Raw genomic sequence first — 251,895 nt, forward strand, 5'->3', positions numbered from 1 at the left:
AAACATAAGAACATTATATGTGCATCTACATAGAGAGGAGTGTCCGTAAAATAAAACATATAAATAAATAAAATAAAATAGCAAATTCACAATTAAATTAGTACAGCCCCTTATAACACTGGTAATCTAAAATATATTATTATTAAAAGTAATTACAGGAGCCCTGTATACTTTTTACTTTTACTTATATTCTTATTATCCTTGTGTGGTTTGTACTCTTACCTGTCCTCTCCTGTGTTTCATTCTCATTGCTGTTGATGCTATGATACCTGAATTTCTTTCAATTAATAAAGGCTTATCTTATCTTATCTTTCATTATCCTGTCTTGCCCTTGGTGTAGGGTGAGTGGCAGTGGTTTGAGCCAAGAAAAAGTAAAAAAATGTTTTTCAACCAATAAAGGAATATGCAGCAAGTAAGCCTTTCTCTTCTCCTATAATATAATACAATTTGTCAACCTGTATTTTTTAAATAAACAAGCTTTATCAGTAAGGGTTGCTTGTAGTAAACAGGTGGACTCACCTTCTTACAACAGACTCCAACAATGAGTGAAAAGGACGTAAAAGACAGACATGTTGAACACAAACAAATACAAGCCCAGAGGACAGCGAGGGTACAAAAAGGCCCCTGACCTTTCTATTGTGGGGAGCTGTGCCCTCAGAGATGAGCCAGCTCTACAGCTGGAAGGGTCAGCAAACGCACAAGGTCAAGCCGACACGGTCCCGCTATACTCAACATCAAAGACAAGTCCAGCGCCTGTCATGCTCACTCTGAGCCGGGTTGAAAACAGCAGCACTAATCCCACCGACCGCTCTTTCTGAGAGGACAGAGGTCAGCTGGATGTACAAATCCTAACAAGTTCATTCGATTGTTGCAACTCTCTAAACCAAAAATACTATCTTTGATGTGCGTGCCCTTTAGACCGGTCTTGTGTTTTGATGAATAGGGAAAATAATGCTGCTGAATATGCCCTTTTAGTAAACACTTTTAAGGACGCTTTTTCTTGTTTCATGGCAAACTGAACATGTATAGTTAAAGGAGAACTAATGTATAAATGAAGTGTCCATGAGTCTTAAAAATGACGGTCTCCGCAGTGATTTAATCGGCAAGGAACAAAACTTCAAAGTAAAATTTTATGAAATGCTGAAAATGTTTGCCAGCCCTATAAGCTTCTTAGTTAGGGAACTTTAAGGTCACAGCTTTCTAATGGGAGAAAACATTATTATGTATGACTACGGGAGAGCGTACTGATGTGTGGACGGCCAGTCACTGGATTACTTACCTACACAAGTGTCCTTTTGCTCACCCCGTCTTTGAAAGAATTTTAATGGAAAGATACCAAGGCAGATTTTGGAAATTAGATTATCGGGCAGCTGCCCACTTTTTAATCTCCTCATGACAGCTCAGAAATGAGGAGCCTCTTATCATCTGTCATTCCTTCTAAATCCCATGTGCCCCTCGACATATACACCAACTGCTTTAAAACCTCAGGTCTCTCCTACCGTCATCTTAATTTTGTCTGTTCTTGTAATTGTAGGAATGTGACAGTGTGCTTTAGTACTTTGGTGTGTTTACCTACATTTAAATGACTGAGGCTGATAAGTTTCACCCTCTAATTAAACAAGACTGTCTGGGTTGCTTGTTGAAGACGCAACTTATTAAACCAACAGCTGGGCAGGAAACCAGATAAGGAGCCGTTAGCGCTATCTGTGCTAAATTGGTCCGCCTCAGTGGGACGTTTGAGGATTAGGGGAACATGTCTGATAAATAGTCACCAGAAGAAGAGAGAAGTCAGCAGATGAGGTTTTGAAAACATTGCATACTCACTGATGTATGCTATTAATATAAAAGCTACTTAGCTCATTTAGCTCATGGTAAAAGGACGTCGTTAGCTTATATAATAAAAAAGTGAAGAATACAGAAACACTCAAACTATCCCAATATATATTAAATACGTTTATTCTAATAAGACACATATGGATACTTATAACCACTGAGAAGAAATTAAGAAATTAACAGAAAATAAACAATTATTTCAAATAAGAAATGTAAAAAGATTGGTTTTATTTCTCAGGTACATACAATTATATGACATGAATGTCCATGGAATTGTCAAATGCAGCCACATGCTATAGGAAACTTTAATTACAAGATACATATTTACAAATTAAGTGTAATAATTGTGTTATACATATACCATGCACCGTTTTGTACAGTTTAAGTTTCATCCATTGAATTTTGTTTTTGTTTTAACACAACAATCAGTGCACGGATGCATTTCAGTTTTATTGCTGCTTCTTGATGATGATTAAGGGTGTTGAGCTCAAAGACCAGTTTCCAAACAGTTTAGAAAGCATTTTCCACATTCTCTCTGCGCTTTCCCAACAGTTCTCACCCTGCCTAGGGGATCTTAGCTACACCAGGGTCATGACCTTCATGGAGGCTGGCTGGAACCGACGAATCTTCTTCTTCAGGGCTCGGGAAGCTTTGATGCGGCAGGCTGATGGCTCGGGGCGTGGGAGCTGCTGGAGGGGCTGTCCAGCTGCGGTGGGCCCCAGAGCAGCCTCAGCCCACACCAGACCTCTCTCCTCCTGGCTTTCCACCTGGTCCTCCTCGTCCAGGGACAGACTGCTGTCAGAGTCCGAGAAGGACTTGAAGCTATGGCTCGACTCGCTATCGCCAAAGCGGTTAGTGGTGTTATCGCTCAACTCCCCCTCGCTGCTTTCAGCAATGGTGGAGTGAAACAGTGAGGCGCATTCGGCCGAATACTCAGACTCACATCTGGGTGGGTAGTGGCAGGACATGACCAAGGCTGCTGGAGGGTATCTAGCATTAAGATTGTGGAGGAAAGAGTTAGAGGAAATGGAGGATTTGAAGGTGAGAGGGGGTCCTATCCACTGGCCTGACCTGGCACTCATACTGTGGACCATCTGCATGCTCCCTGGTGCCTGAGCATGGGGCTCTTTTGATCTCAGACGCTGAGCATACGAGGCCTGGAGCATCTCCACATCAGATGGCCATTTGGCAGCCCCCTGCCTCCTCTTCCTTTGCTCTGTAGGCTGCTCATACTCCAGGCACTGTAGTCTGCGACTTTTGCTGGACTTTGTAACAGCAGCGATGGGATGTGGCTTTGGGTGGACCTTGTGGGTGTACATGAGTCCCGGGCTACAGTGGCTGGAGTCTGAGCCTGAGCCCTGTCTGCGCTCCTCTGAGTGAGTGACCGTACATTTCTGGGTCACTTTTCCTTTTCCTGATCTTCTTGTTTCTCCCTTGGTTACACCATTGGCCTCTCGGGTCCTTTCGCCAGAGGAGTAACCATGTTGCTGCCTCATTGCTCGAGGCTTCTCGCTGCTTTTTCTTCTCAGTTTCACAGCTTTGGTTTTACGGTCTCCCTGTGTCACCTTGACCCTCTGAGATCCGGCAGGAACAAATTTGGCATGGACAAACTCAGGGGAAGCTCTGTGACCATGCGTGAACCTCAAAGCCTTGACTCTCCTCTGTGCTGGAGCTGTGGGCCATCGCTGATCTTTGCCTGTAGCCCTTCCTCTCTTGTGTCATTGACTCCGGATAATCCCCACATCTATTCCCTGAATTACTTCTTGCTACACTAGTATATTCTCCTTGGGGTTTACCATTCTTCCTCAGGGATAAAGTGGTGATCTCATCAGAGCTGTACTCCCTACTGGCAGCAGGATGGGAGTATCGGTATGAAACCTCCGGGGCTCTCACTGACTGATTGTGGCGTGCGTTATCAGCTGGCTCTTGGATGGAGAATGTGATGCAGTGTCTCTTCTGGTGGATATCTCGTGGGGAGATTTTTGTGGTCTGGGCTGGCGGAGGCTGCAGCACAGACACCTCTTTCTGAGACACTTCAGGAAATGCAGTTAAAACTTCAGTGGGCCTCCTGTGATAGTCACTGTGTGTCTGCAGAGTCTCTGACTCACTCTGGATTTTGCTCAAGCTACGCAGGAGAAGCTTGTCAATATAACCCAGGGTTTTGGTCTCATAAGTCATTTGTGCCCTCTGGTGGGTGTCAGAACTGTTCACAGGGGCTGCTTGGCCCTCTAGAGGTCCAGCTGTGGCTGGCTCGGCCCCATGGGAAAAGATTGGGCTCTGGAGAGCCACAGCATGCAGGGGGCTAGGGTAGTGGTACACTTCCATCCCACTGCGGGACACCAAGTTGCTATGGAACTTGGGGTCCACTGTAGAGGTCTTCAGGTTTGAGCACACTGAGGGTTTCTTTGCATCCACAGATTTGTAGTAGCTCAGTCCTTGAGCCATCATCCTCTCAAGATCACCTGATAAACAGAAAGAGAACACAAAATACTGATTAACCTTTCAAATCACTTATTGAAAAATGGTTGTGTCTAGACGGTAACCCTAAAATTACTCAACGAGAAGCCTAACCTCAAGCTTCTCGCAAGGCTAGGCTTGATTTGTGAAACTCTAGCTAGTTGGTTGGGTTTTGGGATTGACCTCGAATATTTAAGGATAGAATAGGTTGTCGGGCAGCGAGTCTTGCGAAAATGTTATTATGCAGCAAAATACATGTTGTGTTGCTAAGTAACAACAGTTGCATGGTTTTCATTACATACATAAGAGTCTACCTTAAATGAGAGATTAAGAGATTTGGTTACCTGTTGACACAGGCCTTGGTCGAGCCTTTTCGGTGCTTGCTCGGATCCTGCTGCTGCCCAGATGGAGGCCTGTGGCCCGCGGAGGGTTGGGCTGGGTAGTGCTCTCATCAGCAGAACGCCGGCGGCATACGTCTACTTGCGATGGCGGGCTGATGTATGAATTAGCAGGGCTCATGGGAAGGAGGAGAAGGCTTGTCTGAGAGGATGACAGACACTCGCTGTACACAGAGGTGCAGGAGTTGGACAACGAGCAAGAGCCACCATCGCTGAGCTCATAGAAACCTGGAGAGAGAGCAGTTACACATATTCCTACATGAGTATTTTTCTCAACATCATGTGATAGCATCTTGGGTGGATGCCTAATTACTTGTAATAAAGTAAACAACCTTAGAGCTTATTGTGCTAGTGTTTGCCTACACACCTGAACTTGGCCTGCTGTCACTCTCCAGCTGCTCTGTGGAGGCCTTGCTCACATCCAGCTTCAGCTCACTGATCTGTTGATCCAGCTGGTGCAAGTGAGACTTAAGGCCTACATCCTGTTTCCGAAGACGAGACTGTAAAACAGACAACAAACAACATTTTAGCCAACCCCCCAAAAGTATGTGTGGTACAACCTAAAACAAATGGAAAGTCTTATTTGATTTTCTTAAGAAAAAGAGGGAGTTCAAAAATGAAAGGTTATGCAATAAAGCTCCTCATGCACACACATACATGCAATTACACTGGAATTCTCTGTACAGGTAAAAAATTAAGCAGACAATTCACGTTAGCAATGCTGTAATTTCCTTAAGAAAAGGCCTGTTGTTCGGATAAAAGATGCTCTAATGTACAGCCATCAGAAAAACAAAGGCGACTCAGCTGTGGCTGATGATTAACCCCAGCAGGACATGGGGGAGCATGGAAGAAGCAGTGGTGGGTAACTCATTTCTCCCCCACAGCGAGGGCCTGGCCATTGTGTAAACTAATAGAGGAGGAAAGCTTGGGGGTTGGGATGAAGGACTGTTTGCTTTGCAGCTCGAGCTGGGCCTTTACTGTTACAGTGGCTCTTAAAATAAGGTCTGGGGGTCATTGCCTGCAAAGTGCACCATTTCACAATGTTCCATTCTCTCTAAGATCAAGTTAATTTGGCTGACTTCTATTTAAAAGTTCTTGGAAAGTGTTTGTGGGCCATTAAGGCTATTTCTAACTGGTAATGTTTTTTTTTAAATATGGGGTGTTGTGAGTCTGCACCAGTTTGCACGCAATGTAAAACACAATTTAAACCATATGTTGTCCTAGCACTTTACAGCGTATCTTTTGCCCAGTTCTACTTAAAGTCAATCACAGCACCTTAACCCCTGCACTTCATGTAAACGGTTCTAACAGCAGCCTTCAGGGGAAAAGATTGTCATGGAAAACTCCACACAGCCAGTTGTCTTGAACAATCAGGGGCCGTCTCATGACTGACTGTCATTCACAGCAAATGAACCACCTTAAAAAACACAGCACCATTATTTTGTTATATTCCATGGCATTAGTGGTTAATGATTGAGATTTGCCCCCCTGCAGTGTGCACATGCACTGTGTGCGCGCACATACACAACTCAAAGTCCTCTTGGTCCTGCAGTGAACCTTGATTTATGACACCTATCCTACTTCCTACCCCCAGCTGAGAGCATGCAAGTGTGACTGCTAATAATTGAAGACGGAATGCACATGAACATCAGCTGACGGACTTTATTCCAAGGACAATTAAGAAAAAGAAGTAAATGAGAATGTGTGTCCCATCGCTATAAATAAGAATTATAATAAAGGATACACATATTATGGTGACACAAAACTACTGCCTGCACATACATGTCCACAGAGAGGTATTTTAATGATTCTGTTTTATGTTTTTTTTATATAAATTGCTTCCTACCAGCTGTTGCTTCAGGGTTGTTAGGGTCGCCTCAAGCCGCTGTTCCTCAGCCCCCATCATCATGGGACTCTCCGGGCCTGCATGCACAGCAGTGACCGGCTCCTCTCGGTCCATCCTCAGCGCCCAGCTCACCATGTCGCTCTGCCTGTCCTTCAGGAGATGCAGCTCCTGCAGCCCGGCCAGAGCAGCCTGCAGCCTCTCCCCGACCCTGCTGCGATCTACTCCGGCTGCAGCGCTCATCATCCCCACACAAGACCCCTTCCTGCTCATGCTGGAGAACAGCGTCCGGGCATATCCAGAAATAAGAGGCTGTTAAAGAAAACGTCCTTCGTTCAGACTAGTTACTGTTTCGCTGCTGCTGCTGCTGCTGCTGTTGACCAGTTTGGTTTATAAACTACCTGTTAGAATAAATGTTGAGCTCAGAGGAGAGACTGAGCTCCTCCCACAGACCAAACGGCCCTCCTCCTTATTGGCTGGCCTGGCCTCTGAGTCCCAATGAACATCTGGTACTAATCCTCCCCATTCAAGTCCTCACTGAAGCTGCCCAGGCATGTACTAAGTTCATCTGCATAATACCACATTGCATGATGAGCATATTATTATGTTATTTACACTATTCTTTTGTTGTTGTTATTCTCTCCAGTAGTAGCCTAGGTTACCCTGAGATATGTGATCAACTTTGAGACTATACGTGATTTCAGGGAAAAAATATGGGAAGTCCTCTCATTATAATCATGAAATAACCACTCAAATAATAAAAAAAACAAGACAATTGAAATACTTGAAAAGCATATATTTAGCAGGGAATCCATATGTGTTGTATAAGGATTGAGCTTATGATGAATATATTTGTATTGTTGTCAATATAACACAACTCCTCGTTTCAATACTATTCCTAAACAAACTCATTAAGAAGTAGTTTTCTATTTTTCCTTGGTTATAAAGACTGTGGTGGCAGTAGAGAACAGTGGATAGATGAATGACCCCCCCTTGTGGTTGTAAAGAATACCACCATTTGTTGACCCGCACATGGGTTAATGAAGTCAGCTACCTCTAAATTATATTAAAATTCGAGCTCTTTAGAAGCTCTGTGGTGGAGGAAGTGGAATGATTGAGAATCATTTACACTTTTCTAAGATTTCATAATATTTTGGAGATTGTGGCAGAGCTTAAAAGAAGAAGTTAAAAAAAAGAATTAATTTTGATATTGCACCTAATTTAATGTATTCATAGCCTACTCAGGGCTGGGTGTGGGGGCGATGTCTGAAAATGTAAACACTTACTTTAAATGGTTGCTAAAAGACCATTTATTTAATGAAAGTTCTCTCCAGAACCTAAATCCAGTACTGAAGAAGTACTCAGATATTTTACTTAAATAAAAATACCACAATGTAGAAACTGTTACAAGTAAAAGTCCTGCATTTAAAATGTTACTTAAGTAAAAGTAATAATAAATCATCATTATTTATTGATCAATACCTCTGAATTGTAGTGGAATAGAAGTATAAAGTATCAAAGGACAGAAATACTCAAGTAAAAGTAGAAGTACCTCAAGATTGTACAGAAGTTGAGTAAAGTACACAGTTACTTTCCATCATTGCCTAAGTCATTGTACTATGGAACGTATGACGGTACAACTGTAAATGAAAATAAAGACTTTTCTGCAAAGATAAACTTTAGTGATATTGTGTTTGAGGATATGTGTGCCTAAATAAAAGGACACTGCAAGTAATTAAAAACTGTGTTTGATGTAAAGAATGTCAAGGTCAGCTGCTGCATCCTTACTTTAAAGTAAATTAAGTTATTTAAAAAGGATGACATATTTATTTGGATGCAGGGCTGAAATATTTTAGTAATAAAGAATCAATGAAACTAGTTTCTTGTAGGTCTATGCTTAGTCATTTTGTCACTGATTACATGACTCATGAAATCATATCACTGGTCTCATTTGTTCATCTTTTTATCTCTGTTGTCCTCCTCGCAACAACATGACTCACTCTTCTTTTCTTTCCACCTGAGCTGTGCTTCATCCAAATGAGACGAAGGAAGCACTTGTTCTCCTTGTCATTAATCTGATAACAAATAAGTAAGGGAGTGATTGAGCCCTCATCACAGGCGAAGAAGGCAACATGAGGTAGGCTGCAGACTATTCACCGACACTGCTGCTGTTCGCACTACATCACAGGTGGGGAGATTCTTTCATGCTGATATCTGCAGCTATCTTGAAGCCGGAGTTCAAAGGAAATACCAAAATGCCAGGAGGGGTGTACACCTGCGTGAGTATCTCGAACACACACACACACACACACACACACACACACACACACACACACACACACACACACACACACACACACACACACACGGTCTGATCAAATATATTGGATCTAAATCAACTAATTTTCTGTTCACCCATATATGGATTTCATGCTGTTTGGGCACTTAATTCTTAATTCACAGACAACATGCAATTGTACCATGAATTTAAAACCATTAACCGTAAGACACTAGAGGGCAGTGTCACACTACTGCTCAATCATGTGACATTAGTTTTATATTTTGATATATTGTGTGTTGATAGTCTGTACAAGTTATGAAAATGTGAAATTGAATAACTTTGGGTGCAAGCTGAAGCTGTTTCATCCCTTCACCATGCAGCTAATCATGACATTTGCAGATTTTTTGGGGAGATATGGAGCTAAATCCCTTGTTTACATATTCCTGATTGCAATAACACATCCCCATCACTTTGATGGTAGGCCCCCTCATCAAGATGCTCACATTATAGCAAATATACAGCGCATTGTGAAGCCCACTCCTCACAGGGATGGCGTCATGTCCTTGTGATGCTGCTGGCATACAACGCTGCATTGTGATGTCCCTCTACCCCCATCCCCTTCAAAGCACTTCCTTCAGGGTGACATCAGCTGGGGTGCTGCTCCAAAAGGTGCCCTCTATTTAGCAATCAAGTGTGGGCTTTGTATTGGAGTCAGCGTGGTTCTCTTAACCTCATCAACCCTTCTTCTCAAAGAGAACAAACCAACGTTTTACCTTGCAAGTCTAACCCCAAACAGCTTTGTCTCACTGGAGGTTTCTCTTTGTGTGGCTTCTTCTTTGTGTTCTGCATTTATCAGCAGACTTTCCATCCTTCCTCCTTTTTTTCCCCATCCACTTAAGAAATGATAAAGCAGCCAAATGTTGATAACGGAACAAAAGCAACCACGTAGGGATCCCTTCCATGCTACTTCTTCAAAACATCAGCAGTGAAAAGAATGTGTTAAAGGGTTTGTACCTGCTCAGGTAGACACATTTTCACAACAATGGAAAATGCAGCCACAAACAGGATGCGTGTCATGGAAGTCAAAAAGGTAAACACGTGGTGTTGTCATATGTGGGACTGAGCGAGTGTCTGTTTGATGTGTGAGAGGAAGAGCTGGGGAGTGAATCTGTTGCCAGCTCTGTGTTGCATGGAAAAAACCCACCTTTTCACATGTAGCCATTATGAGCTTACAGCTTCAAAGGAGGACAATCTGATATCATACAGAAGACACTGTGCTGCTTGCTTGAAAAGAAGCAGGATTCCTATTATGGGTTTTGTTGATTTTGAGCTATTTCCGGGGGGGTTGTGTATTGTCACATTTTTCTGTGTGTTGCTCTTGTTGCGTGTCAGGGGATTCCCATGCAGGTTCTCTGATTGAGAATCCCGTGCCCAGGTATTCTGTCATCAACAGAGGCAACGTTAGGGAATTTTAGAGATCAAAGTGGCCTCTTGTGTCTGACAACAGAGCCTCCGTCGCTCTGCCACCTCTGATCACTGCAGTACTACAAACACCAGCACAATTATCCAGAGCTGTGGACTCGAGTCACAAATTTGATGAATTTAGACTCGACTTCACAAAATCCAAAAAGTCTTGAAACTCGACTTGGACTTGAAAATACTCGATAGCTTCCCTCAAGATTAAAACAAATGTTGACTTAGGACTTGTCAGTGTTTACTTGGGACTTGTCAGTCATAACTTGAGACTCGACCTTGGACTTGATTGTCTTGACTTGGAACTTACTTGGGACTTGCAAAACAATGACTTGTCCCACTTCTGCAATTACCACACGCTAGAATTAGTGAATGAATGAAACCTCGCACACTACTTTCTGATGTTCACATGTAGCCACTCACCAGTTGATCGCTTAGATCTCTGCTCCTGAGCTACTGAGGGATGTTATGGAAGATTTTATTTCCATGAGACTTTTACTGGCAATAAAAGGCATCTGTTCTTTATCTGCTACTTCTTAAATAGAAATGCACTTTTAAAAGAAAGGTTTCCAGTGGTTTCGGGAGTTTTGAAACAGTGGACTTATTTTTAATGTCCTAAGTGATCTCTAAACTAAAACACTCCAACTCTGTCTCACCCACGATATATGTCAGGGGTAGGCCTGATGGGAAACAGAAAGCAGAATTCACAGTTGTTGTTCTAAGTTTATTAGACACTTCCAGCGAAACCCAGAGTCAAAGCTGCATCCAAGAAACGTAACGCGTCGCTGCTTTTGACACTGATTAATGTCGACTTTTTGTATAACAGGTCCCAGGGTTTCAAAAGGTATTTCAGATATGTTCTGCTTCATAACTGGTAGCGTCTACAGATACTGTCAAACCTACTGGAGAGCAAAAGCTCAGACGGGCACTGCACAACCCACCATGTCAGTCTCCAATTCATTGTCAGTGAAGCAGCTCCAGGATTTATCTCCTGATGAAATCCCAGATTAGGGGCTTGTTTCTGTGGGTTTTCGCTTTGATTGTGAATTGTTCATGCCAACAAAATGTTGAAAGAACTGTCTAATGTTGTTGGAATTTTCTTTACGGTTACTTTACTTCATCCAATAGCGACGTTTGATTGAATAATACAGTGGGCATTCATGTTAAAGCAGTCATAAAATGTGGTTTCTTCAGGTATAGCAGTCACATTGTGAGAAGCTTCAAATGTACTTATCAAGGTCATAATAGTTTTGAATGTTCAATTAGTTTTTACTTTATTCCAATTTTTACTTTTCAATTGAATTTTTGTTTAGTTTTAGTTAGTTGTCATGGTGTTAGTTTTAGTTTGGTTTCCTTTAAAAAAAAGTTTATTTAAAATGTTTGAATATTTAGTTTTAGTTCAATAGTGGTTTTACTTTGTTTTTGTTAGGGTTAGGTAAACTGTCTCAGAAATAGTTATATGTAGTTACACGTACATACAAAATACATATTTGGAGAACTGTGTAGGAACGGCCATAATGTTGAAATCTATTTTTTAGAGAATGAACTTGAATCCTCTTTTACTAACACACTTAGAAGAAAACGCCCCCTGTTGGTTAACATTAGACCTGAGCTAAATACAAAGGTTCAATTGCATTTGATCTAATACAATATTTAAATCATGTTTTAATTCTACAAGACTGAAAGTTATAGGGATTCATTGTGAAGCAATTGCGGCATAGGGCTATCTCGTGGAATGTCAAGTCCGTTCAATTTCACAATGTCACAACAGTTGATGCAATTTCATGCTGTCTCCGTATTTCATGATAGATTTTATTTTATTTAGTTTCAACTAGAAAAAATCGTTTCAGCTTAGTTTTAGTTTTTCTTAAATCATATAATTTTTTATTTAGTTTTAGTTTTACGACAATATTCTTCACTGCTCATTTTTGTTTTGTGGGCACGTGGAGGCCTGTCCCCAATGGTGGACCGGATCAGCCCTATCTTTCTCTATCATCTTGTCCACCATGTGCTGAACTACCTCTCCAGACTTTCAGTTGATTTGCCCTCAGAGTGCAGCACCCCGTGCACATGAGAGAGACCTTTATGCTGCACGCTCGCAAAATTATCTCCTCATCAAATTTTATTTGAGCTGAACAAATTTCTGTTTATTCAGCAAGTGAGGGGGACTGGCTTCCATGCTGTACTCCTGCAAATCATAAAGACATCAGTCTAAATTAACTGATTTAGCATTGCCTTACCTATGAATGCAGTGGGCTGCTTTCAGCCAAGTTCCCATGGAGAATTTAAAGCAATAGATGGTCTATACCTCTTGTGTGACAAGCTGGGGGAGCTGTTTGGAAAAAGTTTTTTCCCCCCTGTGTAACCCCAAGGGGATCTGTCAAGGGGCACAGTGTGCCACGTACAATTGCCATGAATGTGATGTGATGTTTTTTATCATATTTATATGTTTACACCTGCTTCACCCACAAGTATTTTATAGCCGTTTGAGATAACTTATGTGTGTCTGTTTGGGAGAAAAACAGAATTAACTGGACAGAAGTCTGAAAGACATCATTTACCTAAAGAAGGCTGCATTTCATGCATGGATGTAAAAGTGTCAAAGTCCATACAAGAGAGACTTATCATGGGGAGTCTCAAATGGCCCGTATCTTTTTATAGGAGAGGCACGTCTGAGCTATGTAAGACTTGGACATCGTACTTAACTGACCCTGGCTGCAGAGCCCTGGACACCCACGCTACAGCCTCTGCTGAGTGGGGACTTAATAAAAGGAAGACTGTTACTCAATCAGATTTAAATGATGATACAGTATCACAGCCTCTTGTGGTTTTCTAGTCTCTGCTCTGTTTCTGTCCAAACAGCCCATTCATCTTAAACAGTATATTATTGCAGCCCTAAAGGTGGCACTTTACTTTTGGACAACAGAGTTGAGCAACAGCATGTGCACAAAGAACATACTGAAGGGCACTGACATTTCTTCTTTTGGTCAAAGCGGTTCATTGTGCAACGGTGGTTGAGTCAGCAAAAACCTTTGGGTAACAAGACTGATTCTCTGTGAAGCTGCCCAAAGAGATTTTTTGTGAAATAGTGCACAAAGAACTGTAGATGTGAAGACAATATTGTTTCTGGTTTTAGCCACTCGATCTGCATGGCTCTGGGGATGGCAATGTTGGTCAGTCGGTCAGTCCACCGCTTTCATCCAGACTGAAATGCCTCAACAACTATTGGGCGAATTGCCAATACATTTGGTACAGATCCTCATGGTGCCCAGAGGATGAATCCTTAAAACACATGGACACTGCTGAAGAACGAGTCCACGAGAGAGCTTTAGGGAGATGAGCATGCGCATCGTTGTCACCACTTTCCTTAACCAACTTCACCATGTCTCATTGACATGTAAGAAAACACCTAACATTATCATCTCCAGGCACGGGCAGAGTGCAAGCAGTTACTCGGGCAGGTAGACAGGCAGGTAGACAGCAGGTAGACAGGCAGGTAGACAGGCAGGCAGGCAGGTAGACAGGCAGGTAGACAGGCAGGTAGACAGGCAGGTAGACAGGCAGGTCGGCCTCCCAATCTTTTTATTCAGCCTATTGTCAGAACATTTGATTTATTGATTGATTGAATGTGAAGAGACTTATAATAATAAATGCTTCAACAATAAATTGCCTAACCTAGCTTTGAAACAGAATAAAATCCCAGAGAAAACCCAAATCACATCTTAATCGTGTAAAGGGAGCCTGTTTTAAAATAAACAGTCCCTTATCCACCCTCTCACGCACAAACTGATGCACGCGTAGAGAGGAAGTCTGTTGTCCGACCCAGCATCTGAGAACACCATCCACGGAAGGAAAGCTACAACACAATGTCAGTTGTTGTGTCCTTTGTCACTGTTTATATGTGTTTATCAAGATGGTGGCAGAGACATAAAGGCCTAGTTTGGCTGCAACAACTAAATCTCCTCTCCTCCTTTAGAAGGGCAGTTATTTTGACAGAGCAAGTTTCTTCTTGCACACAGGAACACCAGCAGACGTGGTTTTAGACATCCAATAAAGCTATCACAATGCAATTGCAACACAGACTCAGGAGAAACAAACTATCTTGTCTAAACTTCCCTCATGTCTGATCAGCATCTGATCCTGGCATCAAATCTTCATGAGATGAGTTTGTGCTGAGATATTTAGCCTCGAGCTTTGGGTTCATAATAATATAACCACAGGCTATGCAGGTTGAGCTCTGAACTGCTGCAGTCTCCACGCAGCTGTGCAATTTTAAGAGGCCTCTTTATTTGCAGAATTACCTGAAGTTTTTCCACCTGCGGGAGTATGACAGACTTGTCCGTGCCCTCAGGGTGGCATCACAATCCGTCCGTCCGCACAGAATTGTTATTCATCAAATGTGCACACAACTGCCCCATTCTCCTTTCCCTTGTTCAGAAATATGAGACACGGTCTTGCTTTAGCTAGCTTTGTTGCTAAACACCAGGGCTGGGTAGTAACGGATTACATGCAATCATTATAGTTACAAGGATTAAGGATCAAGGATTACTTGATCATATTTTTGATTTTGTTTTTAAAATAATTGAATAACTAATGGTATTAACTCATGAAAAGCACTCCCCACACATGCACCTATTTGTAAAGGGTACTTTGATTTAACCAACTGTAAATGCTGAATATGCAACATGCATTTTATTTAAATTGAAAATGTTTTGAGATATTTAAAGAGATTACATTTTTTTGTGGCTACGTCTATTTATTTTTAGTATAAGGTGCAATCAAATATGGTGATGTTGTGCCCCTCAGACAAACAGAATCCCCGCTGGGCGCCTGCGTGTGAGTAAATTACACTTGATAGGTTGAAGAACTGAGGCTCATATCAATCTAAGCCGGTTCAATCAAAATAATACATCAGAGCACATTAATTTGTACTCGAGAGGAGATCAAATGTAAAACCCTGGACTGACCCCTGAACACTTGCTCCTGAACCCTTCATCCCCTCCTCTGGTGTGCTAATCCTCCTGAAGCCCTCCGTGGGAGCTCATGTGGCCCAGAGGAGATGGACCGGAGGAGGATGAGGCTGACAGCACCAACACAGCTGGCCTGTGTAGCCGCGAGATGGGACTGGAAGCCTCCTATAGCACCCACGTCCACAGATGTGATGGTCCCCGATGAGGAGGAAAACCAACTTGTTATGCCCGATGCCCGGCATGTGCTCGCCCCTTCAGAAACCGCACTGCACGGTGAGCACTGCGTGCTGGCCAGTCATCTGATGGCTACGGGAGGCGTACATGATTCATTAGACAGAGGACCACACAAGACTGTTGTTGGGTATTTCCATAAACATTTGAAATAAAAGGCTACATCTATCAAAAGCACCAGATTAAAGTTTGATTTTGCACAAACAAAGACTCAGGGCTGCTTTCCCAGAGCCATCATAGAGCGAAAGTCCACCGAAAAATGTACCTTTTGTTTCTGAGGCGTTTCCCCCACAACCTTTGCAACTTTGCGTGTCATTAAAATTACAAGCAGACAGGATCACTGTAGAGCATTTACTTTCCCAAGACTGCTATTTTTATTGTATTTTCATCTCAGGAGCCAACCCACAAACATCAAATCAACAAGTTTATCTAAGGTACAATGAATCTGGCACACAGGGCTCGGCACAATAAGAGAAACAATTGCTATGAATCCCTCCCTGAGGAGGAGTAATTATCTTTCCCCTCTATCAGGGAGAGAGTGAGGATTAGGAGTGTTTGTAACAAGATAATGTGCAGCAAATGTTTGCAAATTCCTCTGAGTGAAGCACTCCTCACATAGCGCTCTGAACTGTACTTGCAGACTGTTAAAGTCTTGCTTTATACGGAATGATATCCTCCTTTGACTAAGACATGACACGTTAAATAGAGGGAGCCAAAGGTCAAGCTGCGGAGCACATGGAGCCATTCAAGAAATGTTAGAGTGGCTGTGGGAAAGTTCTATCTGTTGGATGTCTTAAATCCTCTCTCCCTGCTTGTGCGTTCTGCTTTGAAGGTACATCTTGCATTATGTTTTTAGGGAAGTTAATAAAATAAATAAATAAATAAAGGCACTTCCAGTGCAGCAGGAGGACTTGAAACATGTCATGTACAGTGGTGGTAAAAGAACTCTGATGCTTTATTGGTCATATATTTCTCCTGACAAGGCCTACAAAGCACTTATGTAAATCCTCCCAGTATCACATATCAGCGCAGGTATTTGAAAAGGTACAGCCAGACGACTATTTAAATCAGTGCCCCGGCTCTGAATTAATTTATCGCTGTGTTTGGATGGCAAATAGATTTTGATGGAGTGGCTGATAGCACAGACGTGTTTCTGGACACGACTGGGTGCTGAGTTTCCCTGGCTGCTCGAGCCAAGTGCAGAGATGCATGATTAGAAAGTGACATTTTTGGGGTGAAATGAAAAACTCCATCCCTGACATTTTCTTGTAGTGAAAAAGTTGTGAACTACAGGGGAGAGGCAGGGGCCAAGGCCCCATAATATAGCCCTTCTCTCCAAGGCCAGGTCTGACGCAGAGAGCCGGACGCTCCGCGGGTTGGGACAGAGCAGGTCTGTGTGGTGAGCCAACCATAGAAACTCTGTCACCTCTCTGCGCTGCGTGGAAACCCTTGTCGCTAACAGCGTCCCACAACAGCCACATGTGGACTCTGTTAATTTGTGAAGCTTTACCTGCATTTTGTTTCACAGATAAAGATGTTTGCAGACTATAATTCCTCCTGATTAAAGAAACTGTTAGTCGGCCAAAAGTCACATGGTTATGACAAAAAATCTGTAAATTCAAGTCTTAATATTTCTCCTGCAAATGAACACAGTCACGTAAAATGAAAACTGTTGTTACTCTAAATATGAATATTGTCATGATGAACGACATCTTGGTAAGTACGCTTATTTGCGAGAATATGAAGCTGGAGGCAGCGGTGAGCAACGGTGAGCTTAAGTGGTGAGTTTAACTTAGTTTAAAGACTAGTGGGGGAAAAAAGGCATGTTGACTTTGTCCTAAATGAACAAAATCCACCTAACAACACCTCTAAAATTAACTAGTTAAAACGTAATATCTAGCCTTATTTTTTAACCGCACAAAAGAATGTGTGTAAAACAATATGTTGAGGTTTATTGGCGTAGTCACTGTCATGGATGTATTATAGGGTTGGATACTGGTCCCAAAGATGACGCCTGTTCAATCCAATGAGAATTGCTTGGGGGGCAACTACCTGGTTATGCGGCCCACTGAACATGTGCAGTAGTGTTTCTTTCGTCCGCGAGTTCCCGCTCGGCTTAGAGACTTTACATAGTTATGTATTCACAGATTTTTAAATTACTTTTCTCACCTCAAGCAAAGTTTTAGAAATATAAAACCTCCATAGATCAAAAATCCATCATATATAGAGTCATAATTGACCTTTTTTGCAGTTTCAGGTATCCTGTCAACAGTTTTAGGTGGTCTATGGGGAAAAAGCTTTTTTGGCTGCAGGGGAATTCTTTACTGCAAAAGTGCGAGTGGCCACTGGGCAAAATTGGAAGTAAGCCTGAGCGGCGTCCTCTGTATCTATGTCCATCCATTTTCACTGCGCACCTAACCAATTTTTGTACGATTAAACAAACAACGTCAAATGTGTTAATTGGTGACCTAATGAGAGATGCTGGTAAGCAGATTTTGTTTGGACGAAGATAGGCTTGCGTTTCCTCCTTTGTTCAGTCTTTATGCTAAGCTATGCTAACTGGAGGCTGGCTGTAGATTCATATTTATTGTACAGTCATGACAGTGGTATAGATCTTCGTGATTAACACTTAGCAAGAAGCATATGTTCCTAAATGTTGAACCATTCTTTTAATGTCAATCAATTGCTGAACAATTCAGAAACAAATCACATTATCAACAAAAGTTGTGAAGTTCTAGACATGAGTTCCCAGAAGCTTCTTGCACCATAAAGTGAAAATGTCTCAGAGGAATTGTTTGGAAAACTTTTCAAATACTCAACAGTTCAAATACTGTACAAGGCCTGGTAACCAGCTGTTTGAGCAACACACGTTTTGTATTAGAATTTAATATTTGTTATGTGGCTGTCCTCAACTACTAACGCTCGGTAAAGTTGACATCTATCTTAAGCTATCAAAATCCATGTGTCAAGATCTGTGATGGAATTTGTGCATTTCTGCTTATTTGTCACTTTCATGTCCTGATCATCTAACACTGCTGCTGTTTGTGTTTAGTTCTAATTAGTTCATGTTAGCATGCTAAAAATTAAAGCCTGCTAACATTGCTAACACGCTGATGCTTAAGGTTTGAACATCAGCCTGTTAGCTCTGTCATCGCCAGCATACAGACATTTTGCTCAAAGCAACACTGTGCATAAGTTAATCCTCTGAGAGGTGCTAATGTTGCTGTATTTGTGCTCAAGAGTGGACAAAACATAAAAGCAATGAAGCAATATGTAACAAGAGCAACATTTTAACTTACATAAATGTTAAGTGATGTAAAACTGCACCATAAAAGGTTATTGTTAAACACAGCCTACACAGTGGAAGAAAGCAGGCTTTGCTGTGATATAATCTGTCCCATGTTCAGACAACATGGTGGAGTTCCTGTGAGGTCCAGCTCACGTCAGATCCCCCTGCCAGTTAAAACCGCCATTTACTGATTACTTCCTATCAGTTCTCTGTGTGACGGGGATGTGCACAGAGAGAGGTCTGGGTATCTCTTTGGGTATCTGAGCTATGTAAACTCACCGCTGTGGGTCATGGCACAATAACGTCTTCCCCCTGCTCTGCACGAGGAGACGATGGCAAAGGTAAAGAATAACAGATTCCTCTCACGGCTATGGTCTGCAGGATGAGTCACAGAGAGTGTGATCACTGAGAAGGGAAAAAGTGGAAAATGCCCGGGCGCCATGTCTTTATCATGACCGTTCATCTCTCACTAAACTTCAAGACGATGCAAGAAAGGTTGTCTAACATTCAGTGTGATCAAAAATATAGATTATTGATTACATTTCAGAAACCTGCCATTAAAAGCAACATTGGTGATTGCCAGTGCCAGAAACGTCACGATCTTGTTACAACTCGTCAAAAATGATTTCCTCCTCCTTTTGTGTTAAAGTGAACACAAACTACAGCTAGGGGAGAGATTTCGTACTTTTCATTTCAGGTTGTATTGTTTAAGCCCGAAATAACTACCACATGTCCAGCCCAGAGAGATTTCACAAAACTCAAACGGTTTGCACCACAGTTTAAACTCTAGCTAAGTGTTTGTCTGTAAGGTTTGCTAAGAGAGGGCTTGTTGATTGTGTATCATTGGTCCTGCTCCAAATCAGACCCTGTGGTACTGAATGGTTACACCACTCACTGACTTGGCTCTATAACAGACAGACGTTAGAGCATTTTTCTTTTTAAGTGAGTTTATGTGCATGGAAGAGATATCCACATCAACAATCGAGAGGCTGGAATTGGGGTTTGGCATGGAGGAATAGGGGCTTGTGTTGCCTGGAGAATGAATAGAATATTTTAAGGAAGGTCTCAGTTGGTTAAATTTGGATGCTTTCGACAAATTTAAAAGTATTAATGATATGCAAAGACAAATATCAGGATTGGAAGCGGGGTGGGGAGACACACATAACTAAATCACATATAAAAAGCCAATACAAACTTAGCAAAAGGAGGCATGAATGCTTTCTTGTGCCACCAAATATTAGATTATGCAAGTAATCCTTTCAGTCAGCGATGGTTTGGAATTCGAGGAGGCACCGAAGGCCAAGTCGTGTCAAGCCGTCAACTCCTTTCGCCAGCTCGTCGCTGCACAGTCCCCGCTGTTTGTGATTGATGACCATGGCTTGTACATGACCTAGCCCAGTGAGGAGCCTTCCCAGCACTGACCAACACTGAACACTACAGGGTTTTACTCAGCTTACATCATTGGTAAACAGAGCCATAATATAGCCCCATAATTCTTGATCGTTGATATTTTCTTGAAAGCAAAACAAGTACGCACCTTGAGATGGTGGGCCTCGACCCAGCATACTGTCTGTAAGGACTCGTAAAACTTACATCTTGAACCGGATGGATTAAGTGGGGAGTTTGAACTTGAGCATGGAAAAACATACCTTGGTCGATGCTTCTTTCATGGTTTTGATTTCAGCTGGTGTTTGCCAGACATTCATCAGAGTTGAAACATAAATTATGATGTTTTCATAAAGATAAGCGTTGATTCTGCTGGGTTCAATCCCAGCGTGGCAACACTGCAACTCCATCTTCAGGCGCCAACTGTGAGGGTCACACCTGATTTCATTGACAACTGTAATGATTACATTTCATATACTGCAATTACTACAGTCAAAATATTGTCTCAAAGCCTGAGAAAGTGTAAGGTGCAGGGTCTAAACAAAATACACACACAAGGAAGGGTTTGTGGGTGAAAATTCTGTTTGCTTACACTGCAAATGTTGGCTTTAATAATTTTGATGGTTTGTCATATAGTGTTTTTTCTGCCTGGAGTTCTTTAGGTGGAATCATTTAAAGATGACAAACCATTGGTGGACAGTGAGATTACAGAGAGGTACTGGGAGTGTTGGAAGGGAAGGCAAAGTTAGAGAGAGTCGATTGTGCTTTTCTGTCTATCTGAGTGCATGTGGACCTTTTGTGCAGTGGGGTGGGGGGGAGGGAAGTTTGAGCTCTGAATATTCTACATTGTTTGAAATCCCCATCCCTCTTGTATTTTGGCAGATGAGGCACAGGCCGGGGTGTCCATGTGGGTGACTGTAAATGAAACATTCCACCATGAGTTCAGGACGGGGTTCTTCTTGACTCATCGTCCGTCACTGCCTAAAGCTCGCTCTCGGAAAGATGAAGCAGCCCATTCTTCTGTCCATGGTGAGCCGGGCAGTAAATTCTCAGGGCCCTCATCGTTGAAAGCTCCATCACCTCCCGAGATGCCTCTATCTCCCTAATCCACCTCGTGTGAACATCTGCTGCAGTGATGGCCCACGGTGCGCACAACTTCGGCCGGAGCGTCTGCGTTCACCTCAGTGGCTCTGTGGACAAACTTGTGGATTATTATAAAAAGATTAATAAAATAACAAGAACAAGTCTCTTTGTGCTCCACTGAAACTGAAGACAAACTGGGACAAAATCAACCCAAAGCCATTCAGTACTCAGACAAGCTCCTTTATTAAAAACATTTATTTATCCAAGGAGATGTACTGATGAGCATGCACGCTGTTTTTCACCAACATTTGGTGTAATTTACATACAAACATTCACACCTGGGAGCTTCCCAGTAAAACATGGTTGTTGAGCACCTGCACGGGAGCAATTTTGTTTTCATGTGACTTGCTCAAGGGCACCTGGAAGTGGAAAGAGTGAAAATCACGAAGAGATATTCAGCTCTACGGTGAATCCAGATGTGCCCTGGGCGTTTGGGTGAAAGATAAACTTCTTCTGAAGGTAACTTGCTTCTGGTGAGTGTCTGAGTCTGGCTCTTAATGTGCAGGTGTTTATGTGGCTAATTCTTCATAATGCATTTTGGAGAGGAGTGAAAAGCTCTCCTCTGGGAGTGAACGGGCCCTGGTAGCCCTCACTTCTGAAGAGCGGACTAATGGGAAAGCAAACACAGTGATTACCAAGGCCCCTTTACAAGGAGCAGCCTGCAGTGAGAGTGGACTGCTGCACTTGAACAAGCATGTGTGTGTGTGTGTGTGTGTGTGTGTGTGTGTGTGTGTGTGTGTGTGTGTGTGTGTGTGTGTGTGTGTGTGTGTGTGTGAGTGTGAGTGTGAATGGTTGCACCTCTGACTCTGTATGAATGTGAGTGAATGGGTGAATGACATGTGTTGTAAAGCGCTTTGAGTGATTGTAAAAGATTGGGGAAAGTGGTATATAAAAGCAATCCATTTAAAGTAGTCCATTCTTCTCTCAAATTAAAAAATGTAATATTGGAAAAAAATATTAGATTATTTATAAACTTCTAATTTACTCAAAGGTTTAGCGAAGGCTTTTGACAGGAGAAGGGATTACTCTTCAGTACATGGACACTTTCCGTACATTTTTTATTTGTTGTAGAATTTATTTTTATCATTTTCATACTATGAATTATATCTACTACAACTTTTATAATAAACAATTGGAAGATGTAACGTTATACAGTTTCTGGTAGCTGAAATCATTAACCGGCCAGACAGGTTTCTTACCAGCCAAGAATAATACATTTTCTATTATTACTATTTAGCATGTCATCTTGGTCTCAATCAACATTATAGTGAGTGCAGTAATAACAGTAACCAACTATGTAAAGATATTATTTATCCGTTTCAACACTAAAGTGTAACACATTTGAATTGATGCCTTAAATGCAAGTTTTTTTATTTTTATTAAGATGTACAAGAAGACAAGTAACTTGTACAATACAATTCAAAAAACATGGTATCAGGAGTCAATAGAGGGTAGAGCGCCTCTCCTCCGCTGTGACATGGTGATGTTGTGGTGATGTTGTGGCAGTTGGGTGTAGTAACGGAGCAGTCTGTTTGGGAGTCGGGATTAGCTCAGCTGGATATCAGCGACAGAACATTAGTATGCTGGTCTCCTGGTATGGGACCGTTTGTAGTAGGTTGGTCCGGGTGACACAGAACAACATTGTGCTAATCCAATGCGAGTTGAGTGAAGAGTGAAAAGGCGTTAAACTGTTTGTGGCACGAGAACTCTCCCGTCTGTCGGTCCTTGTTCAGTTGCCGATTATGGAAGTCCCCTGTCCATAGTCCGGCTGCGGACAGGAGAGTGGCTCCTGAACATGGACTGACGGAAGAGAGAATCACTCGGTCTCTTCAGGCGAACTGAACCAGTTAACTTGCTTCACCTGTCGCTCTGTGACTCGACTGCTCTGAATCATCCCAACGTCTTATCCACAGCTAAGCCGCTCCAACACTCTCCAGCAGACGGCTACTACCACAGACATCATATTTGTTTGTCAAGCGGGGTGAGGGTCTACACACACTACACTCTAGTCGACACAGCTGCAGCTGCAGCAGCAGAGTGTCCTTTTGGTCCATGAGAGGAAGCGCTTGAAGACGTTTTTCTTTTTGTTGCTCTTCTCCCTCTCTGGCACACCTTCTACCTCACTGGCGGTATCCTCTGACCTGAAAACACACAAACAGTTATTATACGATTCCCTTATCTGCTCTAATGATGGACTCACTTCTCCATTCTCTCCTCAATCTGACATTATTAAAGGAAATCATCTCACCAAGCTTCACGTGGCTGCTCCTTCTCCTCAGTGTACGGCGTACAGCACTCAGGCTGTGCTGGCTGCACCATGATTTCACCGGGAGGTAAGGTTGGTTAGGTGGTTTCACAAGTTATACTTGTGTCATCCATGCTGTGGAATTAAGATGCATGCAGTTAATCAAAGGTTGTTTCATCCCAGCTGAGTAGGAACTCATCCGTCTCTTACTTTTCTTTGAAAAGAGATAAATGTAGCCAACTAAATGAAATAACATGCTGATGATCATTAGGGTTAGGGTCGAAACTCGGCTCCAAGTAAGAACCAAATCTAAAATTTGAGGTGGAGGGGGCTCACTTTAACCTCAATGGGCTGAAAACATACAATTTTTAAATGATTCCCTTATCTGCTCTAATCATGGACTCACTTCTCCATTATCTCCTCTATCTGACATTGTTAAAAGAAATCATCTCACCAAGCTTCACGTGGCTGCTCCTTCTCCTCAGTGTACGGCGTACAGCACTCAGGCGGTGCTGGCTGCTCCATGATTACACCGGGAGGTAAGGTTGGTGAGGTTGTTTCACCAATTCCACTGGTGTCACTCATGCTGTGGAATTAAGATACATGCAGTTAATCAAAGGTTGTTTCATCCCAGCTGAAGAGGAACTCATCCGTCTCTTACTCTTCTTTGAAAAGAGATAAATGTAGCCAAGTAAACTAATGTATTTCGATTTAATTATGCTAACATTAGATACTTACAAAGCCAACAGACATATTTAGCATTACGAAAACAAGTTAGCTAGGGCGTTCGCAAACATTAGTAGATGTTAGCTGTTCATGTAAACACATCTCCATATTGTACATTGTAAATCTGACTCATCAAGTTCTCACACACTTTCTACATGAAGGAGAAATAAACAGGGACTTACCTGAATCACAGATTTGTTGAATCAGTTGATGTGATTTCTTTTTTGACAAGAGTTTCTTTGAGTTGAGAAATAAAGTTGTTGTCTGTCCACTTGTCCAAGGTAAAGTGACTAACTGGCACACGCAGCCTGTACTTGGGATATGAGTTCTAGAATTGAGTTTACACGTAGTTTCTTAATTTTGAAAGTGCAACTGCATGACTGAAGTTGTTAAATTATTTCAAATTGTTTTACTATCTTTTATATAGGAGAAAAAAAAAGACATTTAGAGCAGTACTTTCCACATGTCAAGTGTTCAACATAAAAAAAACTTACATATGAGAATTTAATTGTGATATAGTTTCCTTTTTCTTGGTGAAAATGATTAAAACATTATTGAGACAAGGGTCCCTCTGTTTTGTATTTGTATTTCAAGGAGTCCAATCCACAATCTTGTTGTATTGGATCCCAAAGCTAAACCTGGCTTACTTGCAATATTTTACCATCTTCGTACGATGTACAGGACTGTCTCAGAAAATTAGAATATTGTGATAAAGTTCTTTATTTTCTGTAATGCAATTAAAAAAACAAAAATGTCATGCATTCTGGATTCATTACAAATCAACTGAAATATTGCAAGCCTTTTATTATTTTAATATTGCTGATTATGGCTTACAGCTTAAGAAAACTCAAATATCCTATCTCTAAATATTAGAATATCATGAAAAAGTATGGGGAAGACTGCTGATCTGACTGCTGTCCAGAGGACCATCATTGACACCCTCCATCAGGAGGGTAAGACACAAAAAGACATTTCTCAAAGAGGGTTAGGGTTATGCACAGAGTGCAGTTTCAAAGCACATCCACAAAAAGTCTGTTGGAAGGGGGAAATGTGGCAGGAAACGCTGCACAACCAAGAGAGATGACCGCAGCCTTAACAGCATTGTGAAGAAGAGTCGCTTCCAGAATTTGGGGGAGCTTCAAAGACAGTGGACTGAAGCTGGAGTCCAGGTATCAAAAGCCACTGTTCACAGACGTGTCCGGGAAATGGGCTACAATAGCCGTATTCCCATGGTCAAGCCACTTCTGAACTCAAGACAACGGAAGAAGCGTCTGACTTGGGCTATGGAAAAGAAGCACTGGACAGTTGCAGAGTGGTCCAAAGTCCTCTTTTCAGACGAAAGCAAGTTTTGTATTTCATTTGGAAGTCAAGGCGCCAGAGTCTGGAGAAAGGCTGGAGAGGAGCAAAATCCAAGTTGCTTGAAATCCAGTGTGAAGTTCCCACAGTCAGCGATGGTTTGGGGAGCCATATCAGCTGCTGGTGTTGGTCCACTGTGTTTCATCAAGCCCAGAGTAAATGCAGCTGTGTACCAAGAGATTTTAGAGCACTACATGCTTCCGTCTGCTGAAAAGCTCTATGGAGATGAGGAATTCATTTTCCAGCATGATCTGGCACCTGCCCACAGTGCCAAAACCACCAGTAACTGGTGTACTGACCATGGCATTACTGTCCTCGATTGGCCTGCCAATTCCCCTGACCTGAACCCCATAGAGAATATGTGGGGTATTGTGAAGAAGAAGCTGAAAGACACCAGACCCAACAATGCTAATGAGCTAAAGGCCGCTATTGAAGCATCCTGGGCATCCATAACACCTCAGCAATGCCACAGGCTGATTGCCTCCATGCCACGCCGCATTGATGCAGTAATCCGTGCAAAAGGATTCCCAACCAAGTACTGAGTGCATTAATGGACATTTTCAAATGTTTGATTTTGTTTTGCTGTTATAAATCTTTTTTTTTACTTGGTCTGAGGAACTATTCTAATTTTTTGAGATAGGATTTTTGAGTTTTCTTAAGCTGTAAGCCATAATCAGCAATATTAAAATAATAAAAGGCTTGCAATATTTCAGTTGATTTGTAATGAATCCAGAATGCATGACATTTTTGTTTTTTTAATTGCATTACAGAAAATAAAGAACTTTATCACAATATTCTAATTTTCTGAGACAGTCCTGTATATAATATAACAACTCAACTCCTGAATGGGTCTGTAACATGAAGGCAACAATGGCAGAAGGATACTGATCAAGACTATCAGCTTCAAAGTTACACACTGTACGTGCTCAATAAAACATCCTCAAAGTTCCAAAAGAGCAGAAATAAGTTATTGCATTGAATGTTTGATTAACTGTTAATTTGTGTGGATTAGTAAATATTTTCAACATATAAATTACTATATATTTATTATCTATTTACTTTGCATTTACATACATATTTTATATTAGTACTTTCAGTCTTTTTTAAATGATTCCCAGCATGGCAGCCTTGTGCTGTGGTGTGCCATGTCTCCTCAGGGACCGTGGCTGTTGCATAGAGGAGCTTTCTCTGCAGCACACGGGCCCTCTTCACTCTGTGTTGACTTAGTAAATTACTTGGGATGTCAGGGCCCAACCACAGCTTATCCTCGGAGGGGGAGGTGGGGGGGACGACGCAGTGTGGTGGTGAGAAAAAGAGGGAGCGTGAGTGAGAGGGAGAGAAATCATTGTAGAGGGCTGGAGCGCACACATTCAGACACTGAACGCTTCAGGTCGGAGTCAAAATGTTGGTTTAGGAACGGGAGACCTGAGTCAAGGATGAAATACTGACACCACAGGAAAAGAATATGTGTATTATTTTTACAATGACACATACAGCAGTTCAGTCTCATGTATGTTCCCTGTGGATGACCAATCACTGTAAGAACATTCATTTAAAAAGAATCATAATTTTACAATAACTGTTCAATTGTTACAATATTTAACATTTGTATAATTATTAAAAAATCTATGTAAAAGTTACAGCAATGATTTCCAATTGAATACATTGTCTGTAATCTTATTATATATTTCTGTCATGGAATAAAACACAATTGTTCAGTAAATGAATAATAATAATAATTTTATTTATAATTACACTTTGAAATACAGTGACATCTCAAGGTGCTTCACACAAACAAGTTAATTCTACATATGCATGTGTACTTTCACATTTACATTCTGTTTAAAAACATATTGAAAGAAAAGAAAAGAAGTATTACATTGTGAGAACATTAAATAAATCAGAAGAAACATTTAAAGTTACGTTACTCCTACAAATAGAAAAAACTGTTCTTTCTGACAACAGAACTTTGAAAAAAGAGTTTCTGAGTTAGGGATAAAATAATGCAAAACATTTGTAATCTTTAATCCCTTCATTATATATACGAGATTCAAACATCTCAATGTTAATGGAAAAAGGCCCCTCCGTGTTGTAATGTGTAATTTTTAGAGTGTTGAACCTCACAACAAAGGTTAGTTGTTTCCCCCCTCTTCTGCAGCCGATCCAGGTGGATGGAGGAGGCCAGTCAGAGAGAGTCCTGCAGGGCACACGGCTGTATGGTATGCACGCTGGGCGCTTAGGGCTGTCTGTGCCGCAGCCTGCAGACTGCACACCTGTGGCCCCTCTGCTTAGTCCTGTTTGCTTTGACATCTCGGATGCTGTCTCCTTCAACAACACATCTTTCATCCACGACATCAACCTCACCCCCCCCCCCCCCTCGCCCACTGCCTCTCCCCCAAACCTCACTTTTTTTGTTTCTCCTTCTTAACTCAAGCTACTTTATAAAAATCCCCAAAAATGTTATCATTGCTTTTTATTGATGTCAGTTTTGGCACAAAAATATATAAAGACGGGTCAAAAGCAACCTCAAGTCGTGCAGCACTTTCCTTCTTTCTATTTTCTCAGTGTGTGTGGGGTAAAACAAGTTTTTAGTTTGATTCATAATGGCCTTGTTCCATCAACGCTTGCACTCACTGCTATTCTCAGTCCCCTTACTACATTGGCTTCTTACATTTCTTTCTTCATAATCACATTTTCCCCTTCATCTGTCCTCAGATCAGGCTAAGCCTTTGATAGGGATGGTGCTGGCAGGGCATGGGAGCGGTGGGGGTGGAGGGTGACGTGTGATTGTGGGTCGGGGTGTCAGTGGCTCCCCAGGACCTGCTCTGAAAGGATATGACTGAATCCGTGGCATAGTGAAGAAGGATAAAAATGCTCTCAAAGAAGCGCTTTGTGTGCAATCATCAAGCCATGATAGCGCCAAATCGCCTTGTCTAATTTGTCATAACATGCTTTGCCATTTGTTGACGTCCCCTGTCCACCTTTAAAGGAAGGTTTCACCACTTGGCCACGCCTCCGCAGGTCTTGAGTCTGACTGATGGTGGGTAGGAACCAGATTTGGGGAGAAATGGATGACATGGAAATGATGAACAATTCTTCAAATTTAAATCTAGACCACAATTAAATTAAATGTAATAGTTTGTTCCATAGCATACATATCGCTATATACGGCAAAATCTTTCCTCCAATTTCCTTGACTTTTTCTCTTACTTTTATTTATATATATTTATTATTTTATTTATTTATGGAACTGTATGGTTCTGTCCAAAAAACTCTGCTTACAGGCACCACTCAAGCTCACTAAATAACGTTCATTTCCCAAAATGTCGAACTATTCGTTTTATTCATAAAAGTCTGGCATTGAAGGAAAAGCATTGGTTTTAGTAAAATATTTAGTTTTTATAAAATGGACAGAATAAACAGGAAAGTGAAAATTATAGTGTAGTTACAATACAGTGCGAGATATGAATGAAAAGTCCCACATTTAATTCAATAAAATGCTGTGGCAAACAGAAGATTTAAATGAATCTGAATGGTGCTTCTCCATGTTTAGTTTTGACTTTAGGGACAGGCTGTTTACAGGCTACTTTCCCAGATGATCTGTATGGGCTAGTAAGTACTAAGTTGGCCCTAAACCATTTATTGCTTTATAAAGCAGTAGAAATATTTTTAAATCAATTATTTGACGCAAACGAGGCCAAAGATCTGAGAACTGGAGCGATGTGCAGCATACTGGCCTGATGGACCTTTTAGAGAGACCTGTAAAGACAGCATTACAATGGTTGAGCCGACTAAACATAAATCTATGGACAGGTTTTCCTAAGACTTGCTGAGACATAAGTCCTTCCTTTCCTTTCCTTTGTTTCTTCATATAACCCCGGTCCCTCTCTCAGGGCTACAGCTCCCAGATCTGAGGCAGCTTCAGTAGAATGGCGGGTCTTTGCTCTGATACAGACATTCAAAACTAATGCCATTTAAGCAGCCCTCTGACACTGGACATTCACATAACCTGACTTCTAACGTTTTCTAGCCGGTAGAGGGGAGGAGAGGGGGGGGAGGGGGGCAGCAACAAGAGCCTCTTTCAGCGGCATTTCAGCGCGGATTACAGCGACTGACTACTCCCCATGTCTGAACAATGTGACCACAAGGCCTTCATGATTTGTAGCTTTGGATTCGGCAGAACTAATAAATCATTAAATCACCTTATTCAACATTGGGGGAAAAAAACGAGGGAGAAAGATTAGAGCAGCATGAGAACCGTATGCAGAGACAGGAAGGAAGAGGGAGGGGGCGGAGGAGGCGATATGTTCACTGTCTTACTCATAAATATTACATTCAGGATTCATGTGACTTGCTAGAATTTAGGTAGATTCACATTTCACTGTAGTAGAAAAGGTTGACTTCCGGCAACATTTATGAAGCAGTAGTCTTTCAATAGAGGGCACCATACTTCAGAGTATGCAGGATTAATGAGGGAAAGAATCGTGAGATGTGTTTATTGTTGGCCTGTCGACTTGCTTTCCTTTTGCATCTGGTGTGATTTAGAGATCTATTAATCTACCTCTGTGTTATTCTGGTGGTGTGCAGTGAGGGGCTGGAAGAGAGTTATGCGATGAGTAGCTTTTGTCCCGGACTTGTTTAAAGCCGGAGCTCAGCAGTCAGACTCTTCCAGGGAAAGTACAAAGCCTTGCCTGGTGGTCTACACACATGCCTGGATGATCTGCCCAAAACAGCCTGGATGGTGGGGTGGCAGAGACACACCTGCTTTGTCAACATCATCTTCCTCACTACTGTGGCCAACTGGAAATCCATCCTCTATTATTTCAAAGACTGTAAGGCACCATAGATTTGAAGTAGCTGCGGTCTCAGAATACTGAATACTTCATTTACACTGAATTTGATCCAGGTGTGGAGATCATTTCCTGTTGTTTGCAACTCGAAGTTTAGGTATAAAAATATTTGATATAGCAATATGAAATGTATTATTGGTTATAGGGAAATGTGGGTACTGAATCAGCAAAGGCAATATAATTTATCATTGGAAGACCAAAGAAAATACTCAATATGCATAAATATTAACAGTCAGTCAGTGTGATATACTACACTATACAGGACTGTCTCAGAAAATTAGAATATTGTGATAAAGTTCTTTATTTTCTGTAATGCAATTAAAAAAACAAAAATGTCATGCATTCTGGATTCATTACAAATCAACTGAAATATTGCAAGCCTTTTATTATTTTAATATTGCTGATTATGGCTTACAGCTTAAGAAAACTCAAAAATCCTATCTCAAAAAATTAGAATAGTTCCTCAGACCAAGTAAAAAAAAAAGATTTATAACAGCAAAACAAAATCAAACATTTGAAAATGTCCATTAATGCACTCAGTACTTGGTTGGGAATCCTTTTGCACGGATTACTGCATCAATGCGGCGTGGCATGGAGGCAATCAGCCTGTGTCATTGCTGAGGTGTTATGGATGCCCAGGATGCTTCAATAGCGGCCTTTAGCTCATTAGCATTGTTGGGTCTGGTGTCTTTCAGCTTCTTCTTCACAATACCCCACATATTCTCTATGGGGTTCAGGTCAGGGGAATTGGCAGGCCAATCGAGGACAGTAATGCCATGGTCAGTACACCAGTTACTGGTGGTTTTGGCACTGTGGGCAGGTGCCAGATCATGCTGGAAAATGAATTCCTCATCTCCATAGAGCTTTTCAGCAGACGGAAGCATGTAGTGCTCTAAAATCTCTTGGTACACAGCTGCATTTACTCTGGGCTTGATGAAACACAGTGGACCAACACCAGCAGCTGACATGGCTCCCCAAACCATCGCTGACTGTGGGAACTTCACACTGGATTTCAAGCAACTTGGATTTTGCTCCTCTCCAGCCTTTCTCCAGACTCTGGCGCCTTGACTTCCAAATGAAATACAAAACTTGCTTTCGTCTGAAAAGAGGACTTTGGACCACTCTGCAACTGTCCAGTGCTTCTTTTCCATAGCCCAAGTCAGACGCTTCTTCCGTTGTCTTGAGTTCAGAAGTGGCTTGACCATGGGAATACGGCTATTGTAGCCCATTTCCCGGACACGTCTGTGAACAGTGGCTTTTGATACCTGGACTCCAGCTTCAGTCCACTGTCTTTGAAGCTCCCCCAAATTCTGGAAGCGACTCTTCTTCACAATGCTGTTAAGGCTGCGGTCATTTCTCTTGGTTGTGCAGCGTTTCCTGCCACATTTCCCCCTTCCAACAGACTTTTTGTGGATGTGCTTTGAAACTGCACTCTGTGAACAGCTTGCTCTTTGAGACATTTCTTTTTGTGTCTTACCCTCCTGATGGAGGGTGTCAATGATGGTCCTCTGGACAGCAGTCAGATCAGCAGTCTTCCCCATACTTGTGATTTAGTTTACTGAACCAAGCTGGGTGTTTTTCAAGGCTCAGGAAACCCTTGCAGGTGTTTCGAGTTAATTAGACGATTCAAGTGATTCGTTGAACACCCTACTAGTATACTTTTTCATGATATTCTAATATTTAGAGATAGGATATTTGAGTTTTCTTAAGCTGTATGCCATAATCAGCAATATTAAAATAATAAAAGGCTTGCAATATTTCAGTTGATTTGTAATGAATCCAGAATGCATGACATTTTTGTTTTTTTAATTGCATTACAGAAAATAAAGAACTTTATCACAATATTCTAATTTTCTGAGACAGTCCTGTATACCATCACTTGCAACAGATATCTGCCCCGTGTTACGGTCTGACTCACAAAAGATATTGCAGTAATGATATTAGAGCACAAACACGACCAAAGCGTTGTGCAGCGGAGCGCTGAGTCCTTTTTGTGTCTTATTCGATTAGCCATGAGGAAAAGTATAAATGTTGCCTTTGTGCCAAAATCACAGTAGGCAGAACAATGGAAGAGATACAAAATAAAAATGAAAACGTCAGACAGCGAGCTACAGGTACTGACCGACAAGGTGCAGAGGCGTTCCTCAAAACTTCAATTTGCCCCTAAGAGTATACAGCTATACTGGGGGCTCTGTTAGGCTAAATACTAACACATCTTAGTTTAGTGCAGTGTTACTCATTGTGCGGCTCGCGAGCCTCCTGCGGCTCGCCAAGCTTTAATTGGTGGCTCGCGTGGCAGTGGGCTAAATAAAGGGGTGATAGATATGATTATGCGGTCAATACAGATTTCATAAAAACACTAAAAACAAGCAGGGCTATTACATATAACCCATTAAAACACTGAAAGTGTCTGCTCTATTAGCCTACAAATAATAAAAAATTATTGATCATAATAATTGATAAAATATGTAAATAAAGACCAGAAACAAGATATTTAAATTTGCTCGGCCAACACCGACTCACTGCAGAGTTGCCAGTTTTGGCGGTCTATCAGCGCTACATGGTGAATGTGCTCTTAGACGGGTAGCTACGTTGTATCTACATTTAGGTAGTACATTTGCTAACAAAATAATTTATATCGCTAAATTGGAGCATTTAAATGGGAGGATACTACAACCAAACTGGCACTTCATACTCGTGTTAGCTTGGCTACACCCGTTAAAAAAGATAAGGTACGAGCCATAAAAGACGAGCAAAGGACAATTCAAGAAGTGGACAGAGGAGTTTTTATTTGTCCTCCACGAGTCGAACCCTTCGTGCTTAATGTGCAAACAAACCCGCTCTGGTTTCAAGCGAAGTCATTTGGAGCGGCATTTCTAAACGACGCATCCAAAATTCAACGAAATTTACGCACCTGGAAGGGAAATTGTGAAACACTGCTTTTTGGCTTCAGCAGAAATATTGTTTTAAGGTAATTTAGTAATTATTATTATTATTATTATTATTATTATTATTATTATTATTATTATTATTATTATTATTATTATTATTATTATTAAGGTAATCCTGCTTTTAATGAATGTATTGGTTGACTACATTGCATATTGTATGTTCTGGGTGGGATGACAGATTAATAAACAGTGGCTCTCCTATTCACTTTGTCCTATCAATGTGGCTCTCATGTAAAAAAAATAGTGAAGATCACTGGTTTAGTGTGTTAACTTGCTAACAATTGAAAAACAAATTACAGCCGAGACAGAAATCTACCTCATGGTGGTGCTAGAGGAAAAGGCAGAGGATCTCCAAAGTCAATAGGATTCATCATCTGGGGAACATGAATGTCTATACAAATTGTTGTTGAGGCAATCCATCAAGTAGAGATATTGATTCCATCAAGTGGAGATATTTCACCTAAGAAAAGATTTTGACCTACTGGTGACGCTAGACAAAAGGTTAGAGGCTAATCAAGTCAGTAAGATTCATCCTCTGGGAACTGGAGCAAATTGAAATTTGGATGGTTGTTAAGATATTTCAGTCTGGATCAAAGTGCAGCAATTTATACATTTACAGTCATTTAGAGCAATTGAAGTTCACAGCCCACATCATATTATAATTACATATTCTATTTTAAATGTTTCAATTATATGCAAGTAAATATCCTTTTCACCTCACCTGTGGTTTCTTTTCTTTTTTTGCTGCTGCTATCTTAGAAACCAGAACATCCACCTGGATGCCAGAATGACCCCAGTTTATCACCTTTGACCCCTCACAGGCTGGAGTTCCACCACCTGAGCGCTGTATTATGCCCTGGTGTTCACCTTATGTTTGGATAGACTACCTGCTTCTCAAAACAGGAGAGACATGGCAGGGCAGGTCACCAAAGAGAGAGCAAAACAAAGACTCAGATTTCACAGACCCTCTATCAATCAAACATCTTAGAAGCACAATCGCGCTTGCACTACCTACAGGAATCCCGGCGGCTTCAAAGGGAAACGTGTGAGGGATTTTTCCTCGCTTTTGAACATGGGATTGTAGATCAGCAGCAGTGTATATTGTCCTTTGTTGCTACTTGACACAACCTGAGGTCTTAGTGTTGCATTTACCTACGCAGAATTAATTCAACGTAGAAATAATAGTGCAGAAAATTAATCCTTTGTCTTCCATTTCTGCAAAGTAATACTTAAGACTGTAGCGCAGCAAGCATGGGCAAGCTCTCGTACATTCCCAAACATGAATTATGGTAGGACAAATGAATTCACGTACTGTTGTGCGTGTTACTGAACGCTGCCATGTCTGCTTTGTATACAGCACACTGATTAAATGACTGGACTGGGATACACAGGCATTGTTCTAGTGTGAAGATCAACAGAGAGGTTTGTGGGTGTGATGTTGATCTGTAACTTATTCAGCTTGTTAAGGGAGGCTTAGTGTGGAGTTTCCACATTAACCAGATCACAGATTCAGCAGACTCTTAAAGCTGCTTAGGAGGGTGGCTTGTTTGTTTGTTCAGTTGTTTTAAATTGTTTAATAATCTTTCTTCAATTAAAGGGACAGATTCCTGTTTTAAGGCGATATTATCTCTCCACGCCACAGCTGAGGTTGATGGAGCAGTTTGTTTTGAAACCCTTCAGAGAGGATCTTTGGCCAAATTGTTTATTGATATACTCGTCAGTCCGTGGCTACGTATGGAAGTGTGTTTTCCTCTCCACCACCTCAGCCATCCCGTCTTTCTCACCCATCCACCCACCACCCGCCTCGTCTTGTCTCGTCCGTGCACCTGTCTGCAGCAGGCAGCTGTGGGTGGGCGGGTCTTGGCTGTCAGTGGAACATTCCAGAGGAGAAGTCACCCCGTTAATCCCTTGAGTTTAGGCCCGACAGACCCCCTCCCCCCCACCACCACCACCTTCCCTCCCTCCTTATACCTCCAGTACCCCTCATTGCTTCTCTGTCTTTCTCCTATCGTTGCCCCTTCCTCACGGCGCTCCCTCTCAGCCCTGGTCAGACTCAAATGGGATACTGCTATGTCAAAGGTAGACACTGTGAGAATGAGATTAAAGGACGCGTACCCCCCACATGCACACCCACCCTCCAACTCCCAGGCCCAGAAGTTTTAATCCCCCCAAATATTCAAGAATGAAAGCAAATATTGTTATGTCCAGATCTGCCCACTTGTTTTGGAGGGAAAGTGGATACGTAATATATAAATGAGTCGTCTATTTTTACACTATATTACTGCAACATTATTCATTTGAAATAATAGAGACATCTTCACATTTTCAGATATTTGCTTTTTATTCTGTAAATGTGGTCTGTGTGTAATTCGTGGGCGTTGGGAGGTGTGAAGGCCGTGCACACGTACACAACTCTGTCTCTTGTCAACTGGAAATTTCACTCCTCTAATTGTCCATATCACTCTCTCAGTATCACGGTTTCTTCTCTCCCACTATCTATTAACTGTGATTCAAACAAGAGTCTCTTTATCACCCCGGGAAATTCTGATGTCAGGCCAGATCCTGAACTTGGCAGACACCCCATTCAGCTGGAACACATAAATGAGAAAAGCTGCACAATACACCCTACGAGCGCAGAAAACAATGTTCCCTTCCCTTTTCCCTCGACACTGCAGACACTCTATCTCCAGTGCAACATTTTATCTTGCTCTGTGACTGTTTGGCAAGAACAACTAAATGCTGTTTGTGTCCATCTCAAGCAAGGAAGGCTGATATAACTGCAGCAATCTGGACAACAACAGTAGTTTCTATGCATATGATGCACTTAAGAGGAAATGTATATAGCAAAATATACAGTACTTCTTCAAGATGTTTTGGTTATTCAACATAAAGCCATTGATGACACATGTATGTGGTTTGAATAAAGGTCTCATGTTTGCATTAAAAGAACAGTTCAAACTAAATCTACCTACCAGGCGTCTAAAGCTAACTTAATAAATCTTAATAACTTGTTCGTTTAATCTGTACAAAAAACAGTGTAAAAATGTAAAATAAATATATATTGCTGAGCTGAGCGAAAGGATCTGGCTCACTGAAAAGTGTTTTTACACATTGTTTACGTACGAATGAACAGAGAGAAGATATATCATGTTAATTGCTGAAATTTGGAGGTGCTGCTAGCAGGATGTTGTTACCTCTGGTCAGAGCCAAGCTAGCTGTTTCAATGTTTTTCTTTATGCTAAGCTAATGGACAGATGGCTGTAGCCTTTATGTATTATACAGACATGTCAGTGGTATTAATCTTCTCATCTAACTGCAAAGCAAATATGTGTAAAACATCAAACTGTTGCTTACCCATAACAAATAAAGTAATTTTGAGGGGAGATAAAGTTTGTGAAAAGGCTCCTTGTGTGAGTGCGTCTAGTCCCATACAAACACTTAACACCACTTGTTTTTCTTTTTCACCCCATCCATTAAAAAGTCATACCTCGTCTAGCAATTAATTTTCTTGAGTGTTATGGCCGGTGTGTCCTGTAGCGCTGGCTGGACTGCTGGGGTGTTTGGGCCACACCAGGGGAAGCAGTAAGAGCGTGAGAGAGGGTCCCAGGGTGCAGGCCGTCCTCACGCTGTTTACCCACAAACCAGAGTTCCTCTGAGGGCCAGAGGCTATTAAAGCCCTGATGGCTTTTGACAGTAATTTCTTCATGAGTCCACAGTCCGCGGGGCCTGCCAGTGGTGAGATCGGGTGCCTCCTCTTGCCCATTAAAGCACACAAACTGTGCCCACAAATCCTGCTCAATGGTATCTCTGTGCTCAGGGAGTGTGTTTGTGCATGTGTGAGTGAGTGAGAGAAGTAAGGACGCAGGACTGAGGAGCAGTAGAGGGGGAGGCCGAGCCAGTCGGGAGACGGTCCTGGTAACCGGGCCAAAAGGTTTGGATGCTTTTCTTCAGCTAATCCATCAGTTCAGGCAGGAGTCCAAGCCATCAGGGGAACATATTCGGAAAACCATGCCTTGACATCCAGCCAAATCGTAAAAGGTGTTTACATGCATCTCAGCCCAGGGGAGTAGAAATCACACATGACAAGGGTTGAGCATTGTTTTGGGTGGATGTTGGAGCTCAAGCAGCAGTCGAGGGGTTGGCTAGAGGTTTAGGTGAAGGTTGATGAGTTTGTTGGATGAGGAGAGCAGCAGTAAGGTGCAGCTTCTACACTGCTACACCTGTAACCAGCATGGCCACATTAACAGATTGCATGGCTGTTTGGGAAAAGCAAATGTTGTTCTGGGAATGGTACTAACATCACATGCAGGGGGATTGAGTCCAGGAACATGGGTGGAAATTAGGCATGTTGCAAAAAAAAGATGGAGCTGAATTGCGCGTTTATAAGATTTTGTTTTAGCAAGCAAATTAGGAATACTAAATGATTTTAGATGTATAGAAAGGCTTGGTTAGTACTTATATGAGCTGTTCTTTTCTAGGGGAGCACTTGTTGCTTCAGATTTAACTTTCCCTTCGTTGTGGAGGGAGAAAGTGCTTAAGAAGGCCATAGGTTATCTATCTCTAATCCACCATTTTAGAGCAGACAGTCATAATCTCTCCTCTGTGTTCCCCTGGGGTGTTAAAACCAGACCATTTGGCTGGATTATATCACAGAAAGGAGGCTGATGTGTTAATCATAAATTAGAGGCTATGCCTCAGTGAGCAGGTCAGTCTGAGGTCAGTCGCTCGGAGCTATAGGAGACTTTCTGTGTGAAAAGCCACGGCTTACCACTTAGTCGCCCCAACATAATCAGGTACGAACAATGTACAGTGGTGTAAAGTGTTGGAATGCCCTGAGCCCAACGTTGTTCTTTAAGAAAGAATCCATTCACACCTCACCAACTGCTCAAGTGTACATTTACTGTATACATATAAGTATACCTTATGCAAATACACATGTTCACACTGACGCACTGGCTCATATAACGCCCTTTTAATTGGCACTCGTACTACACACAGCCAAGATTGGTCCATTTATCTGTCTTCAGTCTACGTGGGAAATCTGTGACGAGAACAGACATAAGTACCATCCGTTTTTCCAATTCTAAAATGTTGCTTCAGGGGAATTGGCAAGCTGTCTGAAAATGAGATGATACATGACCTTTGCTATGTATGACTAATACTTGGCTCATAAAGACCGTGTCAACAAGGTGTTTTATTAAAGACACAGCAAGGAAACACTAAACGGTAAAGACATTACAAGATTTATATAACGAGAAGGAAAACTAGTAAGACTAATTAGATTAGAGAGAAACAAGGGAATTTTCTGACCGATATTATCGTTTGACACATTAAGACGCATAGAGAACAAAATGTATAAAAGATTTCTTTATTTCTAATAAACATGAATACATGTGGACATGTAGGACGTTTTTTTGATGTATGTTTAAAACATTCTTGCAAACTGCTGTACAAAGCACAAGAAGAGATGCTATAAGTCAGTACATGAGAGATGGCATGGTCTAAGTTATTGTAGCAAACTATCCATATATCCGCTTTACCATCATCAACGTAAGGAAAAAAGTACAGTGGGGGAAGGGGCACGGAATGTAACATCAAACATGAAAACTTGTACAACTCTTAAAAGTATAATTTTTAGACACACAAAAGACACATACATTGTATGTGTTAAATAATGTTTGTTTGTCAGGACATAAAAAGCTAACTACATCATTCACAGATTCAGCAGTCTGTTTAAATACCTTATTTCTACAAAGTGAATTTACATTTTTTTTTTTTAAAGTACAAAGTGCAAATACTATGGTTTCCATTATTGCCGATTGGTGAGGGCAGCTTCTCCGTGCGGGAGGGGAAATCTCAGATGCTGGCTTAGCCTTGCTTCTTCGAGGGATTCTGAGGAGAGGAAATTAAAGTGACACCAGTTTAAAACATGCCCTTGTTTCTTTGCACTTAGGCTGACAACTGTTTGTATTGACTCAGTCACCACTAACAGAGATAAAACAATATTACAGTCAGACTGTAGATGTGCCAACAATGTATCTAACATTCATTTGATCTACTAGTGTTGGAAGAGTAGTTTACTTACCAGTTTACTGGAAGATAAACCCTCTCCTGGTTTGGCTCCTGTGAGACAAAAAGTGTTATGAGGAATACTGCAGGTCAGTTGAAGCATCAAATCCTCCAGACAGTAAAATTGACCCTTCAATAGGCGCTGTCACCTGTCATGCTGTCCAAACATAGCACTGTACGCAAGTCACAATGATATCAGTCAAAGGTCTTTGCAATTTTTCAAACAATCGGTCCTTGATTTTAAACCAATTTTGCAACTGTGCCATCATTCAATGTCTGGTAAATAAAAGAAATGACAGAGTAAAATATTTTTAAAAGCTGAAAAGAAATCATGCAAACGAGCAGGTCCTTTTTGCCGATTACCTGCTCATCTCTCCTCACCACCTTATCTGTGAAGCGCCACTTCTCTCTACATTCCAATTACCAGTAACAGTGTGCAACGTAGTGATGGTGGACAACCAAGGTGCATCAAACAATTGCGATACAATTATTGACGTTCGTGCGTTACATGCCACCACCAGTGTGTACAGTAGATGCAGAACAAAATGTGATCAAACGACTTTACAACTTTTCGACAGCCCACCAATTGCGGTTGACCTCATTGTTTATTTCGTCAACATAGATGTTTACTCTGAGTGGCGGGTGCACATTTTGGACCCTGGTTGTATCGTATAATAGTTACTGATGCTAAGCTTTGATTAGACAATTGGTGTTTGAAGGTGGTCAATTGTTACAAATCATATAGCACTGATTCCTATGTGCCATCTTTCAGCCTTGATAAATATATTGTATCCATCAATATGCAAGTTAGAAGACTGATTTGGTGTAGGAGAACACATTTAGACATTAGGTTGTGTTGTTCAGCTCACCCTCTTCTTTGATCACCCCGAGGCAACCCATCAGCTCCTGCAGAGACAGCGCCTTGTCGTTGCTGATGTCGCAGTACTCCACAAACTTCTTCACACACTTCTTTGGCTTTGATTTCTTTCGCAGGAAGCGTTTGAAAGGCTTGATCTCCTTCTTTCCAATGTCCCCGCTGGAGTTTTTGTCCAGCTGACCGAAATACCAGTGAACGACCCTCTCCTCTAGAGTGTGGCTGGGGTCGGGCTCGGACATTCTAAAAGACAGATATCATTTCATAAGCTAATAATCGCCCCTATAGCTATCACTTCATCCAACTATCTAAAATAAGTAATGTCACTATAGTTCAAGCAATTGCTATGGATCCAACCAAAATGAGCTGCAGCACAGAACAAATGACTGAACCCACTGATGTTCACCAATAATCGTAAGATGAACAAATCCACTACAGAACGTCATACCTTCCGGCGGATGCTGGATCTGTGACAGCGTGCACCATGTCTGTCGACAACGCGTCAAGAACACTTGTCAGGAATTCTGTTTTCTTTGCTCCAGGACAGCCTGTAAAATAAACCACAGATAACAGAATGAGTGTGTGTGAGCATTCTATATGCAGTTTATATGGAAATAAGAGTACGCATATGTCAGCGGACACAGAAAAATCATCCCCCAGTCAACAGCTTTACTACAATTTGGAATGCTGGCTTCCTAGGTGGCCTAATAAATGTTTGGGGAGGAACGTCATGTAACAGGCAGCGTATTCTTTTACGCAAACAAGACGGCAGAGGGGGAAAATAAAGCCAAACATAAAGTCAAACCTCCCCTCATCTGGAGGAGGAAGAGGGTACCTGCCAATCATGCTGGAGGCCCCTGAATGGCTTTGACAGCTGGAGCACAGAAGATGTTACTGAATATTGTATGTATGGACAAGAGGCTTCATACAGCACCTGCGACTTACCGGAGACATCAAGGGGACCAAATACAATCCTGACAGACACACTGTTACTGGATTTCATCTGAGGGATGTCTGATTTAAAGGTATGCATCCAGAGACACAACTCAACACCTGATCTTCAGTGTGTGGATGGGATTACTATTTCAAATGTCAACCAGGGAAGAGACTGATATAATTAGCCCATACACCTAAAATCTATCATTAACTACCCAGCTAAAACCAACAGAGAAGCATTATTACATGCAGAATGACGGGAAATTTTTATTTATTTTTTTAAACGAGGGACAACTGGGGTGGAATGACCCTAATGATAGTAATTTTCTGTTTGTCCATATAGTTTTAAGAGTTAGGAGGCCGAGGTTGTTCTGTAAGAGCTGAAGGCTACGCAGGCCTGAGAGATTCCTGGATTCCTCTCCCCGACTCCCCTCCGCTTTCTCACAGTCCGGCTTCCCTCGGCTATTCTGCCTGTGGAGAAGAAGAAATTCTCCACAGTTTGCTACTCTTTGTTTTTATGGCCCAGGCCTGCGGGGCCAGATTCTCTTGTGTTGGAGATAATAGCATGCTTTGCTGCTCTCTAACAGGTGGCGACCAGCATCGGCGTAAACACCCAGCACTCAGCCTCCACTCCACCTTTCCCAAGTAGCGTAAGGCTTTAGCAGCCTGCACTAGACCAAGGGGTTGAAACATTCACATTCCCAAACTGTTCCACAGCCTCATTTGCATGCTGAACAGACTTGCACTTAAGTTTTAGTAGGCCCTCCCTAGCCCTAGCCCAGTAAAATATCTGACCCACCTGTTGATGGCCAAACTGGTGCCTTGTGGAGCCTCTTGTGGTGAATTAGTCTAGACAGTCATTCAATTGCAACCTCAGAAGGTAAAGTGTTTTTATCTGGCTTCTGGCAGAAGAGAGATTTGTGGGATGCAGTTGGACTTGTTTTAGGATTAGTGTTTTTCATGGAGAGCACGTCCTCTCCGTAATGCTGCAGGAATCTGAGCATGTCTACAGTTCATTCAAAATGGGAAGCCATCAGGTAAGGCTCCAGTCCCTTCCTCTTGGCAGCAGAGGTTTTTCTTGTGGGGGCGGGAGAGATCAGCTGTCTGGTCACCATTTAACTTAGGGGCAGGACACAAATGTTCCTGCTGTCATTCAAAGGAAATTGAGTCTGGCCATTTTCCATTCACTTCATGTGTGCAGCAGCAAAGGACTGCTTTCTTATTCCATAATAATTATAATTAGGTAATGCCCAAGTTTGACAGATGCAGAATGGACACTAGTTTAAAAGCTAAGATCGGCATCACTTTTCATACGCCTCCATATATCTGCTGCCTATAAAAAGTTGGTCAGTAAGTGCATGTTTGCATGTGTGTGCCCGTGTGCTACTGTCAATAAGAAGCAGTGTTTTTCTATGGAGCCACATGGGGCAGAGCCCTGTCAGCACTCACAGCCGCAGCTCCCAATGGCTGCCCCAATGCTATCCCATGACCCTGCTCTGGGGAGAAAGCTTGCCAAATACTCCGCTTTCCTTCTCCTGCCCCTTTCAGGGCAAAGTTCTCCTTTCTCGCATCTCGCATCTCGCCCCATAAACCTCTCAACACCAGCGCTTCAACAGCAAAGGGGGCTGCAGCAATGTGAAGGCAACATTCATAATTATCCCGGTTTCATACAGTAACACGGTTTACAGCCGTTGACGCAATTGCTCATAAAGAAAACAAGATGCTGTGTTTTTGACTGTGTGTATTTTATAATGGGAGACCTGGTTGATACGGTGCAGGTTTCTTTGACACGTATAGAATGAAGTCTGTGTACTCGCGTGTGTGTAAGGTGATTGCATGGCTGAATAACTTTTGTGTTTTTTGTCCTACGGCTATGTGTTTAGAGGGTGTTTGGTTTAGTTTGAGGTTTTTCTCATGGGATAGTTGTGGCTGTTCTCCACCCAATCGCCACTTCACACTTTCCACAGCTACACACTGTAATTATTCCTGCTCAATATGCTAGCAATAATATACAGCACCAGTGCCACTGGCAAAGATGAGTAACATGTGTTGGTCTCATAAGCAATCATCTGTTACTGGCTATCCCACTGTTTAATACACATGTACAAGAGTCCTCGATAGCGCAGCACAGACAGAGTGCTGCTCTCCTGCTAAATGCAGCACCTGCGAGCAGAGGGCACAGCTCTGGCCCGGCGCACTCTTACATAAACAGTTGCGGATGGGACAGGAACAGTGGCAGCTCTGTTCATTTGCTGGAGGATTATTAACATGTTTACCAAACCACCAGAAAATAGCAAATTTGCCAAGCACCATTCAGCTTTAAACTGTGATTTGGTTGTATGCCGCACCTGAGAGCTACAACTCTACTTGGTTTTATGAGAAGGACAACTCATCTCGTATTTATAATTGTAATAAATGTTAAAGGCACTCCATCCAATTCAATGTGAAACTTTCAGTGCAAAACTATGGTAATTAGAATTGGTGAAAGCTGGAAGCAGCTCGTCAAAATCAAACGGACATTTATAACATTTTGGGATTTTTTTTTTTTTATGTTAAAACAAGTGCTTTAGATGAAGACAATAAGCTAAACTTGTTCACAGTTGGTTTAATCATTCATGTTTGAGATGCCATGTGGGCTCCATTGTAAAGCTGAGCAGAGTGCTTGTATGATCCTGTATCACCATCAGTTGGTGGAATGTTGCCATAAAACAAGACCAAGGTTGTAAGAAAATGTATTTCCCTTTAAGAGCACTTACTAAAACTTAAAACACCTAGATTCACATTACTGAATTAATAACATACCAACATATCTCCTAGTTACAAAATCAAGACAGCCTTCCCAACTGTAAAAGCCATAGCATCTCAAATTAAAACACAAAGTTTGTAATGGCCCTCCCTAATGACACATAAGAGGATCTAACACCCCACATTGGCAGGATAACATATCTTGCCAGTGCCAAAATCGTTCTTTTAAATATGTTACCACTATAGTTAAGGTTTGGTTAGGTTTATGGTTAGGGTTCGGTTAAGATCTTGGTTTTGGTTCAAATAAATACTTGGTTCCGGTTAGGGATTAAAAGTGATCATGGTTAGGAGAAACCAACATGGTAGGACATGGGAAACGAACAGTGGTCATGTCAAAGTCTGAGGTTGTGTTGGCCCATACAACCACACCAACCTCCTTTTGTCACTTGAATGTAAACATATGTTGTTTTGGGGGCATTTGCTGTAAAGACTGACTCTTCTTGGAGGAAGTGTTCCTGTGGAAAGCTGCCTGTTATACCTGATCACACTCCCTTGCTTTATTATTTCTCGAAGTCTTCCTCAAATTAATGTGACATGTGATTATTTCATCTTTAGTGCTATCCATTTGTAAATACCACTTAAATATACTGAAATGTTAATTCTGCAGTTTTGAAGAGTTCAATTATGTCTAGCAAATATCCACCCAACACAGCAAACACTCTCTCACCTGCTGTACCTAGGCCCACCCCATGACCACCACCCCCAAACTCAATTTCATTATCTACAATGTTGTCAGTCTTTCTATCACTATGTCTCTGGCATCCTATTATCCATTATCTCTACCTCTCCTGCCTGCTGCTTCTCCTCCGTGCTATCATCCCACTATCTTCCATCTCTCATGTCAGTTGAAGATTAATCCTCCCCCCAATCCGTCTCTGTCTCCTTGCTTATTGACCAGTGAGGGGCGGTATCTGGCAATCCTCAACTCTTTATCAAGCATTTCCTTGACCAACAGTGCTAATGATGTCAACAAACACACACACAGACACACATACACAGACACACACACACACACACACACACACACACACACACACACACACACACACACACACACACACACACTCGCACTGTTATCACAACCTTGGAAGCGCGGCAGCAGTTGGAGGCCGAAAAACTTGCCCATGTGGCCTGAACATAGAGGAAAAACAGAGACTGAGTCCAGTCTTACCTTGAAGATGTCTGCTCCTGTAATGGTCCTTAGGTTTAGTTGGGTGGGCCCTGGCATTGCCATCACACTTTGGCTGTTCATACCTGTGACAGAGAATACGCCACATGAGAAAATGCCAATTCATTCAAAGCGAATAAAGATTAAAAGGATTGTTGATTGCAGTAAAACTATCCTTTTTGTAAAATCAGAGTGGAATCCCATGTTTTTCAATTACCCGCGTACAGTTAAATCTCAGGGATTCAAATAATTGTTTTGTGGCAAACCAGAGGCTGTGAATCCTATCCAAAAAGAAGGGAAGGATTTGGGACTGGAATGAGGACAGAAAAGGGGGAGGGAGGGTGAGAAAGAGAGATAGAAGCAGACAGGGAGCGTGGGACACAAGGAAGCTTTCACGGCCTCCCTTGGCGAGCCGGCGGAGCCTCGATTGCTGCTGTGCAACTGGGCCAAAAGCAGGGCAGGGACAAGGAGAGAGAAGGGGGGAAATCCACGCTTCCATATGTGTGCTAATGTGCTGTCTGGCACTCTGCCTGAAGCCTTGTTAATCTGATACCCAGCCTCGCTGCTCAATAACAGTTTACCAGTGCCCCACTCTGCCAGCCTGACTGACCTCTGACCTGCCACTCAGCAGACCACTGAGTCTCATGGGCAATGGAGATGTCTATCTGTCCGTGTATGGCAGACTTATGTGAATTGTCTCAAATAGAGAAGCCTCTTTTTGTTGCTTTATTTCTCACAATTTCTTCTTAGTAGAATCTTTTTGCATGGTTGTTATACCTGCAGGTAAGATAATGCTCTGTATTGCTATAGAACATTTCAGACATTTGCCAACAAAGGTCATGAAGCAGGGTCGTCCAGTTGGACAGCCTCTCTATCAGTCGGCCACTCTGCTGTGTTTGGGTGGCTAATGATCTCTTACCTGCTTTGTGTAACAACTGTCTGCTTTGTTTGCCACAAAGAACCAAGAAAAAATTCCAAGAATTTGTGTAAATTAGGGTGAAAGTACCATAGGTGAGGTCTCTCCCACCTGGTGGAGGTCCCAGGTATGGGCCGTCCAGTGTCCACCAGCACACACCAGCAGTAGCCGGTGGAAGGGTGGCATTGGACCGGTTTGTACAGTCCTCCTTGGGCACAGTCTGGTACGAATACAGCATCGTTCTTGTGCTGCCTTGCCTCTTCCTGGGCGGACAGCTGCTCCTGGTCACATGACGAGGCTGGGAAGAGGTGTCCAAGGTTAGGGCTGCTACTCACGATTATTTCCTATATACATTAATCTACTGATTATTTTCTATACTAATGAATTGATTGTTTGGTCTATAACATTTCAGAAAATAGAGAATAATGACCATCCCAGTTACTCAAAGTCCAAAGTGATGTCTTTAAATGTCTTGTTTTGTCAGTCCAGAACCCAAAGATATTCAGGTTAATATGATATACAACAGAGAAAAGCAGGAAATCACAATAAACAGCATTTTTGACGGAAAAATTAGTTTAACAATTAATTACCAAAATAGTTGGTGATTGTTTTTCTGCTGATCAACTAAACGATTAGTCGTCTAAACGATGCAGCTCTATACAGGAATCAGTGGGAGGCATAGATTGGTCACATACACACCACCCATAAAGACAGCCTTCACCTAGGTGGTCTAGGCTGTGTGTCTTGGCAAATACACGCCCCAGACACACACACTTGACGTGAAGAAGAGAGTATGTTTAAAGTTAAGACTTACTCCTAATCAGCTCTGGCTAACACATTTTGGATTCATACAACATACAGTTTGTTTGAATACATTTCTTTTTAAAAGCCAAATACATGCACTACTCTCTCATTACACTCAAAGACGTCCCTGAAGCAGAGGAGGAGGTTGGAGTGCTGGAGAAGACAGAGGGGTAGAGGATGAGTGCTCGGAGACAGTGTGTGTAGACTGTTATATCAGCCCCCTGTGGCACTGTTTACGCACATTAACGGGCTAATGACTAAGTACGGCTCCCTATACCCCAAGTTAAGTAAATATTTGGACACTCAGCTGCCCTCTGTGGATGTATGTGAGAGAGAAAGAGACAAGACAAAAGCAGAACGATGGTCAGTCGGGCCTTCACACACACTCACTGACACACTACTGCAGGGTACTGTAAAGTACCAGGGATCTATATGTTTACATGTTTAAAACTTTAGGGAAAAAGGCAATGCTTCATGATCCTTACTTTCATCCGTACGTACGGAGAATGCAACGGCTTTGAATGGGTTTTGCAGAGCCTCAGCAGGATCTAATCAGACTTGTTTCTGTAGCAGCAGCCTCCTTCTCTGCTGTGAAGCTCTCCAACAGAGATTTGAGCATTAAACTCAGGGATGAAAGTAGAGCTCTTCTGGCCATGTGGGCTTTCATCACCAATCTCTCCCTCTCCTCGCTGCTCGCCCTCAAGGCTCGGAAGCTACTGCGGGATTATGGATATCCCTTTTCTTTGTTTATTTTCATTAGAGATCTTTACCCACACAAAAGAGACCAAATGAAATGCCTCCCCGCTTTCTCAACCGACTCTCTTCGCTCCAGTTCCTCCGTATGGGCTCTCTTTGTTGGGGCGGGTGTTTTTTTTCTTCCACCCCAATACCCCAAAGAGCACATGGTAATCAAAACCATCAATGCTGCATTTCTCAGGCTTTTTTTATTGGCTGTAAATTATGATAATGGGATTCACACACAAATGCACGCAGGGTTCTCATCTCTAAGCAGGCCTCAAAATTGCATTGTTTTATGCAAAAAGCAACATATTTCCCCTAAGAGCAAAGAGGCAACTGATATATAATAAGATAAACGTGCATTTGTGTAAAAGGAGACCAGAAGCGACCAGCCAGAAGAATAGGAGATCCTGTGTTTGTGCCATGTGCTGATAATTACAGATAGGCTGTAACGCGAAGAACCACAGAGTAGCAGATCCTCAAAGCCCTGACGCACTCCAACACCAAGATGTATTGGTTTCACAACCCACCATCTGTCCTTAAAAGACAGGAACAGCCTCAAACCATGATTGCTCACACAAGTAGGAAAAAACACAGACCGTGCTTTCAGTTGAGGTTTGCAAACACCCGATCGCCGTCATTAAAGAAAATGGGGTCTTTGAAACTCACATGGTGCTCTGGTTCTATTGTTCTGTCGGCTGCGAACCTGCTCCGTCCACAGAGTGGGATACTGGGAAATGATGTCTGAAAGAAATCACCGAGACAGCTTGATTAGCTTCAATAGAAAAAACACTCGTGTATCATCTGAGCCAAACCTGGCGGTTCCAAAACTCACAGACTGTAAAATGCACATCAAGGTTATCGTTTCTCAAACTGCTGCAGTGGAAGTGGAAACTAAAGTGTATTTGACAGCTGTGACCAGAAATATAGCTGCATAAAGAGAGTACACGAGTCAACCACTGTCTTATCAAATGATCACATTAACATGAAATGGTGATACATTACTTCCTTCACAATATAAAAGGTTGATAAAAGAGCTCAAATGCAACTTTGTAAAATGTGTATATTAGCAGAAAACATAATTAAAGTATCAAAAGTAAAAAGCATTCATCAGGCAGATTGACCCTTTTTGAACATTTATATTACTATATATTATTTTATTGGATCATTAGTTGCATTTTAATGTTGCAGCTGGTCGAACATGAGCTGATGTTAACTATTTTACATGGGGATGGACATTTATATCTATGTATAGTAACCAGTAACCAGGTCAGATAACTTAGTAGAGTAAAAAGTACAATATTTGTCTCCAATGTAGTGGAGTAGAAGTGTACATTAGCTAAAGTAAAGTACAAGTACCTAAGTACATTCTAAGAGTAAAAAAGTAAATGTGCTTCTGAAAGAAGAAATAACACATTCATCTTCTTCTTCAAATGAAAAGTGAAATTCTTAAGTAATGACACACAACCTTGTTCGAATTAACATGCAGGTGCTTTGTTGCTGGCTTACTTGGTGGTATTACCAGCAGCTTACGGAGGCTTAAGAGCAAAAACACAAGCCATGCTGAAATTGCCTTTTTAGTTTTCCTTTATATTTACATCTTGTACATCCTAACAATTAAAACATGTTTCACTATCACACATGTGCAGGCTTCCTGTTCCTTTTCAGGGGTGTTTTGAGGCGATGCTTTTGAATCACTCAGTGGTGTCTCAGTAAACACACAAACACGGACAACAGCTCACCTTCTTCATCTCCAGCAGGCTGTGGATCCACCACTAGGCCGGTCTCATCTGCATTTAGAATGGAGAATATTTGCAAGGAGACTACAATTACGATAAGCTAGAGAACACTCAACTATATAAGATTTGCACGTTGCCCGGCTAAGAAGGATAGAAGAAGAAGTAGAGGTGAGGAGAATGAGAAAGAGAGAGGGGTGTGTGTGTGTGTGTGTGTGCGTGTGCGTGTGTGTGTGTGTGTGCGTGTGTGTGTGTACGTGTGTGTGTGTGTGTGTGTGTGTGTGTGTGTGTGTGTGTACGTGTGTGTGTGTGTGTGTGTGTGTGTGTGTGTGTGTGTGTGTGTGTTGAAAGCTGAAAGAAGTGTCTTACAGTAGGAGAAGAAGAGAGGGGGAAAATCTGAAGTATAGTGGTCATATATTCCCATGGCTTCACTTCATGCAACAAGGGAGATGATGATGCTATGGAGGAAGAGATTGAGGTCAGTTAAAATGAATCAGGGGAAGATGAGGACCAGTTGTCCCCGATGTTCTCCTCCATCCTTCCATTACCTGCATTTGAGTTATGAACGCTGTGTGAAGGTGGGAGAGACACAAGAGGTGAAGAATGCAGTAGCCAAGTCTGAGACAAAGCAATTAACAGTGGGAGAATCGAGCTCAGTGTTTGTTTGGAGTCTGTTTGTTTGATTTGTGGTGGGAGGGAGACGGGGATGGAGGTCTTGAGCCGCTTAGGCTAAAACCACGGCTGAAGGTGTGGTTAACCTCAGTGTAGGTCACTCATTCTGCTCAAAGCAAAGCTCTGTTATTGCATGAGTCAGGGCATCTAGAATGGGTGGCTCTACAAACAGGGATTTAGCTTAAACTTCTTTGCTTCAATAATGAATTCTCCATTGCAAAATCAGGATTTAACATCCTTAAGGCAAGTTTTTTAAGCCAGCCATTCATCTTCTCAAGCATGCTTGGTGGATAAAAATACATACAGTCTGTGTGACTGACTGGGGCAGACGTGTTATTACTCTGCTCACTTAACGGATGGAAATGCCATTTCAAAAAGTGTATTTATGATGCGGATTTATGATAAACCACTAATGACCGATCTTTACTTTGCGGCCTTTTACATGACTGTAACACCTCTTTTAGCATCTGCCAGGAAACCCCCGCGCTATTTGTGGTTATACGGCATTAGTTTAACTGCTGTTTGTCAGTTGTCGGCTGCATATGATTCCAGCATGTGAATGAATTTGTCAAGCACCAGAAATGGGTTTCCGGGCAAAGCATTTGGTGTTTAACGTTACCAATATTCTGATAATAAAAGTTCAGCGATGGCTGCTGTGGACTGCTTAGGTACTGATGGGTTTCTGCTGAATCCAAATATTGATGCAATCACTGCTATTTTCAGTACTGGCACACCACAAATCTACAGTTTATTCTGCTTTTCACCACCCTGTTTATCCAACCAGTTCAGATTGAACCACAACCCCCCCTCCTCCACCTCCTTTCCTCCCTCTTTCCCTCTCCCACCATCCCTCCTCCTCTCTCAAATGTTGCATTCCCACTTGATCTATGTGTAATGAGTTGGCCGGGCTCAGACAGACACTATACCCAAGAGTGTTTACAGAGAGAGAGGCGCAGACGTTAATGTCACAGTGACAGGAATAACCCATGTGACAAACACAAGTGGATGCATACGCACTTTCTCTCTCACACACACACACACACACACACACATTCATGCAAAAACATACACACACGATCACATAGGGAGTAGATTGGAATCAACCCAAATTACACTTTTTCTTTGTGAGCCTTCAAATCACATCAGTTAAACAAATCATTTTGTACAAGATGAGAGCAAGATATACAGTATCTGGAGTAGAGCCGGAGGGGAACTTAGTGGTTCTATATTTGGAAGAGGGGTAGATGTTGATGAGAGACAGAGTGAAAGTAGGGTGGAGGATAAAGTGTTAACATTTCCTTGTATCTCATGACACCGTTGCTGAAAAGAAACCAAGACCAAGCAAGATCACATTAGAGAAGAAGAATGAAAAGTCAGTTTTCCTCCATTCTGGCTGCTCCCTGGTAGTTTGGCTGCCTGGTTAAGGACGGGTTATAGGCACTGCAGCTGCTGGCGGTGTGCATTAAAGCTCACCACAGCCTCTCTCCTTTGACTTGTTACTCGGTAACAGTCTGCTTTTATATCAGCCTTCGGGCTGCTCACACTATTAAATTGGCAAAATATTAGAAAGGCAAGCCTTAACAGGAGACCCACCCTGCACATTCAACACAGATGCAAGCAAACAGACAGAGATACAAATGAATACACACTCACATGTACATGCATGCTTAGATAATACACACATGGACAAACCCGAAAGCAGGCATGCACACCTAAAAGAGTAATGTGCCTCTGAGAATTATTTTCTCGTGAATTAAAGGCTCACCTGCTTTACCTGGCTCTCTTGTAGTAGCTCTCTCTTGTTTTGAACCTGCAAGGCAACATGTTCAAATAATGAAAAAACACCTTTTTCATGTTCCTCAATATTAAAACATGTATACAACTTCACTTCATGATTTTGGCGTGCATCTTTGAACTCAACCACAGCATGAAACTCTTTTCTGTCTTTTTATTTTCAAATGTTATTTATTTCCAATCTCCAATTAATTACACGCTGCAAGTCGATGGAGAAGTATTTTATGACATTTTTAAACTTTACAAACACAGCTATGATTAAGTAGCTGCCACTTAAAATTCAACTACTGCTGCTACATCTGGAGCTTTCTCACTATCGAGACACGGCAACTTCCGAGGCAGCCCGACGGAGACGCACAGGGACGACATGTGGCATTGGTTATTTGATTGTTTGGCAGACGCCATCCTCCAAGAACACTTACATTCCTTACAGTTTAACTTTGTTGCTCAACTCTGCAGCAGGGATTTTCTACTGGGCTTATTTACACACACACGCAGCTCCAAGCCTTGAGCAACGCTCAGTCCTCGGGTGGCCCTCAAACCGTGTGGCCGTCAGTCCAGGCACTGACCACTTTCCCACAGGACTGACGATTACACCCCCCACAAACACAGAATGTCATGCTTTGCTGAATTCCATTTATCATCCTTTTTCAACAGAATTATAGAAACCGCATTCTTGTACAAATCAGCCATTCTTTTATTTATTTTTTAAAATCATAAATCTTATTATACAGTATTATGAATACAGTACGCATAACTGTATACACTGTACATTACCCACCTTGACAGCGAGGTTTTTTATTGGCCACTGCTGAGCCACTGATGGGTCGGCCATTGGGGGTGACACACCAACAGTATCCAGTGTAGCTGTGGCACTGAACCTGTAACCCAAACAGCATGCAAACATAAAGTCAGCACAAGCTAAGGTATGAATCTGTAAGAGTTAAAGGTGGGACGGTGTTAAAAAAAAATGCATTCATTATTTTTCATTTCTGGGTGTGTGAAGGAGTGGTGGGGGCAGGAGGAATCGGATTAGGAAGAATAAAATGTCTTCCTGTAATATGTTGAACCAGCCCTTCACAATAGAATGTCAAACACAGGGGAATGTGAATAGGTCTTGAAAATGTTTGTTCAACCTGCATTCACAATTAAAGAAAAGAATACAAAACAATTAAACTCACGCAGGTGAAAAGAGCAATCCTTGCAATGAGTGGATGCGAAAGAGTTATTATTTTCCACTGTGGCCTCCTTAGTCTAAAGCCTTGCCTCATATTCAGAACAAGTATCATTTCTGTTTTTTGTTACCTCGCTATACGTGCCATCGGGGTTGCATACAGGCACAAAGACCTGCGGGAAGAGCTTCTTGGCCTGCTGCTCTGTGTACTTCTTCTCTGCAACACATCTGGATGTATCTGTGGAGCACCACAAATCACCAGAATCACTACACATCACAGAGACCCATGATCCAACCCACAGCTCAACTATTTTCTTAATATGCTGCACATCTATGAAACCCAACATACTTTAAAAAGTCAGCAGAAGATATGTTGAATCTCACAGATGATGAAGAATGAAAGAAAAATGCAGGGAGAGAGGAGAGACGGAGGGGAAACAATTCAAGACATTTCGGAAGCGGCAGATACTTGTGTGGCTGGGAATGGAACCAACACCCCCGGTCTTATTAGGAGCAAGTCAGACAAGCCTGCACAGTGCCTGGTGGTAAAGCCATTACTGAGCGAGGCAGCTCGTGCTGCTCCTGTAGAACATTCCAGTCACCAAAGAAAAGGGCTGATGCACAAGGAAAACCTGACCCTTCCTTAATGTCTGCGAGTCTGTCTCACTCTCCTCTTAAACCTCGACCGTCTCCTCAGTTCAGCCCGAGCTGTCCTCTAACTATTTGTCGATATAAATGTGGCTCAGCAACTTTTCACCTATGTGCACATCAAGTCTTTTCACATCTCTCTGTCAGAGCCATGGCTCATCCTGTCATTCCACAGCTGCTTCATCTAACCTGGCCAAAAGCACCAGCTGTGCAAACTCTCAGAAAATGTTGGGCAGCGATGGGTTTGATGGTAACTTGGTGTGACACATATGCTGCCATGCCAGTCAGTGCCTGGCAGTTTCAAATCACATTAAAACAAAGACTCATGCCAAGTTTAAAAACAGTTTGGTCAGGAGGCTGCATGTCGCTGGCATGGCATACAGTAGATTGTCCATTAGACACATGCAGGGGAATGTGCGCTGGTTTCTCTCAGTCTAGTGTGTGTCTGTGTGTATCACTGTCACTGGCGAGGAGAGGGGGCAAGACGCTGGATGTTCCGGATGGAGGAAAACAGCAAGTTGAGGAGCTCTAAAGTTAGCTCCAGTGGAAAAAACCTTTCTCCAGGGGGTTCCGACCAAAAAGCTGACTGGAAAAAATGACAGGACACTTGAATCATCCGAGCGCAGTGATAGAAAACAAATGTGGTGCCAGTCTCACCATCTTTAAACACAATCCCATCTCTGTGCTTCAAGGCCAGACCGGCCCTCTAGTTTATTTCGTCTGATGACTCGGCTGCTGCTGCTGCTGCTGTGTCTTTCACCCCAGCCGTCCAGAAGCAGAGGGGGGTCCGAGCTCTTATAGACCCGATGTTATTGACGTATACAATACGACTCTCGTCCCATTCAGCTTCCTAGCTGGAATCCCCTATTCTGTGTCACGGCGCTGTCCGCCACATCCAGATGTCCGCTTAGAGACGTTGCCATAGAGACCCAGAACGGGCATAAAATCGAGGAATGCTTTTCCATCATATGAGACTTCTTTTTAAGCAAACCCTTTCGATCTCGCTCCCTGCATTAGTGATCTAATATTGTAATATGTAAGAATGGGGCATTGTCCCCAGTCTGTAGAGCGATGAAGTCGCAGTATAGAGTTAGTGAGTGGGGCGGGGGTGAGAGGGTTCGGGCCTGCAGCATTGGGGTGTATAGGGCCAACAACGACTAACAATGAGGGAGTCTGTGAGCCGCCTGACCTCATTGGCTCTCCTTCCCCTTTTGCTTTTCATCTGCAGTCTTCCATCGGTCACATACATACAGCTTTACATCTAGTATGATGAAAATGAGGCCATTAATTATTGTCAAGAGATTTCATTCAGAAGCCTTAGACTCTGCATAATAATTTGATCACTGAGGAAGTCGTTGGTCCAATGATTTCTGTTGTAACGAAGCATGAATAGATAAACAAAAATGATTTCCATTAACTAACTCATTTATTTTTTTGACAAATGAACTCACAATTCCTTTATCAGTATAAATGTTGTGAAGTTATGACACCAGCGAGGGTGCAGAAACCCCCCACCCCCACCCACTCTCACTGTGTCAACCCCACTCGTCCTCCCAGCACTCAAAGAATCAATTATGCTGAAATGAATTTAACCAACAAGTTTCTCCTGTCACCCCCCTCTGTGCATTCGAGAGCACCAGGCAGCGCTGAAGCGTGACTCATGACCTGACCTTTGCATGGTCCTCGGATGACCTCCAGCTGGGGGTCGCGGCACTTGGCTCGGAGGAACTCGCAGCGAGATGTGAAGGTCCTGCCGTCGGAGGCGCACAGGGGCTTGCGTGGAGCTCCGCTGCATTCCATGTTGCACTCCTTATCCTGATCCACCCGCAGGAACTGCAGAAGTGAGAAAGCAGGAGATTAGCAGAGAAAAACATTTCCGTAACGAGCCATTTTTTTGGGAATTAATGAGCTTCACATAAATGCATTTTAGTCTCCACAACAACAGGTGTGACTCTGGAGGGATTTGTAAAGACTAGAGATTTGAGCTTGTGTATGGGCAAATGCATTCTTTAAAAACAGGTGTCCATTGCCTGAGCCATACAAATTGTAAATTCTGTTTCAAAACTTTTATCAGGAGGTTCATAAGCAACATTATTTCATGAATACACTGGAAACCACTGATAAATATTGCAACACACTGACTCAAAGATCAGGCAGTGTCACTACAAGCCTGTCAGGGTGCAGCCATGCTTTGTCTTTGTCTCAAGGGCTGGAGAAGACTTGACTGACGCTTCCTCTTTTCTTCATCTGTGCCAACACCTGCACGGGTATTCACCTGGAATCGCTCCTGAGGATATTTTACTCAGCCATGAAAAGAGAAACAAGGACGGAGACTCCTGGCTGAACGCATCGGATCACCTGTGTCAATGCCACCATTGTATCTGCCACCGTGGTATGAAACCCCCTCGCCAGGCCACACAATGGAGCGGCGGTGGTGGTGAGAGGGGTGGCAACAAGCTGTAACTGCTACAATGAATGAAAAGACGCTGAATGATAGAGTGGCTGAATAAACTAGATGTCAGGGAGCTTTGTGCTGCTACAGTGTGAGTGTTGGGTGTTCATAAAGTTCACGTGATTCATTCAGTTGGGTGGAATAATGACCTGGCATGAGTGGAAAAAAACAAACTCTATATCCATGCCTACGCAGGTGCTGTCTTCAGTCAGTCATATCCAAGGATTAATATCTCTCTGAGCTCTTTTTGTCATTGCTTATAATGAAAATATTTGCACATATGAAACACTGAGATTTTTCATTCAGTTTCACGCTTTTGTTTTGTGACGTTTTTGTTCACTGCATGCACAAATATCCAAAATCTGTCTGAATGCCCTCTCTGTCTGTGTGTCTGCTGTGAATAATTGACATACAGAAACTTTCCCTCTTTCCCTCTTTCACTCTCTCTCTCTCCACACACACACACACACACACACACACACACACACACACACACACACACACACACACTTATCAATCTGTGGCACAAAGCAGAGAATCAAAGCCCTCAATTAAAGGTAAGCCATAAAAAATCTGTTATGAGTTATCAAAAGAAAGGGAACGGCAAGATAAAAAGCAAGAAGAAAAAACACACATCCATGAAAAGGGTGGGATGATCACCAATAAAAAAAATGTGTTGTGTCTGACATCTTACAAATGAAGTGAGAGATGACATTTGATGGCAGCCCCCTGCATTCAGACGAGCAGGGCTGCAGGGCTGCATGCACCTGGAAGAGGGTTGGCAGGGAAGGCAGCATCGCCCTGGGCCGGGGGGGGGGGGGGGGGGGGATACAACCCACTCTGTCAACCCTGCTCATAAATCTTCCCAGGGGGGATCAGAGAGGAGAGGCCCGTTCAAACACATCGGAAGAGGAGCCGCGAGGGAGGGAAGATGAGTCTTTTGAATTGAATGAAATCTTTCAAAAAACTAATTTTTTTACAAGCCCTTTCTTCCCAGGCTTTTAAAAATGATGTGTTGCCATGAGAAGAACACAAAAAGTATCCTTAGACTGCAGAGCTGGAGAGCAGTTTGCCTTACAAGAACAACCTATGTCCATGTCTCAACACTCATTCATCTTTCTAGACAGAAATATGGAGAGTAATCCCTCAGAATATGAATGCTGAATGCTGTCTATTTCCAGTGGCGAAGGGGAACTTATGAAGTATTGCATTTATTTTGGGCAAGGCAAGACTTAAAATGTAGTCTACAGCAGTGGACTACATACTTGTCTTCGGACCCTTTGGCCAATTGGGACCCTCCAAAAGGTCCCAAGATACATCTGAGAGTTCACAAGATGAAAAATAATAGAAAAGGGGGGAAATTATGTTGGTATTCATTAGCATTGTATACCTTTATATGCCTTTATATACAGGAAATGGGAGAGGGAGAGAGAGGTTGTCCCAGGCTGGTTGGGAACTGGGAACAATATAATTAATGGTTGGTTGTTTAAAGCTAGGGTAGGCAGTTTTCTGAAAAATAAATAAATAAACGGAATAATTTGAGAACACAGCCCTCCTCCTGCAGCTCTCCCCTCTCTGTCCTAAACCCACCAGACGAGCACGGGCATATGCACACGCTTTATACAAAAACCTGTACGAATACTAGTCGTTCATTTTAAGCATCATCCCGATCATAACCCCGATGCTGTTATATAGCGGGATTTGAGGCTCTACAAACATTTAATTGAGCCACAACATTGAGCCTTAGGCTACGGTTAGCAGAAGGCTAAACTATTTGCAACATTTTCTCTTCATCTGTTTAATTTCAGAATCTCTTTTTGATAAGTTCATCTTCCTTTTTTGGGGTTGACTTGCAGTGTAGGCAGTTCTTGCCAAAGTAGGAATAGCATCTTTTTCCGCAGGATTTTCAGACATTGTATCAGGCTTTCGCTATCTGAAGGACATCTCTGAAATGAACTGTGATTGGCCAAAGTCTCCTGTCACGGGCTAGATTTATTTTAAAGCCTGAAAACGAAGTATAGTTTTCTCTCAGACCACTTGAATTACAAACGGGTGAAAGGTTATTGAGAAATGTTTAACCCCTAGGCCACGAGAGCGCACCAGATACTTGTTTTAAGCCGCTAAAAAAAAGAGGTAAAAATCCCATCAACATTGCTTCTATTTAAGGGCTCACAAACCAAAAACATTGGGTACCATTTGTCAACACTTGTGCTGTTTTGACACAATTAAAAGGAGTTTTACATTTTAAATGAGCTCTTCTCACTTGTAACTTAATCCCTGAAGAACCTGCCACTCTGTATCTTTGAATTGGAGAGGGGTTGGTTGACTTTGTAATTATTTTAATATTTACAAAACAATAGTGCTACATACTAGTAGGATACTCTAGTTCTTTTCTACAGTTACTCATTGCTTTGCCCATTTCTCCGTATAAACTGGGGGTCTAACGTCTCGCTGCCCCTCCTTGTTAGTGTCTCTGAGTTTCTTGGATTGTTTGCATCATTGCATCTAACTGACAGTCTCCCGTCGATACCCTCCCTCCCTCTCCCCCTGTCCCCCCACACCAGTTAGGACATCCCTCTGCAGCGGTGACCTCTTCTCACCCTCCACTTTGTCGCTCACAGCTCAGCCCTTCACATAAAGTCCAGCAGGCGTGACAGGCCAGTCTGAGGGTGTTTTTTTTTGCAAAGACCGCAACTTTCTTAAGCCAGTTACTGCTCTGATAGTGTCTGAGTGCGTCCAGCCATGCTTGGTGGTGGACCGCCAGCCTCGCCACGGATCCTGCTGGCCACCCTAGTGCTCACACTACAACAGCGTCAGCCCCCGCAAGCCAGCAGACTGACATCCCAAACTGAGTCATTCAGCAGCCCAGCATCCTGCTAGATGTCAACTGCACAGCACACAGCAGAGCGCCAAGTGCCTGCAAGTTGACGATAAAGCTCTAAAAACACAGCGTGGAAAAAACACAGTTAGCCATGAAATCAGCCACCCAGATTCACTATCAGACATCCAAATGTTTATTTCAAAGACACAGTTGGCCACACTGAAGCAGGGGAACAAATAAGATGTGAACGCCAGTGAGAGGAAGAAGCGTGAGACTGATGGTGTGTTGAGTACCTCTTCTTCCTGTGTACTCCTAATGGCAGTTAGCTGTCTGCAGCAGATCTCAGTGTGTTTGGCCTGTGGTGATGGATGGGCGAGGCCGAGGCAGAGCTCTGACATTCCCCTGATGTTTCATTCCAGCCTCTCCAAGCCGGCACCATCATCATGCACAGCAACCCGGTGGAGAGTGATGAATGGCCTCCGTCTCAGCTACATGCAGCATAAGCTTACACCCCGATTTATCATAAAAGGAGACTTATACAAGACAGAACACATATTGTGACTCAAATACATTTATTGCTCAAGTCCTTTTCTTGTCTACTTCCAGACAGCTGCTTCTCACCCTCTCTGCTTTCCTTTCTCTTTATTTTGCTCTCTTTCCTTTCAGGATTTCTTTTTTTTCTTTGCGTGATCTCTCTTGGAAGATGCTTTCTGCATCTGCTCAAATAATACAAGAGGTTGGCAAAAGAACAAGAGACAGGCGAGAGAGGGCTAGACTGGCGGAGTGTAAGGGAAACTTCTTTTTATTTTTAAGACCAACCAGCATACAAATCAAATCCAATTACCTCCCCCTGGCTCTGCAGTGTTGTGGGATTGAATGGAGTACGGAAAAGCCGAGCCTCCAGCAGAGAGCACATTGTAGGCTGATAAGGGCCCTCTGGGCTGGGAGGCCCCCATTTCCAGCACCCTGAGAGGCCCCTCACACCAAGACCCCGCAGGGTCAATAGGGGCCCAAGCTGAGAACCGTGGCAAACGAGTTAAATGGCCTTGGCGGGAGTTTCCTGCGTGGACGCTAGGATGCAAAGGGGATCATTAGTTTCCAGCATGGTGGAAGGGGAAGAAAGTGACAGCCTTTAACCAGGCTACTAACTCAATCAAAGGAAAAGGCATTTAATTGCTGTGAAAGATGTTAAAAAGAAAGAGAGGGGGTGTGAAAGGTCACTGATAGTCATGTGACAAAAAGAATTATTCGCTGAGCAGGTGCACAATTCTAATGAAAACATAGGGGGCAAAGGAGCCCATATGTTATACTAAAATTGCTTTCTCCAGGTTTGACAAAGAGGCAGCCAATGTTCTATGCTCCCTCATCATTTCACACACTATTTCATACTTCCATAAACCATGGAAAAAGTCTGCCTCATGAATAACCAGGGGAAATATCCCATATATTTAACTGCCTGTTGACCTCAAATATGAACAAAATATCACATGTAGACATTTTCTTGAAAGCAACAGTAACCTCTCTTGTGTCATTCATACAATGAGCAATGAATCTCACACAAAGTCCTGTAAAAGTCCAGTGCTTCATGTGCTATTCCAATAAATGAGCCACAGTGGGGAGGTAGACACAGACACAGTTACCACTGAAACATGGCATGGAATGGTTCCTCATTCTTTCAGTCATATCCAGACCACAGTGGATGCTGTGTCATACTTGTATCTGTGTTAACTGTACATTAAACTGGTTAATATGACTACCTGTGACATCTCTATAAAGAAACATATACATTTGCGTAAATGTGGGTATCATGGTGAACATTCAGGTGGAGCATCTGCTCAGTGCAACACTTCCTCCCACATTCCACAACTCCATAGTGCCGTCAGGGAGAATGGATCTCCGACCCCTCACCTGCAGGTTAACGACTCATGGCCATTTGTTTCCAGTTGGATGTTAAGGCATCCTCACTCGGAACATAAATAACGATGCGGGGGGAGGCGGCTGTCACATCAACCTCTAAATCAAGGGGTGAAGCCTCTGACAGTGCACATTCCGCTCTCTATTATTTCTCTTTCAGCACCGTACCTGCACTTGATCGTGGCTATGAAATTTCCCTCATCTATCTTTAAAGACGTACTTTCTCATGCAGTGAATGGACTGCATGCACTGCTCTGAAGCTGTAAACAATGCCATGTGCTTTTGGTGCAGGAGACCTGCTGGCAGAGTAGCCTTTACAGAGCCACTGGCACAACAGGAGTGAGCGGGACAGACAGGTAGGCAAGATGCTGACAGTCAGGTAAAGACACTAAAAGCAAACCACAGCCTCTGCCATCTCAGACCCCCTGTGCAGAGACCCTGAAACACAGTGGACATATAGTTTACACAGAGACCTATTTTTCTAATGCTAACTGGGGATCTATTAAGTTTTAAAATCAATGTCAAATTCAGCCTGAATTTTTGCCAAATATGAAACATATTCAAAAATGAAAAGTCTTTTTTGGAGAGAAATTACCGAAAAATCATAATGTCAGCATGGGCTATGTTGCTGCTAAGGTAGATTTAAAATGACTATGTTTATAAATTATTTTCAATGTAAGTATTTACGATTATTAGAGGACACGCTCACAAGAAAGACAAAAAGGATGGTTAACGCCAGTCGTATAAATATACTGATTGTTTGCACTTATTGTAAGTTGCTTTGGACAAAAGCGTCAGCTAAATGAACTGTAATGTAATGTAATTTAGAAGAATTAAGTGGCTCTTCCTACCGTGAGAGCAGAGAACTTTTGAGCATGTCCAGCGCACAGCAGACAGAGGACGACCAGCAGCGGACAGACGCGCATCCTGACGCTGTGTGGCAATAAACTCTCCAAATTACGCACGGTCCAAAATTCACTCTGCGTTGCCTCGACTTCACCAAAGCACAGACACTGTCTTTGGAAGTTGTCGAAAAGGTTTAAAACTCCACAGTAGTCCTTGCAGAAAAAAGTCAGTATTGGGGAGAGAGGGTTTCTGCTTTATTTCACTTCGTCTCCTAGGTTTCGTCTGCCAAACCGTTGGTGTAGACACTCTCCTTATTTCTGGCAGTGCGATACACCCCCCCGTGTCCCTGACCTTTTCCCCTCCCTCGATGTTTCTTCTCCCTTTTTCCCTCTCTCCAATTCGACTTATTTTCTCCACACCCCCTCCCTCCACACTTGATTTTGTCGACTAGATCCCTTATCGGATGCAGGCAGTTCCCCAGCCGGTAGGTAGGTAGGTGTAGGCTTTTTAGAGGGACTCCGTCTGCTGCTGGTAGCTGAGGCAAACACGTCAGGTATTCTTTTCTTTCACCCTTTTTTCTTTTCCTTCTTCTTCAAAATCACAGCAAGAAATACTTTTTTTCTCAGAGGACCGTGTGATGATGTTCTAGAGAGGAGGGGATCAGACAGTCTGCTCAGAGGGTTAGCACGAACAAGAAACACAGTCTGCGCTCACACTCTCATGCTGCTGGACACACACACACACGCACACACGCACGCACGCGCACGCACGCACACGCACGCGCGCACACGCACACACACACACACACGCTTCAATATACAATAAAAAAGTCGACTCTCTCGGCTTATAATAACATTCTCAAAAGAAAGTTACACTAAGTCATTCAAGTTAACACAATACACAAACAATGATATAATGATACAATCTGTGATATGTGATATATGTTCTAAAAACAAAATAATTGAGCAGTATTACATTTTGATTGATTTAAAACACGAAGTGCACGCAAAGCAGTGGAAGTCAAACTCATGTGAGTAGTAATAGTAAAAGAGCATGATCAATGTTGAAGCCTGATTTGGAGGGACATGATCAATTTTGCGTTTATTCTTGATGCTCTTCTTGACTTGACAAGACTGAGCCTTCATTATTACAGTAACGGAGAGAGTGGTACCTTGCGACTATAACGCCACCTAATGGTATTCAAAAGTAGTTACAAGCTCTCACAGCCCACTGACCATAGTAACCTAATAGTTTCACATCACCCATAGCTTTAAAATTCCGCATCTTAATTCCTGCCCAATTGTGAGACTGTAAGACTTGTTATCACTCTTTTTATTATTATTATATAAAAGGCTTTCAAAGGCTAAAAAGAATATATGATTATTTATGGAGGTAAAACCAAACAACGACGTTGTTTCCTAAATAACATTTCATAACCAATGTGCTTGTGACGCTGGTGGTCTTACAGCAGTGGTTCCCGGTTAATTTGGACTTATATTTATCTTGCTCTATGTTCTAGCAGTACCATCCTGTCTTTTGTAGCAGTTTGGATTAAATGTAACTTTAATTTCTCATTTGCATAACAAACATGAACAAGAAACATTCATGAAAAATACATTTCATGTTCTCAATAATGTTCTTCCAACAAAAGTCCCCTTGTGTTGTTACCGGTTGAATAATAATAATATTATGAATAACCGGACAGGACGATCTTAAATTTACATTACAGACACTCAATTTCCCACAATGCTTCAATGCATTGTGTTTCGAGCGGCGTCACGGCTTTCTCCTTCCGCTTCCTGTCTTCTCCGGCGAAAGCTGCGTGGTTTAGCGGCGTTAGCTAACCGAGCACACATTCTCGTTTATCACTCCACTCTCTTATGAGCTTGGACTATTAACTAACATCATGTCATACCAAGAGGAGGAGGAGGCCACTACAAATGTATGTATTTCTTATAGTTAAATATTTTCATGATAACAACAACGACACGCTAGGTAGCGGTAGCCGGCTTGCTAACTAGCTGGCTAACTGCATAGCTATCTTAACTCCACCGGCATAACAGTAACGTCAGTTTTCGATGAGCCAGCATGATATTAATGACTGTTGTAGCCTTGTTTCTTAAGAGAATGCAACAATAACATCACCGTCTCTGTAAAGTTACGCGTGATGTAGAGAATAGTGTTTTTGGTAAAGTAAGCTTATGTTAATGATGACTTTCTGCTTGACAGATATTAACTGTGCATCTGTAACATTATTTTCTAGACCCCTGTTGCCGCAGCGTACGACCCGTACGCCTACCCAAACGACAGCGAACTGCACACTGGTTAGTATACACACAAATATTTATCTAAATGTAAGAGATGACCTTTCTATGTTGGTGTCTCCTCCTCACTCTCCCATCTTCTTGCAGGTGACCCTAAAGCAGACCTGGCCTATGAGAGGCAGTATGAGCAGCAGACCTCCTTCAACGTCATCCCAGAAGTGATCAAGAACTTCCTGCAGTATTTCCACAAAACCACCTCTGACTTAATCGACCAGAAAGTTTATGAGCTGCAGTCCAACGGTGTGTCCAGCGAGAGCATTGAGCAGAAGATCTATGAGATCCAGGATGTCTATGAGAACAGGTAAACTGTGAATGAACCTCTCTCTATAGTGGTGATGTTGTCATCTCTTTTAACAGAGACATTAAAGCTGTGTGGTTGATGAGCATCTCACCTTTCCTATTTTGTTTCTGTTCAGCTGGAATAAGTTGACCGACCGTTTCTTCAAGAATACTCCCTGGCCCGAGGCAGAGGCCATCGCAGCACTCGTTGGCAACGGTGAGTTTATCATGTCCTGTTTTTGCCATTGCACAGACACTATTTTTTTGGTAGCACATCTTCTTTGGCTCTTGAATTGGTTCTTAAAATGTGACGGATTGTTTCAGTTTTTCACAATGAAGATGTTTTAACCTGCTCTGTGCGTCAACAGCTTGCCTCTTGTTTGAAAATAATGCTCGTCTTGGCTTTCTTTTTGCTAAGTTTCACTCACTTGCTCCACCTCCTCCAACTTATTTTCAATGGCAACGTTCGTGACATTTCCATTTTCCCTCCTGTCAGCCGTCAACATGGATTAAGAGAAACTAATTTACAAAGTTGAGAAGTGGCTAATCATATTTGATCCATTGCACATTATCATTTGAGCTGAAGAAATTAGAACATTTGTTAGTTATGAATGAATAACTTAAACACACAGCTCGTACTATATCTGGACAATTTTTTGCGCTCCATCAGCCAGAGTTCGCTCGCTGTATGTTAGGAGGATGTGTTGTTCTTTTAAACAGGTTTTGCAGTCTACTGATAAATGAGTTCATCCCGGTGTGGTTCTGCAGTGGGAATGTTTTGTGTCATTGATCGCCTGTTATCTCCTACAGATGCTGTGTTCCTCATCCTCTATAAGGAACTGTACTACAGACACATTTACGCCAAAGTCAGCGTGAGTAACTGCTCAATTTAAACACCTGTCAATCTCCCTCTCTATATTACCGAGCAACCAGAAAAATGTGTAAAACCTCTCCAGTATTTTGTTGTAAGTATTGTTTTCTTGATCATTAGGGTGGACCAACTTTGGACCAGCGTTTTGAGTCTTACTACAATTACTGCAACCTCTTCAATTACATTCTCAGTAAGTTACCAGAATAGTCCTTTTATTTTCCTCTCACCTGTATCAGTGTAAAATAACACCTAATGGATGATGAGTCATATGAGAATGTTTGTGACTGTAAACAGATGCTGATGGCCCCGCCCCCCTGGAGCTGCCGAACCAGTGGCTCTGGGACATCATTGATGAGTTCATCTACCAGGTACAGTGCATTTTATATATATATATATTGTTTAATGTATCCTGACTTTACAAGAAACCCCCCCCCCCAGTAATTTCTAGGCTTGTATTAATCTACAAGCAGTACGACATGGATGGTATCTCTACATGAGTTTTCCATACCTTTTCTGTTCTTTTTAGTGCTTATTAATATGGCCAATGTGGTTAACATTGCACATCTCACTCCTAACTAATAGCACAGAGAAAGTAGGATTAATTTCTGATATGGGATTTCCGCTCTCTCCGCTCCAGTTCCAGTCCTTCAGTCAGTACCGCTGTAAAACGGCCAAAAAGTCAGAGGAGGAGATTGAATTCTTGAGGAACAACCCAAAGATCTGGAACGTCCACAGCGTCCTCAACGTTCTGCACTCCCTGGTGGATAAGAGCAACATTAACCGCCAGCTGGAGATCTACACCAGCGGAGGTAAAGAAGAATATTATGGAGATATTTTTAGGTGGGAGGGGCAGGGATAAAATATAGGGAACCTGAAAACTGTTTAAATTAAAGGCCATGGGCCTTGTTAAAGTTACCAAAATAAGGCGCAGTTACGGTTCTCTGTAGATTTGTAGTCCTGTAAAACTGTAGTTTGTTGTTTTCCTGGTGAGAAAGTAACCTTTACATGTAGACCTGTGACAGCGTATTCAGTCTAGGTGTTCTACGAGGCAGCTAACAAGTTTGTTGTTTTGTTGCAGGAGACCCAGAGAGTGTCGCCGGAGAATACGGGCGTCACTCCCTGTACAAGATGTTGGGTTACTTCAGCTTGGTGGGGCTCCTGAGACTTCACTCTCTGCTTGGTGATTATTACCAGGCCATCAAAGTCCTGGAGAACATTGAGCTCAACAAGAAGGTAAGGCCCCTAATGTAGAGAGAGACGGGCTTGAGTACTACTAATAATGACACTACTCAGTACGCAGAGCCCTCTGTTTTGTCAGTATTTTAAACTTTTTTGACCTACATTCACTCAGCTTTAGGCTGCGTCTTCTTGTTTTTAGTCCACACCCTTTTATCTATTTCCCCCTGTCTTTCAGAGTATGTATTCCCGTGTGCCCGAGTGCCAGATTACTACATATTACTATGTGGGTTTTGCCTACCTGATGATGAGGCGCTACCAGGATGCCATTCGAGTCTTTGCTAACATCCTCCTCTACATCCAGAGGACGAGAAACATGTTCCAGAGGTCAACGTATAAATATGAGATGGTCAGTCCGAGCAGTGCTTCTTTTTTAGCTGTAGCTATAGATTCTCCCACTTATCTCACATACAGAATGTTCTTAAAAGTATGTTTTGTTGTTAAAGGTTCTCTGAAACATTCAGACTGATACCAGAATTTGGGTTGTGTTAATTCTTCTTAAATGCTGTGAAGCATTAATAATAAACAGTGGTGCATTCTCTGACAGGATCATATTGTAATATTGTTGAAGCAGATGTCATAATACTTGTTCAATGTGTTTTTAGGTAAACAAACAAAATGAGCAGATGCATGGTCTGCTGGCCATCGCTCTCACCATGTACCCGATGCGCATCGATGAGAGCATCCACACCCAGCTGAGGGAGAAGTACGGAGACAAGATGCTGCGAATGCAGAAAGGGTAAGAAAGAAACTCATCACATTGTGTTGGAAGAACTGTTTGCAGTATTTTTCTCATTGTGTCATTCCATATGACCTTTTATTTTATTTGTGTGTATACCATTACCCCTTAAAATACCCTTTTTTATCTTGGCCAGACACCCTAATGTATCTTTTTGCTTGTGGGTCTGAGCACTCGGGCAGCTACAGCTCCATAAAGTTGTTGCAAATTTAGTACTGGTATTTCTAACTGGCTCCCAGCAGCACCAGCAACGTGATACTAACTGATACACATGTTCCATTTTCCACCTCAGAGACCTGCAGGTGTTTGAGGAGCAGTTCAGCTTCGCCTGTCCCAAGTTCCTGTCCCCTGTGGTGCCAAACTATGACAACGTCCACCCCAACTACCACAAAGAACCTTTCCAGCAGCAGCTGAAGGTCTTTGCTGAGGAGGTGCAGCAGCAGGCCCAGCTCTCCACCATCCGCAGGTAGAGCATACCAACTTTATTTTGTTTTGTGTGGTACAGTTAAAGGTTTACATTCAGTGTTAATCACCAAAACATCCTTGAAGTCTAACCAAGTTGTCTAGTGCGTTTCCTTCCTCTATAAAACATTTGCAAAGCCGATTTTTAGAAAGCAAAGTATTTTCTGCCCTTTACCAACACCACTGGTAGGACTACGTCACCCATGTGTGTACTTGTGCACAAGACAAACAAAAGAGCTCTATAGACTCCACAGGGAACCTTTGATGTACCGGTATGGAGAGGAACACAGACACAGTTTTTCTGCTTTGGAATTTATTTTCTTCTCCCACCTGGCCCTTCAGAAATGCCTCAACTCGGATGTGGTTGCAGGGTGTTTATACGTGTCATCTAAGTCCCAATGTGTCCTTGCAGCTTCCTGAAGCTGTACACCACCATGCCAGTAGCCAAGCTTGCAGGATTCCTGGACATGACCGAGCAGGAGTTCCGTATTCAACTGCTTCGTCTTCAAACACAAGATGAAGAACCTGGTGTGGACCAGCGGCGTCTCAGCTCTGGACGGAGAGTTCCAGTCTGCTTCTGAGGTCGACTTTTACATTGACAAGGTGTGTTGAAGTCTATTAGAGTGATTTCTTTGACTTTTCTACATCCATTTAAATAGTCTGTCACAGGGGTGGATGGACCCCGTGGAAGGCTTGGTTTGTTGGTTTGGTTAAAATGATGATCAGATGGTTATTTTTCACAGTAGGTCTAAATTGAGCACATGTAGTATGTAAAATAGAGAGAAAGTAATGTTATGATTGTGATATTGTTTTGAGTAGATCTGTTTGTTTGTTAAGCTTTTTCTCTGCAACACTCCACAGGACATGATCCACATCGCCGATACTAAAGTTGCTCGTCGGTACGGAGACTTTTTCATCAGACAGATCCACAAGTTTGAGGAGGTGAGTAGTGATCCATCATGCCTCTGGCAAGCAATAGAGAAGTACAGAATTATCGAGTTGCTAATTGTATTTGTTCATTCAACAGAGAAAATGTTAGAGCCAGTTTTAAGTATTGTCACCGGTGGTGGTATAAAGAAATCTCCCAAACACACTCTGAGCTAACTATTCCAGTGACTGATTCCACAGCTAGCTTTTTCCTGAACTGATTTGTTTTAAACGTAAGACTTCCACTTATATCTTGTGTTAAATACTAAACAAAACCTCCATCCCCCTACAGTTGAATAAGACCATGAAGAAGGTGCCAGCCACCGCGGCTTCTGCGACGACAGTGACTCCCGCAGTCCGAGCAGTCTGACCAGCCGCAGTGAAGAAGTCTTTTGACGACTATTATTGATGAAAACTTTTCTATGTAACCTGGCAACAATAAAGCAATGGAGTGGTGTGCGAAAACTCTTGTTTCTTTATTACCTTTCAAGTGTCCTGAACCACCACTAGATGGCAGTATTTACCAATCTGTAACACTGAGTCAGCTGCAGGTTTGTTTGTCTGCATATTGTACCTGTGAGTACAACAGTCTACCTTGAGATAGGAAGACAAATATTGAGTGTCATGGTCATCAAGGTTTCTCAGATTCCCAGACTTTTCTTCATGTCTGCCTGAATCTTTTAATATCCTGAATTCGGTTGCCATGTTGTTCTTGGCCGCTCTCCCATCATCCCACCAACCCGACTTCAAAGGCCGTTGCATATTTCTTTTATTATCACAGATCATCCAACATTTCCCAACACAGATCTCAGGACAAGAATGACAAAGAAATGGTAATATAAAAAATTAATCTTAAACACACCACTCATCAGAAACAGCAGTCATAACAGAAAACAGAACAACATGTCACTATAGCACAATATACACATACTCCAAACATCCAGAAGTATTTCCTACCTGTTTTGGTAAGCCAGCATTTTTTCTTCAAAAATATTATTTCTTCCATCACATTTTCTATAAAATAAAAAAATAAAGCAAACATTGCTCATTTTGAGCATGACTCTGAGTCCTTCAGGTGGCAGTGTAAAGTCTCTGGGCACAATGCCATCTTTATGTTTATAAAAATTGGATAATTCATACTTTTTTAAAATTCCATCTATAAGTCCTTACCAAGTCTTTATTATGTATATTTATATCAAAGTTATCATAAAAGATTCCATTTTTTTTCCTTCATGTGGCTCCAGTCGGACAATGTTTGATCCTTCTTCCATCATCTTCATCATTTGTGAATCCTTCAGTTTTGAATGAAGAGTCAGCCCACGCTAAAGAGGAAGAGCAGGGACGAGGGTCTGAATATTCACCGCTGTCCTGCAGACTGGAGTGTTTTGTCTTTTTGCCATTGATCCAAAGAAATCACTTTTATCAAACTACTACGATACTTTAACAATTGCACAACGGCAAAGGCCCCTTTTGAACTTGGTATGAGCGTCACTGGGGAAAATATTTTAAGTGCCCTTGTATGCATTAAATATCCATCTATAATTTCCCAACAACGAAACGAACATCTGAAATAGAAAATTCTTACTGTCCCATTCTCACTCCTTCAACACTGATTGCATTGTGTTGCAAAAAGAAAAAATATCAGAGCGTGAACATTTTCTCATTGTCCCATTGATGGCCATCCGCTGGTCTGAGTGTGTGTAACTTCTTTCTTTTTTTTGAGTGTGTATTTGTTTTTGTGGTAGTGTATGCAGTCCAGGTATGACTTCAAAAGGATTAGTGAGAATGAGGCACCTTTTGACGATTATAAGGTCACGCTTCAACAAGCTTCTCCCACAGGGAGGCTTAGTCTCTCCTCTCCACTCAGCTCTTTGGATGTAAGTCGATGACCTCGGTTGGTTTTGTCTCGCTGAAGAAAAGTGCCCTGCTTTTGCTTTTCCATTTCCTAAAGGTCATTTTCTTCTCTTGAAGCACCTAACGTGGGACCACCTTCAACATAAGACCCATTCAATCCAACCCAATGGTGAGTTAGTCCTCTTGCAGGCTGTCTCACTGATGCACTGAGGTTGGCTTATGAGATTCCCTAGACTACACACACTCCTCCTCCAGTCCTCCTAGGCCATAGCAGGGTGGCGGTGTGGAGGCACAAGGACACACACGAGTCATGCTTGAGCTCAGACCAGCGAGGCCTCGGCTAGTCATAACTCTGTGATCTCCAGGGGACTCTCCGACAGGGTGTCCCCGTCCTTGTGGCGGTGCATCGGGGTGGACTTGGCCGACTCCGTGCGGGCGTTGCGCTCTGAATAGAGCCCCCCGTCAGCGTTCAGCGCCTCTAGAGAACGTGCCAGGGCCCGCTGGTCGTCCTCTGGCAGGCTGTTGAGGTCAGCGGTCAGGAGGGTACCCGTGCTTCCGTGGACCACGTGCACACCTTCGGGACCCTTCAACTCCACAGGAAGCTTGTGCTTGAAGCGCAGTGTGCCGCGACCCATGCCCAGACGCTCGTCCTCATCATCGTCCAGATCGCTCTGGATCAGCTGTTGAAAGAGGAAAGAATAAACGTATGGACTAATATTGTTTGTACCAGGGGTTTTTAAAGTGTGACACTGTGGGCCTCCCCTCACACAAGGCTGGGGAAATTCCTGGATGCCTATGAGATCATGATTATGTTCTTTGATCCCATAGACACTAGTATTGATGTTTGACATGTCTTACACCCAATAACATAAAACATGTCTGTCCTAAGGCAAATTATGAATTCTAACCAAATCACATACATTTAGGCTTTTCTATGTGTTCTTTTTTATAACTTAATGTAATATCTCTTTACGTCCAATCACTGAGCCTACCCTGAAACAGTTTGGAGCCCCCCTGGGAAGGCCCTCCTCCCTCTTTGAAAACCTCTGGTTTATACAATGCATGGGGTTCACAGCAATATGACAGCTTTGGAAGAGATAACATTGAGGAAGAGCTGGGCAGAGTTTACCCAGTGGAAGGAAAATTGAAAAAGGGAGAACAACTTGGAAACTTGAAGTGAGACAACAGTGGAGAAGAATACATGTCATGCCAGACCTGGGTTAAATTACTGCAAACAATTCTTAGCATTACGTTTTAGTGCAGGAACTAGTTTCCCCAAAGTCTGACTCATAGTAGCAGAGACAGCAGAAGTAGTGAGTAAGTGCCAAGTCAGAGCAGCAAACGTCAGAATGAGAAATCGAACGAATGATCGGGGAGGTTCACTCTCCGGTGGTGTCAGACAGGAAGAGCACAGCAGCAGGTGCAGTTACACCATCAGGTTTTCCTCTCCCACCTCAGTGACTGATGATTGATCCCCCTGGCTGGTGGATACTGTGACGAGTCGTGCTGCAAAGAGCTTTTTCAGCCTCAGGTAGTCGTCCAGGACCACATTGAGCAGGGAACCCTGACAGGACGGCATTTAGGATCAAACAGAGTCCATACACAGCCTCACTGTTACAGTAATCATGAATGAGAATCCACAGCAGGACCGTCAGCCCGTCTTCGAGTCCTTGGGGTCTCTCTCTCTGTTTGGAGGAGGTCTGTCCTCTGACCTTATCCTCAATGCGTTGTGGGAGGCCTTTAGATTTGATGTGTATCTCCCTGGATAATATGACATACAGGTGTCTTACCTTGATGGGACCTTCCCTCATGATCTGGCCCAGTTTAGCGATGTTGTCGTACTCCTGAATGGCTGCCCTCAAGTAACGATCGTCCTCAGGCTTCGCTTGAGGCTCTCGACCAAATGTGCCCTGTGGGGATGACACACACACACATGCTCACTTAAAAATAGCCAGCTGTGAAATGGGGTTAACTTGGAGGACAATGCCTTGGTTACAGACACAAACGTGTGTAAATCCTGAGGGACTTTACTCTCTATCTTCTCAGCATTGAAGCCTGGAGCAAAATATCATCTGCTAAACTTCTCAGGGTATTGTTGTAATATATAAATGAACTCATATGAATGTTGGTACTGACATGAGTGCGTGCAGGGCTGTTCCACAGGTCAGTTATCTCACTCAGGTTCTCAGGCAGGTCGTCCTCGTGGTCAGCCTGAGCAGCCAGCTCCAGGTTGCGACAGAATGGGTCTAGCCACACGGGATTAGCCCTGAAGAGGAAAACAGCATTACACACTTCATCTACAAAACGGTGAATTATCAGCACTATCTGATAAAGTTGAATGATATTTATGAACGTTAAGCTACTTAAAGGAATAGTGTTACATTTTGGGAAACATGCTTATTCACTTTCTTGCTGAGACTTACCTGACTGCACCTCTAAAGCTCACTAATGAACAGAATATATCTCGTTTCACAGAGTTCTTGAAGTCAAAGAAAAGCTTATTGTTGATCTTCAGAATGAATAACTCATAACTACTGACAAAATACTGCTGGAGCTTTTTGATCGAAACTATAGTTGCGTAAGAACAACACAAAGTGGTAGTTGTTTGGAATTCCTTTTAAGCAATATGTGACAAAGAGGTGTGAAAATTAAGCTATTATCTCACCCCTCAAAAGAGTACTTGTTAGTGTTGGGCATGTCCAGGATATCCATTAGACCCTGGTTCCCTGGATGGTGGAAGATAGATCATTTTGAGTAACACAGGCTCACTGCAGTAAACTGTCATATTGTACGCTGCATTTACAGATGGCAAAGCCGTAAAAGCCACATCCTGAAGTTAACAGCTGGTGGGTCCGTCTCCTCAACGAAGGTTTTTCTCACCTGTTGATCCCGCAACGATGGCTTTCAGCTTCCTCTGGTGTCTGCAACATAGCAAGAGACACGAGTTACGCGACGGTAAACATGTTGATGTCGCTGCTCAGACTGACAGCATAGACACAGAGTCCTTGACTAAACCGTTTTTTTTTTCATGAAATCTGGTGCAATCAAGATTCAAAATAAATCTACGTCAATACAAAATTGCTGAAGGGTTCTTACACTCTGCGGTAATGCCAGTTCATTGTGACAAACAAAATTCCCGCCAAGCACAGCAGCACAGCCAGGATGATGATAACTAGCTGTGAAAGAGAAAAACAAAGAAAGTCTTAAAAACACAAATCATCTGCAACAGCCTGTGGGTTTGTGGAGGTCCCGGCCTCGCAGACCTGTAGTGTGGTGATGTCGTCGGGCAGTTTGTCACTGATGGCGGGCTGAACGTCCACAACTGTGTATTTCCGGAACAGGTTTCTCAGCTGCTCCTTGTTTTCATCTATCATCTGAATAACCCTGCAAAACATGGAACACCAAGACACAGGTCAACTCAGGCCAGAGCACAATCTATGCACCGTATGCGTATACGTGTGCGGCAAAGTGACACATTTATTTAATCCAGGAAAGGTATACCTTTCAACATCTAGGATGGTGTTGGTCTGATTGTTGACAACGTGGATGAGCATGTCTGTCTGAGCATAACTGACCCTGCCCTTCTTGTCCACATGGAACTGCATAAAAGCAGAGAGAGACAAATATGTCAAATATTTAAACAACAACAAGCAAAACAATGCAAACGTGACATGAAAAACATTCACTCCTCACCTGTATGTCATCTAAGTTGACAATGGCTCCAGTAATGTTGGACAGCAAGTTGACGAATTCTTCCTGGTTTTCGCGGACCAAATCGGGGATCTCATTGAAGACTATCTTGACCCTCTGGTCATCTCGGAGAATGTAGATGTTCACGTTGGTGGTTGTGCTGTGTCCAGCAAAATCACACGCCAAAATCTCGAGTTGAAAATAGCCTGGATTGTAGGACGTGAAGAGGTCGTATGTTCGGATGATACCATCTGTCAAACCTGTGGAAATCATGGGATAGAATGAATTGCAATGGTAAAACAAGCTCTCCAAATAATAATAATAAGACTCAACATATAGAACTGCATTCTATGAGATGTATCATGCTTTTTATTTGCCATATCCCTGGCTAGATGTAAGTCTAATTGAAACCATGCAAAAACTTGTCTAAGTGTGAGACTCAAGTCATATTGAGCCTTATTCGTCTGTGTCATAGAGCATCATTGTTGTCCATAAACAAACCATGCCGTGTATATTTCATGTTCCAAAAATACCATTTACAGATTATTTTCCGACTGTGTTGTAAGAGGTAAAAATTAATCCAATAAATGCAATGCATGTAACGGGTAGGACTGGGCAGTATGCTGAACTGAACAGGCAGTGTGCCTGCATATTGTACAGGAGGAAGCTCACCGATGGTGAAGATGCTGCCAACGTCCTCACTGCCATTGCTCTGTGACTGGAAGTAGCGGATTGTAACAATATGGTATTGAACCAAGCTGTTGTTGCCGATGTCATTATCTAAAGCCACGACCTTGATCAGATCTGAGCCCACTTTGGCATTTGCTGCAACTCCTGAAACAAGGACCCAAAGAGGGAAGGTTATGGTTGTTTTATATAGACCAGCATACACACACACAAGAACACAGATTACCTGCAGTGTACTCCGCCTTAGTGAAGCGTGGTTTCTGGTCATTGATGTCTTCCAGTTCAATGTAGACTTCCAGCAGGCTGGGGTCACGGGCGGGGTCCAGGGCTTTGGCCCGTGCTGCCCTCTGACCCCGGGGAGGAGTCCAGCTCCGGTTGCTGGAAGCCTTGATGATGATGGAGTAGACCGGGATCTCCTCTCGGTCCAGATCCTTGTGCAACTTCAGCTCTCCATCTAAACTCAAGCCAAAGTTTCCATCACTGTTTCCTCCTGCAGGAGGAGATGGAAAGGATTTGTGTTCAGTCATCTAAAGAACTGAAGGAATCAGCTTTAAATAGAAAATAAATACAGATGGATGTGTAGAAATGTCCTCATTATTCCTGGGCTTTTGAAGTAAGAGGACCTTTATCTGACCGCACAATGGATACAAGATAAACTCCTTAACCTCTATGTGTGATCTCCAGGATTTTACTTTTGCTGGCTCAACCTAAATAATTATATTAATGGGGGAAACCTTTAACATGAACAGACATGTCTGTAGGGCACCGTATCACCTGCAATAAAGTAGTAGACGATTGCATTGGTGCCGTCATCTGCATCCACAGCTCTGGTTACGTTCCCCACCACAGTACCTGGATGGGAATGCTCAGGCACTGTCAGCTTCTGATAAGGCAGGCTGCCACGCTGCGGTGCACACACAGTCCAAGAGAAGATGTTACAAACAGTTAAGAAGCAGTTCTTGCAACTGTACAGATAATCTAATTAGGACTTAATTCAGAGAGCTTCATACTTACCGGTGGTTTAAGGAAGACGGGTTCATTGTCGTCGACGTCCAACAGCGCCACCTGCAGAGGCTGTGTGGTCTCGTAAGGCACTGGCTGGCCCATGTCGCGGGCCACAATGATAAGCTGAGAGAGTCGTTTTCACTCGGTTAGAGTCATACATACGTACACACTTAAATACATTAACTGCACATACAAAATTGACTCACGCTGTGGAGGCCCTGCTTTTCTCGGTCCAGTCTCAAAGTAGTTGTGATTACTCCAGACATGGCGTCGATGTGGAAGTTTTCCCAGTCTCTGTTACCCGCTCCAGTCTGCAGGAAGCCATAGCGGACCTCTCCGTTCAGCCCCTCGTCAGAGTCTGTTGCATGCACCTCATACACCGGCAGGCCTGGGGGCTGCTCCTACATGGACGTCAAAGACTTTCAGCATGTGCTTGTGTGAACTTCTCAACTTGTATCTTAAAGGTCGACTGTAACTGAAAGGTTCACAGAACTTAAGTCAAAATCTGGACATTTTGCCCCGCAGACATCTTGACATGTCATAGCACAAATAACCTAGATGTAATTAGTAACATTAAAACTGGAATAGGTGACTTTCTGGCCACCTGGGGGCAGTATAAACAAAATAAATAAGTTGGCAAAGAACTTGTTGGCAAACAGTTGCTGTTTTACATCCAGTGGATATGGAGGCCTATCATCATCCATCTGTATGTAGTCATGTTTGTGTCCTGATGAAGGTAAGTGCAATACTCACGCTCCTCTAAGGTCTGCTTTGCTCTCCACCAACTCCTGAGGGAAATATCTGGCTCTTCAGCCCCTGAATGCTCCACTATGTTCACCAGGGAATCCATAACTTTGTCTGTCTGCCGTTTAGTGCTGAACTAAACAGCTGAGTAACTCCATCACTTGAACACTCAAACTTTACTCAAACTTTGCTTATTAAAACCTCTATGTGAAGGGATCCAAAATGCCGTATTGGTATTAGCCTTATGAAGCTGAGTGGGTGGATAAATCAGATGTAATCCACATTAATTACAATTTCATCGCTATTATAAAATGTGCTGTTTCTGGTAAAAACTTTCATTCAACTAATGAGTGAGCCACTGATTAATTTTCTTAGCACCGTGGCACTCGTTGGTGTCAAATTTGTTGCAATGAGCCCACATAGTGACGCAGATGCTTTACAGATGTCAATTCTACTAAAAGAGAGCAATGGCAAATCAAATAAAAAAAAGAAGACAACAATGACATACATAGGAACACGTGAATGCAGATACCTCTGAGATGTGAATGATGGTTCCATTGGCGGGCCGGACAAACACTGGTCTGTTGTCATTGACGTCTATGACTGTAATGATCAGGTCTGCAGTGCCCCACAGGGGAGGACGCCCCTGATCTGTAGCCACCACAGTCAGGTTGAAACGTTCAGAAGACTGAAGCAGGCGGCGAGAACGTACCAGCCCTGTGTTTGGATCCAGGGAGAAAGCATCTAAAGAGACAGAGAAGGATCAGGGTCTAAGTACGGATATGAATGCTGAACCATACGGAGTCCCATAAAAGGTTTGAGCGACATTCTTTCCACTAACTAAACATGTAAGTAGGAACAACAATGGGGATAGTTATAGGTGAAGGTTGTATTGTAATTGTAAAGTGGTTAACTATACTTTTAAAGAACAGTTAGTGGCACCTACTGAGGCTTTTATTAGTACGTTCATACCTGAATGTGCACCCAGCATGTTGTAGAGCACCGCTCCATTTTCTCCTTCATCCAGGTCAGTAGCCCTCACTGTGATCACAGACGTTCCACTGGGCTCGTTCTCAAACACGCTGGTGTTGAACACTCGCTCCGTAAAGCGGGGACGATAATCGTTGACATCGAGAACTGTGACCAGGACCTGGACATGCAGATCCAGTTTCAAACACAGAACATTCCTGACATATGGTAATATTCAAGAAAAAGTCAAGTAGAGCCCGATCAGTACATCGCTACATTTGACCTCTTATCTCATATGTTTGATGTCTTTTAGAAACATTATCACTATTACATTAGTTTGTTTAGTATCAGTGCCTGCTGTACCTTTTTAAGTATCGTCCTCAAAAATATAGTTGGGTCCTAATTCATGCTAATTTGCATTTTCACATCCTGATTAAGTGTTTGCAGAAATAAAATATGCTTGATTCTACTTCAGCAACACAACTTACAGATGACAGAAATGTAATCAAAGTGGATAAAGGTTCTCATTGACCTAGAGTGCCATGTTTAGTCAATGTGTCACTGTAGATGGAGGGTATCTGTGATTATTATTATTGAGATCCAGTGATCCAGAGAAGCCGGTGATTTCTACCTGGACAGAGTTCTCTCGTCTCTTGTTGGAGCTGCCGCCGGGGTTGTCACGGGCAACAGCGGTTAGAGTGTAGTGATCCTTTGTCTCTCGGTCCAGAGGAGAAAGGATGTAGATCTCTCCCTGACACAGAGCAGAGGGAATGATTAGGAAGGACGTACAGTCGTTATGGGAGTGGTGGTTGAATCAAGACATTTATTTGGGTGTGTGACAGAAATGAAGCATGGAGGTCAAATAAGTCGATTGTCTTTATCTTTAGCACACTTTGTTTAAACGTTCATTTCCAGGCAGGATGGCGTTCGATGTTGACACCCAGTTTTGATCTGGAGTGGGGCGTAGTTGTGATGGCTGATTAAGCTGATGTGCTCTTGTACAGGTTAACTCACAGTGGAAGGTTTCATGGCAAACTTGCCTTCCCCGTCTACCAGGCTGTACTCAATCACAGCAAAGAGGCCAGAGTCAGCGTCTGTAGCGCTGACACGAACTATGGTGGTGCCCAGGTTCTCGTTCTCGAACACAGGCTCCTACAAACACAGATGAAGACACATGTTACTGGGAAGTGGTGTTGAGTTGTGTTGTTTAATACATAGAAGTGACTCGACTTAATATTTTACATGAAAAAAAGGGTTTGAGACAGAATACTAGAAATGAACTCGCAAATGTAAGTGAATACCACACAAACAATGTGCTTTGTTAATGAATTAGAAAAAAATATGGATCTGGCAAAATTCCGCCTCTCTCAAATAAGCACATATACTGGATATCCAGTTTTGGTTCGTCTTGTCTTTAGTTAACTGTTGGCAGTTCATTTCATTTTGACTTTTCAAACAAAAGTGTTCATGTGGTCATCATCAATGTTATTAGTCCTGCAATGACACCCCATAATGTGTGCTGTCAGTGAAGTCACCTATTTTAATATCAAATATTTCAAGTTATAGAAGTTGCCACGTAAAAATACAAAATTAATATATGATTTTTCTTAACATCACCTTTTAAATTCTGCTTTGATGGGTGCTATTTGTTTCTTAATATTCTGTTCAGTACCTGATAGGAGGGTTGTAGGAAAACAGGGTTATTGTCATTAACGTCCACTATGCGCAGATAAACTGGCAGCTCAGCTATCCTGGGAGGAGTGCCATGGTCCCGGGCCCGAATGGTGAAATTCAGCCACTGCACCTGCTCGAAATCCACCGTCTGGTTGGCTACAATCTTACCTGTAACATTTGTAACACAGTGATGGTTACAGTTAGGATTCATGTGGGCAATACGAAGATTCTCAATTATCTTGTCTTTATTAAATAAGGACCATGCACAAAAAGCATTATCTCAAAATCAGAAGAATTGATTCATTTAGCTCATTTCCATCTGCAGTCCCAGGGCAGGTACACACTGAAAAATCATCACTAAAAACCATTTACATGCAAAACCATTACATCGTCTCTATCGCACACAACATTATACAGACAAATCCTCAAGCACACATCACCATATAAATACCAACTATAAAATTACATATCATGGGAAAAATAATTAAAGTCTGTGCAAGTTTTATGCTCAGCTGATATTTCAGTGCTTGATGGCTATAACATGAACACGACAACAAGCAAGATATTACATTGCTTTAAAAGCTTTGGGAACTTTGTAAATCTCTTAACTGAAACAAACATTTTCATTATATTCAGTGTTGGTGAATTTGAACATTGGCTCACTGCTGTTCATCTTTTCCACCCTATGCTGGTGGTCTTACCAGTGGAAGGGTCCTCCAGTCTGACGTAGCCCCCTCGGGGCAGGTGGAGCAGCTGGTAGATGACCTGGCCGTTGGGACCTTTATCCGGGTCTACAGCTGACACTGACAGTAGTGTTGTGCCCGGCTGAGCTCCTTCCAAAATCTTCTCCGTGAAGTTGGACACTCCGAAGGGCCGGAAGCGAGGAGCGTTGTCATTTACATCCAACACGTTTATGGTTAGTCTCGCTGTTGAGGAGAAGGTCACAATAAGAAGAGCGATGCAGAGTGAAAACAACTTACTGAACGTATGAAACTGAAGATAAGTTTCATGTTAGAAAATGGACTTACCATTAGGAACACTTCCTGAATTGTCAATAATCTCACTGGCATTGTCGTGGACAGACACAATGATCTCGAATGTAGCTACCAGCTCTCTGTTGAGCGGGTTACGCACAAACACTGCACCTGAAAATTCACCATAACATAAATATTTTCCCACGTGTAATCATTGAATATCTAACATCATCAGTCAAAATTAAACTTTGTAGATGATACTGAATTTGGCTGAGAAGTCTCACCAGTGTGTAAATCAATGCCAAAAGACTCCTGCAGCCCATCCACTGGGTGGTTCCCATCATCCTTTGCCTCCACTGAGATGATGTAATACTCCAGCCGGGGATGCAGATCAGGGTCCTCAGCGGTCAGCGTGGCAACCACCACACCCGGCGGTGTGGACTCATTGACGTTTATCATCGTTATAGGATCTATAAAACGGGGTCGGGAGTCATTCACATCATCCAGGATGACCGTCAGGGTGGCTGTGCCTGACATTGAGGGAGTGCCTCGATCGGTTGCCATGACGACCAGGCGGTAGGATCCGCGCTCTTCTCTATCGAGGGTGGAGTTGCCCACCAGGACGGCGCCAGAGATCGAGTCGACCACGAAGCGGTCCTGAGCACCGCTCTCCAGCCGATACATCAGCCAGCCATTAGAGCCAGAATCAGCATCAGTGGCAGACAGCTGAGTCACCACCACACCTGGAAGAGACGAAGAAGACAAACACACACATATTTGTCTTCGTATGACCAGTCATTGCCATTCCCAACATGTAAACCCTTAACCTTCACGCAGGGGAATTAATGTAAGTGTACATAATCCCAGGAGGGAAGGCTGCATTGTTATTCCTTGTACATCCTTTTAAAGTTGCTCTGATGTCCATTCAAAAAAACTAACATCAAATTATATATTTATACTATTGTCCACTTTAACGGCATTATATCTTCAACAACTTCATTCCTGATCATCACTACCAAATATTCATTCATTCAGAGTTTTAAAGCTTTAAATGCCAGTTTGTTTACATAATGCCACCAATTAAAAAAAACACAAACATTTTATTATTTTCTGTTTGGTAGGGATAAATTGTTTTTACACTGGGATATGTCAATGATTAGTAACAACATGGATTGTGATGCATTTCATCAAACATTGCAGTTCTTCATAATACAGCAGCCATGTTCCTCGTGGAAACCAGGAAAATAGCATGTAATTGTAATGAAAAGGCTGAATCTGGTGGAAAATAGTAAAAACTATGATTTGGAAGTCAGGGTTCTCGATTGAAAGCCTAATACAATATAAACTATGCTGTAAGGACAGTGGGATCAAACAAGTTGGTTTTAATGGGGTTCAATGGGACATTGTTGTCCTTAAGAGTCTGAGTGTCTGTATTTTAGCGAGTTTGTTAACAGTTTGTTATAGATGTATTATTGGAGCTGAGGTTCTGTCAGTGAAAGTACTCGGAGCTGGTGAGCGTGGTTTACATTCAAGCCAAAGTCCTCCAAACCCACTCATCCACACAGATCCTTAGTTAGGCACAAGCCAATACACACCAGTGGGGCTGTTCTCAGGGAGTCGAACACTGAAACTGGATGGGCTGAAGACGGGAGGGTTGTCATTCTGGTCCAGGATGGTAACTGTGAGAGGGACACTGCTATTTAAACGTCCTATGTCCTCCACAACTAGGAACAGCTCTACCCGAGGCTCCTGAAACGCCTCACGGTCCAACTGCGCCCCCTGACGCACACGGATCACACCTGGAAGGAGATACAGAGACATTAACTATTGCTTACAAATGTATCTCTTTGTCTACTTGCTGGGGAGTTATAATGTTACCAGAATTGGCGTCCACTGTAAAAAGGTCCACTCTGGCACCCAACAGGCGGTACTTCACCGCAGCATTGGGTCCAGTGTCTCTATCCTCAGCCAGGACCGGCCCATTCAACACTGTTACAGTACTGCCTACAGGGCGGGCAGAAATAAAGAGAGGGGCAGGTGGAGAAGTTCAATGATCACGTCAGGTAGAATTTTTTACACTTAGTCAGCAAGCAAATGCAAGGTTGGGCTTTCTATCTCCAATAATGGCCAAGAGAAACTGGTAAAATGTTGCTGCCACCACTCCTATAACTTTATATAACACAAATGGTATATTATCATTATAACTGATAATCAAGAGACTATGATCTGCATCCTGCTCTCGTGACAGATTAATTCATGTTGTGAACAAATATATTGTGAATGCAAAATGTAAGGTTGTCAGTGCTCATATCTCACTTCTAACGTTCAAAGGGAAAAAAATAGTCTCTGAATATCAGCCGTATGTAAACAAAGTCAGGAAGTCGCAGAGACAGTGTTACAGACAGGGTTTTGGCACGATGCCCTGTGCTGCATTACAGATTTCCCTCACTCAAGGGGAAAGAGAGAGAGAGACAGACACAGCAGTACTACCTGCTGCAGAGTTCTCTGTGATCTCAGCCCTGTAGCTGGTCCTGGTGAAAATGGGCCTGTTGTCATTCTCATCGAGGATGGTGATCACCAAGAGGTCTGAATCCTGGTGGTGTGGGAGGATAAAGAAACAAATACATGTGCTTGAGAACAAGACTGAGGAGGAGAGAAATATGAGTCAATCGGCCCTAATCACACACACACACACACACACACACACACACACACACACACACACACACACACACACACACACACACACACACACACACACACACACACACAGTGTTGGTTGTTGACTTGTTTGCAGCTCTGAGTTAGAACAGTTTCTCACCTCTCCCACAGAAGCAACATGTGCATGAGATTCTCATTATTAGGAAGGTACAGGACACATATAACCCAGCTAAAAACTACAATAGTACTTATCAATCTAAATCCCCCTAAAAAAGCCTACATAAAGAAAGATGTCCTTTAACACTCTAATGTTCTGAAATGAACTTAAAGCAGCTCATTCACATTGTGGTAAAAGCTTTTGTAGAATTAAGGTCTTTGAATCCAAATGATAACATTTTATTGCCATTTAAAGCTGCCATTGAGCACGTCAAAAATATTTATGTTATTATGTAATTATGAATTCCTCAAAAGCTGACTTGAAAAGATACAAAAGTTGAACATCAGTGGCAGTGATTTATGATTGTTACAGTGGTCTCTCTGTGAAACTACCAGTGTGGAAACTGGGAGTTCTTGCAGTATACGTGCACAGGGGAGGAGGGATTACCCTGCGAGCGATGCGGGGGTTCTCGGGGTTGTCTTTGACAGTGATGGTGAGCCTGTACTCTGCCACTCGCTCTCTGTCCAAGGGTCTGTTCACCTGCACCACACCTGTCTGGCAGATACAGAGAGGAAGAGGTAAGCCATTAGTGAGTTTACAGATTCATTCTTGATATGACAGTCTGCTTTATTACATTTAACCAGTGTGCAAACTGGTGCTACTAGTATATGTATTTCTACCTTCCCTACTATAAAGGTAGTATACGTATACTCTGTAATATATTTATGCTGTATGTAGTAAGTGCATGATGAAAGGCAGCTGGATCAATTGTACTAAATCAGGTTAATCTGATCAAATCTGGGAGCTGCCAATCACAAGACACACACGTCTTCCACCATGCTTCTGCTTTTTCCACCACCTGCTGCTCCACCTTTGCCACATCAGAAGGTCAGATTGTTCTGCTTTTGAGTAACTTAACAGCAGGCTAAATATCTGTGTTTTCTGCAGTTTCAAGCCTGTTTTACCTCTGAACACACAGCGTCACTGTTGGGCGTGGTCAGAAGGGAGTACACCTGTAACCACACCCAGCAGTGACGTCAGGTCCTGGAGTACACCTGTACTTTACTGCAGCATGGGGAAAAGTTCAACTACTGGAGGTCAGCAAAGACACAGGTGAAGTTTAAATGACTCTTTGATCCACACCACCCCTGTATCTCACCGTGTCATTGATGTAGAAGGCTCCATCCTGGTTGCCAGCAGTGATGTTATAAGTCAGCAGTGCATTCCGTCCGCTGTCTGCATCTCGCGCCAGGACTCTGGCCACAGAGGTGTGTATGGTAGCGCCTTCACTCACGCTGGTGTTGTAAGGCAGGTTCAGGAGGACCGGGTCGTTGTCGTTGATGTCTCGGACTTTGATCCCCACCACCACCTGAAGAAAACACGCCAAGACAAGAATAAAACTTAGATGGAGGAATCGAATCGAACCATTTTTTTATTTAGACTCTGCACTTTCTGCACTCTGCACCCATTCTAGTATCGGGAGCAGTGGGCCGATACTATACGGCGCCCGGGGAGCAGTATGGTGCCTCGGCAGGGCCCAGGAGGCAAACTGTCACCTCTCCAGGTACCAGTCCACACTCCGTACTTAGTCCATTTGGGGACTTGAACCGGTGACCCTCTGTTAAATTGTACATCCTCATACAACGGAACTGCATTGCCAATTACGTTTCGAGGGAAACTTATTTTCTCCCAGTTCAGTTGTATGGGAACATAGTTTTGTAGGAGACAGTGTTGTATGCTCATGGATGTGGAAAGTAGTATAGGTAGTGAGAGTAGAACTGGAAATTGAAGTGAAGTTGTTGTTATGTTATCTATGTAAGCCACATTACAGCACAGAAGTGAAGCTTGCAAGTTCCTGTTTGTCCAAGAGGATATGGTGAGTACACGTAGCTGCCTGCGTGTGTGTGTGTAATAAAGCCCCACCGAGGTGTTGCGAGATGGCGTGCCCAGGTCTCGGGCTGTGACAGTGATGTTATAGAAGGCTGTTGTCTCTCTGTCCAGCTCTACATCCTTCCTCACCCGAAGCTCGCCCTCCACAGGAGAAACCATGAACTCATCTGACAGAGAGAGAGAGAGAGAGACGGAGGCTCAGAGACACGTCGTAAGGATTTAATAGCACATCACTCTCTCGACAGAACAATCCGGTACTAACTCTGGTGATCTCCATCGGTGATGCTGTACTCCACTTTGCCGTTGGGCCCAGAGTCTTCATCGCTGGCTCTGAGAGTCCACACCCGAGGTCCTGGTTGACCCTCAGTCACCTCGAAAGGTCCCTCATAGTCTTTGGGGAAAGTGGGTGTCACATCGTTCACATCTAGGACATTTACCAGCACCTAAGGAAAGAGGGAGAGAGTTTAACACATCCGCTCATTTTGACAGAGTTCAACATTTGACCCAGTTTAATGTATGGCTACCTCTACCACTATACCATAACATAAATACGTTTTTGAAGGTAACAGAAGGATCTCCACCCTTAAATGGGTCAAACTTTGGGTCTTGTGTTTTGAGATCCTGATGAAAATCTACCTTGTTCCATGTGTATGTACAGATTGGAGCAAAGGTATTAGGATCGCAACTGAGAATTATTGTTGTTAAATCTCTTTATTATGTTTTGGAAAAATCCATTAATTACTTATAAAACTGTCAGAAAAAAACAATAAAACGGACATTACAAGTTTCTAAAGTTGATGTCTTTGAAGAGCTTGTATTGCCTGGCATTCCAAATGTTTAGCACTTCTGCTCCATACGCACCTGAACGATTGATCGAATATCAAAACTGACAATCGATATTTTTGTCGATCGACTTCTCAATTTATCAACTAATCGCTTCAGCTCTAAAATGTTAAATTTGAGTTAGTAGTATAAAAGAGTGCGTCTCTTTGGCATAATTACTGTTGTGCTAGATGTCAAGCGAAGAGCAGGATTTGGACATTGGTCCGTTGCTGTGACAACCAGCGCGTAGTGTCCGTTGCTGATCTCGTAGTCCAGCTCCTTTACTGCTGTGATCCTCCCCTAAATGTACACACACACGCACGCACGCATGCACACACACGCACACACACACACACACACGCACGCACGCACACACACGCACACATACACACACACACACGCACACACGCATGCACGCACATGCACACACACACACGCACACACATACACACGCACGCACACACACGCACACACACGCACACACACACGCACACACACATACACGCACACACACACACGCACACACACACATACACGCGCACACACACACGCACACACACACACACGCGCACACACACACACACACACAGAAGGTTAATGTATGTTTGTTTTCTCTGCAGTTGTAACGCTACAGTATAACAGTCGTCATGTCTTACCGTGATGCCGTTTATTTGAAAGGTCTGGATCAGGTTCCCGTGAGCGATGGCATATCTCAAGGTGCCGTTCAGACCCTCATCTGGGTCGATGGCCGTTACCGTGGCGATGGTGGCCCCCACTGTGTCCGGCCCCTCGCTCAACACTGTGACATACTCCTCCTCCGGAAACTCTGGGGCATTATCGTTCTCATCCACAATGTGAACATTGATGGTGGTTGAGGTCTGCGTGAGAAACAGAGACATGGGGAAACTGTTATTGCTGCGTCTACTATTTATGGGTTATTGTATTAAACAGCGTACGGGTTCAGCTGGACATGCAAGTGAGGGTAAATGTGATTTTATGGTCCATTCATCATTCTAATGTTGAAAGATCCTACAGTGATTTATCATCATGTTTGAGAGAAAAGCTCAAGCACAAAACCCATATCAGCAAGACTGTCTGCTAATAACTGAGTTATTTACTAATAACTAAAGAATAATATCTTGTATCTATCATCAGTATTTTCTCAAAACATCCACTTTTCTATACTATTCTACAGCCACGCCTACACATGTATGCAGTGTTCACTTCCAGTGTGACTAGTAAGGTATTCCACTAAACAGGAAACTCACAGGATTTGCTGTCTTCACTTCTGATATGCATAAGTGACATGTGATATTAGGGTTCATTTAACATGGGTGAATGGAAAAAGATAGTAGGAGTGTATTTTGTTACAGACAGGAGGAGATAATATCTTGTGAGAACCGAAAGGAAATCTTAAGAGTAGAGGCAGAGAGAAACTGCTGCAAGGTCGCCAAAAGTTCTGCTTCTCTGACGTTTCATCTTCCTACTGTTTTCTGGGGGGAAAAGCGAAAAAACACAGAAGTCCATCGTAAAAGAAATCACTTCAAGCCATTGAAAGATTCTGATACATAAACAAGTATCATCATGTGGAATAAAGATTGAGAGTTGAGCCAGTTCCTGCTCCACCAGTCTGACCTCCCAGTTCCCCTCCCAGTTTTTCTAAAAACAAGGAACAACTCACTGACACCCTCAGGCTGCGGCGGTAAGAGGTTCAGTAAGAGGTTGAAGAGGCCTTTGGAATTTCACAGTATTGTGAATTCTGCACGAGCTGTAGGCGGTGTGCGTTTATTAGAGAGCAAAATATGACTAATAATTAGAACTAGACTAACACACACACAGGTTATCCAAACAGCACAGCGACGTTCTTTTAATATCAAATATGCTTTAATATTTTTCCAGGCCAAACAGTAAAGTGCACACATTTTGCACATAGAGATCAGTTTACTAAAGTGGGCTACTACTCCACCACAACCACTTTGATAACGTCTGTGGCCCTGGAGGAGCATTGTCATGTCTGAGAAGATACCCCTTATGATGTCATCAAGATGATCTCAGCTTGTGTTTGAAAAATGTAAATTGAAGCCTTTGTTAAAAACTGGGTGCTCTGTGTTTGCAAGATATGGACCTTTACTACACAGGGGGTCTGTTGAAAGACATTATGGACTATGTTTCTTCAGTGAGACCCATAGTGGGGACTTCACGTCGAGAGAGAGAGAGAGAGAGAGAGAGAGAGAGAGAGAGAGAGAGAGAGAGAGAGAGACTGACAGCGGGGGGAGGAGCTGTTGCTCGCGTATCACGTTGCTTTTGCGCTGCAAAGTTCAGAGGGATCAAGTCAACTTGGAGTAAGGGGATTGTCAAACACTTCTCTGTGTTTTGGTGTAAAGTTGAGAGAGTTTGTGTAGTTTTGAGAGAGAGGAGAAAAAGGGTTTAACAAAGACTTCTGGTAGACATAGTTGATGATAGTCTGAGTAAAACAGCGTTCTTCTACTTTTTTTATTTTATTTTTAACATCCAGACAACCATGGAGAGGGACTTACCCTGTTGGACATCACCCTGGGGAAAGAAGTCCGTGCTTTGGTTTTGCTTGGTTTTGTTTTACATAGCTGGAGGTAAGCACGAACAATTCCCTCTGACATGCACTCACCCATTCAGATCTGTTTAATGGGCTCATCCAAATGCCCCGGTGTGAGACCTTGTTGACAATTCTACACACCAATTAACTTCAATCACTGATGGGAAACAACAGTTTTTGTTTTCAGCACGCAACGAAACTTCAATTGACACACACGACATAAGATAGCTTAAGTGATCTCGATGTGAGTTTGGACGGATACAAGTAGCAGAAATATCGCGGGCGGTAAGGCAGGGACGCGATGCGTCTGAAGGGTGGGCGACATAGACGGTGTCAGAGGACACATCACTTTTATATGACAGGCCTAATATGACCTGTAACTTCATTGTACAGCTCTTGGGACCTTCGGTAGCCTATTGCGCAATTTAAACTGTTTAAAAAACGTATGTTTCATGCTTTTCAGAAACATGACTGTAGTCGGGTTTTTTAGTTTTTTACTGACACTTCTACAGTGAAGACAGTTTAAAGCTTTCTTTCTTCGTTTGCTGCTGTTGTTGTTTTGAGGCAGAACGTCTGGTGTGAAGCTATTTTAAAGCCCCACCCCACGGGACGTAGTGTTGTGTAAACCCACTTTATAATCAGCCTTTACAACATCGCCGCAAATTGGACGGTGGTCTTTGACGTTTTTAGACATGGTCAGAAATGTAAGCCTACACAATTTGGCAGTCACACTTGCAATGCCATTAGTAACGCTTTCCCAAACTATGTGCGCCTGTGCAGGATGCGTTTTAGTGACATCCAGTCATTTCCCCCCCCCGACCATAGACTGTATAAAATAGCCCCCGACTGGAAAAAAAAAGTGTTGCTACATTTTTACAGAACTCCCGCGTGTTTTCTTGGGAGCTGTAATCAAATGCGGTGATTTAGTTTTCAAGGACTTTGGCATTTCTTCAAGTGTAGGCAACTGACGCAGGAGGAGACGGGAGAAGCAGCTGTTGCCTCCGGGGCGCAGGGTGCTTCACTTCAAACGCCACGGAAACCTTGCAGAGGTTATCAGTTTTCGGCTTTAGGATTTGGTCTGTTTAGATAAGCTCACGCGATAAGTCCGTCAAAGGCAACTAGTGATGTTTACTGAACTTTTTGGCTCACCCATCATGGACAAAAATCTTAGAACATGTTAAATATTTGTAAGATACTAAGATACCCAGTAACAACTAATTTAAAGTTTATTTTGTAGCCCAGGTTTAAAGTATATTGTGCTTTGAAATATTTATGCCGGCCTGTAAAACTCAGAGGCTCCAATAAAAGAGCTACAAAGATCTAACTTTAGGACTGCACATGCCCTCCCTTCAGCCCTGTTATGTCTTCTTTGTTGGGTAGTTTCCTTCCTCTCACTCTTTGATGAAAACAGCTGTCTGTGCCACCGCTGCCAATAATGGGTTTCTCCTCCACAAAACAGACAATAATCAGTGCCTTTAGTCTTTTCCTCTCAGTCTAGATAAGCACATAGCTCCCTATGGAGGACAATGGCACAGTCAAAAATGGTCAATAAACTCCACAGGATGTGACTGCTCGCTCTTTCTGTCTCGACTGTTTTCACCTGCTGTTGTGACAGAGCTTGTGTCGTGCATTGATCCCCTGTCCTAAATGAATAAATCATTATAAGGGTGAAACGATAATAAAATGGTTTCCTGGGTCAATCTCATCGACAAGAACAGGCCAGGGACACACAGTCAGTGCCTGTGCTAATGTGCAGCAGTTGTGTGGGCATACTGCATGCGCATGAGTAATAACAGAAATAAGAAGATTATGGAGGAAGGGGAGCTCCCTCGTTTTTTGTGATTGTTCTGGGTAACATCCTTTTGAATGTCTGACAAACATTACAAACAATCGCTAACATCATGGCGTCTGATGTTTGATATGCAGCGAGTATGACAAGTAAAAAATCCCCAAATACCAGTGGCCTTCATACTTCTAGTTAGGTTGTGTCTCCCACACTGGTGATTATCTCAACAGCCGAAGAATACGGCATTGACCGTCACTGATAGGGCCTTGACTCTGCTTCCAGTCACAGCAAGAAAAAACATCACCTTGATGTGCTTTGGTCGGTAAAGATCTAACATACTATAATAGAAACAGTATAATAAGATAATCACAGTATGAAAAAATCCCCTTAATGCGGAAAGCAAATTGGATCCAAGAAGAGAGAGGAGGCAGGCAAACTAGTTGATAATAACTAAGTCACTTTGTTAAAATTCTGACTCTTACAGTTTCAAAGGTACAAAATGGCTCATTTACATTTTCAAAATGACATTTCAGCTATATTGTTGCAACAGTTAAAAGAAGAAAATGTTGTAAACATGTTTATGCAGCTGTTATTATACAACCCTTTAGTTGCGTGGCTAAATGTATGAAGTCAATTTAGAGGAAGAGGAAGTTTGAAACTGACTGAGTGAGCCCATTATTTAAATAGCAAATATACAAATACAATTATTGCAAATTGGCTCACAAAGTAAATGACACAGCAAATGACTGTAATCAAATGACATGGATCCCTGTGTATGGTGACCTGCACCACTGACCCTTAACCATTTCCTTTTATTACTAGGTAGAGCCTGAAGTGCTACATTTGAACACTTCCTGTTGCTGAAAAGATGCTTAATGCCAGAAGCTTCAACTGAAACTCTCGCACTTTCTGTTTATGTGTGTGTGTGTGTGTGTGTGTGTGTGTGTGTGTGTGTGTGTGTGTGTGTGTGTGTGCATGTGTGTGTGTGTGTGTGTGTTTGTTGAGGGGCTAATCTGGGATCTTCCTGCTGGTTTCATTAACACCCTGTAATGGGCTGGATAATCATTACCATTACAGTAGGTGTGCAAAAGGGTGGAGTTTGAGGTGTTTGTGTGTGTGTGTGTGTGTGTGTGTGTGTGTGTGGGGGGGGGGGGGGGGGGGGTTAGCTTGTACAAACACAGGTAGAGAAGAACTCATGCAAGTGAAAGGATACAGGATTTACCAGTAAGGTATGTTCACTAGTCTGCACCTCTTCAATACAGAAGAAGAAGAAAAAATACTCTTGCAGAAAAGTAGTTTAAATGGTTAAACTTGGGGTAGTTTAAGCAGATATGGAGACATGTTTAATACATTCACACAGGCTATGCTGCGTGTCTGAATGTAAAAGCTGTCAGAGGCAACATGTCCTTAACAGGTGGCACTCGGGCTTACAACAAAGGAAAGCCTGTGTCTGGGCCCTGAGGAGCTATCAGGATCCTGAGAACAGAGACCAGAGAAGGAAACTTAGATCCATGATGGAGCCACAACACAGATGTCTGGTGTATACAAGTGACAGAAGTCCTGTTTGTTCCAGGCTAAGCTTGCTGTCAGTTTACACCTGGTTGCAACCACATCAAGACAGCTCAGATAGTGCTGACACTGTGGTAACCCCACCCAATTGGCACAGAATATGATACACATAAATATAAAAAACTATTTTGTAAAGTTCTGGTCTTGTCAGTAAGAGATACCCAAAACACGATACTTAATTGTGTTTTGGGTCTCGGTTAGGCAAAAGTTAGTTAAATGTAAGGGGGGGGGGGGGGGGGGGGGGTGGCGTGCTTATATATAAAAAAAAAAAATTCCTCTCCTTTCCTCCGCTCTGTGTTTGACTGTAGGTGTGTGCGCACGTGTGTTTGTGTCGGGAGCGAAGCCCTGCCCTTCGCGAAACAGAACTCAAAATTGTCTGCGAGCCATATGGCGTCATCGAAAGAGCCATAAGTTCCCGACCCCTGCTGTAGAATATGATTTTACACATTCCTGCCTAGCTTTTTTTTTATTTCGAACAGTTGCATTGTAAGTATTGTTAAATAGTATCTTTTTAAGTTTTTGTAATTTTTTTGTTTCTTGTCTTTGCAACAATACACCAAAGCAAATCCTGTGTATGTGAATACGCAATAAACCGGATTCTGATTCTGAAATCCATCTCCGAGTGTAAATAGGGCTTGAGAACCCATGGAAGAGTTGTCAAATAGAAAACAGGGAGGAAGGCAGGGCGGGTGTGAAACAGGAGAGGAGAAGGGCTTCCCCTTCCATTGTCCCACCACGCAGGCCGGAACAGCCGTGGGGGCAACAGTTTCACTTTAATCACCCTCCCTGGTCTTCCTATTGCTTTTCCTAGCTCACAATGGCTGTTGCAGAGTTCATTGCATTCACAGGAACAGGGCACGTACGTTACACTCTGTGACAAATACACAGGATGCTTACTGAATATACAAACTTGCACCACTAATCAAGTGGCAAAGGTCGTTAGGTGGGCAGCTACTGTATTTCCTATCCAGCAGAGAGTAATCCAACTACTTTAAGCGCTGGTATTGACCATTTAGACTAAACATATGTATGTGCTTCCTTGTTTATGTTCTTGTTGACCCAAAAGACTATTGCATGTTGCTTAGGAAAATAGTGGTAGTGAATAAAAACAGCAAATAGTTAGCTGCTGCTCTTCTGCTCTCTATGGGTTTAGACTGTTACAGTCCAATCTGTGATGTAACGGGGTTTTGCCTTTGACAGCAGATGGAAAATACCTGCAGTGACATCATTACTGATTGCGGTGTGGGTAAAGGTGCAACCTGTTTGAAATGATCAGCCCATAAAGAGCCGTGCAGCAGCAGCAGCTGTAGCCGTTCAAATTCAGTCTTGAGTAGTAAGATGCCAGAGAGGAGGAGGAGTGGGACCAGAGTTCTGGGACGAGTCAGGAAGGAAGTCCACTCCCCAAATCTTGGCACCAACCAGTCACCCTCCAAAAATGCACACATATGTTTGGTGCAAACTATCTTATCCATGGTGCAACTTCAAAAATACATTTACATTGCAGTACAACCCCCACACATACTTCAAACTCACACTCAACGCAGCCTTCCCGTCTTCCTAGCAGCACTCAGCACTTTTGGATGCTAAACCACAAACTGTTACAAACTGTTGGATGGTAGTGATCTATTCAAGCAGACAAATAGTTGTCTTGTTGTTTTTTCATGCTGGATATATGGGAGTCAGTCGTGTTGATGCTGCATTATGGGCTGTGTAGTGTCGGGGCATTATGATGTGTCTGCATTGTTTTTTAAGTTTAGAGACTGCTTAGCCGGATGATATGTTTATTTTGTTGTGCTATTGCAATGAAATAATCATTCAGTGCACATAGTAAAGAGTTCGGCTATTGGTGCATTCTACAGCCACACTAAAGAAGTCAGAACAGGATGTGGTTTAAGGCAATGTGTGAGAGAGAGGTTTATGCAATATGTAAGGAAACATCTCACAGCTGTCTTTTTGGTTTCCTGAAAGTACATAGAAGGTATGTGCAGAGAATCTGTGTAAGTGTTGTTGATCAGAAAAAGGCATCAGTCTGATTTCTATACTTTGTCTAGTTTGATGTCCTGTCATTTTCTCGCTCAAACAGACAATTTAACTCCCACAGGGGGTTAGTATATTTACTTTAGCCAGCAGACCATACTATCTCTAACCACAGTACGAATATACAGAACTGGAAACTAACTGTGCTCTCCAAAATGCACAAAAACCAAGGACGCATGTTGTGTGCAGAAATAGGCCATGGAAAATTGTCTGACTTCAGCTTTAAACCCATGTTGAGATTGTTAGTTGCTATAATTAGTTTTTGCACTGTGGTTATTTGTGTTATGACTCGTGGTACTAGCTAGGGACTCCATTGCACTCAATTTAAGCCAAACCAAAGCAATGTCATGTGAATAGAAATGTGATTTACCAAGCAATTTCCTGTTTGAATATATTAGGCTATTTTATGATATCAGGGCTGCACCTTTACTGATCTTTAATCTCCTTTAAAGAAAGATTGCATTTACCAAGGAACATAATGGTGTACCTGCATTAGTATAAATGTATCTACGTATATTACCATTACAATATTATTGTTGGCAATTATGTTTTACTCTCAACCTTTCTTTGTTCTGGTTTATATCTAATGTTTCATGCAGTTTCTGAATATAAATCTCCTGGATTGTGTACCTTGGGAAAACTAGATGCCACTGCCATCAAACTATACACTGTGGCATGTAATATTTTTACTGAATATACTCACTTCTGTCCTCTGGTTTTTCTTTGTCATCTTTAATAAATATAGAGGATTTGTGTTCCCTGCATTGAGCTTATCAGGCACTTCCTGTAATTCTTACTGCATACAAGCCCCACCTCCTTCACTAGCATTGGCAGGCTCTAAAACCTGATCATCTCTAACCTAAAGCCTTTCATTGGTAAAGCTGTTAACAGTGGTACACAGCCAGGGAGTAAGGCCTGTCTGAAAGGTCTAACTCAGGGAACACAAGTTGATAATAATGGTTATATGCGTTACCTACATTCTACCATACCGATCTTTTCTCTCTAGGTAAAGGTGAGATGTCCCACGCCCACTCCACACTGAGTGTTTCAGCTCTGCACCTGACCTACATCTGTCCCGAGGGTGCAACCGTCAAACTGGTGTGTGCCCAGAAAGGTGCCGCATTGTACAACACTGATATCTTGAAGCAAAGCTGGCTTTTCACACCCCACAGAGATCAGCACTGTGCAGGACGGACGGGTCCGCGGCATACTGTCATTGGTGGTCATTCCCGTGGCAACCACAGCTTGCCGCCTGGGTTGCAATTTGGATCTGCAGAGCACAACTTCTGGGTGGTTCTGCAGAATGTGACCAGCGCCGACCAGGGTCGTTACTGCTGCATGGTTCTAGACATACAGCGGGACCATAAGCATGGCATCCTCCTGCAGAAACCCCACAGCCACGTTTTACTCCAAGTCACACCATGTAAGGACATCAAATGTATGGGTGTGAATGTGTAGTAAGTTAGTGTATGGTAAACTGGCATTGGAAGTTAACTTCAATTAATCATAGTGAAAGTAGAACAAGATCATTATCTAAGTTTCCCTAGATTCTATGTAATGTTGTTTATGAACACTCATTGTCGTCTACAGCATTGTGCATAAATATCGTATGCTGATGTTGGAATTAACAAACCCAGACCAATGCTACAATGTAATACATTGTATATGATAAACAATGTATTTGTTCTCTTTCCAGGGAGCAAAGGATCCCAAAACTGCACTATTCAGGATTCCACACCACCTGGAGGTATTTCACCCTATTCAATCCTTCATAGCAAATGAATGCCTGGTCAGTTGTTCTGTGTATTTAACTCACAGCCTCTCTGTTGCTTCCCTTAGGCTTTGCGCCAGTGGCCGGGGCCATCGCAGCCTTTATCTTGACTCTGCTTTTTCTGCCTTGTATTCTGGTGCTTGTATACAAACAGAGGCAGAGCACCCCTTCGAGTAGACGTACGTATTACACGCACGCGCACACACACATACACACACACACACACACACACACACACACACACACACACACACACACACACACACACACACACACATTTCCGCATACATGCTATGGGTCAAATATAAACTGGGCTCCCCACAGTGTTTTCCTCACACATGTTTCCTGTTGGTGAGGAGGATTAACTGTATTTCACACAGTAGGAAGCCCATTCACACTCTATCTGTAGTGTTCCGCTCTGTTTCAATTCACTCACAATGGCCCATTTCCCGTTTCCTCTCTCCCAGGTGCACAAGAGCTGGTGAGGATGGACAGGTATGTTTTCCCACAGTCTATCAGGCAGCTGGTTTCATAGGCCAGCTTCAAGCTGCTCTTTGGAATAATAACACTGTGCACATGGATATTACGCTATGTAGTAGTCACTACATTTCTTACACAAATGTGCATAATTCCTATAAACGTTTGCTAAAGATATAGCTTTAAAACATCAATGACTCATTACTACATTCATTTGAAGACATAACCTTAATTACTGTACCACAAAATGGACTTCTGCCCAGAACATTTGCAGTGTTTTCTTGCCTTTACACTGTATGTTATGTTTTGTGCCACTGAAATGTATTTTGTGGGAAATATATTGAATTACTTTACAGCACTAAGGGAGACAGTTTAATGGCTCACAGCAGGGAGACTGCACAGTCATTAACTCATGTGCCATAACAGCCTACTGCAAAACATATTAAAGTATTAAAGCCATGATTACTGCTAGAATATAAACGTGAAACACATACAGCTTTCAAAGGTCTTAAAAAACAGATGAATATTGAAACAGTTTATTGCATCATATTGGCAACGTCATACTCATGCTTCCCTTTTGTTGTGTGTATGTGTGTGTTTTCAGTGAGTCTCTTGGACATGACAACCCTGTGTTTCTTGGAGGATCACCGCAGATTAAGACCCGTACCGTTTCTCAGATCATGACCAGGCAATCCTCAGAAACAGGACGGCACCTGTTGTCTGAGCCGGGAACACCTCTTTCTCCTCCTGTGCATGGGGACATATTCTTCCCAATAGAAGGTAGGAAACACACACACACACACACACACACGCACGCACGCACGCACACACACACACACACACACACACACACACACACACACACACACACACACACACACACACACACACACACACTATACGTCCTGACAACCCAACAGCAACTCATACTACAGGGAACACACTACTCAGGCCAAGTCAGAAAGATTGATACAAGCTTATCAAACAACATGGAATTACATCTTTTCCTAAAAAAAAAGTCTTGAAAACGTCATGAGGTCAAAATTGTGAAGGAAAGTTGTGAAGGAGAACTCATAAGGACTTAGTAAAAGACAACCGCGGGGCTCAGAGCTCACGCTATGCAACGTCGGATGTCTTTAAGTTGTTTTTTGAAGGAAGTTTATTTATAACACATAGAACATGAGAGTACAGTAACAAACTCCATGCTGTACAATTCAAGTAAGGATTCCTGTCAACACAGAATCACACCTCCTAAGTAGGATTATTTCAATGTATCCATAGTGTCGACATCTGAATGGTGCGTCACTTTAAATGTTGCTGCTGCAATGAATTGTGGCATTGCATTAGCTCCTTTCCTTTGGTAACGGATGGTCCAGTGTTCCCTATGCTAAAGAAGATAAGAAAGGAAGCATTGCAGCACCTTTCCTTAGCATTTAGAGAATTCGACTAGCTCTTATAATGGCTGCCACTGAGATACTTTTGGTTCATTTCACCCAGTTAGGAACCTTCCAAAGCTATTCGACCGCAGTCTAAATTCCTCAGCACAGTCTGGGACATACAATTAGCTAACCCATTCTACATTTTGTTCAGCTTTGTCCTAAACCTCTCTCTGACAAGCACCATAACATAAATAAAGCAGAGTATGGGTTATCTCACTTTCAGGGGCCATGGCTAAGAAGTCTTTCAGTTTAGGAGTGAATGTGCACTATATCCAATGCATAAACTTCACTTCCTTCACATTCTTGTATGACACTGAAATGGTGAAACACACTTGAGTAGTGGCACGTAACTGTATTGCACAAGGAAATACTGCACAGTTCTGGAAATACCGATTTCCAAATGTACAGCCAGGATGTTAAAAGACTCTGATGCAATCAAAGAACGACTTTGCGTGCTTCTGCTGTAACATCCTGCAAATTGTAGAAGTGTTGGCGAAAGGATGCTCACATTCTTGTGCAAAATCGCACGCTCACACTCAAAACAGCTGGGTTGAGTGTAATGTGACAAAAAATAAAATTCTGTGAAGGGAGTTTAATTTCGCCCACACAACTGAAACCATCTCCTTATGCTGTCATCCTCTGAATTCTTCTCTTGCCTCCCTCGTAAGTCATTCTCCACCCATCAGCACTCTCATTTAACACTAATGGCCCCTTCAACCGTTCTCTCAGACTCGACTTGAAATAATACTGAAACATTAGTTACGGTGAAGGGGTTCAATTCTGAGTGTTTTTCTATTGATTCCCGGGGCACCTGTACAGACATTCCAGGCATACTGAGGTGTATTGCCCCGTTTCCTGGCAGCACGGTCTATGATGTTACAGAGGAAAGGACAAAACCAGACTTACTGAAAATCCACCCTAAACCATCACATACACTATTCCTATGACCTTGAACCTTGCGTACAATAAGTGACAGTGAGTAATTGACCCAAGAAAACCCCTGATATCTATTACATTTGTCACAGTGGATTTCCCAGTATGTGATCATTTCTTTCAGTGGTCTTGAAAAGTTACACAGAATACACAGCCAGTTCTTTTCTTCTGCTGAGGGTTCTTGTTCTTCTTGTTTCCTTGTTCATCTTTTTTGGCCCGCTGACCTTTAGTTGAGCGGAATTTAACTAGCAGCAGTTCCCTCTTATCTTCAACGTGTCGCAATTCAGACCTGATGTTCTGCTTTTTAATGGGTTTCCAACTAAAACATCTTGTTATGAGAAATGTATCAGTCTATCTGTGTGCTTGTACGATTCTATGGAGTAGGAGGTTTGGAAAACAAAACGCTGATGTGTGGCCTTTGACAAGATCTTTTCGCATTTTGGGCAGGAAGTGCAATTTTGAAGGCGTTAACTCCCTCATATCTATTTTTCCACAGGTCAGCACAGTGCAGGTTTAGATTACCCTCTACATTTTCTATGCTCTCACTAACCTGAACTGTTTCCTATTTCCAGACACCATCTTTGAGTCTCAAGACTTCATGCAGGTTTAAAGGGGGCTGGAACCTGCTGACCTGGAAACAGTCCTGCAACTCTCTTCCTTTTCTTTCTGCCTCCAGAGCGATGTTGCCCTTATCAGCTGTCTCACAATAACCTCTGCTGAGATTGTCGTCTGTACATTGTCTGGACCGCAGGAGGGAACAGACTGCGTTTTTTATTCAAAAACTATTTACGCCTGCAACAACAGCTGGAGGCCAAAAGCAAACTTTTGCTGGTTTGCACTTGAGTTGTGGCGGGGGCTGGGTTGTGTGTGCGAGGTTTCATCTACACACAGACAATGACTCATGGACCAACAGGTGCCGGCTGCTTGAAAAGACTCTTTAATTTAAACTCTGGTGCGGACCAAAGAACTGTTCTGGTGCGGTTTGTTTGTGATTGATAGAGCTGTCAAAGAAACTCATACAGTGACATAAGATAATTTGGTAACCATGGTATGTTTATCACTTGCTGTCAGTAAACTTGGTTTTCATCAACAATAAACGATGACATTCATCAAAAGTGTTCAGTGTGTGACCATGTCTCACTTCAGCTGTAATAAGTCAGACCACAAAATGGACTGGAAATAAAAAACAACAATGTGTAAAACATTTTAATCGACCCACACGTATGAAGGCGACCGAAGGTTTTCTCTCATCCATGTTATTGTAATAAAGTGCTCTAATAGCTTCATACCAAAGGAGGCTCAAGCATCAGAAGTCTCAATATTCATGTACACGTTGAGAATAATTTGTTGTTATGGCATTACACTCTTCCTCTGTATCATTTCCACTCAGCTTATTTTATCTTCCCTCTTCGCTACCTCAGTTATCGTCAGCTCTGCTGCTCTAAATACTCACCTTCCTTCCTACTCTCAGAAACGCAGCACTTCACAGTGGCCTTAAATATATTCAAAAGGTATGTAGAAAAAAAGCTGTTGGTTGTTTTTGTTAATAAATGGTCATGAATGTCATTCACGCTCATGTAAAGTTGAAAATGTAAGAATAAAATGCTTATTGATTTTCTCTTGAATGTAACAGATTCTTATTTAGAAAACAGCCTCATAAAACTGCTCAATCACTGCCATCTCAACACTGTCTTTTGAATCCTTTTTGTTCTGTTATCATTTGAGTTATTTGATAGCATGTGTATATTAGTGTTTATTCCTGTTTTGTGCGTGCAATGTGATGTAAATAAGTAAATGCTATTTAGCACATATGTGGAGGAATGGCATTGAAATGTTAACCAAATCATATCAAGGTAGATTGAGAGACAATAAGAAGTGATTGCAAATGATTGTAATGTTATTATTACGCAGGCTGTGTGTGATTGTTCGAAACCACTGGTGTTTCTTTCATATTGAGATTAAATGTGTACAGCAGGTGCTCAGCGGAAATGACCTCCAAATGATGTGTAGCAGGTATAAGACAGGGTATTACGTTTGTATGTTTTCTTCTATATTAACATTTAAATACTATGATAAATAGTCAAGTCGAGGTTTGAGTATTTGTGCTTTTGAGTGTTCCTGTGTGTGTGGGTTTACTCGGGTTACAGTTTAAAAAATAACTTTGTGGTCTGGTGTTCTGTGTGTGCATACATGCATGCAACTCTGCATCTGAATGTATGCAAGTGTGTGTTTTAAACTGTAAAAACATTAGACACAGACATGGAGCAGTGCTGCAAAAGCACATTTGTTTTACGGTATATATTGCGTTTAAATAGTTTTGGTTGTAGCTTGTATAATAAAGTGGAGCTCTTGAACCTTACAGCCATGTGTCTAGTCTTTGAAATCGTAGTTCCTTTCAACTGGCAGGTCTCCAAAACTATCACCACACAAGGACGTGCTGCACTTGCTGCCTAGGGAGCCATTACAGACGGAACAAGGTTGTTCCACTCGTGTGCCTCTAAGATGGTGCACACCAGAGGGAGACTGACATTGAGGGGAGAAAATGATAAAACAACCTTAGTATCTTTTTTTCTGAGAGGAGACTGAGAGCTACATGTGAGGAAGGAGCTACCTGTTGCTGGCCATTTCCTTTCTCCAGGGCTTTTTCAACTGTCTTACATTAGCTCTTTGTATCTTACATGACCACATGACCTGCATTATTATAGTTTTGTACATCACATGTCTCAGTGACCGAGACAAGAAAGTTAAAAATGAACAACTCAGGTTACATACAGTAGAACCGTCACATGTTGTACTGTACATAACTCCTTCTGTGCACAAACACATTTTTAAAAGCCTTTTAAATGGTACAGAAAACAGGAAAAGCAACATGGAAATATGACTTGTGGCTTTCCTGTTAACAAACGGATGTGTTTCCTGTGCCTTCACAGCTGATCAGCTCATACAGAAGATCAAACATCCACTGTAATCACTTTGCTGTGTGGGCACACTGTGTGAAGACACAAAGTCTTACTATGTTTAATATCTGAGTTACAGGCTCCTGTATCTTAGTTTAAGGCAGGTAGACAAAGAGGCAGTACACAGACGCACAGAATCCCCAGAATAAGAACATCTTTCAGGTAGTTTGTAGTACAAGGACCGACCAAAGGAGGGCTCTGTTAAAAGATGTGATGCTGAATCCCCCAAAAGACCCCTCGCTGCCATGTTCAAGTCACCATGAACAGATCAGATTGATAGAGTTTACTGCATTATACTGCATACATAAAGGGTGTTTAAAGAAGACTAATACCAGACTACAAATGTGTTGGACTGGACATCAGAAGTGTATCTGGTATGTTGAGATAGATTTAGCATTGTTGTACTTTGGTTGGTTGTTTGCTGTTCCTTGTATCTTACCGACAGAGGTGGCGTGCCGTCATCTTCCACAGTGACAGTGAGTCGGTATTCTTGCTGGCGCTCTCGGTCGGGAGGGGCCGGCCGTGTCACCATGTCTCCAGTCACGCGGTCCATGCGGAAGGTCAGGTCCTGGTTTCCAGCAGTGATGTAATAAAACAGCATGGCGTTGGGACCCATGTCTTGGTCGGTAGCCATCACACTGAGGACTGATGTACCTCCGCCAACATTCTACAATTTGCAGAATAAAAGGAGCCTCGTTATGGATTTCCGGTACGGTGGAATGAACACAAACCATGTGACCGAATAGTTAAACTTGAAAACACAGATTACAATTTATGACATTGTTCATGCTTCTGTTCAAGAACAGGCAAATCACTAGTGGATCAAATGACCATTATGCTCCATGTGATGTGCGAGTGCACCCCTACCTCACTTATGCTGACGTTGTAGCCCCTCTGGCTTTCAATAACAGGTGCGTTGTCGTTGACGTCCAGGATGTTGATGGTGAGAGAGTGGTCTGTGTGTCTGGGAGGTGAGCCCCCGTCAATGGCACGCACCTGTAACAACACACACATACACTGGTGTATACTAGTATGTAAGTCTGAACATGCATCTGGTCACATAAAAACGGGACAAAGAGATTCAGAGTGCTTTATTTTAAGTGAAAAGATTGGCATGGATACATTTGATATGATTGGACCAGAGTTTGAAACCTAAAAAATATGTCACACATTACGTATGTGTATCATCCAAAACTCACATGACTATGGTGTGAAAAGAAGGCTGCTTATTTTTAGATGAAACAAGTGTGACATGGAATGAGTTTATCTTCGTGTTGAGGTTTGACAGCGAGTCAGGGTTGAGGTGTAAGTGTGTACAATGTGTATATGGCCAAATATAGATATGTGGTGAAAGATGCCTTAACGACATGTGGATTGCTGCCTGACCTTCAGTAGGTAGCGGTCTACTGACTCTCTGTCCAGAGGAGCATTGACAAAAACCTCCCCATAGGTGTTGTTCACCGTCTTGATCTTGAACACGTCCTCCATGTTGCCAGCTACCAAAGTGAAATTGACCTGAGAGAGAGTAAAGAGTCAGAATGAGACAAAGGAAGATAGACAGACAGTGAAATAATTCAAATGTGAATAACAGCTTAGTTTCAGACAGAAACTCTAATCATAATGTACCCGTAATGTATAGTTTATTTGGCTGTGCAGGTTCTAAATTCTGATAAAAATCACCGGACATGTTAAAAGAAAAAATAGGGAGGATAACAGAGGGACAGGAGTGGGCTGGGTTGGATGAGAGAAAATATTACACAAGCAGGGTGTAAGAAGTGTTATGTGATGCTAAACTTCCTGAAAATTGTTATTGGAACTGTGTGTGAGTACATTAAGTGAGTGAAGTTACCTCACTTGATTCACGACATGTTATTGAAAAAAGCTGTGAAATTGCATTACTTTCACTTGAGGAACATGTTTTGTGATGTAAGTAATTTAGTTTAGTGCTGTGAAGCAGTGCACAAGGTTTATGGTCAACACACAAAGTAACATGTGTTGTAAAGGTCTTCTTAGTCATGTCTTTTAGAATTGGCATTCATTACTCATAAAGCTGTAAAAGTATTGGGACAATGATCGATTGATGTTTAAGTGTGGCACATAAGATAATTGGATAATGTTTTTTTATATCCGTCTGAGTGAGTCCATGTGTTTCTTTTTTATTCTCACCAGTCCGTTTAATCCAGCATCTCTGTCCCTTCCCAGCACTACTGCCACTTTTCTCCCCATGGGTGTGTTCTCTGGGATGTCCACTGAAGTATCAGATGTGATGTCGAACTCTGGACCGTTGTCATTCTCATCCAGAATAGTGATTGAAACCTGTCAAGCGTTCAGATCAAATACAGCCTCCATAACTTGCCAAATCAATGAAATACTTACCTTTGAGATTTATTAAATAACCAAAACCTTAAAATACAAGCTCCTGCAGATTAATCCTTCATGTTGCATTTCATACTCTGAGCCATCTTAAAAGAACAGAAGTCTTACCTTCTGCACTTCCAATGAGAGATGCAATAAATAAAAGAGGAATGCCATTAGGTTTTCTATAACAGAGTAGACATGACACATGCTGTAATAAATACAATGTTGTGCACAAAAAGAAGGGAGATCAAATAATACAATTCAAGATAAAGCCTACCACAGTGGAGTCCTTTTTAGGTCCTCCATCATCAGCTACAACAGTCAAGGTGTAGACATCCCCCTTCTCTCTGTCCAGCTGGCCCGTCACTGTGATACGACCCTGAAGCAGCACACACATCAACATACATCTTCATAAACATTTCATACAAGATAGAATCCCTCGAATGTAACAGACAGAAATGAACAGTATCATAAAAATCAACAACACAACATTTCTCATCTATCAAAGGAATCAAATGACTTCAAAGCAAACAAGCCCTTTGATCAGCGTACAGTCATGCAGCAACACGCTTAAATCACCATAAAGAGGTGTTATCAAACCACGTGGCGCTTAATGGCTGAGGCATATTTGACAGAAGGTGGGTGTAATCTTTGAAGTGCGCAAAAAAGAGTCATGTACATTGTGCTCATATCATCGGCGACCTTTTCTTCCACTGCTCCCCCAACTTACCGTGACGCTGTCTATCTTGAAGAGGGCCAGAGCGGAAGGCGACGTATCAGGGTCGAAGCGGTAAGTCAACTGATTCAAGTTGTCGGCTGACTGGGCCTGCACCTGCACCACCTCGGTCCCCGTGGCGATGTTCTCACGAAGCGAAGCCTCGTAACTGGCAGAGAAGAAGGCCACGGCCTCGTCCAACTCATTAAGCAGCGTGACGTAGACGGTGCAGAAGCCTTTGTGGAAAGGTGGAGCCTGGTCAGTGGTCGAGACGTTCATCAGATAGGTGGTTTTGGTCTCGTAGTCCAGGTAGTCCACAGTGGTTACCAGGCCAGTGCTCACGTCAACTTCAAACTTGCGGTCCGAGCCGGACACGAGGGCGTAAGCAACAGCTCCACCATCACCTGAGCGGGAAATAACAACTTTAAAAAATGACGTTTTTTTAACTACTGTGAGAGTTTAAAAAAAGATAAATGTGGCAGTGTGGTGTGGTTAGGGCGCAGGCTGCTGGGGAGAGACAGGAGTGTCCCAGCTGGAGGCCAGACAGCTGAATGGAATCAGGTAATCAGTCACATAATAAATGCATGGTGATGGCCTGGTTCTGGTGTCTTGCAGTAGGCTGGGTCCCAGCAGCGAGGTCGTTTGAAGCCATAGCCCAGCGGTGACACAGGACCACAGTGCAGGAGAGCCGCGGAGCAGCCGAAGCACCTGTCTGTGACCACCGCTTAAGCGTGCCAATTAAAAGTCTGTTTGGTACACTATTTCTTCTCCAATCATCATTCCCTCTACTGTGGACAGGTGTAGTCCACAATACATAACTTGAAAACCTTGTTAATTGTTAAACTAATGCTATGGTTACAACATGCAAACAGATTTTCATTCTGTGTTTGATTTAACACTGTTGTCGACACTCTGCTCTGGCTCTGTTGTGTTCTGTTTCAGGCCTGCTTTAATGTTTTGGAAAATGTATGTCACAGCAGATGTGTCATGATGTGTCTAAGAAACACACCACGGGAAGTGGATAGAGGAAGTCTGCACTGTGGAGCAGAAGTAAAGTTTTAAATGCCAGTTACAGTAAATGTCATTTTTGTGTGTGTTTTTATGTGCTTATGTTGGGTAGTGACATGTAACAGCATTACGTAATTAAATAACACAATAAATGTAATTATAATCTGTTAGTTAATAAGAAAAGATATGTAATTAACATTAGTTACTAGTCAAAATGTTGATTACAAAGGAGTTACATCCAAATATGTCATTTTCAGTACAAAGCACAAGTAGAATACATTTATTCTGTTGCTTTGCATCTTTTCAGCGTGCAGGAATGCCTTCTTTTGGCATATTTCCGGACAACGAAGGTCAAAAGAGGCGTTTGGACAAATTTGAGTGCAATGCTACCATGGTTACAAGGAGCCGTCTCTAATCCATCCAGGTCCCATTCAGGCACAATGCACTCACACTCTGAGCGTTCTTTTTGATTTGTTTTGATTCTCTTGTTTGAATTTTGCCAATCAAATTAATGCGCATTGTGGCCATGTCGACGGACAAGAACGCCTTTCAGTGCTGGAAATTCCACAATACTTTCTCTGACATTACTGTACAGTGTAACGCTTGTTTACCAGTGGTGTCAACATCGAAATGCACAGTATCAAACCTTAGGAAACATTATTGCAGAGTTCTAAACATTAAGAAAATAAATCAAAAAGTAATCAAATGCAATAAGTTACATGACGTAATTAAAATAGTTACATTACTCATTACATTTTTAACAGGGTGCTACTAATCTGTAACATATCACATTTCAAAAGTAACCTTCCAACACAGGACATAACAAGGTAAACAAGTTCTGGTTAAGAGGTTTGATATTCCCCCCACTGGTGTCAGGGTTAGTAGTGACCTGTAAACAACTGACTCACGCCGGTGGCTGCAGAACAGAAGTGGGACATTTAAAGCCTCAGTCAGCAACATATGTCTTTTTGTTGTACGGCATAAGGATACAACCTGATACTGAACAACAGAAACTGAACTTCAAAATCCTGTCCCTCTACTCCCCTCTCTTGACTGATCTGAGACTCACCCGTGTCAGGATCTGTGGCACGCACCACAATCACAGAGGTGCCAATACCAGCGGTCTCCCTCAGGCCCAGACGGTTGTATTGTTGCTGGGTGAACACGGGCGCCTCATCATTGGCATCATCCACATATATGATCACCTGCAGCGGAAGACATTTGTGGCATAGTGATGATCTGTGAGGAATATTCTTACTCTTTGGGAAAGAGGCTTAATCTATCAAATAAAGAGACCACAGACAGTTCAGCCACTGAAGAGGCTGATCTATATGAAGTCCACATTTCTTGACAAAATACATCAGAAGGGGTCGACAAAGTTGTCATTTTTAAAAGCTAGCCACATTTTCCTTTTAAATTGATAAATCTTCATGCTCTATACTGAGATAAGCTAAGATTGAACTTTAGTAATACAGAAATGCCAGAGATTGCTCAAAAATGAAAACAATATAAGAATAAAAAACCAAATACAGTAATAAATATAAAGTGCATCAGAAGTTATACTAACACGAGTGCAAAATAGAATATCAATAAGAGTAAAATACATTTGGTAAAAAGTAAAAAGAACAAACTACTTCTACATAAGTTATGCTACACGAGACTTGCACATTTTACAGCATCTTCCCCATCCCTCTCCAGCTACCCTCCTCTTCCTCACCCTCACGGAGCTCCTCATGCTGCCCTCGTCACTGTTGTAGGCCTCCACTTCCAACACATGGGAGCTGCTGGTTTCTCTGTCCAGCGCCCTCAGGCCTCTTGTCACCAGCCCCGTCTGTCTGTCAATGCTGAACAGATTGTTGCTGTTCCCTGCATGCACACACACACACACACACACACACACACACACACACACACATACACACACACACACACACACACACACACACACACACACACACACACACACACACACGCACACACACACAAACAGAGAGAGAAAGGGAATGTGAGACAGAGCAAGATAAATGCACATTTTTGCAAAACAGGTTAAAGAGGCCATTGGGTGAGATAATATAAGTTGCTTCCAATGCAAATTCAATAACTGGTATTTTCACAGAATTTTGCCACAAAAAATCAATAACATTCTGGAAACTTTTCTTGTTTGCACCCATTTTGAACAACTGGATTAACAAAACTATCAAAATACATTTATTGAGTCAAACTAGTGGGAGCTTGTTGGGACATAGAACACAGAACATGTGTGAAGGCCATCTGGGAGGAAAATCAAAGTACAGCAACACTTACCAGTGAGGATCCTGTACAGAACGCTGCCATTCTCGCCCTGGTCTGCATCCGTAGCTTGAACCTGTATACACAAACACAAGCAGACAGTCTGTACTTACATACAAGAACTTAATCGGGACACCAAACACAAAACACCCGGCTACTCAACAAGGTACAGCATTAGCAGAAATCCTCATTTCGAACTGTTACTATTACAATGTTTTTTCACTTTTCAGATTGACAATGGAGGTTGCAAACATGTGCATACCCTTAAGAGAGAATTGAGTAGTTGGATTGTGTTGCTCAGTTTTCGGTGCTTATCCCCATAAAGTCATTCAAAATAGACTCTTACTTTTTATCGATTCAATGGTTTCTACAAACAGACGGACAAATTCAGTTGCTACAACAACCCCAACATGGCTTGGCAGTAGGTCTATAATGGCAGAACTCTCTCTCTGTCACAGCCAGCAGCAGCCAAAAAGCCCAAACCCAGTGCAGACAGCACGGCTCCACAGCGTACGCAGATAAATAGTGGAGCATACTGGGCTGCTGGTGAATGGGCCATGTCATAAGACTGACTTCTGAATCCAGAGAGGCACAGAGCCGCTGGCACTGGATGAGGCTGACTTCATGTCACACCCTGCTCCTCTGCGGATGTGTCAAACCCTGTGGATCCACAAAGATCCACAAAGTGCATATTCAATGGCATACAGAGACACACACTCAGAGACACTCAAGCACAGGTACGCACACACACACACACACACACACACACACACACACACACACACACACACACACACACACACACACACACACACACACACACACACACACACACAGACACACACACACACACACACACACACACACACACACACACACACACACACATACTTTCTCACAGTCCCTCTCTCTCTTGCCCTGCGTCTCCTCCTATGCTCTCTCTCGCTCTCCCTGTGAAGAGGGGCCCAACTTCAGTCTCATTAGCTTTATAAAGAGATGTAGAGAGAAGAGGAGAAAAGAGGAGGAGAGGGGAGGGGGAGACGGGAGAAAAAAGAGGCTGGGGGGTCAGATTGGGGAGTGATGAATAGGGTATTACACAGCGGACTGCACCACTTAGGCCATAAAAGGGGGTGTATAAAGTGTAAGACGACGTTGCAGAGCCAGATGTTGTAAGTGTAAGCATGTGGAGTATAAGCACTGAGAGATTATTCACTAAGCCTCTGCATGGCTGAGGAAACACAGTATTGTTTTAGGCTCCCTGGGATTAAAACAACAGTGAGATATTTCTCCCCGTTACCCACATTTTACCCCCTTTTCCTTCTTGTTGCCCTCTTCCTCCCCAGCGTTTTCCCCTCTGTCTCTGGGAAAGCAGCAGTTTAAGGGGGGAAAACAAGTGCGTGGAGCCAAGAAACAGGTCTGACCTCAGTTACTGGAACTAAGCAAGGTGCTGTTTTAAAGAGTCTCTAAAGTGAGGGTGTGAGTATACATTTTTGGTGGGTTTTATTCTAAATAACTTAAGGTTCAGTCTGAAGAAGAAATGTTTATTACTTAGCATTTTAGAGGTAAACATAACACTCAATTCTTTCAAGTCTTAAACTCCCAAGACTACTAACAATCTGATTAATATCTCTTACACCAAGTATTTCACGTCTGCTGTGGAGTCTTTTGGAATGAAACTTGTAAAATCCGCATTTCAACATGCGAGCTGCTTGACATGTGCTTGAGAGTATGAGGAGACTGTTTGATTAATTAGGATTTATCTGGAAGGTAGATTTGAATATTAGCGAACATTTGTTACTCTATAACCACTTTATATTTTCCGTTCTCTGTGTAGATAATACAGAGTAGATATGGTGAAAAATACCATCAGAGAGCAATCAAGATACAATTAAAGTTAAAAAAAGAGAGAAAAAGAAAGAATTTGCAAGTATGCTAGTAAGAAATTAACTTTACAAACTTTACAAACTTTACAAACGTGACATGGTTATACAAAGTGTGCTAGTAGAAGAGTTAAGAAAGGAGTTTGACTACAAAACTAGCTGAGCAGTCAGATCTGGAGGAGCAACAATGTGGGGCGATAGAGAGGGAGAGCACCTCATAGCTAATCTGCCAAGCTTAAGAGCAGTTTGCCCAATCACGAATATGTGCAGCACCATCTACAGTTTGTGTGGGTGAGGAAGAACATTTGTCTTTGAATAGATGTGTGTATGTGTGTGTGTGTGTGTGCATATGTGCCATATGTGCTTGGAGGCGCTGACTAATGAACTGACTCTCTAACGAGCCATCCTGCTCCACTGGCCTTTTCACAGCTTTCCTGGCATTTGGTCTTAAAAATAATTTCACGTCCCAATGTGTTTCCCTTAAACCGATAAGCCATGCTTTGTCTCCGCTGAATTAAGGACGATGACATTTACAAATGTTACTATGCTGAAGATGGGGGTGCACAGAATGAAACAGGGGGGGGTTGATAATTGGAGACTGGGGTAGTAGAGGTGGGTGCTTTGCATTTTACAAGGGGCATTTTAATAAACCCAATTTGTTTTACATCGAAGAAAGCCTGTCAAGCATTGACTGTTTTGTAGTCCTTGATTTAATAGCTACATAATTGCCGTAAATGCCAAACACTCACCGCATGTGCAGGCAGGCATATCTTTATATATTTGTGTATGTATGTGTGTGTATGTTTATCATAAGCCCTTGAGTGTATGATCCTAATAAAGTGAAAATAAACCTACTCAGCTTGGTTAGGCTTGGCTAGTGACGCAAAGAACTGCCGTGGCACTTTGACAAAGGCTGCACAAACACAAACACACACACACACACACACATGCTTACACACACACACACACACACACACACACACACACACACACACAGTCATAGCAACATAAACAAGCAGACGAATGACAAATACACACACAACCTCCTGACATCGACCTCCAATCTGATGTTGTTATTTTCTCCATCCAGAGCCAAGACAACATGAACACCACTGAACCAGGCTCCAACTTCACTTTTACGTCCAACACAGAAAATGTCATTCTGTCCAGCCTGACGACCACCACCACCATCTCTCCCACCACCTCACAGCCTCCATCCTATTCCTCAGACATCCACGACCCAGAATTCACCATCATGGTGGTGCTGGGATTATCACTGCTGCTGGCAGGGGTAGCCGCCTTCCTGGCGGTGTGCCGGCCCTCGGAACAGGACGGGGACTCGGAGGCGAGCTGCGGCCCAGGAGAGAGTTTGACCCGTGGAAGAAGTCGGTCCACTGAGCCGCAGCTCAAGGTGTGGAAGAGGCTGGGATCATATCGCCGTTCATACAACATTTCCTTCAGACGACCGCCCCAACGCAGGCCGCACGAGCGCGAGAGCTCACACACAGCCAGGTCTCCAGCCCGACAGACAACACAGCCAGAAGCCAGTGTGGAGCCCCATCTCACTATGCCTTGTCTATTTGACTATGTCACTGAAATCTGATTCGAGGGCCGGCTGAGGGCTGACTGACTATCTTATGGCTGGTGCTACGAACATCACGATACCATGATACCAGGTGTGGGTGAAGAGTACAGGAAGATAATGTTAATTATGTTTATCTGTTTAAACATTATTTGAATGCTAGGTGGATGAGGTTTGCAACAAAACAAAAGTGCTTAACATTTCTGATCATTTCATCCTTTATAGCAGATAATGTTTGTTGGCATAGATTTCTTTTTTTTCCTTCAGCACAGCTCTGCAGTATGTGTAGAAATGCAACCAGAGCCAAAAAGGAGACCACTCTGACTGATTCTTTGTGTTTTATGATTTTTACGATATGAAATAAAATGACATTTAAGTTTCACTGCTGAAAGTGCAGTTCTTTTTACTAGATGTGTTTAGCGGTGTTTGTGTGTTTTCTACCTGGAGGATGCTGGTTCCTCGGGGCACGCTCTCCAGTATGCTGGTCTCATAGCTGTTCTGTAGGAAGATGGGTCTGTTGTCGTTAACATCCTGCACCTCAACAAATACAGTGGCTGTGCCTGTCCTACGGCTGCCCGCTGGACCGTTGTCTATGTGCAGAAGCAGACACATTCACAAACGCATCAGTTGCAATCATTCAAGTTAATGTTAATTTTAGGGGGTCGACGCCAGGACAACGGAAATAGACTTGTCTTTCATTTCATGGCTGTACATCTCACAGGCTAAGGCCATAAATAAATCATTACAACATATATACAAAATGGAACTGGCTCTGTATTAACATGTTACCTTTAATGATCCATATTTCCTCAGAAAATAAAGCAGAAAGCAAAAATAGCTTGTTATAAAGAGGCAAGACTGCAACATTGTTGGCTCATCAAAACTTGGGTCATTTGTTCGGCTGCTTGTGAATTAAAACAATACTTGTTATCCTGTTCTCTTGCACAGTTTTACATTATCTCTGCCTCTTCCCCCCTCTCTTGTGTCGCTGGCCCCCTCAGCAGATAAGCCACCCTGACTCAATGGTTTCCAAAACAGGAAAACCTCAGAGTTTTTGTTCTTTCTTTTCAAACAGGAACAAAGGCAGTTGAGCAATAGACTGAAATCACTGCACATGTGCATGCGTTGCTATTTTTTTTCATCATAGTTATACAAAAGTAAAGAGGGGCAGCTTAGAAGATCAAAAACAAAACAAGGTGGAAAACAAGTCCTGGTCATAACACATACAAACACAGAATGTGTAAAAATGACATACCTATAGCTTCTACAACCAGAGTGTACGCTGCCTGGTTCTCTCTATCCAGGCCAACCACTGTCCTAACAACTCCATCTCTGAAGCCCACGCTGAACTTGCCATCCTGATTACCACCTTAAAAAAACAAAAACACAAACACATTTCCAAATTAAACTACAGAAGATTAGTGCCCATTCACATACATACAGTGCAGCTATAATAGTAGAAGAAGCATGCAAGGGGAGCTCACCTTACACACAAACTCACACAGAGACGGATGGATGGACAAAGGTACTGTACGTGCACATAGTCCCCATAACTGTACAACACTGTAGCCCACAGACACACAAAAACAACTCCCACTGTGACCTCTGACCTGTGATGAAGTAGCTAAGTTCGGCGTTGAGGCCAGCGTCGTTGTCAGAGCAGCTGAGGCGTGCTACAATGTGGTCTCTAGGGACACTCTCCTTCAGGGAAACATTGTACACGCGAGGGTTGAAGGTGGGCGTCTCATCATTTACATCCAGAACTGACCCACGCACACAAACACACAGACAGAAAGACATGAGGACACACAGATAGATGCACATGAGGACACATAAGGCAGCTGGGTGGTGCAGTGAGTAGAAAGTAGAAAGAGGATTTAGAGTCTATTAAAACTTCAGAGTTTCTTTTGCAGCTCGGGGTATGCTGGACCTCCCTGTGGAAAGAATACCACTACAATTTCACAATAGTTTGATGCTTCTGACTCATTTGAGATAATGCGTAAAAGCCTTTTTTTTATATTTTACATTCCTTTTTTTCTTTCCTGATAGATTCTTCACTTCCTACCAGCAGGTGGTAGCGTCATTCTCAGCAGATTCCTGAGAAGTCAGTGGTTAACTATCCGTCATGATGAAGTAACTCTTCACGTCATGCAGAATGCAATTACACCGTGGCTCGGCAGTTTCGCGTGTAGGGTAATTTCAGAGAGAGCGAAAGGGAATTCAAACCCAGCTTCTCATCATCATCAGCCACATTTACAAGCTCTTACCTGTGACAGTGAGGGTTGAAGTGGAGGTGCGAGGGAACCTTCCTGCATCAAATGCAATAATTCTCAAGTGGTACTGTCCAATCTGCTCACGGTCAAGGACTGCCATGGATGTGAGAACGCCAGTGGAAGTGTTCAGGTAGAAGTCGAGTTGAGGCATTCCCATCTGTAACGCCATTGTAATCAATCCGTTCTTATCCTCATCTGGGTCCTCCACCTGGACCTGAAGCAGAAAGATACAGAGGAAGGGAGCGAAAGAACACAGAAGGTTACTGAAAAAGTAAATCATAGATAGTAAAAAGAGAGAGATATATTAAATATTATATTAATTCCATCATACACGGATATAATCTTATATTTTACCCTAAAAACTGAGGATCCAATGGGGAGTCCCTCTGGCACTTCAGCCACAAAGGGCAGGTTGAAGAAGGTTGGGTCGTTGTCATTGAGATCCAGCAGGTTGACAATCACAGTGGTGCTCGCTGATGCATGCAGTGGAGGTGTACCACCTAAAGAGGGCGCCAGAGAACACACAAAGACACACACACACACACACACACACACACACACACACACACATACACACACACACACACACACACACACACACACACACACACACACACAACACCCCACATCTCACGGTCAAAGGGGTTTATTAGCCACAGTAAAAGTTTCATGGTCAACATAAAACTTGAGGAATGAGGCTTGAAGAAAGAGGCTAATCGGTCAGAATTGAAAGCTCTCTGCTGAGAATGATATAGAGCTATTTAAGCTTACTTACAGATGGTTTAGGTGTTTCATGAGACGGGCAAATTTACACAGTGAAAGGCAAATACGAGTACAAACGGACATCCCACCACTCACATACACACTACTCACGGTCAACAGCTGAGATGATAATAGTCCTCATGAGTACTGTGTCCCTGGGGTTGGAGCTTTCCCTGTCCAGAGTTACCCCACTGGTGCGGATCTTCCCCGTACTGCTGTTGATAGTGTAGAAGGGGTTTTCCGGACTGATACTGTACCTCACGGTCCCATTTTGCCCGTTGTCGGGGTCAACTGCCAACACCTGGACAAGGGAGAGACAGGAAAAACCTTTCTGAATTATCTTTTTGGCCTGCATTTTTAATAACCCCCCGACAAAGTGGTATGTTTCCCAGACCCTGTATATAAGACTTCTCAAGATACACATCCAAGTGTAGTCCAGAGGAGAACTTAAAGGTACTGTGACAGGAAGAATTTAAAATGTCAGGAGAAAAGAGGGGAGGAATGAGGAAGTAAGGTAATGGTAATGGCTATAGTAATAAGAACCTCCCCATCCCTACCCCAGAGCATCTCCACACACACACAACACTTTCCAACTGTTCTGACAGATCAGTCAGCGGAAAGAAAAATGGTAACGTCACTTTTCTGACACAAAGTGGCGATGGGTGATGAATGCATGAAGCCGGGAGCCCGCCTAAAACACTGGCTGATTCTTAAAGAGCTGATCAATTATTCAGTGCACTGACTAAAAATGCTAGAAACTGGTTAATTGGTCATTAGAGGAACAAAGGTTTTGCAGGTATTTAATTATTAAGGGGACATGGTAGGCAGGCATTTCAGAGTCGTATTGATCAGCAACTGCGCAGACAAAGGTAGGTGATATAAGATGTGGGGAAGTGTCGAGTCGGGGCCAGTTGATCTAATCAATTCTGGCCTGAGCAGAGCACATTAAAAGATGATGAGCAAATATATTAGCCTTGTCTATTGAACTGTAGCCCCGGCCCGACTTCAGAGTGGCAGAAAAGACTGTTTTGAAATGAGATATTAGAAGGCTGACTGTATGTGTGTAGGTGCTGAATGTAAATCCTGCAGTCGTGATGGTGGGGCGCTCGGAGATTTAAGGTGGGATGATCCTTGCACTGGGCACAGCAACCAAATTCATCGGCTCGTTGGACACCTCCAGGAGGACGCAGCAGGTGGCTGTCTTGTCACCATGGAAACACTGGTTGGGCCAGGGCTACGTTGGGGCCAATTACAGGACTGTAAGCCTGGGTGGTCGAGTTTATTGAAAAATGGTCAGAGGGGCAACAGTGTCTGTCCGCTGAGCACAGAGAGTCACATACAGTATGCAATGCATCACTGGATGTACCATGAATGAACTCAGCTGACGAACAGCTACAAGAGAGCAGGAATAAGTGGAAAATGTAGCAACGTTTTAGCAGCGCAACACTTGTATCTTTCATTTCACTTTCTTCACCGTTTCTCCATCCTCGCTCTGCAAGACGGGCTCTAGCTTTCTTTTCTGTCTAGCAGCTGAATAATTTGCTATGCGTATGACTGCAGGCTACATTTTAATTAGCAATCGGACTCCCTTAATTACACTCACTGACGCCTCTTTAATTAATGGACAATCAGGGCTTAATTAACAACAACACATTGCCAAAGACACCAGCAGGACAATGAGAGAGTTTGGGGTAATATTAGAGTGTTTACTTTGTGATGACCTACGCAGTGATGGCAATTTGTCCATCGATAATGAAGGACTATGCATGCAGATGCATCTGTTGTCCATGTACAGTATGCCTTTAACGACCTTCCAATGTTCAAACTTCACACTTTGATCACTCTGTTCTGAAACAAAGATTTTGTTTTATTAAAACATCTCTTTTGGCTAACTCAGACTTGCAAACAGAACAATCAAATTAAACCACAGACTAAACTAATGAAACCAAAACAGAAAGAAACACCACTCGATGGTACTGCTGTTCTCCCTACATCACACTTGAGTACAAAAGGTCGAGGCCAACTTTTCAAGAGATTCATTCGTAATGCTTCAGCCATCATCTATCCTACTCGGAATACAACACATGCTGAGAATTATCATTCCACGTGTTCATCTCTGCTGCTCACATCAACATATCGTTACCTTCAGCTCATCGAGCAGGTAAAGTTTACCAAGTAGGGCTTGTTGTACTCACAGAGATAACATCCGTGTTGATTGGACTCATCTCCACTACGTTGGTATGGTATGGCTCTTCACTCCACACAGGGGCATTGTCATTGATGTCCAGGATGGTGATATTCACCTAAACAAAGTGGGAGTGAGTTTCTGATGTCAGTCCTATAAGAAGACCTTTGATCATCGTGGCTTACAAGCCAAAATGTCAGGGTGCAAAATATGCGTAGATTAGTATATCATTTTATCCCAAGTGATCATTGATTAAACATGTTGAGTAAATTGGTTTGTTCTGCAAAATGTACGTAGGATCAGAAAGATGATTGGTTACCGTAGCGATGCCCGTCTTCTGCTGAGGGCCCACACCTCCATCCACAGCTCTGACGATCAGGATGTACTCTGACTTCAGCTCTCGGTCCAGCAGAGCTGTGGTGGTGATCTCTCCTGAAGCACACATGGAATCAGATCAGAACAGTTTTTTAAAATGTCACAACCATGACACCTGAGTGAAGGCCAGATATGTTATTACAAAGCAAATCTCGTCTTCTGTCAGCATGGTTTTAGTTCAAAGTCACAATAAACCCAGCCACAATGTTCATTCAAGCAAAGAGCCTAATAAGGACACAACAAAGTGTATTGCAGACACAGATCTTAATAAGCACAGATGTGTAACATTCATTTTCAATCTAAATTCTAATTTGAAATGAAAACTGGAATCAAATCCCAGAAATCTGTATCAATTACAAACATCCTTTCAGAAAATACACACACTTGTACATGCGAGCACACAACACACACACCTGAGCGCGAGTTGAGACGGAACTGAGAGGAGCCCTCCAGGGAGTAGATGAGTGAGGCCTGACCAAACTCCCGCGAGGCGTCCAAATCAGTAGCATTCACAAGCAGCACTGTCGCCCCTGTGGAGGAGAGGGGGGGGGATGAAGGGAGTGAAACATGAAGAAAGTTACAACTCAAGGAGTGGGAGAAAGAAGGGGAAAAAGTGAAGAAGAGAAAATATGTGAAGTCTAGCTGCAGAGACAAACTGAAATGGCATTCAGAGAACTAATTTCTTCACCGCCCCCATCCACGGCTCAACTCATGGCATGGCAGTGAGTGGGTTTATGGATTAGTGGATTATTGGCTTGTTTGGCTCAGCCTATATACTTGGCACAGGCCTGATCAATACCCAGGCAGACAGGGGAATGAGAGGGCCAGCCAGTGCCGCAGGGCTAGCCCTGAGCTCAGCCTTGCAGCACAAGCCTTAGGCCCCCAGCTCAGGGCCAAGCACTTTAGCCATAGTCCCCTAAACCTCAGCCCTGGCCCTCGCCACTCAGCTATGTGCTCCTTTAAAGCGGGTCCGAGGAACAAAAAGTGGCCTGCGTCTGCTGGAGCTCAGGGAGAGAAAGGGGCGGTCAAACATCTCATTTCCCTCTAGCGACTAGAAACTAATCTATTGTCTGGGATAAAAGAGTCTTCTGAATGCATGCATGACAATGAAGCCAGTGATTTTGCCTTGAATAGTCAATATCCTGCATTCTGACTGAGCATTTAAAAAACATTATGCATAATCATAACATATAAGATAGTAGAAAAGGAGGCCAGAGGAAGCATATCAAATAAAACATAAAAAAGACATGCCCCCAAGAGGTATGCAGAGCTATTTGTTGAATATGCTAATAGTAAGGCAATTCAAATAAGAGGTGACTGTATGTGCTACCCATGGTGTTTGAGTTGTTTGGAGTGTTTAAGTGCTGTGTTGGTCGTGCACCAGAAAAAGCATTCTAGCAACTAAACTGCAACCCCAAATGTATACTGTAAAATGACTCACCGGCAATAATGTTCTCTGGGATTTTGACGATGTAGGACGGCTTGCTGAACTCCGGTGGGTTGTCATTTTCATCCTGGAGGAGGTATAAACATCAACAACAGCTCAAATCAATGCAGCAGAACAATGAGAAAATGACAATTTACAACAAAACAAAAGCTGCCATCACACATTAGCAATGACATTAACATATTTGGGAATTAAGACATTGAGAAGAACATAATGCTTTTAATAGTAAAACTGTAGTAGTAAGAGTCCATGGACCATTTTGATTTATAGCCTTAAACTGTGCATTGTGGTTAATCGCATTAACTGCTTTAGAAGTGCAGGAGTGAGAAAAATTGGAGCTGGGCAAGAAGTGGAAAAATGCAAAAGCTGAGGTAGATATTACAAAGAAGACACATTTGCAATAAAAATCATGTTATTAATGGCATTAGCTAAAACAACAGGGCAATCAAGAGCCGTAATTTGACAGGAATGAATGACTACAACATGGATCAGCATCCACTGTCGCACCATCTTTCTCAGAGCATTTATATATTTCTCTCAACGTCCCACTTGCCGGATTAGACTCTTTCACACCAACTCATCCAGTTGTGTGGCAGAGAGACTCCCCACTGCGTGAGCTGCTGAGAAATGTTAACACTTTAACAACAGTCACTGGCACCATTATCTATCGGGGCTCTGTGTTACACTGGTGTAAAGCATTGTGTGTGTGTGATGCTGCCAGCCACTGATAAACCCCTGTGGTGTGAGTCACGACACTGCTGAGGACAGAGAGAGAGCGACATCGAAGGAATATAGAATCTCTCCCTGTTGGTTTTTGCATTCCAGGCACAGATTCCCTCATTCTTTTACACAATATTTCTCCCTCATGTAGGATGTGTATAGATATTGCGTACTGTCCTTGCATAGAATATTCAAGAATATTCCAGCTGGATTCATCCATTCAACTCTGTCATTTCTTCTTTTATTACTAAAAGTTACTTGTATAATAGATGTCCGTCAGGGGAAATGAGCTTAAGAGCCAGTAGAGATACTGTTTATGAGTTCTGGTTGCTCATTATATTTTTACTGCTGTATTTAGTATCTTAGCAAAGATCAACATTCATGTTTGCTACTTAAAAAACAGAAAAATACAGACAAAAAGATGTAAAAGATATCACCTGGCATAGTCTGTTGTACAGAATAGTCAGCCGTACATGATGCAAACAACATTTACATTACAAATGCTTTTGAAGAATTCCATCAGGACTTTCTTGAAAATGCAGAGAAAGAACAAAAAAATACGTATTATACGTAAATACGTTAAATATCTTCCACTGTGGGCAAGACTTCTTCTAATGCCTTAAAACTATAGGCATTAATAAGACTGACAGAGGAAGCAAAATCAGCTAATAGTGAGGTATGAGATAATTAACTGCATACAGTATTGTAGGACAGCAAAAAAAACATGGTTGAACATGTCTCATTGGGTAACAGAAACATGTTATATTATATTATATTATAACTTGCTATAAAACGGAGGTATCATTTGTTGGATCAAATGAGAATTGAAAAGTTGTGAACGCAAACAAAACATCTCGCTTCAGTCGTGTTGAGCAGGCGGACAAGATCTCCTCACAGTGTTTAAGTTAGTAAAAGCGACACAGAAAACCTGCATACAGATCTGTAATCAGACGTGGATCACAGGATGTTTGCACTGCCTTAGATTGTGTAGCAAACATGGAAATGCATTCAGATGAAACTATGTAACAGGAGACTGCAAGTGCAGGACATCATGACATCTTTTATACATGAAGAAAAGACAAATGGCACATAACATTTACAAAAGCAAAAGAATTGAACAGCTGCAATATCTTACAGAATTAGGACCCAGAACATTTTACAGACTACTTATTGTTTTCAAGTCTTTAATACATTAGAACATCTCTGATGCACTGCTTGTACCAGCAGACGGCTGTGACTTTATCCAGTGCCTTAAAATAAAACATTTAGCGATAAGACTGACAAAAGAAACGGAACTGGAAGCTCAGATAGCTGCACAGAATGTGATAAAACTGCAAACAAAGCTGTAGTCAGACATGGATCAAAGGATACTTAAAATAATTCAGACAAAGAGGAAATACTGAAATCCAATATGTAAGTCAGGGGTCGGGTACCTTTTCGGCTGGGAGAGCCATAAAAGCCAAATATGTTTTAATGTATTTCCTTGAGAGCCATATATTTAATCAATTACAACTTTATGCGTGCATCTTTTAAGTATAACATGTCTCTGAGTACTAATAGCAGTATCGGTGTTTCATTGAGCAGGTAAACGCTTATGTTATGTATCTCATTCATGTGCACGTTTCAGTGTTTACTGCACGGGTGTCAAACTCAAGGCAATTATATCCGGCTGCGAGAAAATATCATGTCTAATATAACTGGCCCGCCGGTTTTGGTAATTAAATCAATGCATGGCACAACCACGGAACCACATATTTGAGGAAGTATCTAAATGTGTGAATGAAATTAATGTTTTTGGAAAGCAAAAGGAAACACACCACAGATCTCTGGGAGATGTGAGCTGGCTTGTTTGTGCGACACAACGAAGCATCGCACTGTTAAACCTGCAGCTTCAGGGCCGTGTGATCACAAACATGTATGATGCCAAGCTGCCTGTGGGACTCAGATGCAGAAGGAAACTTTGGTCACTGCGTGTTTCCAAACACTGCCCATTCTGCTGATGAACTCAGCGCATTTGCCGACTTTGCAGCTCCGTTTGCAGTAAATATGCTTAAATATGTTCCATATCTTTTTGCACTTTATCCAATATGTGTATCCTGTTCAATAAATGTGGACCGTGTTTGGCCCTCGACGTAGTCCTAGTTTTTAATGTTGGCCCTCTGTGATTGAGTTTGACACCCCTGGTGTACTGCTTGCTTTGCGCAGTTTCTCCTCTGCTGTTTCGCGGAAGGGCAGGGCTCCACCCCCTACGCACAGTCACACGCACACACATACACACACACACCCCCGTGTGTAAGTGTGTGCGGTGTGCAGTCAGACAGAGTGGAGGAAAGGAGAGGGGAGAACTAAAAACAAATCCGCTGCTAAATGTTTTACTTTAAAATGACACAGTATAATTATTTATTACTTGTTAATGTTTAAACATGTCAGCTCAAAGTTGTCTGCGAGCCATATCGCGTCATTGAAAGAGCCATATATGGCTCGCGAGCCACAGGTTCCCTACCCCTGATGTAAGTGATGTTGAAGACATGTGAACCAATCCACCATGAGCCACCTGTCATACACCGGTATCAACGTTTAGATAAATACAAATCAGCTTATTTTTCATTCCCTACACATGATATAACAGCTCCATAAGTTCCTTCCCCAAGTCTCGGCCTCACAAATTCTTTACAGTCACATCTGCGGGGAACTGAAATGAGAAGATTTCTGTAAAAGTTTGGAGATTGCACCTTTGAACGTGGGGAGACTGTGAGGATTTTTTCACAGGGTGTGTCTGCTGCAGTGCCAAGAGAGTCATTAAATACTTTCTGTAAAAAGTGGTACGCTTGAAGATATATTAAAAAAGTGTAAATTAGAAAGATTCTCAGCAAAGACGAAGAGCCACCAACAAACAAGTTTTTAACTATTTAAGTACCTGGAACCAAAAAATACGTAGGACACCAAGGAAATATGCAGAAGAGCTTTATAAACTTTATATTAACTTACAGCTTTTACAATATAGATACAAAATAGATGGACAACAGAAATTTGCCGTAGATATCATTGTATATAAGGAATATATTACAACTCAAGTTGGAGGTGGATAGATAAAAAGGGATCAATTGGCATCCTTTACAGTGCAAGTGTAATAAAGCCTGAGAGCTACATTTACTGATTTGGAAAAAGGTTCATCTAGTGACTGTTTGCGGGGAAATCTTGTCCTCTGCAGGACCATTTGAAGACCATTTGCATACTGGTAATATCAAAGTATGTATAAAAGACTATGTATGTTTGGAAGTTTGGCTGTGCGTGTATCTATGAGGGTGAAAGACCCTTCGGCTGAACGTGTTGAACAATGACGATTAATGGCCTGACCTCAGTGACCTCTGTGAAAGAACTGGTGTGACACTGGACCGGCAGCTGAGGTCTAAGTCTGAAATTGTTTTTGTTTCTGAGAACATTAAACCAACCCCCTGATCCATGTCAATGACATTAAACATCAAATAACAGCTGCTTGTACATCAATATCAGCAAGGACACGGGAATGCTTTGAACCTACAGGGAAAGCTTGTCATCCTATTGGTGATGCTGTGCAATCATTACGAGCGTCCACATGTTTTACAGTTAAAGCAAGCCTTCTGAATAGTTGCTGTGTGTACAAATCAATGCATATAGTAAAACCTGACAGTCGGGTCATACACCTTTTCATCTGTGAGAATCTACAAGCATTCTTCAGCTGTATTTTCTGTCTTTAAACTGCGCATCAGGCATTTTAATGTGTTTTTAAACCTTTCAACTAACACAGCAGATGTTGTCATTTTTAATGAGGACAAAACACAAATATTTCTTGTTAAGGTGGGCTGTACTTTTGACCACAGCCTAGAGGAGGAGTTTCTAAGTTACAAAGTAGCAGCTTGTAATACATGCTCTCTCACAGCTTCAGTATGAATGCAGACTGCTAATGTTTATATTTGGGTAATGTCCATAAGCTGGAGGAAAGTGTTCTGCTGATGACAGAGATGTCTGAGAAACAAAGACTTGCTAGGTTCCGCTCTGTGCCCGCAGCTGCTGACTCCACATTTGGAAGAGACACCGCTACATGCGCGTTTAGGCGTGGTTGTGTATCATGACAGGGCAGTGAGGACAAGTTAGTGTTGTTTAACATTGTGTGTATTTTGCAGGGTTGTACTTACAATCACCTCCACTGTGACAGGGACGGTGCTGTTGAGGGCTGGGTTTCCCCCATCTTTAGCCATCACTGTCAAATAGACGATCCCATTGGGAACTTGCTCATAGTCCAGAGGCCTGGCCACACTGATCACTGATGGAAGGAGGAGAGAGGAGACAGGTGGGCTTTTATGCTCTTTGTGGGATCTGCACCAGCATCATCGTTTAGTTAAGTTATGGGTCAAATCACAAACAACAACCCAAAATTATACAAGCGTTGAACAATAAAATGTATACAGTAGCTTATTTCAATTTCTATAGATTGAATCACACTTTTAAATGTTCTTTTTAATTTCTGAAAAAATATATAATTATATACAGTATATGACTAATGATTAAACTATAGCACTAAACTTATTTTTAGTGGCGAACGACTCAGACCTTTCTCCACATTATTACAAGAAATATGATTTGTATAATGTTTCGTAAATAAACTTTTCTGATTTGGGATTTTATTTGTTAAATTACAGAACACGACAATTTGTGGAAAAACACATATTTTATTGGGGACCCACTCAAATAAGCACCTGCTGCCGGGGACTGAAAACATCACTGAGGTGTAGAAAATAAATAGTCTCAACATCCACAACATCCCTGCCAAGATCTATTATAGATTGTGTCTTCATGCTCCTAACAGGTGAGCGTACCTGCGTAGCCCTCCACCATGATGATGCTGAAATAATGGAGGAAGGCCGAGGCTGAAGTGATGGTGTATGTCAGGAAGTTGTTGGGTGGAGAATCCTCATCTGTAGCCTGTGGGTGGGCAGAGAGAAGACGTTTTGAGTGAGACGTGAAGACAATCAGTGTAACAGGACAGCTGCTGCAGTAGACAGCGCTAATGTTCATATGTATATGTTCGCACAGCAAGGGTGCATATGAGTCCGTGCATATGTGTGTAGCCAGGAAGCTGTCAGTCAGTGACGCCATGTTGTTGGACAGATTAAAGCTGATTCTGGCTATTAGTGGCGCGGGCGTCAATACTGGATGAACACCAACCGAGCCCAGACAAGCTAAGCAGGCAGAGGACAGATGAAACTATGCTTTGCAGGGCTAATCCACAACAACATCAACAACAATGATGACACCCCCTCATTATTCTCCAGTTGGCAGGAACTTAAACATGAGTCCTCCGGCTGTGAGGAGAGTCTACTGGGCCTCACTGGAATCATTAAAGGCTGGACAGGTTGTCAAAAACACTCACTTGTATCTCACCATAACAGGCGTATCTCTACTCTTTGATTTCATGCCAAATTGTTGAGTAAGCAATACCTTTCTTCCCCCACAACTTCCTAAACTGTGGCTTTTCTCTTCCAGACTGTCATCCTATATCACATTTCAACAAATAGTTTCATATCTGACGGTCGTTTACCACTCCAAGGTAAGAAGAGTTGGGGGGCAGCAAATCACATAGACGAGTGGCAAAGAAGTAAAGGAATAAGACGTGGAGAGAAAATGGATTTTCTTTTTTTGGTGTTAGAAAGCATAAGCACTATAGTAGGAGGCTTTTGTGTGCAAAAAGAATAAAGAAAACAGCCTCTCTTTGCTTTGTCTCTCAACACATCCTCTCCTTCTATCTATTCCAGCCGTTTTCCTCTTTACTCCTACTCTCTCTGTTTTCCTGAGTATACTGTGTATGTGTTTGTGTGTATGGTTCCAGGGCAAATCGCTGACACACAGACTTGTGCGACTGGCTTCCCTGTTCCTCTCGGGCGGCGTATTAATATCAGCAGCGTTTAAGGTTAGCTCAGACTAATCAAACACTGTGAGCCGAGCGTTGAGCCCAGTCATCAGCTCCACTCCCACAATGTAAAGACAAGCCGCCAAAGAGCACTGTGGCGGGGTAAGCCACTGCTGTACCCGCTGCCAGAAGGGACGTAATAGTCTTTCTCTCCAGGGCGCAATCAAAGGAAACGCTGAGCTATTAGTTACCATTGTTCCCGTGTACCTCTGCCTTTTGTGTGGCAGTGACTGATGGCCAATACACCAGGCTGACCTGTTCTTCTTGGATACAGTGCACACAAACACATGATTAAAGTAACACTGAAGAAACAAGTAAGAAAGAGCAGGAGGGCAGAAAGACCAAAGGCTTGTGAGTCTGATGACAGGTGGTATTTGTGTCGGGATGAGATCCTGTGTTGCAGGTGTGAAAGGCATCTTTGTGCAAGTGCACAGTTTGCTATCCATATTTATATGTGCATGTGTGTATCTTTTAAATGAACCGCACACTGATCCAATGTGACAATCTAAATATATTTTAGCAAAGAGCCAAAAAAACATTTAAAAAACTCAACAGCATTTTCTCTTTCCAGGAATTAAGGCTACTCAAGATAATCCACAGACCTTGATGTGAGGAGTTTTATGTAAGAACTACTTTCTTTCTACCGAACTTTGATTCAATAATAAAAAAACTTATTTTGGCTTAGAAATGTAGTAATTTATTGCAACTGCTGCAGCAACACTACACTACCATTATGAGTGTTCATTCTGCTTTTAAAATCATCAGTGATGGTTCCAGGTGTACGTTCATAGGGTATTTTACAGCAGCTATAAACAGGCCAGTTTTATTGTCTCGCAACAAGTGTGTACCTTTGGCCTCTGACTGTTTTAAAATTTTAGGTGCAGGATTTTAACACGTCTCACCCTGACTCGTGCCACCGGCTGGACGGCCTGTTCGTTCTCTCTTAGCGAGCCCACGTACGTCTCCTTCTGGAAGAGCGGCACGTTGTCGTTGATATCCAACACATTGAGACGGATCCTCCCTGTTGTCTCCTCCCCACCGCCGTCCCTCGCCAACACGGTCAGCGTGAAGCGCCGCATCAACTCATAATCCAGACTGGCCCGCAGAATGACCCAGCCCGTCTCATCGTCCAATGAAAACCTGCAAGACACAAACAAGAGGAAATTAGAGGTAGGTAACTACCAAGAAGTTGGTAAGATCTTTTTTCTCATTATAACTATAAACTAACTTATGTATTTCTTTAAGATTTATTTCCCATGCGCAATACCATAAGCACAATATAGTAAAATATTGAACAAGAAAAATCTAAAGCATTGTAGGTACTGTATAGATATCAGATGAAAAGTGTGCGTGTGGGACGGAGGTGCTCACTAATCTGTATTTGTTCTACTGTTGAGCTTTTTTAAAACTGTTTCAGCTCATAATGAGATGTACTGAATAGTTAATGGTTTATTTGAGCTTTAGTACAAAGCACATTACATCACAAGATGACTGTTCAGAATCGTGTCAGCCGTGTTAACTGAAGATAAAAACAGTTGCACTTGTAGATTTGATATATAGTTATCTTTTAACACAAAATAGGGTTCTATGTTGTAAATGTAGCATAAAAGTATATCATTATCTCATGTTTGCAGCAAGACACTGACATTGAATATACTTTGCTAAACAAATACAACATATGACCAAATAAACAGAACAAAAATACATGAAGATGAGCAAAAATAGTAAAAAGCCACAGTGATTGAGTTCTTTTAATACCAAAGATAGTGAATGAAAGGATGACGTAAATGTGTGTTTTTCTCTGTGTGTGATTCTGTAAATCTTTGGCCTGAAGAGAGCAGACGTAAAGAAAAGCGCCAGACATCAGTGTAGCTCAGCTGTCTCTGGCAAGGCTGTGAGGCAAAAACAGTGCAATACCATAAAATAAAAATTGATGTGATTGTGTGTTTATGTGGACTGTTTGTGTGTGTGTGTGTGTGTGTGTGTGTGTGTGTGTGTGTGTGTGTGTGTGTGTGTGTGTGTGTGTGTGTGTGTGTGTGTAGCTGTATCTTACTGGTCTGGCTCATCACTGAAGTAGTAACGCACAATCCCAAATGTGCCTGCATCTCCGTCTGTAGCCTGGACAGAAAAGACAGGAACAAAAACAGTTTCTTTTTATAATCATGTTTACTTCCTTGTAAGCTTTTACAGTACATTAAGCTTCTGATTCCTCCCTTTTTTTTGTGTTTCTTATCTATTTGTATTTTATCAATTTTTCCATGCTCTTTCAGGATTAATAAAAAAAAATAAAAAACCTTTCTAAGCTCTTAATCGTGTTTTATGTTAAAGGTTGATTATGTGTGGCTGCTTTTAAATGCAATTTAGAAAAGTTCATGGTGCACTGTTTTCCATTTGCTGCTAATGTCACTAGGTCTTTGAGGGGATGTACCTTCCAAGTATTTGTTTGTGGTGCTAAAATCATAATGTTTCACAAATAAAATACACAAAGGTAAAACGGTAGCAAAAAACACAGCTGGTGAAGTTGAGACCAACTTTGTCCTGAAAATCTGTGTTTGTGCAACATTTTTACCTTTGGGTACTCAACATTGTAATATTAACTTGTAACTGTTAGCATACATTTGTGTGAGTTTCACCACCATGTTTTAAATAACACAACACAGACAAACAAATGTGTGAATCAACTGTCAGTGAAGAGCTTTGCTTGCTTTCTTAAATCTCTCACTTTAACAGCTATCTGTGACTGTATGACTTTATTATAAATCATGCAAACCATGCTTCACCCAGAGGTGTTGATTGGATTTGATCTGATAAGAGAACTGATACATTTTCCTCCTCCACATGACGCCTGAAAAAGAAGTAACAACTACTGTCATATGTTTTGCAGATAAAAATGATGTCAATAAAAAGCACATAAAGAGCAACTCTTTCAGGAATCTTGTACTTTATGAAAAGCCAATCTGTCTTTGTATGCATGCACATGTGCACGCATGCACTGACACGCAGGGTGTTGTGTCGCGGCTGATGGATCGTGGCTGGAGAGGCTGTTGTAATAGAGTTTCACTTCAGTGGCTCTGCAGTCAGTTGAAGGGCCAAACTGGAACGTGTCTGCAGCCTGCTCTGTCAACCACGATGCTGGTCACTGTGATTCAGTGATGCCCTGATACCGACCTTATTATGTAGGACCGTGTGTGTTGTGTGTTTGTGTGTATGAATGTTTGCATGTACCAGTGAATGAGAGGAGTCTGAAGTGAGAGTATATACACCAACTAATGGGCAAATGTTTTGGCTGTGAATGTATGTGTGCACATTTGAATCAGTTTGGAAATATCTGTGCATTTTAAATTGAATGTATTTATGGTCATGTGTTTGTGTGTGTGTGTGTGTGTGTGTGTGTGTGTGTCCATCTATAATGCTTCTCACAGATGGAACAACGGCTGCAGCAATCAATGTGTTTTTCTTCCTTCTAAAAATTACACCATGCAGTTTAGCTCAAGCCCGTAATTTCAGAGAGAGCTTCCACTACATCATCCTGGATGGTGAATCAATGGTTCTTTTTAATGTCCAAATGGCCCTCACTTTGTTGTCAAGTGCACTGAAGCACATCTTGCTGAACGAGTAGAAAGTGGGACGCTAACTACATGTGAGGTGTTTGGGACTCCAGTCAGGTTCTTACATTAACCTTTGAGTTTTCATCTGTCATGTCTCGATGACCTCATCATTTAATGCCAGTGAACTGCTTCTCTCGCTCTCTTTTTGCATTCCTCCCCATCCCCCTCCTCCTTTATCTTCCTATATTCCTCCCTGCATCCCGAGCTCCTCCTCCATCTCCTCTGTCTCCCCTCTCCTCTACATATCTCCCTTAGCACACTCTTCTCCCTCGACGCCTCCCTCCCTCCTTTGCTCCCTCTCTCCCAGGTGAGTGACAGGCCCATAAGTGCTCCAATGATAGCGGTGCGGGTGTTAGCGTGACAGCCATCGAGGCGGTGACAGGAGCCTGTCTCAGCCTGGGAGCTAATACTGCCTCTGCTTCTGCGGCCGAGCCCCTCTCGCCACGACGACAGACAGAAAGGATGAGAGAGAGACAGACAGAGAGAGAGAAATAAAGAGAGAGAGAGACGATAACCACCCCCCCTCCCCAATCACTTTGCCAACTGCATGCCAAAGACTTTCAACTTTAGACGCAGAAGGCCCGCAGCAGATGGATGGTAGAGATTGGTTTGTGCAGGGATTTGCAGTAACTTAAACACCATGGGCCCGAATCCTTGACACCAGGGTATTATGCATGTATTATACATGTGTCCCCCATTGCCATTAGAGCTTAAACTTTTTTGGTTGGGGAATTGGAGGTGATGGAAAAGTTGGTGAGGTGGGGTGCACAGGGAGAGTGTGAGTGTACGACTCAATGAGGAAAGAAGAATGACATGGAAATAAATCTGGGCAATGTGCCTGACTAATGTGCCTGATAACCTCACTGACAATGACAACAAGCATTTCAAGTACCGCGATGGTTCACTGGGATAAATAGTTTTCGTGCCAAATAAGTAATGCTGATGGATTTGATAAAGCGACCCTCCAAATAACTGAACAAAGCTATAAAAACGAAGTATGGAAGATGCACGTTACCATTAACCAAGAAGGTACAGATGCCGGTTGGTGAGATGATACAATGGCAGTATGTGTTGTAGATTAATACTGGGCCTGCAGTGATGAAAATCTCCTCCTTGCTAAGGAGCTGAGGTATCAGAGTCAGTGTTCAAAATCCAAACTAAGTTGTTAAGGACTTTCTGCACAAAGAGTCAGTGCGCTGCTGATTGCCAATATAAAGTCTGCAAACCCTAGGGTCCTCAGGCAGTAACTACAAAAGAGAAATTAGTTCTCAGTTGACCAGTTTGGTTAAATGATGTGTTTCCTACCTTCAGAGAGGGGAAGCCAGCAGGCAAACACTGTGTGTGTGTGTGTGTGTGTGTGTGTGTGTGTGTGTGTGTGTGCGTGTGTGTGTGTGTGTGCGTTGGAATGTATTTGGGTGTACCTGTGTACCAGTGCGCTCATTTGTGTGTCTGCATGCCTGTTAATGCAAGTGTGACAGTATTTGTGAGATGATTGGAGTGTTTTTATAGGCAAAGTGTAATGTGTATGCCGGTGTGTACGTTGGTGTGTATGGGAAATGGATACACATGAACAGAGATGCACGGTGTGTCCAGGTTCATTCAGTCTTGGGGTAAATATGCACCCCAACAATTTACAGTATAAACTCCTATTATCACACTCAATTGCTTTCAAGAAAACTCGGAAATGAGAGCTTCCCCTCATGGGTGACAGAAAGACAGGGGTAGTGCGTGTGTGTGTGTGTGTGTGTGTGTGTGTGTGTGTGTGTGTGTGTGTGTGTGTGTAAACAGGGGTTGGGCTGGAGGGGCCACAGGAGCAGATTATCGGCCCAGTTATCTCATGGACAGCGAAGGGAGGTTAAAGCTGCACAGGCTTTTCTATCGTGAGTGGGCTAGAATTTGAATTGATTGGCTCCTAAAATTGCTTTTTCTGCAGAACTTCGAGAGGCATGGGAAAGGAAACCAATTACTGGCTGTCAAAGCCTGCTGTCAAAATAGAGATGACCCCCCAGTCCAAACACAGACACTGTGTGTTGCACACCTAAACACAACAACAAAGAATAGATAACAAACATACACCCACACAAACACACACACTACCACCAGCAGCACAGTGAAGATGTCCAGTTTCTGACAATCATTGTGGGGGAGACAATGATGAAGACACGGTTGTCAGGTTATCTTCCTCAGCTTTGGGTCCTCAGCTGGTACGTTCCACTCACGCAGGCTCCTTTAAAGGCTCTCCGTCTCACTTACTCACATTGTATGTGTCCATGACAAGAGCAATCTTCACAAATGCTATACAAGTGGGACACAGAGATCAGTTACCTTTAAATGAGCACCACTTTATGTTAACACTTCTGCTCGCGTGAGACGCACAAAGCAGAATCTTGAGTCGCTGTAATTAGTTGTTTTGTTCATACTGATCGCAAAGAGATCCTTTCCCAACAAGATTTCAATGTAAGAGATGGGGAACCAAATCCACAGTCCTTGTTCTGTGCAAAAATATTTTCAAAACTTTAACTAAAGCTAATTGGCCAATAGATGCCTCAGCAGTCTGTGTAAATCAAATCAAGTGGGCCTCTTCTCTTTTTTTCGTCTTTTTTAATTTTGTACGATACATACAGTAACTTGATTGGTCTAACTGAAACTGCTGAAGCCTCATATTGGCTTTGGCTGGATGTCAAAATGCATTTTTACGCAGAATGAGGAGCGTGTATTTTCTCTCTTCCATTGCAATCAGAGACGTATGAACAGTTACAGCAAACACAAATATGTTTTAAGTGTACATGTGGACGTATAAGTATTGTTTGACGAAGAATCTATCTTTTAAGACGAGAGTATTTGACTGATATTAGGATAAGTCAAATATGTGTCTGGTGACAATACAACTTAATATATGACCGAAACAAAGAGGTGAATAATTAATCAAACTATGACCCTTAAGGCCTTCCCTAAATGTCTTGGTCGCTATCCACATATACAGAAGCTGCCCTTTTTCTATTTCTCATCAATATTACAGAGCATGAGCAGAGCAGCAGCCTGGGGAAAGCACAGAAACTCTGACACCATGGCTATATGGGGATTTCTTAAATTAATGATCACATGTCCTATACAGCTACTGCATCAACTAAACAAAAGAGAACATTTATATATTCCTCTTGATTTCCATATCGCACACATGAAATTAAGCAAAAGCTCAAACCTCTTTAGCAGAGACAAGATGCAAAATCCCTCACCTACTTTGATCAAACGAGGACTAACTGCACCTCTCGCCGGTCCCCCAGCTGTGACCTAGTGCACCTGCAGGGGTTGATGGGAGCTGTGTGTGTTTTTACTGCGGACACTTTAGTGTAATGGCGATGGCGAGCGTACGTTTACGACTGCTTTATTTCTCTAAACCATTAACGAGCAGGTGGGGGTGCTCACAGCAACTGCTGCCTGCCGACAGGATTGAACAGCCTGTTTCTATTATCTCCTGACCACCCAGATAACGACAGACAGACAGAGCGCGGGCGAGAGAGAGAGAGAGATACAACTTTAACACTTTTTTAACAATGTATACTTTTGTAAAAGAGGAGTCCAATAAAGTGGAGCGGATGTCTTCACAGCAGACTGTGACAGCTTGCAAGATAAATTCCATCGTTTGCATGCATATACTGCCACTATATAATGATTGCAACCACATGTGGACCACTGGAAAAAACAGCTGTTACCTCTAGAAAAAGAAGGGAGGAGGGGGGGGGGGCTGTATTGTGGGCATAAGCTGCAGATAGAGTTTGAGCTGCCAGTGAATAGGCTTAATGCAGAGCTCTCTGTGGCTGGCAGCTTCTCTTTGCAAAAGGCCTTGGTCCTCCCTCTCTCTTTCTCTGTCCCTGTCCTCAATGATGAAGCAATGAGATTAGCACAAGCGCAGGGAGGCTGTAGAGAATGATAAAGAGTGACGAGTATACTACAGAGACACGCTACAATACAAGGGAGAGGACAAAGAAAGCATGTGTGCATGTACATACATCACAGCAAACACATCTTGATTGAAGCTTCTCAACAGGGACGTTTTTCCTGCATTTCTGTGTTTTATATCAATGTGAATATCTTTGCTGGAACTGCCAAATCCGACCAAATGAGCAAATGGAAAACCTCCTCTTGGGCTTCGGGATATAGTGATGGTCAAGTTCAAACATGTTATTCCCCAAACAATCAGTCCTCGTTGTTTTAACTGTAATTGTAGTACACCTTTTGGCCTTTCAGTGTTATTTTTAACATGTTGCAACAAAGTGGTTTAGTGCATTTAATGTTTTTATATGAAATGGATGAATGGATTAACTGATAAATAATCTCTATAAACAGATATCTGCATATAAATGCAGAATCTGTAGGCAACGGGACATGATTTTGGGATCATAGATACATTTTCTGGCTTTTTTTGTTTTTTATTATAAAGTACAGTCGAAGACAGACAGTCTCTGTACAGAGAGAGAGAGCGAGAGACAGAGAGAGAGGAGAGAGAGACAGAGAGAGTGAGAGAGAGAGAGACAGAGAGAGACAGAGACAGAGACAGAGAGAGAGAGAGAGAGAGAGAGAGAGAGAGAGAGAGAGAGAGAGAGAGAGAGAGAGAGAGAGAGGACAACATGCAGCAAAGGGCCACAAGTCGAATTCAAACCCTGGCTGCTGCCGTAAGGACTCATCCTTAGTACATGGCTCGGGCTGTCCATGTGGAGAGTGAAGGAGGCGGAACACATTAGCCGAAATGCAATCGCTTAAATGAATAAATAAACTGGCTACTTGTGAAACAATCCAGTCATAGAGGACGTCTCTCAACTCCAACTATATTCTCACGTCTCAAGTCAAATATTGGTTGCTAAATCGCCGTCAGACCGATAGCTGATGGGTTCGGAGATTGACAGGTGACCAAACAAATGAACCGATGGCGACCAACCTTAAGCTCCACTACACTCCCCAAACCCTCTTCTCATCTAATTCTATAGAGGAGCTATAGTGAACAAACTCTGGGAAAGTTCAGACTGCTCTCTACTCTCAGCTCCTGCCTGTTCGTCCACAGCCCTCCACACCCCGTCTCACAATGTCAAAACATCCATGACAAGCGTCCCATTATTAACAGTATGAGCTACCACATTCAGCCCCCCCCCCCCCCCTCCCTTTCATTACAATAATGAATTACAATTACCGTTGTGACTATAACCCCATAAAGGCCTGTCTAAACAGTGGCGGTAGCAAAACATCCTCCACTCTGTAATTTATAACCTTCTGTTAGAAGCATTTATCATTGTGCCACAGCCCTAAAACATACAGCATCTGCACAGACTCCATAAAACACACGGTATGGCATTGGTAGAAGACACAGAAGACACTTATCTAAGAACGTTGAAGAATGCACGCAATATTATAGATGCAGGACCAACAATAGAGAAGACAAGGTGCAGGTAAATTCTACTTCTATATGCATATTAGACCAGCCTATATCCTCTTCAAATATATACATATTTTCAAAAGGTAGAGCCCTGGTGGGTGTGAGCTAGATAGAGTGCAACCCAAGCAGAAACAGACAGGAAACCACAGAATCAATGCAACACCTGAAAACCATTAGCAATCTAATGGTAAAACAGAGAAAGTGGAAAACAACAATAACTGAGGGCATACAATAAATAAGAAATGAAAGAAGGCAAATTCTCTGAAACCCAAGGAGAGAAAATCAGAGTGATTCCACTGATACGAGCAGCTGCTGGTGTCTAAAGTCTCCAGGGCGAGGAAGAGACCGAAGGAGAGAGAGAGAGAGAAAAGGACCCAGACAAAAGAGTAAATCACAATAAATATTTATAATGATAAGTAATGCTGCAGACCATAAATATTAAACAGCCACTGCCTCTGTGTGTGTGTGTGTGTGTGTGTGTGTGTGTGTGTGTGTACTCCTATGTTAAGCATAAGTGTCCACAGGGATGCGGGAGCGGGCTCTGAGTAATGCAGCGACTAACATTGTACATAAGCTCTGATCGGATGAGCTATGAATATTAACCCAAACAAAGCATTTCGATTACATTATCAGGTCGCCTGTTTGGCACTTTTTTTTAAAACAACTGGGAACCAACAGGAATAATTTCAATTAGCATAGGTATAAAGTATTATTCAAACATCATCAAGACCCCACCCTCTTTACAAACCACCTTCACCACACTATTGATATACTGCACAACTGCACAAACATTTTCCAGCTCAGGAAAACAGCAAGCTCCTGAAAATAAACACTTCACTGTGAGACACTAATATCAGGGTCATAGTTACTGGGATACAACTTCATTTGATGATCCCCTCTTCTTGCCTTACAACGGTAATTTAGTCATGTTTGTCACGCTTTATGTATTCTTGCCGAATCAATCGAATCAACTTGTTTTATCGTCAGACATAGCACACACACACTGAAATGTATTCCATCTTAGAATTAGGCTGTGGGCAACATACACCTGCCGAGGTGCCTTTGAAGCAAGGCAGTGACAGAACACTGAAATGCTGCTCCCTAAGCCACTATAATTACGTTATAGACTTATCATACGATAGATAGACGTGCCCGTGATTCCATTTATTATGCTCGATACAAAGCTAGAGTCAACAGGCGATTAGCTTAGCTTAGCATAAAGATGGGAAGCAGAAGGTAACAGCGAGCTTGACTCTGTCCAAAGCTCAAAGGAAATGACGTGACGTTAAAGTGTCAATGAATAATCCTTAGAGGTGCAGGTGGGTGTATTTTTGAGCTTTGGAGTCTAGCTGCTCCCCTCTGCTTCAGGTCTTTATGATAAATAAGCAAATCAGCTCCTGGCTCTATCTTAATGCAAAGACATGAGAGTGATGTGAGTGGTATCTTCTAATTCAACTTTCAGCAAGAAAGCAAATAAGCATATTTTCCAAAACGTCTTACTGTTATTTCAATGAATTCATTTGTGGGTGTGTGGGTGTGTTATTGAGAAGGTTTGGCCAGACCACCTTGAGATATTAGGAATTAAAGAGTTGTCCTCCCTTTTGGTGCTAAAACATAATTTGGCCACCATCTGCTGCACCTCACTGAGAGAGCACCTGAGAGGCTAGTCTCAGCCGCACAATCTGGTTATATTGTCATGCCTTGAGTTGTTCACTGCAACAAACAAGTAGACAGTTTCAACTGCTGGAAAAGCTTGAGTGAGACAGGTGCACGAATCAGGAACATTAAAAGGTGCCTGCAAATCAAAGGACACTTAAAAGCACAGGTACAGACAGCTGCAATGTGAAGTTCAGAATACAAGTTGTGTAATAGTATAACCTGTTGTTAGCGGCACAATGTATTCATTTTGTCATAATTAACACTTCAACTCAAAATGCTTTCCTGCAAGTTGGCGAGGAACATCATTTGTCCTTCACAGCGGGGCGATAGACGGGTGTGGGTTGAAAAGGGCTCTTGAACAAGGTTGAATGTCATCATGGCCAGATTTACATTTCTCTACTCGATACTTTAAAATACATTACATTTGGAAGAGGTACATTTCTCCATTTCCACTTCTGTCTGAACAATCGGAGGCAGGTTTGATGGATTTAAACTTCTTTCTGTGCTTCACTTTATAACTTATTTTATACAACATACGGATCCAATGTCCAATCCAAAATAAATACCTCATTATTCACACAAACACCAGTTAGACGACAGTGGCTTGTTTGGTCAGACTGCAGCATGTAAATAAACAGTGTCTGCTATTTTCAATGGATTACAATCGTTGTAACATGCCGTCTAAATTACTAATGAACTAAATTATGACAGACCCACATAAGTAAACAAGTCTGTTCAAACACATTACTGAAAACATACAACCACGCATACATAGTAAATGGCAATCTTATGGGATAACAAATGGGGAGAGGCCTACAATGACCAATTACTTTGTCTGGTTTTAGCCGTGTGTTGACCTTGAGCTTGTTGTGTATATACTATGAAGGGTATGTGTGTGTGTGTGTGTGTGTGTGTGTGTGTGTGTGTGTGTGTGTGTGTGTGTGTGTGTGTGTGTGTGTGTGTGTGTGTCTACTTTTATTTCTTAGCCTTAGAGAAAAGTTAGCTGAGTATAGGAAACATCTGTTAAATATATGTGTTTTGTCCCGGTGGCATCTCAGAGGGCAACTGGTGTGTGTGTGTGTGTGTGTGTGTGTGTGTGTGTGCGTGTGTGTGTGTGTGTGTGTGTGTGTGTGTGTGTGTGTGTGTTTGTGAGCAGGTCAGAATATCAAAACCTTCATCTAACAGTGTATATATAGACATGTGCTGTCGACCATGCCTGTGCAGTCCTCACCGAGAGCCGTCACATCTCATTCTATTTACAGCCCATTCACTCTCTATAGCCAGCAATCAGGATTCCACAGCGGGCTGCACACTCCAACACAGGGCCAACATCAGCCAGACTTATCGGGTATTAGACTGCCGTGCAATCTCCATTTCATGAGCACCCAGTCTATAAACACTATTGATTTTCACACTGCGCTTTTTGCACTTGTATCCAGTGGATTGTGGGCGTTCTGTCACAGGTATGACTGGTAATGAATAATAATTCAGAATTATAGGAAGATGGTCGAATCTGGTTAATGTTGCTGGTCAGCACAGCAACTGAGAGCGAACTCTGCTGCACTCAAGGACAAAAGGTACAATAAAGAGACATGGAGGGACTGAATTATACAACATACGTTTTGAAAATAATTCTTAAGCCCTGTTCTAATTGGATTAGTTTTAATGGGAGTGGTCCCGACATTATTATCCGTATTTCTTATATTATTCCAATATGAAAACCAAGACAATTTAAGATTCTCTGATAATAGTAATCCAGTTTTAATTGATATTTTTATAATGCTATAATTGGTTTCATTTTTTGCAACTAGGAAATAAGTTGAGTAATTTATAATACTTAGAAACTTTGTGTGTGAGCTGTAAGCAGCACTTTTAGGGTAATCATTTGAATCCTGTAATTTAGCTTGAATTGAGCACTTTTTGACTTTGCTGTGGTTATTTCAACCTTCATCACCGAAGTGGAACTCAGTATTGTGTTGGCAGTAAATATTTAGTTTTGCTTTTCATCAAATTTGCATAATTATGTTGAAATAGGGTTTAAGACCAAGCAACAGTTGAGCCACAGATTGTCTTTAATGTCTAAAAGATGCTTTTGTTGCCAATTCTGTCATTCAGCATCACAAATACACAGGATCTCAGCATTAGCTTACAGTCCTCCAGTGCAGTTGGTGTGTGAGTTTTTCATTTGTATTTGCTTTTGCTTTTTTCTGAGGCAGCCTACCTCAAGTCACCACACATCACCACTCATATGGTGAGCACTGGGTCACATGGGGTAAACAAACAAGGCAAGATTATATTCCTAATAAAAGAAGCCCCATATAAGTCACTGGTACAAGCCACGTTTATTGGAATCTATTTGGGCTCCAGTTACATTTCTCTTCAGGAATAAATCCCAAGAATCCACCAAGTAATTGCTCACACTCTCAGCTGTACGCAGTGCTCACTAGTGCAGTGGTGTGCCAAGATACTCACCAGGATACGGAGCAGTGAGGTGCCAGGGGGGGTGTTTTCAGGAAGGCTGATGTTGTACAGCGGCTTGCTGAAGATGGGCCGGTTGTCGTTCTCATTGATTAGCTCAATAAAGACACGAGCAAAACCCACATGGTCGGACATGGACTCATTAGCATAAAGCTGAGGAGAGACAACAGAATTGCATTTACACTCAAGAATTCACTATAGCCTAAGATGTTACAATTCAGTCAAAGACCAAAATAATTTACGGGTTTAACTTTGGTTTATCTAAAGAAAAGATTTAATATTTTTAGGTGGCATCCTTAAAACATTCTGATCATAATTTGCTATTGCACCAAAGAAGTCACTGTCGTAAAGAACTGACTTGTTTAAGATTTGGAGAATTAAAATTATACACAGAGCAGGGCGCCCTCGGGTTCTGTTAACCGCTCAGGGGTAAATTGAGGTAACAAAATACCAATTTTACTGTTCAAACAAGTCTGCAGTGTTGAGAAAGTAATATGGCCTCGGTCCAACCGAGCCTTGTGTACAAACAAATAAAAACAAGTTGCATAAAACATAATAAAGCTACATTCAGTCTGGGTCCAGAGTTCACTCAAGGACAGTCTCACAGAGGGGCAATGGAGCTGAACTGCTAAATGCTTGGTCATCAAAAGAAGATCTTCTTTGTTGAGCTCCAGTGGGGTGGGGTTGTTTGTCTCATACTGTATGATTCTTACCAGCATTGTCTCTCTCATGTAGTTTAAAGTTTGCAACTCACTGAGAAGCTGTAGCTGCGAATGTTTTCAAAGTCCAGTGGCACGGCCACCCTCATTCTGATGTCGGCACGCCCCTGTACTGCCGTGGGGGAGATGGTGAAGTACTCTGAATTGTTTCCTGTCAGAAACACCTGGAACATGCTGTTCACCCCCTGCCATAAAAAAAAGAGAAAGGTGAGGATAGAAAAACAGAGAAAAAAGGGTTTTGTTGAGAGAGCGAGGGCAGGTGGGGATACGTTCTCTGTCTAACCTACTAGTGAAGAATGTAGACGATTATCTCCTGGTTGTATCTATCACGTTTTTATCAATAATTATTTGACAAAAGATAGGATTTATTAGAAAAGGTACAGATACTGTATAAATATACAGAATGGAAGAATTGATTATCCACCAAAACCCTGATTCCCACCAAATATTAACACATTACAAGCATTTAGATCAGAGGTGTCAAACTCATTTTAGTTCAGGGGCCACATGCAGCCCAATTTGATCTCAAGTGGGCCGGACCAGTAACATCACAGCTGCAAAAAAAGTGCATTCTGAAATTGTTCACATTTAATTAACTATCTTTTTACAAAACATTTATGTATCAACAACCTAAAATTTCTTAAGAACAATAAGTCTGGATTGAACCCTCCGGTGGGCCGGCTTTGGTCGTATGTTTGACACCCCTGATTTAGATGATTGTCGTACCCAAAATTGTTTATATTGACTGTGACAGTAGAATAATAATCACAAATTTCACAAGACACCATCAGTGAGATGTTAAAGGCCAGGCTATTGTGTTCTATTGTGTTCCGACTATAGCCCGATAGTATACACTGATCATATGATACAGAAGAGCTCGGGAAAACAAAGTTTTAGAGCGATGTGCAGATGTCAAGATGTGTGTGTGTGTGAGAGAGAGAGAGAGAGAGAGAGAGAGAGAGAGAGAGAGAGAGAGAGAGAGAGAGAGAGAGAGAGAGAGAGAGAATGTGGCAGAATAAGCATAAATTGAAAAAAGAAATTGAGTTCTGTGTGTGTGTGTTAGTGTCCGAGTGTGTGTGTGTGTGTGACTTTGTGTCACCACAGTACGTTGATGGATACGACTGATGGAAAGTGGTGGACACACTAACGCGCGCTGTGGTACACGGCTGTGATGCTAAGAGACAAGGTAACTGCAGCGTCAGCAGGGAAGCCAGCTCTGTTCACTCTAATCAGTCGTGTTCAAGATTATTCATTTGTATCTGTGCTTCTTTTTCCAATACGTCCCCTATCTTTTAATATCCTTATAGTAATCTAAAACTCTACCTGTAAGGATTTCTACAAAGAGGCTCCTCACCTTTGTGAGCGCTATGCGTATTGAACATATGGTAAAGTATACAGTGTATACTTTACCATATGTTCAATACATTATGAACAGTGACTAATTGAAAAGAAACTTATAAAGTGTCTGGGTTTGGCTTCAGGCTCACTATACTGTATTGTGCAGGAAGCGATATAAGAACACATTTCCTCACGATATGTTCTTATTTTGTTATTACCCATAGATTTCTGGGCTTCACCGATGTTTTTTTATTTTTGCTCATCTCTCAGGTAAGAGAACGTTTTGATGAGTGGTCCACAGCACTGTTAGAAAAACACATCTAGTTTTCTGTCCACTGCAACGAAACATACGTTTTAATTTAAGGAACATAAAAAAACAAATAATGAAATTTAGATCATTATTATGTTTTTCTGTAATTATAATAAATTGATGAAAGATTATATTTGTGGGCTAAATACTATTGGTCCACTGGTCCCAATTAATCCCAACTGGTCCCTGCTCTTAGATGCTTTTTTATTTCCCTGTCACACCAGTACCGACGTTTTGGAAAATCACGTTTACTTTGTTTAAGTTTATTAACAGTAACAGTTCCTCAATTTCACTCCTGCTAAAAGTTATTCTTCTTACAGACTTTTGTTGGTGTCATCTCTCCAATTCTTGGGCACCAGAGTACAAACATCTGCCCTTATATAGTGTTTAGAGGGTGTAACCTATGCTAATTATAAACAATTTATGATGAAGCGAACTTGGGTAAGAGCAGATTTGGATGGTTAAGTACGTCTGGTGCATCTTATATTTTCTCTTTAATACAATGAGGCCAAATGTTAGATTATATGAGCATGGAGTCTAAGATGAACAGTATGTTCTGTATTACTAGGTGGGTCTGTGTGGCGAGGTTAGTATCATTTGACTAGTGGTTATATGACATTCTGAATAACCTCTTTCTGAGATAAATCCCGAAGTGCAAAGGCATCGTGGGAAAATATAAACCAAGTGAGGGTCAGAATGACATCACAGACCTGAGAAGCCCGTGGCTGTCTTGAGCTGAGAAAACATTTCTAGATGTCTCTTGTGTTTATATATAAAGCTTCAGGGCGGCCAATCATGTAGCCATTGTGGCAGGCAGAGGAAGACGGGTGCGGTGGTCGATTGGCATTAATGCTGGCGGTTGAAATAGCCCCTTGTTTTTGTTTTCATCTCTAGGAAAACCATTGTGGCTGATGACTCCTATTTAAAAGACCATCCAATATGCAGGGATGTCACCTCAAACTGCCCATAAACGTAATTGCCCGTCCATTTGCTTCTGCCTTTAGAAGCCCCTAATAAAAGCACCCTGTCAGACACGACAGCCACAAAGTTTAGTGACAAGTTCCAGCAGCAAAAGTTTTACAGATGCTAACCAAGCAGAAGAGGATATGAAGGGAGCGGCAGACAGAGAGAGAGGTAACTACCGCTTGTGTCATAGTCTAAGAAATGAAACGTCTGCCTGTAATCCCTCACACTTGGAAAATGTGAGATTAAAGCACAGGTGTAGCGGACTGTGAACGAGTGTGTGTATCGGCACTGACATGCAGGTTTAAAGGATCAAAACAGCAATACAATACTGCGAGACAAAAAAAGTCTCATAGATTTTACTCCTGGGAATGAATGTATGTGTGGCTCTGTGGCTAGCGGCGTTAAAATGCAAGACTGGTGGAATGCATGCAATTTCTAAGTCTCCAGCACACAACCTGTGTCTGCGGCTACTTTGAGCTCCTGACACTGAGTTTGTTTTGTTATATTATGACGAATAAGCAGTTAGCTGTGGCTGCTAAAGGACCGGTTCGGAGGAAGTGCTTTCTAATGAAGCGTCGACGGTAAATATGGTTAAAAAACATCTCGGAATTACCATAACTATTCCCCACTTCGCTGTGAGCAATCTTATCTTGGAGATACTGTAATGTTAAGTGCTGTTTTTGGCGGTGGTAAAATGTTGGGTGGTAACCTCTAGAGGGACTTCTTATCACATGCCAGGTGTCTGGGTCCCCACCCCACCCGAATGCAGCAACGCTCAGTACTCCTCTCTCTGTCTCGTCATTACAACACACCATCCTTGGAATGAATAAACAGAGTTGCTGCTAAATACTCCTGCCATCTCTCCTTCAAGTGCTTCCTTTGGCTCCTGTCGGCTGTTCTCTCCATTTCTTCCTGCTCCACCAATTATTCAGACTTTTGGTTTTGCTCCATTGCAGGCCACTTTCAGTTTAACTATTTTTCTTAGAGTTCCTCTTTTCCTCTCCTCTTCCCATGTCTGTCTCTCTTTACTCTCCACCTTTTTCTCTATCCACTTGACTTGCAGTTATCTGTCAAATTCCACCCTAGCGGCTGCTGTGCCTAAATCAATCAGAGTTGACTAGCTTTCAGCTTATCTGCACCCTAGGTGATTGATTTTCCTCGTTAGGTATAATTTGATGCTCTATCCCATCTCTTCCAGAGCAAATTAAATTGTAGTCGAGTCCAATGCGCCGGTGTGAGCGAGCATGAGCACATGTGAGAGAGAAAGTGAGAGAGATAGAGTGGCAGAGCATGCGTAAAGTGAAAAGGTGTTTGAGTGTGTGTGTGTGTGTGTGTGTGTGTGTGTGTGTGTGTGTGTGTGTTGGTGTCTGAGTGTGTTTGACTGTGTCACCACAGTACGTTGATAGATATAGTACAACTAATGGAAAGTGGCAGACACACACACTAAAGCATGGTGTCGTACACTGCTGCTGACAGGCCACACACTTCTTTTATTGCTCCATTTATAAACCTGATGTATCTAAACCTAGAAAAGGAAATAGGAAATACACACTACACACATGTAGCTGTCTTTGTAGAAGGATCTTATCTAATTAAATCAAGAGTGAAAATAGTCCTGCAAATGAGACTCCTATAATAAATTGATGCCTTGTGTCACTGCCAGTTGTTAGTCTCTGAAGTACCTACTCAACCCCTACAAATGCAAAAGGTTGTTCATTAACAGAAATAATAACTATATTTGTAGGATCAAGTTTTTCTGGCCCTGATCTGAGAATATTGAATATCTGCCGATATCAATATGCCGTTACCAATCTGACACACCTTATTTTTCACAAGCTACTTGACCCAAACACCAAAGGTCCTGGTTCATAACTACTCTGTTTATAAGCTTGAATTATTGATGGTATAGTGTGACGTGAAGCGATCAGCTAGAGAGAAGATGTATCACTCTGTTGACTACAGAAACACTGCTGTGCATACAGTGGTGTTTCAGTGTGGAGGTTCTTTGCTCACAATTGATCTTTGACAGACACCGGCTGCATAGAGTACTTTAAGCAGATAACCGACAAGTTCATTTTTGCCTTTCGTCGTTACTCATGGAATTAATGGTAATTCCATTAACTACTGCCGGATATGTTTATCATTGTAAGCGGTGGAAACGACGATCGGAGAGTGAATCAGTGAATCTGTGTGTTTTGCCAGCCTCCTTGTCTGAATTCAGAGTTACCTGCACCGGTGAGGGACATATATTGTACACATTAAAAATCTCTTAATTTTCATTTGCACACAGTAAAATGCAACACTGTAGAGAGCAGAGTGCAGTAAAGAAAGGGTCACATTTGTGTTATTGTTGAGATGTTATTTTATCCGATACAATCCATTAAAACATGTAACGAAACAGATTCTTTGGATCTGCTTGGGACATCTCTACTATCAATCTTAAGATACAGAAGCAGCCTAATGTAGAGAATGTAGTGACTGTCTCTGCCAGTCATGTTATCCACCCACCTCGTCCTTGTCTTCGGCCTGGATGAAGAGGGGAAGGGCAAAGCCCACCTGGGCCAGCTCGGTGATGTGGAGCCGATACTCAGAACTGTTGAAGTTTGGGGCGTTGTCGTTCTTGTCAATTAGCAGGATGGTAAAGGTGGTCATCACTGTTGCGTCTGATGGACTACGGTCCTCTTTCAACTCTGTGGCCTTATAGAGAGCAACACAAGGTAGAGTGAGAGAAAGAGAGAGAGAGAGAGAAATAGAAAGAAAGAGAGAGAGAGAGAGAGAGAGAGATTTGATTGCACCTAAAATGTAATTTTGGATTGGAGGTGGTCAGCACGCAATCTCAGCCGGGCATTTACAGCTGTTCATTTATTGGATCAAAAGGTGGACGGACGGACTCAAAGCAATCATAGAAATAGGCTCAAAGTGAGGCCAAGAGAGGGCCAGCACATGTACATCCACACATCCACATACATACACACGTACATACAATGAGATTTAGGAGAAAGGCGTCGCATTGAGAAGACACAATCACACACTCTGTCTGTTTCTGGGTGCCAGAGTGTTGGAGATGTGATGCCTCTGAAATGAAAGAAAAGTATAGGAGAGAGAGAGAGAGACAGGAATAGGCAGATGTGGTCTTTTATTGATGGAAGAGTGTCACAAGCAATAGGAGAAGAGGCAGGAACAACATGCTGGTCTCTGGGTAATCAAGGTAGTTTAGCCTCTCTCGTCCCCACGCCACTGAATCATTTGACCTCCACCTCCACACGCTCAGCACTATCTAAGCTGCCTGAAGTTGAGAAATTAGTTGTATTACTATGGCACACCACAATCAATAGCAGCACCACCTAAGAAAGCACAAGCAGAGAGAGGGGGAGAAAAGGTAGAGGGAAAAAATCCATATCTTATAAATACATTTTTTGGGCGACCTTTTTTCGTTTTCAGCACTTTCGCTTATTCTACTTTTCTTCTTCGTAATTATTGATTTCAATTAAAAAGATAGACTGAGGCTAGAATATGTAAGCCAGCGTCTTTTTTTGTATCAAACCTTAAAGCAAGTTGTATCTCAATGTTGTGTCTCTCATATACAAAACGTCATACAACGTGTTTTTTGTGGGCAATAATCGAGCGGCTACATGAGTGAATACATGAGTGCTAGTGAGGCCATTAGGTGCCATTTATTTTGCTGTACAGGCACAAATAATTTGACTTGACATGCCATCAAAAGCCCTCGTGTAACATTGCAGTTAACCCGGAAAAACTATGTCTTTGATCGCAAAAGCTTCCACTTTCAGTTGCACTTAGAAATCCATTTCACGCACACTGTCACACCCTGTAGGTACCACTTGGTGTACAATACTGGAAGAGAATAAATGACGACAAAAAAGAAAGTGGTGGAGTGGACAAGGTGGGAAGGTTGTGGGTGGGGTGAGAGGGCAGGACGGACATGTTAAAAAGCCAAGTGAGATTTTCGGCTCAGTGAAGGGACAGAGGGATTCAGAGACTGCACCTGCTTCAAACATAAGAAGAAAAAAAGAAAAGAAAGGGAGGAACAAAGAAGCCCTTGGAGTTGAGCAGCAATCGTGTTCCTTTATCTTGTCCTCCTCTGCTCCCCCTGTCCTCCCTGGCTGCTGGCTGTTCACTGAAAACAAGCCTCTGAAGAGGACATTATCAAAGAATCACAAACACAAATACCTTTACTGACAAGCCCAATAAAGATGCTACAATTCTCTGGGTTGCATTTGTGCAGAGGCATCTATAAAAACATATGGTAGGAGCTTGTATTTAGTCAGTTTTAAGTGAAGTGTTGACCTTGAAGTCTTTTCTAAGTATGGCGGTGTCAAAGAATGTATGGTACGAGTCGGGGTGAAGCACTGCATTTAGCAAGTTTTGAGGCTATATCAAACCCAGACACTGCATTGATTTAATACACTATCATATCAAAGCCTTCCCTTGAGCCACCGGAAAAACAGACTTTCGATCTCTTCTCTTGGACGCGACAGTCCCCCCCCCCCCACACCCCACCAAACCGCCTCCCAGTCAGTAGCTCACCTTGACAGTGAGAGTGAATCCTGCTGAGTAGAGTGGGTTTTCTCTGTCCAGCTGGCCATGCACTGTCAGGGAGCCGCTGATGTAGTCCAGGGCAAAAACGCTGTTGGTGTTCCCTAGATGGATGGATGGAGAAAGAGAGAGAGAGATAGACGTAAGAAAGTCAGAGGGACAACCGAAACTGGCGTTGTGGATAATTCAACATAACACCTGGGAGGCAGCGTGGAGGACGGGGAGGCGTTGGATGAGCTATGTACATGTCTCCATTTCATGCAATATGGATAGGACTTTTGCTGCGCTGTCTTCTGTCTCTCTAGCTGCCTTTGTCTGATCCACCACCTCCAACCTGTCCACAAGCTACCTCTCCTACACCCCTTTGTTTCATCTGTCACTGTCTGCCTTCCTCCATTTCTTTGTCAGCTTCACTTTCTTCTTCACTTCTTCACTGGATGTACGGCAGGGTTACTGTAAATTCACTGAATTCAAGTTGTGTCGTGATTCTAATTCATTTTCACTTTCAATATTGTAAATGCAGTTTGCTTATTTAACTACTTTAAATAAGATAAGCTTCTGCTGAGAATACAACCCCATCCCAAAAAAACAACAGGACAGGACAATAAGATTTTATTGTATACATGTATACGGTTTAAACAAGTAATACGTTACTATGTTAGCGCACTTCTCTTGAACTTCATCACTTCACATGAAGTGATAAATTGCATTAACTTTGTTATAGTCTGCTTCAAAGAGGAGCGTTTCAAATTATGAACGTGGCACTGTTCTCATTAATACGTTTAAGTGTGCCTGGTGTTCTCTATTCACTTCAATTATTAGACTGAGACCCACTTGAGTCATCTTCTCCTATTTTCCTATTGCCTCTCTTCTTTCTAAAATTACTCTCACTCTCTCTCTCTCTCTCTCTCTCTCTCTCTCTCTCTCTCTCTCTCTCTCTCTCTCTCTCTCTCTCTCTCTCCACTTGTGGCTGTTGTCTGCTAATTGCACTCAGCAGATTGAGACAACAAACGAAAACACACCCAACCGCCCTCACCTCTCCACTGTTACTGCCCGCTGTCTCCCACCCACCAATCCGCCCACTCCCTATACATGCCATCGGTCATGCCAGATGAATCCTCTTTCATTCAGAAAACACTGAATGCCTTCAGAGTTGCATTGGGATTCTGTGTGCCTGCAACATGTGTTGTATGAAGCCCCTGTGCAATCTCGAGATAGTGGCAGTTCATACATGTGAATGTTATCAAAGCAATCTGCTCAGTGGAGCAAACACTGGTGCAGACCGAGCTGTACCAGAGGGCTCTCACAGTCAAATCCACCGCAAACTCATTCATTTATGGCTTTTTAATACAGAGCGCTTTTACCAGCCGACAGCACAGCAGCCCCTCAGTGCTCCCACAGACTGAATGTTTACCAGGATAATCTCTGGATGGTAAAAGAGCAAGCATGCTCAGCGAACTCATTCCCTGTCTGCGTAAAGGTAGGAAGATACGTTAATATATATACACAACAAATACCAGGTTATCAGGTCGAAGGTAGGGCTGGGAGTTACACATAAATAAATACTGAGGTTTCCTGTAATATATAGAATACAAAAATGACAAAAATATCATAAAACACACAAGCAGTGGAGCCAAAGAGAGCAGTGTTGATGTTTTTAAATGAGATTATTTTACATTTTGAACATCAATGCTTTATTTATATGTACTGTATATTGTTGTCTACCTTCATATTATCATCATACCAGTAATATTTGTATATTAAACAGGCACCATATATTACACCATGGTAATTTTTCAGCCTTTACTCAAACAAAACATGTCAGAATTAAATATGTTTGTGTGGTTTTCCTATACTGTCATTATTTATTTTGTAAAAAACTATCAATATGGCGTCTCAAACTCTGGCTGCACATCTGATTTCCCTTCATGTTATGGGATGACTCACTTATTTGCACATGTGACAATGTTTAAATGTTTTGAAAAACAAATCCAACATGCCTCTACGAGCCTGTTCGCTAAATTCACAGTAAATGTTACAGTACGCTCTGTATGTAGGCCACAGTATGAACCTTGCGTTTCAGTTTGAGGGATTAAAAATAACTCTTTTTCAGATAGTTTGTAGTAATAGCTGAGGTCTAAACTCCAGAGAAACATGGTCAGATGGTAAGTCTACAGTGCACAACGGCTGAGGTCAACAGATTAACCCATGCCTGTGTTCCCCACAACCCCCTCGCTGCTCCATTATTGCCCTGTATCTAGCCTGGAATGGAGAGGAGGGAAGCTACAGAAAGTGCACAGAGGAGGGCGTAGAGATGGGAGGCAGGCCAGCAGAGAGTGCAGAGCCCTGGGGTAATTAGCCTGGATTGAGGCCAAAAGGTGGAGAGATGGAGGGAGGTAGAAGGGACAAAAACTCCTGCTGATTATATCCACCTTACATAAGCTACTGAATTGTGGAACTGGAGAAAAGTGTGAATGTGCAACTCCTGCATTACTCAAATCCTCAACAGGATAAACCCAACCTCAAATACACACGTGCTGTCAAGGTTTTATATTAAAATCATTCTTTAAACTTAAACTTATCTTCTTTTCTTTTTGTTGCCTGGATGGTAGGGGCGTTGATGTTAATAACGAATGGTGGTGGGGGGGCTGGGGGGGGGTAACGTGCATCAGAGACTCAGACCCACTCGGTGTGGGCATCATGACTCTAAATTGGTTTGTCAGCTTCAGTGGCCTGACTTGCATGCCAATGTCCTCCAACAGCCGCTCCTTACCCAGATGACTGGGCACTCACCTGGCCAAGCAACGAGTGGCGTTAATACACAAACCCACACACACACACACACACACCTGCAAAAGCACACATGTGGTGTCCTGTAATGTACATGTGCATGGTAACAGCAGACTGTTGGTTTTTACTCTGTATGCTTCCTGTAAAGAGGCTTTGACTCACTGCTTCAGGTTCCACAGAACGGCCTTCCACCTCAGCTCTGCTGTGTGGCGCTTGACCAAAGAGACGGACTGAAATTACAAAGCGACTCAGAGGTCCACTGAGAGGGAAATATAATAATATTGTAATTGCCTATAGAAAGTGTTCTCCAGTGATCTTCCAGGACACTGTGATTGGATTGAGAGGTGGAAATTGCTGCACACAGGTATGCACATACTCAAATTCAACACAAAATAAATGCAAACTTCTTTTTCGCATTTGATATTCATATCAAGAGCAGGTGTTTGTGTGTTCAATGTGTGTGCTGTGGTATTTCCAGTCTGAATTCCTATGTAGATAAAGTGTGTGTGTATCAAAGTGCATAACGGAGTTTGATTTTACGATGTGAGACTCCCGGGGATTAGCCATGCTCTCACATTACCGACAGTACTGGACTGGAAAATGAGAAAACATGCCTTGATTTTGTGTAGTGTGGAGTATTCAAATGCAGTCGCACACACATATAAATAAATGCCCACAAGCATTCACGCGCACACACACAAACAGCCATTATTTCCTTGTGGTGCAAAATGTGGAATAGCTTCAATAACTGGTATTACAATTACAAGATAAAAGTAATCCACATAATTTGCCACTCTGAATAATCTCGGCATTACCAAAGCATAAAGAAAAGCACGGGTGCGTATTATATTTTATCAATCGACAAACACATTTAAATTCTTGTTTCATGAACAATATAATGAAGGCTCATTTACTGAGAAGTTTCCTCATTGAAATTCTCTCCTCCACTTCTTATAAAGAGCAAATGAGCGACTGCGGAGACAGAGAGGGAAACATAGATGGGCTAGAAATGGGAGAGTTCATTGTGGAAAACATACATGTAGTTATTATGTAGGGCTTGCACAAGAGAAAAGAAGAAATAAGATCTGATGAGTTCAATCGGGCATGCGACAAGTGGATGACAATGACTTTCTCTGAGCAATGAGCTTTTGAGGACAGCCGAAGCAGGAGTTCTCCAAGTGTAATCGCCATGACTAAGCCAGTGACAACTGTTTTCTCTAGTTTGTGACAACACTATGGGGGCGCTGGAACATTCTAGTAATGTGATATGGCAAGCAGCCAGCCTCAGAGTCTCGGGGCTAAGATTCTGTGTACTTTGCTAAATGTACACAAATTAGTGTCACTTTTAAGGATTACGCCTACAGGCAAATCATGTTGATGATGAGGGTTCAGTTATTGTCTTCAAACTACACTCACTTCTGAATCTAACAGCTTCTCACATACACTCACTTGCTTGTGCACGTGCTCATCTGTGCATTGACACACACCCCTCAGTATATGACAGCTACCAGTGCATTTGTATGTGTTTGTGTGTGTGTGTGTGTGATGCCGAGTGATAATGTCCCTGTGGGTGTCTTGCCATTGGCAGGCAGGCTGCATTTCATGAATACTCAATGAAGTAGTTCCATCAAAAGTTTTTCTTCAAGAAAAAGGTTCAAGGACAAATATTATACAGACAATACATGGAGGATGAAAGCAACTTCCTTTTTTTTTAAATCCAGGTATCACAGTCTGTGTGGTTTACATAGCTGGTTAGATGCACTCCCACAGTTATTGAGGAGGTGCAGATGCCTCAGTTATGACTCCAGATCAGACCCCCCCCGCTACATTTATTTTAATTTTTTGTCACTTTCATGGCTACCTCCACCTGGTGACAAAATGGTATCGGCTTTTTTGGCAAGGAGACACCGCGAGAAACGGTGCGAGGTTACACAGAGCAGAGCGAGTCTAAGCCAAAGTTCAACTGAATTTAACTTGGGCACTGGAGTGTCAAGAGATTTGAGTTATATAACTCTAATCTTGGTACTGCAGGGACTTGAGTTAAAAACCTCAAGCATGTGTTGTGATTGTTTACAATCTGTATACATTTCTGCAGGGTGGGTAATGCATTACTTAGTAGTTTTATCTCTTATCTCTTTGTGTGTGCACGTGTGTGTGAGAACTTCTGTCTGTGTCTCCGAGGGTAGACTACAGTACTTGGGATTTTCCCTCGTATCTGATATTTATTTGCAGTTTGCTAGAAGATACAAAATCTTTTTCTGCACACTGTACAAAACAACAGCTGGCTGGAAGACAGAGGCAGAGGAAATTGGGTTTGGCATCTGGAAATGTGCGTGTTCAGAAGCAGATAGCTGAGGATAACATTTCTCAAAGCCAGCAGTATCCCCTTTATCCCTGTAGATAAATGCAAACAAAAAGGAGAACCTCTAACACCGATAGATAAAACTGAAATATATATGTTAAGGATATATTATTACTAAAGAAATTGCTTTGTGGGGACACCAACTCGGACTGAACCTTGGCAAATCTATTATTTTCGGATTTTGTGTAATTTTAAGATCTGAAATTGTTAAGTGCACGCAACTGTGGAACATGGGTTGACCGATGACACCATTTAGATTAAATCCAGAGAATGAAAAGAAGATGATCAAATGAGGAAACCTAAATCATAGTCCGCTGAGGTCTGCACTTGATTGTGAACACAACTGCTCGGCTCTACTAGAGTCGACTAGACTTTAAATTGTGTTGTGATCAGTGTCCTGCAGACTATCTGCCTTCTCCAAGAGATTACATAGCCACAGGCAGCGGGGAGCCTCAGAGCGTCTAATTGAAAACGTGGAGAAATCCCAGCGATGTAGCATTCACAATAAGAGCTCCCAATAGAATCACAGGTATTAGCCTTGTCCATATTACAGCATGCCTGCTGTTACGAGTTAGGTGGTATGGAATCAGAGCATCAGGGTGTAGCAGTACTGAAGGATAGAGATATGTGTGAAAAGGCAGGCAAGGGGGAAATAATCGCCTTTACTGCTTATCAGTTTGTCCAGGCGGGAAATGGCGTAGACATGCCCGTCTGGCCTGTATGCTAGGAGGAGGCTGCTACACAACGCCATTCGTCTCCCTCAGATCCACTGCACTGGACAGGGTCATCTGTCTCACTCCTGTGGCAGGGGCAGACAGGGTGTTCACATGCTTGCCTAGACAAAGGCCATGGACGTCAGTGGATGCCCGTGGCTACACTGTGGCATTATTATGTGGTCTCACTCAGCAGCATCTGACAAACTTTGAAATACTGTAGGATTGTTTTAGTAAATAGGAAAATTGTTATCATCTTTTATCAATTTAGACAATTATTCTGCTTGGGTTGCTGCAAATTAAAATCCAATGCGGTCAGGCACGAGGATGTGAGAACTCGGGAGTTGGCTGGTTTTGGGACAATTTTTTTTGCTGCAGTTTCCCAACATGAAGACGATGCAATGAGAGAGGAAGAATCATCTAAAAGGAAAGAAAAGGGTAGAGATGGAAAAGGGCTTAGGATGGGATTAGTTGCGCTTGTGTGTGACAAAAGAGATAGAAACAAGCACACACAGATAAACAAGAGGCTGATATGAAAGGCTTGGGGGATGTCCTTTCATTCTGTGGGATGCGAGGCCGACTTTTATTCTGCTTGTTCTTACACTATCATTACAGCACAGTGGCGAGGCGACACAAAGTTTACACAAGGGCTTTACTCTTATCCTAACAGACAGCAATACTCTTGGACAAGACTTGTTGGCCTCTAACTCTCTTATAAGAATTACAGATAGCCAAGCTCTTTTCAGTAAGTACGTAAGTAACGTTTATGTCCATAGGGCCAAATATGGGGTATTTTCATATTTATTAAGAATCATACGCCTGATTTGATCACCTTTTCCCCCCCTTGTTCCTCTGTCCCTCTCTCGTCTGCGTATGTGTGCGTGTGTAGGGGATCCGTCCATGTATGTATACGTGCCGGCATCATCACATGATCGTGTATTGTGTGAATGAGTGTCTGTCCTTGGGCTTCTGTGCTCCTGCCATGGTCGTCCTCGGGCGTGGGTTTGAGTTGATAATGGCTGATGTTTTGGGATTGTTTGTTGCGGCAGCTGTTGGCCAAAAGCTGAGGTGTAATACACTGTGCATGTGAATGCAAGCTCATTGCAGAAGGCCATTACTGAAACAGAATCTGTTAGTAAACCACTATGGGTCTATATACGGGTCATCACCAGATAGCAGTCTGGACATGGACCGAGTGACAGTTCTATCCAAACCCCTGAGCAATTTCTGATTTATTAATGAGAATATATATTAATCTTCACTGAGTGTCACTTTTTCCCCCAACGTCGCAGCTATGGAGCCCAGTCGCAGCCCCATTTCTCTCACTTGGAAAGGTAGAAAAAAAAGTTTAAAAAAAAGTTTAAATAAAAAAAGAGAAAAGTTGTTGCTTTTATTTGGTTTTTGGTTTTTATTCAATAGATGCAGGGGTACACTATATGTACCTTTGCTGGGGAAACATTTTAATTACTGGACTTTTACTTTTACTTGAATACCCCTGGTCCATACACTATTTAGTCTTTAACTTTTGTAAAAAGGTCTCCCTGTGAACAACCACACACCTGCTCCAACCATCAAGAGAAACAGACTCGATATTATATATGATTGTCTGACTGTCACATATACGAAGTAGAAATACCGCCTCTCGGTTGTATGCCTCTGACAACCGGCCACAGCTGTCGCTAACGCTATTGCATGAAAAGGTTTGTTTTTAACCCTCAGGTAAGCTATACGTTTATTTCAGTGGATATTTGATTCCCTGAACACGTGGCTGCTACTCAAAAGAGATACCTGCACACCTGTAGAATCATTCTGCTATCCTCTCTGTATTTCTTAATGGGCCATTACCAGTATGAGCCTAGATCAGAAACCTTTAAACAGGTCTTTAGTTCACATTTAAAGCAACTGTAAAAAGCATCACTTGATATAATATTGCCACTGGCCAAATTCCACTGTGAAAATGTAATGAAGGGAAAATCCCATTTTATTATGCTGTAGATATTGAGTCCTATTAGGTGAGAGTTTCAGATCAGGGGAAGCGCATTTGTTTTTTTATCACATATCAATTATTTGACCGACCATTAGTAGCAAAGAGCGAGGTAATTGCAATAGTTACAGAACACCTATATAACTTTTGACTGATCAATAATGATTTTTCAGTGACTGCACAGCTTTCTCAAATAAAATGTGTGCAGAACTTACAAATTCATTAATCACAAAACTCTCTCAAACCAATGATTTAATTTCAGTCCAGCATTCCTCTCAGAAATCTGAGGCATACTCACATGATTACTTGTGGATTAGAAGTGAAGAAACTATTATTTATTTATCTTGTTTGTTTAAAAAGAGTTGTACGCGTCACATGATTAATGCAGCTTTTAAAGCTGGTCATTAGGCTTTGATAATTATACTGTAAATCACAATTGAGACATGCAGAAGTTTACACCATTAAGTATTAGATGCACATTTGGATGTCACTGTTTATAGGACGAGGAAACATAAGGAGCAATTATAGCAGCATCGACGATGATGAGTATTATTTTGTTAAATCACTATCACCTTTGGGGCAACAGCCACTAAGGGCGTGTAATAAAATCCTTATTTTCATTAATAACGTGGGAGAATTTGTTATTGTTGGAGCCTTTAAAGTTTGAAAATATAATCTTAGCCTACAGAAAACTCTGATTAGCAGTGAGTTTAGAGCCTTAGATATACTGTATAATGAGAGCAGTAGGTCAGAGGTCCAATAAGGGACACATCACACCCTGTGGACTAGGGATTGAGTATCATCAGAACCGCACCCCTTGAATCTCCACTATCATAACAAACAAACAACTGCAACATTGGAGGCAGAGCGCTGCTGTGATGATATCATTTGTACACATCAAATACCAGATCTGCCCTCTGATTGGAGGAGGGAGAGGAAATCCTCATCTTGAGTCCCACAATCATTAGCATAAATCACAGCTGCAATTAAAACCTCGTTTATCTTAATTACTGAACTAATGAGACGAGTCCCGCAGGAGTGAGCCGCACTCTCTGAGGACACTCGGTGCGAGGAGTGCGAAGGCGAGGGAAGCGTTGTGCAGAGTCACACTTAAGTCTGCAAACAAGCATGCCCTCACACTAATCTGACTCCACATGAGCCTGGATAAGACGGAGACGTGTGCGAAAGTACACATGTACAAGCACACACACGCACACAAAACCACACGCATAGAAAATCACCTGACAACCTTACCCTCCCACCTTTACCTACTGGCACCGCATCACCCTTCAACTTCCATTATCTATCAAACTTATAATGATTTTATCAAGCCTACAGGCTCCATCTCCATAAGGGCTTAGTGCGGAGCTATAACTCTTGATTTTGCAACGACTGGGAATACATCGCAACACCTAATTAATGTCTTTTTAATGCTCTTCTCCTCTAGAGCTTAACTCAGCCCTTCAACTTTGCAGCAAACACAACACACACACACAACAATACAACATGTGGCTGCAGATGGTAAGTAAGACTGAGTAGGTGTGTGCACTGAATAGGAGCAAAGTGTTTATGGTGAGCTCCATGAAGAAATGGGCTGGGCTGTGGACTGTGTACGCATGCATTGAAGCTTAGACTCTCACAAATAATACATGACTGTGCACATGCTCACACGCGTACACACACACACACACACACACACGCACACACACACACACACACACACGTGGGGTCAAATTCCTTCGTTCAGCTGTGAGGTCAGGCTGTGACTCAGCAGATGGCAGAACAATGAATATCTTCATCACCCAAAATTCCCATGGTGCAGTGGGTTTATCAAGCAGTGCCAGCCCTTATCAGCCAGCTGGCAATACTGGATACACCGATGTCCTTCCATCCTGGCCGTTCCGGGCTTGACAGGGGGCATGCAGAGTTTAAAGGATACCGTCTACATGCTGTAATACTCCAAACTGGTGTTTATTTTCACCACACAGATCAATGTTTCAGACCTGAAGGATCTCCGAGGGATCGTTCGTCCTTCAGGATGGGGACATTGAGTGTGATGAAAACAAACACCATACAGGAGTATTATAGTGGTGTTACATCAGAGCATGGACCACCGAGTCAAAGATGCTGTGTTTTATCTTAATAGGAATATGGAGTTTACTAGGAGAGGTAAGAGTATTTTCATAGTCACGTTAATCTCGAGACTGATGTGTGGTAGCCATAAAGATATAAATATACAATTCTCCTTCTGACCTTTGTTTGCACATTATAAACACCAAAAGCAGGTGGTGCTACATAAATGTTACAGCAGGAGTAATGTAGAGGATTGTTATTGCCATTTTACTGAGCGAGTTATGCTTACTCCACTGCAAACTTACCGTGAGTAAAATAACCTGGTTACGTGTAAACATGACAGTTGCATTAATCTAACTTTTGACTTAATCCAGTTATAACCACAACACCAGAGTGCATGGAAACACAGTGTGTCCCTTCACATAGTTTCTCTCTTGTTGCTTATTGTAGCTTCTTTCCATTGTAGCTTTACTCACTTCAGTGTGGCCACATTCATCTCTTAACACACACTGACAGTGCACTGGAAGGTTGTCAGTTCACATCTGAGAGGGAGAAGTTAATGACGAATGCTCTGCTGGTAACACAAGTGTCATCAAGCAAAACCCTCAGCAAGTACAACACTTAATTGCCGACAGAAAGACAAATATGCATAAAAGCAATACCTTCACAGACACTTACTGCTTTTTCCACTTGTTGTTACTGTCTATCTCCATGTCATTACATAGATAATGCTAAATAACAAGATACTTAATAGGGAAAATCCTAGATATGGATCAACACCTAAATCTAGTTTAAAGCTCCCTGCCCTAAGGTAAATCAGTCCACACAGTTTTATGAAAATATGTTCATGAATTGTTGAGATATCCTCCTGGCAGACAGACAGACAAAGTAACTGGCGGGCACAAATCCCATCCTTGGCAGAGGTGAGAAAAGTCTTGAGGAGTATTGAAGCAGGATCACCGCTGTAACCTTCTCAGCACCGTGCAAACTGTAGCTTCCTCTGGTTCTCTTTGAGAGTAAAACTCTCAGGTACAGTGACACATTATTACTGAAACTTAATCTTCTTTTACCCAAAATGCTTGTGTGACATATGTAATAAAACAATCAAACTACACAAGCAGGCAACAACAGAAAGTCCTGAGATCACACTCTTCTGCTGGAGGTTACATTTGACACTCTGACAAACCATAATCCTGTTTTGATGGCACGAGCCAACTTGTGAATGATAACACTAAATTAAAGCTGACTTGTGCACAACTGCTCTAAACAGTGCTTAATAACTTCTTAAAGACAAGCCTGTTCTCCAATTCTGAGGCTGCTCTCTGCTGTTATTGACTGCTGTGCTTGATGAGACTTGTCTATTATTGCTTGTAGGATTATGATAAGAGGTGATTGATTTGGCTCTCTGTGCTGTGGATGTCAGATTGATTATGTGACTCAGACCTGCGATGATGGTGTAGCCGATGCCTCTCGGTCGGCCAAGATCCTGGTCAATGGCTGTTATCTTCCGCACTACGGATCCCTGCAGAGACACACACAGAAAACATACTGTATAAGCTACATGTGATCTTCAGTTGCATTTCTTTTAGCACTTCTACAGAAGAATGTGACCTGTTATCAATGAGAAGAAACCTAGTATCAAAGTAAACAAAATGAACAGATTTAATGTTTTCTTCCCTTTGCTATGTGCACAAAATCATGATAGTGGCCTTTCATATTGTAAACATTTTAGAATTTCGGCCTTCAAGACGGCGGTGAATCAGTGAAATCTGTAACTATAGCATCAACTTGGAGACACAATATTTCCCAGTCAGACACATATATTTCCATGAATGAGCAATTTTCTCAAACAAAGACACAAAGATACTCTGAAATGTAAGAGCACCACTGTACACTGTACTCTGGCAACCAGCATCATGGTAGGCACTATCTTTCACTATGGAGTGTTTTATTAGCTTTTCATTGGGGTTTATTTCACCTATGTCATTGTTTCTAAAATTCTCCAGCGTCGCCAAAGAGTCCTTACCTCGACAAAACCGTGGTATGACAGTTGAATCATTTTTTTTTAAGAAGAAACACAAATGGCTGTTTGAAAAGTCTTTGATCCGCTGAGCTTTCTCAGCCTTCATGCCTCGATCAGACACGGTGGTGATACTTAAAAACCCCTGTGCTGCAGTGAGAGATGGAGAGACCTTCCCCATTTCCAATCTTAGCTCTCTCACTCACACCCAAGCAAGCTGCCTCCCATTGATTCTGGAAATTGTGTCAAAGGCATGTTTATGCTCCATTTCTGCCAAAGCATCTCCTGTCATTGACCAATTACAGGAGAATCAATTACAAGCCTTTTAGAGAGACTGATTCACACCAGTCACAAGAGTGAAACACACACACACACACACACACACACACACACACACACACACACACACACACACACACACACACACACACACAAGATTTAGGGACAGAGTAAGAGAGAAATAAGGGACATAGAAAGAAGTGATGCTGAAGTAATAAGAGCAATATTCTTGAGTGTGGAAGTGGAATATGTTCAATCAACCATCAAATGTACAATTCCTTCTCCTGCAAGCATATAGACACACACACACACACACACACACACACACACACACATACAGCGGCACATCTCTCCAAACCGAAGCCAACCCCCCTCTCCCACCTTTCATTTCTAGCTACACAGTGCATTACCCCCCAACCCATTCTCCTTTTCTCTCTTTCTACTCATTGATTTGACAGCCAAATTGTGTTTGTCCTAGAAGGAGCTTAAATGTCAGTCCAAGCAGCATGGATTCCCATCTCTAACAGTTGAAAACCTTGCCCTGTGATTTCGTCTGAAAAAAATAAAATAAATTCTTCTACTCCTTTGTCAAAGTTTTCTATGGATGACGGGTTGATTGGCTGTACAAAAAGTGAAAGACAGACACGGAGAAACAAACAGGAACTGAGAGAGACAGAGGCAGAAAAAGAGGGGGGTTTGTACGTGTGTGAGTGTGTGTGCGCACTCGCACCTTTGAGAAATGACCTATGACAGGGATCCAAGTTTGATATCCCTTTACGTGTAAATGTCATGGGCCTTGAGAACAGTTGACACTCGCTCTGTCACTGTACGCCCTCGGCTTATCACCGCCAAACACTGCCTAATGGAAATGACACATGCCTGTTAGAATAGCACATGAGGGCATCGGAAGTGTGTGTTCGTGTGTGTGTGTGTGCGTGTGTGTGTGTGTCTGTGTGTGTGTGCGTATGTGTGTGTGTGTGTGTGTGTGTGTTTGTGACAAGCACAGTGGCCCTGTTGGCCCGTTATTCTGTGTCTTTCTGTCTCACTTCTGTTGTTATGCTGTATGTATCTGTTGTGGGGTCAAAGGGGCTTGGTTACAGATTTTGGTTGCACGCCTGCCGTGACCTTCTCCTACAATGTCACAGTAATAGGATTACACACTGCCCCCTACTGTTAGAGGCAAGAGCTACAACACTCCAAGGCAGTACTACTGAGGCTTAATGCTGCTCATCTGCTGTGAGAAATCTGAAATCCACTCACCAATGTCAACTTTGTGATCCAACACAATGCCGCTCTTTTTAACTCTCTCCTCTTCATTCCACCATCTAACTTCCCTCACACCTCCCCCTCCCCTTCCTCCAATTGTGACCTTCCTGGTGACAGTTGATGAATCAGAGAGTCGGGGAGACACCGGGCGTCGACATCGTCACGCCCCGTTAATATGCATGCAAATGTAGCACTTGACATTTCTACTACAGTGCGTGCAGGCCGGGGACGAGGGATATGTGCAGGGGGGGTTGTGCGAGTGAGGGCGAGAGGCAGAATGAAACTGATAGAGATAGAGAGAACAGAAATAAGGACGGACAGCATTATGCCCCTGTGTGTAATTCCCTCTCTACGAGTGGAAACATCAATAGCTGGACCATTAGCCACCTGGGAACCGAGTTAGAAGGCTGAGTCAGGGGAGTGAACATAATGGTGTACAGGGAAACAGACACTCAGTGTATCAGATACCCATTACAAACCTAGTTGCAATAAAGACAAAGGTAAGGTCATGGCGAGACTCCACTGCTTAGAACTTCATCCAATACAAATAATTCATACTTCACACACATGCAGCAGTGTGAGCACATGAAGTAGCACGGTGAGATAAATCCTATAGCCCCCAGTGACCTTTGCTAGAGACCTCACATCCCTGAAGCAGAACTGTAAATCTCCTGCAGTAATTACAGTCTCCAACACTTGCAGTGGTGTACGTACGGGCCCGGGGCAGAGTTTTGGGTGTGTGTGTGTGTGTGTGAGGATGAGAGGTGAGACATCCTGAACTCATAATAACTCAGGCCTCGATTTTAAAACACGTTTCTCTTGTGCCCGCTCCAAACACCTCCTGAATAATCAAAGAGGAGTATGGACAAGGGACAGGAGGAGCTGGGGATGAGCAATGAGGGCAAAATTAAGTGGAACATGTTGGCAAGAGAGAAGGATGGGAGAGAAAGAAATAGACAGATTCACATAAAAGCTTCATGAATAGAATACTCTAGCTGTGGCATTGTGGTGTCAGTTGGGATCGTATGACTGACCAGGGGAACGTCCTCTTCTATGTTGGTACTGTAGGGCAAATTGGTGAAAATGGGGTCCATGTCCTGGACATCAGTGATGGTGATAGCTAAGTTGGCAAGCCGCGATAGAGGTCTCGCTTTGTCTTGATCCTGAAAGAGACAGAAACACAGATTCAGTATGTGCATTCATTGGACTTGGTGTGTTGGCTCTGCGCTTATGTAGACCGTGCTGACCGTGGCGTTGACGGTGAGCTGGTAAGCTGAGGTCATCTCGTAGTCGAGGGGTTTGATGATGGTGACGGTGCCTCGGGCCCCATCGATGGAAAAGAATGGAGAAGAAGGCTGGAAGGAGAAGAGAACGCTGCCTCCAGTACCCTGGTCTGGATCTGTGGCGTTCACCATGAACACTGATCTGCCCACTGGTGTGTTCTGAAAGACACATTCAAGCAGACACACACACACACACACACACACACACACACACACACACACACACACACACGTGTTGGCATTGGTTACAGACAAACAGCGAGATAGACACAATCAAAATACATGCTTTGATTTACACTGTAGTAGAATATCTTTACGTTCAGGATGAACACTGATATACTTCTACTGAAGAAGAGACTGGATTTAAGTCCTTTGTGTGATTTACACTGAAGCCATATCTAACTGCATAGCTACAGATTACAATTTAATTAAGTCATCATTTATGGATCACAATGTCTTATTTCTGAACGTGAATGTTCATATTCTTGCCCTGCAGTGACTCCCCCAAATCATGACAGCAAATAACAATGCATTCTTGGCCAATCTGGATAAAGTAAAGCAATGATTAACATGGCTGCTGCGATTTGTTGACTCAGCAATTCTACAGTGGCCCCAAATGGCCAATTGTAGAGCAACATTTTTTAAATTTACCATACTGAATACCAAATGGACACAAGAGGAAGAAGATCAAACGCAGGTGAATCCAACTGCTTCTGAAGTTCTGTACTTCTCCCTTAAAGGAATACTTTCGCACAAAATGAAAATTCACTCAGCATTTGCTCACACGTCAAGTGAGGTTTGTAAGACTACAGTATCCAGCTGTGCTGTGTGCAGCAGCAACATCGGAGACACGAGAACCCTTTGACCATGCTGCATGATCTTTCGGAAATATAGAAGGAGATTTGTTTTGCAGCTCTAAAAAGTCATATTAAGATTTCGGTTCAAACGTTCGAAAGAAGGCGGAGATGAAGCCATGGGGCTCTCTCGCTGTGTGGAGGTCCTACAAACTTCGCTGGAAATGACACAGGCTTGAAAAGATAATGATTACATTTTTATTTTGAGCGGAAGTTGTTCTCATCTCGTCTATGCATGGAGACGGTTTCAGAAGTGACCATACCCAGCTGGCAGCAGAGTTTAATTTGGGCGTACAAGATACATTTATTGTATCTCAGGTAGACAGAATGTCGCAGCTTAACTTTGTGACTTCCTCTGATAAAACTGAATTTACTCTCACAATAGTGAACCTTCAATAGCGTCTGGATATCCTATTGTAAGAAGATATTTGTGGTACTTTGTTATATTTGTCTGTAAATATAAGCCTTGCCTATCTCTGTTTCCTCACAAAATTGCCTTGGATATCTAAAAGATAAAAGCTAAGAAATTTCAACTTGGCAGGAAGGCTGCACAATGCCATTTATAATGTTTGTCTTGGTCGTGGTCGGTGTTGAAACCTGCCAAGAGGAAAAAAAAGAGGAGGCCATGTAAAGAAACAGTCCCAGGTATTGCAGAGCAGCTTGAAGAACATCCTCATTAATTGGAATTTTATCTCAAAGCAGCCACACATATTAGCCACACACATTAATAAGAAAGGAGAATGCCTACAGATAAAAGAAAAAACAGGTTGTACTGGAGGATGGGAGGTATTCCAGCTACTGTATGTGTTGCATTACCACCACCTGCTAAGGTTGGTCCCTTGCCCCATCTACTCCGGCATTGCTATGGAATGTGTCAAAAGGTGCAAGATGGAAACTTTTCCTGAATGTGGTGCATGTGTGAATAGTGAAAAATCTAAAGCGGTGCCTGAAAGGCTTGCCAGTAATTTTAGAATGTGAAAGAGGCTAGTTTTGGTGACTTACAGAGTCACCAGGGTGCACACACAGTTCAGAGTGTGTTACCTTTTTTACTGCAGGTGGAGAGCGTGACCACATGGGGAGGTCATAGAGCTCAACTGAGCTGGGCCATGAGCCAAAGCTAAAGTGACACACAATAAGAGAGCAGTTGACCCCACAGTCTGTCTGCACAGGTGTCAGGGGAGTGTGTAGGTATATTTGCATGTGTATGTGTACATGCTTCCTTGTGCTATTGTCTTGGTGTGTCAGAGTCTATACAACATTGTGTTTGTGTGTGAATGCTTGGCTTAGAACATGTTTATGTATGTTTGCTTTGACAGCATAGACATGTGGGATGAGACAGTGTCTGTGGACATGTGTGTGTATGCATGTGTTATTTGTGGAACAAAATGTGTGTGTGACCTGTTGCCCCACTGTACTGTCAAGGACAGGGGGCCATCACTGAGGTAACAACAACAAAACAGAAGAAAAAAAAAGAGGCCAACTGTCTACATGACTTTACATTACAGCTGCTGCACATCCACTTCCTCAGTCGGCCTGCCTTCTTCTCGCTCGATTTTCCCTCCCATAACGTTCTCCCATTGGTCTCTACACATGCAAGAGAAGTGCTGGAAACTGGTCTGTCTAACCAGATTAAGCTAGATAGCCACATGGGAATTGAGGGACAGAAAGAGGAGAGAGATCAAGTGGTGTAGCTGCAGGGGAAGACGAGGAGAGCAACAGATGCCAGAGAGAGAAACAAATATCAAAGGGCTCAGTTCCTTAACCTTGGAGTAAGATCCCCCGTTGTGTTGTAGGTCATTTCTGAGACTGAAGTACGGAAGTTTCATGTATTTTAGATTAAAATAAGCAGATTTGAACATCAGAATCGTTACCGTGTATCATGTTTTTCCCTGGATGTTAAGAACCTCTAACACCAATTTATTTTAATTGGAAAAAGTTTTGCTAATTGTTCAGCCTTCTGTAAGCTGTAGCCGAAGTCTTTGGATGCAATCAGCAGATGCTAAACTATTACAACATTTTTTCTCCATCTCTGAAACACGATCAGCGATATTGCCAAACTCTTATTGACAAGTCCGTCTTCCTTTTTTGGGTTGCTTTGCAGTGTTGCTTTGCAGTTCAAAGTTCCAATACTGAAATAGCTGGAATACTTTCTCTGCAGGATCTTAATAGGCATCCAAAGATTTATACGCCCACAGTTTCTCTTTCTATACGCTTGGTTTCTTTATCAGGTGTGTAAATGTCAGAGCATTTAGTCAGCGTGTACAGGTCGGCCAATCTGGTCCCGTTGGTTAATGTCTCAAGTAACACGCGTGGCCCTGGAGAGTGAGTGACTGTACACAGAGGAACTCGTATTATCTTTGTTAACTGATGTGTTCAGATAATCATTCTGCCACCACCTACGCTCCTCCCACAGAAATAAGTCATAATTTTACGAAGAGAAAAGAGTTCTATTGGTGTGACAGAATAAGACAAGTAAGTAGAAAGCCCCTTTTATTGTCGAGGTAAAACATTTCTTGTAGGAGAAAAGAGGAATAACCAAAACAACAATAACACTAAACAATCGTATACCGTAGCTGGATGCAAAAACCTCAACGATAGTTGCAGAGTGAAGGAACAGAGTTACACTCCTCCACAACAATAAGTGCATTTGAATTAAACATTTAAGCTTCATTTCTCTGATATATGTATTAACCTTGTCGAGTTGCCTGCTTACAAGATAACTGGAAACACCTGGAAAAGGTACCCCACAGGCTGCAGCATGAGACTGGAGCACAGGCACACATTAAATTGATACAAATAAACAAAATCAAACTCTAGGTGAATTTATTAAATATTCCTGTTTGTGCTTGTTTGTGTGTGCACTTGAATACCTGTACGTGTGTGGCATGGGTGTCTGCTTTATCAACTTTACTTTGATGTCAAGGAGGCAGTTTTATAGTTGAGCATTAGGTGTGTGTATGCGTGTGCGTATGTGTGGTACCTCTTTTTGGCAAGAGGATGAGATGGAAGTGAAGGTGTGTGCAGAAAGTGTGTGATATGACATATCTTTTTCCTCCCCTAAAGCATTCCAGTTTCTATCTCTCCACACAGCAGTCTGTGAAACAATGACTCATTAACACCTCCCAGTGTCAAATGCCACAAGGTTCAGTAAATAACTTCACACACTCGAATAAGTAAACACACACACACACACACACACACACACACACACACACACACACACACACACACACACACACACACACACACACACACACACACACACACACACACACATTAGTTTTGATCTCCCAGACTCGACAGTGCTGCGGTGTTCAAAGCAGTTCATGCAACCACAGTTCAAAGCTTTGCTGAGAAGCACAGATGACCAACTCTCAACAGTCTGTGTCAGTGTGCCAGTTGTGGTACTTCAGAGGTGAGCATGCTTGGCTGTCTGTGTGCAGGTGTACGTCATGTTTTGGCTTCTATTTGACTCTGGAGGCGCTGATGTCTGCTAACAGAATCACAACATAACCATTACCCATTTACGTTTTTCATTCTTATCTTGTTTTCCCTTTATTCCCCTGCAAGACTTGGAAGGTCAAAAGGCTCCATCTAGATAAGTGGTGCATTTGATACTAAGAGAAAAGCAATAAAGCAACCTATTTAAGCAGTTGGATCATCAGCTACTCATGAAGAATTTCTGTGCATTCCAGCAGTCCACTACGACAAAGTGCACACTAGAGCCCGTCTGGTAATGAGAGAGCAAAGAGCCATCAAACACAGTCATATATAGTCTTCTGCTTGGCCTTTTGTACCTTGCACTGGATCTCAATAGCCTCGCCATCAGGCCATTGATTGAACCCGAGTGATGCAGATTACAAGTCAATGTGGGTGACCAGGCGCAAAATGCAAGGCAGTGAATCCCTATGTTTTTATTATCCTATAATACTGTCCAATTACTTCTCCATAAACGAGTCACACAATAAATAATGCCCAGCAAGGCTTGGCAAGACCAGTGGCCGCTTAACTGGGCACCACTGCATGTGTCAGTACCGTTTCCTTCACACGTGCAAAAGCCAATTGGTTAGCCATGGCTCATATTCCTGCATATATGCCTTGACAGTGCTTTGTAGCTTTTGAATAAAAGGGGACTATTTCCTATGGGAAGCAGAATGTTAAGTGATGAGACAGTTGGAGAGGGATGAAGAGAGTTTCCCGCTGTGTCTTATCTGAAGTGCACTGCACGAATCGCCCTCTTCTCTCTCTGAGAGCTACTGCTTATGGAAGTAGAGGAGGAAGAGAGACATACTGTAGAGTACATAGAGATAGAGGGACAGAGATTTAAAGGTAGAGCATACTGTGTTTAATGGAGACTATCCAGGCCCCGTGTTGTGTTATGAACCTAATTCATTCAAATGATGCCATTAATTCACACTTGATACTTCCTAATAATGATGTAATATACTGTACATTTTTGTTAACATATTACTGCTGATGTAAAAACTTAGCCAAGTATCTGCACACTGCCTGTTCATTTTTGTTGTTTATGGTCCTATTTATTTGATCACTATTGAAATGTGTCCAAAACTTGACTAAAACCCTATCTGTGAGAAGGTTAGTAGTTTGGAAATGAGGCACGCACAATTATAATCAAGGTCCTATAGTTAATGGCACTTAGCAATAAAAACCTGAAGTCCAAGGAACTCTCAATAGAGGTCGAAGACAGAATTGTGTTGAGGCACAGATCCATGGAATAGAGTAAGGCATTGCTAAATCCATGAAAGCTCACAGGAACACCGTGGGCATCATCATGTAAAGGAAGAAGTCTGGTCATGATTCTTCCGAGAGCTGGCCCTATAACCAAAGTCAGTAAATGGGCAACAAGGGCATTGGTCAGGCAAGTGCCAAATAACCCAATGGCCACTCCAACAGGGCTTCCAAGTTTCTCTGCAGAGCCAGCAGAGCACATCAGAGGGACAGGCATCACTGCAGCATTTCATCAATCAGACCTTTGCAGTAGCGTGGCAAGATAGAAGTCACTTCAAACGTAACACATAACATCCCAAAACAAGTTTGCCAAATATCACTTAAAAACTGACAGCATGAGAGAAAATATTCTCTGGTGTGATGAGACAAAATATGTAACCTTTTGGCCGGAATGCCACATTCCAAATCATGCCACCATCATACATCTGGTGCTTTACTACTTGCTATGGATTCATCTCAGGGGCAGAGACAGATCCTTGAAGACCTGCTCCAGAATGCAGCCAACCAAAATTCCATGTTTTAGTACATGAAGTCACACAGTGAAGAGGACACTGGATTCTCTTCAGAAGAAGTCTGAATGTCCTTGAGGGGCCCCCACGGTGAACCCTAATGAAAACAGTAGGCGACAACTCAAGACCACTGATGCCCTCAATCCTAATTGATAGACCTTGAAGGATTTGCAAGGGAGAATGGGATTACATAAAAGGGATACCTAGGAAGACCAATGCAGAAGGCAATGCTGCCAAAGATGGTTCTACAAAGTTATACACAAGGGGTCTGAACATTAATTGTATCTACTGTAAATGTGATGTTTCAGTCGTCCATTTTTAATTAGTCATGATAGGGTGAGGAAGTAATATTTAAAATAAAAATAGTGTGAAATAGTCTGATAACTTTACTGCAGGCACAAAAGGAGACACAACAGTGTAAGAAATGAGAGAGAAAAACTTGTAAGGAGATTAAGACAAACAAAGACTGATAATAAGACAGGGAACGAACGGCAAGAAAGTGAGAGCATTCACATGAGCATATGATAGTGGAAGCATGCTACTAACAGCTATAAGACATTTCTAATAAAGAAGGGAGTCCCTATTCATTTCAAGCTGCACCTCTGCTGTATACTTTGCTGGTGTTTGCACTGCAGTCTCTACTGCCTGGATTGAAGGCAGCAGCGGAGTGCTGGTCTCCAGTGGGCCAAATTTCAGGTTCAACATGACTTCTGGGCCCCTGGAGAGTCAACGGCTGGCCAGACCTCAAGACTATATCGCCTAGCTTCTCTCTGGGACTTTGAGGGATGACGGGCTGAAGTCCACTGAGGGCTGAAGCTTCATGTGTAATGGATTCCAGTGGTTAAACGTCAGCTCCCTCCTCTAGGGAGTCCTTGAGGGAATATTCGCAACCGTGTGTGACACACTGTTCAATTCATTTATACGTCACCTCGTGATAGAAGAACTGAAGCCAAATTCACTCAGACTGCAGTGTGAAAGCAAATTATGCTCTTCAGGTCCACCAGCTAATAGCCCCAAATTAGTGTATGATTTGTTCAAAAGATTATGCAAATCACCCAAAAACAACTCTTGCAATGGAGTAAGTAAGTACGGTGCTATTGAAAGCAAAGTGAGAGGAGACAGCAAAATATAATTTTTTTTAATTCTTAGCATTCTACGTAACATTTTTCTTCAAAATAATATAAGCCTGAATGTGAAAGAAGGGTTTATGAGGAAATTATAAACATATTGCATTGGTAGCATGTCACTGTTACTCATTAAAAAAACAGATTGCAAGAGTAATACCTCTACTTTGCACTTTCCCTTCTCTCTAAGGAAATGTAGATTGGTCTCAATCAGCTATGGAATTTATGCCATAATGCCTGCATTTTCTTTTGCGTGGAGGATAAACATGGTTCCAACACAGCTGGTTAGTATTCTTCTATTTATCTGCTAAGTGCATTCATTACCATTTTTGACTATCAAAGTCTAAGTAAATGCATCACCCAAAAAAAAGTGACCTGAAACTGCACTGGGTACTATTTCGGATCCATGCCAGTATCTCTCTCCATGCTTAAGTATTTCATTTGCTCGGGATTTGCTTATCTATGATATTTATAACAACATAGACACTATTGACTTTTTTCTCAGTAAAATGTCACATATTCAACCTTTGAGATTTTCCAACCAAACAGTCTACAGATTGTTTAAAATAAGCAGAAGCTTTCTGCTAAACAATGTAATGTTATATTAATTGTTACAGATTGAAATTCATTTACCAATAAATGCAAATGAAACATGAGACATGGAACTTGAATGAACCACTCGTCCCTGACAAAACAACTCCTGTAAAACTGGTCTTTAGTTGCTTCAATGTTCAGGCTTGAATCTGTATGTTTATTTACTTTATGAGTGTATTCAAGTAGCCCACCTCAATAACACACTCCCACCACATTTCCACCAATGATTTGAAATAAAAAGGTGTCTGAGGGAAGTCCAAGTCTGCTGAAAATGTTCATGAAAGGGGATCTTGCACAGTTTTTGGTATGAAAAATATTCACTGAGGATTGAGTAATGGTCAAACCATTGAAAACATTGGGCAGTTGTTTAGATGATATGTCTCACCACCTATCAGAAGTACTAAATCTGACAAATGGATTGATTGACCATCTAACTGGCCAACTGACCCACTTTCTGAAATTACTATCCTTAGGCTGTTACTAGTACTCCGAAAAGACCAGGTACATTCTACCCTGCTTACTGTTGTTTAAGTAAGAAATAGCGGGAAAAACTGCTATTTTAAGTCAAGTTTACTTTTTGTTCTACTTGGTAAAGGCCATGGCAAACCGACTTTTGAGTACAATGCTTTGCTCTTATTTTGTCAGAAATGTTAAAGACATGGTGATTTGCAGGGGCAGCGCCCAGGCTTTGGCCCCATGCTGCTCACAGATCCAGAGGCCCAGCTGCTTGCTACAATAGAGTCATGATTACACCTACACTGCTCGCAGGGTTCTCAGTTCCTCCCCGGCTGTCTGCTCTCCGCTTCCAACCCAGCAGGCATGTGATTGTACCAGCGTCACTCACCCTTTCACTGCCTGCCTCTCACAACCTCTGTCATTGCCTCCCACATGTAGCGCCTTCTCACACTGCTGCTGACATTATTCTGACCTACGGCATGTAAGGGAATGTAATGCAAATGAGAAGGAAAAAGAAGTTACAAAATTAAGTGGGTAAGAGAAGAAAATATGTAAACGAAAAAGTGTTTGCCGCTAACTGATCCTGGTGATTAAGACCTAACTATGGGTTAAAAAAACAAAAACTTTGACAACAGCTTATCATTTGGGTTGTGGCACATTTTTATGGTATACTGTAAGCGTGCCAATATACTCTACGCTGTCTAGATATAGAATGAAGCGAAGAAACAGCATTTAACTTTGACCATTCGTATGGTACCTTGTTGGGTATTATAGCTTACATGCATCAATGAAAGATAAAAAGAATGCAAAGAGCTGACAATAGCCCTTATTAATAGCTAAGATACATTTTGACAAGACTTCAGCATGATGATCACATCATGAAGTTGAAACTATATAACTGAGGGATCTAGAATAAACTGCTGGATGTACGTATAACACAGACTATAGTATATACATAGGTGAGGCCAGGACAGTAATGATTTCACAGTGTGCAGTTTTGACAGAGATGCTGAAGCAGGTGATTCACGAGAACACTTAAATTAATCATAGAGGTGACACACAAAGCCATATTTCTAATTTGAAATGAGCTTATCAATAATTCACTGGTATTGAAACAAGACTAAGTGTCCTTCATCTGCAAGGCTCGAACAGTAAATGGGGAAAATTATACAAAAATGATTTATACTCTGCTGAATAGCTTGAGTGTGGTTCAACATCTTTGAAACTGTTGAATTCTTCGAATAAACGTGCATCTAGTATGTGCAGAATTTGGGTTTGTGTACTGTGTGTTTATCGTTTGATAATGCATATTATCCCAAATAATGTTTGCAATACAAAGGCTTTAGGACAGATTATGCTGTATCTAATTATTGAGCTGTTCAATTTCTCTCTCTAATGATGCAAACAAACCTCCCCCCAGATCTGTGTGCGCCACCACAATCTCACCAACATCTCTAGACAGATTAAACACTTAAATGTGCTGTATGTGGAGAATCCAAGTTTGTGGCTTAACATGAAGTATTTTTGCAAAGATACCTCATAGAATCGTCTTCCTCATCCAGCCATGTCCCTGGTAAAATGAGCCCTCAAGCCCAAGGGGGGTAGTAAAAACTTTAAATCATGTTATAGCAATAACATCCACAAACCAATGAGACAGCCTTACTCATAAAAATGATGTCCGTCATTATAATTCCACTAATGGCAACCGTTGTGACAAGGGTTTCTTTAAAGCCCATGCTTTTCCAGTGGTACAGAGTTGCAGTCCTCTTGTATGTATCAGGGATATCGCAATGGACACTGTGCTTGGGGCTGAGGTGGAGGTATGAAACCCATCTCATAAAGCCCTTCAATCTTAACAGCCCCAGTGGTAAAGCCTGGGTGGCTGATGCCATCATTGCAGCCTGAGTGTTGAATTGCATCTTGACCTCAGTTTGAGGTAAAACAGACTGCTTGAGTGACAACATGCAATCTGGTGATGGGTGTGCCTATGAGTAGTTTAACTCCAATTCCAGGAATGATGCATTCTTGAAAGAGAGATTGCTGTGGTGCTTTGAGAGAAGGCAGCTGTGCAAGCACTCATTGTGCTTTGTATTTGTCTTAGTGCAGGGGTCGGCAACCCGCGGCTCCGGAGCCGCATGCGGCTCTTTCATCTCTCTGATGCGGCTCCCTGTGGCTTTTGAAAATAATTAATGAGTATTTAATTAAAATGTATTTTATTTTAGTTTGTTCGTTTTTAAAATGTAATTCTCAATTTGAAGATTATGGTGATCTTGTAACATCTAAATAAAACGTGTTAAAAAATGTTATGTCGCTGTTACGCTGTTACTATGCGTCACAACCGCCAATGTGCGACACCCGCCAGCGCGCGATTTCTTGAACTTTTCGAATCCCAGGTAGGACAACTATGGAGAATTCTAAGAAGAGAAAAGTGTCTGAAGAAAACAGAACGTTCAATGGTACGTGGACAGATTCATTTGCTTTCACTGCTGACGAGACTGGTTTACCAGTATGCTTAATATGTAATGAGAAACTAGGAAACAACAAAAAGTCAAATGTCGCAAAACATTTCCAGAATAAACACGCAGCCTTTGCTCAAAAATATCCGGATGGAGATGAGAGAAAAAAAGCCGTTTCGGAACTGATGCGGAAGGTTGATCTGAGTAAAAATCACTTCACGAAGTGGATGAAGTCTGCAAATTCAAGTACATATGCGAGTTTTGTAGCCGCTCAGGAAATAGTCAGGCACGGGAAGCCGTTCACAGATGGAGAATATATAATAATACGACTGCATTGGCAGGTGTGAGTCAACCTGATCTTGAGATGGAACTGGCCGACATAGCCGACAAAGACATATGGGATGTCCAAGTTTAAACGCTTGACAGCAGACCTTGAAGATGTTGCCCATCAGAAGGCCGTTCTTGCTCAGAATCACAAATGGTGTGATATTGAAAACCTCCCCAAAACGGACCAACTTGTGTTCGAAACTTGGAATGCTATCCCCGACGTTTATGTGAACATGAAAAAGTATGCACTTGGAGTCCTGTCGATCTTTGGATCCACATATGTATGTGAGCAGGTGTTCTCCAACATGAACTTTATTAAAAGCAAACATCGCGCACGCCTCACAGATGACAGCTTACGATCCTGTGTGAAGATGAAGGTGACGGCATACAGCCCTGATGTGCAGACGCTGTGCGCTGAGGTTCAGGAGCAGAAATCACATTAACCAAGTATGATAAATATTTTAATTGCCTATTATTTTGCACATATTCATATTTTTTCATTGTTCAGTGAAATAGTCCTTTTATTTTTCAGTTTGACAGCTGACTGCACGCGCCAGTAAAAGGATGACGGCACACAGAGAGAGGACGGCATTTTTGGTTTGCTGACGGTGGATAATTTAAGTTCAGCGTTTTTTTTTCATAAATACAAGAAGGACTCAAATAGACATTGAGTATTTTACTTGAAAGTAACCTTCAACCCAACGTCAACGTCTTTTGTTGCATGCAGAAATGTAATTTTGTTTTCTCTGCAGTCGTTCATTGATTTCATAAATGCAACACATTATAGTTTGTTTATACATAGCATAAAGGCAAAAAAAACGTTATATGCAGTGTTATTTCATTTTAAATGTCAAAAGGGTTTTGTGGCTCCCAGTGTTTTCTTTACTGTGGGAAACTGGGTCCAAATGGCTCTTTGAGTGGTAAAGGTTGCCGACCCCTGTCTTAGTGTAAGTTTGGTCAGAGGTAAAATTTCCAGCAACACCTGTAGCAAATAGAACAACACTTGTAGTAGTATATAGAACAACAGGTGTAGTATATAGAACAACACTTGTAGTATAGAACAACACTTGTAGTATGTAGAACAACACTTGTAGTATGTAGAACAACACTTGTAGTACGTAGAACAACACTTGTAGTATATAGAACACTTGTAGTTTATAGAACAACACTTGTAGTATATAGAACACTTGTAGTTTATAGAACAACACTTGTAGTTTATAGAACAATACTTGTAGTTTATAGAACAACACTTGTAGTATATAGAACAACACTTGTAGTTTATAGAACAACACTTGTAGTTTATAGAACAACACTTGTAGTTTATAGAACAACACGTGTAGTTTATAGAACAACACCTGTAGTTTATAGAACAACACTTGTAGTTTATAGAACAACACTTGTAGTATATAGAACAACACTTGTAGTATATAGAACAACACCTGTAGTTTATAGAACAACACTTGTAGTTTATAGAACAACACTTGTAGTATATAGAACAACACTTGTAGTATATAGAACAACACTTGTAGTTTATAGAACAACACTTGTAGTTTATAGAACACTTGTAGTTTATAGAACAACACCTGTAGTTTATAGAACACTTGTAGTTTATAGAACAACACTTGTAGTTTATAGAACACTTGTAGTTTATAGAACAACACGTGTAGTTTATAGAACACTTGTAGTTTATAGAACAACACTTGTAGTTTATAGAACACTTGTAGTTTATAGAACAACACTTGTAGTTTATAGAACACTTGTAGTTTATAGAACAACACGTGTAGTTTATAGAACACTTGTAGTTTATAGAACAACACTTGTAGTTTATAGAACACTTGTAGTTATAGAACACACATGTAGTTTATAAGACAACACCTGTAGTTATAGACACAACCTTGTAGTTATAGAACAACACCTTGTAGTTTATAGAACACATTACACATTTAGTATATAGAACAACACTTGTAGTTTATAGAACAACACGTGTAGTTAACTTAGTTTATAGAACAACACTTGTAGTTTATAGAACACTTGTAGTTTATAGAACAACACTTGTAGTTTATAGAACACTTGTAGTTTATAGAACAACACGTGTAGTTTATAGAACACTTGTAGTTTATAGAACAACACTTGTAGTTTATAGAACACTTGTAGTTTATAGAACAACACATGTAGTTTATAGAACAACACCTGTAGTTTATAGAACAACACTTGTAGTTTATAGAACAACACTTGTAGTTTATAGAACAACACTTGTAGTATATAGAACAACACTTGTAGTTTATAGAACAACACTTGTAGTTTATAGAACAACACTTGTAGTATATAGAACAACACGTGTAGTATATAGAACAACACTTGTAGTTTATAGAACAACACTTGTAGTATATAGAACAACACGTGTAGTATATAGAACAACACTTGTAGTTTATAGAACAACACCTGTTGTTTATAGAACAACACGTGTAGTTTATAGAACAACACTTGTAGTTTATAGAACAATACCTGTAGTATATAGAACAACACTTGTAGTTTATAGAACAATACCTGTAGTATGTAGAACAACACTTGTAGTATATAGCACAACACTTGTAGTATATAGCACAACACTTGTAGTTTATAGAACAACACTTGTAGTTTATAGAACAACACCTGTAGTTTATAGAACAACACGTGTAGTTTATAGAACAACACTTGTAGTTTATAGAACAACACCTGTAGTATATAGAACAACACCTGTAGTTTATAGAACAATACTTGTAGTTTATAGAACAATACTTGTAGTTTATAGAACAACACCTGTAGTTTATAGAACAACACTTGTAGTTTATATAACAACACATGTAGTTTATAGAACAACACTTGTAGTTTATATAACAACACATGTAGTATATAGAACAACACTTGTAGTATAGACGGAATCGGAGTTTCGAGCTTCCGGTGGAATCGCAATGCATGCTGGTGTGGCAAGCCTAGAAAAGTGAGCACCAACTCTACAAGGGCCGCCATATTGGATTTCTTCTCTACATGTTTACATTGTATTTAGCTTATTCTTCAAGCGTATTTACATTGTATTTGGCTAGTTTTTAGTGTATAATCATCGCTCTTCTAGTTATGGGATTTGGACACCGACATTGTGTGGTGAAAGGATGTTTAAACAGCTAAATAAAGGGGCAGAATCTCATTGTGAGCTTCACGATTGCAAAAATTGCGACTGCAAGCCCCCGTTCGAATTATTTCCATTTCCAACAGCACTAAAGAACAATGATAGAAGGCTAGCATGGACCAAAGCTGTAAAGAGACAGGATTAGAATGGGAAGTCTTGGGAGCCCAAGAAATCTTCGCGGATTTGCTGTGAGCATTTCATGCAAGGAAAACCAACAAATGAATTCCCTGATCCTGAACTCGACCTGGGGTATGTAGTCTATCTACTTGATTTATGTATTGAAAAATTTAATTTCTATATATTGAGTTTTATAATAATTAACAAACACAAGTTAGGTATATATTTATAATAGCTTACCCTGCAACACAACTGCAATAAGCACTTATGATATCGCCAGTTTTCTTGACTGCGCAGATCCATGCTGAATGTGGCGTATGGGAAACTTTCATTGAATGAGAACATTTTCCTTTCAAAAAGTAATACTCAGAATCTGCGAGAGGATTGAAAGATATTTGTTTCAACCAGCCAGAGTCAAACCGTCTAAATGCTTTGCCTTCTTTGTATTCGTTCAAAGTTCGTTTATGAAACTCGACATCGTTCCCTGGGTGGACAGACATTAAAAATAATGTTATATCGCTGAGGTATATCGGCGGCCAAGAAGTCAGGCTGTTGTTTTCATTGACCCAGTCATCCTGCAATGTCAAGGGATCCGGCACTGAAACGCCACTCGGCATAACCAAAAGCTTAGTCTTTTCTTTTTCTGTGATTGAAAGTCTTTCGTTAGCTGTTGGTTGCTCCTCAATGCCCATCTCTGATGCAGCAAACACCCTGGCAATAAACTCGAGTTTTGTTCCTGAAACCTTTAAATTCAGCTTGCGGCAAAATACTTTCAAAGCTTCGACTTTCCACATCTGAACCTCATCATAAGAAAGGAGTTCAGAACTCATTGTAGAGTAGTTTGTTTACAACACGCTTGAAGAATAAGCTAATACAATGTAAACACGTAGAGAAGAAATCCAATATGGCGGCCCTTGTAGAGTTGGTGCTCACATTTCTAGGCTTGCCACACCAGCATGCATTGTGATTCCACCGGAAGCCCGAAACTCCGGTTCCGTCTATATAGAACAAAAGGCTCTCGAGCGTCATTACTGCACGAAACATGCCAAACTGCACGAGCTGAAAGGATGAGTGCATTTGAATAAAGTTAACGCTCTTCGACGGAGTTTGGCGCAACAAGCAGCTCTTTCTAGAGCGTAACATAAAAACATGGAAAGATAGATCGGTAGACCACCACACCAAGAACAGACTATTCCACCACTGCTGTGCAATTATCACTGCCATGTGCAATATTCACTTTATTTTCTATCAATCACTTGGTACTTATATTATTTATTATTCAATTTAATTATTGTATACTGCCACTTTACTTCATATGTTCTTTTGCTGTGACAAGATACATTTCCCCGTTGTGAGACTAATAAAGGATTTCTGATTTCTGATAAAACAGAAAGATACATGGATAAAAAAGTTGCTTTTTTGCACAGCATGAAAGAAGAGTGAAATTAATGGGCTGTGTCTTTAAAAATGTTAGCAGAGGTTATGAGTTCAATAATTAGTATTGCCCTCGAAGGATGTTGTACCACCACCCCTGATATAGAACAACACTTGTGGTAAATCGAACAACACTTGTAGTATATAGAACAAAACTTGTAGTATATAGAACAACACTTGTAGTATATAGAACAACACCTGTAGGTTTATAGAACAACGTGAGTGTGAGTTGTCCAGTTCAGGTGGAAACAAAACCTTCAAAAAATACATTTTCTGGTAAACATGGTGCAGTAGAACATTTCTGAATGCATATTGCAAATTGAGGTCAATTAATGGACCATCAAGCCAAAAAGTAATAGAAGATGGAACTTGCAATTGCAGGGCTAACTATAAGATATGTGGGGAAACCCTGTATTTATTTTAGTCTCTTCTTGTGTAAGTGCACATATTCTTAAACAACTTTATGAAGTCTAGCGTCAAAAGGAGTGCACTTTGAGAGGAAAGCAAATTCAGTGGTGCTGCAGCTCATCAGTCACACAAAACCACCCAGTTCTCCAAACTCTGATTTTCTGATCTTCACCCATCTGAGCATTCATGCTGTGATGTAACAAAGCAATAAAAAATGAAAAGAACTGATGAAGTTCTAGAGTTATGCCCACTTCTTAAAGAGACTAATAGCCAATAGCCAGTACAAATGACAATAAGTAAGAACAGGTTAGAACCATCCATTTTTCCAATCTGATGTGAGTATGTCTGTGTGTTTCATCCCAAGAACTGTAGCTTTTTTTATTGGATTATGATTGGTCTTGTCAGAAAATCAATTGCTCCGCTGACTGGATTGGCATTATGGTTTATATGCACTCCCCACACATAGCTGCCATTCATTCCCTCTTCCTTTTTCTAACAACAGTTAGACTTTTCCTGGCAATTCACTTGACCTCCTGTATCCAATGAATTTCTGTTAAACTCGTCAGGAAGACATAATACAATACACAATATGGAGCAAGTCTTTGTTTACTGTACAGAAACTGAAAGCAAAAATGTCTCAAATTATAAACTCCTTTCATTCTTTCGTGCTCGCGCACTGCTGTCCTCTCTGTCTACTCTGTGGTCTGGCTGAGCGATGGACGATTTTTCTGGAGAAGCACTCAGACGAACAAAATGGTTCCATACCAACAGACAACGGCCACTTTTCAAGGCAAGGACAGCCAGTGTGTGTGTGTGTGTGTGTGTGTATGTGTGTGTGTGTGTGTGTGTGTGTTGTGTGTGTGTGTGTGTGTGTGTGTGTGTGTGTGTGTGTGTGTGTGTGTGTGTGTGTGCGTGCATGTATTCATTATGTGATGTGTTCCTGTACTGTCAGTTTCAGCTGCTTAGATTTAGGATTTTCTTTTTTGTCCTAAATTTAAGGAGCTAAAACTGAAAGTGCACATTTAGTGTGGTACTCACTTATTAAATGGCCTTAAGGCTTGGAGGTTTAGTAAAGACATTTTGAAAAATGTAGGTTACAATTAGGATTTAGGATAAAGTAAAAAGGTAAAAGGTAGTAGTGATGTTTAAAATAAGGAGTTAGGAAATAGGGAATCATTGTAGACAATGGATAAGGATGTGTTTGTGTGTATTGACAGGCCCTTTAATCAGTAGAGAAAAGGAACAAATAACGTCTTGATCCTGATCAGTCTTCTCCGCCAACCGCCTAACCCCTGTCAGAGCTCATGGCTGACTGCCTCCAAAGAGCCAGGACTGTTTGTTTAAATGTAAAGGTAATGAGGTCCGGCATGCCACAGAGCCAGAGAGACAGAGAGCGGCAGATGGGTTGATCTCAGGGGAAGGGTACAAGGATGGGCCACATCGGCAAGTCAAGTACCCCTGTTGTCGAACATTTCCATTCTATCCATGGAGAATACTAAAACTGGAAGTTAACATTTCCTTTTTCACTTTTTATTTAAAAGGTGCTTTCTGTAGCTATGTTGGAACCTGAGGAATAGTGTCCTCTTGCTATTGAGTACCATTAACCTCCTTTCAGATCGCTTACTACACAAAATAGTTGTACAGACTTTTCAATAGAATGAAAACGTAAAACGTAAAGAAACATGGGTCAGTATAATTTATACAATATGTCTTCAAACTGATTGAATGATTAAAGGTTCTCTTTATTAAGGTTCTCTTTACTCAACATGGCGATGACAGAACCGAAGGCTAGCAGCTAACATTGCTAGCAGCTAATGTTGCTAGCAGCTAACGTTGCTAGCCGCTAACGTTGCTAACAGTGCAAACAACGGCAACAGTGCTGACAGAGAGAACCATGTTAACTTGAGGGGGTATTAAGCTTTGTGACTTCATTCTCTGCTCAGGTAGACATTACTCCACTTTATCTTTAAATAGCAACTAGTTGTTTGCTGTTATGTTAATGCTCTGATTGCTATATATAGAACTTTTAAGTTTGAAATAGTAAATATAGCAAATTTAACCATAGAGAAGAATGTCGGGGGATAAGCTGCACTGACGAGGACATGTTTCACTGTATGCTCACAACTAGGATGTACAACAGCTCTGGTCTCTCTTCAGCCAAAGATTGTTTATGAGTTAAAAGAAGCATCACTCTGTAACACCACTCTACAGTTGCATGTTTTTGTAGTCTTAACAACTGTCGCTGTTTCTATCTTACCACCAGACTACAGAGCAGCTCCTTCTCTTCTTCCCTAAACTCATCCTTTACACTCCAGCAAAAAAAATATTTTATGTTTTTCTTATGTAGCAAAATTGGACTTTAACTGCATTTCGTTGCACAAACATGTGTCGTACAATGAGAATATATTCTCCTTGTTTCAATGTAAGCGAGAAGTCTTCTCTAGTAAAACCATCTGCTGATCGCATCACATTCATTCACATGTCAGAATTTCTCAGTTAAACTCATTCTTATCATATAAATTCAGCAGATTAACTTTTAGTACTGAATAAAGAGCTTCAGTATTGGGAGCGAGTAGCTTTTTAAATAAGGTGTGTGAAAGTCAGTAGGCTATTATTATGTCTATATGTAAACACATATTTAATCAACATTTGATATCTTCTGCTGCTATGTATAAATACATTTGACTAGTAAACAGTATATACCTGTCCTTAGTTAGGTCCCAAGTACATCTTATGCCTTAATATTATTTAGCAATCTCCAAGTTAAGTCATTGTTCCTATGCTTCGTATGCATACTCTGTATGTTTATTGTTATATGTCTGAAAAAAGGAGTGCATTAATGCATTGTTATGTCTTTTTGAAAAAGAACCGTGTGCACCTTTATTAGTCTAAACCCCTACAAATAAATGAAAGCATAGAGACTTGCTAGTGGATTAATACTGTTACTAGGATTCATTGCATTCAGGTATACATATAACTCGGTGACCCTGGAGGAAGTGTCATAGTGACGCAAAGCAAAGAAAGTAAACTACCTGAGTGGAAAGACAGAGGAAGGTTCCTCCTACAGAATATCTTATTCTCATAAATAATCTTTCCTGTTCTTCTCCACTTCTTCTCTTTTTTGAGAAGTCATTTTATAAAATAGAATTAAATGCAAATTAGAGTACTGATTATCATATAAACGTCTGTTGCCTAGAGGGGCAAGACATTCTGGCTTTATTTATTTATTTAGTCATATTTTTCACAGTTCCCCATAAAACTCTGACTTTAATCAGTCCACACTTTCTTTTAAAGACATAGGGGAATGAGGGACCAGTTGAAGCGATGCGTGTGCTTGAGTTTGTGTATGTAGGCAGTTTGTATTTGTGTAAGTTTGTGTGCATATGAGAGGTATGTGACCAAAGGCAGAGCAAGAGGCAGAGAGATCAACTTGCAGCATCATTAACAGCTTCATTAGCACCATGTAAACTGGTGCTGTACATTGTTCAATAAGCTGGGTGCTGCTTGTTCTTGTAGCTCCATGTTCATAATCTTTTACTATTCACATTTAGGGCAATCACCTGTGAAGGTACACATCTGGAACAGCATCACAAAGCTCCATAATCATCCAATCCAATACTGAGCGGTAACTTTACGTAGGGGTGGAGAGGTTTTTTATGGCCGTTGGGTTATGTTAGCAGTCACTCACCAGTACAAGTGGTCTGATTTGAATTCACTGGGAGTGAGGGGAACATTGTTCAGGCAATTATCCGGAACTAACACGGAGGGGAGAGATGAAGTGAGGTGGTGAGAAGAGATTTAGACAAAGACAAAGAAGAGAGTCAGAGCAACACACAAGAAAAACAAAAGAATTGAAAATTGGATTCAAAACGAGCACACTATGTTTGATGCTAAGGCTTGGATAAAGGGTTGATTATCTTTTTATTAACAGGACAGGTTGACATTTCACATAAAAAAAGTCACTGTAGTCAAAACAACTCATCTGTTCTACAAACCTGCTAAAATGTGACTTCTGGCAGTACTTTGTACATCATCATATGTACTATTTCTGACATCACAGCTTTTTCCGTCCTTTAACACTGTCCAAATCACAGAGACCACCCAGATCCCAACATCTCTGTCGACTTCCAACATCAGCAATGATCTCATTCACTCTTGTTGGCATTTGTGTGACCTGGAACCATGCTACATGGCTCTCACAGACCCAATATATGCAGGTGAGATTTACAGTATTGGGGAACCACAGTGCCGCTGACGGGGTAAAGTGAGGCCTTCCCCAATTCCTATCTCCTTTCTTCTGGAGCCCTTGCTCGGACCACACCCATTCACAAATGCGGCATTCATTTTTATCTCAACTACACATCTCTTAAGTTTTGTGATAGCATCTTGAACGGCTTTGACGCTATCACAGTAACACAATGTGTCCACAGACAAACACCATGATGATTCAAACACAGACTCAAGGTGAAAGGTCACCTCCTTATGTAACAGCATATGTTTGGGGATGATGACCAAGAGAAGCTGTAACTCCCACAGCACACTCTCAAACAAACTGAGGCCTTCTTATCTCAGCAACATCACATGGGATTCAATGCACTCTCTGCTGTTTTCAATAAAAACACTGCTCTCTTTCTCCCACCGTCTCTCTCCCCTCCTTCCTTGTATCCCTGTGTGTGCTTGTGTTCAAGGCTTTTGTTTGTTTTCACTTCATTGTCAACTCTGTAGCCCTGAATCTCTCCATTCGGCAGTCTGGTCCTTTAGGTACACTGCACTCTATATCAACATCTCCTTCTATCTGTGGCCTCGGGGCGCGGGGTACCATAAGGGCAGATTGGGCTCCACCTTCCATGAGTCTTAATGTCTCAAGTGTCTCTCCGCAGACACGCACAAGGAGATACTGTATATACATATATCCCATCCGATATAATTCACTTCAAGCAATTGCAGACACATCTGAGTACATACTGTATATCCAGACTCTCTCCTCCACAATGACCCCAGGTGTCTTTCATATCCCATGCATTATTCCAGCGCTTCAAGTATGTCAGTGGCTACTCCCCAAAGGACTGTGTGTGTGTGTGTGTGTGTGTGTGTGTGTGTGTGTGTGTGTGTGTGTGTGTGTGTGTGTGTGTGTGTGTATATATATATACATGTATAAATATTACTTTACATCAATATTACTTTACCTCAGCTGATACACTATGATAGCAACACAGAAAACAATTGGCCATGCCAGTGAAGCATGTGTGTCCATCACACTTGTCTCGTCTGTACTGTAAGAGATTACAAAGAATAGAATAAAGTGTTTCATTTCCTGACACATGTTTGTACGCAAATCTCCTTATTAGTTTCAGCTTTACAATGATGTCCAAAGTATAGAAGCCAGCTGATGATGACAGCTACCTACTGTGGACTGTTTCATCTGTGTAACGGTAAAGAGATATATTTTATGAGTCTGTGTTTGTCTGCATGAGTGCATTGAGAAACGTGGTGTAGCTGCTGAGAGAAATCTCTATGAAAAATGTACATAACTTTATCATTGAGACTACAGTATGTTTTCGAGTATAATTCTCGTAAATATGAAGATTAAGAGAAGTATTGTCATATATCAGTAGTATGCCAGTTAACACAGCACCAATCTTTCACAGGAGCCCACCCCGTGGATGGTACTAAGTAGAATAGAACTGAACTAAATGTGAAAGTCACATATAGAAAGACAAAACCGATCTGAACAGCCTGAGAGTCTGTACAGAGAAAACACCACTGGGGTCCGTTTGCAATCACTTCATGTAGCTCTGCAGCAGAGAGGAGTGGGGACAGAGATATAAGAAAGCAAAGAAAAGTACTGCATGTCGGAAGACGTGGTCAAAACAGACACACTTGTACCATCAGTCTATTACAGCAAAATGTATCCATGCTTTACAAGGTTCAGGCTGTGTGCATATTGTATGATGATAGATCTCTAAAAAACACTGGCAGCGACAATGACACTAATGCATAATGGCAATGTGTCTAATCATCTCCTGTATAAAGTGATCATTACATGGCAATTGGTACTTCCTACAACAAAGCAAATATCCCAACCTGTTATTTCCATCATTTTATTCCCCTTTAATTTCTCTCTATCTCAATTAGTAAAATGTGACGTTGTCAAATTAAATTACATCTTGTTGATGAGACATGACACCAGTTATGGAGTGCTCAATGAGAGGAGTGTTGAGGGTTGTCTGCATCTTTGACTGTTTCAATCCCCTTGGCTCATGCAACGACATCACATAATAGCATTTTATGGATTAATTTGTAGCAACTGCTGAAATTTCACCTAAGGTTTGTTTTAGTAGTAGCTCTTAGCTGCCTCACACTTTTCTTATAATGTAGCTGTATTACAATCCAATAGCCTTTCTCCTGGCAAAATTTCTCCTATAAGCAATGTCTTAATTTCCCTTTTGTCTCTTGCTCTCTTCTTTTTTCTCTTCTCCCCTTTTAACCTACCTTTTCTATAAGCCGGGTCTAGTGGGGGCAGAGAGGAAAGACTTGAAGGAGGAGAGCAGCGGTCGAGTGCCCAACTCAATTATACATCAAAGCACTTATGTTGGGGACACCACGGAAGGGGGAGCCAATAAGGAAGAGGGAGAGGAAGATGGTTGAGGACGAGAGGGGTTTCACTTGGATGAGGAAGGACCTTGGTGACGATTGCTGGTATCAGTGTTAGTCGGTGACTACAGGGAAAACAGACCAAGCTTACTTGAGAGAAAGAAATATTGAATTCTCGGTTTTGTTCTGTCACATGAAGCCTTGCAGAAAGCTAATGATCTGAACAACTTCTACCTTATGTTCCAAACCCAGTATTTGTCAAATCAATGCAATACTCTTTTATATTCTCATGGGCGACACGAGCATCAGGCCTGAGATGGATATTTAGAACCAAGGCAGACAAGGAAGGAGCATTGAGGATGCAGTTAGTAGTGTCGCCTATTTAGTCCTTAGACACTTGGAAGACAAATTGTGTATTGCCCACAACATATGGATTTTTACTTTTCATTGATTTTAGTTCAGCTTTTATTACTCTTTTGCCCTATTCATTCCTGGACAAACTCAAACTGGTGAATTATAAATAATTTAATTAACAAATGGTATTTTTCTTCCTACATGTACAAGTAAACAACGCATTATCTGACCCTAGATCTATTAGCACAGGATGTGTGAGCTCCTCAATTCTCTTCACATTATACACCAATGGGTGTGTGAGCAAAACTTCCCAAAATGACATTGTATAATTCTCAGGTGACACGAAAAAAAACAAGACCGCTAATATAGAAATAGAAATGAAAGTGAAAAATTTAAATAAATAATTTATTAAAAGTATTGCAGAACTGAAACAAAATAATTTTCAACCTGAAAACTTTTTTTATACACTTATTTTTAGTTCAAATTCAAGATCAAAACTTGAACTTGCAGTTTCAAATTCTTTATTAAAATAATCAAAACTTTTGGCCTGGATTTAGCTCCATACATCTGCAGTTGGAGATATAATTAAAAGTTTAGAGTACTTCTGTACTCCCTGATGAAAGGAGAAGCTACCATACATCATTTTGTATGTGATTACTTGCTCATAAAAACCAACAAATGCATTAAAAAACTTTCTTCATTAAGAATACCATGAATTTGCTTTCTTTCCAAATGGAGGAGGCCCAAAGGGCACTATGTTATGTGGGTACTTTTTACTGTACCTATTACCTATATGTACTTCATCTTCATGTATATATTATACTGTTTTCTTCTTCACTATAGCAGACCACCCATACCTGTAAAACTACTTTCCTGTTTTGAGACAAATTTCAAAGTCCTTGCAATATAAGAAGATTCCTGTACACTGTTCATCTCCTCTTTATGTTGTACTGTCTATTCAAAGATTCAGTACAAAATCCTACAGAGAAAACAATACTGAAACCCCTGCTAGCAGCCACTATGGAGCTGGACCATATAGTGAATTTATAATATATGATGAATTGCTTTTCTAGCCTTATCTGAAGTGGGTCTAAAATGTAAAATTTGATAGAAGTGCTGCTAAAATCAAACTGGCACAGACACTGAGGAGCATAAATGTGCAGGGGTGAATCTCTTTGCAATCTGCCAGTTAAACTATGACACATGTGTCTTGTGCAAAGCTGACATTTTGGGCTTAGAGTCACACCAAAATGCAAAAGGGTTAAATCTCTGGGGGACATGAATCGCTAAATAAATATCATAGTCATCTGCCCATTCGATTTAGAATCGTGCATGTGTGTTTTGTGTGTGTATGTATGTGGTTCATGGTGAAACTAGAGAAAAGTTCAGACAAGCAGCCAGCGGTTGTGATGTCTTCCTGGGAACCATATTGTTAGAAAGACCGATCACTATAGCCACCATCAGACCCCTCAGCTAGTGGGGCAAGAAGGGTGGTTTGTTCTATAAGAGGAAGACACAATCAGACTGAATAGAATGACAACCTGAAAATGCAGCAGATATTTGAAAAAGATGGGCTGTAAGTTGGATCTTAAACATCTGTTTGTCACCTTAATTAGTTTGAGATGTGTTTGTTGTGATTGTCATTCCTTCTGGAATATAGCTATGTAAAACCTGGGATCTGAGGTGTAAATTAAACAGTATAAACAGTGGCAAAAGAAAAAAAGCATGGGTTGTATTAAAAATAACTTGTTTGTCATATTTTATGAAACTTTCACTTTATCCTGACAGTAGTGCATGATACAGATGGCTTGACTATTTTTAACATAGCAGCCGGGTTACCAACATTCTCATTTTACAGCTGAACAGTATACTAAAATATGTTTCCTGAAAACAAGAAATAGGCAATGAAGTAGCAGAATCTTGATTAATATTTGATCAGCGCTATGTAGTTTGACAGTTTGGTCGGAGATCACGAGCAGTGATCGACACTGCGCTAGAGAGTCCTCCACTCTGACTTGTTCTATTTCATCCTTACTGACCGACTGAATATCTTCCATCTCACGCATGCGCAGTTTGGGTATTTATATTAACGAAGTCACGTGTGACCTCTTCTTGTAAAAAAGAAAGGCGGCGGACTTTGACCAATCCTGGATCTTTCAGGAAGTCCCTGAAAGTCTTACCATTTCACATGTTGAGCACAGCAGATGCTCTTCGTGCTGTTGCCAGGGAAGAATGGTTTATATCCATTGACCTGAAGGATGCTTATTTTCATGTTCCAATTGTGCCTCATCACAGGCACGTTCTTCGTTTGGCCTTCCAAGGCCGTCATTTTCAGTTCCAGGTGCTTCCATTTGGATTCTCCCTCTCTCTACGGGTGTTCACCAGGTGGATCTGGACACAGTCACTATGAGGGTCTGTTTGTCAGCTCAACATATTGACAACATCCTCCAACTTATTCCTCTCTTTCAAGGAGGCAGCTCCTTGACCTACATTCTGTTTATCCGTCTCTTGGGCAAATTGACAGCTGCCTCAGCTCAGGCTTATTATCACTGCGCCCTTGCAGAGATAGCTAAATGGCCTCCACTTGGACGTCAAGTGGCACAGACACAGGAAGATCAGGGTGGGTGCCACATCAGTGCCTCTTCGCTCTATGCCAATGGAGTGAGAGAAGAAGCTGTCAAGAGGCATGCCCATAGGCTCTGTTCCTTTCTGCCGAGAGAATGTTACCACGGATGTCAGCCTCTCTGGATGAGGTGCGGGGCGGCAGAACAGGACAGTTCCAGGGCAGTGGTCTGCTCAGGACCGCATGGAGCACATCAATGTGCCAGAGCTATGGGCTGTGCACCTAGCACTCAATCTTCTTGCCATTCCTGAGTGGGAGGCATGTGCTTGTCTGGCAGGACAAAACCACAACTGTTTTCCATATAAACCATCAGGGGGGCACCAAGTCTGCACAGTTGCTAGAAGTATCCCAGGCTCTTCTGACGTAGGCAGCCCCTTGCCTGACCAGCCGACGGGCAATGTATCTACCAGGAGAGTGGAACCATGTCAAGGACTTCCTCTCACATTACAAACCTCCACCAGGGGAGTGGCAGCTTCATCCAGAGGTGGTGCATAGCGTCTTGGGGCTCTTCGGCAGGGTGGAGGTAGATCGTTTTGCCTCGGAGATGTCGACCCACTGTCCCCTATGGATCTCCTTGACGGAAAAGTCCAACTCTCTGGGTCCAGAGAGTCTTCTCTACGCCTTTCACCCCTTCATCTGATCTTACCAACACTTATCAGAGCGCTTCGACAGGGCCACAGGCTTCTTCTGGTGGCCCCCTTCTGGCCAGACAGGACTTGGTTCTCCCTACTACACAGACTTTGCTGAGGGGTGCCTTCAGCTGTGGGTTTGGCTGGTGGAGGACCCAACCCGTTGCTGAGTGAGTGCATAGAGCCCGTCAAGATGACTATTCTGAATGCTAGAGCACTGTCTACTCGTCTGCAGTATGACAACAGGTGGAAGCTGTTTTCTGGCTGGTGCACTGATCAAAACAAGGACCCTGTACATTGCTCTGTGCCTACTATCCTTTAGTTTTTGCAGTTCCTCCGAGAAGATTGGATGCCCATATATCGAGGCTACCTCTTGCATACGATGATCTAAATAACTCTTCATCTGTTACGGTGGTCCTAGGAAAGGCTGTGCTCTCTCAAAGCAGCGCCTGTCCCAAAGGATCGTATATGTAATTTCCCATGCATACAGGGCAAATGACCGTTCTCTGCCGACCAGAGTAAAGTGCCACTCCACCAGGAGTGTCTCCACATCAGGGGCAAGCCTGAGAGGTGTGCCCTTGGAGGACATTTTGTGCTGCGGCCACATGGGCATCACCGAGCACAATCTCCAGGTTCTACACAGCAAATGGGCGTGTTCTTCTGCAGAGTTCCTCTGCTACACCTTTATGATGTGGGTATTCAGGATTCCTCGCAACCTGGTTGTTATAAGTTATCCAGTGTTAAGCATTGCTTCTGGCAGTCACTCAGGATAAAATAGAACGAAAGGTACGAATGTAACTATGGTTCTATGAATCCTGGATGACCACCAGAGTTCTTAATCACTCGGAATCTTGTGATCCCGCAAGAAGATTATTATTATTAAGACTATAGGACTAATTTTGTTGATGACTTATACATGACAGGCGTCATCCAAGGTCACACGTGACTTTGTTGATATAAATACTCGACCTGCACATGCGCGAGATGGAAAATATTCAGTGTTCAGTGTTCACTGCCTCTGGTGGTCATCCAGGATTCATAGCACAGAATTGTTTTCATTTGGCCGCGGTGGAATCTGCACTGAAGGGAAGCAGAAGAACTTGATTTTTAAAATTTTATGCACTACTGTCAGAATATAGTGACATTTTCAGCAAATATGATTTAAAAAAAAGTAATTACGTAAAGTAGACAGCAGCTTTGAACTACCAGATGAGTCCAAATCAGTCCTGCTTTCTATAGAAGAGAGTAAAAGGTATGATTGAAGTTGGTCATAATTTACTCTACAGCAAGCTGCTGTATATGTATAGCTTACTGCAACAGTATTCCTTTAGTATTCCTATTCCATTTTTCTCTATAATGCACCCTTTTTTGATGTCTTTCTCAATTGTGGAAGTGACAAATTGGAAAGGCTATAAAGCTCTATGAAGGAAAATCTAGCCACGGTCTGAGGAACAGTGAGAGGGAAAAACAGACAAATGGGGAGGGAGGTGCATATTGAGACACAGAGGAAGACAGGAGGAAAGAATCGTTGAGGAATTTGCATAATGCCGAAAATGGAGCCCTGGTGATGTTGAAGGCACAGCTTGTAGCTGAACTATTTTTTCCTCACACATCAATTTCTTGTGTTCCCACAACCATGGTACCACACATACAGCAAAAAAGTGACGAGAGCTAGCACTCTGTCTTTCTTTCTGTCTCTCACATAAACACAATCACACAAGCTGCTATAAGATATGGAGTGACTTTCAAAAAGCACAACTGTCTTCAATGTTAGCGAAACCTTGTCAGAATTCACAATTCTGCCAAGTGAGTGTTAGAGGGAAGGAGAGCGCCAAAGGCGGGGTGGGGATGGAAGGGTGGGACCCACACAGTTGAAAGAAAGGGAGAGAGGGAACGATAGGTTGATTTATTCAAAGAGTGAGGAGTGGGTGAATCAAACTTTAATGGCTTTTGGGAGTGCAAGCCGTTCTTTCTCTCCCTTCAATCTTGCCCCTCTCACACAGTATTTCCTTGTGTGCTCAAACCTTACATCCCTTACTTCTCCCCCCCCCCTCTCAATAATAGACTTTGCGATGGTCACTCACAAACACAAGCCTTAGCTTTTTTTGACAGACAAAACTGCACCCATCTCTGCGTAGCACGCAAATCAAGGTGCTCTTCATGCTCAGTGGGTAAAGTAAATGACAGAAAGATAAAGAGAGGAAGAGGAGGTGATTTACCTTCACGAGTGGCAGCATACGTGATGCCCAGGCAGTATTTGTTGTGTTAACCCCTGGACTGGAAAGGATGCGCGGAAAAATGGTTTTACATGCACGACATCCTCGCTGACAACTCACTTAAGCAACCACTTGCCCTGAAAGGCTTACTGAAGTCCACAAATGAATCATCATTCATGGAAGAGAATTGCTGCACTCACTCCTTTAGGAATGTGCTATCCACACATGAACCTAGTATATAGTATACATCTATAGTCAATATCTGCAGATGAAAGATTACGCCCCTCCACACATGCAAAATAAAAAAATAAAAATCAGTGAAATGCAAAAACTGAAATGAAGGGACTCTTTCTGCATGAAATATGTGAACAAACAGCTGGTAAAACATCATGGGCCTGTAAAAACATAAACTGGCCATATGTACTGCATTTGTATAAAATAATGGCGGAGTTAGTGTATGAGTTTAGATTAGTTTGTAGAGGATGATCATTTTCTATGGCCTAATCAGTGCTGTTAGACATAATCAAACGGGCAGATGGAGAAGATCTACTGTTTCATCACTTCCTAAAACACTTTTTTAACTGTATTCATGATTTCAGTAATAGCTTCAAATATGCCATCGAAAATTGGAGAAAATGTCTGCAATTTGAGAAACCACAACTTTTGCTTAGAATTGGGTCCTAGGCACCAAATGTATGTAGAAGAAAGTTATAAATGGAGCCCGAGGTGAGTTAAAAATTGACTGCTTCCCATTTAACCTTCTCACTTTATCCATTTTTTTCTCTCTTTCTCCCTAAATCCCTCCATCCCTCCCTATGGGGCTCAGGGTCTTAGTGTCAGGCAGAATTCTCTTTGAGGCCTGCGCCTGTCAACCAGCCACCACTCAGCTCAGTAACCACTAGATTCAATTACACCACAGGAGAGACCAGGAGAGATGATACTGAAATCATTATGGGCTAAATCCAACTTCTAGGAGGCAGAGTGTGTTTGTGTGCGTGTGTGTGTGTATTGTGTGTGTTTCATAAAGAAGGTGTGTCTTCGTTGGCTTGTGTGGATTCTATGTGCAGGATAAATGTGTGGAAGTTAAGACACAAATATTTTATGACTATAATTTCAAAATAAATGTATTCTACTACAAATAAGACTTTCCAAGAGAACCTTGCAACTGCAACGATATTAGTCGTCCATATAATGTAGGTGTTGCTTTAGAGCTGAAATATCTGTTTGTAACCTGGTAAACAAATTACCTTTGGATGTTGTAACCAGCTGAGATAGCCTACAGGGCAGAAGCCGATAAAAGATTAGGGATTGCATTTCAGCATTCAGAAGTGAAAAAAGGCAAAGAGGAAAAGGAATAGAGCAGATTTGTCTATGTTCTACCTGACAGCGACAGAGGGCACATCAAATAGCAGGTGCCTCTGTGTTGCTGCCAGAGCCCACATCAAGCACTAAGCAGCTCATTCACAGGCGTAATAGGAGCTCTCAAACACCCTCTGCCAATATTATCTAAAATGTGAGTGCATTTGCGTTTGTGCTTGTGTTTAGTGCGTGAAATGCTGTCATGCTATGCATCTCAAAATTGTTTGGAGGAAGTTGTGGCCAAAACTTGTGGGCTGGTTTGAATTCCTAACATCTACTCAAATAGTGGCTTTGAGCGGTGGACCTGTTTCCCAAACACACAGTTATCCAACTGATAAAAGTCACTGATTATTCAAAAATGTATATTAAAAAGAAAAAAAAGAAGATTTCTGAGACCAAGCGGTATGCGACAAAACTAAAATAATTTCATTGATCGTTACTTACTTATATTGTTTAGAAACAAATAACCTCGGGTTTCCGATGATTATTCCTGTTGCTATGCTTCTACAGGGAAATTCTTAACAACAAACCAAACAGAGAATGTTTTATTTATCAGACCACACTGAAGGGCTTTTCTTTTTTTTAGGTGTCTGACTTTCACCTGAGGGGATTCCACCTTGGGCAGCCCTCCTCTATAACATCAGCCGTAGTTCATCAGAGCTTACTGTAGGTTAGAGAGGGACATTGAGATATGGCTGATAGAAAATAGAGGCTGAGGAGGGATTTGCTCACCTGCCTGACATACCTGAGAGACAGTGAACAGATAAAGTTTGGATATTTATCACCTGGAGCCTCTTGCGTGTCTGCCAATATATTTAATCCATCTATGTGCGGCATTACAGCGCTGGTCTGCAGTCGGTTATACAATCTTGTGAGCATCATTACTGTGTTAATCCACTGCCCTGTGTATCTACTATAAATAGGGATGAACATGAGTATTAGCAAGAGGATGAATGGTATTTAAATTAAAAAACTTACACCTTGCTAAGACCATGGGAAAACAAGTATTGATAACATCTATAGACTATGACTGAATACATCACAGTGAATGTGTATAATCCAATAATGGCACAGAGAAAATGTATTTGGTGCATATGTATGTGTCAGGACAGAAAGCTGACATTTATGGCAAAAGAGGCCGCAGAGGAAGAGAAACAGAAGAATACAGGTGACCAAGAGAACAAGAGAAAACTGAGTGTGTGGTCAGGGGCTGCGTATGAAACAGCTGGAGATGACACACACTGGGCACACTTAGAGAAAGTTGTTAGTGCTGGCATTTGATATTATCACAGTGGCACTGACAGAGAGTCCGGCTCCCAGTGGGGGAGTGTGAGGGTCAGGCAGCTGGGGGGACGTATATGTGTGAGGGTTTTGGAGTTGTTTTTGAAGCCATGGATGGTCCCACAGTTGCTCAGACCGCAGAATCTGTACTCCACAGATGCACATCCAAAACATTTTGAATTTGTCGATATACAGGACTACCTGTCGCGAGTAGGGAATGTGAAAAACACTTCTCAGTATGTTGTAGCTTCACTCTATCATCTCATGCAATAATGGATTTGGGTTGTGCCATCTGCTGTTCTATCAAAACATTATTTTGGGTGATAGTCTTCGCTCCTTGTATCCAGTCTCTGCTGCTGGCTGCCTGAGTGTGTGGATGCTGTAAATCTGGCCAGCTCATTAGCACTGACAGAGAGAATGCTAGCAGCCCACCTGCTCCCCTTCACCCTCTTTATGGCGCTACAAATTAAAACGACATTTACACACGCTCTCCTCCCGCTCTCCGTACTGCACCGCTCACCTTGCCACTCACATTGCTTCATCTGCTCACTGCTGAGCATCAGGCCCACCTTAATACACCTCTTCCTCTAACTATTCTACTGTTTCAACAACCCTAAAGCCCTTTGAGTTCTTTCTGTCAATCTGTTGTATCTGTGCGTTAAATTCCATCATTCGAAAGCTTTCTGTCATCCCTCCTCTTTTACTTTTACTACTCTGCCATGCTTCACATTCATCACCCTTTCTCATATGTTTCTCTGTGTGCTAAAGTTCAGCAGCACTATCTAGTAGTGCTGATTGTGCTCTAACCCCGAGTTACTCTGGCATGTCCAGTGAGTGACAGCATGATGGAGTGATGCCGCAGCATGTTTGCTTCGCCCGCTACAGGTCAGTTTGGGGCACAGAGGTAATGAGGCCATACAAATGCAGGTAACAAAAGTTGTGGGAAAACAGGACAAGGTGGAGAGAGGAAGAAACAGACTCCTGAATAAACATCGTACCTAAAACTCCCTTAAACTAAATGAAGAGCTCTCCGTGTACAGGTTGGGCTGTGTGTAATTGCAACACAGTCGTAAAAACATGAATCATTTATCAAGAAAGGCACACTGACAACTAAGTTGATTGAGATTTGTGATAAAACACATTCCACCTGCATTAGTCTCACTCTTTGCTCACAAACACAAGGTTGGCATATTTTATCTTGACTGTTACTGTCTCATTGTTACAGGCTTCAGCTATTTTCAGTGCAGAGAAATGTCGGTGAATTAGACTCACTGCTGTGTCTAGTATTTTAAAGAATCTGATCTATTACCACAACCCATTGCCTCAAATAAAAAAAGCTTACATTTGGCAAGCACTAGGAGGGCAGGACTGACATGAGCACTTATTCACTGAGTGATGCAAGGGAACTAACAATATGTGAGCGGCAGAGGGTCAAACACAGCTCTTTTAAATGGCTTTCCGGAGGCTAACTTGAAGCCTATTGTTTTCAGAGCTTGGAAAGTCTGTATGTGGACTATAAGTGAGTCCCACACAACTGAGCAGTGCTTGCAATGGCCTGAGAGAACCTTCCCTGCATGGTGGGTGGTCTAAACAGCCTCGTCTTAACAGCCCTTCTTTCTCCTATTTATTTGCCTGACTTTATGGATTGGGGAGAGAAAAAGCCAGTGGCTTTGAAGATTTGGTGAAGACTCAGAAAGGGGTATGTGCTCAATATAAACACAACAAGATATTTGGATGTGTGTGTGTGTGTGTGTGTGTGTGTGTGTGTGTGTGTGTGTGTGTGTGTGTGTGTGTGTGTGTGTGTGTGGATTTCAGCCCCTGTTTGAAGTCCTCCACTCCACTCTGGCAATTACTTCCATCAAGGATTAGATGAGGGAGAGGGCAAAGAGGAGAGAGAAAGATGTAGAGGAGTGAGAGCGGAGAAGGGGAGGTAGCAGACTCAGAGAGAGGACAGAGACGCATGAGAGACGCAGAGGAAAAAAGAGATTGAGGTCTCCACTGCAGCGAGTGTTTGTCTCTGCTATAAAAGGAGGCTGTGCACACTCTCTAAACATGAGCTAGAAGACAATTCCTCAAATCGTGGGGAGATCACAGTTTCAGAAAAACACACCTATTTCAGAGCACCAGAGACCAACAAGGGGTGTATGATCACCAACAGTTGGATGTAACCACCAGGCATTGAGGTTCATTTCATACATGTTTAATGACCTTTTCTTAAATTGGAGAAGCAAACCATTGTTGGTAAAAGCACTTTATGGTAGATATTTGTGAGGAAACTGATGGCAGCAGACAAACTGACCATCCAAAGAACTTGCCTGCAGGAAGAGGAGCATCACAACCTCTGACTCACACATTATTGTGCCACCACCTTGGATTAAGGCTGCAACAAATCTGGTCTCTTGCATGCAATGTTTCTTTGAGTTATTAGCCTAATGACTTGCTGTGAACGCTGCTTTGTCACCCGATGAACCTGTGATATTTTCTAGTTTACGTGATCCAGCCCTTCCAGCGGGTCGATCCGCGCATCCCTACTACACGGCCACCAGTGGAATCTAAATATACAAATAGTATAATACTTATAATATTAGTGTGGCCTAATCTTTATCTGCAACTGTGCAGAACTACTGGGTTTAAAGTTATAAGTGACCTTTCAAATTATTCGCTACAGCCGTACCTTGGATGCATTAAGTTAAATACCGCTGTGTCAGCCTTACCTCTGGGATGTGGACGGTGTAAGGCTGCCCATGGAAGACCGGCGCATTATCGTTCACGTCTCCAATCTGGATATTTACTGTGTCTTTGACCACCTGAGGGAGGAAACACATTGGTGAAACTGTTCCTTTACAGGTTACCTGTCAGAGAAATACAGTCACTGAAAATGTGTATTAAAGCTCACAGTATTCGGAGTAGAAGAAAACATGAAAAGTGTGTGATAGATTACCCGCGGGGGAGAGTAGGTTGAACGTCAGTATGTTTCAGTAAGTAAACTGTGTTGAGTGAGACAGGTGTCAGAATGATTACATGTGAAAAAGAGAGAAATATGGGTGTGAACGAAAGCAAGGCCCTGAAAGGAAGACGGCTTGAGAGAGAAAGTCTCCATGTGACATTGGGTCAGGCTATATCCAGGTGTCAGCATGTGACAGGAGGTGTCATAACTAGTGATCACAGTGCAAGTCTGCCTCTTACCTCTTGGATGTCACTCACGTAGAATTCGACCTGCATCTCTGACTTGGTCTGGTGGAGACAGAGACACACATCAGCATAAACTTTGCATGGACATGTAGTGCAAGAAAGCATGAAAAGACCTAGAAACGCCACACTGAAAACCCTTTCTTTATTATCCCTGCCTGCTGAAGAGTGTTACACTTTTCACTGCTCTTTCATCATTTGATCATTTACATTCCATCTCCTATTTTCAAAATTGTCTTGAGTGTCTTTTCTTGTATATAATGCTTTGGTAATGTGTGAGCGTGTGTTTGTTTGGTGGCCATACCTCACGGTCGAGCTGCTGACGAAGCCAGACCACACCAGAGTCTTTGTTCACGGAAAAATACCTCATGGCCTCTTCTCCTGAAACACCATACATGAGAGGTTCCCCCTCAGGATCATTTGCCTTCAGCTGGGCCACTGATGATCCTGCCAGAGTCAAGAGTCAGAGGTCCCATAGGGTCAAACACCAGAGTGTCGAACAGGATTTCTAATAGGTTATGTCACATTGTGTTCACTTAAGAGCAATAGCTTGCAAATACACTCCAATTCAGTAGTTTCCCTTGATGTCCCGTTGCTTCCACTGAGCCACATAAAAGGATATGTTACGCGTATACAAAAACAATTCATTGTATGTCTTACCCTGATGCGTTGAATTAAACATTATTGTGACGTGTTTCAATGTCACTGTTTAGATTGTTTTAAACTCATTCATGTGTCTGGAAATTACCCACTAAATACACACAAAAAGAAGAAAACAACTTGACCTGCAACATCAAGGCAAAGAGATGATTTAGACAACGTGCTTCTGCAGAAAGAACTTGAGTCATGTGAGTACAGCAAGCTCAGTGTTAAGGACAAATATGGCACAACAACACACACACACACAGCACACACTGACATTTTGTGTGTTTTTAATTGGAGCGGCAGTGGTTCACAGGCTTCATTCATCACAGACACTAGAGCTCAGACAGGCTGGCTAATCAAACCTAGAGGTGGAGCGCCATTAGGCCGCCTAACCCACAATGCTGGACGGATGTGTCAAAAAGGCCAAGGCGAAGGTTAGGAGGAGCATGGAGGACAGCAGGGAGACCCCTTGACCCAGAGGGACAAGCCTCATTACTGTCCAGGGTAAAACTGCTTGGTCAGGGCATCATAATGGGCTGAAGGGGAGGGTATGCCGATATCAGTCAAACGAACTGTAGTCGTGTAGTCCTCAACTAAATACCTTCACTTGCCCCAACACCAACCTAAATATGTCATGCCCTCAATCTCTCTTGTTCCATTCAGTTTCACGATAAATGCAAATCTCAGAAACAACAGATTGTTTATTTGTGTGTTTGCCCTGCGATGCTGACCTCACATAATGCATGCTGGGATAGGCTTCAGCTCCACTTTTGACCCTAAATAGAAATAAGAGGGTATTGAATATGACTGCATTAATGGGAGAGTAAATGCACAGATCATACACGCCTGCAATGAGAGCACACACACTCATCCTCTCTCCCTCCCTACAAGTACTCTGTCAGACAATAGAGGTGAAGACAAACTAAATCAAGCCTGTCACTTGCGCACCGAAATGCTTAACACAACGACCAATTAGGCCTCACAATCACACACCCCTCTCGTTTTATTAATACACCCCATTTTCCGATGAAAGGGTGGCAAAAATGACTAATTAATATAACGATTTATGAACTGCTCTCATTGCGTCTAATGAGATTTATGCAAATTCAGCTGCTTTCAATATGAGTTATAATTTGGTTGAAGACGGTGCAAATTGAGCATTTTACCTCATAGTCATCAATAATAACCGTTTTTTTTCCTCCTCCTTCCGGCCCTCTCGACTGTGGAGGAATTGTCGGCTCCATGTGGGTAGACGTACACTCGAGCGAAGGATAACAAATGGATGATAACAAAATCATTTGAAACTAAGACTATGTGTGACAGCCACAGTCTTGTGGAAGATTAACTCCTGCTCTGGAAAAAAGAGGCAAAATACGACCAACCCATTAAGCATATGGGTTAGATTCTCTATGTGCTGAACCGGAGGCGATATTATGTCCATCTGCTGAATCAGTGTGCAGTTGTATATTAGCCTATTAGATAAAGATTTGGTACTGCACTAGTTTTTATTATTTTTCTCAGATTGTGTTTCATTGTATTCATCGTTTTTAGGCTTTACAACACTTACGGACAAGGTACACCTGTTCCTCTGCTAGTTAACACGAATATTTAATCAGCCGATCAAGTCGCAACAAATCATTGCATTTATGTGTTTAGACACGAGGCTGAGAATCAGAATGGTGAAGAAAGATAACTTTGAACGTGGCATGGTTGTTGGTGCCGGACGGGCTGGTTTAAGTATTTCAGAAACTGCTAACCTGCTGGGACCCACAACCAACTCTGGGGTTTACAGAGAGTGGTGCGAAAAAGAGAAAGTATCAAGTGAGCAGCAATTCTCTGGGTTAAAATGTCTTGTTGAATGCAGATGTCATTTATCAATACAATGTTCTCGTCCTGCAAAAGCAGGATATTAGATTGACGATGACAGCGATGACGGTTTCCGTTGTGCTCCCACAGCTGCTTAGCGGCCAGAGAGAGAGACAGCAGAGGAAACGACGTGAAGAGACGACATGGTTTCGATCAAACCAGAGGTGGCGATTATTGGAACAGTAGAAAGACACGGCCACAGACACACACAGATACACACACACAGTTTTAAGTAATAAACCTTCAAGGTGTACCTAATAAAGAGGCCGATGTATATTGAAAAAGTATAATGGATGTGATCAGGTAAAAAAAAACTAAAACTTACATTGTCCTGAAGACAGAGTTCTCTGAGATTTGAAAGAATTTTAACTTTTTTTTACTGTATTTGATAATAATAATAATAATAATAATAATAATAATAATAATAATAATAATAATAATAATAATAATAATAACAAGGAATAAATATCCTATGGTGAATATGAATGGTGGAAATATGAGGACCATCTAACATTTTGTTGCCTCACTGGGAGTTATTTGGGGATAAGGCTTAATTGAATCTTATAATAATAATAATAATAATAATAATAATAATAATAATAATAATAATAATAATAATAATAATAATAATAATAGTAATAATAATAATAATAAGAAGAAGAAGAAGAAGAAGAAGAAGAAGAAGAAGAAGAAGAAGAAGAAGAAGAAGAAGAAATAGATTTATTTGTATAGCACCTTTCATACAAGAATTGCAGCCCAAAGTGCTTCACATCAGAAACATAACAATTCGTACAAGATTAGACAGAATAAGAGCATTTACAGAACAATAATCACAGTGATGATGTAAATGAGTCTGAAGTACCATTAGAAAAATAGCAGAATTAAAATAGTAGAAAATAGCAGAAAATAGCCAGAATTAAAATAATTTATAATTATAAAGTTGGATGAGGTCAATTTTAGTTTTAGGATTAGAATAAAAGTCTTCAGGGTCAAGGTTGGCTAGGATATTGCTGTATTCACAAATATTCCTCACTGTGTGTGTGTGTGTGTGTGTGTGTGTGTGTGTGTGTGTGTGTGTGTGTGTGTGTATGTAGGTGTGTGTCTGTGTGTGTGTCTGTGTGTGTGTGTCTGTGTGTGTGTGTCTTTGTGTGCGTGTTTAGTGTAGATATCCTTCTAGTGCTTATCTGTTACACTGTGGCACCAAGCCCTTTCCTTGACAAATGATGCTATTTAGCAGCAGGTGATGCCAGTATTACTGTTATGAATGATACAGTGAACATTAACATTGTCCCTCCCCTTCTCCTCTACTCTGCAACACTGCTCCCATGACATGAGCGATGGGCTGGTGGCACCATTTCTCTACCTCACCTTTCTCTCTCCCATTGTCCCCCTGAACCGTTTAATCTTTCCGCAAAACTCAAATACTGAATCCTCAATTTTTCCTTTTGCATTTAGACAGTAAGGTCAAACCAGAACGATGAACGCAGCGCTAATAAAAAAGGGGGGAAAAAAACTAAAAGACTGTGTGATAAATAAGATAACAAAATACAAGCACAGTTTAATTTAGCCTCTTAAAACCCCAGACTCAAATTGTGCTGGTTATTATTTCATAATGAATTGAATACATGTGAAATAATGCGTAAGTACATTTTCTCACTGATGTACTTCAGCTCATATAGATGTGATCTTAAATATGTCACTGAAAGAGGCCAAGACAGAATCATTATGTGCTTTATTAAAATGGCTTAACTTTAAAGCTTCTTCAGGGGAAATTTATAGAATGGGCGGAGAGCCAAGAATTTGGGACCAAATAGTGTAAAACATGCACAAAGCAAGGAAGCATAGCAGAATCAGTCCATTTAGAAGAAATGTTTAATTAAATGTATAAAAAGGAGAAGGGGAAAGTGCAGAGGAGGTGGGAGTGTTGAAGAAAGTTACAAATACTCTCCGATACCAAAGTTAGAGTCGGACTTCTGCGTTAAGACAAAACCGTGTTGCATCACTTTGGCAGGGCTGAACAATCTACTGTCATAAAACATACACAGTGACAAAGCCTGGAGAGGCAGGAGACTGAAAGTGAGGGGGAGGAGAAGAAGAAAAATAGGAAGACTGGCTAACCTACACAGCAGCAGCCGCCGCAAGTTTTACTCAGCCCCACTCTTTAGGAAAGTCAAGGGGGCCAATGGGGGTGCTAAATCAGCCACTGGAGGACATCAATCCCTGCTGGATCAATAGGAGTCGCGCGTGTTAGACGGGGACTAGGCTCAGTGCTGCCCTGCCCTCAGGCCTCAGGCTTGAGAAAGAAAAGAGGCTATAGGCCAACGTCCTGTTTATTATGTTGGTGACATCTCCAGACCTCTCGTTCATCTGAGCGCTGATTCAGTGGGACAGGCACTGTCAGGACTGCAATTTCACGCATGTTGTGAATTATAGCATTGAATTTTATGGTGCACAGAGGCTTAATGGGTATATGGGCAATGTTCAGTACGCTATCTACCAACGGCATAAAAAAAAAAGAAAAGAGAGTAGAAAGATGGCTGACACTGGATGACAGGGCAGGAGGAATCTTGATCTTTACCTGCTTTGTATAAATACTTGATGCATTGTCTTGAGGCAGGGTCATTGAGCCTCGGGGATTAAAGTCATTCAATCAGTAGGCTGATGAGTCAGTATGATGCCACTCATGTTACCACACTGTCTGTCCACTGAGAACGAGAGCCTTCAAACACATCAGCAACACCCAGCTGAAGCCATGCTGCCTCACATCAATCACTCACATCAAAAATTCAGACAGGCAAACACTAACTTCATCTAACTGGCAGCATGAGCTCATTCAGTACCGTGTCTGTATTTTGTTCCCTACTTTATAGTGCAGCATTTGTCACTTTATGGATCACCATGTTAAGAGAAATTGAACAGTATACTCTGTGGACAGCAGCCGTAATGGAAAGCCTTTGCATCTGTCACACGGATGAGTTGTGATTATGAGAGTGTGACTTTAAGATACAATGTTGTATACTGTTCAGCATCAGATCAGGTGTGGGATAACAGATAACAGTGCTAAAGAGGAAGCACTTAAAACCACGTCCTGCTAATTGACTGTGTGCCATTATAACAAAATGGGTCCATTTCTTGTACACCACTATTACAGAAAGTGAGTATGTGTCAGCATCCGTTTGAATTCCTACACTGAAAGATCTATACGGTCATAAACTGGTAGAGAATGGTGCACACTCATGCAGAAATACCACTTTACTTTTGTTCAAATGACAAAAAGGGATATAGCTGTTAACTGTTGTCATTACATTGCAAACACATATGAGCAAGGCATTTCACTTTTTTTCTTTTTACTGGACTTTCCTCAGCTGTTAATGACAGAAGAGTGGAACTATATGCTGCATAGGTGTGTTGATCAGGCAGAATACACCTCTAAGCCAAAATCCTCTGCAGTCATACAAGTGTATGAAGTGAAGCCCTTCGAGGGTAATTTACGAGTCAGATTCCATCAGGGGATTTAACTCATTGTTTCAGGCTCATCTTTTTAAGAGACCTCTCGGGGCACATGTATTAACTTGCACCCTCACCTCCAGCCAAAAGATAAATTAAACTTCCTTCTCCGTCTTCAGAAATAAAGATGGAAAGGAGTTGAAATTAACTCATCACCGCTTTCTCTGTCAGCGGTGCCGTGTGCAGCGTTAATGTCTAGAGATTCAGGCTCTTTATGGGAAGCCAGTTGGATGTGGAAATAAACTGTGGCCAGAAACTGAGTGCTTGCACCTCTATTTCCATACAAAGAGAGGTGTATTTGTTCAGGGGGCATCTTTAATAGCAGAGAAGAGGATGCATGCAGATAGTTTATTTCCCTGTAGGAATAAGACAGCCATGGAGAGTGACAGTAAAGTATTTTCCCCAGGGAGGTCAATTAGACAGCTAGCAATAAAAATGGAAAAAAAGAAAAAAGCTCACTGATTATGTTTGCAAGCCTTTGTGCCACGAATAAACAAACGCAACACATTTTCATACTGCGGCAGATTAGTACAATTTACTTATCAAAGAATTACAACTGTTATTAACGGTTATATTTGCCTAATAAAAAGCTAATTTATCTCACAGAAATCCTTACATTTTAATAGCTCCTTTGAAACAAGACGTTTACCAAATTATATCTTTCATCATTTACCCTCTGTATTTTTCACTGGCCTTCTCACCTTTGTGTGTGTGTGTGTGTGTGTGTGTGTGTGTGTGTGTGTGTGTGTGTGTGTGTGTGTGTGTGTGTGTGTGTGTGTGTGTGTACATGTGCATGTTTGTGTCATCAATAACCGTGATGGGGAAGAGAGCCAAAGACAAATAGTGCCTGGAGTGTGGCTTTAAGTGACTCCTGTGTTTCAACAACACACACCAAGAGAGTCCTTGGGAGGCTTTGTATTAATCCAACAGATTTATGACTAAATCTGTCACGGATGAGAGGAGAACACCCTCTGCCTTTACTTTAGCCATTCCTGAGAGAAATACACACCTCCTAGAACCACATCCTAAACGTGTGTGTGTGTGTGTGTGTGTGTGTGTATGTGTGTGTGTGTGTGTGTGTGTGTGTGTGTGTGTGTGTGTGTGTGTGTGTGTGTGTGTGTGTGTGTGTGTGTGTACATAGCATTTAAATGAACAGACTCAAACGGAGCACAAACACATTTTTTTAGAAAAGATGTTCAAAACACTGATGCATGTAGGCACACACACACTTACATGTCATCTGGTATGGACAAGCAAATATTTAGTTCAGTGAGCTTTTTGGTAATGTGAGCGAGTACAGTATTCTGTACATGTCAATGGCTGTCTTCAATAAAACTAAACATTACTTAAGAAGCTAGGGGGAGCAGCATGTTGAAAACAGAAGGGTAATGTATCTGTAGCTTAAAATAAAAACTTCACCGTGCTTTAACCTTGTGAAAAAAAGACCAAAGCGAAGATTGCAGACTGTTTTGTTTTGTTCTCCTAAGCTTGCAGAAAGGAGACACAAAGGGGTTCCTATGAACCTGTACAATGACATATTTCATCAGAAAATACACTATGAATACATAAGTAAAAGTATATTTTATAGGCAAAGTAAAACAAGTCACGTAGAGTAAGACTATTAAGTGATTAGATGCACATTTTGCTGAATAAATGTTAGTTTTGCATTGCATGCAATACATCAGTACATTTGGTTATCAGACTACATTTGGAGTTGACCCTGTTGTCCAGATATGGATCATTCATTTGCACCGCAAAGTAGTAGAGTAGAGTGATTCATCTCAGTCGAAAGTGAACCGAGAAGGACGATGCGCATGATTGGATGTCCGGCCCAGGATTGGCTTTCGTATACACCCAAATGGTGAAATGATGAAAACACTGAGTGACAAGGCTGTGACTAACCAATCACATTGCGAAAGTCATAAGACAGTAAAGGACATTAGTGGACAGCCATCCCACGCATTGGTGAGGAGAGGCTGACCTGTCACTGCAAATTCACACGCAGCTACGCTTACTCCCCGATCACACAGGAAAGCTCTTGCTATTTTCTATTTCATCCCATCGCAGTTTTGCTGTTCCCCCACTCTCTCCCTCTTTCGTGTTTGTCATCCACTCGTCACGCTCCGTCCTGCTTATGGAGGCCAGACAGAGGGACACAGGCAGCGCTGATAGGAGTGGACAGGTGGCTGTGTGCTTCTGAGGCTTCTGGAGTGACGGCTGAGCCAGTCTGGCCTGTCGTTGTCACAAAAGCAAACGCCTGCCCCAAACACACATGCATCCACCCCAAACCGCACCACTCCTGCCAACATGCCAAAATGTCCATCAACACTGGCACTTTGTAACGCCTGCCCAATTCTTTCCTTCTTGCTCTTTTCAACCGGTTTCACTGCTTACCTCAGTTTTTAATCCCATTCTTATTCTGTTATTTGCCTCTTTCTTTCACCCTCCCTACGCTCCCTCTCTCCAGCACTGGCCCTCTGCTGACCTCACCAGGGCTGACTATTACCTGAGAGTGAACTAAATCATGGTCGGGTAATGGAACATGCCACCTTCATTGTGAAGCAACACACACACACCCACACACAGACAGCGACACACGCGCACTTGCGCTAAAACAAAAGCCTCTTTCTTTTGGCCTTTCCCCCTTTTCTCTCCAGTTTACATGTTTATCATTTGGCCTGAAATATAGAGCTGATGTTGTTTATGTCACACCTGCGGATGTAGATGGGGATGTTGGGGAATGGCAGGAGCTGGGGTCAAGAATGAAGCTGTGGCAACTCAGAGTTGACCTCCAGCCCTGGCTGTCATTGGAAGGGAGAGTGGGAAGTACTGCCTCAGAAAAACAAGGGCTCCTTCTCTTGACAAATATAGCTCTAACACATATTTGAAAGCTCAGAGTATCAGCTGTGGTTTCCCTGTTTTGGGAGTCAATTAATTGTGACTATACCTTCAGATTTGAACTGTACATCAGGTGTGTTATAACTATCACCAATGTTGATACAGTTCACTGTCAGACCAACCTCTTGTCAGCTACCAGTGGGTAAGTTTAAGAGCCCACATGTTCTTTGAAAATTCATAAAATGTCAACCACACTAATAATATTTAAATAGGCTGTATGTACAGTAACATAGTATTTTCAGTGATAATACTACATCTACCAATCACAGAGTACGTATGTGTCACCCTCACTGAATACCAGAGAGAAGACACAAAGATTCAGTTTATTAGCCTAGTATTAAAGCTACTGGGCAATTCTATTGCTTCTACATTTTAATATATCTATAAAAATAAAACTATGTGGAGATCTGTCTGTACATTGAAACATCAATGAGAGAAAAAATAAAATAATTAGCATTTGAAGAAATGTAAAATAAATAAATATGGAAATGATAGTCTGCTAAGTGAAACCTCTGGTCTTCCACAGCCACTCAGATGAACCACATTGTCATAATAATTTAAAACCACAGATTTCAGCCGTAGGCCTACATGCCTAATGTACAGCAGCAGTACTAGTAGCAGTAGCAATAGTACTACTACTACTACTACTACTACTACTACTACTACTACTACTACTAGTAGTAGTAGTAGTAGTAGTAGTAGTAGTAGTAGCAGTAGTAGTAGCAGTAGCAGTAGTAGCAGTTGTAGTAGTAGTAGTAGTAGTAGTAGTAGTAGCAGTAGCAGTAGCAGTAGCAGTAGCAGTAGCAGTCGCAGTAGCAGTAGCAGCAGCAGTAGCAGTAGCAGTAGCAGTAGCAGTAGCAATAGTAGTAGTAGTAGTAGCAGTAGCAGTAGCAGCAGTAGTAGCAGTTGTAGTAGTAGTAGTAGTAGCAGTAGCAGTAGCAGCAGTAGCAGTAGCAGTAGTAGCAGTAGCAGTCGCAGTAGTAGTAGTAGTAGCAGTAGCAGTAGCAGCAGCAGCAGCAGCAGCAACAGCAGCAGTAGTAGTAGTAGTAGTAGTAGTAGCAGTAGCAGCAGCAGTAGTAGTAGTAGTAGTAGTAGTAGTAGTAGTAGTAGTAGTAGTAGTAGTAGTAGTAGTAGTAGCATGACTGCAATGGAGTCTTTTTTGTCTTTTTATACTTAAATTAATATATTGAAAACAATACAAATATGAAAAAGTGTCCAATTCAGTCTCTATCACATAGTAGTAGGGTGGACTGGGTTAAAAACTAGTTCTGCAACACAAATGGCTTCAATGGAAAGAATATATATAGTTATCATTGTTAATGCTGGGGTAGGCAATGTTGGAGAAACCAGCAAGAATAAGGTAGATTTTGAAATTATTCATACGAAAAAATCCCAGCTCCTCCATTCAGGCCTTCCTCAAAAGCGCGTTCACGGGCAAAGTGCAAGCAGGTAGGTTAGAGGGCAGGTAGGGAATCTAATCATTTCATATGGTCCAAATGAAATGATGGGATTGGCTTAATACAGGACTGGACAGCCAAATATACCAGATTTTTTTTTTTTTATTGATTGCCATCAGGAAGTAAAGAGAATTTCAAAAAATATAACAATAACTACTTCTAAAACAAATTGCCTACCTTAGCTTTGTTCCTGCGATGCTCGTGCACAAGTGTTTTTGTTTTTGTAACTCTGGCAAGCTTTGATTTATTTGAATTGACAGGAAAAACCCTGTTGTTGCAGCATGGCATTTCTTAAGTGGCAGATGTTGCCGCTTCAAACCAGCTTCAAAACTGCTCATTCAACACCACATGGTTGGTACAATTTATTACGATACATGTGGAAAAATGTGAAATCTTGATACCCTGGTAAATTTTCAAATGTCCTTTAGAATTAGCATCAAAATTGACTTGCCACTTTGGCAAAACGAGAAGCGAGGTTTAGTGGCCCAACAGGAAGAAGCACTTGCCACTGACAAGTAGATATTGACTCACTTCAAGCTGTTGCTGCTACTTTACTTCCTGTTCCCTTTTTATAGATAACTTAGTGGTGGCATGCAGGCTTGGTGATCTCCACTGGACGATATATGTGATAGTGATTTCTCAGTCCCAGTCCATATGGTGTAACAGTTGTAAAATTGCACTGCGCTCCAGACACCACACTAGCATGTCTGATCCTAGTCTGGTCCAACTCATATCAGCATCGCTGACTGACTGGCCAGGCTAGGCCAAGGCCAGCTGGACTTTATCTATATGGGCAGAGTCACTAGTGCATCTCCATCTTCCTCATCTCTCTCTTGCTCTCATATGTCCATCTGCTGCGAAGCCCCTCTCACCCTCATCTCCCACTCTGCCAATAGCTATTCCCATCTCTTCATGTGTGCATCACTTCCACAGTTTCTGCCAGCCCCCTCTCCATTTATCCTGCTTCCTTCTTTGCCTTCCTCCTTCTCTCCCTCTCTCCCTCTCTCCCTCTCTCCCTCTCTCCCTCTCTCCCTCTCTCCTACACCCCTTTCCTTGCTATAGTCCCCACTCCCCTTCCTCCTTCCCTAAGAGAAAGAGAGGGAGAGAAAAAGACAGGACAGGCAGAACAAAATGACGAAGGGGGGTGGGGGGGTTGGATGGTCACTGTCCAAAAAGCTTAGCTGATAATGTGCTCAAGATGACCAGCAGAGGACTGCAATGCAGACATGTCAGAGTCTAAAGTGTGTGTGTGTGTGTGTGTGTGTGTGTGTGTGTGTGTGTGTGTGTGTGTGTGTGTGTGTGTGTGTGTGTGTGTGTGTGTGTTGTGTGTGTGTGTGTGCGTGTGTGTGAGACAAAAAGAGTCCCGTCAGTTAAAGCGGATGGCGTGTGTGTGTGTGTGTGTGTGTGTGTGTGTGTGTGTGTGTGTGTGTGTGTTTGCCACAGCGCCGCATAAACCTGATGTCCGGCTTCCACCAGTACAGCTTTTATTTTCATCCCATAACACGCCACACTTGTTTTATGGATTATAAATGAACTCATTATCTGAAGCGCTCATTAGCTTCAGGTCCTAATTAGCCAAAATTAATATTGTTTCCTGACAAAGGTATTGGCACTGGAAAATTGGCAATTGACCTCCTTGGTCAATCTGGAGAGAGGGACAGAGTGACATGGGGAAGCATAAAAAACAGGGGAGGTGAAAAGGAGAGCTGGGCAATGACAGATGCTCTGGTTGATCAGTTTCTCTCTCCCTCCCTCTTTTGCACTGTCCTGCACAAACTCTCTCTCCACCCACCAAAAAGCAGCTCCTTAAGCAGACAACATGCTGAATTCTCATCAATATCATCACTATACCATGACATGTTTGGGTTAGAAATGAATGGTCTGGGCACAATACAAGCAACTCGGTATTTTGCATGTTAATCGTGTGAGTTTGTGAGTTTGTGTGGACGTGGACGCAAGAATCTGTGGAAAATGAGTAGCTAGAAAAACCCCAGTATCTCATATGCACAATGGCCAACAGCAGAAAAGCCTGGGATTTGTTAACAACTGGAACTTCTCACTGGAGACAAACTACCGCACAGAGAAACAAATAGGAGAGACAAAGAGACAAAGAACAAGAATGTATGCAAATCAGAGAATGAGAGAAAGGCAAAACACAGACAAGCCTGTCTTTTAACATAAAGAAGAAGATCTGCGCTTCTAAGGAGGCCTGTTAAATGTCACAAACCTTCCCAGCTGTGAGATAAGAAAGAAGAGTTCAATTATACTGCACTCTCTCCATTCCACTAGTGTGCAAAACCGCACTCATATGAATGTACACTCAACACATACGTGCCTTCTCATCCTGTCACTGTTCCAAACAGCTCACATGCACAGATGTAGAAGAATGACACTTCGGTACATTAGCAAGTAAGTGCAAATACCAAATTGACGACATATGAATCCGTGCTCAGAAGGCTTCAGTTTCTTCACCTCGCAGTGAACGCCGGCATACCGAAAGCGTAATAACAGCGTAAGCAGGGTGTGAGAGAGAAAGTAAATAAGTGAGTGGGATCATTCTGCACCAGTGGAGAAGACCAAGAGATCCTACACGCCAGTAAACAAAAGCAAACAGATTTGAGCCAGAGACTGGTTTGTAAATGGGGGACAAAGAGTGCAGGCACCCCACTTGTCAATTAATCCTATCTGGCACCAGCATGCTGGCCTTTATGAGAACAAATGTCAGCTTTCAAGACAAGGGCGATATAACCTTTCCTCATAGAATGCACACCAGCCTCAGACGACCAACGATGACATTACCCTCCACACGTCTAATAAGCTGATCCAGCATGGCATCCGAATGATCATTTTTAAAATGTGCTGTTCTGGAACTGATCATGCTCTGTGGTAACTAAAACTACAATCAGTTGCTTGCACTTGCTAAAGCAAAGGAAAAGAAGAATATATTTAGCTAGTGTGGCCACTGGTCTTACACATATCAGAAGTTGGGTTAAATGTGAAGCTGCAATTAATGGCAACAACAGAGGGTGTAAATATGGTGATTAAAGGGCTCTAAACTCAGGTTCATTCTCTCAGAAGGAAGTCCTTTTCCAAGTAATAATCAGAAAATTATGCAAATTATTCAAATCATCTTTAGTGTGTGGTCTTTGAGACCTGTAACCTTCTAATTTTCTAAAACAATTAAGAGCTGTCCATGACATTCCGTTCTCTCTTATTTCCGTCTTTCTTATTGGAAACTTGATCTTTCTTTGTCTGGATAAAAACACCTGACCTGTGTAGCATAAACATAAATAATATATTTCCGCTCGAGTCAGGACACTAACTGCCACATGTGTGTTCAAAGGGGCACAGAGAAACAACAACAGATACATTCACACACACACATGCGAGCAACACACACATATGCACTCCCCGTCCTCACTCCTACAGCTTCCTTGCAATAGAGCAGGGAGAGGTAGTCGCTGATGTGAAACATCAATTTCCAGGTTAGCTGCTCTGCGTGGCTCAGGCAGGTATCAGCCGTGACCCACCTGGGCCAGATAAGCAGCTGCAAGAAGCTGATCTGCCACCCAGCAATGCACCTCTTAGCACTGGAGAATGGAGTAACACACACACACACACACACACACACACACACACACACACACACACACACACATTAGTAAACAAATATTAAAACCTGAAACAATGAATTCAATGTGAGGAAAGAACGGAAAAACAGCAGTAAAAAAAAATCTGCCTTGAAATGAGGGGGGAAAATATACATCCCAGCATAAACACACACATACAGAATGCATTAGCACTGCTCAGGTAGAGGGTTCGCCCTCGTGATACTTTAATCATTCAACTTGCTGGGACTACTGGGATTAAGCTGGGTATAAACCCGAGGCGTTCCAGTAAGGAGTCCTGCACACAAATACACATACAAATGTGTAAACAAACTGAACTCTGTGACGACGCTGATAATTTGTGGTAATGCAAAAAAGATAACTAGAATCACCATCACAAATATTGTGGTGTTCTCTTTGATGATTCAGCATGCTGTCTGTCTGTCTGTCTGTCTGTCTGTCTCTCTCTCTCTCTCTCTCTCACAGACACATTTAATTTGAGTCTAACCTTAGCTTGGAGCCTAAAAGAGTGTTGTACCAGATGTGTACCAGTGTGTGTGAGCGTCTTCTGGTCAGGTGATCTGTCCACTGCCACCATCACGGTGACGTCTGTCAACTCAGTGCTGGGCGCCTCGGCAGCGCTGCTCAACCTGGTGTCGCGCCGCGTTCATACAGACAATTTCAATTTACTTTTACAACCAAGAGAAATATCACACACACAGCCTGAGGCTATTCAACAAGCTTCCCCCCATGTTTCTCTCCATCTCTTCTCACTCTCCATGACACAGGAAACTTTAACAGAATACGCCACAACACAGACACAGTCGCATGTTTTATAAAAGGAGAAGAAATACTTAATGAGTCGTACATAAGATGTTGAACCATGCGGCTTAAACTGGAGACTACACTGAACACCGAAACAAACACCTCCTCCAGGTGTGTGTATAATATATGCACCCAAAAATGACTGCTATAAACACTAAACTGACTGCATAAGTCTGTCAAATGTCAAGGTCAGGGTTGGTTGTGGCCTCCTTTTTTTTGTCTGTAATTCAATACTGAAGAGACACGTCAGGGGACAGGTAAGAAGTGTCCGTTAGCCTAACCTGAGCCAGATCTCTGTCACAGCCGGCACCTGAGGTGCTGAAAGGACAGCATGCAGACAAACTGTCTGGGGAAACTTGAGACTGATTGTAGTAAATATAGAACGTATTGTATACTGTGCAACATTTCAGATTTGCGTGATTTGAATGACTACCACAAGATAAAAAATACAGACTTTTTGAGTAAAACATAAATGGTGGGGATCACGTGTAGACATGACACACAGGAGTCTGGAGTGTATTTCTGAATAGAAGTTTATAATGTTTGAATACGTTGAAATGAACTGAGGAATCATTTAAAAAATGCTCAAGAAACACTTATATGGATTACCTATAAGTTTCAAAAGTGAATGTATCTAACAGCATCAGACAGACATGACCTAAATAATAATAATAATCATTATTATATCTTTATTTATATAGCACTTACCAAAACAAAGTTACAAAGTGCTTCCCTTAGCAATCAAAGAACACATATAACATAACATAGAAACACAAATAAAAAGCAATAAAGGAATAAAAGTCCTAATTGAATCAAATAAATATAAAAATGGCAGAACCCATAAACAGATAGAAACTAGAATCAGATGAAATTAGGAATAAAAGTATGTTTTAAACTCAGATTTAAAAGAAGCACCTGATTTAGCCTGCCATATTTCCTCTGGCAGGGTGTTCCAGAGCCTCGGGGCTCTTATTTCAAAAGATCTGTCTCCCTAATCTGAGTGTTGCTTCATGGAAGTATTATTGCAAAGACAAAGGACGAGGGCTTCAGGTTTTACTGCGACACACATGCAGGAAGTGTTCAGATTCAGCGGAGAGAGAATCTAACATCTGGTCGAGGACTGTACTTCAGCAACATTTTGACCTAAGCGTAGGTTTTATGTTACTTTATTGTACTTTTAACTCTACTACATTTATTTGACATATATCGTTTGTACCTACTTTCCAGATTGAAATGTTACAAAACATTATCTAAATATAATGCAAATACAAATATGATGCATTGTCATTGATTGATTTTCTGCTTATACATCCGTCATTTTACTTAAGTACCATTTTTTAATGTACAATTTAAGCTATCAAGAGTATTTTTGCAGTTGTTTTGCAACTTTTATTTTAGTAAGAATCTACAAGGTTCCAAAACTTGTTGAGTTAAACTAAAACTAATTTGGTATTAACTAATGTTGGTATGAAAGTACATTTGAACATCTATTTTTCATTAAATCAGTCTTACATAAGTTAACTGGTTAGTAGACGGGCTTATTGGTGTTTGGATGAATGTTTGCTCTTGCACGCCCCTCAGGAATAATGGCATGAATATATTAAGCTGGCCAATATTAAAACAAAATGTATTTTGCCGTGTGTGCTATACTCTCCACCACGTACAGTGAACCCAGTCACGGGCCTCTCTAGTGCTGCTATCCAAATGTGTCCCTTAAAATGTTTGGGCATGCCATTGCTAACAGCAGGAATGTTACCTTGCACCATGTAAAATGACCAATCCAAGTCATTAAGTCTCTGCATTATATGTACATGTTTTATTTCCCCTGAGGCAAGTAAACTACATACATATGACACTGGAATAAATCAAATGCCAATCCAGTTGTTGTGAAAGTCAATTACCAAAAAATATTAAATGTTTTCCTGTTAGCAGTTGTACGCCTTTGACTTGTTTTGCCTCTTTGCTTAGAAAATTATTGAAACATGTGAAGCCGTATATGAATAAACTCCCAGAATTGTATACAATTTAAGACATAATATGTGACAAAATAAACCTTTTCTGCAGTGCAGGCAGAAAAGCAAGACTGAAAGTCAGACAGCTTGAAAAGAAAAAACGAGATCCGGGAAAAGTGGGGGAAATTAAAATTATGCATGAGTATGAGCAGCTTAGCATTTGTGGAAACTCAGAAGCAATGTTGCAATGAGAGGCCAGAGTGTTTGCATGAGCCATAATAACACTAACACATCACGTGCTGGGTAAGTGCAGACAATATAGCGCGGCACAGCGCCATGATGGATGGTGTGTTTGCAGACACCACTGAACCGTGGACCCCATTATTTCCTGGGGGAGGAAGGGGGAGCAAGGCACCACGGGGAGAGATAAGGGATGATTGACTAAACCAAAACAGAGGTCCCTCATGGATGGCAGTGTGCTGGCTATATTGGAAAGCCATTGTGGGAGTCAATGCAACAGCTCAATGACAGCAGAGAGCTGTCACGGGAAGTAAGAAGATCAAGTGTATCCCCTTCTTAAAGTGAGGTAGGGAGGACGCTTCACGTGGAGAGAAAAACTTCCAGTCATTAAGAATATCTCCCCAACATGTTGGGGACTCATCTCCCGCTGAGATCAGGTGGTTCAAACCTCAACTGGGAGGAATACTTCACTTCTGCAGCTGGTAGATAGGATTTATAAAACTAAGACACACAGAGACACGGTCACTCTCTCTCTCATCCATGCAGCGCATCCGCCAACTCAAACTCATAAACAGTGACAGATACCACAGCAGTTGCCAGAGATGCAGGAAGGACACACACATCGCATTCCAATTTGGCTAAATGAGGGCTGAAAGCCGGAGCATCAACAGACCTCTGCGCTGGCCTGCTCGCAGTCAGACAGCATATCTAGAGCACGTATCCTAAGAGACAGCCCTGGATAGCAGCCAACATCCCCAAAACACTGAATCAACTCTCAGAGGAACTGCCCCCTCCTTCTTCTCCTGACAATTTCCTGATTAACCTTTCATTTTAAGCACTGTCCATCTTTCTTTATTTCTCGTTTTTATGCTTCTGTTTCTTGGATGTCTTCGAGTCTTCTGTGAAACAATCTGTAATGTGTTTTTTTCACTGATGTAGAAATGCTAATAGTCTCTGAAAAGATACATACATATTATGTTCCTTTCTTCATGCCTAAATGCCAAGGAGAATGTATCTTTCAAACAACCTTCAATAAAAGATAGCGATTTGCACACTAATCAAACATGTATCCTTCGTCCACACCACAGTCGCATATTTAGTCAAAGGATGACTTAAGAATGTGGTGATTCATGTCATAACATCATCAAGAGAAGGTCTGTGAAATACAAGAGAGGAATATCTGTGCTGCTTTGGAGCTAATTCTGCTTATAGATGTTAGATAGAGCTTCTAAATCAGGAAGGTCCAATCAAGATCAAGGAGCATTCTCACTCCAACAGAATCAATACAAAGCTAGCAATGGCTATAAATACTGCTTTGTTTATGAGTGCAGCTAACACAGTCAATATACTGAATCAGAAGGCTGCTAAAGAGAGAAGGAGAGAGTGTGTACGGAGGAGGGAGTGTTGACAAGCCATAGTTAATGTAGAGTGAGCTCAGCGGCTGACAGTGGGGAATTGGCTGGGGAGAGAGTACACAGACATTATCAACACGTTTAGGGGAAGGCTTTAATAAGTTCTTCCTCGGGGCTACTTCCTTCTCCTTAATTATTATTGAATTAGGAATGCCACGGAGCTAATTAAAAGTACAAGGTATTTACTGTGGCAGAATGGGAGGGAGCAGAGGAGAGCAAGTGAAAGAGAAATGGAGAGCGAAGAAGTTCAGACAGAAGGTGAATATTCTAATTGTTTTAACTGCATCCGTATACCGGTACATAAAGCTAAGATTCTGCATGTTTGATGCACTGGACTAAAACATTAAAAATGGATTAAAAACATTACTGAAGAGCCCTGCCTCTGGAGCTTTCCTGCTGGAGTTAAAAGAAAAAGGAAAATATATAAATCAAGCAAATATTCTGTGAAAAAAAGGGTCCCTTTGGGCTTAAATAAGAACATGTGTACTGCCTCCTCATGCTGAAAGTGGTAGGTGTGCTGCTTTGGATGTCTAATGTGTCCACTGTGTAATGTAGGGGAAATAGAAAAGGACTTTCATTTTATTTTTTTTAGATTGGAAATGTCATGTTCTTTTATTGAATGACAAAGGATACAAGTGTGCTGATGGATATCAACGACTCACTATGACTGAAACGGTGGTTTGAATTATTTGAAGGTCTCTTTTTCAAACAACTGATGTACAATAACTTATCCCGTATAAATGAACACGTGTTTTAATAATGTTAGCCTAAGGCAAACTTAAAAATGTAATCAGGGGCCTTATGCTCGATTGGCACAAACTACAAGACAAACACAAACCATCCCAGCGGAGTGTAGAAGTTTCTTATTTTGAGCAAATGTTGTGTTCTTTCCACAAGTTAATTACTCAGTAGAGGGCTTAATCTGCCGAATCAGGGCAAAGTGGATTAGGAGATGAGAGTGTTTAATCAAAGTGTTCTCTCCGTCTAATTACACATCCCATTTCCTGACACAACACACAGTGTTATCTGCCACTGCATTTAAACATCAGCTCCTCTGTTTAGCTGCCCCCCTCCCCAAGAGTGAGTGATCTCACCGCCTAGATGTGACAGAAATGCATCACACATTAACACGTGCATACACACTCACACATGCATGTACATGCAGAGAATGAACACCGTGAAATATTTGTCTTGAAATAAATAATCTGAGCATCATTCATACCAGTGGGGACTAAAGATTCCTCTTGGGTTCAGTCTCTTGCCTGGATCAAACTGTGTATGAAAGACGATGCAAACGGCCCTGGACTCAGTTGTAAATGAAGGTATACATGTCGGAGGTGTGAGTTCACACAGAGTGAGGGGCCATCTCCCATGGTGTTACACGTGCCTCGACAGCACACATCTGTGCGGCATCATTCAAAACACCTTGTGCCGGTTCCTGAATCAAGCCCCTTGCTGGTGAGAGGGGGAGAGGAGCGGCGGTAGTCTTAGATCAAATATCCATGGTGTCTGGGTATGTTCCCTCATCTCTCTGATAAATAATCATGCGCTCCTGCCTGCCTTACGGAGCCCAAGCTACTGGCTCAGAGGCCATGAGCTCAAAGGGGAACTACGCCCATATTCAAAAATTCATACATGTTATTCCTATGGTCTAAGACAGTCCAGAAATATTAGTTAACATGAATAACTCTCGACCAAAAAGTAGAGTGCTTCAACTCAAATGTGTGATGGCATCAAGTATAAAGTCTGGAAATGCTTTCATAGACAATTCATTGGGAAAGATGGTACACCCAGAAGAATGGTCCTATTGTGCATGTGTCAGTCAATTGCTTCTTACACACACTGGCTCTTGGTGTCACCTCACACAACCTGCTCACATGAACCCTGTGTCGTTACATCATCACCGAGACTAAGCCCAACAACCTCCATGGTAACTGAATGCAACCAATCAGAGAGGATGTGGAGACCTGATCACTAGGCTCAAGTCATGCCGTTTGGCAAGTGCTCATTTATGTTCATCAAATTTGTGGTAGCATAATGACTTAATGAAGTATAGAGGAATGTATGAAGTTTTTGAATATGATTAAACTGACTCCATTGTGCCCTGAAAGCACAAATTCTTTATTCTTTGCACAATCTTTGCACTGAACCTTGAGATGAGGAAATATGTATTTTCAATCTACCCTTTATTCAAATCAAGGGTAAGAGCGATGTCAGCATTGAGATTGCTGCCGGGCTACTCTATTAAGCCAGTGTGCTGGATGATAAGTAATCTTGAAGTTTTTGTGAGGAAAAATGTTGGTGTTTGTGGTGGAAAGGATATTAAACTATTCTCCATCATGTCACCCCCTTTACTCACATAACACAAACACAAACCTTGTGGCTTGTGTGTGTGTCTGTGTGTTCATGTGTTTATGAATTGGAGGGCCTCCTAGACGAGGACATCTGCTGAGCTAATAAACAATAATTTTGACAAATTGTAACTGTCCGATCCCTCAGCCCGCCCACATAATCACACCACTGATGAAGCCATCAAAGGCCGAGCCAGGGACATGACTGACAGCTCTCCGGGCCAATGAAAGACATTGTTGGACCGAAGCCTAGTTGCCTGAGGAGAGGACACAATGATTCACAGCCAGAGGGCAACATGGACAGAGTGGTTAGGGAAATTAGCAACGCCACCCATCAACACACCCATGCCCTTCACTGGTTAGAACACAAGCAGACTGGATGAAGAGATGGCCTTCTAATGTACTAATTGTTATGTGTTTGCTGTGAAGCACTTTGGGCTGCAATTCTTGTATGAAAGGTGCTATACAAATAAAGCTTATTATTATTATTATTATTATTATTATTATTATTATTATTATTATTATTATTCAGCCAGAAACCGCTTAGTACCGTTGGACAAAGATGCCAAACCAGGCAACTATGATGGCAGTGGTGTCATGATGATGAGGATTTACTGCAGGCTCAGTGGGGATACTGTAACCTCTCCTGGCTGCAGTACCAAACGCACAACTAAGATGATGATGATGGAGATGATGCTAAAGGTGATGGTGACTGGGAAAGTGTTGATAATGGAGGCTTGGTGGTGTGTTTGACCTGTCATGACCCTGAGAAAAAAATGTGAAAAATAAAAACATAATAGGTTGTCTGCGCCTGAGACAAGCAAGTCTGAGGATGTAGACACGTATAAACTCCATGACTCACACTAGTAGTGCTGACAGACTGGCAGAGTGTAAAGGTCATGTGATAAAAAAGAAGGAAAAAGAAGAAGAAAAAAATCAATCCAATATAAAGGATTTTAATTCCAAGCCACTGACAACCTCAGAGATGATGAAAAGCCAGACATCTTCAAATTGCCCTGTCAATCACTGCAACCAACAAAAATGACAAAAATAAATAAATACGAGGAAATAATAGATCCTGGAGGAATCTATCTCAACCGTGTTCATACCGTCACCCCGACAGCAGTGGGACAAAACATGTAAGCAAACTCATAAAAAACATGGGAGATAGACGGAATCTGAGTTTCAGGCTTCCGGTGGAATCGCAATGCATGCTGGGGTGGCAAGCCTAGAAAAGTGAGCACCAACTCTACAAGGGCCACCATATTGGATTTCTTCTCTACGTGTTTACATTGTATTTAGCTTATTCTTCAAGCTTGTTGTAAACAAACCTACTACTCTACAATGAGTTCTAAACTCCTTTCTTATGATGAGGTTCAGATGTGGAAAGTCGAAGCTTTGAAAGAATTTTACCGCACGCGGAATTTAAAGGTTTCAGGAACAAAACTGGAGCTTATTGCCAGGGTGTTTGCTGCATCAGAGACGGGCATTGAGGAGCAACCAACAGCTAACGAAAGACTTTCAATCACAGAAAAAGAAAAGACTAAGCTTTTGGTTATGCCGAGTGGCATTTCAGTGCCTGATCCCTTGACATTGCAGGATGGCTGGGTCAATGAAACGAATACAAAGAAGGCAAAGCATTTAGACGGTTTGACTCCAGCTGGTTGAAACAAATATCTTTCAATCCTCTCGCAGATTTTGAGTATTACTTTTTGAAAGGAAAATGTACTCATTCAATGAAAGTTTCCCATAGGCCACATTCGGCATGGATCTGCGCAGTTAAGAAAACTGGCGATATCATAAGTGCTTATTGCAGTTGTGTTGCAGGGTAAGCTATTATAAATATATACCTAACTTGTGTTTGTTAATTATTATAAAACTCAATATATAGAAAGTACATTTGTCAATATATAAATCAAGTAGATAGACTACATACCCCAGGTCGAGTTCAGGATCAGGGAATTCATTTGTTGGTTTTCCTTGCATGAAATTCTCACTGCAAATCCGTAAAGATTTCTTGGGCTTCCAAGACTTCCCATTGTAATCCTGTCTCTTTACAGCGTTGGTCCATGCTAGCCTTCTATCATTGTTCTTTAGTGCTGTTGGAAATGGAAATAGTTCGAACGGGGGCTTGCAGTCGCAATTTTGGCAATCGTGAAGCTCACAATGAGATTCTGCCCATTTATTTATCTTTCTCCCACTGTTTGAACATCCTTTCACCACACAATGTCGGTGTCCAAATCCCATAACTAGAAGAGCGATGATTACACACTAAAAACTAGCTAAATACAATGTAAATACGCTTGAAGAATAAGCTAAATACAATGTAAACAAGTAGAGAAGAAATCCAATATGGCGGCCCTTGTATAATTGGTGCTCACTTGCACCACACCAGCTTGCATTGCGATTCCACTATATCAAATCTGGACAAGCTCTTCCATACAGACATCAACACCAGGACATGAAATATCCAAAGCTTCCCAGGTTTATTTTGTGCCAGCTGTGTATTTATCGAGAATTCACTCAGAAGAACGGCTATGTTCCTTCTCATCACACAGACAAACACACCACACATAGAAAACACATACGCGTCCTGATAGAGAACATCCATTGTCATAACTGTCGGTGTCTTTTATGTTATCTCTCTTTGCTTGTTGTTTTTTGCTTTCGCAGTTTATATTCAAGACAGACCATGTCCGTGCAGTAAACAAGTTGACAAAGCAATCCGCAAAGACAGCTTTACTTTACTTTCTTTAGAGAAGGTAAATACAGCGAATACAACATGCTTGCACTCCACCGACACTCACCGACGGGCGTATCTTCATAGATGAGTAGGTAGGTTGAGAAGAAGTAGTTCAGGAAGCGTGGTGGCTGGTTGGAGCCTGTGATAAAGAGAAAAGAGAAAAGGGAGAATGGTAATTATAATTACGTCCCAAAACCAAATATTGAGATTAGTGTTTTGAATACGTTATGAAAGTGAAACTTAGATTTTGATGTAAATAATCTACATTATGAAGATTTACATTGATTTAAAGTATAGCCTGATAGCTTACTAACTACTTACTACCAGCCTGAAAGCTTTGACAAATGTTGGTCTTGCTTTTTCACATTCCTAGCAGCAGCAACAGCGGTTTATTTGATATGATACAGTAGAGCTGTGTACTTGAGCAAAATTTGTCAAGTGATCTTTAATAAGTATAGGTGCAAAAATTCTACTGCAATGAGCACTTAAACTGAAAAGTGCACTGATGCTGATGCCAGTGCAGACAACCTCGTTTGATTGCTAATATCATGTTTCACACTGCTTCCCAAAGAAAGCATGGCCCCTCCCTCCACGGGGAAGCTGGGGCAAATGTATGCAGTGTCAGAAAGAGTGTGACATCTGGGGACCTGCACTGCCATGTTGAAGAAACCATAGATGATTTTGTAAAAAAAACAAAAAAAAACATGTTTGGAAGGTTTCAAAAGGTGATTGATTTTAATAATGACTGTTCAAAATGAGAAATTCCCATTGTATATATGCATTTGTCTGTTTCTATGTCAGAGATTCCTCTGCAGCACATCAATCACTCAACAAAGGGACAGACACAGTGACCTTGAACTACAAACCTAACAACCCCCCCGTGCAGGTATAGTCTGGTCAAATTCAGCTCTGGAACACTAAGCATCTTACACACTGCATCTGATTTTTAAATTAAATCACAGGTAAACACTTTCAAAAAGCACTTAGCAGCCAATATAAAACTGTAAGCAGAGAACATCAATAACACACAGAGCATTACACTGTTGTCAGTTTTGGTCTTTATTTCAATGCTTAAACTTGAATAAAAATGTTTACATGGTCTGTCTGTACTGTCATTCATACCTACAGGGAAAACACTTCCATACCATGGGAAAACACTATTGAGCTTTTCACAAATTAAAGCTGTAAATCTGAGTGCTATGATAACAAATAAATTAAAACAAAAAATTACATTTACCATATATTGATTTCCGTGTATTGGAGGGAATATCCCTTAATTACAGAGGCACGCTGTTGAAGAATTAATCGTATGCCGTGTTTGGACATAGTTCTTTGGTGTCAGAAGGCAGTGTGATACAAGCTGTTTTGTGGGGAAGATCAGGGAACAAAGCTGATGGTCTTTGATCAGCTGAGCTGTGCGACAGACCAGACACTGAAGCCAGAGAAGGGGAGGCCGGTCTGTTTGAAGTGAGAACGCTTGATAAGAGTTAACCGGTGCTTTGAAAGTGGGAGCTTTTCCTTCAGTCATGTGTCCGCCTGTGCGGAAGAAGATGCTTATCTCTGGCTCGCCAGTGTGGCTCTTAGTGGGTGCCAAGAACATGCAGCGCACTTCACTGGATGGGGGTGGTGAGGAGGAAGGTTAACAAGCTCCGGTCCATACCTGTGCTTTAATTACTGCGAGGCACTGCGTCAGGCTTGGATAATGGAATGCAGATAAATTACAGCCAAAAAAATAAAAAAAAGTCACTGCCATGATCATCAATCCAATTTGCTTGCTCAGTGAAGTAATGCTCAAGGAGGAGTACAGGGTCAGTGTGCTAATGGGTTGGGTAGAGAAACTCAGAGAGAGGGAGGGAGAGAAAAGAGAGGATGAAAGCGATAACATCGAAAGCAAACACGAGGTAAGAGGTTAGAGTGAGAGGCGAGAGGCTGGAGCACTCGATAAAAAAAAGCCTTGATAAACTCATTGTGCTTGATGGAAAGAGGTTGTGGCATTCACTTAATAACTTTCCCCGCTGCTTCGGCGCTGTGTGTGATTGGAAGTGTCTCCTGCCTGTCACTGTGAGACAGTTACCGTGACTTTCCACACCATAGAAGCGCTCTCTCTATATCGGAGTCTCTCTCGTGACCTCACAGTAACAAACTCAGCCAGTAGGAAAATATTTTATATTTTTTATGCATCATGTGTAGAAGGTGAGAGAAATAAAATCCTATCAGGCAGTTAATAATGAAGAACTGAGAAGGAAGAGGGACAGGTGCTGGAAAACGCTTTAAAATGTTGGGATCAAATCTTCACTTCTCTTATTCATATTGTACCAAGTCTCTGATAAGGACATATTAAAAACCATACTTATTCATAATCCTGTATTAGACTAACAAAGGTAGATTTATAGTCATATGTTGATGGTGCAGTAATATTTTCAAACCTTTATTCAGGATAAAGAATAAAAGAAGTTTGGCTGACTAGACATACTTACATACATAATTATTCCGCTTCAAATTCACACTGCATATTTATAAAAATAGCTACCACTGTCCTCTGCTTTTTGCCACTGAGAAGCTACACTGGCGTGTATTTCATTTAAAGATACGTTCTGTACCAGGAATCTCATTGTATAAATGATACAGCGTCATAGTCGATTTACACATTAGTCAAGAGGACTCACCTTCACAGAAAGAGTGGAGAATAAGGAAGGGAAGGAGGAGCTTGGCAATTATCATCCTGCCGCCTAAACCCACACTCCACGACATCACCTGCACCTGCAACGCACCGACACAGAACACAGTACAGTCACAATTATTTGGTTGGCTGATTATCCACATTTCAGTCGAGCCACATATTGTCCAAAGACATTGCAGCTGCTTAATGTTAGGTGATTACCGTGTGAGTGAGTAGGAGATGTGATCAGTGTAATTAGGGGACAGAAAAAGAATTTGCTGCCCGCCATGCTTCAAGCTGGTGTTGTGTGCGCCTGCTTGGGGGGGGCGGGGTGTTGATGATAGCAAATTCACAGCAACGGCTCTTTTACAGTACACACTGTTCAGTAGACATAATCAAGACGTAGCGTTGTGTCTGGTTTAAAAAGAAAACTAGAATTACCGCCTCACAGTTGTACGCCTCCGCCAGACAGTCAAGTTGCAGTTTACATTCATGTCTGTGCAGACTCATATACACATATACACACTCCCCTCGTGTCTCGAGCAAGAGACAAAGAGCCAGTTGAAAATCGGCAAAGTATCCATTTAAGTGTACTTGTCGTCTTCACTTGGAGTTTTTTAGATCATCATTTTTACAGAGGAGCTTCGTCACATGGTGCAATGACACCTGAAGCTCAACATCAGCTAAATGAGCTTGTGGTGGACAACACGAGGTGCAGAAGGCTCCCTGTTCTGGTTGTCATCCCGGGAGAGGAAGTGAAGAGGGAGGTCACATATAAGTACCTTGTGGTCCAAATCAATAAAAAGTCACATGCTTGGCCAATAAAACTGATTCTGACAGAACACAAAGTTGTAGCCATGACAGTAGACTATGCTTCAAATATGGATGTTGCTATGAAGTGCTGATGCTTCAAACACATCTTCATTCCGGCAGCACAAAAGATCTAAACGATCATCACAGTTTAAACACTGGCGCCCAAGATGAGTGTCACCAATTCAATATCCGACACAATGTGAAATACGGTCAAGATCTCCTCTTCTGTTCCTGACCAGAAAAGTGTTTTTCGCAGAACATTATGATGTCACAGTGGAGTTGACCGTTGACCTTTTGGATATAAAATGTCATCACTTCATCATTTTATCCTATTTGTTTGACATTTTGTCATAATTAGTATATGAATTATTGGGTTATGGCCAAAAACATGTTTTGTGAGGTTATTGACTTTAACATTTTGACCTTACTTCATACTTGAGTCAAAGTGGACGTTTGTGCCAAATCTGAAGAAATTCCTTCAAGGCGTTCCTGAGGTATCACATTCACGAGACTGGGACGGACATACGGACGGACGGGGGCTTAATAACGCGAAACACTGTCTTGTGCGAGATTGAAAAGAAAAGTGTAATTGACATCTTCAAGACGTCCAGCCTCACTGGACCACTTGTAAGGTCGAAATTGATAAAAAATAATGAAACTTAACACGGGGAGAGGTTGACAGTTAACTCCTCTAAACATTCATCCTGAACATGAATAACAATGTTGCTGGAAGGAGAGCAGCAAAGACATGCCTCTAATTAAAGCTGCACAGCTTTCTCACTGTTAAACTTAAAGACTCTCTGATAAAGGTAATCAGTCGTCCGAGCCGACATGTCAAAAAAACATGTATTTGGTCCTCTGGTGAACGTGGCTTGCTGTCAGGCAGCAGCTCAGGTAATGTATAAGAGTTCAGTTTCTCTCCCTCCCTCCCTCATCTGACTCTCTTTCCCCTTCCCTGTCATTTGTTCCCTCTCTTTACACCGTCATCACTTGTCCCAGCAAGGCCTCACCGGTCGGCAAACTCATACGGTGACAATTTAATTTTGAAGGGTTATCTTTCTAAATTCTTCGTCTCCCCAAAGCCCACTGTGTTGCAACTCATGGTAAAAGTCGTGTACAGAGTCAACGCTCCTTGTCCTTCAGGAATCTGAGGGCAAAATAAGCAAAATAAACTACAGAAACCATGTGAGACGCAATAAAATACAATACACACGCTGCTTTGTGTGGCTGCCTGCTGTCCTGTTGCTGCGGTGCTGTTAGAGTCATACAGTGTGTGGTGGATTCAATTCAGACAAAGTAGCTCAAATTTACAGGTGAGTGAGAAAGGGACGCGAGGTAAAGAATAGGCTGTCATTGCTTATTGTGTGTGTGTGTGTGTGTGTGTGTGTGTGTGTGTATGTGTGTGTGTGTGTGTGTGTGTGTGTGTTTATATTAGCTGTGCATGCGTGTCAGTTTGAATAGGCACATTTGTTTTCATTTGGATTCCTGTTTCCTCAGCATTATTGCATTTCACTTTCTTTGACAATGCAACCTGCATGGCTATGTCTGTTACTTTTTTTAGTACTCCATTCTTTCCTCCTTTCCTTTTCCCTTCCTTTTTTTCTTATACACTTTCATTTGTGTCTCTTGCTGGGCCCTAAAGACCTCGTCTCCCCTCTCACACCCTTTCCTCCCTCATTGTCCTCTCCGATACAGTCGTGGTCTTGTAGTAGAGGTTATTATCTCGATTCAGGCGGAAGCTCAGATAGAAAGCTGATGACAACAGCATAAACAGATTACATATTTCTACAACTTGTCTTTTTCTGGACAGAAAATCACTTCCTTTACTAGCCTATCATTTCCTCCTAGTTGTATCAATAACACACCTGAGGTAGCATGACTTGGACGCCCTGGAGCACTTTTAATAGCCAAATGTACTGACAAATAGTTAATCAAACCCAGTAACTACAACAGATTGAGCTACAAGACCTGAGGGCAAATGTCAGTGTTCCTCTTTGATGCTCGGTTAGGGTTGATCAGTCTGGACGAGGACAATCAATACAGCCCATTCCCAGCTCTCCACACAGAAGAAGAAAATAAATAGACACAGAAACAAGCTCCTTAAGTCGCCTTTTTGTCCTGTTCTTTAAAAAAACGAAAAAAACAGTTTGAATGAAAACAAAAGGTTGTTGACGTTAAACAGAAGCAGAGCATGCGCTACTGATTTTCTAAGGGGAAACAGAAATCCCCACAAACTGATAGAGAATGACATCCATCCTTATCTGGTACAAGCCGATGCTTTCAGATTGATATTGGTACCTCTGTTGTATACGATCATTTGTTATGTCTCTGTTCAAGTTTATAATGTAGGAAGGTGGTTGATGTAGGCCTATGGATGCTCTTAACCTTGTTGTATGGCATACAACTGATCTCTCTCCCCCTCTCCACTACATCTCCTCTCACACACCTAAACCGTCCTCCAAGTGCTGAAGGACATTTATGAGATGACGAACGGGTGAAGATGAGTGATGGATACTGGTCGAGACAGACACGTTGGCTTTGAGAGAGCTGAGGCAGCCGTGAAAAATAAAAGCAGTTCTCCTGCAACAGCATCCGGCTCTCTGGTCTCACCAGGATGAAGGAGAATTCAATATTGAACAATCTCACAAGGAAAGCACCTCCACAAAGTTGAAGGTGCACTGTACTAGAACTGGAGTGACAGGTGGTCACACCAACCTTTCTTTTGTGCTGTCTGTACGTGTAACCTGGATTGTGCGTATAACTATGCGCTGCTGTCACAGTCTGCGCGTGACAAAGGCAAAGCAATTAAAACGTGAAGGTTTTTGATAATAACGTATGGTATTAATATGATTAATATTCTGTGCATTGTTTCATTATTTGTTCTCAGCACTTAGGAACCGTGCAGTAAATCCTTAAAGTTGTAGCAGGTACATATATTGTGATTCTGGTCCATCTTGTCATCTCTCTTTGTCATTCTGCACACCTGCAAATCACACATTTTAAAACTACTGACTGGAGAAACATTAAAGTGTCAGTTTATCCAAATAACTTTTACTTTAAAATGTTACCATGCAGATACATTTAGTTTAGCCCAGATTGTGAGATATCTTCTGCAGATAAAATTTAGGCACTGAATTTAATTTGTGACAGTAAATGCATGGAAAATGAATGCATCATTTCTTTCCCGGACTGAGCATAACTCTGGGGCAACTGTATTTGAAATGTATTTTGTTTTTAAGGTTAAAAAGTAGTGAACACTGTCTACAGCGGGTGCGTGGATTATCTGGGGTAAACAGGACATTGTTTTGAAAATAGGCTTTTCTGTTGAATTTTCTAAATGTAATTTCTCAATATTTTGAGCACCACAAACAAAGTTCCACTTGACACAATTATCTGTGCATCCAGAAATCTCTGCTGCAGATATTGCATGTCAGAAGCTCAGCTAATCAAACTGAAACTATCTGCATGCTACGATACCCTGAAGTCTAAGTGGCAACACAGCTTCTAAATGTCTGGTGTGCCAATGTGTTGTTACTCTTCTATAGAACATATTCCAAACTGTTCTATTGTTATGTTTTAGTACAACTTGAAATAACATTATTGAAAACGGTAGGGTAATTAGTTTCTCCTTCCCATACATGTTTTCACATGTCTGACTCTCAGGTTAGTGTGCATTGTTTAAGCGTACAATGTAGCCGACCATTGCAATCACTTCAGTAATAATTTGGTGGAGGGAGAGTGGGAAGGTGGGGGGGTAATCAAGCCCTGTTCAACACCTTAACCCTTTGACACACAAGCTATGCAAACCCCTTCTAATACACTTACAGTTCAATATCTCACAGTGTTATCGGCTGTATGATGTATGTTATGTGTGAGCGTGACAAAGTGACAAATAAAGATTTCAAATATTAAATGTGTTGTTTGGTCCAAACCACTTGCTATAATAATTATTTTTAACAACATTATTATTATAGTATGTATTTTTTTCATTGTTATCACACTTTACACACACGGGTCATTAATGACCCGTGTGTGTAAACCTGATGTAGTAATACAAAAACTATTTTAGTTCATAAATGAAGAAAGGGAGAATGAAAATAATGATTTGTGGTAATCAAAAACAAGATATTTAATGAATACTTGGAATATTAAATGATTAAATAAATTGATTTCCAAAAATATAGCAAAGAAACTCAGTCATGCATGAAATAACATAGGAAACGAATACGGGTCCGTTTGGACCCATGTTGTACCTTAGAAGGGTAGTGATACAAAAGTGATTTTATTTCAAAAGTAAGAAAGTAAAAATGAAAATAAGAATTTGTGATGATCAAAAACAAGTTAATTGAGGAATTCCTGGAATTCTGAATGATTAAAGTAATTTATTGCAAAGGTATTTACAATTAAAACTCACTCGGGTCTCTTTAGACCCATGTTGTGCATCAAAGGGTTAAAAAACACTGGACGTGTCCCTGGCCACCATCCTGAAACATTAAACCAATTTGTTGATAAACTTTCTACAGAACACATTTCCCATACATTACATATTTGACCACATAAATTCAAAGTGGAGTCAAATATATAATTTAAAACTGAGCATTTTAAGCGTTTCGCTAATAAGCATAATTGAACATGCAGGTTTAACTACTTTAGAATATTCCCTGATCTAAACAAACCTTGTGTAGTATCAATGAACATGTAGCTATTGTCTAGTGTTAGTTCATAAATAAACAGACCTGTGAATTAATTGTGGAGGGATAGCAGGTTGTAAATCTCACATTCAGATAATAGACCGTGCTTTTAAGAGATGGTGGAGGAATGGTGTTGAGCACAGAGCAGACGTATGACATTAAATCAGGAGGTGAGTTAGTAATTAGAGCAAAAGCACAGCTTTATATTTAGCCGAGTCGCAGCTAAATCTAAAGTTCCAATCAGTCAGTTGTGCGTGTGACAATTAAACTGCAGAGGACAGGGCTAAGCAGGGATGTGATGCTCGATGCGAGCTGGGCCTTGCTGCAGCACTGTCCCACTCCATTGGCTATACTGTCACCATCTATCAATCCCTCACTTTCTTCACCCCCCCTTCACTCTGTCAGAGTCACTGCTCATCTTCTGCTCACCCATAACAACATCTCGTACCAGTCTCTCTCCCCAAGCTTGCCTTTTTCTGTCTGTTTTCCATTGTTTTTCACTCTTTTCAGTCATCTCTGTCTTTCTCTTTTCTCTTCTTGGGCTTATTTACATTGACTTGTGTCTCTTCCTTTTTTTTTTTTTACCACACAACTCGACTTGTCCAATTATATATGTATTCTGCAGTCATTTCAAACAGTTTTTCTTTGTGCTAAGCTTTGGCAGATAATTATGTCTCTTGTGTCCTGATGTAAAATGTCAGCACAACAAATGCATGTCTTCTGTGGGCCATGTATTTTTTGTTGTTGTCATGTTAAGTGTGGGTCCGAGACGACAATTACTCTGCACCCACTAAGAAAGAAAAAAGAGAGTCTTATCATCTAAATAACTATAAATAAAAAAGGGTAGGATAGCCTTTGACGGCCCTGGAGGCTTTTTATTTTATTATTTTACACTTACTATTCACCATCAATTGCTCAGTTGTGCAGCAGGCATTTGAAACTATTTTGAGTCCATTAAATCAAGTTCCATGTGTACGCCTGTAATACTTGCCAACATGCTCAAAATCCTGCCCTGAATCCAGATTTAAAGGCAGGCTATTGTAAAACCTCGAAATGACTATTAGGAACAGCCACAGCTCCCACTGGGCAAAGCTTAGGGTGGCTGAGATCCAGGTCTATTTAATGAGTTGTGGTCCTATAGCTTATCTGACAGTAATGTGTGATTAAGGCACTGTAAAGTGAAGAGTAATATCTGGATCGGCTGTGCTCTCTCCAGAGAGGCCTGCCTGCCCACATGGCTGTATCTCCCGGCTTATAGCACTCGATATTATTGATTACATGGCAATTGTGTCTGACTTGCCTTAACCTCAAAGGCACCCTTCTCCGATAGAGTGGTGGGCCTCATCCAGCAGCCAAATGTGGATTATCACAGCAAATCAATGGCAGATTTCTGCCCGGCCTCTGTCTTCATGAAAAAGCCATCACTCATTAACACGGTGATCACAGACAGATTAGCAGACATTTGGCTTTGTCAGGGAGGAGGGAGGGGCAGCGGTGCTCTGATGAGCTGAGTAATGTCTTCCTTCCCGCCCTCCTGATCTCTTCATCCCCAACATGACATGTCTTTCTGAAAGCCTTACTCAGCAAACCTCACTCACATGACAAGAGTGCAAATATAAACGGGCTGGCATCTGGACTGCAGAGCGTGTAGTGATTTCTCAGTAGAAATGATAATCAAACTGACACTGCAAATTGATGCTGAGTAAACTGTTCTCTTTGCTCGGGTCATATATGAGATTGCTGGTGCAGATGTTCCACTTTCTTAACAAATTAGTAGCCATCATGTCTTTCGAAAATAAGTTCAAGACAATAGCCAAACTATTATATCTCGAGGACAAGGACATGAGTGGTTAGCACATTTTATTTAGACCAACCTTTTCAGACAGAAGGCAACATGGCACATGGCAAGGCATACTGTATGAGCATGCTGCTTTAGAAATCACCAGTGGAGGGTTAACTTCCACATCAGTGACCAAACCTCAATTTTCTAAGAACCATATGAGTTAATTCTCCGTAAAATGTTTTTGCAAATCAACCTAAAAACCCCAAATCACCTAGCGGAGCATGCGCCTCCCATGTACTAAGGCTCCTTCCTTACTGCAGCGGCCGGGGTTCCAATCCGACCGGCGGCCCTTTGCTGTATACCTGCACACTCCTCTCTCTCCCTCTTTCCTGTTTATCTTCTGTACTATCTAATTAAAAAGGCAAAAAGAACCGTTGAATCGTAAAACATGACATGGACAGCTTCCAGCTAATTTGAAGCAGGTTGCCGCTGATTCGCTTCTTCAGAATGCAGATGGACTATTCTGTATCCTCTGTTGCTCTTCCTGAGGTTTCTTTCATTTTTTCCTCATTAAAGTTTTTTCGGGGGGAGTTTTATTTACCCTATTCTTAGGGTCTACGGATACAGGGTGCTGTATGCTGTACAGATTGTAAAGCCCCTTGAAACAAATATGTGACTTGTGATATTGGGCTATGTAAATAAAATCGACTTCACTGGAGCCTTCCCACAATAAAAGATCACTAACTTCCTGCCAGGCAAACAGAAGATAGGGGACTATAGGAAACATGCCCAGCCAACTGTTCTTCCTCAGGAGACACTGGCTGCCTGCAACTTCTTTGATCCTGTAGGGGCTGACAGTAAAGACACTATGGGTGAGACGGGGGCAGCTGAAACAGAACCTAGGGACATGGTAATTATCAGGAACAGGATGGGAGCGCTGCAAGGCGCCACATTACAGCATCCTGTCGCAAAACGCTTGAGCATGCACAACTCATACAGTACACACCCTGTCCTGCGTTGACCAACAGCATGTTGTGTGTGGGTCTGAGAGAGAGTTACATGGGGCCTGAGGGAGGGGTCGGGGGTTGATTAGTGTTCACTTGGAGTAGCCTCCTCCTGTGCAGCGCACTGAGGCACAGCTGGGTCAGAGAGTCAAGGTATTTGTCAAGTGGATACTGACTATCTGTGTCTCCAATAGGAAAAACTGAGTGTGCAATGATGGGGACAGGACAGCCGGAAGGAATTATGGACAGGGGGACAACATTTTCCAAATTCCCTCATCCAAGGCTCCACGCTAACTTTTTCACCACCGTCCCTGAATTGTATGGAGAGACAATTAGTGATAATGAACTATTGTTCAACCCTGCCTGGCTCCATTTCTACTGTTGTTACAGCTGAAGACTCTGTGGTGTCCCCAGCTCGGACGGCAAGGCACCTGGGTGTGACACTGGATGGCCAGTTTGCCACGACAACCTGCTCCTGCAGATTGATTGTCCTGAACATCAGGAGGATTCACCTGGTCCTCCTCCTGGCTGGTGTGTGACTGCATGTGCTATCCGACCTCTACAGTTCATCCAGAATACAGCAGCCCGACTGGTCGTCAACCTACCCAAGTTCTCCTCCACACCCTGCAGCTGCTCGATTATGATATAAGACACTGGTACTTGCCTACCATGCTGCAAACGGCTCAGGCCATCCTACATCCAGGACATGGTCAAATCATGCACCCCAGCCTGTCCACTACGCTCTGCTACTGCCAATAGACGGGCTACTTCCTCACTACGAAGGTGCTGGCTATCGCTCAACAAAATAGTTTGCTGACATGGCTCTCTAATGGTGGAATGAGCTCCACATTGACACCAGGAGGACAGAAACTCTGCACTTCTTCTGTCGCAGACTGAAAACTCATCTGTTCAGACTGCACCAAAATGAAATGTCTGACTTTTCCATCTCCTATTGTATCTAAATGTAGTTCTTGAAGCAGGGCAGCATATTTGATGAAGATGCATCCACATGGTTAAGTGCACTTATTGTAGGTCGCTTTGGATAAAAGTAGTGTAATGTAACTGGTGTAAGCCTGGCCAGTGATCATTTGTATCTAAAGGTCTCAAGTATGTTGCATGTTGTTATAGGCGTAGAGACAACACTGACTGCTGTGTACCTCCATTCGGCTATTTTTCCCACACAATTTCAAGATTATGATGATGCAGGTAAGCTGCTTTTTATGGACCAATTACAACATGATTTGCTATAATGTTAAACTGTTAAAATGTTTATACAAAAAATGCTAAAAGAACTGAGAGAACAGATTACTACAGCTATATCCGCTATAAAAATGAATATTACCAAATATAAAATGGTGTACAGAGACAACTCATACTTTAAATGGACTGCCACACAGGACAGCCAATTGTCTCATCAGATATAATGTTCAGAAACCAGATAAACCTACAAAAGGGTTAGAGGATGCAAGCAACCACGTCTGCTACTGCCACCTCCTTTTTGGGAGGCAGACTGACACAACAATCTTACATCTCTGATTTTAGGCTTTTAGTGTTTTTGTGGACAAATTGTAGTGAGAACGTAATGATACACTCCATGCCTTTTTCCTCTCATCTGTCCACTGATAAAAACCCCACAGATCAATATGCTGTCATGCCCCTCTTGTCTTCTGCTCTACTTGTATTCTACTGAATCACAATGGTTTCACTATGTAGACAGCCTATAACCGTTTTTTACGGGGTTTTTTTCAAGTTAATGAGATGTATTGTTAATGACTTTCCCTTGTGTTATATTGTAATCACGGCATTAGCATACTCTTCATTTGGCTCAACTCTCCACTAACCTGTGATTTTTACTTCTTCCTCACTCAAACAGTATACCAGTAAACAGATCCAAAGCCTCCATAGTGTCAACTGATTGCCTCTCCCCGATATGTTTAATGCCAGTCTTAAAATGCCTATGTCTTAGCCAGGCTAACTTTTCACTTGGCCGTTTTCCGCTGCAATGCACTTGGCAAAGCTGTCCCAGCAGAGGCCTGTGTGTATATCAGACAACATAAACACAGACAGCTGTGTCAGAGGGCAGCAGATAGCCTGTAGAGACTCATTCATCTCCTTTTGTCTCTCTCTTTGTTAGAGCATAGTCATTCTACCCCGCCAACAGCTGACTGTTTCTATCCCCGTTGACAGATCAAAACACACAATTTAGTAGCTCCTCTCCAGCACCGATGACCTTTGCATCTCAACACTTGACCCGTCTCCTCATTCAGTCCTGCCTCCCTTCTAACGTCACCCTTATTGTCTTTCCTCCTCTCTGTGCTGTTTCAGCCCCACTCCGGTGCAGCATTCCATGCGTAAATACCAACAACAAGGACTTGTCACACAACAAAGCTGCCATTAAATTGATGTTTTGTTTGTTTTACATGGCACGGTTTATTTGCAAGGGAGAATTTGACTCAAAATGGTAAATGCTACCGGCTTAGATATGAATGCTCATTGTTTTAAATGTGAGAAATGAAAGGCCTCCATCCTTCATTCAGAGGAAAAATTCAATTTCCAAATTCCTTCATAATGGTTTCAGACTTGCACAAATAAAGAATCAATACAGGGAGACAGGGATTAGTAGCAATAGAGTACACTTCAACAAGAGTATTGTGGATGATTGGGTTTACATTAAGCCATCATCTCCTCTAAAAAGGTATTGTCAATAGTCTGCTTTACTGTGAGCCTTTTGCCTGCCGTGACAAATCTAGCCTTCACATACATAAGGACCGCAGCATGCGGGACTGATGCTTCACCTGTATTACAGGCTGAGCAAAATCATCTTCCCAGCCCTCCCCTCCCTTCCAACACATTTCTTCAGTTCTGCTCGACTGCCTTGGCTGATTTAATGACCATACAAGCTGGACCAGGAGAGAGGTGGGTGTAGAAATGAGAAAAGTCGGAAGAATGCGATGATCATAATCGAAGGAACCAGGAATGTTGTGTGGACACCTGAAGCAGCTTGGAAAAGGCAGAAAACTGACATTTAAGGTATGTGAGTTTCGTGTCAAAAGCTGTCACATAGAGAACACTGTGCTCAAACCACAACAGTGCATTATTCTGTCAGCAGAAATATGCCACTGTATAAATATGATTGCAATATAAAACAAAAAGACTTCTGCCAAGTGCAACCCTATGAGCTCATTTTGCCAAAGCAGACTCATTAATATATGAACAAACATATGAATGATTTATGAATTACATCAATGAGCCTTTGCCTAATATTTACTCAAGAGCAGGTATATAGGCTATCCAGATGCTTCCAAACCTGGTAATCCATGCCAAACCGTTCCCAATGGTTCCATTCATAATTTCCACAGATTGGCTAAAATACAATAATTATATCAATGCCACATGAGATGCTTCATTTTAATACCTACCCTTTTTCCATAATCTACCTAACCTCCTCTCCTTTCACTCCTCCACAAGTTTACCATTATTCAATATTTACAATGCTGCTTAGACTTCTTGTCCTCACACCTTGCTGTGCTCCCTGTCTGAGACCTCATAACAAACGCCAGTAAAGTCACTGAATCAGCAATTCATTCTTCTATCACTCATATTGGGTTTCATTTGAGCCCGTCAGTCAAGGTGTCCGTCAGATATGGATTCTCCATTTCACAATTTTTTTTCTTCCTTCTCGTATTCTCGAGTGACACTCGTGTCAGAGGCAAGCTTTCCCACCTCAATGCATGAAGAGCAGCATCAGTTCCACTCTATTTTAATATAGTGCATTATTTGAATGTGAGACACAATAGTAATATTCATTTTAAGACTTTTATGGTATACTTTATAGTAGATTTCTAAAAGCAGCATATCACTACTCATACACTGGTGGACCACGGTGAGGATAACAGTGAACCGACAACCTGGGATTACCCAGAGGCCAAAATTGCCATGCAATATTTATCAGCAGAAGTGAGTGACAGCATTTCGTCAGACAGTAAAAGCTTGGTCATTCATTTTATGTCATATAATTCAGATTATGTATAACCCACAAGAAGCACCTTATTAGTTTGGAAGCAACACAATGTTAGCCTTACTTAAAAAAAAAGGAAAACTGAGAAATATCTTTACATTTCTTCTCTTGTGTGTTTTATGTGTGATCAAAATATAAACTATGATAATTATTTGTTTGTTCCCTCATAAGACTGTTATATATTGTACTACTGGTGAATATGTAAAAACAAGTCATAGTGTAGGAAAACATTTTCTGATTTGAATTATAAAATTGCTTATTTAAGGTTTTTGATACATCTTAAAGCTTTTTGCTCAGTCAATCAGCAGTGGTCCAAATGCAGACAATCTGCCTCGATGGGAAAAATACAACAGACACAATCATTATATCACAATCCACATTATATGATCCATACGCATGGATACAGTACTATAGTACATATTGTAGATGGTATATATAATGCATTGAATTGTGCTTTGAGCACTTAAACAAAACACTGTAACTGGTTAAAAAAGTTTGAGCCCTCAGACCAGGAGGTAAAAAGAAACTTGTGAAAAAAGTCATAAAACTGCATTACTCTGCAAAGTCATTGTAGCACCAGCTGTCTGTGAAGCAGTCACTGCATGAAGACTAAAGCGGCATTACATTAAATATTTACAACTGGTATTGCTACAATTACAAAAAGGAGAGCCTAATGTTTTGTTCAATATACATACTATACATTTACATAAATATATATATATAAAACATTAAGCTACTGACCCAAGTTGCATTAATAGTTATTCTAATATTGAGTGAAGTTTCCCTTTAACCTGGCGTTGCGTTGCTGCGTTCAGGTGACACATGAATAAATAAGTCGGCACCAAGGCGCTTCCCACCAGGCACCTCTTGAGTCACCAGGCTACCTGAGATAACGCTGTACACCTGACACCTCTGCGCAAGCATGCACACTACCTCACATTTACTGGCCGCTTAATTACTCTGATAACATAACCCGTGATGAAACAACAGCAACAGTTGGAGTGGACCATTACCGAAGACAACATCATTTGAAATAAGTATGCTGTATTACATTGCAAATTATAACTCACCGATCCTCTCATCGGACTGATAGCTCATCAAAACTTTACTTACATAATCAATCAACTACTTATGCAACTCTTTAGTGCGCAAATTCAAGAGACCCTGCATAACCGTACGCTAAAGTAAGATAACTATTAGTGTGCGTAAAAATCGACAATTACGCACAACTATCATGGGCAGAAAATGTTACACCACATAATGAAAAATCCTATATCGGAAAACCTCTTCTTTACCGCAGTCATCATTTTAACACTGCCATCAACTCCCAGCAGGATGATCATGTCATTATCATATTGTCCTACCTTCCTCGTCCGTATCCGTCGCTGGCTGAGCGCCTTTAGATTCGATTGCCTGTCCTGCTGTGATGCGTTACCAAGTATCTGCTACCCCTCTCTCCCTGTATCCCTCCCTCGCTGCTCCCCCCCACCCCCCTCTCTCTCTCTCTCTCTCTCTCTCTCTCTCTCTCTCTCTCTCTCTCTCTCAATATTCCTCCCGTTAGCTTTACTCTATCACCACCAACGCCCTGGTCATTGCAAATGTCACTTCCCAGTATTCAGAACTACCACTGCACAACATAAACCTGTACTAGTGTGAAGCTCCTACATAATGTCCCGTATTATCCCCACTTCCCGTGAACCAGGGTTACACTCCAGAAGTTCCAACACTAGGTACAGCCCCACAGGTTTTAAAGGATGCTTCTAAGCAATAGGATTCAATTGTTCAAATATTCAGACACACACACACACACACACACTCACACACACGCACGCACGCGCACACACACACAATGTGCATGTGATCTAAAATTATTTGTATTTTTTTTAATTTGATGTTAGTAAAAAAAAACAAAAAAAACATCGTGACATTATCATAGCCTTTTCACAGATAGAAAATATAATTCTTGGCCCTGCTGCGTTTATGTCAGTAAAAATTGTAAAATAATAATTACGCTTAGATGTGTTGACAAATAATTCACACGCTTCACGGAGGAAGGCTGAATTCAGTGAGATTAAATTAATCTATTTATGAGCCTCCTAAACAAGCTTATCAGCTAATATATTACACATTAAATTTGAAATCCTTTACTTAGCCACAGAGTTCACGGATCTGCAGAGCAATAGCCAGTGGGATAGCATCACTTAGTGGACAAAATAAGAATTGCACAAAAAAGCAGCAATATCCAAGTGAGACAACTTTTACATCAGACACATGAAGGGAATTAAATGCCTCTGCGTAGTTCTGCTCTTATTTAAACTCCCAGCTTAGGACATTAACAGCCTGAATAAGCACTTTAAAGTTTGGTAAACATAAACAGAATTTCAGAACAGTATACATAAATGACTTTACATTTGACAAAAAATATCTAAATATCTTTACAAAAATATCTGCCTGCAGTAGAAATAATTTGAGATCGACGAATGTCTACTCAGAGAGCCAGAACTTGGACTGCTCATCTACAGACTGCCAAAGGGTGCAGGAAATGGAAAATGGAAATTTGAATCCTCTTTTAATGATCTCACAAGGTGAAACTTAGACTGCATTTAACTCATCCAAGGATTATGAGCAGTGGGCAGCTATTATAATATCAGCGCACGGGGAGCACTGGACTGGTACCTCTCATAGTAGTCCACTCTCACACTCTCCATACTTTGTCCGTTCTGGGTCTTAAACCGGCAAGCCAAGTCCCTACGGACTGAGCTACTGCCGCCCAAAAATAGTTTTGCGTTTTCGCCAGGACATTTTGTAACAACAATGTCATTTCAGGTGAGTAGTTAATTAGGTAAATCTGTCACCCTTACAAAGACACAATTTAACATAGCAAAACATTAAGACATGTGATGTATTATACATGTATGTACTTATGTATGTGAGAAACAGTCTGATATCACCTGCCTCCTGTTCATCCATCACACATATCCTATGCCATTTATCTAAATTGCACCTCCACCATTCATGAGCTTTGTGAAATCATTCCGTTTCTGACTCTGATGCCTTGCTGAGGAGCACCAGACACCTCACTTTGTGTATGTTACAAATGTCATAACTATCAGAGAGACTCACTGAAAGGAGATAAAAAAGCGAAGTAAAGGCAGCCCTGTAGTGGAGTGAGGCAGATGATAACCCGTTTGAAGCACCACTGTCGTGGATTTTCTTATGTTTTACGGGTAAACAGAAAAAGAGTATTTCACTTGCAATGCTGCTGTGCTGATGTTCTTCCAAGTGGTACAGCTAAAAGCACAAACAGAAATGTGTCATGGCTACGGAAGCAGTTTTCAGTAAAATGTCTGTACTGTAGTTTTTTTTAGAGGCTTTTACAAAGGTTTGCACCACTGTATCCAATATACAATATACAATTAAGTTCAAGTTACAGCAATGATTTGTGAACAATGCAGAATAATATATTTTGGTTACTTTAAGTCAATCAAGTTGTTTGGCATTAAAACATTTGTCCTAAATCAAGCCAAGTTCTCCACCATGCATTTATATTGCAGTGTGATGATGATTCAAAGTGATGTGTTGCTTCTCTCTGGTGGATATTTAACTCAACTGCAGTTTAGAGGTCTGCACTGAGCGGCCTCTCACACAATATTAAAGTTTGAGGCTGTTTGTCTTTCTCATTCACTATTTCAATTTCAATTTTTCAAAACAATGAATTCAAATCTCTGAAGAACAAGTTTGTTATTTACAACATATTTGAATTTCTCATTAATTCAAGCAAATTGCATGTGTTTTTTGCATGTGTGCAAAAGAGTAAGTACAATTGTCTACAACTTGCCCAATAATCACTTGCACATGGCTTGCTGATCAAAACTGTCAAGTTGATTCTCAGTGTAACTGTCATGCTCTTAACAACTTTTTATCCATTCAATAATCAAAATCTGTCAGACATGCATGTATATTCCATAAATACCTATGACATGGTGTTACATACTGTGAAGAGGTACACTTTATTGTTTTATTTACTGAACTAGGACAGGTGTTATCATTGTTCACTGTATATCACTTTACTTGAAACATCAACGGTAAGTTTTACAGTACATGCAGACCTAACACATTGCTACACAAATACATTTTCTGTATACAGTACATACAGATGTGCATATCATTTGTATGTGTACTACAGTGTTGACCTTTCTCCTTGTATAGTATACAGTAAGCAGTCAGTGTCGATACAAAAGTGGAACAAAATATAGATGTGTATATAAAAGAACATTTCCAGGGTTGACTGTCATGATGAAAACACATCTTTACATTTTGACCAGTATGGCTCATACAATGACAAAACATCTTTTTATTCTGGAGGCATTGGCCAATTTACTGGGAGAATAACTCAGTGTTGAAGCATGAACACAATATGTTGGGGGAGTTACTACCTTTTGCAACAGAGTTGTGACGTCTCATGAAACAGTTGTGACCATTGCACAATTTAGAGAATGTTAAGAAACAAATGAGGCAAAGTGATTGAGAAAAACTATAAGCTCCAAGGAAAGCGTCACAGAGGCACACCGTTTTAAATATAATGCCAAGAATAATTAAATGTGATGCAAAGAATGGCATATACAGAAGTAGCCAACAGCATCAGATTTTATCACTTTTGACTAAAACTGTAATAACTTAAGTGTATTTTACGTATTAACAGGACAGTGTTTGTTTGTTTTTTAAACTTTTGAGCCCACATGTGTATTAATCAATCTTTGGCTAAGTTGACCTTCTTTATATTTGTACATATTTATACAAACTATAATATTACTTTTTTCGTCCTACACCAAAGCAGCAAAGCACTCTAAAGACAGTTTCTGGAGTTTTGAAAGACAGAAAGCCCCTAGCCAAGTAATGTCTTAGACATTGCTAGTGATGTTAGATTGTTATGTTTTTTTAAATAGCTAGTACGTGGGTAGATAGAACAATATAATATGCAGTAAAGGTCATACTTAGTGGTACTGTAAAACCACAACAACAAGCTCATGAAGTAGGCTACTTTTCACTGTCATTATTATTATTATGTAAAAGTCACACATTTGTAGGTTGCTGTTAGTTTTACTCCACTGCAACGCTCGGTTAAACTTCCAGAGGCTAGTCGATTTAGGAAATGTTTAGCTAAAGAACATGAAGTAACTTATCCAGTAAACACTGTAAACAGCAGGGAGGAATATTGGACTCAACCGCTCTTTATCAAATAAAGAATATTGGCTGAGAAAAGCCAACAAAACTGAATCATAACTAAATGTATCTTGCTAGTTTTCACTTTATGTAGCTTAGCCTGACTGAGGTTAGCTTTCTCCTCTGCTTCGTTCGTACGGCAGTGTTTCTGCGCGACGTTCTTCCACTTTTTAAAATGTTCACTAAAACAATAACAGAGCCTACCTGTTAGAGAGCAAGTGACTGCAACACAACTTTTAAAAGTCGCTGTGCAATATGCTCTTCATGGTGGCCACTTCGACCTGTGTTAGCAGGAAATGCAAAGTGTACACAAGTGTAATTAAGGATGACTTTACATTCAATGTAGATCCCAATAAAGCATTCCAGTGAGCCAGCATACACGGTAAACTAACTAACTAACATATACTGAATATATAAATATAAATATATACATATATTATCTACACTTGTGGTAGACTACATGTCTGCTGTGAAATGTAGACGACATGTGCCTAGACCAGTGGCTCTTAAACTGGGTTCAATCGATCCCCAGGGATTCGACAGGGGTCAAGACACATGTATAAAGGAACGTGATGGGAGTCAGCGTCCTCAATGCATGATATGCAATGCCAAGTTGAGCAATTCTAGTCTAGCACCGGCAAAACTAAAGGAAAAATTCCTAAAGCTGCATGGAGATGGGAAATACAAGAACACAACGCTCGCTGAATTCAAGGTGAAGAGAGCCAGATTTGATGAAAAGGCTACTCTGCCTGTTCTTGGCTTTGTACCCATCGACAAACAGATCCCCACAGCATCGTACGAAGTTGCATACCTGATCGCAAAGCAGGGCAAACCACACGCCATTGGTGAAACACTCGCAAAACCAGCTGCGTTGAAGATGGCGAATATCATGCTGGGAAAAGCTGCTGAAGATAAGTTATCCCAAATTCCTCTTTCAGCAGCAGAATAGACGACATGAGCGATGACATCTTGGCTCAAGTAGTTGCAGATCTGATTTCAAGCCCAGCAAAATTCAGCTTCCAACTCGACGAGACCACTGACGTTTCCAATCTTAGCCAGCTTGTTGTATTTGTGCGCTATGTGAAAGACCACGTGATAAAGGAAGATTTTTTATTTTGTAAGCCTCTTACAACAACAACCAAGGCAGTCGATGTGAATCAAATCAAATCATGTACAGGTTACGACACCCTCTGTCCTTAGACCCTCGCATCGCACAAGGAAAAACTTCCTAAAAGAAACCCCAAAATTAAAGGGGGAAGAATGGAAGAAACCTCAGGGACAGCCACTGAGGAGGGATCCCTCTCCCAGGACGGACAGACGTGCAATAGATGTCCTGTGTACAGGATAAACAACATAGTACAAATACAACATTTGACAGAAATGATGTTGTGTTGAAAAAGAGAAAGTTTGGATGAATCCAGGAAAATGTCAAAAAGGCTTCCCGGTGTCCAGCAGGACCAGGGCAGCAGGCGCAGCCACGATTCCTGATCCTGACGTAAACTTTATCAGTGGCAACCTGCCACATGAGACACAGAAACTCCGGGGATGATACCCCGGATGCTGAGTTAGTAACATACATTTACATAAATGCATACAGATAGAGAGGGAGACGAAGAGAGGGAGGGGAGGAGAGAGGAAGAGAGCAGGGAGGTGTCCCCCGGCAGTCTAAGCCTATAGCAGCATAACTAGGGGCTGATCCAGGTCAAACCTGAGCCAGCCCTAACTATAAGCTTTATCAAAAGGAAAGTCTTTAGCCTGCTCTTAAATGTGGAGAGGGTGTCTGCCTCCCGAACACAAACTGGAAGGAGCTTGATAGCTGAAGGCTCTGGCTCCCATTGTACTCTTAGAGACTCTAGGAACTACAAGTAACCCTGCAGTCTGGGAGCGCAATGCTCTAGTTGGTTTACAAGGTACTATGAGATCTTTAAGATATGCTGGAGCCTGACCATTAATTGCTTTGTAAGTCAGGTGAAGGATTTTGAAACCAGAGTACCAACATTGTCATGCAGATTGCTTCGAAAATTCTGAGTTCATTCTCATTTTGGTGTACATGGCCGATATTTTCGATGCTCTCAATCATCTCAATCGACAGATGCAGGGCGGTGGAGTGAACATCATCGAAGCAGAAGAAAACCTGAAGGCGTTTAAAAAAAGCTACCTTTATGGAAACGACGAACAGAGAATGATAACTTCGCAAACTTTCCCCTGCTGGATGACTGTGTAAGTAAGATCGAAGACGTGTCTGGAATTGGAGACATTTCTGTACTTGGGGAGCTGAAGCAAGCAATTGCCATGCACTCAGATGAGCTCGCAAAGTCTCTCGACAGATACTTCCCCACCAGTGAGTCATATCCAGCATGGGTGAGACAGCCGCTCACGTTTAGTGTTGCGACAGCAGATGTCAACAATGAATACCTCGAACTTCAGCAGAGCCAGCTTCAACAGCAACTCTTCAGAACAACAACGCTCTCAACGTTTTGGTGTCACCAAATCGTACCATACCCTCGCTAAGAAAGCCCTTGAGATACTCATACCGTTTGTTACAACGTACATTTGCGAGCAATCGTTTTCGAGGATGGTAGACATGAAAACTAAGAAAAGGAACAGACTTTGTTGCGAAAATGATACGAGAGTGGCACTTGCCAAGGTGAAGCCGCGCATTTCTGAACTTGTATCTGAAAGACAACAGCAAAAATCACATTGATTTGCAGTAAATATTCATTGAGTTATGTTTTTGTGTGAAATTCATGTTATGTTCTTTGAACACAGTGATTTTGTGTGCAACTGATGCATGGTGCATTTTGTGCACTAATAAAATATATACCTATGTTTTGAAGAAATCATATTTTATTTTTCCAATTACGAAGGAGAATGCACTGCTGAAGCTTGCAGGGTTCAGTACCTCCAATAAGGTTAAGAACCACTGGCCTAGACCATTTCAATTATATATATTCCCACAACAACACAATACATCTAAATAGCCATATATGGTCATGAGTCTGACTCCCTTGAATTTGCACAAATTGTTGCACAACAATGTGAAAACATTACAGCAATATTGTGAGAAATCTCCATGTAAATCTATTTGGCAATGTTTTTTTGTTTTTTTTCCTACATGTGTGTCATGTGTGTTGCATTGTGGATACACAGTGATCACTTGTTTTAGGAATTCTAGTTCCCATGACTGCAATTCCTTTTCATACAACTCAATGGCAGTGCCAGAAACCTTATATAATGTCACTTTGCCAGTGGCCACACAATAGTTAAGACACCGGTGTATATCTGAGTGACTGTGATTAGGTGATTTGGCTGCAAGGATGATTTAATTATAAAAAAAAGATAATGCCAATCCTTATTGATAAAGGTCTCTATATTTTTTAGCTTTGTGAGACAGTTGCTGCTTTTCACAAATATTCTTTGACCTGTACCAATCCTTTGAAGTAACTAGAAAATGTTAAACTAATAAGCATTTCCCTTTAAGATTAGAAGGGTCAGGACATGCAGAAAAAGCTAATTTTCCATAATGTTTGGAGGCAAGTATTATTCTCCTGAAACTCATTCCGACAATCGAGCAGTTGCATCTTTACACACAGAGTGAGAGAGGCCCTTCTCACTTTGAGCAAAGTGGTAGTTTGCTAATGTCTTCCCAGCTATCATCTGGAAGAAGCTGGTGCCAAAATGGGCAGGCGGCTGAAGAAAGCTCTGCCTATTACACTGGCACTGCCACGGAGGCTTCCCTTGGCAGTCCTGAATATCTAGACATTTGCAGGCCAATGTTAACACGCACCCCTATTAGTGACAGTAACCTAACACCTTTGGAGGAACTCTCCACAGGGCCTTGCCAAGGATCACGGGGGTTCCAGTGCTGCTCCCAAGGTCCCATTATTCTTCTCTGCTGAAGGTGTTTGTCTTCTGTTTCCTCCACAGAGCTGCTCATGCACATCAGAGGTGCTGCTCTGCTCTTTTCAGCCCACTGCTATGGAGAGGACGAATTGGTGAGAGAGACAATAAATGTGTTTGTGATGACAACAGATGACAACAGATGATATATATAGATAGAGCAGAAAAGAATGGAGGGATGTCTTGTCGATAGAGTTTTACTTTTTAATAACACATCCCAAGTTGGTGCATGGAAATCAAATTCCTAATGAAAAAGGGAAGAAACACAGACTGTGTTCCATTGAGTTTTTGCATGGTTAGAATTCAGCATGAGGTGCATGCTGTTTTTCATTGAAGACATGTTGACATGTCACAGTGGGAAAAGCACAAATGTGAATTATGAAATTAATGAATTAGCTGAATTTCATGTAATTTCAGCTATCATTAACAATTTTCCAGAAAATGTAATTACAACTGAAAATGTAAAACAATTTGTTCTTAACTTGACCAGTAATGTATTAAATGTCATAACTGATATTTTTTGCTCAGTGGCAGCAGATCAGACTGTGGGTGTACTGGGCAGATTCCAGGTGTGAATGTGTAACTGTCTTAATGTGTTCAGGCCGATCCGTGCATTGCTCTGTCAATAAACAATACATGAATAAACAAAGGTATTATTTTTCTGGCGTTATTACATTTTCAGGAATTATTCAATTAGTTTCAGCCATACCCTATACAAGAGGTACGCATGATGAGAGCTGTATGTGGATCATGGCCATTTATTTTATTAGGAGGTAAAACCACAAGATGCAGAAGAAAACAGTGGAAATGTATCTTTTGAACATTTAAATGAGGTTTGTTTGATTTTCACCCAAAAAACAACCCACCATTATTGTATTTTCTCACCTGATGTTAAAATGGTTGTAACATGCATGCAGACAAAGAGAGAACGACAGAGCGAGAGAGAGTGAGAGAGAACGAGCGAGGGAGAGAGAGCGACAGAGCGAGAGAGAGAGCAAGTGAGAGAGTGCGAGACAGAGAGAGAGAGAGAGCGAGAGTGCGAGAGTGCGAGAGAGAGAGAGCGAGAGAGTGAGGGTGAGAGCGAGAGCGAGAGCGAAGCGAGAGCGAGCGCGAGAGCGAGAGTCAAACAGGGGATAACTAGCTGATGGACTAACTGCCTCTGCTGCAGACTGGGCTGCACAGTCGGATGGAGCTGGAAAACTTATTTTGAAGACAGCTTTGGCAATGAACCATGAGAATGACCTTTGTAAACCACCCTGATGCACAATGACACAATGGAAGTGTGTCGTGTAGCATGGCTGAGGCTGCATGCACTGGGATTTTACAAAGTTATACTAAACTTTATATTCTCATGATCATGTCACCATATCACTGTCTCTAAAAGCTCTTCACTGTCCGGGGTCGTATTCTCACTGTTTTTCTTCAGGAATTAATAATAAATACCTCTAATACCCATAATATTGAGCTGCATTATTTTCACTTGTGTGTGTTTTTGCTTTATATTACTACAAGACTATTTGAATTATGTTAAAATACAGTATTTAGATATTGGACAACGATTTAACCAAATGCAAATATAACACTTTTATGTGCAAAATTTAAAAGCGCTCTCTGCTACGATAACCTCAGCACAAATGCCTTGATGATAAAATGTACCTCAAACACACTATCTGGCAAGAAACTGTGACAACTTGCAGGATGGTATGACATGGATGTAGCTTTAAACTTTTATTGTTGAAGGAAGAAATCTTTATCAGTGCACTAACAACTCATTTCTGACATCAAAGAGCTTATAGCATATAATGACATGATCAAAACCCTTTGTGCATTTTAAGGTTAATTGAACTTGTATTTGTTGTGCATTCTATAAAACAATTCAGATTTTTAAGTATCTTAAGCATGAAGGGCAGTAACATGATACTGCGTCTTGAAAACAGCAGCACCTGACACCATGGAGGGGAGAGAGCAATACATCGAGTTTGTCTTTTGACAGACTTAGTTGTGGTAACAGATGGCAGCTTGGGTTCTCATGAATAACAAAGAGCACAGTAGACCCTGGCTTGTTTCTCTTAGAGTTGTGTTAAAAGGAAATTACTGGGAGCAGTCTGGCATGAAAGGAGAGAGGGTAATTTGCTCAGAGGAGAAGAGGTGCACGAGGCAAGATAGCTGTCTGTGTTTGATACCCATCCTGTTTCTCTTTCTCCTTTACTTAATTACACTTGCCCAGGGACCCCATACTTAATGGAGTTTCCCTGCAAGGAGTTAAGAGTGAAACACACTTCTGTAACAACTTTAATTGCACATCTCTGCAAAGATTTTTATTTGTTTTGCTCTTTATTTTACCTTGTTTTCCCTCTGTCCCCCATTCTTCCCAGTATTAGATTAAATGGATATTGGGTGTCTTTATTAAACAGTCAAAAGCAAATGAGAGGAAATAAGAGAGAAGTAGAAGAATAAGGGAGTGGGTGTGATGCAGCAACAGTCCCTGATAAAACCAAGAGCATGCACCCATGTAAGACCGCTACGACGCTGTGACGCTATTGCTGCGTTCAAGACAACTCTGAACTCTAAATGTTCCAATCTCCTACTAGAAAAAGTACAATTGAATGCCACTCAAAGTCGTTCCTACTTGGAAACTGGGGCCAAAACTACCTCGACGTAGTCTGACGTCACACAACAATGGAAGTTTTTTGTTTGCGTTTGGTAGCGAGCACCTGGAACACACGGAGGGCGGAAGTTGGAAATTTCAACGGGGAAAATGTGGACCTCTGAGTCGTCTGGAACACAGCACAAGCACCATTTATACCTGACACCATGTGGAAATGTGTTTGTGTACTTTATCTACTTGATAAAGTACACAGTGGTTTCATTAGCATATGCTGCATACAGTTTATGACATTATACACAGATCTGTGCAGAAAGTGCCAGACATTACTGCATACAGAGAAATTCTTAGAACTTCAGGAGCAACGAGGCTCTGGTGACCAGCTGAAGGTGATAACACTCATCTGTGACTTCTAACAAAGAGTTGCACAATATCACTGAAGTGAGAAAGGATTTAGTACTCGTGTTTTGATTAGAGAATCGTTTCTCTCCCACCAATAGTTCACGCCCGAATAACCAAATGTGAGAACAGGAGACAAAAGCCCAGCTGTACCATTGTAATCACTCATTTCTAAAGCACTTCATTTTAGTGTTCTTTATTTATGCCTTTCTCATTCCTATCCCCTAAATCTTTTTTTTTTCTTTTTTGCTCAAGGCTCTTAGAAAAAGCACAATCTCTTCTCACTAATGGGAATTTAGATTTTTTCCCAGCCTGATATAAGGGGAAATTATGCATTTAGTGACAAGAAAATCACATAAACCAAGACAAGTTACTGACGTGTCGTTTTGTGAGTATACTGTGCAGCTATTTATATTTAACATATTCTCAGTTATTCTGTCTGATTACACCTCTGCTAATGTCGATGAGAAAAACAAGAGTCAGAAATGATGTTTGAATAGTATTTTTTGTTGTGTATATATTGTATTGCAAGACATTCAGGTAACATTTTACTGCTACAATCAGTCAGCAGTATAAAGGTCATTTATATGAGCAACACAAACGTAGCTCTTCAGTCAGACAACACATGTTGCCTTTAAGCATAGTCTGTTCAGTGATTACATTTGTCACCGCGAGGTAATTAAAAAAACTAATTTTAAACGTAACTTCTTGGAGACAGGGTTGCTAGGAGACAGAGGAGGGCTGGTCACTGCAGAGTGAAGTGAAAACACCTGAGAGGGTGGACAATGACTGTGTTGAGTGATAAAGTATTACTAGTCCAGTCAGAGGCTCTTATGTGTAGCTGAGTATAAGAGTGAAACGTGCCAGGTTATAATGGCTACACCTGCGTGACTATGATTGGACAAATACCAGTCAGCTGGTAGCCAAGCAACTGGTGAATGAGCCAATAACAGTGAAGCACGACGCAGCTGGTAGAAATGGACCTTTTTCTCACAGCAGATATTTTGCTAAAAGCTATGATAACAGTAATGATGGCTCAGTTCCAGTAAGGGCCTTTTCACAACTGAAAGTTCGCACCAAGGTTCATGTTTTTGTTACATTGTAACAGTTTGAACCGGTTTTTTTTGGTTTCACATTATGCGCGCGCACTAAAGAACATCTCATCCATTTTTTCTAACTGTCACATTTCCTCCCTGTGTGCACTGAGCTACTCCTTTACACTGCTACACTACTCTTATAACATTGACGCTGGCCTGCCTGAACTTCCTGTCATTTGTTCGAAAGTCCAAACCAAAAATGCTTTCACCCTAGAAACGCCCTTGACATGGTCCAAGACCTAGACCACGTCTTTGCGTCTGACCAAGGTCCAGCTGTAGGGTCCTGGCTGTGGTCTGGCGAAGGTTTCACACCTGTAATTTTGGTTCGGATCAAATGGAAACTCTGAAAGTCTGGACCAAAAGAGGTATGCGTGAAAGGCCCCTTAGTGTCCAGTATATGCTATTCCAGTGTTGCATGTACAATACCAGGGCCTCTCCTGAAAGCAGCTATCATTAACTGTATTGAATACAACTGTGTTCTTCTTACTATGACGTGAAAAAAGTCTATTAGCTAATGCGAGGTGCATTTCATGTGGTGCATCCGTCACATTTGAAAAATGCGAGTGCTTTAGAAATGAGTGATTTACTGAGCGACATGAAAGGGCAAACTACATGACAATAAGGCCTTTCCCTGTTGTCCTCATGTACATTACCGATAGTGTGGGTTCAATGTACTGAACATAGTTGTTTACTGTATACAAGACACCCAGAGAGCCCCACAGAGAGTATCAGCTGGGGTGAAATGGCCAAGGACTCGGAGAAAACTGTTAAAGGAGGATGTGTACTTTACAACGAAGTGCAGACTTGGGTAAATCAATACATACCGTACCCAACAAGAAAGTACATCTCAGGGTGAAATCGATATTATTTTCTCTTGCCCTTGTTTAAAGAAAGTATTTTGGATCCACTCTAAAATCCCAATGATTTTTTGCTTTAGGTGTTTAAAAGATTGATTAATGACAAGACTTCCGACATTAAGACATTCTTGGCTTATCAGTGAAGCGGCAGCATCTGATAGAATCATAAGCAGAGAGGATAGAGTAGTTTACGGTCACGCTCTGTGTGTGTGCATAGTATGCATGCTCTTTATAAATGCAGCCTGGAATTATATACATTATTGGTTTATCTGCAAACACATGCACACGCATACATTCTGAATGCTAGTCATCTCCGCTCTGATTAATTTTCTCTCAATCGCTCTCAGACAAGCAATTTATCCCCCCAGAAATAAAACCCTCTCAGCAATAGCTATCTAAGAACTTGCATTACAATAAGGCAAAAGGATAACACTGTGACAGAGTTACAAATCACATAAAACCACAGTAGGCCACGAACAGACAAAAAGAGCAGCATGAATATTCCTTTTCTTGTCGCAGTTTAATATTTCATGACTGTGTGTCATTGTCTAAGGCAGAACTAATTGCTGACATTAATTCCTAATTTCACTGATGGCATTAGCACTGATAAGTGTGATGATGATCGGATTAGTCAAGCTGTATTATGCTTAAAGACCCAGAGCAATATTGTCAGTATACAAAAATGGGGGACAGTAAAAGAGGAAGAAGTACTCAGATCTCAGTATTAATATCAAAGTGAAGAAATGTTCTGTTACAAGTCAAAAAGTGGGGCTGGTTGTAATTACTCAATAGCTTGTGGATGTCTTCAAAATAATACATCGATCTGGCGCGGAGTCAGCTGAATCAGTGCTATCTGCTGACTGCTAACAGAAGATCTGTCCGTCTCCCGTCTCTCTCGCACTCTCTACTCCCGGCGGAGCAGCCTCCTGGCAGCGGTGGGGACGAGGCGATGCAGGGAGTCTTTTTCTCGTTTCTGCCACTTTGGATTTAATCAAAACAAACTATCACAATGTGCAGGGATCATGGATGTAATGTTGACATGCCCTGAGTCGGGCAGCTGCTTCTCCCTCTGTACTGAGGGAAAGACTGGAGCTATTGTGGCTCACTATTCATCCTCGACATTACTAGTCAGCTAGATTCTGATGTCAGTAGATATATCTGCAACACATCACATAGAAGTCTTTGACATAATATCATCACTGTTACCTCTTCACATTCTGTTGATAATGTCGGTTTATTGTTTTAATATTTGAAGTTAAAGTCTGGCATATTTTACACATTGAACCGTTAAAAGGTTTATACTGTTTATCTTAATCTTTAAACCATAGGTCTTCAACAGGGGGTCCGCGACCCTCAGGGGGTCCGCGGAGGTACTGCAGGGGGGGTCGCAAAATTGTTTGTAGATAAAGCAATTTAAAAAATAAAAATGAACAGACTCACCAGGACAGAAGCACACAGATCAGAACTACTTAAGAAAGAAGTGTTGATAGTGTCTACAGTGGGTTTAGTTTTTTACTGAAGTAATTGAAACAATTATGGTTTTATCAACTCAAAATTCTATATACAGCATGTTTTAAACGTTTCGATCCCAACATTTTGACACAAGAAGTCCTCGATGAAGATGCACAAAATAAACAAGACATTTTCCAGTATTCTCTCACACAGTTTTTGTCTTATGTACCCAGGTTACACAAATACAGCAGTATAGTTTCTGGAAAACACCTCCATGATTCTTTCTTGTTTTGTACTAACAGCTGACAACTGTGCATTGATTAGGAACCAATCAGGGCCAAGATGACGTAAACGTCAAGATCTATCCGGGTTTTTCGTCTTACTGCTTCCAATCAATAACCTTGAGTGTCGGACCCACAGAAATATGTGGTGACGGCTCGCTTCACAATTTATGAGAACTCTGTTTGATTTTTGACAGCTGACATTTTAATCTCAACATGGTCAAGTCCAATGAAGCTGTTCTTCATGTTGAATGAAACCACCTTGTCTTATTACAGCCTATCAAAGTTGTGTTCAGACAAAAGGGAGAATAATTATATTTTAGCAGAACAGGTCACTGCTTTCATCTTATTTAAAGATGTTATAAGCAAGTAAAGAGTTATATTTGTCAAACGGAGTTAAAGATAAAGAGATCAAGTTGAAAATCTGTTTCACGCTACACTACTTGTGTTTGTTACTTATTGATAAGCATGCTTATTGTATGCTATTGATCCAACATATGTTCTGCAAACAGCAGAGTGTGCTGCTGTACTCTTTATCAACATAGTGTCAACCAGGATCCTAAAGTAACTCATCTAAAAATGATGATTTCTCCCAAACCAAACTGCAACAGTTGACAGTAAGTAATCTTGCACTTGCGGTGAATCAGTGCAATTCCAGTGAAATGGTCTATTGATCTCTCTCCACTCTTTGCTTTGGGTAGTTTGAAAGTCCCTCCCACAGACAGTGATTACAATAGAGCAAGATGCCAAACTAAATGACATTTAACACTTGGGCTGATATAAGAAGGTGCAGCTCAATGTCAACAGTAAACCGTTGCCCTTTATACCAATACTTAGTGTTGTCAGTGTAGTCTATATTTGACATTACAGATTCAGCTCGCAGACTTTATAACTCTTTTCCACATTAATTTATTCATCTTAGTAAAGGCTAAAAAAAAACATAGTTTAGCAAGACAAGAGACAAGAGCGCATTTCAACAACAAGGCAATTCAAAGTGCTTTACAAAAGCTAGGCTCGTTTTAGCAGACTTTCAAACAAAAAATAAATGTAAAAGGAGCTTTTGTTTGGAAACATTTACATTTAAATTCATAATAAATGTATGTACAATGTGAAAATGTGTGCTTAATATTAAAGCAAATATGATTCTTGGACTCAGCAGCAATTGCTCGGCTTTAAAACACGTGATCGCCGATCTTTGAGCTAAATACATTTTTTATTTTTGCAGTATTCTGCAGTTGCCAAGAACGCAAAACACAAGAGTTCAAGAGGGTTCGAGAATAACAAATCCAACAAAAAAAATCAGGACGTCTAATTCGTGTACTGGGGGAATGCCACATTGTTGTTGACAGAGGATGCCAACCATTCTCAGTGGTGCAATATGTCTCTCTCCACTTTGGGGAGTAGTTGGATCGGATTTACACAGTTGGCAATCCTAGCTTAAGAGCTGGTTCAAAATTTTGGGGACTAATTATAGAACTCCAAGAATAAAACATAAAGTGGGTTGCTTTCCCCCTCATGCCACCACAATGTACTACTTCTTTCAGATACAAGTCTTATTTTTCCACAGATACAGTGTCCAGCGAAGCAGTAGTGATTTCACATAGTAGCATTTTACAACAGTATCAAACTTTACACCCCCTTCAGCATGTAAAAACGCTGCCCGTACATAAACCACGAATGAGGGATATTTTACAATAAAACCTAGCCCAGATTGTTAAAAGGAGAGATGTCCAATAAAGCCTAGAAATCATAGACCTTATGTAGCATGATGAGTCACTCTGTCGCAGAGAATACAAGTACAAGCACCCATACCCATAGAAGTGATTAGGAGCACTTTGTAATCATGCATTGAACTTTGATTTATTAAAGTACAACCTATTTCAGAGTTTTCCTCATGTCCTAACTTTGCAGTGTAACCACAACCTCTGGAAATGTGACTCATAGTCAACACTGCCGTGAAGGAAAAATAACTCAAGAGGAAGGTCAAGGAATTAGGATAGTGAAATAATACAAAATAAAAGATGAAAAGGAAAGATGGGCCTTTTCATAAAGCTCTTGCATGTTCAACAACAAAGAATAAGTCAGCATGGTGTTAACTGGAGAGAGCTAAGTAATATTTCTTCTGTCCTATCATTGAGTGTTTATGTGGCCCTGTGCTGATGCCCGCAAAGGTCTAGAAAGCCTCTCTGACCAGAGTGAATCACCTGAATCACGACTACTCTGATGGTGCGAGGTAAACCATGTTGATAGCTTGTAGTAAACACACCAGACTCTCTAAAAGCTGAAAAGTCTGATGGCTGCCAGAAAGCTTTAAAGTAAGATCTCACCTCCTAACCTACCACCATTTCACATCTCTTGTTTTGTTTTGTTCTTATTAGGGAGCTGGCAAACACTTCAGGCACATCACCCAGAACTCTGCTGTATGAAATAAAAAATACATCAAAAACATCTGCGGTGTGTGTGTGCGTGTATACGTTCATTTATCTTTGTC

General features: G+C 41.8%; 6 protein-coding genes across 12 annotated transcripts; 3 read left to right on the forward strand and 3 right to left on the reverse strand.

The window, feature by feature from the left end:
• Positions 1–1,982: 1,982 nt before the first annotated feature.
• Positions 1,983–6,890, reverse strand: dact2 (dishevelled-binding antagonist of beta-catenin 2). The gene is given in 5 exon segments (XM_029449169.1): positions 1,983–3,464; positions 3,466–4,295; positions 4,635–4,916; positions 5,056–5,188; positions 6,535–6,890. Coding segments are annotated over 5 exon segments (2,568 nt in total). The 5' UTR covers positions 6,805–6,890; the 3' UTR covers positions 1,983–2,411.
• A 31,894-nt stretch (positions 6,891–38,784) lies between these two features.
• On the reverse strand, positions 38,785–62,492 carry smoc2 (SPARC related modular calcium binding 2). Of its 5 annotated transcripts, none has more exons than XM_029450060.1 (13): positions 61,805–62,492; positions 55,437–55,599; positions 53,250–53,356; positions 52,726–52,825; positions 51,925–51,960; positions 49,485–49,532; positions 48,412–48,486; positions 46,291–46,498; positions 45,288–45,370; positions 40,824–40,923; positions 40,371–40,618; positions 39,518–39,555; positions 38,785–39,324 (listed from the first exon to the last, which is right to left on the reverse strand). In XM_029450060.1, the coding sequence occupies exons 1-13, from the start codon at positions 61,877–61,879 to the stop codon at positions 39,301–39,303; spliced, it is 1,305 nt and encodes a 434-aa protein (XP_029305920.1). In that variant the 5' UTR covers positions 61,880–62,492; the 3' UTR covers positions 38,785–39,300. The 5 variants fall into 5 exon arrangements, with proteins under 5 accessions (XP_029305920.1, XP_029305921.1, XP_029305919.1 ...); XM_029450061.1 differs by having other exon boundaries at positions 46,312–46,498; positions 51,916–51,960; XM_029450059.1 differs by having other exon boundaries at positions 51,916–51,960.
• Positions 62,493–63,558: 1,066 nt separating this feature from the next.
• eif3s6ip (eukaryotic translation initiation factor 3, subunit 6 interacting protein) lies at positions 63,559–69,102 on the forward strand. The gene is given in 16 exon segments (XM_029450056.1): positions 63,559–63,741; positions 64,063–64,123; positions 64,211–64,424; positions 64,540–64,619; positions 65,213–65,274; positions 65,394–65,463; positions 65,568–65,641; positions 65,911–66,082; positions 66,352–66,506; positions 66,688–66,858; positions 67,115–67,248; positions 67,541–67,714; positions 68,123–68,210; positions 68,212–68,313; positions 68,572–68,652; positions 68,930–69,102. Coding segments are annotated over 16 exon segments (1,752 nt in total). The 5' UTR covers positions 63,559–63,705; the 3' UTR covers positions 69,008–69,102.
• A 288-nt stretch (positions 69,103–69,390) lies between these two features.
• Positions 69,391–235,012, reverse strand: cdh23 (cadherin-related 23). The gene is made up of 70 exons (XM_029449357.1): positions 234,955–235,012; positions 221,295–221,382; positions 221,156–221,164; positions 218,687–218,761; positions 195,423–195,565; positions 195,116–195,163; positions 194,644–194,736; positions 160,644–160,838; positions 160,431–160,559; positions 157,275–157,353; positions 145,901–146,013; positions 143,861–144,049; positions 138,774–138,923; positions 138,014–138,172; positions 126,900–126,964; positions 125,749–125,986; positions 123,756–123,861; positions 123,075–123,202; positions 118,174–118,246; positions 117,146–117,262; positions 116,677–116,789; positions 116,368–116,475; positions 114,284–114,473; positions 113,765–113,910; positions 113,405–113,624; positions 112,748–112,900; positions 112,393–112,506; positions 111,579–111,727; positions 107,687–107,751; positions 107,104–107,245; positions 106,456–106,591; positions 104,394–104,782; positions 103,941–104,042; positions 103,790–103,792; positions 103,472–103,621; positions 102,692–102,820; positions 102,173–102,301; positions 101,745–101,972; positions 86,421–86,642; positions 85,945–86,064; positions 85,205–85,385; positions 84,976–85,109; positions 84,212–84,421; positions 83,500–83,607; positions 82,725–82,827; positions 82,113–82,238; positions 81,830–82,033; positions 80,519–80,977; positions 80,289–80,405; positions 79,962–80,186; positions 79,259–79,428; positions 78,601–78,738; positions 78,218–78,337; positions 77,590–77,767; positions 77,150–77,361; positions 76,080–76,274; positions 75,883–75,996; positions 75,643–75,772; positions 75,095–75,358; positions 74,854–75,015; positions 74,185–74,441; positions 73,993–74,090; positions 73,755–73,875; positions 73,588–73,667; positions 73,372–73,412; positions 73,157–73,217; positions 72,628–72,757; positions 72,282–72,401; positions 71,945–72,055; positions 69,391–71,171 (listed from the first exon to the last, which is right to left on the reverse strand). The coding sequence occupies exons 2-70, from the start codon at positions 221,371–221,373 to the stop codon at positions 70,836–70,838; spliced, it is 10,101 nt and encodes a 3,366-aa protein (XP_029305217.1). The 5' UTR covers positions 221,374–221,382; positions 234,955–235,012; the 3' UTR covers positions 69,391–70,835.
• On the forward strand, positions 88,101–100,707 carry vsir (V-set immunoregulatory receptor). The gene is made up of 7 exons (XM_029449358.1): positions 88,101–88,373; positions 94,735–95,151; positions 95,425–95,475; positions 95,568–95,678; positions 95,967–95,994; positions 96,581–96,756; positions 98,921–100,707. The coding sequence occupies exons 1-7, from the start codon at positions 88,286–88,288 to the stop codon at positions 98,956–98,958; spliced, it is 909 nt and encodes a 302-aa protein (XP_029305218.1). The 5' UTR covers positions 88,101–88,285; the 3' UTR covers positions 98,959–100,707.
• On the forward strand, positions 109,037–111,519 carry LOC115019776 (uncharacterized protein C10orf105-like). 3 transcript variants are annotated; one of them, XM_029449361.1, is made up of 2 exons: positions 109,037–109,143; positions 110,646–111,519. In XM_029449361.1, exon 2 carries the CDS (start codon positions 110,658–110,660, stop codon positions 111,156–111,158), a length of 501 nt encoding a protein of 166 aa, XP_029305221.1. In that variant the 5' UTR covers positions 109,037–109,143; positions 110,646–110,657; the 3' UTR covers positions 111,159–111,519. The 3 variants fall into 3 exon arrangements, with proteins under 3 accessions (XP_029305221.1, XP_029305219.1, XP_029305222.1); XM_029449359.1 differs by having other exon boundaries at positions 109,056–109,168; XM_029449362.1 differs by having other exon boundaries at positions 109,056–109,149.
• Positions 235,013–251,895: the final 16,883 nt, after the last annotated feature.

Source organism: Cottoperca gobio, chromosome 15 (genome assembly GCF_900634415.1).
Source record: "Cottoperca gobio chromosome 15, fCotGob3.1, whole genome shotgun sequence".
NCBI classification, from domain to species: domain Eukaryota; kingdom Metazoa; phylum Chordata; class Actinopteri; order Perciformes; family Bovichtidae; genus Cottoperca; species Cottoperca gobio.

Bases quoted from the DNA above. Each gene is read 5' to 3' on its own strand.
- smoc2 (XM_029450057.1), bottom strand. From the start codon at position 61,879: ATGCGCGTCTGTCCGCTGCTGGTCGTCCTCTGTCTGCTGTGCGCTGGA. The intron at 55,600-61,804 runs GTAGGAAGAGCC...TCACTTCTGCAG, and splicing joins AAAAGTTCTCTGCTCTCACG to TTCCTGCGGGTGGATCAGGA. The intron at 39,325-39,517 runs GTAAGTAAACTA...TCCTCTCCTCAG, and splicing joins GTTTATCTTCCAGTAAACTG to AATCCCTCGAAGAAGCAAGG.
- vsir (XM_029449358.1), top strand. From the start codon at position 88,286: ATGGAGAGGGACTTACCCTGTTGGACATCACCCTGGGGAAAGAAGTCC. The intron at 88,374-94,734 runs GTAAGCACGAAC...TTTTCTCTCTAG, and splicing joins TTTGTTTTACATAGCTGGAG to GTAAAGGTGAGATGTCCCAC. The intron at 95,995-96,580 runs GTATGTTTTCCC...GTGTGTTTTCAG, and splicing joins GAGCTGGTGAGGATGGACAG to TGAGTCTCTTGGACATGACA.
- LOC115019776 (XM_029449361.1), top strand. From the start codon at position 110,658: ATGAACACCACTGAACCAGGCTCCAACTTCACTTTTACGTCCAACACA.
- cdh23 (XM_029449357.1), bottom strand. From the start codon at position 221,373: ATGTCGTGGAGTGTGGGTTTAGGCGGCAGGATGATAATTGCCAAGCTC. The intron at 104,043-104,393 runs GTAAGTTGGGGG...GTGCTGCTTCAG, and splicing joins TCAAGATAGACAGCGTCACG to GGTCGTATCACAGTGACGGG. The intron at 85,110-85,204 runs GTTAGTACCGGA...TCTCTCTGTCAG, and splicing joins CACCGATGGAGATCACCAGA to ATGAGTTCATGGTTTCTCCT.